Here is a 217,030-nt window from a genome sequence, read left to right as displayed (position 1 = left end):
TAAATATCAGTTTCCCTTTAAATCCGTTGTTTGGTTAACAATGCATTGAAGTATTTCAGCCCTAACACACTTGAAAATTTGTGCTTTTTTTTTTTTTTTTTTTTTTTTAGAGAGGAAGGAGTCTGTTCTAAAGTTACATGTTTTTCAACTTCTGTGTGCCTTTTCATATTACATATTTTTCTCAAGTGGAGCACTGATAAGTTCTTAATTATCAAGATCGGTTTTGTGACAAGTAATCGGGTGTTATACTCACTTTCTTACAAACGTCCAATTCTACTTATCTTTTCTGATGACTGTGGCACATATAACGAACAATAGCTAGAGAGGTACAGTTGCATAGCCTTAAGATACACAAAGAACTGAGTTTAAAAAAATTAAAGGCCAATGATGAAACACATCATTAATCTTTAAAGGGCAAATTAAGTCAGGCTGTTGTATTTTCCACTCACGGCTACGTATGTGTAGAGCGAGGCAGTTTGGCTCTAATCCTAAAATATCACAAGAGGTCTAGAATTTAGGGAGTAACTTATAGATCAAAATAGCCGAGACACTGATTTAGTTGGTTGTGTTCACCTAGGAATAAATTTCAAACGTTAATGTGACCTTAAAACTGGAACAGGAACCTGCAACAAGGGAACCTTTGAACAAAAAACATAATCCAATGGATGAGAATGATGGGTGCTGGAAGCCCACAGCAACTGGAAGACAGCAAGTTGCCATTCTGTGCTGCTAGACTTGGTTGGCCACCGGTTTCGCAGAAAGGGTTACTCTGTCGTATACAGGTGGTGGCAGTCACGTTTTCCATAATTAGTCCTATGTCAACCATCTTTCCAGGAGCATGGGTTCTTGCAAGAGAGCTGATAAGTTTTTTGTTTAGGTCATATAAAAGTAATTAAAAAATAACTCTGCTTCTGAATCTGACACACATCATCTGATACAAAACTCTGTTGTAATGTTTGGTTTTGCTAAAACCTTATACACTGTGTTTTAGTAAGAAACACACTAGATGGATTCTTAAAGCCTTCCCAGGGGGACATCTTGTGGTGAACTAGAAAATTAGCACCAAATCCACAAAGCAGACAAAGCAAGTTAGTATTTATACCTTTATTATATGATACCCAATAGCTCCACATAGATGTGTCATGGGATCCCTGGTATCCACATAACTATAACACCAATAGATCTTACTTTAAGCTTAGTATAGTTAAAATGATACCATTTATTGGCTAACTGAGAGTTTAATTGCGAGCTTTCGAGAGCAAGTTGTTAGGTCCCTTCCTCAGGCATTAATGAAGCTAACACAGACTTTTCTAAATACACAAGCACAATTCACACATAAACAAAGACTTTAGATAAACACAGAGGTATTGGGGAATTTGTTCAGCAGTAAATCAACTGGACTAGCAGAGATCCAATGGACATATATCGTTCAATCAAAGCATCCTTGGTCAGTTCACTCCCTGGTTAGAGGGGCCATAAAACCATTTGACATATGACTTTAAGCTTAGTAACACAGAACTAGTAAACTCTGACCTCATCATGTCTGTGTTTGTGTTCATATTCAATTTTCAGTGATGGCAGTTCTTTTTCAAAGCGCTTGTGTACCTTATTTTGCTTAAAATAACACCCCTTTCGATTCCATGTTAAGTATATATCTGATCTGACAAAACATTAGGAGCACCTTCCTACTGAGTTGCCCCTAATCTGCCACCAAAACAGCCTTAGTTCTTTGCGGTATGGACTCTAGGAGGTTGAAAGATGCACCTAAACAAAATATTCTACATTGAAGTTTGGATATCGAAAAGGACTGTAAACTGCAACCCCCAGCCAAGTGCAGTTTTCTGTATACTCTGGATAAGCCTATAGCTGATTCTGCAGCTTGAACCCTGAGTTTTTGCACAACACCAGTCGACGTTGGCTTTTTAGTTCTTCTTCCACTCATCCCGTCTGAGATTGTGCCTATTGATGTGCATCCCTATTGCTTCATGCATTGTGGCTCATAAAGTTATATTGTATTTTATATATTGAGAGGGTAAGGTAGGTTTACATACGTATGTACTTTTGTACACTACGTCAAGCAAATCTGTGAGTATATTTAACAGTAAACTAGACATTGTATAAGGTATCAGTCATTACAACTGCTTCATACCGTGTCTATGTTCTTCTGCAGGTACTTGGCAGGAGGTTTGCTACTATAGCACAGGATCCTTTGGTACTTCCAGATAAAGCAATGTTTTCAATAATTTGTCACTTAAGGCTTTGTTTTATATGCACAACTAGCAATTAGGAGGTAGAAAAGAAAAGGAAAAAATGAGCTAGTGAAAGACAGAAAAAAATGAAGGCTGTGTTGGTGAAATTAAGAATAAATGCAAAGGGGTGGAGGATGAGGATGGCGACAACTTACATAATAGAGGATTACAAAGCAATGAGAAACTGCTATGAATACTGAAGGTAAAACTACAACTGATTTTTAGTTCCCCACCTCTCTTACTTATACAGGTGGCAGCATATTAACTGTATATAATTACCAATGCAAAGTAAGACTCTCTCTTACAGCAATGTGGATACTGTTTTCATTTAAACAGAAAAATATAAATCAATAAAATAGTTACACACAATGATTTACATGTAAAATTATAAGATTTAATTTTTTGGAAATATAAACAATTTGATGCCACTTAAATGTACACAAACCATTGTCTTGAATCAGTACTTATTTCCTTGGCAGGGAAGGGCATTCCAATTGCTGGCAAAAGTACTAAATATTTAAAACAGGAGTTCCCAGATACTACATGAAGAAAGTTCTGGCTTAAATTTAAATTAGCTGAAAGCATATCTTAAGTACAGTATCAGATGTCAGGTTAATGATGTCAAAGATAACATTTAAAACCAATGCTTCTCTTGAGCTAATAATATTCTCTCTATATTTATATAAATGGCACTTTGGTGTTAGATGCTAAAATACGTCAGTGAAGACGCTCCATGAATTTCATCAATTTATATTGAATTAATCATAATTTCATCATATTATTTCAATATTCAAAAACAATGGGTTTGGGAATGTTATTATTGTGTATCTAATTTTTTTTTTCTTTTGTAGTGCTTTATAATTTACTTCCTCTTCTTCCTTCGCCTCCACTGAACCTTTGTGCACCAGAAACCATTTCTTGGTTAAGAGCTTGCATCCCTTTGTTGATTTCATATTGCATAGCATCTGCAAAGCTGGAAGCATCAAAAGCGCTGTAGTAGGCTGAGGCCCTGTCCCCAAGCATGCATGTCTGAGGAAAGGCTGATATCTCCTGTGCCAACGCAATCGCACACTTCAGGCCTGAAACAAATAGTCAAGAAGTGAGTATATTTCAGCCAACGGTATTCATCCACTCTGGTAAAATACATGAACTCTTAATACAACTTTGGCATTTTTGACAAGATGAGCCTAAGACGTCTTAGTGAGTGCTATAGAGTGCCCTGATATCATGGTTTTTCATGCAATTCACAAACCGTTGCACACTGCCAACGAATGGCCAATCCGTACACCAGGGGAATATGAGAGCAATCTATGGGATCAATTGTCTGGGATTGTGGAATTCACCCTGTATTTCACAATCCCAACAAATAAGAAGCTAAAGGAATGATGGGCATACATGGCAATTGGACTGATGCGATCTATGGACAGAAACCACAAGGGGCTTTCATTATCAGATGATGGCACTGATGTAACTCAGGAAACAATTGAAGATTACACTTAAAATATTGACAAGAACAAATATCTACTAAACTGTCAGACCACATGCCCTACTTTTTATTACATGATTATAATCATGATCATAATTTCATGCTAAAGTACATTTTTATAATAAACACTTTTCATTAACTTCACATTTTGGATGTGTGTGGCTTAAAGGATATGTAGTCCATCACTATCTGAAAATATGTATGTATGTCTACTCAGGCAAACAACTGTCAAACATTTGGCTGTTTACTAATTAGTTAGTTATTCTGAAAATAATTTAGCCTTGATATCATATCAAACGATCAAACGGGTCCCGTGGGGTCAAGGTGCCACTTTGACAAGGACAGCAATTTGCCACACCAAGACATGTTCTTTCCAGGTAGATTCATTGAGAAAGAGAAGTGTTTCTACAACACTATTTCTCCAAGAATCTATCTGCATTGTTCTGTCCTCTCCTGCATTTGCGGCAAAAAGGTGAAGCCACAAGAACAGCCTCTCCACTGTTCCACCAATTGGAGAAGTGGGTGTGCCAAGAAGCCCCGCCTTCTTATGGAAGTGCACCAGTAGCACAAGTAAACTGCGGGGGAACTAAGGATACAGGAACCTAGCAGGGTCCATGGTTAAACATGAGGCCGCTTACAGCTGGAGGGAAAGGAGGTGCGTGAGGGAGTTTGCATGCATGTATGGATGTGTGTGTGAGCATGGATGTTTAAGTATGTGTGAGAATGAAAGTTTCAGCATGGATGTGTATGTGTAAGTCTTTGTGTGTGAGAATGGGAGTGTGTATAAGCATTTATTTGTAAATGTTGGTGAGTGAGCATGGATGTTCATTTGTGAGCATCAAAGAGTATCTTATCATGGATGTTTATGTGTGTGTATGAGCCTGTATATGTGTGAGCATGAATGTGTATGTGTGAGCATGAATGTGTATGTGTAAGCGTGAGAGGGAGAATGTGTGTGAACGTGTAAGTCTGTGCAAATCTGAGAGTGTGTATATGAATTACTAATAGGGGGTGCCAAATATAGGATCCAGGAGGCTATGTTCACAGAGAAATAGACAAAGAAAGACGACATGGGGTGAAGTTTTGTCCTCCTTGCAAATGCATAGATTCTGTATAACTGTCAAATCTAAACAAAAAATATACCAGATCCACCGACTAGCTTAAAAAATATTGTTTATGAAATCAAAGTCACCCTCATTCTATCCTTCTTAGTGCCGGCCTCTGCCCAACCATCTTTTAGTTAATCTGACAAGCCAGGAAAAACAAGCCAACGTAATTTTCCCTTGCTTACCGTATATTTGGTAAACAACATTTGATTTAATTAACATTCGTTTTAAAGATAGACAATTACAAGCCAACCAAAACATATTTTAAAACGAATGAAGGCAACAAAATACCCAGGGTGCAGAGCAGCTACAGCGTGTCTGCAGAGACATTAGTCACTTCTTGGATATGAAGTGGTGGTAACTTCGGGAGGTCTGAATAACTTTCAGTGTTATGATATACTTCCTACGTGATCAGCCTTCCCTAGGTACTCCCCCTAACCTCATTTACTAATGACACATAAACAGTAAAAAAAAAATATTTTGACACTGTTCTTAGAAACATTTATCATTCCTCTTAAGCACATGTAATACGTGAGGCAAAATTTTTTTCCTCATCTTGCCCAGCCTGTCTATTTATTAAATTATACAATTATGACACTATGGTCCTGGTGAAGATAAATGGTATCTAAACAAGGACACTCAACTACAGCTATTAAGTACAACTTAAAGGCCAGGTTTACAACGCAAAGGTTGGCAAATATTAGTCACTAGGTAAGACTTTAAATTTAAAAAGAGCACACACTTATCATGGCATGATTAAACAAGTTGTGTATCAAGTAAAAAAAAATATTTATATATAAATAAAGGAAAAAGAAGATTCAGATTACCGTAGATTGGTCGATCAGGCCTCTATCCAACATCCATCAAAGAAAGGATTATTATTTAGTAACCTAAGTTTCCTAGATCACCACTTTGTATATGCTGGCTTGTATCCTCTCCTCATCCATGTATGCTCACTTCCCAGGTATATAACTTGTGAAGACACACATGCAATCAGGGTCACTGGATTAGAGTACACACACATGCAGTGATGTATTTAGTCTGGGTGCTGCCCTGTGTCAATGCTGGGCACCCCCTCATGGCCTACCTCTCTGATGAGCATTGGGATATGATGTCATACCATGACACTCTGCCCCAAGTAAAGATACTATCGAGGCTGTGCGGGTGATCTAGACCTTATTGAACCGTGCCCCACCAGGCATTCTGATTGCCCAACATCTTCTCACAGTTTTGCATTACCTGCTGCCCTAGGCTTATCTGGCCTAAGGCTAGTATAGTCCTCTGCACACAGGCAGAGGCACTGGGACCATGCTAATACAGATCTAGCAGTTTACCTCCATCCATGTGTGTCATCACTGCAGCAGCTATTCATACAGGAGAAGAAAAAGCAGAGCTTTAACAGCTTTGTCTTGGAGAGCTCTAAGAGCTTTGTCTTAAGGGTTTCTTTTGAAAACCATTTGCAGATACATAGGAAAAAGTAGGAGACTCCAATGCCATGCTAAATTTTCTTTAAAACACCAAATACCACTGTTTAAGTATCATTATACACCAATATTTCTTCCATAAATGATCCCTAACATGTTCATAGAGGCAATGCCGAGACTCGGTTTGGGACAACACCTTTAACCGTCACCCTGTTATATACTGCCAAATTAGTGTCAACATCAGAAGGGAGTAGGGGTTTGACCTCCACGTATGGTATTTTTAAAGGTTTAATTAAGGGTAAGGGTTGCATTGCCAAAATGCTGCCATCAGTAAGACATAATGCATTACGTGTGACATAAGGAGAGGACATTTGGCAGGTGTAATGCACTAGCACTGGGAGAATGACTGCAAGACCCACAATAGGCGATTGGATTGGGGGGGCTGAGGAGTGTGTGCATGTTATCAATTATTCTTTAGTTTCATATCAGGGTGGGGAACAAACAACATTCCTGTATCTGATTTCCCTATTCCAGCTGCAAAATACTCAAGTAACAGAAATGCTACAAAACCCCTGTAAAACCGTATCACTGCACAACGTATGACATTGGTGATGGCAGCTATATCTGTAATTCCATACACTGCTACTGCGGGGGTAGAGGTCAAAAACATGCACATGGTAATTTAGCTTTCATTACCATTCTATGTGTAAAAAAGCAAATGTTCATTCAGCTCATGAAATTCTATTATTCAGCATTTATTACTCCGTATAAGAAATACGACCAGGGACCCCGTGCTGCCAAAGCAAATGCTGGATTTAGTCTTTTCTGACAAGCGAAAACAAACTTGACACACCAGTTGCACATCTCATGTTGCACTGGAAACAGCACAAATATTAACTCAGCATTCATACCCATATAAAAAAGATCAAATCTGCGCTTAACTATAGAATAACAGAACACAGAGTGAAAATCAACCAACAATTCGTGCTGAACAAGTACACCGTCTGACTGATGAACCTTTTTATGGTTTTGCTATAATTAACTCCATTTTACTACCGTAATCCACACACCTTTGATCAATAATTTGAAGTAGTCTGGATATTAGCCGAGATGTGGGAGTCTAGGAACCTTCCAAGAACCACAGAAGTTACCATCAACTCTTACATCAGACTCTCACAGCAGGAAAGAACAGAGTCATTGATTTACTGCAGATAAATGGTCCTCAGTGGCACTTAAACACCGAAACAAACATTTTTCCAGCCCTTCACTTCTCTGCATCGCACTTTTTTAAAATAACTACAGACAGGTGAACAACCCTGCAGTCATACACATGAGCAATGAATACTGGGACACTTTTTTTTTTTTTGGATAACTGTGTTCCGCTGCCTCCCTCTACACATCTAATAGAAAAATGAAGATTAGCCATATTAACCCAAGAGAAAAAAGCCTATTCAATTTTTTGGGGGGACTAACACAGAAAAGCATGTCAAGTTTGAGGTTTGAGGTCTCTTCTTCTGAGGCAAACAGTTGGATTTATTCACTAAAGGAAAGTTTGCAGGAGAGTCGTGGTTTAAACTCTTCACATCAATACTAATTATGAAAGGCCATCATTAGCACGTTTCTCCCACATAAAAAGCTGAGCTGACCCTGTATAATGCATGTTTCATTTGGGTAAGGAGACTGAAGAAATATTATATATATTATACAGGATCAGCCAAGCTCTACCTGCAGCAGAAGTTCACTTGGGTTGGCTCTGAAGTCTCTTTCCACTACTACTCTTGATGTTGTCACTAAAAACTTAAAAAAAATCTGTTAGATATATCCAGACACCAGGATCAAAACATAACTGCAGACAGCAATAGAGTATAGGGCTGTCTTTACTATGGGACAAAAGTGGCAGGTGCTCCAAAACATCCTCAGGGGCCCATACAGCTACCCCTTTCTCCACCGAGGAACTGCTGGCAAAGTTGATGGAGTCTTCTACCTTTACAGGGCAAATGCATCTCTTATTTGTGATAATATATATCCTATTTGGAATGGTCAGAACAAATTCTTTGTTGAATTTACAAAAAGCCAAAATATACCTAAAGACAATTAAAGCTGGCTCATCTAGGCCCTCATGAAGATAGCCTTATTTTTGTCATCTGATGGCGAGTTCACTTATACTTTAATTTGATAGTATTGAAGAATCCTCTCACAAAATGCCATATACTTATAAAGCAGGAATCACTCAAACTTTGTGCTTGGAGGAGTCATAAATTCCAATAACGCTTCAATTAATAGCAGCGTTTATGAATATGTTTTGACTGTGGGTACATGGTGTGATGCATTCTGCAAATATAATTTTCTCTAACACCACCATCTATGACTAATACTACAGGCTTTAGGGTTGCCACAAGTGGCTCCCGTGGCAGTAAGCCACAAAAGGTGTTGACTCACATCCGACTGTTCACCTTCTGACCACTGACTTCCTGCAGGTGACTGTGTAACTCCAATTATATACATACAAGACAGTGGGTGCTAGAAAATGTAAACTGTGTTGGCGTTGGGGTAAAGATTTTCACATGCGCCATTACGTTAATAATATGGAAACACATACATGCTACTTTTAGTATGAAAATAAAAATGGCATTTTGGAAAATATTGCAGTTCTGTACAAGAGGAAAAAGAAATCCTCCAAAATGAGTATGAAAATCTCCAGATTCTTGAGTGGCTGTGATGAGTCAGAGAACTGATCCAGCTTGGCTCGTAACCCAAATGACAAAATATTAATGAGAGGCTTAGCAAGACTTAGGCCAGCTGTTTACAGGAACAAAGTCACTCTCATTTTTCAAATCCAAACACTTGGGAGAACCAGCTTGTGATCCAGACCTCCCTGGATACATTATAATACAAGTGTATCCAGCTATAAAGACTAAAAGATTTTTACACTGTAGAATTACAAACTTTTGACATCATTCTTGATCTATGGTTTACTATATAACCCCACCCTGTATCACCATCATCACACAGCATTCTGTGAAGGGGCCTCTTGCTTCTTAACTTGATAGATGCTGCAAAATGATGTTGGCACAGATGTTAACTACAGATATAATTTCACTTGACTTGGCTATGCCTCATGACATGAGATTTAATAAATAAACAGACATATTTGTTATTCTCCATCTAAAGTCCTTTATTTTTCAAAGAGATTAGTGTCGCTTGGAACACTGCTCCTTTTTATTTGGGATCTGAGGGATTTCTGTGGGGGGAAAATGTATCCCTTTGACCTCAGTTTTTATGGATGGGAGACAATGGGCATGATTCAATGAGCTGATTTAAATTCAGATTATATATATATATATATATATATATATATATATATATATCAGGAGCCTAGTTTTTTTTTCTTAATGCAGAATCTGATTAGGATATCAGGTCATGTATTCAAAAGAGTGATTTTTCTCAGAACTAGGGACTTTAGGCAGGAGATCTACGTGAGAATGTTATTGCAAGTGATGAACGGAACACTGACCTTCGCCATCAGGGACCACGCGATTTGCTAATCCAAATTCATAAGCTTCCTGCGAATTGACAGGCCGTCCTGTGAGAATAAGATCCAGTGCTCTGGAAAGTCCAATTAGCTTTGGTAGCCTTACTGTGCCTCCATCAATTAGAGGAACCCCTTCAAAAGAAATAACAATCCTAAACAAACATGAATTTACACTTTTTTCAATCCTTCTTTTTATACATCTTACTTTTTTCAAGACCAGCTTTTTAGGCATGTGGTACCCAGGTAGATTCTAGCTTTTTATTTGCATACATAGAGGGATCGAGGATACTTGTTAAACACACTTGTGCTCTTTCCTGTCCCAGCTCCTTGGCTTACAGCATTGTAAAAATGATCTAACAGGGATATTAAGCAACAAACCATGGCTGCCAGTGAAGTTATGTGCAGAATAGATCAGGTATAGATGTCCAGCTCCCCTGATGGGTCCCTCAAAATATTTTTGTCTGCTTAGAAATCCATTAATGTAACCATGTCCATTTTGCTAGTCTAAAGTCCCCAATAATAACCCAGAAACTGACAACACAGTGTAAAGGACTTAATGCTGCAAGTCAGATTTCCTTCCTAAAATCAAAATGAAGTATTTTTTCGCAATGAAATTCTTCCTCTCCATCCACCATCCCACCATGGTATATAAAGAACTGTGAATACAACCCATAAACACATACAAAGTTGTTTACCAAATGATTAACACCCCTAAACACATGTTGCGGGAGGGGGCGGCATTTGGACACATATGTTGCGGGACCGGAAGGGATTGGGCACACATGTTGCAGGTGGGATTGGACACACATGTTGCAGGAACGGGAGGGATTGGGCACACATGTTGCGGGAACAGGAGGGATTGGGCACACATGTTGCGGGAGCGGCGGGATTGGGCACACATGTTGCGGGAGCGGATGAGATTGGGCACACATGTTGCGGGAGCGGGTGGGATGGGGCACACATGTTGTGGGAGCGGCAGGATTGGGCACACATGTTGTGGGAGCGGGTGGGATTGGTCACACATGTTGCGAGAGCGGCGAGATTGGGCACACATGTTGCAGGAACAGCGGGATTGGGCAAACATGTTGCGGGGCGGGCAGGATTCGGCACACGTGTTGTGGGAACGGGAGGGATTGGGCACACATGTTGCTGGAGTGGGAGGGATTGGGCACACATGTTGCGGGAGCTGGAAGGATTGGGCACACATGTTGTGGGAGCGGGAGGGATTGGGCACACATGTTGTGGGAGCGGGAGGGATTGGGCACACATGTTGCGGGAAGTCTCGATCTGTTACTGGGTTTATAATGCAGTTAGGTCGATGAGGTGACATGTATTGACTCAATGGCAAAGCTATGGTTTAGTTAACAGACCCCAGGGGGTGGTTTGTTCTGGGGAAGTGTGGGTCATTGCCTGGACAATATGAAGTTAAGCTAGTTACATTCTTTATTCTGTTTTTTCTTTTGTACATTTTTCTGTAAATCAAATGCAGCTTGCATAAGACAAGAGTTTGGATTTGCCCCATTTTACCCACAAGTTTCTCCCAGGAGGGCAATTAAAAACATATTGTGCTAGTAGGTCTGAAAAAAGTTGAAGACAGATGTGTCTACTACAGTTGTCAAAATAGGCAGTATATTTTTTTAAATGGCATTTTCCTTGTGTGGCTTGAAACCAGGCCACGTGATTGTAACCACACAGCAGCACAACTCATAAAAGCAGCTTCTTCCTGTTTACATGTGGTGATGTTTGTGATCTTTTTTTAGCTTCATGGAGCTGTCAACAAATTGTGTCAACCATGCAATAAATCACCCATGATGCATGATGACCACATAAATCATGGTCTCCAGACCAGCAATACGTGACTTTCTTGTATTTCATCTTAACGTACATAGGACAGCACTTAAAGAGTTAAACATGGATAAGTTTACTTTAACCCTGTGTCTGCTAAGTAGGTAAAGTGACACAACTCCTTATGCCCTCACGTAGCTCAACATAGGAGGTAGGGGATCTTTGTCAATAAACTAGTATCAACATTTTTCAAACGTTACAATACAGGGCTATCCTCAGAATACAGGTAATTTCCAATAATGGTTGGAGATGATATTTACAAATTTAGAAATATGTAGTTTATATGATTTCTTTCATCATAGACAGTCTATTGAAGTAATATAAATCTCTTTATTGCATATCAAATTTTAAAACACAAGAGCCAGACAAGCTTGAGATCTGTTTTGCTGAACTGAACTCAGTGCAACATATAAGCATGTTTTCATAGATTACCACTTATTGGCCGAAAAGAATAAAACACAAACAAAACTACACCAGATGCAAAACATCATAGAGAAGCATAGAGTAGACACAAAACAGACATGCAACTTGTAAAGACAAACTCCATCTGAGAGAGTGTTAAAACATGATATGGATCATTAAGTTCATTAATTGAGGACTCATCAATGTGCAAAAGTCTACAAGAAAGTCAAACATGAAAGACCCAGTAAGTAGGGAGATAGAATGACAATAAATTGATGCCAACTATTTTTTTTTTTAAAAGAACAAATGCACACGCATTATACACATACATAAATAGTAACGACATTTTCCCTGTACTTCCCTGAACAGATATATAGAAAAAAACCAACACTTTCTGAAAAAGCTGCAACTCCAGTGCTGCAGCGCACTGCCTTGCCTCGCGCCATGATTTGTTCCACTTTCAGCTAGAAGCAGCCAATCACTAGCAGAAAAGTACTTCTAATGATTTCTATGGGAGCATTTTCTACACATATGTGTGCATGTCTGTGTAGGGGGCGTTTGTTAGACCCCTGGAAATCTGACTTAAGCCAGCACCGCAATAGGCAAGCAGTGAGTTCAGTGCATAGGCATTGTTGAGTAAGAGATCCATTCAATGCATTTCCTGCATGGCAAGTAGCTTGGGGTGGAGAAACAGGGCAAATGTATAAGTGAGATTTAGTTGAATTACTCTATGCATTTGCATGAATAAAGATAAGACATAGAGTGCCACTCAGCTATCATATGTATTAAAGTGCATATGATCGCTGGTGTGAATCTTTCTTTAGGATAACATTATACACATCCTTAGCTTTTTAGAATTCCTTTACTGTGCTTGCTTCCAATCTTAAATTAGACCCCCTCTTTTTATTACAAAATGCCTCACCCCCCCTTTGCTATGTATTTCTCCCTTTACCACTTCTCTTATTTACAGATCTTATCCTTTTCCATTTGCCTTAATCTTTGCATGGTGCTGCCTTCCAAGTGTGGAGACATTTCACATAAGCATTATATTCACTTCCCATCAAAATCCTTTTGCTAAATGCATAGCCAACTGTCAAACCCTGGCTAATGTTCAGAATGACACAATATTAAGTGAAATCTTTGTCTTCGGCTTAATGGACTATTGAACACTACCCACGAGATTGAGTTCACTGTATTGGTCTCTGTCTTGCTATTCTTGCATGGTAACTGTACGCGAACTCACCAAAACGCCTGCAGAACACCCCGAGTATGGCACTCTTTTCCACTACACGAAGATCTGCAAGAAGAGCCAGCTCAAGACCTCCAGCTACTGCGTAGCCACTGACAGAGGCTATTACTGGTTTGGAAAATTGCATTCTTGAAGGGCCCTATCAAGACACAAAAATAAACATTTATGCACACATGAAATAACATTGTAATAAAAAATGCTTAAATAACAGGTATTACAAAAAAGCATTCAAAAGCCGGTTAATAAATGAAGACACTTCAAAAATCTGCATTACAATAAAATTAATTTATAATAAATTTAATCCAGGCTACTCAGTTTACCTATATGAAAATGCCATTAAGCATAACATGGCTTAACAGGGTGAGATTCCAGTGTTCTTGCCCTTCCATGGTTATATTAATCTTACCATTGGACCCGGCCCTTTGGTGACATCTGGTTCTATTCTGAGAGACTCTGAGCCGCTAGCTACCACCTTCAAATCAAAGCCAGCACAGAAATTTCCTCCTACAAAAAAAAAATCAGAAACAATATTATAAGTGTTAAGCTATTAATTTATAGTAACATCCAAACAGATCTGTGACATTGACTTAATTCCACAAAACTTCTATCATATACACCGATAAACCATAACATTTTGACCACTTGCTTAATATTGTGTAAGTCAAACCTTTGCTGCCAAAACAGCCCTGACACATAGAGGCACGGACTCCACAAGACCTCTGAAGGTGTGCTGTGGTATCTAGTACCAAGATGTTAGCAGCAGATCCTTCAAGTCCTGTAAGTTGCGCGGTGGGGCCTCCATGGATGCATCCTGGTGCCATGTGTTCTCCAGGTAAGCGAAACACATGCACCTAGCCATCCACCTGATGTTAAAGGAAATGTGATTCATCAGACCAGACCTCCTTCTTCCACTGCTCCATGGTCCAGTTCATATGCTTACATGCTCATTGTAGGCGCTTTCCGGAGTGGACAGTTGTCAGCATTGGCACTTTGACAGGTCTGCTGTTACACAGCTCCATACACAACAAACTGGGATGTACTGTGTGTTTTGACACCTTTGTATCAGAACCAGCATTAACTTTTTCAGCAATTTGAGCAACAGTAGCCCATTTTTTGGATTCGCCCCCCACATGCATCAGTGAACCTTAGATGCCCATGACCCTGTTGAAGTTCCTCGCTTTTCCTTCCTTGGACCACTAAAGATAGGTACTGACCACTGCAGACCAGGAACACCACACAAGAGCTGCAGTTTTGGAGATGCTCTGACCCAGTCGTCTAGCCATTACAATTTAGCCCTTGTCAAAATCGCAAAGATCCTTACGCTTTTTTCCTGTTTCTAACACATCAACTTTGAGGATAAAATGTTCACTTGTTGCCTAATATATCTCACCCACTGTGTTATGGCTGATTGTTGTCTGTCTACCATTACTCAACTTTGATATAAAAAACATTCATATTGAATGCCGCTACCTTTCTTGTAAAATTTAATCATGTGAACTTTGCCTTATTCATAATTTTCGCTAGGAACAATTGTCACCTGACTAAAATGATATGCCCCTTTTTATTTGCTGATCATTCTAGACAGTGAAATTTATGTTGGATTTGGATGCAAGGTATGTTAACATTTTATAAATGTAACAATGAACCAGGTCTGCAGAATCCCCCCATATATGAATTCTCCCCTTTGCTTCCCACATATTGTGTATAAGCGGGAAGACAGGTTAAGAGTCGGCTTTGCTTCATTATGAAACTGTCCCTGTTCAGTATTTCATGTCCCACGATGACAAGCAATTTCAAGTGCTAGCCCTTCCAGCCTCCATAGGTACTGGTAGGACGGCAGATTATTAGTCAGTTAAGGGAGAGGTGGGCATGGGGCAAAGCAGACATTGGGAGGTTAAAGGAGAGGCGGCATCGGGCACGTCAAAGGTGAGGATAATGGAAAGGGGAGATTACACAGGGAGGACATTTTGACATTTAGGGAGAGGTAGAGATGGAAGGGAAGGATATGGTAAGGAGGCAGAGAGAAGTGGGGAGAGAACAGGAGAGAAACAATGCAGGAAAAGAGAAAGAGAAATCAGGGAGAGAGAAGGGAAGAGAGAAAGCATGGGAAACCAGTACAGTAAACATGTCAAATAATTGGAAAACATATCAAACTATTCTAATCAGTATCAACCCTACTGAACAAAACAGACACACTAAAGCCTTGTTGAGACTTAATATGGGAATCCTTAAGAAACAAATATGGTATCATAAGGAAGATAACATTTATCGCATGGCCTAATACCAGAACCCTTTGTGCAGCTGCAATGTGTTTTGTTTTTTTATAGAAGCATATTCAGTTCTTGGCATCTCTGCAAAACAGGTTGAATTGGAGAAGGGTGTCAACCAAGGAGGGGTCTCTAAATATTGAGTCACTGCTTTACAACCGGTCTAATCCAACAACAAGGTAAATCACTTCCAAGTCTTGTATTGCCTCTGTGAGAAAAAATGGGAATAACACAATCTGAGTGTCTGCAATATTGGTGGTGCCAGAGGGCTCACATCTGCAAGCTGGGGGGCAGTCACTCCCTGGCCTGATGTGACCTGAAACATTATATATATATATATATATATATATATATATATATATATATATATATATATATATATATATATATATATATCCTAAACAAGAGGACATTTAAATATAATAGTGCTCTTGCCTTTCTTAAAATGATTCAAATGCTTCAGAGGATGTTCAGACAGTCTAATAGGGCAATTATATTGTGAAATTTGTATGAATATGGTTTAAAAAAAAACTGTGAAAATACCAACTGAACAAAAAAAACATGTCAAGTGTTAAAATGCTTGTGTCCCCCAAAAAATTACAATGGATGAAAGCCTTTGTCTTTAACTCTCTTAATGCCACCCACATTTGGGATACCTAGTTGGCCTGACTCGGGAATCCAATGATATATTCCATTAACAGGGTAGCACTCCCCCACGTCCCTTACTTCTGTCTTGTGTGTTTAAAAATGTGGGACTTCCATTACATTATTTGCCTTGGGGACAGGGAATGCTTCTGATCAGCCAGTAACCAATTAGTATTTCACTTAAAAAAAGCATCCTCACTCTGATCCATTCTTTCATGTTGGGTGCCCATGAGCGATATGGGAATTAAGAGGAAAGCAGTACTTAAGGTAAAAGGAAGAGTTTATTAGTGTCTGTATCGGTCATTTAGGTCCAAATCTGGCACCAAGTTACAAAGAATTAAACATGTAAATAACAAACGCTGTGGGCCGCGTCCAGCCTTAAAACCCTTAATACACATGCACTCAGGTAAGCTCTGCATGTAGATCAATTAAAAGTGTCCTCCACACAACTTAGTTACAGTATGCAGTAGCCCTTTTGATTTAGTCACCATACCTAAGGACTTTTCTTTTTGATTACTTAATCACGGCAGAATATAAAGGAGAAAGCTCCTCAGTATTCATCTGTAGTGATCAGTTTGCAAGATCATAAAGTAAACATTAGTGTCCTTGAGATGCCAGTTTTTGTGAGATAATGTACTTTTTGAGGTGCAATCTGCATTCTGTTAATAAAGAGTATATTACAGCTCCTGTTTACACAATATGCTTACAATGTTTTAGGTAATTTACATATGCGTGGAATACTCCTAATTATTTTGGTATAATCCAAATCCTTTACTTTGTGGGATTTTGAGGTCCTACGTGGTTAAGGTGCCCTGATCTTGTGGCTATAAATTTCCAGCCTGTTTCTGTACAAAAGTACAGCTTCCAGATGTATAACTGCGTGCTAAAGGCAAATTACGCTATAGGAAAACACCTTCAGGGCACATTAAATCGATTGTAAAGGATCCTGTGGAATTCTCAAGCACTTCTTAATAAATGTAACCCACAATATTTTCCTTTCCTCTCTGGTTATTTGTGACACTTCCAGCTCTATGTAGATCAATTGTAATTTCATGTCAAGACCCAATCTTTTCTGTTTTTAATGCCAAACCAGTACCCCAAAATTCCCTGATTTTTTCCATGGCTTTGCAGATGTTTTTCGACCTCAAAGAGAATATTTTAGAAACATAAATCTTATCTCTTGTAGAAAGTCCAGTCTACAAAACGTAAAGGGGTGAGGCCTCATAAACAATATAGGGATTAGGGAAAGGGTATAAAATAATAACACAGCGATGAGATATCCCGGTGAGCAGAGTTGGATCAACAATCAGGAAGTGGAAGCACCACATTACTGAGACAATGCCAAGAAAAGGCCTGTTCTGCACACCATGATGGAGCTACACATCTTAACTAATCACTGATATCTCTCAGGATCCCAGAAAGCAGAACTATGTCTCAGTGATGATATGGACAAGGGTTTTGTGGCCAGAAGAAACTAAGATGTAACTTTCTCCACAAAACCTAAAACACTATGTGTGGTAAAAACACTGCCTCAAACCACACCTTCAGTGAAAGATGGTAGGGGCAGCATCCTGTGGTGGGGTCGCTTCTCAGCAGCATGGCAAGCGCATTCTATTGTAATGTTTTATTATAATGAAACCGTCCAATCACTGATTCGCCGTTTCAGTAAAATACACACAATTAATTACCGTATTAATGTACCATCTGTAATTCGGTTATAGATGAGAACTGGTAAGAGGTTAGACTACCTTTGCAATATATAGTTTGTTTATGTTATATCTTGTAGCTTTAAATTATTCCATAACTTGATGCAGAACAAATACTTTGAAAATTATAAAACTGAAGATAAATAATAGAAGAAAGAAACAAACTAGGGCAAGGAAGATTATAGGGAAGATGGGATAAAGTCAACCTATCTTTATTAGAATAATTAGAGAATAGTCCTAGACATGAACGGGAGTTATCTGTATCTTATTGTTGTTTAGCTGTTATTTTTTTATTTTACATATCAATCCTCATCAAGATGTTACAGATATTGGGCATTGTATCTTTTCACCAGCCTTTGAAGGATTTGTTTTCAGGGTGCAAAGCCTTATACAAAAATATTCTTTTAGCCATGGAAATGAAAGCCTTAGGTCACATGAAAGAGTCTTGGGTTAATTTAACCAATGATATGACAGTACAATCAAGAAATTGGTTAATTGCCCTTGATGGAAATTGGCCTTAGTATGAATAGCTAGAATGCTTGGGCTCAAGCTGGGAAATGTGCTTTGGAAGGACAAGATGAGATGTGGTTGACTGGTTGGTGGAATTCAGCCACAATGATCATACTATATAGATGTTTCACAGTCATGACTTGAGAAAGTGTCATGGGTGGTATAAAAGTCACTGAGCACATCTACAGCTGCCAAGTGTGCTGGGGTTATTGTGTGTTCTTGGTTGGTAAGACCCCACACACATTACTAACAATGGAATGTCCTACGTGAGGATTAGGAGTGGTTGTTATTAGTTTTACAGCTGAAGAACACTAAACAGAACAAAATGCATATGAAATGGTAACAATTTGCAAACTTTCTACAGAAATGTGAAACTGTAATAACATCTTTAGGGGAACAAACCCACCTCTATTAGGTACTCCTATTAGTTTTTCTTTTTTAGCTGGATGTCAAAAATGAGAATGTTGACTGTGGTTTACATATGATCTCATCTATGATGTAACTACATCTGAACTTAAAATAAGTGAGTCTTTCACACAGTTAGAGCTCAATTATCACAGATTTCTTTCCACAGATACAACATGTAGGATGTGAAAGAAAAAAAAACCCAAGATACTTAGAAAAGCTTAAAGTTAATAGCTTCCTAACCCGCAGTTCTAACATCCTGATCATGTAACAAAAGGTGCAAGTCATGGTTTCTGTGTAAATACTTAAAAAAGAGCCAGTATATGTGTGGGGAATGAAGAAACAGGGAACATGGAAACTTACACCTGGCCCCTCTGCCTAAATGTCAAAAGTACCATTGGGATTAGTGTATTTTGGATAGAATTACGATGTCTGACGGCAAATCCACATTAAAATAACTTTAGATTTTTTAAAGAACGTTTAGAAAGTTAAGCTCACCCCTGTCCTCCAAACAAGCTTTCTGATTAATGAGAACCCAAAATGAGCCTAGTTGAAGTAAAATGCATTTACGCAATTATCACAGTGAGCAAATTTAAGTTCGCTCGTTTACAATATCTCAATTAATCAGACTTTAAGCTCCACAAGGCAGGGACCTCCTTTCCTATTGTACTCATACTTATCGTACCCTGATGTCAGTAGATAACTGTACTTAGCATAGGTCTTTATTTATTATACCACCCCTTCTTACACTGTAAAGCAGTAAGTATATTACTAGCGCTAAATTGGTAATAATATACACACGCAAAGCAAGACAATTAATACCATATTGTTTTACGCCCGATGTTTATTTTATGCCAGAGGTGCAAGTGTGAAAACTCCAGAGGAGCCACAGTGGACACCCTTCAAATCTTCTTCTGGGGCCGTAATTCCTGAAGGGATATGTCACCCCTCCTTTTATTTTCAAGAGGAAAAAGGAGCCAAAGGCTAGCTCACCACCCATGGGCGTAGGAACCCCTAAAAATCTGGGGGGGCAGCATTTTCCCCCATCAGATCCCCACATGCATGTATGGATTAACTGACATACAAACCCTATATTTGCAGGTATATTTAAATAATGTATGGAAACATAGCACAGCACATATGGATCTACAGAATAAAACACAAAGCCAGCTTTGCAGGTATAAATCAACTGGAATTCACATAAAAAGTCAGCATTAAAGATAGAAACCCCCTAAATTACACGCATAGATCACAGGTTGCACACCCCAAAGGCCAGCCCTGGCGTCCACATTGCCCACATATAACCTGACCAGCACTCAGATTACACAAACAAATTACAGTCCAGTGTGAGTCAACTTTGTCCCCAAACAGCCCAGCGTGAGCCAACATTGTCCCCAAACAGCCCAGCGTGAGCCAACTTTGTTCCTAAACAGCCCAGCTCACAAATAATTAAAGCAATTCACCCACACATGAATTCATTATTTCAATCATTCACACAATTCATCCACACGTGGATTCATTCTCTTACTCATTCACACAATTCATCCACATATTAATTAATTCATTATCACTCTTTATTTCAATATGCTTACTACCCCCCTTTATTACTTTTATCCCCACTCCCTTCTCACACTATCTACCCCCTCCCTACCACCCTTCTCACACTATCTACCCCCTCCCTACCCCCTTCTCACACTAGCTACCCTCTCCCTACCCCCCTTCTCACTAGCTACCCTCTCCCTGCCCCTCTTTTCGCTAGCTACCCTCTCCCTACCCCCCTTCTCGCTAGCTACCCTCTCCCTACCCCCCTTCTCGCTAGCTACCCTCTCCCTACCCCCCTTTCTCGCTAGCTACCCTCTCCCTACCACCCTTCTTGCTAGCTACCCTCTCCCTACCCCCTTTGTAGGTCACTTACCGTGCAGTCCTGTGGTGGGAGCGCGACCCACGCGGCTTCACTGCTGAGCGCCGGCACCACAGACGCCTCACGCTACCACCACTGCAGTCGGGGCAGCGTTGAGGCGGGTGGCGGCAGGGAGGAGAGGAGAGAGAAGGACGCCGAGCGGTTGCTGAAAACGACCGCTCAGCACCCCTCTCCTCCTGCGGTGTTTCTATCCCTGGGGGGGATTTCTTCATTAACATCCCCCCCGCATGAGTTACTGGCAGGGATCTACGCCCATGTCACCACCCCACCACCAAAAACCCATACAATTATTTCAAGTCCATGTTTAGTTTGTTATATTTGAAAATTAACTTATTTACAAATAAAGCAATGGACTCCCACCTTCTGGGTTGGGATGCCTGTATTAAGGTGACTGCATTGGCCATTTTTCCAGGACATCACATATTAATAAACAGCACTAGTAAAGAGTAGCCCTGCAGTTTGTTTGATATATAAACTCAAAAGAGGGAATCAGTTGCTCATCTATACATCTCACACACTGCAGGGCAGCAATTTATCTGTGCTGGTTAGCGATTTGTGAAAAATTATACATGTCCTGGAAAACATGGCCAACGTGGACAACCTTGCCCGCAACTTTGTTTTTCATGTGAATCTTAAATAAAGTCTCACTAGTATACCTCCCAACATTTCAATTCCTCTGAGGGAAACGTTTCTTTGAGGTGTGGTTAAGATTTTTTTATGTGACTTGTTGATATATGCTGTTTACATAACAGAGTACGGCATTTAGAAGACAATTAAATTTCATGTATATAGTATAAATCGTACGCCCATTTTCTGCTTTGTATAAACATATCACATTCTCTTCTTTGTACAAATATATTGTGACTACAGGGTTGCAGAACACCCTTATACCCAGCAAGCATTCTCAGATCCTAGAAAAAGGGGACACTGTGTGGGGAAGGGACATTTTTATACATATAGATTACATAGTTACATAGGTGTCCCTCAAGTTCAGCCTTTCCTATATCTGTTAATTTGTTGGCTCTTTCCAATTTTGCACTAACCCGGGAAAAAATTCCTTCTTGACCCCAAAATGGCAGTCAGATTTCTCAATGGATCAAGAAGCTGTTTCCTCATAATTAAAGATTATTTCCCTGAATATTTTTTTCCAAGTATTCATCCAGTTGCTGTTTAAACGTCTGTACAGACTCTGATAAAACTACCTCTGCAGGCAGAGAATTCCACATCCTTATTGTCCTTACTGTAAAAAAACCTTTTCCTCTGCCTTAGACTAAATCTCCTTTCTTCCAATCTAAACGCATGACCACGTGTATATATATATATATATATATATATATCTATATATATATATATATATATATATATATATATATCTATATCTATATCTATATATATCTATATCTATATATATATATATATATATATATCACTTTGCAAAAGTTTAGGCAGTTATGAAACAATGTTGTAAAGTAAGAATGTTTTCAAAAATACAAAAAACATAGAAATATCATAATCAAATAAAAATTTTATGTTACCATCTATGCCTTCAAAACAGCATCAATTCTTCTAGGTACACTTATACTCAGTTGTTTTTTTTTTGGGGGGGGGGACTTGACAGGTCGGTTGCTCCAAACATCTTGGAGAACAAATCACAGTTGATTATGTTGATATCAGGGCACTGTAGGGGCCATACTATCAATTCAGGACTCCTTGTTCTTCTCAATGGCTTTGGCTGTATGTTTGGATTGTTGTCATCCTGCAGCATAACTTTGGAGCCAACCAGATGTCTCCCTGATAGTGTTGCATGATCAAAAGAAAGGCTGTACTTTTCAACATTGAGGAAAACATTAATTCTGAAATGCAGCCCCGAATTTGCAAGGAACCCCTTCTCTTCCTCCAGGCTGTGACTATAATTACCAAGTTGCCGGTTGCCCTTTTGTGGTTCCAGAGAATCCAGACCTGTGAGTCCGTTCCTGCTCCTATATTTTGAACCCTGTGTATAACCTGGCCTGCCTGGTTCTAACTTCTGTCTGATTTTGGACTACACGGATTTCTGGACTCCTGACCTAGGCTAGTGTGACTACCCGTTCCAGCTCATAGCGTTGGCTTTATCCACGACCAACCGCTTTTCTTACGCCTTGGGTTCTTGTTATTTTTTATTTATTTTTCAAAAAATATTTTGACCAGTACTCTTTGCCTCTGTGTAGGTTCAGTGGTACTCTGACAGTACAGAACTCCCTGTCTACCTTGAAATTTCTGCCTGGGAGAGACTTTGCTGATGCAATATAGCATCCTTGTTGTCAGGCGCGTACCTCGCGGCCGCAGTCTGTCCTCACACCGCTCCCATGAAGGGAAAGGCGTGGGTGCGCGATGGGATGTCTTTCCTCAGTGCTTTGAAGTCTCTCGACTCTTGGGGAGCTGGAGACAGTGGCAGTTGCAAGGATGTCCACAGAAGGGGCGCCACCTCCCTTGATGTACCCAGTTACGGGAAGGCACGGAGGGCGAGGCTATCTTTAAAGTCCCTGAGTTTCTTAATGCCAGTGCTGAGATATTCTTAGACATTCTGTGCATTACAGTGTGTCCCCTGCTCTGTGCTCCTTTCCCTTTGGTGATTCTACCTATGCCTGACCAGGATTTCCTAACCTGCCCTGTTTACCTGGATTGTCTTTGGATTGCCTTTGACCTTTGTTAGTGAGTTTAGCTGTTGCTCACCTAGTTTTATTCCCCCTACACAGCCTTTTCTGGCTAAAACAAGTATAGTTTGTTTGGAACCTTGCAGCACTGCTTAGGTTTGAACAAACCACAAGACTTCAGGAAGAATGTCCTTTGAACCGATAGGACCAAAGTGGAGATGTTTGGCCATAATGCACAGTGCCACATTTAGTGAAAACCAAACACACCTCATATCAACTGTCAAGCTGATGATTTGGACTTGCTTTGCAGCCACCAGACCTGGGAACCTTGCAGTCATTGAGTCGACCATGAACTCCTCTGTAAAAGTATTACAGAGTCAAATGTGAGGCAATTTGTCTAACAGCTAAAGCTTGGTTGAAACTGGATCATTCTACAGGACAATGATCCCAAGCACACCAGCAAATCTACAACAGAATGGCTGAAGAAGAAAAGAATCACGATGTTGCAATGGGCCAGTCAAAGTCCAGACCTCAACCCGGTTGAAATGCTGTGGTTGGACTTGGAGAGCTGTGCATAAACAAATGCTTGCAAATCTCAATGAACTGAAGCAATGCTGTAAAGAAGAGTGGGCCAAAATTCCTCCACAACGATGTGAGAGACTGATAAAGTCATACAGAAAACAATTACTTCAAGTTATTGCTGCTGAAGTTGGTTCTACAAGCTATTGAATCATAAGGTGTTTTTGGTTTTTCCCACATGGCTTCTCAATTTGGCTTTATTTTTGTTGAATAAATCATTACACAGTGTAGTGTTTTCAGCAACCGCTCGGCACCCCTTGGGCCCCACTGACTGGCAGAACTCCAGGGCCCGGTCGCAGTCGTGACCCCGGTAGTTCCGCCACTGCCTACAATTTCTTCATCAGATGCCCTTGTGGCTGTGTGTGCCGGCGCAGGGAGAAGGAAAGCCCAAATCTAGCGACGTCCGAGATCGCAAGATTTGGGCTTTCCTTCTCCCTGCGCCGGCACACACAGCCACAAGGGCATCTGATGAAGAAATTGTGTAGGGGAGGGTAGGGGCGTACCTAGAGTATTTGGCACCCGGGGCGGATCCTGTATGTGGCACCCCCCCACACACACACTTTAAAACTACCTGGCCGAAACTGAATATGACCCCCCACACACCATAAAAAAATCTAACACTTTTATTTAAAGTAAGTAACACACCAAAATAGGACAAAACAATTAAATAACAATATATATATATAATTGTTAACAGCAATCACATTCCTATCATGCCCAGGCATACCCAGATTCCAGGAGGCACTCGCAGACTTGGCATGATAGGAGTATGATTGCCTTATCTACCCCTTCTCGCTCCCTTCTGCCCTATCTACCCCTTCTCACTCCCTTCTCCCTATCTACCCCTCCTAACTATCTACCCTCTCCCTATTTGAAGTTCACTTACCTTTCAGGAGTCCTGCGGTGGGGGTGCAAGGCCTCGGTCTCACAGCTCTGCCACTGTATGGAACAGTATAGAGTGATGGGAGTTATGATGTACTTTAGAGCATAATTATATAATGAAAAATACATTGGAAATGGTACAGCATAACACCCATCACTCTCACACATTTACCAATCCACACGCATACCAATCCACACGCGCATACCAATCCACACGCGCATACCAATCCACACGCGCATACCAATCCACACGCGCATACCAATCCACACGCACATACCAATCCACACGCACATACCAATCCACACACACATACCAATCCACACACATACACCAATCCACACACACATACACCAATCCACACACACATACACCAATCCACACACATACCAATCCACACACATACACCAATCCACACACATACACCAATCCACACACATACACCAATCCACACACATACACCAATCCACTCTCACTGTATGCTTTCCTACCTTTCCTCTTTTCTCCTTACAGCTCCTTTTCCTGCTCTTCGCTCCTCTTCTTCTTCAGTTCTTCCTTCTTCTTCCGAGGGCACGGGGTTCAGAGGGCACGGACAGCGGTGGGCGCGGCTTCAGTGTTGTGCGCCGGGATCTGACAACAAACCCCGGTGCACAACAGCTGTTGCCGCGCGGATCGCAAGGGAGTGGTATCGGAGGTCTTTAACAGACCTCCGGCTCCCTTGAGTGATTTTAAGCCAGGTTCAAGGGAAATCCTTGAACCGGCTTAAAATCACTCAAGGGAGCCGGTGGTCTGTTAAAGACCTCCGATACCGCTCCCTTGCGAGCCTGCTCCTCCAGCGGCGGACATTACTGTCCGTCTCTGGAGGGGAGCCGGGTGCCGGCAAGTTGGCACCCCTCTGATGAGCGGCACCCGGTGCGGACCGCCCCCCGCTAGGTACGCTACTGGGGGAGGGTTAGATTTCCACCCTGTTTAAAGTTACTGTAGACGAGGGTTGAAATCTAACCCTCCCCTACACAATTTCTTCATCCGATGCCCCTGTGGCTGTGTGTGCCGGCGCAGGGAGAAGGAAAGCCCAAATCTCGCGCTTTCCTTCTCCCTGCGCCGGCTGATGACGCCAAGTCCCGTGGCTCACCTGGGGGCCGTATCAGTCCGGAACGCGGGCCGCAATTGGCCCGCGGGCCGGACTTTGGACATGCCTGATCTACACACTATTAGATAGTATTATTTAATGTACAGAAACACCATATGCAATATTTCAGGGAATTTACATGTGGACATTATGTTACAGATAACAAAAAAGGATCTTTACCTATTCCATGTAAAACAGCTGCAGTCAGTGATTTATCCTTCTCAAATTCATCAAATGCGTGGACAAGCTCAGCAGCTGTCTGAGGGTTAACAGCATTCCTGGCTTCAGGCCTGTTAATGCCTATTGTCAGAATAGTCCCGTGTCTTTCAGTTACCACATTCATCTTTCCTGTGAACGAAACCAATGAAGATACTGACAAAAATAGAGCATAAAAGGATGATACAAAATGTGTCATATACTGTAAAGTTTTCACTCCCTTAAGGAGATTGGTTCTTCTGCTATTTTAATATTTAAAAATAAAAAATAAATGATATCCCATTGTCAATTATAACAATAACATATTTGGAATATTGACTACCGGATAACTAAACATTGCTTTATGAATGATGCTACTAAAAGCTGTAATTTATTTTAATCTTTTTTTTGTACTTTTCTTAAGGTTACACAACTCACAGAGCATACACCCATAATCGTTGAATACATTTATGCAATAAAACTTAACTTTTATTGGTATATGTGCTAGGACTATATAGAGTTATGGTCAAAAGTTTGCATACCATGGCAGAAATTGTGAAATGTTGGCACTGACTTGATCAATGATTGATCATGCAACTGATGACTGGTCTTTTATTGAAGGCTAGTGATCATATGGAGCCATTTAGTAGTTGTTTCGTTCCTTTTTAAATCATGATAACTCATATCACCCAAAAGGTCCTGATCAAAAGTTCACATGTTTAAGGACACACAAGGTGACACACACACGTTGAAATTGCAATTAATGGTTAATTTCGCACACCTGTGGCTTTTTAAATTGCAATTAGAGTCTGTGTATAAATAGTCAATGTGTTTGTTAGATCTCATATGGATGCACTGAGCAGGCTTGCTACTGAGCCATGAGGAGCAGAAAATACCTGCGTAACAAGGTAATGGAACTTTATAAAGATAGAAAAGGATATAAAATGTTGTCCAAAGCCTTGAAAATGCCAGTCAGTACTGGTCAATCACTTATTAAGAAGTGGAAAATTCATGGATCTCTTGATACCAAGCCAAGGCTCAGATAAACCAAGAAAGAACGCAACTACAACTGCCAGAAGAATTGTTTGGCATGCAGAGAAAAACCCACAGGTAACCTCAGGAGGAATACAGGCTACTCTGGAACAAAATGGTTGTTTCAATGAGCACAATACGGAGATACTTGAACAAAAATGAGCTACATGGTGGAGTTGCTAAAAAGAAGATTTTACTGCGTCAATGCCACAAAAAGCCCAGTTACAATATGCCCGACAACACCTTGACACGCCTCACAGCTTCTGGCACACTGTGTCCAGCCTAAAATAGAGCTTTATGGTCTCAACCATAAGAGGGGTCATCAACAAGGCTTATAGCGAAAATAATACTATCCCTACTCTGAAACATGGTGGTGGCTCACTGATGTTTCAGGGGTGTGAGCTCTCAAGTCACAGGGAATCTTGTGAAAATTGATGGCAAGATGAATGAAGCATGTTATCAGAAGATACTGCATTCCTCCGCATGAAAGCTGCGCATGGAACACTCTCTGAGTTTCTAGCACAACAATGGCCCTAAGAACAAGGCCAAGTTGACCCTCCAGTCAGAGCAGTAGCTAGCTCCTTTTGTGCCCGAGGCAAGATTATTTTATTTACACTGCCTTTACACATACCTGCCCATAAACACACATATACACATATACTGCCCTTACACACAACTACCCATACATGCTGCCTTTATACACACCTGCCCATAAACACACATATACACATACATTGTCCTTACACACTGCTACATTTACACACACATATGCACATACAGATACACACACCAGCTTACAAACACACATATACCTACACTGTGCTTAAACACACCTGACCACACACACCTACCCATACATGCTGCCTTTAAACACACGCATATACACATACACATACATTACACACCAATATGCACATCCATAAACACACCAGCTTACAAATACACTTATTGTAAAGAAGGTCTGAGATGTGGAATTGAACTATATGGAGTCTGGCTACATATGTATCATTGTCCTGAAAGCAGAAAGAAAATTACACGGGAAACCATGCTGCAGCTCTGACTTGTTATCATAATAGAAATGTGCTCAAAGTTCTGCTCTCACACACCTGCCCATATACACACAAGCTCACAAACACACATATACTGTATATATACACATACGCTCCCTTTACACCCCTTTCTCCCCATCTCTTATCTTTCTCATCCTCCAACCTATATCCTTTCATGGGAGTGTGAGGCCTGTCATTTCAGACCTCTGCTTTAGTGCTCCCTCATCGCTATGCACCGGCTATAGATGCAGAACGCGGAGATGATGTCATATCCCGGCTCTCTGCATCATTTGCCGGCACGTAGTGATTAGGGAGCAGAGAAACCGAGGTCTGAAGTGACAGACCTTGCGGTCCTTAATGCTGGGAAGGTTAGAGGGGTATTGTGGTCTCCCCAACCAGCTCTGCAGGCTGCTAAACGGGCGGCTCTGCGCCCCCTCGCAGCTGCACCTGAGGCGAGTGCCTCTCTCGCCTCACCCTTCCTACGGCCCTGCCTCCAGTGGTTACAGCAGAAAAAGCAAAAGGTTCTCGAGTGACCATCACAGTCTCCTGACCTTAATATCATGGAGCAGCTCTGGGGAGATCTCAAACGTGCGGTTCATGCGAGACGACCAAAGACTTTGCATGACCTGGAGGCATTTTGCCATGAAGAATGGGCAGCTATACCACCTACTTACCATGTTTTGTTTTATGATTGTGCCATTATGTTATAACCTACAGTTGAATATGAATCCCATCAGAAATAAAAGAAATGTGTTTTGCCTGCTCACACATTTTCTTTAAAATGGTACATATATTACAAATTCTCCAAGGGTATGCAAACTTGATCACAACTGTAGATACAATATGAAAGGCATAAACTGAAGTCAAAGTAGTTAAAACTAACAGAGGGGATTCCCATAAATAATTTGTTCCTCTGATAAGCAATACATTTTTTTATTAACTTTAAGCTAAAACAGTGCACTACGGTCTTCCTTTTTATTGTCTAATACTCCCCAAATTAACAAAGCTACATCTATAGAATGTAAAACATATATTTCACCCCACAAGAGGCTTCTTCAGGATTTTGCACACAAATGCTTATTTTGTGTATATAATGCATTGAAGAATTAAACTGTCTCTGCCTTGGGTATATGAGAGTACATTTTCTGTATATGTGAAATTGTGTTATTATTCATGTCACACAGAACTGCACATGGGTTTAATGAGATATACTAGTTGGCTACAAAGATATTGGGACTACCTAATACTGCATTGATATCAGTCTCAGCTAATGCCTTTCTTGCTAAAGCACCCTTAGAAACATCTAACATCTAGAGTCTAACCATCTAAAAAGTCCATATCTATATTGTGGGACCCTTTTATATAGTCTTACCTAAAGTTGCAGTGATGTTTTTTTATTCCGAGGTGCCAGTACTTTTGCTCTACAAGGGTACTGGTTACCTACTGGTTATTTACTGCCCAGCTGCATTCTAATGATCTCTCTTACACATATGCACATGCACTGAGAACATCCTCATGCAATTGCAGGAAAATTCCCCCTTGTGGCTAAAATACAGCCTTGCATCGTTACAGTGAAATAATGTTTGTCGAAATAAATTCAAATAACATTTGCATGTATTTTATATTTACTAATATGGACCAATGTGTTATAGCCTTGTTTTCTCTTCCAAATAGAACTAATTTGTTCATGTTTCAAAGAAGCCTTTGTTGTGAAATATAATACTTGATGACTTTTCCGTATTATTTTATATAATACGGAAGGCAGCTCTGATTGGGTTTTCCATTAAACTATTGGTCATCCCATTAAGGAACACATTAAACATTTATATAGACTGAATACAAATCTGGTGCACAGTCAGAAATTTCTCATGCAAGCATTGTATCTCCTATAATAAAAAACAGATTAATATTTAGTCATGAAGGACGATTCCCTGGGAGCTTCTCCTGCGAGAGACAAGTTGGCTCTGCGTCATGCAGTTAAAATAGTGAGATGGTATTCAAGAAATGGTCTTTGTTGAAGAGAACGGGCCTCATAATGCATAATTACATAATTAATGCACTTTAATCCATATAATAGCGGAGAAGTCACTTAAACATTTTTGTTGTCCCTTTTGCAAATGCAAATATTCATCATATGCATTTACCTCTTTGTCTGCCCCCAGCTACTTTTTACCTGGACACATCTCCTTGTATGTTATATACTTACTGCCAGTCGGCTCTGGCTCTGCTGTACATTCAAGCCCCCATGCACCTGCATGAGAAGCGTTATCATTGATATCAATGGGAGAACTTTCCTGCCACCGATTGGCTGCTTTGAGAGTATAGAAAAGTAGGGCAGCTGCAGAGCTGCAGCTTCTACCTCATGTGAGTGCTTGTTTGTGAAAAAGTTACAGAGTACTTTAATATGCATTCTTCTTTAGTGGGGATGTCAGAGCCAGAGCTTAAGTCACTAAGCTGAAATATTTCAACTCAATTCACAGTGTATAGAACATACCTCCTTGTTTTCATAATAAACAATACTTGTAATATATATATATATATATATATATACACACTATATATATGCAGACCAGTAATGCTCAGTTGTATATGACATGTTCTTCCATACAAAGATTCTCTCAACAAAAACACAAGAAATAAATCGAACACATCCCCTTAGAATAATAATTATTATACTAATAATAAACATATACCCAGGAGCTACTGTCTGTCATTTAGTGGGGACGTTGCCTCGTTTAGGATATTTACTAGGAGCAAAATGTTCCACCTGACGTTTTACTAGGTGGTTCAGACAGTAATAAAGTGATTATTGTCAGCAACACACGAACCACAGCCACTTCTAACGGCAAAAGGGTGAATGTGTATTCACTCTCCCCTGTCTTAAGGCGATTTATTAAAAAGAGACAGGAAGGAAATGTGGCCTAACGTAAGGTGTGAGATGATCTGGGGCAGATAGCAGTGGTTCTGGAGCTCAGCCAGGGTGGTGGGCTGCACGTCCTTAGTTTATCCCACAGTTGGACTTAACAAACTGCCATTGTTTTAAGGTTGGGTTAGGAGACCTAATAGAAAATACACAATTTATTTTGGATGTACACTAGGTAACCAGGAACTTAAAATAGAATGATGTGTGTCCTCTACTTGAAGCCCTGGTGTTTTCTGAAGTCAACATGTGTATTTACACAAACAAAACTTGTCATTTTTGGTCTACTAACAAAAACATTACTTTTAGAGTGCCGGATCCTATTTGACTCAGAAGCAAATACATTCAGTTGAATCCTCCTTGAGAAACCGAATAAACCATAATCTATTTTTAAGGTGTAAAAATGTTATCTTCCTGTAATTTTCACTAAAGTTCTAGTTAATGACCACCATTTGTCAACAAGACATCACACTGCAATCTTCCCATCTTCAGACACTCCGGAAACCATGTCTGTCATGTTAATGCACATCAACGCAAATAATGTGGTGAGACATGAGGGCATTGGAGAACCCCCATTCTTCTACTTTTGAGCTCCTGTTCCCTACTGTACAGCCAAAATAAAATGTCTTCTAGCCCAACTATAGAACAATAAGAGTTTAAGTCCTAAGGTGTGATAGGTTATTGACGTATAGCCCACCATCATGGCTGAGCTCCAGAACCACTGCCATTTGCACCAGATCATCTCACACCTCGTGTACTAGGCCATATTTACTTCCTGTCCCTGTTTTATAAATTGCTCGAGAACAGAAGTAAGTGAATATATCTTCACCTTTTTGCTGTGACTGTGATTTGTGTTTCTCAAATTACTTTATGATCTGGATCACTTAGTAAAATTCTTCATTAAGACCACAAAAAAGGTTTATTCAGTAACTCATGAGTTGCAGGTGAAGTGAAACATTTCAGCACAGTGATATAATTAACGACCAGTGTGCATAATACAGAAACACAGGACTAACATAGTCCATGTTGGAACACAATCTTCTATATTTGTTTACTGTGCTTATAAAAGGAGTGAAACAAATAGTAGATGTGGCCTAGACAATGGTTTTGGACTACAATGTTCATCTCCCTCCACCAATATTTGACTGGCTGAAGGTGATATCAATTGTTGTTGGCCAGCTAGAGTTTAACACTACAAAATAAAACTACACAAAACAACTGCCAGCTCATTACCTTCAGTTTGTCCCCAACGCTTCCACTACCTTTGGTCCTTAACTTAGCACTTGTCACTATTGGACACAATTAATACAACGTTCATTGTCCATGGTAACTAACTGATGTCTATTAACAAAACCCATAGCTTAGACTGCTTAAAGTCAAGGTTAATGTGTTAGTGGGGGAGTTCTTTACTAAAGCAATGTTGCAGAGCAACAGGCTACAAAAGGACTACGGTGTTTGTCTTTGGAGCGCACCCCAACACCAAAAAGCACTTTAATGCATATGATGGGATCCATATGCATGTGCAGGAAACACACTGATTTAAATGGAATCCATTTCCTGCCTCTAATTGGCTATAATAAAAAGTCAAAAGTGATGTGAATCCATGTTCAAATATTTTGAAAATACTTTTAATGGTATTAAAACAGTAACTTGTCCCCTTAAATTGACTGTTGCTATAAGTTGGGTTTCTAGTACATGTATTTTTTTTCATCGATTAATCTGTAAACACCATTATATTAATTATGAGTACTGGACAATAAAATGTAAACTTTGGTAGAGTGAAAAATCTACTTTGATACACATGCCGGGTGACATTTGTTTTTAGTATGGACACACATGCACACCTGTCTTCGGTGCCTTCTCACAAATCAGCCTTCTCCCACATCCAAGAGCAAAATAAGGTAGCGCTCCTAAATACTGGGTCCTGGGGGTATTGCAATTCCTGACTTTTATCCTGAATGCGTTCTTTATTACCAATGCCATTCTGGAATGCAGAAAAAAAGAGGGACTCAGTTCCAGACTGCCCTGCCATATATATATATATATATATATATATATATATGACACCATACATAGATTTTTTTGGGTGAGAAAGTTTATGGTTAATTCCTAATTTATGTTAAACTTACACTTACACTTTTTTTTATTTTAAATGTTTACACTGTTCCCAGTGCAGTGCGGATCAAGATCCCTTCGGGTGCCACTAATGTCACGGGTAAAATCAGTAAACTCACAATAATTTTTTTATATATTTTATTTCCCTTATTTTTTTATTTTCCATTTTTTGAAAGAGAAACTTTGTTTCTCCCTCGAATCTGCACTGCTGATCGCAACACTTGCGATCAGCCAGCAGGGGAAGCAATTGGGGAACCCTGCAGGATCTAGAAAGCACCTGATTGGTCTCTCCTGTCCTCCAGTGACCTTCAGGTAAGAGTCAGCATTGACACCTACAGGGAGGGAATGCCGGACTGCGTAATCGTGTATTTATTATATAGCGGTCTTCAGGCACTTGTTTTATTTGTGAGTTTATTTAGTGTATACAACTGTAAAATGTAGTATTTAGGATTTTAGTCATATACCTTTAGGGGACAAAACTGATCTTTATAAGAAACAAAGATGTGCACCTAATTTAGAGGGTGTTATATTTAGGTTTTGTAATCTGTTGTACTAGCTACTACTAGTACTATTATACTGATGACTTTCAGAATGCATTACCCCACACACTTCCCTGAGGTAACCGCTTTACCCCATTGTTTACATCAATAAATCAAATTATTGCATAGCTTAATTTCAGAAAATCCTCTGCTATGGTTGTCGTCCCCCCCCCCCCCAATCACTTCTTTATCGTGTAGTTGTGTCATGTATAAACTATATAACCACGCTTAACCCTATAGGCCGACAAATTCCTACCTGCCGTGTCTGCGGCAACTGTGCTATAAATAGACGCGAGCCGTCAAAAAGTTCACTCACTCTGAACGGTGATTGGCTGCCACGTGTCTCGTGATACCGCTTGCTTTCCTTGCATTCTGGGAATTGCAGTTCTATGTAGTTCTTGTCACTCACTACCGTTCGAGGAGGTAGGATGTGGATTTGAATGTTGTTACTGTATGTCCATGCTATTGCGGATTGATACGTAATCTCGCCCTCAAAAATGGCGCAATAACTAAACTCAAACGTGCGACGACAATATATTATATTTAACAGTTGGTGCCAACCTGGTTTTTAAAGGTTTAATCATGCAGAAAATAGTCTAATAGTTGCCATGGATTTCATGGTGGTGTTTTTCAATATGTGCCATAGAAGGTGACTCATTTTATTACCAAGTGTCCCATGAAATTGTATTAAGAAAAAAATACCGGTATATAAATATCTTATTTATAAATCATTTTCTGCTGTTTCTGAGAACATTAGTGTGACCGTTAGAACACAGTGATACACACGTACACCACGCACATTTTGAGGTTCTAAACAATGGGTTACTTGCGAGGTATGGCTGTCATATTCTAGGGCTGCACCAAGAAGGCTTATGGTTAAAATTCCCGTGTTGGGTTTGTAACATCTTATAAACATTCATAGGGTTTTGGAGTTTGCATTCACGTGCCCGCAGTTACTGTGCATTCTTCCGGGCCTACAATGCCATAGCCCATCTGTGCCTTTGTCACATTAGTCGTGAATTTAATTGGTTTCTATGACAGTTCTTTTGCATATTGTTATAAAAGTAATCAGAGCCACCATCAGAAATCTTGGTACCCAGTACAGGCTTTGAAGCCTGTGTCCCTATGCCCCTCCCATCAACCCGCCCATGTCTATCCCATTGTCCCATCTATTGCTCCTCCCATGTTCTACCTATCACCGCACCTTATCATCCTCTTATAAGCACACCTTATGAGAGCAAGGGCAAACCTGGGGTTAGTGCCGCCTGGGTGCTACCCTCCCCCATAACTAAAACATATACATACTAACACACTAACTCTAACACACACTTGCACACTGTACACATACTAAATATGTACATAATATATAAATATACATATATACCATATACATAAATGAAAAATACACTCTAGAACTACAGTAGACACATACATACACACATATATACACACACACACACTACTTCCTCTTCACTTGTGGAGTCCTGTCTCTCCTGAGTGGGAGCAGCCATACCACTTCTTCTACTACTACAGCGTGGTTATGCAATGCCTCTCAAACCCTACCCCTAAAACAAAAGCGTCCATCTGAAATTTTGAGCCGTATGGACTCTAGTTGTAAATGTCATATAATGTTGCCTCTTAAACATGAAGCAAAAAACACATTTTATTAGCCAAATGCCATTATAATACAGTTTAACATACAGAATTATGTTTTGTTATTTAAATATTGTTTATTCTCAGCAGCAACAAAGGCTCAGAAAAGTTATATAAGTTATATATCATAAACATTGACCAACTCATCCTTATATGGATCAGCAAATCCCTAGAATTACCCTTTTTCAATATAACATACAGTATGTCCGGGAATACTTAATTTATACAAAAGCTGAACATTCACATACTGCATTTATCCGATTTAACAAATCTGTTAACACGGCTATGTTAACGTGGATAGACGTGGATGTTGAAAATACCTAGGTACTTGCTAGGCCTCTTCAATCTCCTGGCAGGGATTTGGTCACAACCACTCCCCACCAAGGGATTTCCCTGCCTGCTTCCTAGGATTTCCCTGCCTTCTTCCTGGGATTTCCCTGCCTTCTTCCTGGGATTTCCCTGCCTACTTTCTGGGATTTCCCTGCCTACTTCCTGTCCACTAAACATTGTTAGGCCCCGCCCCTTGAATGAAGCCACACACCCCAAAAAGGGACAGATCCAGGTAAACAACCATGAGAGGTTCCCAGGTATGGATATTGTTTGTTTGAAATGAGTTGTCCATAGGGTGTTTCTAGATTTTGTCTGTGATGTCTGCTGCATGTTTATACATACGGTATGTCTTATCAGGCACCTGACCCGCTGACTGTATAGCTCTGTATAAATAATTAAGAGGCGGAATGACATCCATGCACAGTTAGAAGTTCCAAGTAGTGCACACATAAAAAATACAAAGTTGCAGGAGTCCTTCCAAACTAATTGGCAGTATAACGTCAGCTCCTTGAGTTGGCGAAAGTAATGCATAATAAATTACTTTTGGTGCAAAGTACATAATTTGATAACCGCTGCTATAAATCAGAAGCTCCTCCAGTTTGTTTCCTGAAATAGTCAGGAGGATCAGTTCTTCGATATGAGGATCAGGTCATAGAAATCAGCATTGATCACACGTTTTCTTCCTTTAGAAGTTTGGTCCTTTCCTAAAAGGATCATCCCTTACACCGTATGCAGAGAAACAGGATGAAAGATCACAGACTCCAGGCGGTCCAGGTTGCCCACGTTTCCCAGGAGTGCCAGATACTCCATTTTTACCAGGAATACCTGGTGGACCAGGCAGGCCTTCTCCACTGCTCCCATTTAATCCTGGTAATCCTGTGATAAAAACAGATGATTATTACAATTTATGTGGGGATCAAGGACAAATGCTCATTGGGGTTTATTTACTATTTACTTATTTAACATTATGAAGAGCCAACACCAATGAAAGTCTGCTCCAATAATAGTTTGGATGGCCCTGTATAAAGCATATTTAAATCGAGAAGATACATCCGGTCTGCTTCCCCACCCACCAGCTATTTGCCTGGCAGAAGATTAATGGCATATGCTCTGGTTCCCACAAGAGTCCCAGGCAGCCTGATGAGATCATCCTTGTACTTGCACATTTTGTGCTCCTATTGAGTTCTTTAGAAGCACATTCCTGATAATGAATGGCTGATTTAAGCAGGCATAAACTGACACAAATTGCGGAGGAGGCAACATTTGCAGCAAGTGGATTTTTTTTTACAAAGTCAAAAATGCATATTAAAGTAGCTTACATAGTGGTAGGACTGTTTGGTAAATACGACTGCCCCTTTAATATCCTCTGATGATGGGATATTGGTATTATTTGTTCCCGTGATATAAATTTGTTCCTGTCAAAGGTTTAAGGACTTTTTCTTATTCTTAAGTATGTTCTGTCACACAGGACTACTTTATTAGCTTTTTGTTTTTGTACACGTATTCCATGTCATCTTTCTAATAAATGTTGGCAGAGCTGTACTATTTGGTAGTTATAAGGTAGAACCAAGCATGATTATATATTACTATTGAAGTTACCTGGTGGTCCAGGTGGGCCCGGCTGTCCTATGCCATGTTCTCCTCTGAAACCCTTCTCTCCTTTTTGTCCATTATCGCCTAAATCGTATAGTTTCAATTTGAAAATGTTACTTACAAACTCCCAAACACAAAAGCAATATAAAAAGCATAAATATCTCCCAGCTTGCCTCAGGTGAAATTCACCAATAGCAATTTACACGTTTAGGCAAAGTCGTGTCTCATGGCTCACCGACAATGTTTGTGAGCTGAACACTGTATTTTCCTGCAACATGTCCTTAGTTAGACCTTCATTGCACATGGTTACAGTAACAAAATGTAAATTTTATATACCGTATTTGCTCGATTATAAGACGACCCCGATTTTAAGACGACCCCCCCAAATCTGAATATTAATTTAGGAAACAAAGAAAAAGCCTGAATATAAGAAGACCCTATAGGAAAAAAGTTTTACCAGTAAATGTTAAAACTGCACACTGGGCACTCAGAAGCACCGGTAAGTGGGGCGGGGGGGGGCAGGAGGATCCAGGTAGTGACAATCAACAGAGAGTTGTAGTCAATGGCATATTCTGAGCAAGGTCTTGTGACCAGTTGGGTATCTCAGGGATCTGTACTTGGACCCATTCTTTTTAATATTTTCATTAGTGATATTGAAGAATGTCTTGATGGTAAATTATGTCTTTTTGTTGATGACACAAAGATTTGCAACAGGATTGGTGTTCCTGTGTAGGGATAAGAGAAATGGCAGATGATTTAGGTAAGCTAGAAAAATGGTGAAAGCTGTGGCAACAGACATTTAATGTAGGTAAGTGCAAGGTAATACACCTGGGGAATAATAACCCAGGGGTGGAGTATAGAATCTGAGGAACGGGGTTTAGGAGTAATAATTTCATAGGACTCAAGGTAGACTATGTAATAGAGCAGCAAAAGGTGCTAGCAGAATGCTTGGTTGAGTAGGTAGAATATAGATGCATTGGAGAGAGTTCTGGGAAGGGATACTAAACTAATTTGTGGTTTCCGGGATACAGTTTACCAGGAAAGGTTAAAAGATTTTATCATAAATAGCCTGGAAGAAAGGCATTACAGGGGGATATGATAGAAATATATAAATACATAAAGGGAATTAACGCAATAGAGGAAGAGAGTATATTTAAAAGAAGAAAACCCACCACAACAAGAGGACACAGTTTTAAATTAGAGAGGCAAAGATATGTATGTATGTGTGTAAGCCTGTATGTGTGAGCATGGATGTGTGAGCATGAATGTGTAAGTGTTTGTGTGAGAGCATGAATGTGTACGTGTTTGTGTGTGAGCATGAATGTGTAAGTGCTTGTGTGTTAGCATGAATGTATATATGTTTTTGTGTGAGCATGAATGTCTAAGTGTTTGTGAGCATGAATCTGCATGTGTGAGCATGAATGTGTATGTGTGTGTGAGAGGGAGTTTCAGGGTGAATATGAGCGCGTGATTGAGAGTGTAAGAGCATGAGGGAGTGACATTATTAATCAGGATATAACAATGGATGTGGGTGTGGTTTTGGGGTGTGTGGTGGTGGCAGGGGTCACCATTTTTTCATCAGTCCTAGACTGTAGAATGTCATGGGCTGGCCCTACATACACTTCTATGATGACAGGTCTGGCATATATACTTTACAAGTACCGTCTCTTCCACTCCACCAGTTATAATGAACTTGTCACTTGTCAGTAACACACAATAGTGAAAGATCCACCCAAGCCTATCACAATGCACGTGTGCCACCAAAGATCTCAGTACAGAGTCCTTTATCTAACAAAAAACTCTAATCCCTGCATCCACAGGCTATGCAGGCGACCGGCATCAAAGTGCCCAGTGTATGTGTTTCCTCAGCTCTTGAGAATGGAAATCCTGAGCAGGACAACTCCCAGTTGCAATGACATGGGTTCAGTATGATTGGACCTTGGCTTTAAGCCCTGACCAGCATGACAGACACTTCCCAGGGTGACATGGCTTTTATATTACTAGAGATATTCTTTAGTCAAAAATGTTGTGTTAACTTTCACAAAGTATATTTTGTACTTACTTTAACTAAGCATATACAATGTGTAATTAGTATGTAAAGTATGTATGCAATCGTTGCACATAAGTTAATAGGTAATATGTTGCATTATTCAGATGTGTTAAATGTGCTATTTTACATTTGCCCTATGTTACTGATATCTCCTCTTAAAGTTAAACATATAATATATTAAATAACATATACAGGTGGCTTAAACGTTTACCTTTTATGCCTTTTGGACCTGGTATGCCCTGGAGACCTGGGTAACCAGACCTGCCTCCTCTCCCTGGATAACCTGGTGGTCCTTTTTCTCCAGGACGACCTTGAATGCCTGGTAACCCTGGCAACCCAGGTTTCCCTTCACAAGGAGGGCAGCTCGGAGTCATGCTCTGGAGTAATGATGGTAACTGTGCTATAGAAAACATAGTAACAGGAATTTAGGTTAAAAAAAGGCAAAGGTCCATCAAGCTGAGCCTTGCTGTTGATCCAGTAGATGGCAAATACCCACACTGAAGCAGTTTCCAATTGTGCATCAAAAATAGGGAAAATTAATTTTTGACCAGTCAATTAAACAGGGCACTCAACTAAGCGAAGTGTTTTCTGATTGCTTTATTCTAACTATAATCTTTATCTGAATACAGTTAGTTCAGTTAGGAATATCCCAAATTACTGTTATGTTTCATTTTCTATATGGGCTCGTATTAATACTACTTAATTTATCTGGATGGTGAGTTACCACACAGAATTGACAGGACACATTATCAAAACTGCTGTTTGGAAGAGTTCTAAGGAAACTATTACTATTTACTTTTAAGAAATATATTCCATGAAATGGTACATGCTTCCTCATCCAATAATTTGGGTGCACAACTGCACAATAATAATTTGATATCAGACAAAAATTCACAACTTACCACGCAGGACATTGCTACATAGCTTCATGATATGGTCATCTGTCATAGATTTTCCCTGAGGAAAAGGATAGCTTTGTATTATTATTCATGGTAGTTAGAAGTGTTTAACATGAAGGAGAAAAAAATGTGAAAACCTTATTTTTTTCCTTATGGAAAAAACTAAGCAGGGCTTCTATTTATGCAATAGAATCACAGCATAACTCTACAAAATTTCCCTGATCACAGGCTTATGGAGGAAACGACCCCAGCCCAAATTTAAACGAAATAAAGTGCCAGTGCTCTGGGAATCAAGGTAAGCAGAAACCTCCAATAGTTTTAATGTGATCCACTTGTGGTACGTTTTGTATTATCAAAATACTACATAGTATCTAATGTTTTTATTTCCCATACTCTACCAAATAGCAGACAATGTAAACGACATACAGGTTTTCCAGGAATGCCAGGGATTCCCGCTCTTCCTTGTGGTCCTCCTTCACCTGGAAAGCCACGTGGTCCAGGAAGGCCTGGTATCCCTAAGTCTCCTTTTTTGCCTTCTACTCCTTTGTCTCCAGCATCACCAATTTCACCTTTCTGAAAAACACCAATAATTGTTGTACATCTCTACATTTAAGCACGACATGTAGACAAATGCTTCATCTATTTAGTAACCATCAAACACAATATCTCAACCTGTGAACAAGCTGTACAGATTTCTGATGTTATATTTGTGAAGAAAGCAGCTACGCAATTTTTGATGGTTTGAGTGGTTTTGAAACAGGCATGACTAATAATTGTTCTTTTCTGGAATAATGCGCAAAAGCACAAAAATATCACTCGTTCTTGTATTTCAGTCAAGCGGGTTAGTGTTTCTCAACTTTTTTTCTGAAAAAAGTACTCAGTATTTTTTTTAATAAATATCTTTTTTTAATAGTACCTGTTTTCTAACAAATATGACTAAGGATTGAAAGACTTAAGTTCTTAATAAGGTGTAGACGTGTAAGTCTCTGAACTAGACCACAAGAGATAATACTTAAATGTTAAATTATAACAACTGTGCATCTGTGCATTAACTGTGCAATCTCTGTTTATATGTAGGGGCAGATTCTTTCCTTTGGGTAGACCACAGCCAATGTTTTTCCGTAGTGTGACGGTATAATATGCCGTATTATGTTAACCCACCCAGTGCTTTAAAGTTAATGCAGATACTGTCCACAGTTTACACTATTGTGCTTCAATAAACCAATTCAAACTGAAGCTGAGGCATTGCTTTCTGGCAGTTCGATAGTTTCACCTGTTTAGTATTTAGCAGATACCCAGAAATATGACCGCAGCAAAGGTGAGTCTAATGAATGTGGGAAAAAATCTAGCAATGACCAAGGCAATAGCATTGGTTCTATAATATGTTGAGATATAATATGTTGAGGTTCTTCAGTACTTACCTCTCCTTTTGCCCCTTTGCTGCCTTCTTCTCCCTATAGGGTGTTCCAGGTTAGAAAAGAAACAATTATTGTGTGCTTTGTGATATATCATTAATTTTTTAAGTGTTGTATTTACCCGTATGCCAGTAATTCCTGGTTGTCCTGCTTCACCCTTTTCTCCCTGAAAGAAGAACATTAAACTGCAAATGGAGGTGTTTGGTGTGATATATTTTATAAGAGTTTTCCATCTAGATAATTGTTCTGTATCCCTACCCTCTTTTAGGTATTAATGACTGTTTACATTTTTCAATTTTACAATTTTCTGTGTGTTGAAGGCAAGATCGCTGGAGAAAGGGTGCTTTAATATAATCAATTGAGGATTTCAAGACAAATTTTTAACCACAGAAGTAACCAAAAAAAAAAAACAACTATAAATGAAGCCATGTAGTATAATTAGGGTCTGTGAAGAACCATGACCTCTGCTAAGCCTTAAGGAGGTAACTGTAGTAGCCCAAAGGTAAAGGATGTAAGTAGGCTTAGGAAATCCAGGAGATGGCCCTGGATAAACATTACAAACCATTAGAAACCATTTTACAATTTCACTACTTTTCAACCATCAAAGTATCTTACCTGTTCTCCCTTTTCCCCATCTTCGCCAGTGTCCCCCTGGAAGAAAACATTTGAACAGCCAACAGTAAATAAGCACACCCTGTGTGATAAATGCTATGTAGTTTTTATTTTTCATTTATTCCTAAGCATTGAATATTGTGGGCTTCACAAAAGAGGGCTATACAAAGTGTGAGGGGTATGGTAATTTTAACGATTTCACTTCCAATCATTAAAGATGAGGTGACATAACAAATATTGTTGAAAATGTTTTTGCCAGTTGAACTCTTCCTGTATTACATGTGTGTATGTTGATGAGGTCACACTTCCAGTGATCTCACAAGGAATACAATATGCCGGTTGAATACAAAATCTTAATTCAGTCTCCCTCTGCCCATCATCCTGCATGGATGGGGCAATCTGGGTTGTGCTGGGTTGGGCCTTTTGGTTGCATTGTTTGTTGAGTTGTCACTTATTTATTTTATGTTACTGTCTTATTATATATCTGTTAAAGTAGACAAACCTTTCTGATATATTTTTTATATATGGTTTTATACCACAAAAGGTCGTGTGTAAACTATACACTTACCCAGTGGCGTATCTAGGGTATGGCACCTATGGCTCCTGCGCCATCTTTTTTTGTTTTGATGCCGAGGAGAGAGAGGGGCGCCTAGCAACCGCTCGTTGCCCCTCATTCTCCTCTACGAGGCCTCTACCTCTGTCGCGGTGCCGGCATTTCATGCTGAGCGCCGTATTATGACGTCATATTTCGGCGCTCAGCAGTGAAGCAACGGGCACCAGCGAGTGGCTTTTAAATGCTGTCTTTTTTTTTTGATGCAGAGGAGAGAGAGGGGCGCCTAGCAAGACAGCGTTTAAAAGCCGCTCGCTGGTGCCCGCTGCTTCACTGCTGAGCGCCGAAATACAACGTCATATTACGGCGCTCAGCAGCAGTGAAGCAGCGGGCCGTGCAGGAAGACAGAAGCCTCGTGCTCCTGTCGCTGGACCTCAAGGTGAGAGAACTACAAAGGGGGAGAGGGGTTAGACAGTGAAAAGGGAGGGAGAGGGGTTAGACAGTGATAAGGGAGGGAGAGGGGTTAGACAGTGATAAGGGAGGGAGAGGGGTTAGAAAGGTATAAGGGAGGGAGAGGGGTTAGAAAGGGATAAGGGAGGGAGAGGGGTTAGAAAGGGATAAGGGAGGGAGAGGGGTTAGAAAGTGATAAGAGAAGGAGAGGGGGTAGATATAAGTAAAGAGTGTGAAATAATGTGTGGATGCATTGAGTAAATGAGGGAAAGCATGAGTTAATATGTGAATGTATTGTCTGAATGAGGGAGAGCATGAGTTAATATGTGGATGAGTTGTCTGAATGAGGGAGAGCATGAGTTAATATGTGGATGAATTGTCTTAATGAGGGAGAGCATGAGTTAATGTGTGGATGAGTTGTCTGAATGAGGGAGAGCATGAGTTAATGTGCGGATAAGTTGTCTGAATGAGGGAGAGCATGAGTTAATGTGTGGATGAGTTGCCTGAATGAGGGAGAGAATGAGTTAATGTGTGGATGAGTTGTGTGAATTAGTGAGTGACTGTAAAAGTGTTTGTGTATCATAGATGTATAATTGCGGAAGGGCAATGATGGCACTAGCAGGAGGTTTGAGCCTTGGGGACCAAGATGGCACAGGCAGGGTGTATATGGGACAAAGATAGCACAGGCCGAACTGTTTGGGGACAAAGTTGACTTGTGCTGGGCTATTTGGGGACAAAGATTGCAAATCTTATGTGTGTTATCTGGGTGCTGGTCAGGTTCTATGTGGGCAGTGTGGACGCCAGGGCTGGCTTTGGGGTGTGCAACCTGTGATCTACGCTTGTAATTTAGGGGGCTTTTATGCCGTGTTTTTATGTGAATTCCAATTGATCTTTACCTGCAAAGCTGGGTTTTTGTGTTACTCTGTAGATCCATATGTGCTATGCTATGTTTCCATACATTATTTATGTGTACCTGCAAATACAGGGTTAATATGTCTTATTCAGTTGATTAATACCTGCAATGCTGTTTCCATGTATTTATTTGATCTATACCTGCGATGCTACGTTTCATATATTATTATTGTATACCTGCAAATACAGGATTTGTATGTCTGATTCTGTTTATTTGATATATACCTTCAGTGCTGAGATCACAAGTGAATTTCAATTGATCTGGGTTTGTGTGTTGATCTATACCTGCTATCGGCACCAGGGACTAATATTTATATATATATATATGGGCAGCAGGGGGCTAGTAAATGGGTTTTAGATATTTGGACAGGGGCGCAATTTCAGTGCTTACCATAGGCGCTATTTTCAGTAGATACGCCTCTGCACTTACCTTATGACCCTTAGGCCCGTGTGCTCCCATGGGACCCTCTAAACCAGGTAATCCTTGATCTCCTCTTTGACCCTGTCACGTCAAAACTATTATTACAAAATTGATAGCAATAACCCCCATACTAGATCCTCTAAAATTCCATCACAAATAACACATATCAGCTGCAATACCTCCCCATAGAATAATTTAGTATAATCAGTATAAACTTCCATTGACCCACTCCCTACAAAATAGCAAATCATGTGATTATAAAAAAAATAGCATTTATATTTGTCTAGCACTTTTTTTTATAATCACACTACAAAAAAACATAACACCGGGGCTTGATTAATATTTTAATTAAAGGAATTCAGTTATTAAAGGGATAGTTTTATTTACTTATATTGCACAAGATTGATTACACACCAGTTATGAAAAAGGTAGGTAAGAACATCTGATACGCAGAACCCCTAACGCAGTCAAAATGGTTTGAGGAAATGTAATCTACCTTTATTCCTGGAGGGCCAGAAGGTCCTGGTAAGCCATGGTCACCTTGAACCCCCTAGGTTTAAGAATACAGTGTGCATTAGGTTAGACCAAAACTTGAGGCTGCTGTATAATAACATAATATGAGATAGACGTAGCTATACCTTCTGTCCTTGAATCCCCTCTGCTCCTGGGAGCCCAATAGGGCCAAGGTCTCCCTGTTACCAGTAGATAAACCGATGCAAGTTATTACAGATACAATGGATTCATTTATTTGGTATTTCTGACAAATGACCTATTAATGATTATGTGATCCAAAAACCCACCCCTCGTGGTAATAGTGCTACAGAATCTGCTGGAGCTCTTTAAACAAAATGTGAAAAATAAAAAATATATATGTCCAATAAAATATGTTTTGTTATAGTCTCCAGCGACACAGGAATTGCACCATAAATCATTTCCGTAGTTTACTCTACCTGTGTGACTTCTTTGAGAAAGTAAGTTTTTCATACAGGCAGTAAAACCTATTAATAATATTAATTGGGCAATAGCAATTGATATGCAATACTCAACTGCATTATAACGGTTATAGGCTTTATTTTCCCTATATAATCTAGACAGGGCCAGCACCATCTATAGGTAAAGTAGGCGCCCGCGCTCACTATGGGGAGGAGTGGGCAAAATCCTTGCACCAGCCCTGAATCTAGACTGCAGCTTTTCACTTGTATGGGGATAGTAAATTGTAAAGCAGTCTGGCTGCCAGGAAAACCCTTATTTTCTGTTATATTTTTTGCTTTTAGGTTATTGTAAGCTTGGGAGCAGAGCTCTCTCCATCTAATGTATCGGTTTGTCTTAGTCTGTCAATTCTAGTCTTTTCCTACCCTTTGGATATATGTATTATAAGAAGCGCTGTGTAAATTGGCACTATACAACTAAAAGATAATAATAGTAATAAATGGTAAGAAGGCACTTCTAAGCCATATTATATTCATTCCACCAAATTTATTGTCAGTATTTAATGTTTGCCACATGGTGGCGCCACAGCACAAGTTTAGATCATATGTCTTAACATCAAGGGCAATAAAAAGCAGAGCAGAGCTGATAGAATCACAAAGCTCTTTAGATCCATCTGGGGATATGTACTCAAACTGCCATTGTCACTGCTTTTAGTTACTCAGTTATTTATTAGGTGTTGCCACTGTATAGTCTGTTGTTTACAGAGCAGTTTACAATAATACCTTATTATTTAAATTGTTAAGTAACACTATATATACAGAAGTACATGAATCCACATTTGATAGAAGAACAATCTCTCTTATTGTAATTTCTTCCTGTTCTGTGACCAGTTAGGAAAAGTAATGTTTCCTAAGCAATCTGAATATACCGTAATAGAAAATAAATATTTGTCACAACACCTAGCATTTGTTCTAATAACTATAATGTTGGTACATGCTGAATCACATACACACAATTTATAATTTACAGAGCTGGATACAAGTTTAACCTATGTGTGACCAAGAGCATATATATTAGAGCAGATATATTATATGTTATAACAGGGCTCGACAAATCCCATGCACCATGGCGACTCAGAATTTTGTCCAGGCGCCTAGGTGTTTGTCAGCCTGTGATCGCGGGGGGCGCTGCTGCTGTCTGCCCAGGAGTCTGGGCAGACAGCACAGCCACTCAGAGCCCGCCCCGAGCCTGGGATCACTCCCACGGAGTGATTCTGTAGGCTGAAACCGTGATTGCATGAAAACCTGCAATCGCGTTTTCAGCTGCCACAGGCAGCTTCAGGAAAGGTGGTTGAGTGTTGATTGGGTCCCCACACAAGTGTGGGGACCTGACACAACACCCCCCTGCTGCCTGATCACTCCATGAGAGCGAAAGTGCAGTGTTAACCCCATTAAATGCCGCAATTGCGGCATTTAGGGGTTAATTCCCGTTTTGTACGTGGCTCTGCTGCTGGTGGTCTGCCAGGCAGGCCAGCAACAGCAAAAACGAGCCCCCACAAGCCCTGTGATGACTCCTGTAGGCATGGAAGCCTACAGCAGTCATCAGAGACTCCCCCCTGCAATGGCTGGTCTATAGACCAGCAATTGCGTCCCAGCTGCCAGAGGCAGCTTCAGGGACAGGGGGAGAGGGTTCTTTGGTCTCCACATGAGTGTGGAGACCAGCCCCAACACCCCCCCTGCTGCCTGATCGCTCCATGAGGGCGACAGTGCAGCGTTAACCCCTTCAATTCCACAATTGTGTATAACACATTCGTGGCATTGCAGGGGTTAACTAAATATCAGTCAATGCTGTGCTCCAATGGAACATCAGCATTGAAAGTGTTAAAAAAAACAAACAAAAAAACAACAAACAACAAAAACCAGCACTGACCTGAAAGACCAGGGTGCTTCCAGGTCAAATGCTGTGAGTTTAGTAAGTGGGCTGATGATGATCAGATCACTCCTAACCAACTGTTAGTTTAAAAAAAAAATCCTGGCTCCTAACTTTTTTAGCTGGCGCCTACATTCACAACAAATTTGTCAAGCCCTGTGTTATAATAACATTCTGAAGTATAATATAAAATGCAGGGTAGTGATGAAACCGCTTAAACTACACAACCATGTAGTACATACAGTTAAAGGGCTGGGAAGATCCAATGATAATGGCTTAAGGAACTGATAATTTGCATATCATAAAAACCGGTACGCTGAATAAATGCATTTCATGTACTTTTAATAATATATTGAAAACTACAAGATAAGTACGAATGTGCCTACCTTTAGGCCAGGTGATCCACTGATCCCTTTAGGCCCTGGTAAACCTCTTTCTCCCTGTAAAAATGAAACCATACTCATGCAATAATTTATTACCACCATGTTTTGTACAATCCCAAATTTACCGCTATTCAAACAAGCATTAAAAAAAAATAATACTTGCAGTCTAAGCACCCTCAGGACTTATTTTATTAAACAGATATTACAGCCCTCATATGCCCTCACAATACACATTGTTTGCCACTAGCAAAGATCTGGCTGTCATATAAATGGGATTCCCAGGTTTTCAGCTGGAGTTATTGCTGGCACATATCTAATACTGTTTCCTGTCTCATTCAGAATTGCTCCCGATGGCAGCCTTATATTCAAAACAAATATATGTCAAATGTGTGTTCTTGAGTTTAAATAAATAAGTTGGACTTTTTTAAATGAACAAAATGAGGCTTTCTCGCATTTAAAAACGTCCTAAAATGTACCTTTAGGCCAGCTGTACCAGGTAGACCAGGAGAACCACGAAAGCCCTAAATAAAATATAGATGCATGGCAATATCCATCATACAGAAATCATTACTTAACAAATTGACATGCACTAATTTGTCCTTCTTATAAAAGATGTAGGTTCTGTTTAGTTACGAATATTCTAAGGAGGCATATCCTACCATACTTCTAAGTGACCTAGAAATACGTTTAAACTCTCTTATTATATTCGATAGGGATATAAAACACACATCATACCACCAAGATTGCCATAATGGACATTTGGTCAGAGGGAGACATCACTAGCTCCTGTAAATTGTTACCCTGCAGTATGTGCGAGGTGAAGGACTTTTTACAGAAGGATCTCTGATCTGAACTTAGTTGGCTTGACCTTCACTTACATCATATTTGTCTCTCCCCCTTTGTAGGTAGTTTCATTCCTGATTTATTTTGCTCCCTGCCCTGGCCTTTGGATTTTTCATCATCAACTTTCCATATTACTGTTTCTTTATCCTACACCAAATCTTACAATATATTCCTTATGTAAATATAGTTGATTATGGATTTCGGGGAACAAGTGCAGGTCTATGATGTATAGGTTCCATTAAATTTATATATATAAATAGCACTTAACATACAGCTGGGGCAGCTCATACACTGGAGATTGTTTTGAAACTGGGCCTCAGGTTAGTATTCTATTTTTAATTTTATTTATTAGGAATAGCTGCATTAGTAGAGACACAGATGACTATGCTCAGACCTAGCTAAAACAGCCTATAAGAAAACTTACATGGCAACTATATGAAATACTGAGGGCCACCAGGGAAGGACTATCCAACTGTTTATATTAAGTTAATGTTCTCACCGGTGCCCCGCGAGATCCATCTGCTCCAGGTCTACCCGGTTGACCTTGTCCTCCCTGCAAAAAGCAACAAATGGCATTAAAGAAAGCCCTGCAGCAAAAAGCAGGTAGAGTCAATAATCCAAAGAAATGGTAGAGGCACAGGATCATAAAATGATGAATTATGTCAAGGGAAATTAAACCAGTTCAAAGTTTTTGTAACATTTTTATTAGCAGTGGACTCTTTTGGTAGATAGTGTTTAATAGGGAGCATTTTATAGAATTCAGGTATTCACTTTTAATTAGATTAATTAGACTAATGGGGATTTATCCAGGGTTTAATGAGGCTACCTTTGGAAACTTCAAGTAATTCACTACCCTTACCCTTCTAGGCATTATTAGGTATAGCTGGAAAAGGTGTGTACGGCGAGTCACCTTCATCTGGGATGATCTGGACTGGTTAAACGTCACTGATCTGTATGCTGTTTTTAAACCAGAATACGTAAATACGTAAATTGTGGATGTTTGACAGTAGCATTTAGTTAATAGATACTGTGGCCATCTGTATCTGACTCTTTAGTTTAATTTACTTCATGTTGAATTTTTATTTGAATGGATATTTATGCATTTTGCAAGCGGATGCATGGAGGCAGGCTAAAGAGTTTTATTCATTTTTTTTTCCAGGCAGTAAGCACCAACAATGCTCATGGTGGACATTTACTGGGGTCTGTGGTGGACAATAAATGATGTGCTGTGGACCTGCACAAACCATGCCATGGATACTGGTGTCCTCGTATGGACATTTTGCCTATCCTAGATCCCCCCCCATCCCACATATTTACCTTGCACCTACAGCTGTAGATTGAATGTGACAAGTCAAACATTGGCACTTTTTAAACAGGGCTGTTACATTACATTACATTTTACTTATCCAGTGTCAACCCCTTTGAATGTGTTATTACAATAGGGGAGAAGGCAACTTAACAATAACTTGTCTCATAATCTGTCATCTGTTAATTATTTCAGCTCTGTATGTATGTAAGTTTCACAAAAAAATCTATATAGTTGAAACATGTGAAACAGAATAACCATAGATAATTTCACCTTTGGTCCTTCAGGCCCTGGAGATCCTGGTCTTCCTGGTGGTCCTGGATCTCCCTAGAAGAGCAAGTAGAGTGACATGCCAGTGAGTATTTATTATAAGGATTTCTTCTGTGAAATTAATGAGGGCATTTTTCCACGTATGTTGGCAGCTCATTAGACCCTTCACTGAATGCTTGGCAGGCCTTTGCTGGAGTAGTAGTTATACCACTTGTCAGGTGATGTGTTCGGCTCAATGCATCTCCTGCACAACAAATACCAGGGGTGGGGGGAAAAATGTATATAGGAGGATTCTGTATTTGCAATGAGGGGGGGCATAAACTTAAAGGGCCAATTCAGCTACCATACACACTGCATATGCATCATAAGTGCTTATAATTGTTGGCGTGTCCCTTTAGTAGTAGCAATATAGCCTCTCTCCTCTTGCCTAAGAAGCCAAAAAACATATATATATATTACTATGCTCTGGGCCCCATCTGCAAGTCTTAGGCTTTAAACTATGACCTCTCTGAAGACTAAATTGTGTGAATAAATTACAGAAGAATCCCTATCTATATTTTTTAAATATTTTTAGATTGTCTCCACTGAATTATTTACAAACCTATAGTTAGTCTTTTTTAATATATTTGTATACTTCCAACTATGGGTAAAAGGGGCCCACCATCACAACGGAGACCCTCAGAGGAGCTGTGAGCCAAACTCCCTAAAACCAGATTTGTAATCCCTATGGACAAATTCATAGCCTAAATACATTAATTAAAATAACACAGCTACAAAACCTGTTTTGAAAGAAAAAAAGTCACTTACTGCTTGTCCCTGAAGCCCTGGAAGACCAAACAATCCCTTTTCACCTTTACTACCCTATAATGCGAAAATTGATAAAAGTTATTAAAATATGTTTGTATATTATTTTATATATGTGGATATAAACAGCATTATTTTACAGAAATATGAAGATTAGTAGATGTACAATAAGTTAGTAAAGAAGACATGGTGACAAATCACATACATGTATTAGTGTTTGTGCCACTCAAATGTCATCTTAACATTATTACCTTTTTTCCTACAATCCCAGGTTGTCCTACTTTTCCCGGTGAGCCAGGCGATCCCTAATACAACACAAAATGGGTTTAAAAATATCACTGAATGCATGTATATCATTCAGGGCCAAAGATACAATTCAAGGGCTATTCTATTCACTAGACACAAATGACCCTGAGGGGTTCCCAAAACTAAAGCAATCTGCTCCCCATTTTATTCTAGTGCACATATAATACATCAACTAAAGTGAAACCAACAGCAGTAAGGCAGTAAGGCAGTTTTGCAAAAAACACAGTACATGTATAAGAAAATAGCACATCAAGCTAGCACTACTACCTTCTGCCCCACGGGACCTGGGGTTCCATGCATCCCTGGTGGTCCCTAAAAAAGTAAAGTATTGATATTGATTATTCATGTCATCAATTCCGGTATCTCTCTCATACATATAGGCATTGCATCTGCATTATATTAGCTTAGCTGTATCTTATGAAAGGGGAGTTTAATTAACCTCAGTGAACCGGTATCTGCTAATATCTCATCTAGTTTTTGGTTTATGACATAATTTGATTGTAAATTTTAAGTGCTGATTTTTTGTAATAGTACAGGCTGCTGTTATCACCTATAATTCATACATAGTTTGTACAAAAAAATAATGGTTTCAGGGTATTGTAATGGCTGAAACAATCATCTTACTTGAACCCCAGGAAATCCAGGATCGCCTTTAAGCCCTTGTGGTCCCTGTTGACCCTTAACCGAAAAAGCAAACACAATAATAAACACAACACATTTTAAATGACAGTGTGTGTTACAATCAGAGATGGCCCAGTGCATCTGCAGAACTAATAGCAAATGCTGGTTTTCAAAACATTTGAACATCCAAGACCAAGGGGTATATTCACTATACTGTACCCAAGAGACAAAGGTGTGTGTGTCAGGGCAGTGGCCCCAAAAGCCACGTATATAAGAAACCCTGAGGGTTTTAATCTGGCAGAGAACTCCTAGATACCTATAATTTGACAGCAGATAAGAACCATTTGACTCTTCTGGTCTGTCCCTTTTTTTCTGATTTAAAGACTCAGATCATAATCAGACATTTGGCCATGTCTTTTATTCAGATAGATTTATGCCCATGCAGATTTTCATTCCCTCATTCTTTAGCCTTTCCTGCTCCTGGGAAGCTCTTCTGCTTTTCTACCACCCTCTCAGTAAAGTAAAACTTTGCCCTCTCATGTTTCGTCTCATGGAGAGGAGGGGGAGAGTTCCCAATTAATATCATGTAGCAGATTTGTGAATGGTGCAGGAAGGATGTAGCTGCTTTTGAGATGTGTCCCTTAAAGCATTATATAATGGTCAGTGTTGGATCTAGCATTGTAATTTGGTTTTAGAAGTATTATATGGTTGCCCCTAAATAACCCTTTTATGTAAGTAGATCTTCCTATTTATGACTGTGCTGATCAACTTCAAATACCATACCAACAGAGCTAAACACATTTCCATTAAAAAAATCAACCTTCTCTCCTGGAGGTCCAGATGTTCCAGGTGGTCCCTGGGGCCCTTGTAAGCCCTGCAAATCAATATCCAACAAATATTATTAGATACACTAAAAACACCATACAAGCCCAATATCCTCGAAGTCATATTTAGAAACCAGGGCAAAGTGATTTCTGATAAATATGCCCACAATTCTGTAAACTGCTCTAGTATTAATAATTTATTAATTATTAATACTAATAGCACATGCAGCCACAAGGGGAAGATATGTCCTTCTTATGAACTTTTAATGAGCCCACAAACAAGTGACCATTATAGATAAGGATAAGTTTAACAATGTGAAAATCCAATGCTTTACAACACATTTACAAATCAGTTCTTGTAAATTGGGAACATTGTACAACACAATGGCAAAGAAAGGGTTTATGAAAAATATCCAATATGGACATCTACTCACAGGCTTCCCATCAATTCCTGGGGGGCCACGCTCTCCTACATGCCCTTTGTGCCCCTGTTAGAACATGAAAACATGAAAATGACTAAGTTTGTAGACCACAAGATCAGAAACAGAATCTTGACAGATACAACAACTTAGGTACTTCATTAGTCTGCAGTATGACATCTTATTCATTTTTAATAAATAATAATGATACCATGCAATCAGGTACTGTATGGTAGAACAAAGACATTAATCATGTATCTGCTAAAATTTAAATTCCCTTTTGCTTAAGGTGGTGATTAGCAGTCTTTATCTAGCCCCAGTTTTGGGAATCGCTCAAATGGCTTATTTTGTAGATTATGTGCTTTGCAACTGCAATATTATCTGATAATATTTGATTGATCATAAATTAAAAAACAAATATATATATGTTTGCCGGGGCACAATTCTATACCATTCTGGATCATAATTTTGCATTGAATCAAGCATTTTATTACTGGGTATTGTGATGCTGTAAACCCCAGGGAGATGATTAGTTTGGCATTTGGGTGCTATGCAGATCATACATATGGGTCCCTGGGGTGGAGCAGTTGGAGAGCAGGGTGGGCCAATGCTCCGTTCCCCCGTTCAGTGTAAAACTCACGTCTAACCAATGTTACGTCGGGACCTGGATAACTTATAACCCCGTGAGTACTGCTGACACTCTGCGGCAGCTCGGCGAGGGACGTTGGTATGTTGTGTGCGGCTCACGCCATGCCAAGTCTCTCCGTGTACGGCCGATGAGAGACCGCTTTGGAGATGGTAGGTACGACAACCAAGAGGTTAGAGGTCTGCGGGATGCGGTCCAGGATTACTATGGGTACTGCATCAGGCACAGGTGCTAGGCATTAAAACCCTCTGGAGTTTGATGAGCAGAGAGACTGTTGGGGGAAGAGGCTGTTTCCTGTGCTCTCGGGTCAAGGAGAGGCCCTGAAAAAGACCATCCCTGAGCCAAGTGAGTGTTTAGGCTGGTCAGTCTGGGCCAGGATCTTGCTTTGTGCACATTCAATACAGGAAAGGGCTTTCTCCAAACTGGTGCCACAAAGTTGGAAGACACTGGAACTAAGGGGCTTAGCCCAAACACTGAAAAAACAGACCCAGACCATTATCTGTCCTTCACACTTCACAGTATGCACTATGCATTATGGTAGGTAGTGTTTTCCTGGCATCCACCCAACACAGGTTCATCCATCAGACATCCAGTTAGTAAAGCATGATTAATAACTTCAGAGAACATGTTTCTACTGCTCCAAAGTTCAGCAGTGATGTGCTTTACACTGCAGCAAACCTGGGAACTTCTTCACTCCGGCTACCCGGAGACTTCCAGGACTGCCCGGTGATGTCAGTGGCCATTCCGCCCCCATGTCAGCGGGAAACACCCCCATTTAAAGGGCAAATGGGTGGGGAGCGGGGCATGTCAAGACTCCACTCCTGCGACCCAGAGAATTTGGGTGTTGACCCGGAGATCTCAGGGTCAAACCCGGAGAGTTCCCAGGTATGCACCACAGACACTTGGAATTGTCCATAGTGATCTTTAGCTTATGTGCAGATGCTCGGCCTTAAAAACTAATTTCATGAAGCTCCTGACACCCAGTGCTTCTGCCGATCTTTACATACTATTTGTTTCAGCACCCAGCAGCCCTGCTCTGTGAGTGTGCCAATTAGTGGCTGAGCTGTTGTTACTCCTAGATGCTTCCACTTCACAATAAGAGCGCTTACAAGTAACTTGTGGCAAACGTGGCATCATATGACAATGGCACCTGTAAAGTGACTGAGCTCTTCAGTAAGACCCATTCTACTGCCGATCTTTATCTATAGTAACGGCATGGCTGTGTGCTTGATTTTCTACACATTAGCAACAGATGTGGATTAAACACTTAAACTTAATAATTGGGATGGGTGTCCCCATACATTTGGTCATACAGTATACTACTGAAGAATTTATTAAGAACCCAAAAACATTATTATCATATTGCTTCTTACTAAAAGAGTGTAACTAAATCTGAGAGTGTTTAATAGAGGATTTAACAGCTCGATTCTAAGAGTTGTCAGGACAGCGACACTTTGTCAACCTGCTTACTGTCCTTACTGTTTTTTATACAAAAATTGCCACGTCTCACTCATACTATAATGCAATTGATGAAAAAGGTTCTTTGAAAATAATATATTGCCTACTTCAGGTCCTGGAGCCCCTGGTGACCCTGTTTGACCATCCGGACATTCACATGAAGATACGGGCTGCACCCTCTCAAGTGGACACTATGAATAAAAAAAGGTATTAATAACAATATGAAGTTGTTTAAATAAAAATGTAAATTAAAACAAAAGGATATGTACGTACCCTTGGATCCTCCTGTCAGTAAGACAAAATGAAAGAAAATTAAGACTTTGCCTTTATTTTGATGCTTATTGATGACAATATAACAACGTTTGTTTTCATAAAAGCTATTAGATCAATTTAAATGAACTAAAGTTAGCCACAATTAGTGAAATACTAAAAAAGACTTACAAAACATGCACACACACTTTCTCCTTATTAGTAGTCTTGAGACATCTGATTAATGTATTACAAGGCTGAACACTAATTGTATGATATATATCTGTAATATAACACCATGTATTTCTTTTTATAACTCCCAATAAATACATCAAATATGTCAAAGCTCTTAAAATATGCATAGTACGAAATCAAAGGAAGCATTTGACTTTTCCAGTGGTAGACTTAGGAAAGTGGTAAGTTTAATTAGGAAGGAAGTAGTGTACACCCAAAATGTTTTTGATTTGACAAAAAAAAGTTTATTTTAGTCATGAGCACTGGGCTAAAAAATAAAATACAATGAAAGCCTACAAATAGTGGCCTTATAGGTATGTTTCAGATGTTATTTATTGGAACAACTAAAGAAATTAATTTACTAATCACATACAAATTATAATGACAAAAGCCTAGACTATTGAATCTGATGTTAGTATGAATGATAATGTAATGCATTACTTCTGTCATCCAAACTCATTAGTTTATGCTGTCGCCAAAGCAATTATTCCCATTCAAAGTAAGCAAACTGAGCTTTTTAGCTATTGTATTTTCTATGTTGTGTACATTTTCATTCTCTGTGAAGAATACATAGTCCTATTTTATTCTTCCCAAAATATATTATGATAAAGCTCACCACAGAGTAGATTTCACAGGCCGTTTCTCGCTCACTTTGCTCTGGATCACAGTATAATCTGAGCTTTTGTATTTCCATCTAAAGAAGCGAGAAAACAGGTAGATTGGTATCTTTTGATTGGAAACTTTTTGATTGGAAATTGGAAACTTTTTCAAGTTTAATGAAGGTTGTTACAGTCTAGAATTTTGTAAGGCTTTTCTGAAGAAACTGTTATCATGAAAATAAATATTTATACATTTAAATGTCTTAATTGCTTGTTAAGTTATCTTAATAAATATATTGACAGCTTTTGTAGAAATACATTTCTCACTAAACAGATGTGCAGATTTTTTCTTCATACATTATGTATCTTTAGGACTAGAATCAACTGAGATTTACAAATAATAATCAGGTAGCTCCTTCACTACCTCTATAGTCCTGAAATCCATTATGTGTTTGTTGCATTCTTAAGGTGCAATACAGCATTTTCTATTGCATTATACAGTATTTGTTTGTACAATAAATAACATATTGGGGATGTTTAAAGGGGAAGTTTAACAAAATGTTTGACTTCTAAATACACTAAACTCTGTTTATCTGTAGAGCCGAGGGTTGTCTTTGCAAGCAGCCATGTAATATTATGGCTACATTCCAAACCTAGACATTAAAAACATTATATTTTTATAAAAATATTGCTAAAACAGAAATTACTACAGTATATTTAAGTGATAATAGAATTAAAGGTATCGACAGCATTTTCTTTCTAAACCTGATCGAGTATTAAAGTTTATTTTAGAAGGAAATCAGCCTATGTAGTGTTCTGTCCATTAATACCTGTTCCAAAAGGATCTTCCGATTGTCTTTTGGGATGCTAGACTGTGTAGAGTGACCTGCCTTTTTTTTAGCAGGAAAATCTTATATCGTGTTACTGGGTGATTTTAAAAAAGTAGTTCAAATATGAGAGCCTATGTTCACCTGGACATGATTGATGCTATTCATAGTTTGTTTTATCATAATCAATGAACTGCCGATATTTATCTAAATGCAACTTTCAGCACACCTATAATTCTAAATATTTCAGAATCACTAAGGTGCCGTTCTCACAAAGAATATACACTGCTTATCCCCAAAAGTTTGTTTCGTTTGTTGTTCTCATCAGTGTTTGCACAAAGACTATGGTTACCAGGAACAGTTTTAAAAAGCCAAAGGTTACTTACAGTAACTGTGTTGTCTGTTTTTTCTTGCTTCACCACTTGTGTTCTGCCATTGATAAATATTGGCCCCATTTCTTGCATGAATTGATTTTGTATCAACACATCGTCCAGAAATAAGTCAGCACTTCTACTCCTTACTAGGATCTTTAGCTGATGCCAATCCTCATCAAAGAGTGCCTAATGGAAACAACTAATACTGTTAAGCCACAGACATTTCACTGCCAGCCTTCGCTTACTTACACGGTCATTTGTTTTGTTGGTTTGTATGTTCCACATAAATATACTTAGAGAAATACTAATTGTTACTTGTGACTTGTCTTACTATCTTAGCTATAGTTTCACAAAGCTAAAACTTGGAGGAGAATAATTTTGTCATTTGCTTGTCATCTGTACAAAATGTGTCACTAATTACCCATATTTTAGAACTTATTCTAATACAAGCGACTTGGCCTTGAGGTTAAAATACATCTTGGACATGCACTGGGCCCTACCCCTACTGAAAAATATAGTTTCTATGTAGGATATGTGTCTAATGACCCCCTCCTATACTGTCCAGTCCACCCTTCTAAAAGGTTGAATGTTTCTCTTACCTCTAATCTCTTGTCTTTAAATGTAATGACTTGAGCATCTGCATTGATCTGTGCAACAGTAAGGATGACTGATTTGTCAATTTCATTTAATGTCACCGCTGCCTGGACCTCTCCAGATTTCGATAGAATTCTCCAAAGGTCAATCATTTTATTGGCTACAGGAGACTTTAAACGCAATGTTGCCACAAAGACATAAGAGGGTGGAAGACCTTCTGGAAAGATGTCTCTGCATTGACATAAAAATGTATAGGAATGCATATAGATATATATAGATATAGGTGCGTGTTTGTACATAGCGCAAGCAGCAGGTACACGGTGGTGGTGTAGATCTTTAATTCTAAATGGTCAAAGTTCGGACACTATTCGACTTATTGAGATTAATACTATTGGGTTGTATGGATAAAACCAACATAACATAACATATGTCGAAGATTATTATTATTATCTTTTATTTATATAGCGCCAACAATTTACGCAGCGGTTCATACAATACATATATTCAAGGGTTATGACAAGACTAGAACTGACAGACTGAGACAAACCGATACATTTGGTGGAGAGAGCCCTGCTCCCAAGTTTACAATCTTGAGGGAATGGGGTGACAAACATAAGGCAAAGAGAAAGGGTGAGAGGTAGTGTGGTGGTTGTATCCGTGACAAGTAAGTTCTAGCAGCTATGATAAAAGTTACCCTAAAAGGGAGTTGAAGACCAAATAAGTGTATTAATAAAAAAGGAGAAAAATGCTGGATGGACAACGAAGATTGATTATTTATTCCTATTTCTTACATTCTGTCACATGTTCTAGTTTTACATTTGGGTATGGTTGCAACATTGATAGACAGAGAACAATTGAAAATAAACGTGAAGATAATACCTTGTATTTTCTGTTATATCCACATCGGGGGTAAGTAGATACGCCTTTTCTGATTCTAGGGAACCTGTTATTCTTTGACCTTTCTTATTAATTTTCATGCCCACGAGCAACTCAAAACCTTTCTCATCACGTGAAGCTACAGGTATTCGAGTAGGACACACAGACTCTGCAGAAATCAATATTGATTTATACCATTTGTACACTCAAAAGAATGAAATACTATAGGACAAGGATACCCAAAGACCAAAGAATAATGTAGACAATACCTTAGCAAACTATATGCATTATAGGACATGCTAGAGGTCGAAAACTCTACTTATACAATGCAATACAATGCAAAGCGCCTCTACATGACCCATTGATAGAGGTGCAGTAAGTTAAACTGAATCCAGATCATAATCATACCCCTTTTAGGCTTGCGCAGACATGTTGCTTGGGGTTCTGCAGGGTCTATATACTATAGGGCACATTAGGCTGTTTTTTATTCTTCTCTATCCATCCCAAACAGGGAGGGCTTCTTACAACTAACAAAAATTATTCAAGTCTAACAACTCCTATAAATCAATTTGAATTCCTACCTCCAGTGAACAGGCCTAAAAACCTCTTAGTATGTAAGAACATCAGAATTTGCTCCACAGACTAAAGATATCATGGCAGATCATTGGGTTCCAAAGCTTAAAATATGAAATGTCCAAAAAAGCTTTGATTGGCAATTTACTGAGATATTTTCTGTATTATCAACTTGTATAGAAACAAAGCAAATCACATCCCGATTTGTAAATTACTATTAATTTCTAAAGCACAAATATATAAATGGTGCAGATTTCACTAAATAACTACTGATAGTTCTGAAAAGCTGGACCTCAATCAAAACAAAGTGATGATGTTATTCTTATTTCAAAAGTAGAAGTGCAATAAGGTGATGTGATCCAGCCTCACTGGATACATAACTTAACATAACCATACAGTTATATGTTCATTCAGAGTGAAACACCCTTGTTTAGGAAACTTTTTTAATTTTAATGAATTGGCATATGTGTTCCTTTAAAATTAAAATTCAGGAACACTAACTTGTGGATCAACTTGCTAAAAGTTTGCAAGTTTAAAAAAAAAACTGTTAGAAACTCTTTGAAGTTTGAGTTCAGGACAAAGCAGTAAAACTAAGGTATTCAGTAACTTGTTAATTTAAATCTATGAGTTGAAAGAAGAAATGGTTGGAAGCATACTCTAGTGTCCTAGTTAGCTATTTAAGCAAATAATGCATATTAGAGACATGTTAAAAAATGTTTTTAGTAGAAGCTGCAGCTCTAGGGCAGCAGTTCCCCACCTTCTCTGTGGTCCAGTGCTTCACACAACTGCAATACTCGCCAAGCCAGTGCTGGCATCATATCATATACCACGTCAGTAGATGTGTTCTGCCGAATACATCTTCTGCACAGCAACTAGCTGGGATGAGATGGAAAGAGGCAAATGCATATGGAGGAATTCTACAGAATCCCCCCATGCATTTGAAAGCAGGACACCATCAACTGGACCTCTCAGCTATCATATGTATTAAAGTGCATGTGATGGCTGAAGTGTCCCTTTAAACTTACATAAATGATGTGTTCCTTAGAATTGTAGGGAGAAGGTCCCTGAAATAAATAGTATAGTTACCCTAAGTCACTCCTAGATTGTGTAGGATCATTCACCCAACCTTTATCTATGTTCATCTTCAGATGTTTTCTAAAAAGGGCCTCGGGAGGCTGCTACCAATATTTTATACATAAATTAACTAAACCTACCTAAAAATATAGTAAACCTTTACTACATTTGAATGCGTAAAATAAAGAATGTCGCTTGTTTTTACCATAACAGGGTGCTTGCCAAAAAAAAAGTTGAGATATTGAAAGGAAAAAATAGAGAAAGTCAAATAGTGCCAACAAGATCAGTTGAGTACATTGATGATTCTCTGTATCGTGTAACATGTTCAAAAATAAACATTAAAAAATGTACTTTAATTGAAAGGGGGGGCAATCATGTTTTTTTTTTTAATTTTTCCTTTCTTTTGGAAAAGAATTGATGGAAAATTAATCAAAATCATTGTCCAATTAAAGAAAGCTATTTTAGGGTAATTTTTCCTCTAAAGCAAATTATAAATTAAGAAACATATGTCTACTTTACCTTGAATGGCCATGAACCTTAGTGTCGAATGTACCATGTTTATATCATATAATAGTGCCTTTATTTAGTATGTATAGTAAGTTGACAGTAATTTTGACTAACTTTCTGACATGTCTGGTTTGTACATATGCACACGCCACTGTATAGTCTTGCGAACATAAAATAAACATATGATGTTATTAAATGTGACTGCTCCTATGTATTGCAGGCACTACCTCAGTCCCTTGACCTGTACCTTGGTTATTTCAGTGTGAAGTTTTCTGTCACAACTCAGTAATGCCTTACTAAATGTGGTGCTGCGGTAAAGTATGTAAAATTATAGAGCGAACACCCAAAAGTAGGCTACATAACAAAACATGAAGCAATTATGTCTACGTTCACTGCCATAGCTAATGGTAGACATTAAAAAAATGCCACCATATTTAAGAAACAAAGCAGAAAAAATACCAGTGTTTAAACAAATTCCATTTTGTACTTTGTCATATTTACGTAGGAGTCACTAAACAAGTCTGAGATTAGTATTGTTAAGGCATTTTATGACATCATTTTTCTACTACCGGAGTTATTGAACTAAAACTCAGTGAAGACTGCGGTGCATCTTCAGTACAACTTACGCACCGACCTCTTAGAACTTGTACTTGTGGGACGTTTTAATTGATCCCTCTAATTTATCAAATGTTTTTATAAGCCCCACATAATTATCACATCATGGGTCTGTGCCAAAAAGAATATAGCTGTAAAAGATAGAGGAGGATAAATCCAGCCTCTCTGAGCTTGAGGTCCAACCTTGAGGGTTCTCAGCTAAAGCCACCTTCCCACCTGTGTGATGCCAGACACAAATATACCAGTAGGGGTAAAAAAGGAATGAAATAATAATAATGAAAGTTGGGAGAAATAAAATAATATGTAGCTGTAAAAGGTATAAGACCTTACCTTCACATATCTTCCGTTGCATGGTCTCTTTAATCCTGTCTATGGTTGTGTAGTCCTCTGCATAAAGAACATAATCAGTAGATGGAGAATTGGCAATTGCCACCAGTTCAGATTTAGTGATTTCAGAACCTACACCAACCGCAAACATGATGATATTCTGTGCCCTGGCATCTGCAGCGGGCTCAACTACATCATCCTGGGATTTGCCATCTGTGACCACAATAGCAATTCTGTTCTTGGCAAGAGTGGTCCTTTGTGAAGAGGGAAACACATTTTCTGTAGCAAACTTAATTGCACGACCAGTCTGAGTATTCCCACCCAAGTATTTCATGCTCTTCAAGGCCGTGATGAGTTGCTGGTTTGTACTGTGCTGTCCAAGAGGAAATTCCAGCCGAGGTGAATCACTGTATTGTACTACAGCTGCTTGAGTATATGCAGGTCCAATGTCAAAGCTACTTGTTATATTTATAAGCCAGTTTTTAGCAGTATCAAAGTCAGTGTATCCAACACTCCAGGATCCATCAACAATGAAAACTAAATCGTTTAAAGCGGTCCTGCAACCTGCCATAAAAAATAAAAATGCTGCTTTACTTACATTACCTGGAATAATTGTTTTATTGTAAATTTGCAGTTTTACAATAGTTACATTGACAAGTGCAAACACATATTATTTACAAACGTCTATATGTTTATTTTGTAAAAATACAGCCATCATTCTTAACTGTGTATCCTATCCTCTGTTTCTTGAACCACCCCATTGTATCAAGCCAAACCATGTCTACCTTAAGGCCATTCCATGCATCAATAAACCTTACAGAATATGAACCATGAATACATTATTGTTTTATCCTTTAATGTTAGGACATGTTTCTTCTAAACACTCCATCCTGTAGATTTTGCACCTTTTCTGTAAACTATTTTTAACATAACTTCCAGGTGTATTATTGGTAAATTTATCTTACTGTAGTTAATATCTATGCAATATTATGTTCCCTGCATATTAAAGAGGCTTACATTTTTTTTATGAAACTATAACCCTTACAATGTAATTTTAGAAGAAAAAGTGAAATTTATTAAATGTATCTGTTCCTTGTGACAAGTCCCATCTTGCTATTAGAATAGTATGACAAATGATATTGCCCACCAGCCTGCTAGCAAAAGATAATATATATCAGTAATTGTCTAATTTATAGGCTTTTTGAGCCTAAAGGCTTTTCTTTATGCTGACACTTCAAAATTATCAGTAGAGTCTAATTTTTAACATAAGTAGAAACTATTTTATATGAAATATTTTTTCATTATTATAGATAAAATATAGTACATTTATAATGTGAATCTGATCACCATAGCCTTATAGCCGTCATCATTTACCAACACATTTGTAAACCTCAATTACACAAAGTGAAAAATCATGAAGAAATTTCACTGTGCCTATGATTTGGCCCCTAGTTTAACACCTATAAATCCTGCTTGGATTTCCGGAATCACACAGTTACTTCCAGTAAAAGGTGAAAATTTGAACTACTTTTTCCGGTATTATACTTTTATTTTTTATTTATTTTATTATACTTAGCTCTTTTGGTGGGGTTTGAATCCAAAAAACTAAGAGATGTTTAACAAAAATGATGCCAAAGTAACACCCCTTGGCATTAAGGTTTTAATGTCAGTATATAAATCTCAGAAACTGCATTGCAAATAGAAATGTATTTCAAAACACCATGTTCTGAATACTAGACTAGTTTTAATTTGGTTGCAAGCTGTTATTATTGCACAGTATGTATGTGTATATACAGTATAAATAGAACGATAAGCCATAACATTATGACCACCTGCCTAATATTGCATAGGTCCCTTTTGCCACCAAAACTGCCCTAGCCCATCAAGGCATGGACTTCACTAGACCTCTGAAAGTGCAATGTGGTATCTGGCACCAAGACGTTAGCTGCAGATCCTTTAAATCCTGTAGATTGCGAGGTGGGGCCTCCAGGGCCCTCTTGTTGGACATCAATCACACTCATATCATGCCCAGGCAGCCATTTCCATATGTTTATGTAATATATTTCTTTTCACATTTCGGGCCCCAAAATTAAGATGCGTCTTATACATGGGAGCAGGGCCGGCCTTAGGGGTGTGCGACCTGTGCGACCGCACAGGGCGCCATGGTTGCAGGGGCGCCTGACCGGGACTTAGATTAAAGCATCGTTTTTTTTGTTTGTTTTTTTTTTAAACTTTATTTAACATCATTGATGTTAAATAAAGTTTAAAAAAAAAACCCGATGCTTTAATCTAAGTCCCGGTCAGGGGCGCCGAGCGGTTGCTCGTGAAGTTCTCGGCAACCGCTCGGCGCCCCTTACTCTCCGTGACTCCGTCGCGGTGCCAGCATCTCATGTTGAGCGCCGGACTATACCGGCGCTCAACATGAAATGCCGGCAGAGCGAGAAGACGGACGCCTCCCGCTCTTACCGCAGGACTCCGGCAACAAGGTAAGTGGGGGGGGGGTAGTTTGAAGGGGCAGAGGGGGGGGGTAGTTTGAAGGGGCAGAGGGGGGGGGGTAGTTTGAAGGGGCAGAGGGGGGGTAGTTTGAAGGGGCAGGGGGGGGTAGTTTGAAGGGGCAGAGGGGAGGGGTAGTTTGAAGGGGTAGAGGGGAGGGGTAGTTTGAAGGGGCAGAGGGGAGGGGTAGTTTGAAGGGGCAGAGGGGAGGGGTAGTTTGAGGGGGGGTAGTTTAAAGCGGCAGAGAGGGCGGGTAGTTTGAAGGGGCAGAGAGGGGGGGTAGTGAGGGGGGGCGCCAGAGGAGTAGTCCGCACAGGGCGCCACAACGCCTAAGGCCGGCTCTGCATGGGAGTTTCTTATACTTGGAGAAATACGATACATTGTCAGAGTGTTAAATACACTGTGGGCTTCATTGCCATGCCATTGTGTCTGTTTCTTTATCCTAATATAATTTAATAATTGGCCAGGACACCTTGCTCGCTCAGACCCTGTTAAGTCCCACTAAAATTCAAGACGCATATCTACAAACATACAAAATACTCAATCGCTGCAGGAGAATGAATAAGGAAAAAAGATTACCTGCTAGAGATTCTTCATCATCATCATCTTCACTTAGTTCTTGTCCAGACAATGTCTGTGTTAACATTGTTATTGTAAGTATTCGCAATGCCCATGAAGATTTCATTTTGATCTGACACATTGTTATGTGATCTAAGAATATAATATGAAAGTGAAAGTAAATTATCAACCTTCCATTATATCATATAGATCTGTAACACTACTGGGTGGTGAATTTAGGCCCTGGTGCTATGATGCCTTAATAACCCACATTTAGCATGCAGACTTTGCAAAAATGTTCAGTTACCAACGGTGAAATTCAGCATCATATTATCCATTAGGCACACTTTTCTAGAGCCCCATAAAGCTTTGAGGGACCACTGAGATCTAATGGGTAATCTGTCTGAGATCACTGTCCAAAGAGCAGTAGGTGCACAGTGCAGGCCGTTGAAGCAGAAAGGCAGATGCTCAGCAGGGTCAGATAATGTTTATTCCATGGAACAGGGTAGGTCTTATTTTGAAGAGCAACGCACTTCATTTATCTAAGAGGAGTTAGCTTTAAATAAAAGTGTTAGTAAGTAAAAATTGTATGTTAAGTGACCTTGTCACCACACTGCATGAAGGAGAGATCACTGCAGGTTGGGGTGTAGGTCAGAGCAGTCTGGTGGCAAAAGGTACAACTCGGCTTGGGGGGCAGCTAGAGGGTGTTTGCCCAGTGCCTAATTATAATGAAATATTGCCCTGTCTGCAACTCAGCCTATTCATAAGCAAACTTCAACCCAATAATACGTGAAAGATTTCTCTGGTACAATGATTCATGATTTTTTATGTGAATGTCTATGTGCCTAAAGGGATGCATTTGATTAAAGTGAAACAAAACCATGAATTAAGGTTTCTTTCCCTGTAGGCTTATAATCAATCTAATATCTTGGACTCATTCTATAGACTTGATTTTCAGGCAGAGAAAAATCAAAATAGGAAATAGCAAGTGACATCTCTATACGGGATTGATTTGTGTTGTAGGGTGAAAATGTTGTCTAGGTTTAGGCTAGGTCAATGTTCCAAAGGGGGAGCCGAACATTTATCAGTTCTACCCATCGTGTAATTCTTTAACCTTCTAGTTAATGGTCAGAGAGAACCTGAAGTTTTTTTTTTTGTGTCATACTGAGTCTTATTGTATATTCTTCTCTATAACGTAATGTAGCATAAAAAGAGCCAAGTACATATTTGGGCACCAATTTAATTAAATATATATTCTAACATATAATAAAAACAAATTAGTACCTCAACATAATCTGTTATTATTGTTTTATTATTATTATTATTATCTTTTATTTATATAGCGCCAACAGTTTACGCAGCGCTTAATACAATACATATATTCAAAGGGTACGACAAGACGAGAATTGACCGACTAAGACAAACCGATACATTAGGTGGAGAGAGCCCTGCTCGCAAGCTTACAATCTTATAGTCTCCTTTCATTTTCAAGAAATTTCTAAAACTTCTTATAAGAGAAGGAAGACAGAGGTCAGGTATTCTAAAAAGAAAGGCCCTTTAATTTAAAGGTGCTGTTCCACTTAGAGAAAGCATGTTAAGGATGTGCCATTAAATTCTTTCCCCTGTAGGTTTAAACCCAATAAACAACACAGAAAATTCTAAGAAGTTTTTTCAGCATCTAAGGCAACAACCTATCAGTGCTTGTGTTTGTATCGCAAGGCAAATATGCATTCCTGGCAAAACATAACAAACAAACTAAGCAACAATTTACACAAATAAATATTTCTGGGAAGGTTTAGGTGTTCAGGAATACTAGGAACAGTGTTTTAGTGCCGCATTATCTTACAAAAGTTTTTACTTTTAAATGAAAAGAGAAATATTTCTGTGAAGGTTCGGGCATTCGGCAATACTAGGCAATACTAGGAATGGTGTTTCCAGTGCAACTTTTAATTCTGCAGTCAGAGGAGCAACACCAATATGGTGTGTTCTACATCATTTTATAATTGAAACTTTTAAGAAAGGTGGGGACAAAACATCACACCACAAGACAGCCTGGTAATGTTCAGGGATAGATTGTCATATTTCTGCCCAAAAATGCATGTGCATAAATAGCACAGCTATGGTTATATCCCAAATGTATCACTTCTCACCTAAATTGCTCTGTGTGATGGAAGGCACAGAGACTTCTGTGACACTCTGCATTCATAGGCCTTATTAAAAAGACATATACTATACTATACAACACTTACCAAAAGGAATTACATAGAAGACCCATAGAGGAAACATATAAAGGACCTAGTATTAGTTGAATTGTTGCCTAGGTTATATCTTATGTGCCTCCAGTGGCCATTTGTGGTATTGACGGAAAAGCAGAAAATACCCATACTTATATCCTCAACAGTTGACCCCTAATGTATATGGGAGGCTTTGCATCCTTTGCAGGGTGTCCAATGCTCTCTATACAATTCTGACTGAAGCATCAATATGGACTAGGGTAACATACAATCTATAAATCCAACTATAAATGCAATTTAGCTAATACAGAAGTGAAAGAAAAACTATATATAGGGGAAATGTCTAAATATGGCTTTTACCTCAAATATACAATTACAAGTAACAAATAAAAACTACACAGTAAAAAAATCACCACAGTGGCTTAGGATTTATTAATTACATTGTATCTATAATTGTCTGCCTTGCTGAGGTTGTTCTGTCTTCATTACTAAGTTAACCTGCTCTGTCCTTGCTTCTTCACCTGCACAGTAACATTAAATTTGCCACGCTCTGCAATATTCCTAGTAGTAAAGTATATTATAACAATTTATACAACTGTATGTAGCGATGGCTTATGTGCATTTCAATGTTAATTAAATATTGTATATATATATATGTATATATATATATATATATATATATAAATAATGTATGTTAATATGTTAATGTCCGTTACAAACTCCAAACCTTGATGTAGCTTAAAATTTTCTTTTTTCTGGTTCTTCTGATAACTACAAGCTTGCATTAAAACATTTTATGAGTGCCAAGCTTAACTTTAACATTGATTATTCTGTAGGGATACCTGTAGGGATGACCAATATCCTTCGTGATTTTCAAAAATTATATTTTATCGTTATGATTATAATAATTATTATTTTATTCGTAACACCAACACATGAAAGTGCAATGTATTATAATCAAACAAATATTATCTGAAAATAATGGTACTTGCAGATTTGTGTTGACTGGAGAAAGGGTTATATGAGGAGAGTACTAAACTAATAGAATATTTTTAAAACACGAAAGTAAATGTAAATAGTTCCACTTACCGTGTCTAGTAGCTGTGTGGCATGGAGTATACCGACATCCAGTGAGTAGAATGATTAATTATTCTCTGGTCAGGTAGTGGTGGACAGGTGCTGCTGGCTAGTTGAAGAGGGGTCCTACAGCTTCACAAAACTAAAATCAGTCCATGCCAGAACTTATTCCTGTAATATGTACACAGACTGCCTAAGTCTGATGTCACCACCTTGAGTTGTAGTGAAACCCTGCCCACTGAAAACTTAATTATAGGGGTAGCTAAAACAATAAAGCAAGAGTGTGGAATAAGGATGGATGTTTTAGAATGATCAGCAAAAGTCGAGACAATTCAAAATATAGAATTCTACATATTATAACTAGACAATGCGGTTTGTACGAAAGCAACATTGAAAATCGATGTTTCATGTAAAGTTTGTCTATACAGATAATGTAACCACGGTAGTTTTACAGCGATATGGCCATCTAAATTTCATCTTCAACTTTTCTTAGAAAATCATACAAAATACAGAGATACCGTTTCTAAAGATTTAAATGCCTGCAGGCATTGTATGTCATCACTGTGTTTTCTTTTGAAATACTTGATCTAGGTAATGCAATGCAAGAACCTGCTTAGTTAGCAAGGCTGGAGATTGATTTAATTTGTCAGCTAGGGAGTGTGTCCTTTGGTATTAATATATTCGAGTTATTATATTCTGTTATATATAACTATTCATTTTATCCATCGTATGCTTAAACCATCAAGTTTGACTTTCACTTGTAGGTGGTAGAGGAGAGATACAAGTGGGCATATTTGCCAAAAAATAGAGAACCAGTATGAGGAGCTAGAATGTTAATTATGAGGACTTGAACTAGGGGAGAGTCAATGGTAAACTCAACCTCCTCATCTAGCCAGTTGTATCTGTGAAGTTGGACTTTACAAACTGGTTCCATTCTGGAGCTCTGGCATGGCCTGTTCCTTGTTTTCTCAGTAAGGAAAGTAAGTATGTACAAATGACTATTCTATGTACAAATTTCTTATACAAATTCATATAAACATAGGTATTATATGGATCGAGGAAGAAAATTGTTTCCAGTCTTAGAAGGAACTCTTCATTTTTATCAAGTGCTTTTTTCTGTTGGAGGATGTCATACGTTACTAAACTACTAGGATGCTACAAGGAAATTGTCATGCAGTGGGTAGTATACTTTGAATCTAAAATCAAATTATTGCATGGTCCTGACTTTCTCTGGGTTCTACGGGTTTATAAAAGCATTATTGCTCAATAATATAGTACAGAATGAAATAATGTGTCATTTCCTTATGAAAGTCAACACTGAAATAGTGAGTAAATAAATGGGGTGTGTATTCAATGTCATAGGGAGCGGTTACCTCCATAAAGATGGACTGTTTCTATTTTTCAACTCACAGAAAACAAATATACCATTCCACGTTGATTTACATTTTCCTTATATTTACTAAAGGAATTGGCAGGATCCATTTGAAGACAGGGAATAGTACCTCAGGAAATAATAATAATAATATTTTATTATTGGTATTACAAAAGCTCGTAATTGTAAGGTTTGTATTTTTGTAGATGATACAAAGATCCGCCACAGGGTAGACATCTAAAGTGGAATAAGCCAAATAGTAAAAATCCCAAGGCCGAACATAATATTGGCAGCATTGTTCTGGAAATTAATTTTAGAGTAATGAGTTACTTTAAAGGTAAGCAATGCAATAAAGCATTAGAAAAAGGGAGAGGTGGTTGTCCACTTTACAGATTTCATCTCAAGAAGGATATTGACATAATTTAGAGAGTGCAGAGGCATGCTACTAAAATGATAAATTGTTAGAAAAATGCTTATGTTATCGTAAATATTATTGCTGACAAAGACATAAGAAAGCAGGGAATGTCTAGTCTATGATATATGCACGAGTTCATGCCAACACATCTACTCTATGTTGTTCTATATATACCGTATATTCCGGCGTATAAGACGACTTTTTAACCCCAAAAAATCTTCTTAAAAGTGGGGGGTCGTCTTATACGCCGGGTACTTACCAAGCCGGAGGTTCCCACGAAGCCACCAATCTCTCTAATCACTACGCGCCGGCTATTGATGCCGAGCGCAGGGATGCCGTCATGTCCCGGCGCCCGGCATCAATTGCCGGCGTGTAGTGATGAGGGAGCAGGGAAGCCCGAGGTCTGGCACTTGAGACCTCGGCTTCCCTGCTCTCTAATCACTAGGCGCCGGCTATTGATGCCGAGCGCAGGGATGATGTCATGTCCCGGCGCCCGGCATCAATAGCCGGCGCGTAGTGATTAGAGAGCAGGGAAGCCGAGGTCTGAAGTGTCAGACCTCGGGCTCCCACAACTGGATGGAAGAAAGAAGACAGAAGATAAGGTAAGAGATGGGGAGAAAGGGAGAAAGGGGGGAGAAATATATATATATATATATATATATATATATATATACATACACACACACACTGGTGTGTATATATATATATATATATACTGGTGTGTGTATATATATATATACATATATATATATATATATATACACTGGTGTGTGTATATATATATAAATATATATATATATATATATATATATATATACACACACACGTGTGTGTGTGTGTATATATATATACATACGTGTGTGTGTATATATATATATATATATATATATATATATATATATATATACATATACATATACATGTGTGTGTAAAGGCAGGGGTGTGTGGTGAGGGCAGTGTATAAATGTGTATGTATGGACAGGCATATGTGTAGATATATATATAGATATATATATATTATATATGTGTGTGTGTGTGTGTGTGTGTGTAAGGGCAGTGCATGTATGTGTATATGTCAGCAAATCAACCAGCAAATCACCGATAAGGTACATCGCTTGCCGTGATTGTCTGGTTGTTGTACGCTGGGTAGAGGGGTAGTCTTATACGGCGAGTATAGTCCAAACTCTATATTTGGACTGTAAAAGTTGGGGGTCGTCTTATACACCGGAATATACGGTATGTGCAAAGGGTCAAGTCTAGGCCATTCTTAATTATGCATCTTAAAGAGGTGTAACTTGCCTGAAAGGTAACCAATCATAATGTGCATGCTATTAGAAGTAGATAAGAGGTTACATAAACCATGTAATTCTAAATAAAGGAAAACTCTTTCTGAGGAGAATTCGACCATTATTTCAACCAACAGTAGTTAGTCATTAATTTTGTGATAACGAATTGTTGTTTGTGATTGTGACAATACTGTTGATGTTGGTTGCGGCTTGTATTATTGTGAAAGAGTATCACAAGACCTTAAAGAGAAGAGCTCTTATGGTCCAGGGACAGCTATACCAACCCATGTCCCAAATCTTGTCTGAATGACTCTGTCTGTGTGAATGACTGTTCAGGAGTCCTTTACGGCGAACGAACAGTTAATAAGGTTGTTGTTAATACGCCCAATCAGTGGAAGTCTGTGGGAGATATGGTGTTGCAATGTGAGATTAGTCACTCGTGGAAAAGGGATAAAGGAGACATTGAATACAATGCTGAAGTAATCAAGGCAGGTAAATTATCTAATCATTTGTCAGCCCAGGCGGCTGAGTTAACGGCTCTCATAGAAGCCTGCAAATGGGCAGTAGACAAACGGGTAAATATCTATACCGACAGTCAATATGTGTTTTCTACTGTACATGTGTTTGCACAACAATGGAAAAATAGAGGTGTGATTACCTCCACAGGAAAACCAATAAATCATAAAGCCCTGATTGAAGAACTATTAACGGTTATAAATCTACCAAAAGAAGTAGCTGTAATAAAGTGTGCAGCCCATACCAACAGCAAAGATCCTGTAGCATTAGGCGATAAGCGTGCAGATATTGAAGCAAAAAGAATTGCTCTAGAGATCTTTGCCATAATCACTAACAAGCGACTCTATGTAACAAAATTTTTCACGTTAACAACAAACCAATATTGCCGAAATCATTGTTTCGCTATGCAGCCTTATTGAGTCATGGGCTGAGCCATGTCTCAACAGGAGGGATGGTAGCCATTATAGATGAGGTGTTTACAACATTCGGATTCCAAAATTACTCTAAAAAAATGTTGTGCTAACTGTCTTATCTGTGCTCGATATAATCCACAGGGAAATCTAAAACCTGCTATTGGGAAGTTCCCCAACCCAGAGTATCCGTTTCAACATATTTGCATGGATTATATTGAACTAAACAAATGTCAAAATATGAGATATTGCCTAGTTATTGTTGATGCATTAACTAAATGGGTAGAAATATTCCCAACAGCCCATGCAGATGCAGATACAGTAGCTAAGGTCATGATAAAAGAAATCCTTCCTAGATTTGGAATACCAGAAAGAATATATAGTGACAATGGGCCTCATTTTGTCAATCAACTAATCTCCAGATTTGCACAAGTATTTGGTATACAATTAAAGAATCATTACGCCTATCATCCTCAGTCAGCAGGGTTGGTAGAAAGAAACAATGGAACAATAAAGAATAAATGAAAAAAGACCATGGCAGAAACCGGGAAGAATTGGGTTTCTTGCCTACCTATGGTAAAATTGAGTATGCGTATTACACCCAACAAGCAAGGTCTCACCCCATTTGAAGTAATGTATGGGAGACCCTATAGTTTGCCACAGATAAAGAAGCACAAGAGCCAATTCCTGAGAAATTGAGCGTTGGAGATTGGGTACTAATAAGGATAATCAAACGAAAGAATTGGTCATCACCGAGGTGGGAGGGACCGTACCAAGTACTACTAACCACCCCCACTGCATTTAAGATAGCTGAGAGGAGTTGTTGGATACATCAGTCGCCCTGTAAGAAGGTAACACCACTTGCTGGTAGTCAGTCATTAAGTCAGGGTATAAAGGGGGGGGGGGTCCAGACGATAGGTTGGACTCGTCTCAAGCCAGTGAAGAAATCCATTCCCCAAACCCTGAGTTGACGGCCAGGTAGGATGAAGGGGTGGTGCCTGCTTATAGTTTATTGGGTAGTGACTGATGCTTTTATAGAAATTCCTTTTTTTAATTAAAAACGCTAAGTGGAATGAGAACAAGAAGGTGACCAAATGGGAAGATACCAAAGCATAAAATCTGACTTTTTCAGTAACAGGAGATAGTTCCATTGTCATTGATCTGTGTAAATTGATTAATTGTAAAAATATTGGGCAAGCAAGAAACTACGCTAAGGCCGATGTATATGTATGCTGGATGCCCGAAAAGCCCCCTGGAAAACGAAGTATAACATCATGCCTTGGTTGAGATTATGCTATGTGGACAACAGCTAGTCGAGATTGGGGATATGATATACCAGGGGCAAGAGCGAGCAAGATCAAAACAAGATTTTCTGTGAAAAGATTACGATCCGAATGTACAACCTTTGATAACTGTAATAAATTGCTATTTACTTTAAAGGAACCTATGAAGACTGATGAGAGACTATATACCATAGGTGCGTGAGTTTCCGATAGAGACCCGCAGGGAACATTCTTTTTATCTTTTCCAGAAAATAAGGTCCAAGCAGAAAAAGAGTTACAGATCCAGGAAGGAAAACTCTTTCTGAGGAGAATTCAACCATTATTTCAACCAACATAAATCATTTGCATGATAAAAATGATTAGGAAATACTATGGATCCTACTATGTATCAATTAGGAGAAAAGAAGTGAAAGGCAAGATGTGATAGAAACATTCAAATATTTAAAAGGGTTTATATATACATATTCTAAACTAGAGGGAGGGGCAGATGCTTAGATACAACGTAATCGAGTTTTACTTTACCTAGAGGGTGGTAAATAAGTAGAAACAGCTTCTCAGCAGAAGTGGTAAAGGCTAAACCAGTGAGGGAATTTAAACATGCATGGCATAAGCGTTTGGCTATCCTGAAGACCAAAACTAGACTAGAAGAGCTGAATGGTTTATGTTTCCATGAATGCTTTCAAGTGCAAGGTTACGCTTAAGTGATTGGCATTCTTCTAACACCTTTGCCACTGTTTATTCTGTTTCTTTGTGCCATTTCTCTGTTTTGTTTTCCATGACATACTTTACATACCTCAACGTATTCAACATATGTATAAATGACCTGGCAGTAGGCATTGAAAGTCATGTTTCTGTGTTTGCAGATGACACTAAACTAGGTAAAGTAATACAGGGCGAGCAGGATATTACTGTGCTGCAGAGGGATCTAGATAGACTGGGGGACTGGGCACTCAAATGGCAGATTAAATTCAATGTAGATAAATGTAAAGTTATGCACTTCGGGGTAGCGAATGCACAAGCAACCTACACCCTAAACGGTAGTGAATTAGGGGTAACGACAAATGAGAAGGATTTGGGAATTGTTATAGACAACAAACTAGGCAACAATGTGCAATGTCAGTCTGCAGTTGCTAAGGCCAGTAAGGTATTGTCGTGTATAAAAAGGGGCATCAACTCGCGGGATAAAGATATAATGTTGCCTCTGTATAAATCAATGGTAAGGCCGCACCTTGAGTATGCTGTGCAATTTTGGGCACCTTTTCTAAAGAAGGATATCATAGCACTAGAAAGGGTGCAGAGGCGGGCTACAAAATTAATAAAAGGAATGGAGCACTTTAGTTATGAAGAAAGGTTAACTAATTTAAATCTGTTTAGTTTAGAAAAACGTCGCCTCAGAGGGGATATGATAACTTTATATAAATATATTTGGGGCCAATACAAACCATTGTGTGGAAATCTGTTCATAAACAGGACTATGCATAGGACACGTGGTCATGCATTTAGACTGGAAGAAAGGAGATTTAGACTAAAGCAGAGGAAAGGGTTTTTTACAGTAAGGACAATAAGGATGTGGAATTCTCTGCCTGCAGAGGTAGTTTTATCAGAGTCTGTACAGATGTTTAAACTGCAACTGGATGGATACCTGGAAAAACATAATATTCGGGGATATAATCTTTAATTATGGGGAAACAGCTTATTGATCCAAGGAGAAATCTGACTGCCATTTTGGGGTCAAAAAGGAATTTTTTTCCCTGGTTAGTGCAAAATTGGAAAGAGCGAAGCCGGGGTTTTTTTGCCTTCTTTTGGATCAAACAGCATTAAATTAACAGATATAGGAAAGGCTGAACTTGATGGACGCATGTCTTTTTTCAGCCTATGTAACTATGTAACTATGTAATGATGTTGGTTTTGTAAATGTTATGTTGATACCTCTTGTTGCATGTGATGCCTGAAGCCTAGAGGTAAGCAAACTGGTATAGGCTTGTGCGATAATTGCTTCCAACACATAAAGTTCTTCCTGGAAGTGGAACACATCTTCCTTCCTCCAGAGGGTGAGTTGGTGTACATACTTGGCTGTGGACCATCTTGTTTCATGCTCTTCCATGGCCAGGTCGCCCACCTCTACTGAAGCCCCATTTCTAAATGTCATTTGTTGTCAATTCCACTAAGAATTTTTCTTTGTAAGTATGCTCAATTATTAATTACCAGCCTTCTGAGGACAAGCCCAGCTTATTGACCAAGTAACACAATAGACTACAGCGTATTTAGCAGACAGCATGCTAGTGCACAATATCCTGTCTGATAATCCTGTGCAACATACTGGAAATAATGGCAATTCATAAAACCCACAACATGAGCTCAGAAATGTATAGTATAAACACTGTTTAAGTCCATATTACTCAAAACATCCTAGTGAAAAAATGAGGAATTAAAAAGAAACCACAGGTCCACAATCAACAGGAATTTCTATGGTGGTCATTAGGATAATAGAGGGGATGACCAAGTATTTTCTGAACAGCAAAACCAGAACCATTGACCAAACAATCGATTACATAAATTAATTTCCACTCAATATATTTTGGATTAATGAAGATGACATATCTCTAAGTAAAAGGGGAAGCACACAAAGAAAATATGGTTTATCGCCTTTACATCAAACCAGTTAACCAGACATACTGTATACATGGGGACCTTTATAACATTATATTAATAGGTATTCCATTTGACACAAGCATGTCATAAGGAAAGGGGAATAATATGGATAGATCTCATCTGATGTATACACTTTTACCCACAAAACATTGTGTGGGTGGTTTGAAAATACTTACCGTATTTGCTCGATTATAAGACGACCCTGATTATAAGACGACCCAAATCTTAATATTAATTTAGGAAAAAAAGAAAAAGCCTGAATATAAGACGACCCTATAGGAAAAAAGTTTTACCAGTAAATGTTAATTCATTTAAACACTTTTTTAATAAAAGGTATGCTTGAGAAAAATATTTTGGTTTTATTTCCTTCTATTTTCCAACCTGCCCCCCAGTTATGCACATCTGCCCCAGAAGTGCCTTATACCCCCTATATGCCACTGTGCCCCATTATATGCCTTTTAACCCTTTAAATGCCACAGTGCCCCATGATACATGAACACTCCCCCTCCCTCCTCCAAACTTACCGGTGCTTCTGAGTTGGGGGGGGGGCGCATAACACAGGAGGGTCCAGGTCCCCTGCATCTGAGCCCCAGGTGCTTAGTCCGGGCAGCATGTAGAGCTCTACACGCTGCCCGGACTAAGCACCGAGGACTCAGAAGCACCGGTAAGTTGGAGGGGGCATAACACAGGAGGATGCAGGTCCCCTGCATCCTCCTGTGTTATGCCCCCCCCTCCAGCTTACCGGTGCTTCTGAGTCCCCAGTGCTTAGTCCGGGCAGCGTGTAGAGCTCTACGCGATTGTATCGTGTAGACCTCTACACGGAGCCCGGACTAAGCACCGGGTACTCAGATGCACCGGTAAGTTGGGTCGGGGGTTAACACAGGAGGATCCAGGTCCCCTGCATCTGGGTCCCCAGTGCTTAGTCCGGGAAGCGTGTAGAGCTCTACACGCAGCCCGGACTAAGCACCGGGGACTCAGAAGCACCGGTAAGTGGGGGGGAGGGGTTAACACAGGAGGATCCAGGTCCTCTGCATCGCTGCGGGGGATCTGGATCTTAGTCTCATAATCAGACCTATTTGAGGTCTGATTATAAGACGACCCTGATTATAAGACGAGGGGTATTTTTCAGAGCATTTGCTCTGGAAAAAACCTCGTCTTATAATCGAGCAAATACGGTACTATGCTGGGATTATTCTTTATACACATTCCATTGTATCCAAACAATTAATGGAAAATTAATTCACAGCAGTATTTCTATCATGAGCCATTTGTGAAACACAAATCAACGTTTGTTCATCAGCCAATGCTTATTGCTAAATGATGTAAAAGTCTACACCTTCTTCATAAAGTAAAAGCCCTTTTCTTAGAAAGCAGAAAAAATAAACAACTCCCATGAAGTACTATATTCTGGAACATTTGCAGATGAATATCATTCAGAGCCAAGAAATGTTAACTTAACCTAAACTCTTTTCCAGGCGTTGCAAGGTTTTCCACAAGCCGTGGATACTGAAGTACTTTAGCCAAGTGGGAAGTAGAACAACAGAGACTTACTTAGAAACTACAGTTTTTGTTGCCTTTAAAGCAACAGGGAAGGTTACACTATGTCAAACCTGCTATATACTAGCTGAGGTGCAATGTAAAGTTCTGCAGACCCTGTAGTACATAGAGTTCTCTGGTTCTTAGCGAGACAATTGGGCCTTTAGAAGCTGACAGTAATGTGTTCTGCTTTTAAAGGTGCATTGCTATTACATCAGTAGTTTATCCTGTGTGCAATTGGCACCTGGTCTTTATTTGTCTCATGATATCACCCAACGTACATCAGTACTTGTTTCATCCATGATACAAACATGGAGAGAGGCCCATGCCATAGCTTGCAGGGGAAACCCAACAGGTAGTGTACACCATCTGTATTACATAATTATCACATACCCCAAGTGTCCCCGTTTAGAAGGACAATCCCTTGAGAACCAATTCCTTCTACTCCTGATTAAAATAAGCTAAGTGTAATACTCTTTTCTAGGTCCTCAGAATAAATGCTGATTATTATGCACTGAACAGAAATGGGTAAGCCTAAGTGAGAGCCCCGAATTCTGTGACCAGGTAACTTTGTCATCGGAGTGAAGGAGAAATAGGGCTGGCAAAAAGACCTAGTAGCAGATGAAGAATGAGTGCAAGAAGGAATAGTCCGTAATAAAAAATAGGGGTTTTTTTAACTTTAAAATAATAATATATACATGTATATATATATATATATATATATATATATATATTTTTTTTTATATATATATATATATATATATATATATATATATATATATATATATATAAATATATATATACACACACACACACCTACGGTCATATTTATTTGCTAGTCTATTCACACTACTTGCACTGTATAAATAGTTTTGGAAAGATTTTTCTTTCAAAACATGTAGTGGAAACTTAGGGGTTGCTGTTTGGCACTTGTCACTCAGCATATAATGTATACCTATAATGCACTACTAAACAAATAAACACATGTTTAATTATATACTGTTATCCTAAAATTATAGCATTTTAAAGCAATCCAAATTTCCTATCTTCATTGCTTTTTACCAGAGAATTCCATTACATTACTAGCTAGTGCTGCAGTAGGTAAAATGAATAAATATGTTTTTATAACTGGCTTTGACATAAAGCAAATATCTATACCATAAAACTTGCAGATGCTCTTCTTATCCATGGTCACCTCTATACCCTTGTGTTGTTCACCCAGTATTTAATTTAAACTTGATCGAACACTTTATATTATAAATTGCTGATTTTTTTTTCCATGTAGAGGCTCTGATATGAAGAACTATCGCCCACCTCCCATGGCCCTATCTTCCTTAAAATAAAAAAATCTCCTTTACTGTAATGTATTTCTGCATGGCTTCTGGTGAATTGTTCTCAGGAGCTTTTACTCCCAGATACATTCCATCATGCCTGTTCTTATGGCTACCAGAGAGCCTTGTTATCATTCTAGGTCTCTCATAATGCGTTCCGTGTCAGGAAGTGTTCATTCCTGCGTTGGGGTTCCTCCTTGTAAAACGTGAATAGATTCTTACACTAATATTTATTGAACAAACACTTAAATATCTGTAATTTTGTTAGTAAGGGATTGTAAAAGGGGCATCAATTCGTGGGATAAAAATATAATTTTGCCTCTGTATAAATCAATGGTAAGGCCGCACCTTGAATATGCTGTGCAATTTTGGGCACCTATTCTAAAGAAGGATATCATAGCACTAGAAAGGGTCTTGACACACCCTGCTCCCCACCCCTTTTTCCTTTAAATGGGAAAGCGGGAACATCAGCGGGAATTCTTATGATGAGATAACTTGTCATGTAGTTGGGCTGTCTCTGTGTTTCTTGGGTCTAGCCTTGCAATCGGTAATTGTAGTGTCAGGTGATCGCTGCCTTTAACCAATCACCATGGTAAGTAACACTCACATGTAACATTGGCTTTGTCTCTGTACTTCTCTGTCTCATTTACTTTGAGGTGCTCATTCTTAAAAAAAATATATATTTCCCCTGTTTTCTTTTACATTTGAAAGCTTCTTTAAAGAATAATTTAGTTTAATTTAATCCTTGCTGCCCCATATTATGTTATTGCTCAGGTTGCATTGATCGGTTCTTCTTATTTGTTTAATTATTAGTTACTTAGGTGGGCAATTGGGATATGTGGTTTAGTATTAGGTTGGGAATTATAAAAATAATAATAATAATAGTCATAAAAAAATATTATAAAAAATACGATGCTGCATATCCATAGTGCTGTGGAGGATAATGATATTCTGGCATCCATTTGAAATACACTGGGGTGTTTTCAAAAATAGATGGTCTGATAGGGTAAATTGAATTAGTCAGCTTCAAAGATGTCCCAAATAAGATCCAGCAGGCTGGCATGATGATTCGCCCCAACAAATGCCAGATAGGGATGGCCGAGGTACAATTCCTGGTCAATAGTGATTTTTACCCTTTGTACAAGAATGCTTCTACTAGAACCTCTTCTGTCCTGTCTTTACCTTCCACTCTGGTAACCCTCATAGGGTTAAGGGTTTCCTTGGTTCATACACAAGATCATTACTGGAAGGGCCCTGAACAGGTACCGTATATGTGTGTGTAAATATAGATATATTCTATATTATATATATATATATAATGTTTCCTAATTGCTTCCCTACTTTTATCCCTGTCTTTCCATGTGCCCCCTAAATACAATTGCTGTTTTCAGCAGGAACTACTTGGGGCAATACACACCAGGCTCTAAATAGGTAAGGTACCATAAATACCATGAATTTGGGCAGAGGTGTAAAAGATTTCAGTTTAAAATTGATTTTTGCAATTTGTAGGTAACTCATGTACACATTCGAAACATAGAAAGTGACTGCAGATATGAACAATTCAGCCCAACCTCTGAATACTTTCCTAAGTCCCTGGTTTTATCTGATATCTAGCTTAGCCCTATGCCTTGCTTGCTTAAATGTCTTTACTGTATTAACATCTACCACATCTGCTGGAAGACTATTCCATGCATCCCCTACCCTTTCAGTGAAGTAATATGTCTTGATGTTACTTTTAAACCTTTGCCCCTCTATCTTAAGACTATGTCCTCTTGTTGTGGTAGTATTTCTCCTTTAAAATGTTGACTCCCTTCAAGTATTTAAATGTTTCTATCATATACCCTCTGTCACGTCTTTCTTCCAGGCTATGTATGTTAAGATCCTTTAACCTTTCCTGGTAGGTTTTATCCTGTAGTCCATGAACCATTTTAGTAGCCCTTTTCTGAACATTCTCCAACATATTTATATCCTTCTGGAGATACGGTCTACAGTACTGTACACAATACTTCAAATGAGGTCTCACCAGTGATCTATACAACGGCATGAGCACTTCCCTCTTTCTACTGCTAATACCTTAGTTGATGGTAACTAATGAATTACATTGTATGATAGTTTGAATGACAGAGAAAAGAAGCAAACAACAAGATTCCATGTTTTTCAGAGGCCCTTTTTATTAAGTTGAAACATTAACACAATCTCAAAAGTAAAACATGTGTTGGGTTTGGCTCAGGGTTCCAGTTCTCTCTCAGGTGTCCTTCAGATTAGAGGACTGCATTGGGAGGCGGGTCCCGCGAGTCCCGCGGGACCCGCCAAAGAACTTGCGGGCGCGGGCGGTTTTTCAGCTATTGCGGGCGGGAGCGGGCGGTCAGCCAGCGTACCTGCGGGTCCCGGTAATCCCGCGCAGTCCCGCAAGGCTGCCTTCTCGCTGCTCCCTCACAGCGGCACTTCTCTTGTTCTGCCCAGGAACACAGCGGAGTCATCAAATGACTCTGCTCCGTTCCTGCGGGAAAAGAAAAGAGACCTTCTGTGAGAGTAACCTGAAGGCAGCCTTGAGTGCGCGGGAAATCTGCAATTCTGATAAGGCAGTGAAAGAGTTTGTATTAACCAGTATGTATGATTTAGGGAATAGATCAATGGATGTTTGTGAATGACTTCTGCTGGGGCTTCTATGATGGGGGAGAGTGGCACACCAGGGGGCATAGTGGCATATTGGGGGGCACAGTGGGTTATCTGGAGATATATGCATAACTGGGGGCACAGTGTCATATCAATGGTTGGAGTGGCATATCATGGGCACAGTGGCATATAAGTGTCTATAAGGCATAACTGGGGGCACAGTGGCATATCAGGGGTTGGAGTGGCATATCAGGGGGTATGTGGCATATCATGGGCACAGTGGCATATAAGAGTCTATAAGGTGCACCAGGGGGCTATAGGGCACTCCAGGGGGGACAGCACAGTGGCATATGTGGAGATATAAGGCATAACTGGGGGCACAGTGGCATATTAGGGGTTGGAGTGGCATATCATGGGCACAGTGGCATATAAGTGTCTATAAGGCATAACTGGGGGCACAGTGGCGTATCAGGTGTTGGAGTGGCATATCAGGGGGTACATGGCATATCATGGGCACAGTGGCATATCTGGGGGGTATAAGGCAAATCTAGGGGGCAGAGTGGCATATAGGGGGATATAAGGCATATCTGGTGTAGAAAGTGGCATATAGGGAAATATAAGGCATATCTGGGGGGCAGAGTGGCAAGCCTGGGGTCAGATATGCATAACTGGGGGGCAGGTTGGCAAATAAGAAAAATAAAAACAAGAAATACGTTTTTCTCAATTATACTTTTTATTAAATATGAAAACATAGTTTCCTTATCAATTAATATTTACTAGTAAAACTTTTTTTAGGTATTAAAACCTAGTTTGAGTGGGCAGGATAGGAAACATATGTTGCGGGAGCGGGCGGGAGTGGACAAACAATCAGCGGGAGCGGGCGGGATTGGACAAAAAATCAGCGGGAGCGGGCGGGATTGGACAAAAAATCAACGGGAGCGGGCGGGATTGGGCAAAAAATCAGCGGGAGCGGGCGGGAGCGGGATTAAAAAAGCAGTCCCGCGCAGGGCTCTACTTCAGATCATATCCATACAAGAGCCAAAAGAAGTGACATCACCAACAAAAAAGTGAACAGTATAACAATGTTCTTTAAGGACATGCAATGTCCACAGTCTGGCTACATCCATCTGAAAATGGGCTGTACACATCCTTCTCAGTTTCCACTGATGCCAACTTCACAGACCTAAAAGAGATCATTTATATTTTAATAAGGTCTTCAGTAAAGGAACAATCATTTACAAGACAAAATGCATTAACGTACATTTTACATTTGCAGCATGATTCTGAGCTTTTATGATGTCACATTCCTGTTCTCTGGTCATGAATGACAGATACTTTTTATTATTGATAATTTAAGAACTTACTTTTGTTTCTTGTGAAAAAATGTGTACATGACGATGGAAATCCAAATAATGTTCAGAACCGCTGCCAGTCCAATCAATAGAAAGATGAAAAATAGACGGATGTTTGCAGCCAGCTCATTGAAGAATTTATGTTTTATTTCCTCTGCCTCTCCTAAAGAAAGATTTCAAATTATGAAACTGCTTTTGGATTTTTATCATTCACCTAGGTTGACTGAATGTTAAAGCACAAGAGACAGTTTTTATAAACATACATTTATAAAGCACAATATAGTGAGTAGAGACATAGTATCATAAAAATGAATTTCGGAAAAAAGTTGTGTAAAATGTACTTATAATAGAAGTTAAATGCCTATCCTGGCTAGTTTCTAAAAAACTTAAAGAATTTGGGTAAGGCCTTTAATGCATTATTTTGTTATAAAGGGATTCTTTTCATGAAGGATAGAATAGCTATGAATATTAACAAAAAAAGTATATTTAAAAAAAAAACTGCAATGTGTGTATTCTTATAATATCTTACCTTCAATATCTTTGGCACTGGAGCCAGTCTCACCTAATACTTGCTCTTTTGCTGAAGAGCAGACACCATAAAGGAGAAGAAAAACCAGGAATAACGGTAAACGCGCAGACATTGTGCTTTGCAAGCAGCTTCGCACCAGGGTCTGTACTGAATGACCTACTCACTGTCTCTGCTATGCTGTGATGCTAGTATGACATCACAATCTCCACAAGGAATGCTCCTCTTTGGTAAAGTCATTTATGTCAAAATTTACCACGCTTGTAGTTTGCAATGTCATGCAGTTGCATGAAGTTAATAAATAATTTCAGGAGTAATAGCTCTGATATGGTCACTGTTAATGGATGTATTACTTGCAGTTATATAATGGATTGTTTACCATGACGTTGCATTTCCACAATCATTATAACAGCTCTCAGTTTCTTGCCTGCTGGTCACTGGGCAGAGTGCTGAGTGACAACGTGATTTAATAAGACGTTATCACACGCTAGCTGTTATCCACCTGCTGGATCTCCAGTTGTATTATTTGGACAGAGTAGGAGCCACTGCTGATCAATAACCTAATTAATATATAGCGACATTCCCTAATTTCAGTAATACCCCACATACATTGACACATTCCATAGCTAATAACAGTGCCTGTGATCAACAGGAAGGGGAGAAACCAGAGGCCCCAGCAGAATGTGCAAAGACCCTCCTTCCTCTCTACTCTGGCATGATCAGACTGTCTCTACAACATGAAAGATTACTCCTCAATGATAGGAATTATTTGACCATTTGACAGATCCACTGGATGACACCTATTCTTCCCATCACTGACAGCTGTCAGAGAGAGGGGGGGCATCCTGCTCCAGTGTTGTTACAGACACCCTGGCACCCACGGCAGGCCGCCCCCGCCAAGCCAGGCACTGTTCGGTTCTAGTATGATCCTCATCATGTGATAATCATTAGTGTATTGCAGAGATCAACGGGCATCAATATTTGGTAGCATGAGAAGCGTGACCATGCTGCAAGACTTTTGATTGGTGGAAAAGAGGGGCAGATATGCTGTACACTTATTGAATGGGAAAGATCAGGGGATGGTGACTTAGATACAGAAGGGAATGGCTCACCCTGAAGATGTTCCTCAGTTGTGTAGTGCCCCTGCTCCAGTATTCTTGCACTCTATAGCTAAAAGTTTCCTGACTCCTTGATTGTTATATGGTTTTGCTATCTGTCTCCTGCCTGATTTTTTACCTTTTCACATTTCTTGCACATATCAGGATGAATGCTACAGCTTGGAGTCTTTCCTCTCCTCTTGCACACATGCCATGTTTTCGCTTGCGTTTTCTGTCCTAGGGTTTAGGGGCGATTTATGTTTACATTTTTTTAGTTAGGTGAAACATTGAAAACTTGTCATGTAATGGAGTTGTCTCTGTTTTTCGGTCCAGCCTTGCAATCGATGGTTGTGAGGTACGCTGATCTCTGTGATAAACCAATTACCATGATCACTGACGCTCACATGTAAAATTGACTTTTTCTCTGTGTCACTCTCTGTACATCTCACACTGATGATCAGGTATAGAGAGGTACCGAGATACAGAGGTGAAAGATACAATTAATTAAAAATGTGATTAATACAATTTATTAAAATTAACCCTTCCCATCCCTTTTTGATCACATTAATAAACAGTTTTCTTTTACTTTTTAAAAGCTAATTTAATTTAATTTAGCCCTTACAGCCTCATGCTTTTGCAGTTATCAGTACATTGAACTGATCAGATCTTGTTTTTTATTGTTAAAAATATATATATATTAGTTAGGTGGGCGATTGGTTGGGATAAGTGGGTTAGTGTGAGGTTGGCAGTTAGATACAAAAAGAAATAATCATAAAAAAAATGTAAAAAATTATATTTATGCTTTATAGTTCTGTGTTCAAAATGCTGCATAGGTAAAGTGAGCAAGCTGAGGTCAAGGAGCCAGAAATCAGAATCATCAACAAGGACTAGCTAAGGTCAGGAATCTGAATGTCAGAATGAACGAGAACAAGCCAGTTGAAGAGGCCTCCCCTCAAGGGCGTTTTACCGACAAAGGAACTGCTTTAGGGAGGATGAGTAGAACCTGATTGTTGCAGAAAAAAAGATCCAATAAAGTTACCTACAGCTTCAGAGTCTAGAAAGGCCTCAGCAGTAGTGGAACCATTAGACCAAATCAAAAAACAGGAACAGTCATGTGGGTAGAGAGAAGGTCAGGGAGAAAATTGAAACTGTAGCTGTTCTTCATCTAATAAGCCCACTGAAAGCATAAGTTGTGATATTTGTGAGAAATTCAGGGGGCAATCCAATATACCTATAGCAGGTCCCCCAAGCCTGCTTAGGTGCGAGAATTTCCTGGCTTCTTGAGATATGTTCTCATGAGGTGTCCTGCAGGAACATTATCGCAGTACATACATAATACTTCCTGTCTCCTTCTGTTTATTTCTTGCTTTTTGAGTCAAGCTGCTCCCAATTGCATAGGCTCCTCGGGGCTAGCCAGTGTGATACCTGGAGGGATGAACTGAGGAGCCAGGCATATATTGGGCCTCATTCCCTATACCTGGGAAATCTCCAGGTTTGACCCGGAAATTGTCGGGTGAGCGCTGCTCCTCCAGTTCTCCGGGTCAAGACCCGAATGCTCCAAGTTGCCGGATTGGGGTCTTGACATGTCCAGCTCCCCACCCATATTTCCTTTAAATAGGGGTGTTTCCCACTGCCGTCAGCAGGAACTCCCCTGACATCAGTGGGAACACCGCCAACATCAGTGGGAACGCCGCCGACATCAGCAGGAACTCCCATTAACATCAGCGGGGGTCAGTGTGCAGTCCTGCAAGGGAAGGCTCCGGGTAGCCGGAGTCCAGAAGTTCCCAGGTATACTCATCCCTCTACCTCTGGATCTTTGTAGGTCAATCTGGGATACATAAGTGATAACCCCCTTCAAATCCCTGGATGTGATTTAATCTTTTAGACTGATTGGCCCAGGTTTTGGTGGTTTTCAATTTATAAAAAAACAAAAAAAAATGGAAACATGAAATAAAAAACAAAAAAACAAAAAAAAAGGAAAATATATGCTTCATTATTGTGACGGAAGCCTCCATCACTGGGACCACTGGAGAAGCCTGACTGCCAGCCTCCTCCCTGTTGACTATGGGCCCTGGGTTTATAAAGACTTCTGTGGCTACCCCCAGCAGTATCATCTCATCACTGGTTGAGGGGATTATCTCCAGCAGACAGCCAGGATCTGCCACCAGGGAGTGACCACCATTCTTTCAGTTTAATGTTGTATAAATCAGTCTCCATCCCTATTGTATCGTTAATCTCGTTCCCGGTTTGTAGTTTTTAATGGGGAAATTGTTGCTCACCACACGGATCTCAATGGTGCCGAGGCCTCATTATTTCGGGAATATGGGGTGCACCTAACACACATCGGTCTGGATCTTTGGAATTTGGCTATCCAGTCCGGGATTGAGAAAGCGGTAGCTGTGTGGAGGAGTCTATAGCGCAAGGGATCACGTGCATAGTCCATGGCAGGGGTACCCGAGGTCTGACGCTAGAGCTGGGGGTTGGTCAGCTTGGGTATGGCCAACCCAGGTAGCAGTAGCTTTGGTAGCTAGCTGCACGGGCTCCCCATGGCTCATCCCTGGGAGAGTGAAGTCGGGCTACTGTGCATTTCATAGACGCCAGTAGCTTTCAGTATGGTTTATGCCTGCGCCAGAGCCTCGGGGCCCTCGATCCTAGATGGACTAGGATCTGGTTATGGTCACGCTACCACTTTATGTTCTATGTAATGTTTACATAGTCGTTAGTTTATTTTATGTTATTTATCCTTAGGTATGCTCAATAAGATTGAGTGTCATGTTAACCTGTCATTGGTTGCAGCATATCTAGCTGCTATGGTTATGTTGCAGTAATTTTCAAATAAAACCTGCGACCTTTTACAGCCAATCGTTGGTGTGTGTATTTTATTGGGATATATGGGGGAGGTATTATTTGTTATACCATTGTCATGCTTTTTATTTTATTTTATGGCGTCTGCTCTTCAACAAATGAGCAAGAATCAGGGGAAGATGGCTCCAACAACATAGGTATTGTAAAACATTCTAAGAATATATACATATTATATATATTTCTTGATATGAATAGCTATTCTTTTCTTATTAAAAACCACCATTTTATGACAAAAGTATGCATCAAAGCCTTACCCAAATTCTTTCAGATTCTTAGGCATTTAACTTCCATTATAATTGCATTTTATACAACTCTTTAAGAAATTCAGGGATGTCTATGCCTGTTGTCAGAGGTGTATCTATTCAATATATTGTACTTTATAAATATTTTGTTTTTAGTGATGACTGTTAGACATGCTTAAACCATTGTATGAATGATCTGTTTTTATGATTCAGTCAATTTGGGGTAATAAAAAACAAAAGGCAGTCTCATAACTTTGGATTTTTTTTAGGAGAGATTAACAAAATTGTGGAGAAATTCTTCAACACGCTGGTTGGATACATCATTCTGTTCGTCATCTTTATAAAGACTGCACTGAGCTTTTTCTTCATTTGGTACATCTTCGTGTGCAAAAAGATTCACAGAATTGAAGCGTAAGTTCTTAAATTATCAGTAACTGTGTTTATAGTGATTCTTGACCGGAGAACAGGGCTGTGAGGTTATCTTCAGAGCTCAGAATCATGCAGTCGGTGAAGCTGCATCACACAAGTATGCATAAAAGAAAGAAATGAAATTTATGTAGCACCTGGCCTATTGAACCTAAGATCTGGTCCTAGAAACCTGATATATAAATCTGACTCCGCTTATGGTAACACTTTACTTTTTGCTTAGTACCCTCTCTGCCCAGAGAGACATCCATAGGTCCTGCTCATCTAATGATGAAAATGTATGTGATAATATTCTGCCCCATAGGCCTTTACATGTGATCAGTAAAGCACTCTTATGCCTTTTCTCTTTTAGCATTGTGGAGCTAACATAAGTGGAGATTGAAAAAGACGAATCCCCGATATTTTTTTTTAGCCTAATTTGTTTTTATCACTCGTTTCACATTCGTCTGTGGATATGATCCAATGGACAACCAAGGGAACTCAAACCCCGAGACACACATGTTTTACTTGGGGCCTCTCTAGATTTTTCTAGATCAATAAAAAGGATCTAAAAAAGATGGATTGTTGGAAAAGCCAAAATATTCCGCTGTGGGAAGAAATTCTTAATCAAATTAAAACTCAGGCAGTATCAGAGAGATACTTTTTCCGAAGTAATTTAGATTTTTATAATAAAATTTGGTCCAGTTGGAATCTATTCTCGATAGGGATTCCTTAAGAAATTCTTAAGAGTTCAACCCTTGCTCACTCCACCAGAGACACAAATCCCCTCTTTAAGACCCAAAGTTTCATCAGGATCATCTACCTTAGAGCATTGTCCTATCCACTTTATGTAATTTAGATGAATATTGTACGTTGTTTATAGTAAGTCTGTTTTACTTACCGATTTGTAACTTATTGATATTTGTTTGTCGTATTAATTTTAAAATACTTAATAAAGAATAATGTAAGAAAAATAAATACTCAGCACATGTTCAGATGGACACAGCCGGACTGAGGATTTTGCAAGTTCCCCGAAAATTTTTTTTGGCCTAATTTGTTTTTATCACTCGTTTGACATTCGTCCGTTATACTGCTTGAATATATTTCTTTTGTCTAGACCTGTGGGTGCCACCCCCCTTTTGGTTCATGGCAATAATTCAGCATTGTCCCGTTATCAATTTCTCTCTGTTTTTCGAAAATGCTTGTCAGCCTTGGGTTTGGCTCCCACATTATTTGGAACGCATTCTTTCAGAATAGGGGCTGCCACGGAGGCATCCAGATGGGGTATCTCCGATGACATTATCTAGCGAATTGGGAGCTGGGAGTCAGCCAGGTTTTGTAATTACTTCAGAAAAACTGCAGTAGATTTTTCGTAAGGGCTAGTTTACAATGTAATTAGTTATTTCATTAATTAGTAATCACCTGATGTCACAGAAATGATCATGAATCCTAGAGTATAAGGTTTGGGGAATGAGCTCAATTGAAACACTAAAAACCCATAAATCAGTCCAGCAATGATCGAATGTGTTGGAAGTTATCTCTGGAACTTTTAATTTTAGAGAAGGTGGTGGATACATGGAACAGCCTCCCATCAGAATACAGTAGGGAATGTAAAGATGCATGGCATATTGAATCTAAGACAAGGCCAGGAACTGACATTAGCCTTATATTTTTATTTTATTTTTTGCATTATTTTGATGCATTTTGAATAAAATGGAAGACTATTCACTAAGCTGAGAGTGCATGTGGAGTTCACTCAAATGTGAGTTGGCTAAAAATGCGACCCTGCAGCAGCAAAATTATATTCTAATAATAGAATATAATATATTCTAGTGAGAATAACTCTTGACCCCTGTCCAACATCATTGCACTCAAATTGTTGGAAAAATTATTTTGTCTAACCTAATCTTCAGCCAAACGAAAGAACTAATGCAAAAAATAAAATAAAGACAAGAAGCCTGAGGCACAAAAAATTGAAACTTCACATAAAAGAAAAAAAAATTAACTAGATTGACGTGAGTGTTAAAAAGGCCACTAATGCTTATATATTACACTATACCAGCAGCCTAAGCAGTTGAAGAATGCATTTCTTCCTCCAAATATTTGAAAGAAGCCTTTAGATTTGAATGCATTGACATGCGAGGACATGCAACCTCAGCCAAGTATAGTCAGGAGCTTACATTTAGTCATAAATATTGAAAAATGTACACGCTTCCAGTGATTAACAGATACCGTTACACAGAAAATTATAAATTTTCATTAATTTCCTTTAATTGTCACACACTAACTGTGCTATTATTATTTGGATTTATGAACCTCTTCTCCTTGTGGACTACCAGACAGATTAAATGTTGGACTATCGGTCTTTTCACTCCCGGGTGTCTTGCGGGGCAATACGCGTATACAACTCCCGGTGCCGGCACTCAGGATCATGAAAAAATTATCTCTAGAATAATGGTATCAAATATCCCAGATGGAAGTCATGGTTGGTACCGGGTTTTGTAAATGAGCAAGACACACGGCAGATAACGCATAATACAGGGAGACTAATATATCAGAAGACTGTTCTATAGCTTTTTTTTATGGGATGAAGGAATGAGTCTCAAATATTGTGAAAACAATAAACCCAATGAAATTATCACCATTGATTTTCCTTGCCAGCCACAAATATTTACTTGAAAAGTGAAACATGGAATGCAGAATGGATGTTGTGTATTATGGGTACAAAAATTACTTGTTTAACAGAGAAAATATTACTTGACAGCCAAAACAGTAAATGATGTGCCGTCTGCTGAGAACACGGATGGGAAAGCCGATGCAGACAGGATCTGGACATAAAATTAGGCTTTTTGTGGAATTGATGTGAGCAAGCAGAGGCTCAGTAATGTGACCGATGCACCATCATTTTCTATCCATCAGGGATTACTGTATGTATAAGTATATGTGCATTCTGTGCAACACTATATATAATGCAATATTGTGCAAACTATTACATTTTTTTTGTTTGTATGTCTTGTATATGTCAAGTATTTCTACAGCTTAGTGTATGCTAGAATACAAATGTAATGCCAAGGTTTAAACTGAAGGGTATTGGGCAATCTGGACCTATTATGACCAGCATGTCAAAAATGCCTAATAAACAACTAATTTAGCCCCTTAAGGACAGAGGGTTTTTCCTAACCTTCCCTTACATTTGTTGCTAATGTATCGGTTTGTCTTGGTCTGTCAATTCTTTTTTTTTTTCATACCCCTTGAATATATGTTTTGTATTAAGCGCTGCGTAAACTGTTGGGACTATATAAATAAAATATAATAATAATAAACCATAATTTCGTGGTTTTCCATGTCACATCGATCTCTTCCATATTACCATATAGTGTGTATATTAAGGTTAGCAAAATATTTTTACTTCTAGATGTGGGGTTGAAGAGTATTTGGTTACATTTATAATTTTGAATGTTTCATGAATAAATTCTTTAACCTTAAAACACAAACAGATCACATTTTCTTACCTATTGCAGTAAATTACACTTTTTTTTTTGAAAATGTTTGAATGTTGTGAAAAGATGCAAAATGCACACAATTCCAGCTAGGAAATCTATCAAAAATGAGAAACCACTAAGCAAGTTTAAACAAAATGAAATTCGTGCCTTACGTTGATGCAATTTTTCTATGTCTATGCAAACAAAACTAATTCTGTTTATTCAAACTGTCTGCTTTCTTTATGATAAAGTCCTTATTTTCACTGCGGAATTCAGCATAATGCTCTATATTTCCGCATATTATAACATTAGGCCTTAGCAAAGACAGACATCTGTGTTTCATGGAAATATGTTTTCTTTCAAACCTACAGATTGTAAAGTAACATTTTGTTGATAATTTTGCCTACATGAGGCTTATTACCTACATGAGGCTTATTACCTTACTCTGTGTAACCATCTGCCATGTACACTGCAAGATCAACATAGTTTTCCATATAGCCCTTATATTACATTACATTTATTTATAAAGCGCTGTTACAGTCGGGTTCAGGGAAAGGCAGCAAACAAAATTGACACAGGTAGAAGCCAGCAAAGAAAGAAGAACAAAAAGAGACAAGATAAGAACCGGCACAGTGGGAAAGGAGGCAAGGACAAGGAAGATGGTAGGAAGACATTGAGACAGAGCGTGAGAGAGTGTGAATGTGAGAGGGCGTGAGAGAAAGCGAGTGAGAGTAAGTGACATAATGGGATTTTGGTAATGGGGGCAGCATTTTGTATTAGGACCCAGGCAGCACAATGTCTTCGGCTGGCCCTGGTAATGAGGCAGAAAAGTTTCACTGATCCATAATATAGACCTTACTAAGTTACCAAGTTGAAAATTAGAGGGTTTAACGCAATTTTAACTACATGACTTTATAGAAAATGACATGCAAAGTTGGACTCCTATGTCCATTATTTAGGCAAAATAAAGGGTTTATAAATGTAGGAGAGCAGTTCAAAAATTCAGACTCATAGACGGCTGTAAAAGCAAACTCAGTTTCTGACAGTTTCCTCTTAGAACACGCTCATTTAAGAATGCTTCACAGATCATAGGACTAATCGGATGAATTTACCCTGTCTCTAGCAGGCTGTTTAAACATTACTTCAAAGTTTGTTTGGTGTTTAAGAGGTATACGCAAGTGACGGATGAAATAAGATAAGAGCTTTTCAATCCATGTGATAAATGAATTATACTTCTTTCACCAGGGTTAATGCATTGTCATTAAATTATATCAAATTGTCTGGACAGATTATGTCACGCACATCTTTGAATAGGTGCATAAATGCATAGTTTCCAAACTGTTATGTGTGTTATAATTTACATTCACGGTAGACTTCCAGTACTTCTAAAAGATAAACACGCTAAAGGTTATCAGTGCTGAATCCCCTATCCCAGTTATTATCAAACTGAGTTACACTCAGGGCTGGCCTTAGGGGTGTGCGACCTGTGCGACCGCACAGGCCGCCATGGTAGCAGGGGCGCCTGCCCGGGACTTAACTTAAAACATCATTTTTTTTTTTTGTTTTTAAACTTTATTTAGCATCATTCATGTTAAATAAAGTTTTTAAAAAAAACCCGATGCTTTAATCTAAGTCCCGGGCAGGGGCGCTGAGCGGTTGCTCGTGAAGTTCTCAGCAACTGCTCGGCGCCCCTTACTCTCCGTGACTCCGTCGCGGTGCCGGCATCTCATGTTGAGTGCCGGCATCTTATGTTGAGTGCCGGCATCTCATGTTGAGTGCCGGACTATTCCGGCGCTCAACATGAAATGCCGGCACCGCGGCAGAGCGAGAAGATGGATGCCTCCCGCTCTCACCGCAGGACTCCGGCAACAAGGTAAGTGGGAGGGGTGTAGTTTGAAGGGGCAGAGGGGGGGGGTGTAGTTTGAAGGGGCAGAGGGGGGGTGTAGTTTGAAGGGGCAGAGGGGGGGTATAGTTTGAAGGGGCAGAGGGGGGGTGTAGTTTGAAGGGGCAGAGGGGGGGTGTAGTTTGAAGGGGCATAGGGGGGTGTAGTTTGAAGGGGCAGAGGGGGGTTAGTTTGAAGGGGCAGAGGGGGGTTAGTTTGAAGGGGCAGAGGGGGGGTAGTTTAAAGGGGCAGAGAGGGGGGGTAGTGGGGGGGCGCCAGAGAAGTAGTCCGCACAGGGCGCCACAACGCCTAAGGCCGGCTCTGGTTACACTGACCATTAGCGATTCCAAGGACCAATTACTAAGATTGCGAAAGACATCATATGTGCCTTTGTTTACAAGATATAAAAAATATAAAAATGGAGGACATCCAATCCACTGTTGTCTTAATACAAAAAAAACACAAAATATTTCGTTTAATAATTACCACTAATTACAATAATCATCAGCCATGAGAAACAGAGCTTTAAGTCATTCTTTTTATTTTAAAATTAAATAGAATTTTTTGGGCATTGAAGCATTTTTATTCACTATGAAATTACATACGTATGATTGTTTTACATTGCATTGATCTGGTCCAATGTTTTTTTTAGAGACTGAGGGGTCTACTCATTCATTTTGATCATTGTTGTCATATGTTAATGTTGATAAAAGTTATAGGGACAGCATGTAACAAGCTGCAAACTTGTCTTGTGAATTAAGAGTTACAGTCACATGAAACTTATGTAGACACACCGATGACTTACAATTGCATTAGACTAGGTGGGGAATACCACGCTATTACGGTATTTCTGTGTGAAGGGTATTTTCCTGGTGAAGGGTATTTTTACTTATGCGCATACATATGAAGCGGCACTACACTATGGGAAGATGTGGGAGGTAGTTGACTTGTTCTGAGTATGTATTTAACATGTTTTTACCATCCATAACAGTCCTTGATGAGTTTTCCTGGTGTTTTTTTTATGGTGAATTATCCACTCATTTCTCTCCATGAAGAAGTGTTGATCACACCTGAATATCGTGTAAATTTCATCCGAGTACTGTCTGTGTTCTATAGTCCATTATCTTTTTCAGTTCCATGTTTTATCCTGATGTTGCTTAGAACTACTTCTTAATTAAAAGACCTTGTTCATTCAACATTGATGGGGCATTGATGCCACAGTCCCTAGCTTCGCAGAATCCTGGGACACCAGCCGGTCCTGTTAACCCTTGTTGACCGGTAGGACCACTGTAACCAGGAGGCCCCTGTGGTCCGACAGCTCCGTCTTTAGCAACTCCTGGGTATCCTGGATATCCTATAGCAGGATAAAGCACATGGTTTAAAATGCATGAACATTGAAGTAAAGGAGAAATTCAATTCAATGAGGGAAAAATCCAATTTGAGAGTGACTGTTTTTTAAAGTGTGTGCTGTATAACAGGATATGTCAGAATGACAGAAATCGGTGCTGAGGTATATATAGTGATGAAATTTCCATGGTCACATTTTCCACTTCATGTCTTGCCTAACCTAGAAGTCCTTCATAAATAACAGTTCTCACAGAGCCCAATTCAGCCAAACACCACCCCGTCATATATAAAGCACATGTTGCCGCAAGGAAATTAACTATTTGGATACAGGTAGGGTAGAGATGCACTTCAATTCAATGGACTGTACATTAAGGGATTGATTTCACGTGTGAAGACAAAGGCAGATGTGCAGTAGGGAAAGTACACTCATGACACATTTTCTAGTCCTCTCCAACACATGTTCACATATGTATAACATAGATAAATGGACCTATGGTCCTTGACAATCTAGACATCTCGGTGGCTGTAGGTGGACGTGTAGGTAAAAAATAATAAAAGGAAAGAAAAAGGCTTCTGGTAGTGGTCTAAATATTTAAATCAAAGCTACCAGTTATAGCGGAGCCTCAGACTCAATGAGCAACTTCTTTTAGTGTTTAGTTACACAATAGCATAGTGTAATGTAATACCCTTACGAAAAAATTACTGCAGTTTTTCTGAAGTAATACTGCAGTTTTTTGGACATGAAAAAACTGCAATACTGCACTTTTACTGCAGTATTACTGCACATTTACTGCAGTTTTACTGCATTTGTACTTCACTGTACTGCAGTTTTACTGCAGTTATTTTTGTACGGAAGTACAAATGCAATAAAGCTGCAGTACATTGAAGTACAACTGTAGGTTTGCAATATAAAAAAAAGTACAGTAAATGTGCAGTAATACTGCAGTAAAAGTGCAGTACAGTGAAATACAAATGCAGTAAAACTGAGATAAATGTGCAGTAATACTGCAGTAAAAGTGCAGTATTGCAGTTTTTTCATGTCCAAAAAACTGCAATACTGCACTTTTACTGCAGTATTACTGCACATTTACCGCAGTTTTACTGCATTTGTATTTCACTGTACTGCACTTTTCGTAAGGGACTGTTCCATATATATATATATATATATATTTATATATATATGTATATATATATAGTTTAAAAAAAACATATTCAGTGTAAGCCAAATGTTCTGGAGAATTACAGATCAAAATCTCACTTTCTTGCTAGTTTATATGTTGGCACAGAATAGTATGAGCAATTCACAACACACTAGGCTACAGATACATGTTTTCTGCAAAAACAGCCCTAGACCCAGTGGCCAAATTGGAATTCTCATAAGCAAGCCAGAGCTTTCTTATGTTCAGAATCTTGATTGAATGGAACTAAGCATTTAGCATCTGTTGATATTTCTTCTCAGTGATTATATATATATATATATATATATATATATATATATATATATATATATACATGTAAAAATGAAGCAAAATGTTACATCATTAAATAATTATCGGAAGAGCGTCAGCATTCAGCAATACAAGTAGCGATGCTGCATTCAGCTATAAAAGTGTTTAGTTCAGCAACACAGGTGGAACAGTACATTTCTAACGTAGTTTGCCAAATCATTATGATGAGATGAGAATGTATCCTTTTTTTGCTTCACCTTTCTGGGCCACTGCCTATAATGATGATAATAATAATGATGATAATTATTATTGCTATCTTTTTCTTGATACAGCATAAATGCAATACAGTTACACAAAGAAAATATTTAAACAGAGTGAAGAAGTAGGCAGAATGGAGATTTTTGCCTATGCTACTCACTTGTAAGTTAAGAAAAAATGAAAATAACGATATTATATTTTTAAATGTCAGAACTTGCCATAAATCATGATTAATGGCATTATACCTCCTTCATCCGACAGTAAAGTTAGTTAAGATTTGAGTAAATATTTTGAAAGAAATTAAGTACAATTCTGCTGTGTTTTTTTTATCCCATTTTGTGTAACTTTAGCAGTAATATTTTCAGACAGACAGGAAAGCAGCAGTCAAAGAACAAGCTGTCCATGCCCTACATTTGCTATTCTTTTCCATAATAGAAACACACAAAAGATGATAAAAAAAATATTAAAGAAATAAAATAGTTTTACTGTACCTAGAAAGGCATCTGGGTAATGCCATGGTTAGAATTTAGGAACTGGTCAAAGTATATGAAAAAGGAGCCCAATACCTGTTATCTCAAAACTCTATGAGTACATTGTTAGTCATCATAATGCCAAATTAGGGTCTCCAGACCAGGTGACAATACGTGCTACAAGCTGTAAGAACGAAGTTAATAACTGCCAGTTTTCCCATTAATCAAAAAGCTTTCTGGGCTCCCAATACTGTGCCCCAGGAACATAACACAAAGTATGCCACAAATAATTATATAATGCCTTGTTAATGATATTATTTGAAAACTGAAGACTTGGTGTAATCAGTGACTACTTGTGGGTTGACCAGGCATTTATTATTTGTATTTATATTTCAGCTATTAGTTTAAATACCAAAAGAAAACAATATGCTGCTGTTGTGCTAACCTGTAGGTCCCTGAACACCATCTGGCCCTGGAAGTCCAGTACCTGGGTTACCTCTGTCTCCTTTCTTCCCTCTTTCACCTAAAGACACGTAATAAATCGGCACATGTTAATTTGAAGGTTTACAGAAGGCCCTTGTCAGTAAGATATATTGATGATGTTGCCTTACCTTGTTGTCCATCAGCTCCTTTGGCTCCAGGAACCCCAACTGGTCCTCTAGGACCACGACTTCCATTAGATCCAGCAGCACCAGGTTTTCCCTGTTAAAAATGAAGACAATTCATCATAACATCCAGGGTAGAATTAGAAGCTAGAAATGGAAGTTATTTGTTGCGAAATATACACTATGAATTATGTATTGTCAGGCTTTTCACACTTTTAGTCCTAAATATATATATACAGACATAGTGTTCACATTTTACCAAGCCCAATAAAACCTTTTAAATATCTCTTGGCAATAATTTTCCCAAGCATTAACCCATAAACTCTGAGGTAGCAATCTTCCATAAAAAAATTAGATTTTTGTTTTTTAAAATGTACATTTTTTTTTTTGTACATTTTATTTAACATGTTCAATATCTATGAATACATTGAAATATGTATATATTTTCCAACTTCCCACCTGTTTTCCATTTTTTCCTGGTGCTCCAGGTGGTCCTGGTGGTCCTATCAATGATACGTTGGCTGTTGGGCAGGCACTGGCACACTTCCCTCTAATGCTGGCGGCATACCGTGACATTTGCTCTATCACCACTTTCCGGCACAGTTCGTACACTATATTATCAGGCATATCTGGGCCCTGTGAGAAGAAATCAGAGAAATTAGACACTGATAACATGTTATAATTAGCCGGTTGATGGAAAACCTTAAGTAGTTAATGCAAATGACAATTATAACGAATAAACATATACATGGTTATATTGACGAGTAATTGGGAATCATCAACTCTAGATTTCTTTCACATGAATGCAAGACTGGTAACAGCTTCAGAAGAAATTATTACATTCTTGTAGCTCAAAAGTGGCAGCAAGAATTGATGAACTAGTGGCTGTTTCACACTTATGTGGAAAGTTAACACTCTCATGAACATTTTCATAGGTTTTCTATAAGCAATGTAAGCGGGAGATGTTGCTATATAGGTATAGGAGGAAAACATATATTTTGTTCAGTTACTGGACCCAACATTTTTGTTGTTCTTTATGAAAATATTTGCTTGGTAACTGGCAAGAAAGGTATATTAATGATGTCCAGTACGGATATCTAGTTGACCCAAAAGTGTGACCTTATGTTTCATATTTAAATTATATCATCACATCTACAATTTATATTTCATCTTGTCTATCATACATTTAGATTTAATTTAGCATTTGTTTCAATACTTCTGGTAACCCTAAGACGTAGACATTAATTTAACCAATGTATACTGTGCTACATTGCTACTCCTTGCCATTAGTCCCCTTTCATTGATGTGTAACATCATGTAGCCCCCTTTGTTGCAATACCCATAACACACAAATACACATTTAAGATGTCTATGTGGATTCATTGTTTATTTCCATGTGTTTTATTTTATGATAAAAAAATTAGTGACAAGCATTACTGTAACAGGGGGTTTAGTTCCTATGAAAAGGTAAAACGGGGACAGGGTATTGGCTTAACAATGTCATCAAGGAAGAGATAGTATGCATCTGCAATCATGAAATGTACATCAAAGGTAGAAAGGATTGAATATGATAATAGTGTTACCTAAATGTACTTGAGCTGTTAAGTGACAAACAGTACATCAAAGTATCGTGTGTGTGCCTTTCAGAAATATAACTTCCAGCCAAAAGTTTTAGAGTTTTCTCACCAGAGGCCCGGGAAGTCCAGGTGGCCCGGGAGGACCTCTTTCTCCGATGTCTCCGCTTAGACCGGCATAACCCCTTGGACCTGGTAATCCAGGGACACCTGTTCTACCTAGTGGACCAGATAGACCTGGAGGTCCACGCTTACCTTGCTGCAGGTAAAAGGATAATTTAATTAATACAGATAGAATAAAAAGATATAGTTTAACATATCTGCCGGATTTTCTTAAACTTGCTTTACTAAGACCTACATACGAGCTAAACTAAATAACATAATACAACGAGGTCTTATAAAGTTACTCTGTGTAAAAGAACAGCATTGTACTTAGGGGACATTGAAAGCTGGAGATGAACATCTACAATTAGTCAATAAAATGAAACTAAGCAAGCTTTAGGGTGCTATTCTGAATGGCATTTATGAAAAAATGCTCTTTTCCACAATCATTTTACAATGTCTATATTTTAGTAGACAGGAGATGTAGTTACCTGCCATGCTGATCACCTGATCTTTCCTGAATCAATACTTCATGTAGTGTTCATAAAAAAAAACAACTTACATTTGTTTTAACTTTAAGCCATTTAAACAATATGTACTGTAAATAATACTAAATGGAAGAAATCACTCACTGTTCCATGGTCTCCAGTATCACCAATATCACCCTGTTTGTAATCAGAGAAAGACGCAATAAGCATCACATTTGTCACTAAAACATGTCAAATCACGTAAGTGGTTTCATTTTGTGACCACCCTAATGATTATAAGCGGTAACCAGGGAGACAGATGAGTAAAATATTTTGGCGGCAGCACAGACAAACAAGGACTTTGGCTGATTAAGTCAGAAACATACAGTATTTGGTTCATTTACAGATTCTGTCACTTGTTAATTAGGGTGTATGAAAACAAATAATAGAAAACTCTAGAATTGCAAATATTATAGGACGATTTGCTTTTGTGGGCCACCCAACTGGCAACACTATTATGTAACCACTTTTTTTTCTGCAATACCTATCATTTTATATATGCATTAAAAAGCACATATTATTTCTTAAATATGGTTTTAATAGTTTGCCCTCTATACCTTAAACCAGCTGCTTCTCAACTTACTTGTGTGCTTACGGCTTCCCTCCTACAAATCAGAGCCATTTGTATCATAGGCAGCATCCAGGAGTACTCAGGTGTCCGTATATCCACAGTGCCCTGTACAGCTGCTCTAACAATCACTCACTCCACACTCTATACCCATAGCCTATCAACCACATGAACGCGCCATCACTGACTCTAACACCATAAACGTACACTTATAAACAGACTCTCTTGTTCTCTCCCAGGCTCTCCCAGGCTCCGCTGCCACCTGACCCTGTAATACCATACGCTGACACACATACACTCATGCCAACAACATACACACACTCTAACATGATATGCTGACACACATGCATGCCACACAGTAACATGCACACACATGCTAACAGCATATAGTAACAAAGTACAAAGATTGTGACACACACTCACACCACACACTAAGACACATTCTCTGGTATAGTTGCCAAAGCACCTGGGAGCAGGACAAGCGGGGACATGGGGCTCAGTTTTCCCTATGTTAAGGATGGCCCAAAAGTATTTAATTTTCAGTCATTTGGTGACTTCACCTTGTGCTCCCCGTGCATAGATTGCACACAAAGCTACATATTTACGTAACAACAGTGGAGGGCTTTGGGTTTTTTTATTTTCACATAAATTTGAAATTATTGTAGCAAAATTAAAAGTGAAATGTATGTGTTAAACACCTGCCACAATACTAAAATGGAATTTGAGAGTACAATCCCATTTGAGTTGTACTTTAAATCATGAATACCTTGGCTCCTTTTTCCCCTTTTAATCCCTGTCTTCCCTTGTCTCCCTGTAAAAAGAGATGTTTTGCAGTGGTTAAAAAGCACTTAAAAATTGCATTTTAGTTTACTTATACAATATGTTCATTGAATTGATTATATGTATTTTATTCATTAGCTTCTGATAGCCCCACATCCTTCAAAAAATGAAACTTAAGGTAGTTTTCCATGTAGGAGAAACTATTGATCATATTACCTTCCTAGGTAAACTCCTAGACACCTGCTTGGTAACAATTCAAATTTCACATCAACTAAAATGGCATGTTGAATATCAGCTCTATGGTCTTTTGTATGCCTATTGTAATGGTCTCCTACTATGCTCCTGAGCCATCTTAATGCCACCCTTGTTCCAAGTTTATATAATTCTCAATTGGATATGAGGTTAATTTCTAAAACATTTTGCATCTTTTTTTATTTGCGGCAGGTCTACCACTTCAGATCTTTTTAGTGCAGCAATTCTGAGCCAATGCTGTAAGAGCTGGATACCGAAGACCATAATGGCAACATATAAGGCATGGGCACTGTAGATAGAAGATTAGGCGGCCATTCTAAATTGATAGATTTCAAAAAGATTTTAACAGTTGAAATTTTGCTTTTACGCTATTACTGGCTGTATGAAGCCTATTGCATCGATATTACCTTTAAGCCGTCGTCTCCCGTGTCACCTTGTGAGCCCTGCGAATATAAAAATGAACAGGTTGTCATTCAGAAATCATATAACATTAAAGAATTTAGAAAAGGAGGCTTTTGTTTTCAAATTGCATAATAACTCAAAAAACATGATTCCATCTACAATGCTTTCTTAGAGGCAGTTACCTTTGGTCCTTTAACTCCCTGAGGTCCTGCTTCTCCTGGTATTCCAGAATCACCCCTTTCACCCTTTGCCCCCTGTCAAAAGAAAAGAAGGCAGTAAAAGTTTGGTTCTGACACCAATACTCACTGACAGGTATTTTCAGTAAGATGGTCAGTCTTGCCCATTTGCCCCAACTTCCACATTGCCCACAAATAGCGGGGGTCATGCTGTATAATATTAAAACCACTCAGCAGTTGCCAGTGTCCCACCCAAACTTTGTGGTCACACAGGATCAGATACTTATTTAAGCTACTGTATTCGCAAGTATGCTCTGTAGTTCCCTGTAGCCCAAGAGCTTATCCTTTGAGGTATCAGTTGTAAACAATAATCATCGGTACCAAAGGTCCACAGATCTGCCAGAGTTCATCTGGGGAGATCCTGAAACTTTTTCCATTGCAGGAATCTCATCTTCCTTCAGTCTATATACACTGTATGCCTCTATCTATAGAGATTTCTAGTGTGTCCTCTTTCTTCTACTATTTGTCTTACTTTGCAGGAGGAAGCACCAAAGTCATTTACTCTTGCGTTCAGTGCACAGTCTGTTATTAAATATATTATATATATATATATATATATATATATATATATATATATATATATATATACCGTATATATATTCAGTATATCAGAATGTATTTGGTAATTAATTACAATAGACTCTAAGTACCTTCAGACATATACTGCATAGACATGAATAATACAAGTAGACGAAGTAAAACACAAAATTAGAAATATACCATCATGCCTTCTATCCCTGGTGGACCCTGTGGGCCTGGGTCTCCTTTGTCTCCCTGTTAAAAAAAAGACAATTTATCAGGAATCCATATTTTAAATAAAGCTGTCAAACTTTTATATAGTTAAAATTAGTGTGGTAAGGATAACTTTCCATGTACATGTATATGTAAACATTGTGCACATCTTATATGGCATTACATTCATGAGATGAGTATATAGGATCAGCGGCTTGGCTGTAATGTAACAAAAGTATTTCTTCATTCAAAGGGTGGTAGATCAGTGGATCACTCTTCCAGCAGAAGTGATAGAGGCTAATGCAGTGAGAGGATTTCAACATACATGGGAAAGAATATAAGACAAGACCAAGGAGCAGATATGGTGTGAGTTCTTACAGCAGGTTGAAAACCCAACTAAATAAGTCGAACAGCAATTATCTGCAGAAAATAATCATACCTTCGGTCCCATTATTCCAACATTTCCTCCTCTTCCAGGAACACCAATAGGACCCTGAAGATTCACAAAGTAATATCAATGACATCTTTGTCCACACATAGCTAAGGGAGGTATTCAATTGGTTCTTAATTTTGCAACATAATTCAGAATAGACACTCACATCTTTTCCAGGGGTACCTCTTACTCCAGGAACTCCTGAAATCCCTTGTATACCCTGTAATGAACGTGAACATGAATATGATAACAATGGTTGAGGCAAAATGTGAAAGAAGAATGTCTGTCTTCTCTTCAGTGGTGGAATCATGCGATGTGCTTCCCTAGGGCTGGTCCTGCCCAACGATCTACCTGCGGCAGGTGCTTTGTGTTCTCTGTATGGAGCACTGGCTTTTGGCATCATATCCCAGATACTACAGAAGCAGTGCTGGCTTGGCACAGACCTAGTGTAACTGCGCCACTTACAATAGAGATCAGAGATCCAAACCAGCATTAAGCAGCACCAGAGAGCATAATGACCCAAACCAGGGTTATTGAAAGGGTTATGTTATTACTGGTTTATTTTGTTTTAACCTGTGTGTGCATGTGTCTGATGTCTGTTTCAGTTTTGTACAGTAGGTTAAATAAATTTGGATGTTTAGAAACTCATAGAAATTGAGGTCTATTCACTAAATACTGAATAACTGGAGGAGCAAATGTCCAACTCACAAATTCACTAAAGTCAACGTCCATAAACACTCCCAAAATATAACTCACAACAATCTGGGGGTCTGCCTACTTACTTTTTTCCTTAAGGATTAAAATGAATATTACTTATGGAAAAGATAGTCTTACCAGAATTTGTGTAATTCTCACCTTTATTCCCTTTTCTCCTTGATCCCCTGTAATACCCGGGTAACCCTAAAGATATAGTGACATAAATCTTAGGTTAGACATTACAGACCATAGCAATATAATAAGGTGTTTATCTATGTAGGATGAAAAAAGCCTATTTTATATACAAACTTTCATCAATCAACCAAAATTGTACCTCCCCTTTGATGGAAATTATATTACAGCATTAAATATGATAGATGAAAGCCATTTATGTTATCATTCACCACTGAAAACAAACGCCTATATCATTTTTTTTGTATCCACTCAATGTTCACTACAGTCCTATTTAATTGTTAAATCCTGTGCATTTTCCTGCACACAAATAATGCATGTATTCTTTAGTTATTGGTGTCTGCTGAAAACACCTGTATGCACACTTCTTGCAAATGCTTGCTAGCTCTCCCATTCTAGTCAATGTGATCCAAGCTTCTTTTGATAGGAACAGAAGGAGCCAATAAGATGTCTAAACACTGATGTTCTGCTACCATACATGCTCTCTGCAGCTATTTCCACTGATTTCAAAGGGAGTTCATGGTGTTCAGTGGGTCATGGTGTTCAGTGGGTCATGGTGTTCAGTGGGTCATGGTGTTCAGTGGGTCATGGTGTTCAGTCTCCAGGTTGTAGGAGCTGTGTTTAAGCATACCCATTCCCCACCCTATTCCCCTCCAACCATCATACAGAATTTAGGTCTAGCCCTACCCTTGAGTGGATAGCCTCACTCAAAAATGTGGCTAGCCCTCCCTCTTGCAAAGCCACTCTCTCCAAAGAGGAAGAGCTCCTGGAGCCGTGAAGATCCCGTGAAGGTATTGGTACAATGCATTGGAGTCAATGGGGGGAAAAAACAATTTTAGGGACTAGAGTTTTCTTTAGTTATATTGTGGCTACTTGTGAGTGAATTGATGTTGTGAAAAGTTAAGTTACCGGGTATCCAATCTCTCCTCGACTGCCGACATATCCTGGAGTTCCAGCATCACCCTGTCATTAGAATGAATACAAATAAATAAATGGTTATTATTCTGTACAATCATACGATTATTTGATATTTATATTTGTGTTAGGTACGCTAGGCAAGGTCATTTCTTAAATACAACCTTAGCTAGAGTTGAAGACCTACATCCTGGCTGTTCCTTATCAAAGGCAGCCGATGAAGGACAAGTCAAGTTCCCCTAATGCTTTGCAGTATAATTTCTGCATTGCAATTTCCAAATTTGTGATTTTAAGGCCCTCTTTACTAAGAGTATTTTGCATCCAAAAAACAAAAGTTTTCACTTTTTGTGAACGTAGAGGGCTTCCTCTTGATACCACTTTTATATATAATATAATTTAAAATGTAATATGAATATTTTATTAAAATGTCACCACTTAAGTTGACCAAAATAAATTGTGTTGTCTGTTTTCTAAATGTATATGTTTACTATCTGATATTTTTACTGGGGGGTTTAAAGCCCACTACTTCATGATGCCATAGAATGCCATAAAGGTGGGGAAGGGCTTTTAACCAAACTGCCACTTTGTATGCATGTGTTTCTCTATAAATTCATCATGGTAGGCATATTAAAGACTCACAACACAATGTATAAGAGACCATAACAATCTGAGCAATCCATACTCCCTTCCTCAGTGGGTTAACGTCTGATGAGGCGTACTATTAAAAACATTCAATAAATTATATGATGATTGGACACATCACAGATGCAGAAACTCTTTTCAAGCCTAAATACAGGGTTATATGATTATTGGCCGACACTAGCATATTTGCTTTTTTCTGTTTTCTTCTTCTTGTAGGCCTAAAGAAAGAGCTTTACTGTTCCCAAAACGGCTGCATTTGGAAATTTCAGTCAAAGTTATCGTATTTAAAAACCATCTCTATTTTCTCTTGGAAAATTGGATATTAAGTTGGCTAGTAGATTACTCCCAAAGACTTGCCAAAACTCTCCAAAAGGGAACATGCTAAACTTTGTACATTACCCAAGACTAACTATTTACAACTTCTATATCTGCATTTCATTATACTCATTAATGTTGCCATCTTTCTTCAGATTTCTCCAGAAATGCCCATAAAATAAAATACTCATGTACCTTATGTCCCTTAGGTCCCTCTGGTCCTTGTGTTCCTGGCGACCCTCGGGATCCCTGTATAAGGAAAACAGGAGGTATATTTGATCTATACATATACTGTATATCATATAATGAACTACTTCTGCTCCTTGTAGCAAATATATAGTTATATACAATTAAACATTAATTTCTCTACAGCTTCTATCATCGTTATAAAATTGCTTACCCTACGCCGGGTATAATAATAGCATAGCACTCAACACTACAGGTAACAAAAGGCGGCATTGGCTAATCGGTAGCTCTTCAAAGACTTTTCATGTGACTTTGTGACATGTAAATAATTTGTGTAATTCAATAAGTTATTTAGAAGAAAAAATCTGAATTTGATTTATAAATCCAAATCCTGCTGTTTACATTCACATTGTAGAACCAAGGATGGTAGGAGGAATGAAGAACCTGGTTAGCTGGAGATATATAATAGAGGCAAGAGCCTACATTTCCCTATACATCCGTAACCATAAATAATTTATTATGTCTGTTAGACAACACATGGTATAGTAATAATAATGTATAGTAATAATAGCCATAGGTTTATTATAGTCTCCTACACATTGATCCACAGAAATATTAATAGTCCATACCTTCTCACCCGGTTGGCCATCAATGCCATCAATGCCTACTTTACCAGCATTACCCTGAAATATAAGGATAGTCCTCACTGTTGACATCAAGCAAATAGTAAAATGATATATAAACATTGAATAATTTAGATACAGATCAATGCTATTATCATTTCATTAGAATAGTGTTTGGAGTAAAACTGTAGATAGATACCTAAATAACTGCTGGGGTTAAATACCAAGGCATATCTGAAACGCTGACCATGTGTAAAAGGTCAGTCTGGTCATAATACTTGGCAATACTGCAGATATGCCCCTGAGACACTGGGCCAATGGGTATGACAGATGATTGCCATGTCCGGAAGACTGGAAGGGAAGACCAGGACAGTGTATACACAATAATTTCTCAGTTATGCGAATAATTATGCTTTAATAGGAAGAAATTAATATACCCCGTAGAATTGACCTTGTGTTTTATATAGAAAGTATAATATTGAAAATATATATTATAAATACAATTATCATGAACTACTTACAGGATCTCCTTTAGGTCCTGGCTCTCCTTGTGGCCCTGTCAGTCCAGGATCTCCCTGTTTGATAATAATAGAAGGCCAGTTGGGTACATTCTACATCATATCAATATGGAAGCCTTGAATGTGCACCATAAAGCTTTCTATGCATTGTCAGTTAAAAGGGCAGAAATCCACCATGAACGCAAGTTAAGGTTACTTTTTGTCCTTAAATGTATTACTAAAAAGTATTATATTTTCTATTTTGCATTGAGCTATGTGGATTATTGTGTCAAACCAACCACATTGATCTGTTACACAGAACTGGGTTCTCAATTTATAAAAGCAGGGACTGAATATCACATCGCTGTAAAATATTATATTATATATTACTGTTATATTATTGCATAGGCATGCATCTTAGTGGATGAGAAGTAAAGCAGGTTTAGGTGGGATAGATAACTGACGAGCCTCATGATTGGAGAGCAGGGCTCTCTCCACCTAATGTATCGGTTTGTCTTAGCCTGTCAATTCTCGTCTTGTCATACCCCTTGAATATATGTATTGTATTAAGCGCTGCGTAAATTGTTGGCACTATATAAATAAAGGATAATAATAATAATGCATAGAAGAACGCGACATGTAAATCTAGTGTTGTGTGGCTATACAAGCAGCCAGGAAGGCCAGTGGATGCCATATTTCTAGAAGGTGGCCCCATGCTGATTCATTACAAGAATTCATTTGATGTCATTATTTGTAGCTTTTCAATTGATTAACATAAGTTTAATAAAACATCTATGGTTTTCACATTATGTACTCTACATGTTATTTATCACGTTAAACTTTAAATCCTGTTAACCTTACCAGTTTGCATTGCATTCAATTCTTACTGCTGCATATTTGGAATTACTCCTCCAAATCCTGATCTGCCCACATTGGTTATTGTCATTTAGGAATATAAAACCCATGTGGCTTTATAGTGACAAAACATGGCAAAGCCTTTCAATACAAGCATAACCATATAAGTCTAATGAGAAATGCTTTAAAAAGTGTTGCTCTTAACCAACATCTAATGTTGATTACATGCAAAACAACATCCGGAAAAAATAATCATTAAAAATTACTGTTTTTTTTCTCAATTCAAAATGTAAGTTTATTAATGAATTATTATCACTTAGCCTTTGTTTTGAATGCATGTTGGAATCACTGTGCAATAAGCAAATGTTTTCAAAAGGAGAAAATCTTTAAAATACTGCAATAAAGCATTATATTTTTACCTGTCTTCCTGGAATACCTTGTTCCCCCTTCTGTCCAGGTAGTCCAAACAAACCCTTTAAAAAGCAAACCAAAACACCTTGTGTTAAGGCCATGTTAATGACTTTAGGGTCTTACTTTCTTAGCTGACTGACATCCCTTGCGGTTTTCAAGTGCCAAGGAAGCACTTGAAGTGGGATTGTGCAGAATCCATCCAAAAAGGACATTTGCCCTTTCCCCACTCCCCCCAATTAAATGCCCTGCAGGAGAATGGGCCGAGCGCATCTCTCCGAATGCACATGATCTACTCACAACCAGCTCCAGCGCCTTTGCTGAATGCTGATTGCAGGGTGCTGTTTAGAACCCAGTGAGCATGTGTAAAGTCTTCCTATTAATTTCAATGGGAGTACTTTCCTACTACTGACTGCTTGTGTAAGCCGTCAACCATTGACAGGACATATTCCCATTGATTTCATTGAAAGTATGCCTCTAAATGGCAGCTTTGAACTTTCAGATCATATCTGAGAATTCTTTGTTAGGTGTTTCATTTTTTGGCACACCTTACCGCACAGACATCAGTACTATTGGATTACTATAAAAACATTCCACCGCTGAAGGCAAAGAGAATAGCAGGGCTGAGACCCCCATGAGACACCTTTAATCTAGGCTTGCCGTCAGGCCTATGTTCTCCTGGTTGAATAATAAGCCAATGAAAACAATAACATGGCTAGCATTTTTGGCCTTGTTATATCACCTCTACAGCACATTTGCCTAATGGATAAATAATAATAATACATGTTTACTTACAATATCTCCTGGGAACCCAGAGGGGCCCTCATCGCCATCTAGACCTGGATCTCCCTGTTATGATATGTAATAATATAATATATTTTAAACCGTTATACATACTTTATATCATGATACATACAACAAACTGTATATTTTCCCTTAAGCAATTTAGATTTGTGCTGACCGATGAAAAAAACATAGATAACGAATTAAACACATGTGTCTGTAGCACCTTAAATAACATTTCTTTAAAGAACACTAAATTAGTATTTATTAAGCAGCCTTTCATGCAGTACTTAAATTCAAAAGGGGTCTGATAAAACTAGAATTGACAGACTAAGACAAACCAATACATTAGATAAAAAGGGCCCCCTGTTTGCGTTCTTAAAACCTAGATGATATAACCACATTACTGATTTGTTTTGGGTTTTTTTATAAAAAAAAATATGGATCATATTAAGGATTTGCTAAATTACTAAAGGCCAGCTAATATGATGTACCAAACGCCACAGGTTATTCGGTTGCCAAATTATAGGCACTGGTCCTTAAGGGTCAATGTCCACCCTAAAGTGACTTCCAAACTTAGTATTATATCCAACATAGATATGGATTCAATAAACACAACTATACATACCCTGGGACCTATATCACCTCTTCTACCTTGTGCTCCTTTTGCTCCTCTGTAGCCCTAGGAATGAGTTGAATAGCCACATTGCATCACCACATTTATTAATATTTAATATGACAAAAATAGATAATACTAGAATCCACAATTCTAAAACATTGTATTCGTTGCAAAAAAATCAATCAATACTATGATACGTGATAATGCTTTAAAAAAAAAAATTCCAACTCACGCTATTAGACAATAGTTACATGAAATCACTTAAAGAAATGGCCTGCTTGTCCCATTTAATTTGCTAATTATATCCAATTATAGAAGCAGGGTGCCTATTTTTAGGTGTAATGGAATTACCTTCCATTTATAAAGCAGCATTTTTTTGCCTAGGTGCTATCTATCCAGTGCACCACCGCTCAATGGGCTGCCTACATCTCAGATCACTCATCTCTCTCTAATCAGCCCATTAACACTATGAAGAACTATGTCTAGACCATCATATTTATACCTGGGAACTCTTGGGGTTTCACCTGGAGACTCTGGGTGAAGCACCACTTCTCTGGGTCTCGGGTCACGGGAGCAGCATTGAGGCACTCCTCACTCCTCGCCCAGTTCCCCAACTACCACTTTCAATATTCATGTTTTTAGGGCTAGCTCCACATGCAACGTCAGTGGACCACTCATGTATTTCAGCGGGATCCCCATTGGCATTAGCAGACCACTACTGACATCAGTAGACCAGTCCAATGACATCCCAAAGAGGGGAGGCTCTGAGTAACGGGAGCCTGGATGTCCCCAGCTATGTTCATATCCCATAGCTCAGCTGTGTGGACGATAGTCACAGAGGTGAGTCCAGGGAACATACAGCCTGAAATTATGCAATTATAATAATGAATACAAGAATGTTTTGTTGACATACCTGTCTACCCTGGATTCCTGTGTGACCTGGCAATCCCTGGCTACCCTTTTCACCCTGTGAAAATAAAATGATATAATGAAATGCTCTCCTTTGTCATATGATGAGTTATGGAATCCTGCTATACAGTAGACGTAAGGGCTTTACCTTGGATCCAGGAAATCCTTGAAACCCAGGGTCTCCTGGCATACAGTTGCAACTAGTTGAGGTAACTAACTCACCAGCACACTTTAGAAAAGGAAGAAAACAAACAATGATAGCATTGTCAAAAATAAAATAAAAGCATAATCTTGGGATCAGTATAAACTCTATAGTGCCATTTGATGTTTAGTACTATGAACATAAAAGGGCACTATAGAGTTTATACTGATCCCTAGATGTTCTCCAATAATACAAAAACATTATTACCAGTTACCACCACTATATAGATCATGGGATTCTGGATACATACCGCTCCAGGCAGCTCACAACAGGTTGCTTCACGTGCTCTTTCTGGATCTGCTGAGATCTCAAGGTGTTGAATTTCAACCTACAAAAATATTTTAATAATTTAAAATAATAGACAGTTATTAATATTATAGAAAGTGGCTAAACATTATTTTTACTTACATTTGCAGTGGCTGTGTTCTTTACTCTCCGAGCCAGAGTACTGAAGCCATCTAACTTGATGGTTCCATAGAAACTTACAGGAGAGGAACCAACTTGCTGGCAGTCCACATAGAGCGTTAGCTGATTTCTCCTGACACTCAGTGAAAGCTTGTGCCACCTGTTATCAAACAGCCTTCCCACATTCTCAAAAGTTATGACACTTTGCCTTCCTATGGCGGCTGAACTGTATACATCGACTGCATTGGTTTCTCCATACAGACGCAGCCTAAATTGCTCCACTCCATTTTGAGCTTCCATTTCCCACAAATTCCAAACCTCTTCTGGTGTCTTGTCCATCATACGGAATGTGGAAACTATTGAGAACTCCCTTGGGAAACCATTCGGGAAAATCAACCTGCATATATACAACAAATCCGGTTAAAGAATCGATCCAATTAAAAATTCTGTCCCACATAATATATATTTAAATCTGTGAGGTGACTTTTAATAAACTGAACATTGCATTATGTAGGGCCAGCTCACTCTGTCTTAGAGGAGAAGTTAGCCATTTTTTTCCCCTTTAATGCATAGTGCTCCAAATCATCTCAAAACTCATCCTCAACCTATCCATTTAAGAAGGGTTATGAGTAGGGTAACCAAAGAACATCCCTTCAATATTACAGTTAATGGGATCTTGGCACTCAGCTAGAGAAATGGCTTTAAAAGAAAATAAAAATAATTATTTATGTATGGACGTCAGTCCACGTGGTATAATTGCATTTACTTCCATAGATAACATTTCTATTCACCTTGATTGTTTTCTTAGTTGCACTCTTTCTCCGAGTTCATATGCCTTCAAGCTTGCTTGTGATCCTGTAATGATCTTTACTCCAGAAGTACTTGCAAGTCTAAATTCTTCGATCAGATCTGTTACTGTAAGAGTTATAACATAACTACGTAAATTGCTGGGGCTACCTAGGGCACATATTTTCAATTAATTGTAGTTTGGATGATAAGGGAAGTTTGAAAATTAAAGTCGACAAATAATTACAATTGTTCACAGTATAGATACACTGTAAAGTTAAAAAAAAAAAGATTTTTAAAAAAATTGTGGTTCTCTAACGTATCTAAATAAAATAATGCTACTTATTACTTCCATGGCAGTTCTCTACCTATTTTTTGGTGGACAAGAGTGCCATTTTTCTTGTGCAGGCAATGAGGGCAGACCTGGACAAGACATTGGGCAAACAACACCCGATGGCACCTTGCATGCACTTCCACGCCCAATGTGAATATAGACACGCGCACAGACACATTCTGCAAAACTAAGGAGTTTGGGTGGAATTCAGAATTTGTGTTTAAGTAAGAGTAATGTTACAAGTTGTCTCTGCTACAAAGTAGAGAACCTCATGATGGTACCCACTATAGGCTTAGCACATTAAGTTGTCCAAAAGGTAGGGCCAGTCCATATGGTATAGCGTGAGCAAGCAGAAGGTGGTGACACAGACCTGTTACCTGCATCTTCAAAATGACAGACTTTATAACTATTAGCAAACGGATGATTGATGATAGCGATGATTGATGACAAAGCAAATATTACGACATACCTTCATGATATGGGGAAAGCTCCGGGGCCGGTAGGATATCCTCATTCTCTCTTGGAGTAGTTTGGTGATAATATGGAAATGTTGTGGTCACTGTGGTCACATCTCGTGCAGCAAAAAATGGTTCAGTAGGAGATTGATAAGGCCCCCCTTCTTCTGTTACAATCTGAGTGTCAGGTGAATACCCAGAAAATGTAACCTCCTCCGTATATATCCCATCTGGAACATTTGTGCTTGAAGGTATGTCAGTTGCTGTAACCAAATAGTCATCTCCTGACCCATAGCTATTGTACGGAGAGCTTCCATATTCATGTAGGTCTGAATATATCTCTTCTTCGTATTCATTATAACCTAAATACATTTTCAATAAAAATTTTCAGTGACATTCAAAAAAAATTTGTGGCGTTCAACCTAAGACAATCAGAGTATGAAATGTCATGCATGACCTCCCAAATGTATAATATTTGTGTGCCTATATGCTATATATCCTTTGTTGTTATTTGTTGTATTCTTACTCACTAATGCCAATAGAAACTCATATAGCTCATTCTAGAACACTGTTTATAGAAATGGAGGGATGTTTTTTTTTATAACCACTGAAATATGTTTGTGTCGGTTCACTTCCAAAAACAATTCATATATTCACAGACTTACAAGGTTTTGGGTTTTTTAAGTACATCCAAGTGTGTGCAAACTTTAATCACAACTTGTGTGCCTCACCTGAAATCCACAACATTTTGTGAAACATTACGTTAAAAAAGAGGTCCAGAGTAACCCCTATTAACTGATGTGTAGTGGAGAAGGGGTATTGGGAGTAACTAAACCGCTTATCCCCGGCATGAATATACATATGGGGTTAATAGGCAGAGGAATTTTGCCTTTTGCATCTAGACTGTGCAGGTGGGTCCAGTCTGATATAATGATGGAGATTTTCCACTGTAATGGTATTAATGAGCATAAAGCTATAGCCCGTGAGCGGTGACATGCTATAGGTCAACCTATACATTTCAATTGAACAAGAGGAGGTTTTATATAGGTGGGTCACACCAGCATTTACGTGTCATTTGGAAACTGATGTATGTTGAAATGTCATGTCAAACGAATCTCCTCCAATTTGAAGTGTCCATTGCATCATAATTCTATGTTTACCAACAGCATTTAATTGCAGCAATTACTTTAAATGACGTTTAGTTGTGTGATTACTTCCCCTTACGTCACACGGTGGATTTTATATGTGAAAGAACATACAGAAGGGTTATAGACAATGTCGTAGAATCTTCCATTTGTCAGTATGACATGTGGACATTTAATGCACATCACTAAAGTCTCCTTGTATTTGAAGCAGACAGAATGACAAGCAGAATTCATCTTACATTTTAGCCATATGACCTTAAAAATGAAGCTTAAATCTATTTTGATTAATATAAAGACATTATGGACATTGGCATCCTCAGGATTTTTTTTCCAGAGGGGGCAAATTGACCCCACTTTCCCCTTTTCCACCCCAATACCTCCTCCCCATTACCTACCTTTGTTGGCTCAGGGGAGAGGTTTCCTGGCTAGGAGGCAAATGTTAGTGACCCAATAAAAATGCTATTACTATGCCCAGTAGTAGTAGCTAACAGACCAGCGTGTACCAGAAAAATACAATAGCTGGGGCGGTAAAGATTATCCACAACTACCCCAGCCTACATTTCCTATGGTGTTCGGCCAGTAATGGCTGACTGGATATCATGGAAGCTGCGGTTAGTGTGTAGTGTCGGCCACCACAACCCCAGTCTATAACTACAATTCCCATGAAGTTCAGGCAGCTTAATATTCTTGTAGATGCAGTTAACAAAGGTTAGTGTTTGTGCTGTAGACTTAGTATGTATTGAAATGTGTTAATCTTATTGTATTTTGCCGAACCGACTAAATGCCCATTCAGTAAGCAATAAAACAAATATCAGACCAGTCTATTAATACCGTTCCTGAGAAGGACTTTTTATTTACCTGAATGTTCTCCAGAATTCTCCTGTCCAGAGATATGATCCGTCTGCACAGCAAGCAGTAAACAAACAGACAGCCATGTTATTACGGACTTTCTCTGCCCGTGAGATCCCTGAAACAGATATTAAACTGTCATTTTTTTATAATAAACATCAGATTGAACATGTTGCAGTTTATGCTCCTAGATTCTAATGCACACTTTCAAAAGTTGCCTTATTACCATGACAACCAATGGAATACTCAACACAAATGCTGAGGTTTTCTGCAAATAGCCTCATAATGACCATATTTGTTATCTGGGTTTGATCTGGACTCATCATGTCGGCTTTTGTAACTGGATTTCAGATACTAAGGGGCACGTAGTCACATGAGCTGATGTCAGACACACTGCACGTGCACCATTATTAGATGCACCAAAGCACGCATGGAGTAAAAAATTGCCGGGTTAACAAAAAATGGTGATAAAACATTTTTTAGAAATATAAGTGAAAGGAGAACATTTAAACAAGGAATATTAAGATTATTAGTAAGATGAAGACAAATAAAAAGAGTTATATGAATGACACTAAAGATCTAGCCACCTGCCTAAATACTGTAGGTAACTCTGTTCAGTTTTTACAGAGGAAGATTAAAGAGGGGGACCTCAGTTAGAAAAGAAAAATAGAGAGACTTGTAAAATGTGCATTCACAGAGGAAGAAGTTCTACTTGGGCTCTGCAAAGTAAAAACAGACAGGTCCATGGGACCTGATAGGCTACACCCAACATTATTAAAAGAGCTTCGACGTGTCCTGGCAAAACTGTTGGCAGACTATTGACAGCCAGGGCTGGTGCAAGGATGCCTGCCTCCCAGCAAGTGACCGCGAGCCGCGGCCGCACTTCTAATGAATGGCCGCGGTTCGCGGCTGCCAGCGCCCCCTCCAAGTGTGCCCTAGGCGGGCGCCTACTTTGCCTGTAGGTGGCGCAGGCCCTGTTGACAGCAGTAGCTCTAAAAGATTGGAAGTTGGTGACTGTAGTACTGCTTTACGTGAAGAGGTAGCAGCAAAGACTCAGCCAGCTACACACCTTTAAGTCTTACGTCAGGAGTTGGGAAATGAATGGAAACCATGCTAAAGGATAGGATTGTTAAATATCTGGTAAGTGGTTTGCAAGATACATAATGGGTTGTCATTGTAACTGAATTGATCTTTTGACAGGATAGCTAAAATAGTAGACTAGGGTAGTAGTAGACATAGCCTATCTAGGTTTCAGTAAGACATTTGACACTGTCCCCCATAGACATTCAAACAATGTGGATAAGGCAATGGTTGACAGGAGACAGAAGGTCTTGTTACTAGTGGGATACCTAGGCAATTAGTATTGGGACTTATCTTTATTATTTTATGAATGATATATCAAAGGTTCTTTATGGTAAAGTATGTACTTGTGCACATGATACAGAGGTCTGCAATGGGGTAGACGTTCCTGAGGACACACACAAGCGCCACAAGGATTCAAAGGTACATAAGCAAGGGATCTCATTATGTATCACTTGGAGGAAAGAAGAGAGAGGGGAAATGAGACAGAAATAGACGCTTAGCTGTAATGTAAGGACGTTTTACTTTACTGAGAGGGTGGCTGGACTGAAACAGGATAAATCAGTGAGGGAATGTAAGCATACAAGGGCTAGGCATAGAGCTCCTTACATCTATGAAAAGACCAAGGTCTCAATACTTACATCAGGAAAAATATGTACACTAGATGAGCCTGATAGTTCTTATCTGCCTTCAAATTACATTTTTTTTAATTTAAAACCCACTTTACTCCAGTATTAAACTACTACCATATAAAACACTGTGTTTAATGCTGTCTAGAATGCCATGAAATCTCCAAAATTATTTTTCAGTGTGAAGGATTCCAGCTTTTTGCCCCGAAAACATTTAAAATATTATCATTTGAAATTGTCCTACATTAAATTTCCATTGTAATTCTATATTTTGATTTTTTATAGATTTTCCTGTTTTGTACAATGCATCATTTTACATATATCTTTATATATATTTACATATATCTTTATTAGAAGATGCACCCTTTTGTGCATGTTTAATCTTGAGTTTACATATGGATCCCCCATGCTGGGAATTATTACCCATGAATAATGAAAACAGAGAATGACTCTCAGAATAAACTCAGTCAAGCAAATCAACCAAGTGGGTGTCACTAGTCATTTTTTTTTGTTTTTGTTACATTTCAGAAATGTTAAATATTTATTTGGCTTTAGGAAATCCTTATCGTTAACATTCTCAGCTCTCAAAACAAGTGAAACATGCATGAGGGTCAATCGTAATAGTAATCAATCAAGAGGCCAGGAAATATATTAAGAAGGTACATATTCAATATTAAATTTATTTGCTTTCCAGGAATGTTTATACCTGGGTAGGCTAACCAGAGCTGACCGTCTTGTGGCATATTGAAGAGTCAGGGCTAGCTGTTGACAAGGGTACTTTGACGTAGTGGCTGGCACTATATAGCCGTAAAGCGTGACGGAATCTCCAATTTTTATCCCTAGGTACTTGCTGGCTTTGCGGTGAATTCTTTATTTTTTTAATACCTTTATGTGCCTAGTAGAAATAGTGTGTCAATGGTTTGGGGCACTATTAATGGTCTCCTAGCTTGTACTTGGCCCCTGGCTAAATTGTGCCAGCACTCCCTTCCACTGATGCGAGCGAGAAGAGCTGTATTTCTGGTGGGGGAAAGTGAGAGTGTATGTATTAAGGAGAGGGGATCTGAACTGTAGCCGTTGGCACAGAAAGGGGAGAATTACAGGTGGGGTGCAGAAAGAGTTCTGCCCGGGATGTGACAATTAAGCAGTCTATACATTGCATATAGCACCATATCATTAACACTGTATGAAGACATGAAACTTCTGTTGATATCCGTCTCATTCTGATGATATTTCACCGGATCTTGCAGCAATTAAAAAAATTTGAAGTTGGTGTATATGGGGCTTTAAAGCTTTTTAATCCAGCTCAGCAGGACATTGCCATAGATTAAAAAGGATAAACATAGTGTGCTGTTTATTACAGTGGTGCATCCAACAACAATATGTCTCATGAACTAGTGGCCAGTCTAGTAGCAGACTAAGCATCCCATACTGGCTTCTGAAATAACTACAATAAAATGTTGAGAAGTCTCATTTTATGACTTCTTTTAGAATTAATGATTAATTTAAATACAATATAACTCACACTACAGGTACTTACACAGATGGATTACATCCACTGAAATCAAATGTTCCAGGAGCCTGACCTAGTAGAAGAACCACTAGAACAAACCAGTGACGCAATAGTCAGATATTGTAATCCATCTTCATATAATAAATGTTTGATACAACTAAATATACGCATAAAGCATATTCTGCTTGTATACACCAAAGATCCATGAAGGCCTGCTCCAAAATGTAAGCTTCTTCAGTGAAAAATGAAGAAATTGCATTTTTAGCACCAGAGAAGAGGTGGAGGCTGGTACAATGTGTTACATTTCCAAAATCCCAACCAAAAACACCTATTATATTGCTTAGTAATATAAAACGTAAGAATTTTATGTTAAGAACAAAAATTCTGCGAGTATGATCATTTTAACTAGTGCTAGATAATAGTGCTAGATAATTGCCAAGATGATAAACTGGAAAACATATTTGATGTATATACAGATAGAAATAGTAAGAGGGATTATGTTGGCTAACTAGCCTCTAAAGACCCACATCAACCCATATTCTTAGCACTAGTTTAGGACCTGGAATGTCCTGTGAGCCCTGCAGCCCACAGAACAATGTAATGTTTGACAAGCAAAGGTGCCAGGGCCTTTGGCAAGTTAGAGACCTTTGTCTGGGAAACCAAACATCCCATTCTATAGGCTGGTATGTCTGCTATGGATAAGTGCAAACAGAAGCAAAACAAATGTGTCCTTCAGAAACTTGAGGTCTCTGTTTGTTCTCGCTAACTTGTGAAACACACAGAGAGGTTGGAGTCAACCAAAATATCGTCGGTAGCTTAAATTGGTATTTTGTTGTTCTAATCTGCTACATTTAAACATGAAATGAGAAAGTCAGTACATTTATGGAAAAAAATAAGATTCCGAATTTCAACATCAAGGGTTACAAAGATAACTTTGGGAACACAATGACACAAGCAAATCCTTATGAATGGATACTGCACAGCATGGGACATGGCATTAGAACTGGAAGTTCAGTAGCTGGAAAATAATTAATTGGTTACCGAGAAATCAGACTGGATCTTTCATTGCGTGTGCTAAAATATATAATATACAAATAAGAAGGATAAGTGAATATTTTGTTATGCATGTTGAAATTAAGAGTTCAAGGACATAGATTGAATAATTTAGAGTATGACTACTAGATGGCTATCAAATAACAGTCCTCATGTGCCTCAAGTTAGTAGGCACCTAACACAAAGGAACTTGAGCTGAAGTCGAGATAAAACCCACGTTACTCAACACTGTGGCAAAAAACACAGAAATGGGGTAATTTGCTTAAAGAACTCAGCACCAAATGTGGCTTATTTAGGTCACATTTTGTGTTATGGGTGGTGAGTATTTAATCTAAAACACAGATTAAATGCCTATTGATTGATTTAAGTAATTAACCAGCATTTTAATTGACAATGCAAGATTTCTTGTTTTGTATCACGACAATTCCCCTTTATCTTTTTTTTTTTCAAATAAAACAAAAATAAATAAAAAGTGTAGACCTGTGCGATAGTAAAATTGAGATGTCATTAAAATGATCAGGAATGAATAAAATTGCTTCAAAACGCATAGACTAGATGAGATGAGAGAGGGGATATAACTGCAACATAGAAATACTGACTGAAATGATATTTATTTCAGTTTAAAAAGTATACAGTTAAAAATGGGATTTTTTAATGTACAAACCTTTTTTTTTTAAAATGCATATTCTATATTGCAACCGATTAGTGGAGCAAACCCACAATTTTGCCTAAAATATGTTCAAGAAAAAAGATTTAAACAGCCTCTTACCTTTGCATGTGATGGAATCATCATCATCTTCAAATGAAGATAGCTATTTCTGATTTTATTTTCTTAAAATTAGGTTTTTTTTGTATTATTACAAGCCTTCTAGCAGCTTCACCATTATTGTGCTATTGTTGCGTTATGAATTACCCAAGCTCAGGGAGAGACGTCTTTACAGCAGCATTTTAAGCACCCTCAGAACTTGGTCTGATCGTCTCAGAGCTTCAGAAGCAACATCTCAACGGGTGAGAAATACCTAACCTAAGAAGTGCAAATATCTCCAAATAAGTCAAGTTTTCAACGTCAGTGTCTTACTGCATATCACATGACATAGGATTTATGAGATGGCTTGGTCATGACACATAACATGCATGTTCAAAAATGGCACCTCGCTGTCAAATATCTCTCTGTTACACGTCTTATACAAAATGCTTGTTCTCCTAGCCTTTGGCCAAGAATTGCATTAAACTTGCACAATGCATTTAGCGAATAAAGCACTGTTCACCCATGCATCATGTTCTGTTATTCGTCTAGTTTCATTTAAGTGCAATTCTAGTACAAGCCACACTCATTCAATAAACATACAAATGACAGCGAGTGTGATGAAGCCATAAGCATTTTAAGCACACATCACTAGTTATTAAAGATGAAGAGCCCGTGTCAGTTATACATGACACATTAAACAATTCACTATGGAAATGCTAAATGCTACATTACTAAAAATATGTGGACATTTGGTCGATCATCTCATTCCAAAATCATGTGCATTGATATGGAGTTTTGAGTGTCCCTTAACTGGTGTTTTAGTTCATTATAAAAGGGCCCAAACTGCCTTTTTTCCCAGCAAAAGGCTAAGCTGGCCCTGTATAATTCATAATTCAACTATACATTATACAGGGCCCGCGCCAGCAAAAGCTTACTGGTGTTTCAAACCTCATAATGAATAGCATAAAGTCGAGTAGCTGAAACACAACCCTGACTACTCTCCTTTTAGTGAATAGACCAAGGTGTTTGTTAGCATATCATTGTCTCAAATTAAGAGCACAGTCGGGTTCATTTGCTCTGTAACTCATATTTAATATGTTTCAAGAAATATTACATTTACAAAATGAATCAAACACGGCTTAGTCTTCTTTGTGTCGTCTTCTTTTATGACTGTGGTGGCGTTCTTTCTCCCTGAAATAAAACAAAACATAGCATACGTTTAGAGAGACCACACGATACCTGGGTGGGATCTTTAAATACATGCAATTGCATGGATTCTACATCTCTGAACACATCTTCTGTAATGTGTACATTCAAGGCCATTGTTGGGGGGGCCTGCTTCTAATGAAACCCCACCTTGCACATTTTTGGCAAGCACACCCATTGACTTGTATTCAAAGGGCTGTCTAGGATACCATAGTGTCTGTTTAAACACTCTGAAGATTTCCATATGCATTTGTAAGCTCATTCTTTATGTCTGTGATGGTTCAGGTCACTGTAATTTTAATTAACGTAAATCTTGCCTGTCTCTCTTCTGTTTAGAGTCCTCTTTATCCCGACTGCGGTGTCTGCGTGGGCTCCTGCTGCGTTCTCGGTGGCGTCCAGAATGCCGGCTGTCCCTATGACTATCTGTGGAATGCCTGGAATCTAGGGAGGGTGACCTTGGCACCTCTTTCCTAGAGGAAACAAACAATTCATCAAATTACTTACATATAGAGATTATATATATATATATATATATATATATATATATATATATATATATATATATATATATATATATATAGATATATATAGATATATATATAAATAATGGGTCTGCCTGTTTTTTGTTCTCCTGCATGCCCATTGAGTTCTTTAGTACCGTATGGTAGCCCGGTATTTCACGAGTCAGTTACTTGTGGTAAACACATTTGGAGTTAATGCAGTCTTGTGGCTTTTTCGGGTCCCTGGATGCCTGACAACCAGACATGATTAAAATATCTGGTTTTATGTAATCCAGGAAACTAGAATTCGATCGCTGTTGCGTTGAAGCCGGAGGAATTTTGTTGTGGTGGAACTGCGCAAAGTGCGATGATGCAACACATTCATGACATAATTTCCCGAAACAAACGTTTTAAATCATGGGTGAGAGTTACGTAGGAGATAAGTAGCAGGCGAAGCGTACATGTCTCCCACACAGCAGCACTATGCTCCCTCTAGTAAGAAGTTTTACATATTACACTATTTGTTCAATCTTGAAGGTATATTCCGCCCCCTGTTGGTCTTTTGCTTTAGTAAGGGAACATTATTAAAAGGAACATAACCTACACCAAGGCTCAGAAGCAACCACAGACAGGAGCAAAAGCGACACATGCCCCATGGCTCCTTCTGCAATTCGGCCAAGGCAGCGATTTTGATTAAAGAAAATAAAAAAAATAAAAAAGGGAGATGCGATAAACATTTGCTCAAGAAAAGCATCACTTGCCGTCTAACAGAGGATGAAGAAATGGTAGAGCTTGCTTCATCATGTGCTTCATCCTTCCAGTGGCTGGTCAGCTCTTCCATGTGCACATCTATGACATCTCGTATTATCTGTAAAGAAAAATCAGTGACTTCTTGTTGGAAACAAAAAAAACGGAAGCAAAAAATGATAATGCCCTTATGCTAAATAGAACGGTCACTTTTCCTAGGTAGGAATCTGGAGACATCAGAAGCAAAAGATCTATCATGCAGTCCATAATTACCATCACCATAAAAAAAGACTACAGGATTTTAACTCAAAAGATATTTTAGTCTGTATTTTGAGGAAGCCATACTCCCGGTAACTCTGTTTCTGAAGCGCCTTACCTCTGTGTACGACTTCTTAGTTATGTGAACGTTTTTTGCTCTGTAAGATTGTCTTCGTCTCTTATAATCTCTCATTTCTGCCATGATTTCAAGGTGCGATTTAGGACCTTTCTGGCCATCATCTAACAAACAAACAGGGAAAATAATCAGGACATTGTTCTTTCACTGTGTTAATTGCTGTGCTTGTGTATAATTACAAAAAGAAGGGGATTCTAGTCTACAGAAAGTGCAGTACTTGTTTTAATGGCTGTACTTCCTACAGAGATAAGGAAGAAGTACCAGCGCAAAATCTTACAAAGACTATACGCTAACTTATAAAATAGCCACATCCATGGACCAGTGTGGCTTGATTTGTAAAGAGGCGTTTATGGTCACATAAATCAAATATTACTTCTAATAGTTTGTCTAAAAATATTATAAAGAAAGCATTTTGACTTCATAGTCTATGTTGTCCCTTTACTCAGCCGAATCAATACCTACAGACTATTAAGAATTATAAAATCCAGCCCCTCTTAGTGCTACAACTCTTTACAGTGCTAATAAAAACATTAGAAACAAACTACACAGAACCTTTACCTTGGTTGATCTTGGCAGCCAAATCCTCAAAAAGATCAGAATTATTCTGATCCAGAAGCGTTATAGCTCTCTGCTTCTTACTTTCACAAAGAACATAGTCATAGATGGCCAGTCGGTCCGCCGGTGTCAGGTCACAGATAGCATGCTTGTGATTCTGAGGAACCTCAACAGGAGAAGAGGAGTATGCACCTGCAGTTCATGAAAAGATTGGCATTGGTGGGACATTTTTTACCAACAAAGCTATTGACATAATCCTTCACATATTCACATACACAGAAAACATACCCACAAATTAACACAGAAGGGTGTGAAAGACCTGAATCCATTTATTAAATTTATTGAACAAAAATTCTCAGCTTAAGCGCAAGTCTGAGCACACTGCCGATAGTAACCAGGTTGCACAGAATAATGGATAAAACCATACATACGCCGCAGATATAGAATCGACCCTTCATAAGAGGATGCAGGCAACTGAATCACATCCATTACATTTTGATAAACAAGTACACATCTTTTCTTATTTGGAAGGATTCAAAGTCAAGGTTATACGCTAAAATGTTTTTCTTAATAGGGAAGGTTCAAAGGAAAATGTGTTTCTTTTTTTTTTGCGACCGCTTTTAGCAGAAGCTATTTTTCACTATTGCCCACCCTCCAAATGGACTGAATTAGACCATAATCATACGATGAGGCACTGGCAAAGTCACATGTATTGGACCAGGCTAAAGAGGTAACTCTTTAAGACATCTGAAACCAAGCAGAGAAGTTACGTAACCTAAAAACACCCCAGAAAGCCTACAAAAGCAAACTGGATCGCTCTTGATACAAAACAATGGATGCCCAGAATCGACTCTGTTACTAAGACGGCGGGGATATAAATCAGGTCTTTCGAAAAGGATATCACTTGGAAAAAGGATACCGTACATACATATGGGATTGTATCGGAAAATGGCAAGATATCCATTTTATACTCACCCCTGTTATAAAAAGAGAAAGAACCAAAGACAACCATTGTTGTGCTTAAAGTAATAAAACAGTGCAATGTGTATCAATTTCAAGACATCCCAACCTCCAAATGTACAGCATGTAGTTAAGGAGGCTATTTACTGCCTGCCCAAACTGACCATTTGCTAGATTTTTGTGTGTTTGTGTTAGCAGGTGGCGCGTCATGATTTCTCATGAACCACTGATGTCGAGATTGTCACCATCTGTATTTCACTTTTAAATACACTTGTTGTATTGCCACACTTACTTTTGTCGTACGCTCCATCATCTCTGCCACTTGTCGCATTATCCCTATTTTCTTTAATTATCTGAAACTGCTTATCTTTGTCTGTTGGAGAAAAGAAACCGTACGAACAATTTTTCTTTTAAGTAAAAAAACATATGTTTTCCTGTCTATGTTGAAAATACATAAAATAGAGAAACATATTTTAGATTCATAAATGCCAGTTGAAATTAACATTAGCCATGAATCAAGAAAGAAATAGTTAGGGAAGGAAAGATTACTAACAATTGAGTTAATGTCACACAGAAAAACCAATGGACTGTGATAAGCTCACTTGGGATAAAGTAGTTTCTTCTAAATAAACTGATGGGTTTGTGGCAATAATGGTATCATGATCAAAGTACTCCTTTAAACAAGGATATCTAAGGAAATACATTCTATAATGTAGTATCAAAACTGCAATTAGCACACACTTAGAGGGACACTCCAGCCATCATATGCAACTTAAAGTATATGATAGCTGCATCGTCTGTTTAAAGTTTTGGCAAACGCATGAGTGGAAAGTGTTACAATTTATTTGAATGAGGAGCACTTTCCTGCCTCTGATTGGCTGCTTGAACCAGCTAATCAGTGGCAAGAATAGCCTGACCATGGAGGTGGAGTGTAGCTGCTGCAGCAGGGCTGCATCTTCCTGTTCAAGCAGTTGGAAGAATGCAAATTAAAGTACTCTGTGGGGCTGTCAGGGGCATCAAACCGTTCCTTTAAGTATCAATTGGAGAAGGGAAATTTGCATAAATTAATATTAGGCCCCATTTTTACAAGAATAAACCGATATCAGATAAGGAGATAACTCAGATAACAGAGACTGGGATGAACATGCAACCACTTGAACGTTTAGTAGCAAAGTTCCCCTTCTTTTTTTCCCCTCATAATTTTGTCAAGAGAATCAGAGTCGCATATTGCCTAGAATTAGAATAATAATATATGTTTACGTAAAAAAAAAAAATGGAGGATATTATTGTTTCCATGTGAAAGCTGATTTTCTAGCGGATAATTAGCATCCATAAACGCCCGTTAACATCTACATTAGAGTGAATGAAAAGTTAGTCTTGCTGCAGTTTTGTTATTGGCTAGAATGGAAACAGACATACCTATGACAACTGAAGGTACATTTGCTTTTTCATAGAAATAGCGAGGATCGTATATTGCTTCCTGTATAGAAGAGAGAAAAAAAAGAAAACTTAACTAGTGAAAAGCGGCCATTCAGACAGAACCCATAAGCCATCGCAAGGCACTTTCATAACCTACCTCCTCCTCCTTGCTATAACCCAGTTTCCGGAGCCTACATTTAGCTACATGCTTCTCGAGAGAGGATTTAGGCATTCGATGATTACTGTCGTACGGGCATTGCGCGGTATCCTATAAAGAAAAAAATACAACTTATTGAACCAAGCGACACGGCTGATCGCAGAGCGACTCATCTCATTCCATTCATTCTTTAATTACTATATTCTGATCTACCAACACCAGACAAATTCTGTAAGTTGCATTGAACACAGTAAATTAGTGCACGATCCACGCCCGTGGTAGCAAATTGCACTTGATGCCCTAGATTACAGTATAGGGGAATCTTGCTGAATGTATAGAACGCTGATGGCAAGTTACTACCAAGTATGCCTCTTTAGGATAGAAAGGGACTGCCATCCCCTGCCCTCAACGTGTATAATTGAATTATACATGCCTAAAGACTATTTACCCAAGTAGCAGAGCATGTATATAAAAGCTGAAAACATCTATAAATGCAATTGTGTAAATAAAATGCACAATTTTCTGTAAAATTCTGTACTGCTAAATAAATGCCTATTAAGACCTAAATAGTTGCTCCCAGAATCATAGGACTGAATGGGGGTTCACCCCTCCCTTTAGCTACGTATTACATTAATAGTAACAAGCAAAGGTCAGGGATGGATTATGGGTCCCACCTGCTCTCCCGGTGCGAAGTCATCTTCCCACCCCAGCTCCTCCAGCAGCCTAGACAAACGGCCCTGACATTGCTCGGTAAACTCTTGTAACTCCCGGAGCAGATGTTTACGACTTCCAGGCTCCGCTTCCTCCATTATGTCGCCGCAACCGGAATTCGCTGCGAGAAGGGGGCGGAGCCGGAGCGTTTCAAGCCTCGCTCTGGAGTGGAAGACAAATAAGGAAGTAGATCTACGTTAGAAGTAGTGGACGTGTGGTATTGATGCTTCAGTGGGGTTCCCCGTTCTGGAGGTTGACCCCCGGTCAGTCTTTTGTAAGACATCAGGTTTGGTTAGGCTGAAGGAAATGTTTCAGTATTCTACAGCCATAAAAGTGGCAAGAATAGGAATAAATGCGTTTATGGGAATAAAATACATTATTTTTCTAAATGCCTTCCTGCTGCTGACCTACAATATACCCCAATCAAACTAAAATATGGCTTTTTGGTCATTGAAAGTATCGGGAGGTATGAGGCAGTCCTGTATTTATGGCACTGGTCAGCAAAAATGCTATATACATTGCTTTTTTATTGTTATTAATTTCTAGATGCAGTGCTTATTACAGTAAGTATATTCAAAGGGTATGACAAAACTAAAACAGACAACATAAAGTGGGCTATGCTCGCAAGCTTGAAATCTTTTAATGAATTGTCACATATCAGTACTACTGACATCTACCGTATATTTCGGCGTATAAGACGACTGGGCGTATAAGACGACCCCCAACTTTTCCACTTAAAATATAGAGTTTGGGCTATACTCGCCATATAAGACTACCCCTCTCCCCAGCATACAACAACCAGCCAATCACGGCAAGCGATGTACCTTACCGGTGATTGGCTGGTTGTTATACAGACATATACATACATACACTGCCCTTACACACACACACATATATATCTACACATACTCACACACGCCTGCCCATACATACACATTTATACACTGCCCTCACCACACACCCCTGCCTTTACACACACACATATATATATACCGTATTTGCTCGATTATAAGACGAGGTTTTTTTCAGAGCAAATGCTCTGAAAAATACCCCTCGTCTTATAATCGGGGTCGTCTTCTAATCAGACCTCAAATAGAGGTCTGATTAGGAGACTAAGATCCAGATCCCCCGCACCGCTGCAGGGGACCTGGATCCTCCTATCGTCGCCCCCCCCGCACGCACGCACGCACTTACCGGTGCTTCCGGAGGTGAAGTTGGCAGCGGGGGTTTGTATGCGTCCGTCGCAAATACCTTCCCCGACTGTCAGAGATCAGAGTTCCAGAGTTCCTGATCGCTGACAGCCGGGGAAGGTATTTGCGACGGACGCATACAAACCCCCGCTGCCAACTCCACCTCCTCCCGGCTGCCGCGGAATGAGACGTCAACCCGCTGCCCCGGCAATACAGCAGGAAATTGGAAGCACCGGTAAGTAAGTGTGTGTGTGTGTGTGTGTGTGTGTGTGTGTGTGTGTGTGTGTGTAGGGCATTTCTGGAATGCCTTACACCCCTATATGCCACTCTGGCACTTAGGGGGTTAAAAGGCATATTATGGGGCAGAGTGGCATATAGGGAGGTATAAGGCATTTCAGGAGGCAGAGTGGCGTTAAGGGGGCATTTAATAGAGCACTCTGCCTCCTGAAATGCCTTATACCTCCCTATATGCCACTCTGCCCCATAATATGCCTTTTAACCCCCTAAATGCCAGAGTGGCATATAGGGGTATAAGGCATTTCTGGAGGCAGAGTGCTCTATATAATGCCTTTTAACTCCCTTAATGCCACTCTGCCTCCTGGAATGCCTTATACCTCCCTATATGCCACTCTGCCCCATAATATGCATTTTAACCCCCTAAATGCCAGAATGGGATATAGGGGTATAAGGCATTTCTGGAGGCAGAGTGGCACATAGGGGGTCAAAAGGCATACCATGGGGCACAGTGGCATATAGAGGGTTAAAAGGCATATCATGGGCCACAGTGCCATATTGGTGTGGCAAGCCTGGGGGCAGATGTGCGTAACTGGGGGCAGGTTGGAAAATACAAGGAAATAAAAACAAAAAAAATATTTTTCTCAATCATAGCTTTTATTAAAAAAAATAGTTTACATGAATTAACATTTACTGGTAAAACTTTTTTCCTTTAGGGTCGTCTTATATTCAGGCTTTTTCTTTTTTTCCTAAGTTAATATTCAGATTTTGGGGGGTCGTCTTATAATCAGGGTCGTCTTATAATCGAGCAAATACGGTATATATATGTGTATATACATATATATATATATATACATACATACATGTGTGTATATATATACATATATACATGTATGTATGTATGTATGTATATCTATATATATATATATATATATACACACACGTGTGTATATATATATATATATGTATATATATATAGACACATACACATGTATTTATATATATATATATATATATATATTTATATACACATGCCAGCTTACAAACACACAAATACCTACACTGCTCTTACACACACCTGACCATACACATACACTGACCATCTCAAACCAACATATATACACATACACTGCACTTACACCTCTTTCTCCCCATCTCTTACCTTTCTCATCATCTATCTTCTTTCTTCCACCCAGTTGTGGGAGCGTGAGGTCTGTCATTTCAGACCTCTGCTTTACTGCTCCCTCATCACTACGCGCCGGCAATTGATGCCGAGCGCCGGGACATGATGTCATCCCCGCGCTCGGCATCAATAGTCGTCGCGTAGTGATTAGGGAGCACGGAAGCCGAGGTCTGAAGTGCCAGACCTCGAGCTCCGTAATGTTGGGCTAGTTAAAGGGAGGTCGTGATCTCCCCAACCAGCCCTGCTGATCAGGGCTAGTTGGGGAGATCACGATCTTGCACCTACCTCGGCGCGGCCCTGAAGACCGGCCCAGGGGAGGCGGCTTCTCCACTCGCCCCTCCCCTAGAGATTCGTGGCTTCGTGGGACTCTCCGGCTCGGTAAGTACCCGGTACTCGGTTAGTACCCGGCGTATAAGACAACCCCCGACTTTTGGGAAGATTTTGTGGGGTTAAAAAGTCGTCTTATACGCCGGAATATACGGTAGTTTAAGGTGAAACCCATCTGTAACAGTGTCATACATGGTCATAGATCTATTCCAACATATTATGGAGGGAGAACGCTGAAATATATCCTAAATGTTAAGGTAGACACACGTCAGATTCTTATACCTTGAGACACTCCAGATTTCACCAATACGTCCAGAGCTCCTTACCAGGCATCTAGGTCAGTGTGATGAATGTCTGGGGTGCCAGGTTATCTCCACTCCATTGCAATCCTTGCTTCCTATAAGGAGCAGGATAGGGAGAGATTGCCCCCTCGGTGCATGTCCTGGGGACAAAGCATTCAGACATCAGTTTGATCCCAGGTCCCTTATAGCCATGAGTGGAATTCAGACATCAGGGGATCTTACTTCTCTCATTGCTTCCCCGGGCTTCTAAATACCTGGGAACCCTCTGCCTCTGGATATACAGGGTCCCGCTTATGCAGGTTGTCGATCCCATCGACGTTGTGGGCATTTCCCCGCTGTTGCATAGCTGGCATTGTCCCTGGCATGGCTCTGCACATGCAGTGAGGTTTGCAGCAGTATGTGGAATCTATATACTCACAGAAGGGTTTGTATACTCATTGATGCTTTTATGAGATATCTGCTACGGTTAGTTAATTTATATCTTTATATGTTTTTGTTGTTGTTTTTTTTCCCACTCAGCAGGTGAACTTACAGGAGAGTGTGGTCTCAGTGTACCAGCTTTTCTATATTTTATGAAATGTCATCCCCATGCATTGGAACTTTCTCAACAAGCTGCCCCTTAGGCTCTTGAAATACTAACCCTTCGATAGGGGGGGGTGAAGATTTTATGTATCGACTCAACAAATGGCTCTCATACATGTCCGTATGGAAAACTTGACTTCTCATTAATTAAAAATAGACCTGCATTCAAACAAGGATATCCACCTTAAGTACGGTAAGTAGTATCAAATATATTTATTAAATAAAGTGTCGAAGAATCCAGACACATTTCGCACTAAAATAAGTGCTTACTCATAAGCTCTAAGGGTTAAGCAATTAGTTCTTCAGGTTTCTTTGGCACTTTATTTGATAAAGATTTGTGATACTTCTTACATTTGGAGTGTGAGACCTGTGTTTTTTTTGTGCTGTTCCTGTGAGCTTTGGATAGGTATCATGGGTCCAAAGGCCCACAGCCCTGAGGCTGTGTTCATGCTGACGCTCATAGCCGAGGGACTGCGGGAGGGGGGAGTGTGGCGGTCAGCATACCTGGAAGATTTTTTTTTCCATATCCACCTTAAGATACTGATAGCAAACACACATTTTGGGAATCGTATATAGAATCACAGCAGTGTAGAATAAAAAGGAGTCGGTTTCAGACTGGCCCAGATAATCTGCACCTGCACCTTGAGAAGCCGAGATTGGGGAAAAAACCCTGAGACTCCAACAAACCTTGAGATGGTCATGCCCAGTGAGCTTCTGCTGTGAGAAAAACTTTGATGGCCCCGTGTAATCATAGCCAGGAACTCTCAGGGTTTCTGCCCCAATCAAAGTGTGAAGGGCCAAAATCTCAGGGTCACACAGTCTGGAACTGACTCCTTCCTACTCTACACTGCTGGGATCATATTTAAGACTCCCAATTGGCTCTTTTGTTTCCAGTCAACATTTCCATGAGAATCGTATTAGAGTCATTTTGATAACATATTTGGCAAGCCCATATACATCATGAATTCCCATTAAAGGGTTAATATTTCCAAAATTTCAGGGTCAGCTCATTTAGAAAGTTCCCAGGTAAAATCCTTGAAAGTCCACGTGGCTATCCCACTGTCCCACTTTTGTGAGCAATGAGGATCATAGGAGAGTTTGGGACATCCTCTGATCTCATCTAACCAGCCCAGGCCATTGTTAAATGAGAGCAGTACAGGCCTGCATTGCAGCTCTTATGTGGCCACTTTGCAATGCTTTTAGAAGCAGAGTTCCAGCAAAATGTTGGGAGTTGGCCAGTTTAGCTCAACAGTCAGTGATCTAAAATAGTCACTTTAAAACAGATAGTAATGACGTTTTTATTATTATAATTTTACAGTATGTTATTTCATTTTTGTTGCACTGGCCAGAAACTGGTAGACCACAAGGGAGAAAAGTAGTATCACGGCCTCTGAGTAAAGGGAACACTTAAACAACACAATGTAACACGAAGTCAATCACACATCTGTGAAATCACACTGTCCACTCAGGAAGCAACACTGATGGACAATCAATTTCACATGCTGTTGTGCAAATGGAACAGACAACAGGTGGAAATTATAGGCAATTAGCAAGACACCCCCAATAAAGGAGTGGTTCTGCAGGTGGTGACCACAGACCACTTCTCAGTTCCTATGCTTCCTGGCTGATGTTTTGGTCACTTTTGAATGCTGGCGGTGCTTTCACTCTAGTGGTAGCATGAGACGGAGTCTACAACCCACACAAGTGGCTCAGGTAATGCAGCTCATCCAGGATGGCACATCAATGCAAGCTGTGGCAAGAAGGCGTAGTGTCCAGAGCATGGAGGCGCTACCAGGAGACAGTTTTGCATTTGCCAGAGAACACCAGGATTGGCATATTCGCCACTGGCGCCCTGTGCTCTTCACAGATGAAAGCAGGTTCACGGTGAGCACATGTGACAGATGTGACAGAGTCTGGAGACGCTGTGGAGAACGTTCTGCTGCCTGCAACATCCTCCAGCATGACCGGTTTGGCGGTGGGTCAGTACTGGTGTGGGGTGGCATTTCTTTGGGAGGGGGGCCCTCCATGTGCTTGCCAGAGGTAGCCTGACTGCCATTAGGTACCGAGATGAGATCCTCAGACCCCTTGTGAGACCATATGCTGGTGCGGTTGGCCCTGGGTTCCTCCTAATGCAAGACAATGCTAGACCTCGTGTGGCTAGACCTCATGTGGCTGGGGTGTGTCAGCAGTTCCTGCAAGAGGAAGGCATTGATGCTATGGACTGGCCCGCCCGTTCCCCAGACCTGAATCCGATTGAGCACATCTGGGACATCATGTTTCGCTCCATCCACCAACGCCACGTTGCACCACAGACCGTCCAGGAGTTGGCGGAAGCTTTAGTCCAGGTCTGGGAGGACATCCCTCAGGAGACCATCCGCAACCTAATTATGAGCATGCCCAGGCGTTGTAGGGAGGTCATACGGGCACGTGGAGACCACACACTACTGAGCCTCATTGTGACTTGTTTTAAGGACATAACATCAAGGTTGGAGCTGCCTGTAGTGTGGTTTTCCATTTTGATTTTGAGTGTGACTCCATATCCAGACCTCCATGGGTTGATAAATTTGATTTCCATTGAGAATTTTTGTGTGATTTTGTTGTCAGCACGTTCAACTATGTAAAGACGGAAGTATGTCTTACGATTAATTAATTCATTCAGATTTAGGATGTGTAATCTAAGTGTTCCCTTTATTATTTTGAGCAGTGTATATATATATATATAAACGAAAATCAAAACCATGATTCAGAGCAAGAGAAATTTGATTTGAAGTCACTAATACAAACTGAGTCAAGAATCAAACGGCAAGGTAAATTACACCCTCCAGCAGAAGATCTGACTCATTGAGCAGGGGCTGAAGAATATAAGTAGGGTGGCTGGCGTGTATATAGTGGCACAGGGTTGTGACGAGGCAGGGGCCGTTGGTGAATGAATTATGTGACGCTGCAGTAGTACAAACAATGGTGTAAAGGAGGCCTCCATGGGCCCCCAAGACAAGCTCTACCCCCTCCATACCTACTGCTAGGCTGGTGCTTTGGGCCTTGAGGGCACTGGCCAACCATTACTGTGCCAACAAAGATAGGTTGTATGTGTGTAAGCGTCAATAAGTATGTTAGTCTGTGTAGCTATGTTACTGTATGCATGTTATTACATGTGTGTAAGAATGTTAGTCTGTGTAAATATGTTACTGTGCGTGTGTAGGTAACTGGAACAGAGATTGAGAACTAAGCCTTCTCGTCCAAAGATGAATGGGGAAAATTCACAAAGAAACACTCCAAAATCTTGTGTAAAGACTTTCCAGGAGAGTGAAAGATGTTATAGCTGCAAAGGGGAACAACTACATATTAATGTCGCTGGATTAAGAATGCAATGTCATCAAAGTCCCTACTGGTGTAAAGGTCAGGTGTCCTGATACTTTTGGCCATACTATTTGGCCCATGCTTTTGCAAGAGTTGTGGGTAAGATAATAATGCTATGGTCACATGGTCACATATCTCCATGAGTCTTTCTTATCTCTTGTTTTTGTAGTGGAAAAAAAGAACTATATTATTATTTTAAAAAGCTTGTCAAGACCATTTGTGCTGGATGCAAGTCTGCTGTACACCTTTGCACATTTTGCAGGATGCATGCTATGTGGATATGCAGTGCCAAAGTAATTTTATTAATATTTTAAGGTGAACGTGTATTTGGTTTTTCATCAGTAGATGCCTTGCCTCCAGAATCTGGATATTGTTTTGTTAGTGTTTGTGTTCTCAGTCCCATCAGCCAACTTTTCTGAAAGGTTGGAATTTTACTGATTGTATTACTACTCTAAGCAAAAAAAAAAAATCATGAAAACTAAGTACCATAGCGTTGAGGCAGTATATCTTTTTCAATTGAATTCATAATTTCTTTATGCCATTACAATCAAACCTGACATTCAAGAATACCCCTATACACCCGTACTTCATGTGTGTATTAGTGTGCAGAGAACCGATTAAATCTACCACCATTTTATTTGTCATTGGATTCCCTTTTGTGTTTTGCATTTGTATTGAACTTTAATATGTATATCATATACCTCATAACGTTACGTGTCCTTGTCTACACCCTACCTCTAGAGTGAGCAGATCCAATATGTATGCATAACCTTCGGATCTTAAATTTTCTGTTGCTTTAAAAATTCTGACTGAAACCTTTGCAAGTCCATAATGTCTTAATATATGAATCACCAAAATTGTTTATTTTAAACATTGTTAGAACACGTAGGACCAGTGGTGTATTTAACTTTGGGGCCACCCTAGACCTGACCTAGGGTCTCCATACAAAAAGAAAAAGAGTGCTAGGATATGAAGGATAATAAAGTCAATGAAGGTTGTGCTGAGCCGGCACACCCTCCATAGCATAAATAGACCAGTTGAATCCATCCCATTAGGTGTCTAGTTTTGTACAAGGGGCTTCCGCACCCCTGGGCCTAGTGTGTAAGAGATTTGCCTGGTATGTGTAAGTTCTATGTTTACCTTAAAAAAAGCACATAAAAACAAGTGAAATGTTTTCAATTTTATTGCCACCATAACAAATTACAAATAAGCAAAAGATGAATACAAAAGATGTATCTCCCCAAGGCACCATAACATATGGAGAGTATTGCATAAAAAGATATAGCTCCACCAGGCTCCATAAAATGTGCAGAATATTACATAAAATGAATTGCAAATACACCTGTATTAGTAGGCTACTTTCTAAAATATTTTCTGTCAAAATATTGCAAGAAAAGTTTGGATTGTTATATAGGGCTGCATTTATAGAAAAAGACACAGAAAAATGTTAACTACACTAGCTACTAAAACACGGCAGAATACATGAATTCATGTCTAATAGTTTCATATCAGAAAAACCCAGTAGAAAATTATTCAGTGTCAAAACACCACAATATCAGTGCACCTATAATACGTTTTCTATATGAGGAAAATATGGGGGGTGGGCTTTTCTCTCTTTCCCTACAATGTGCTCTACGTAAGATAACCAGTAGCATTTATTGCAAAAGTTTAAAAAAAACAAAACACAAATATGAAAAGGCTTCTAGTTATTAGTTACCAATAGAAGAACTGCTAAAAGATTGGTAGGAATAATTGTAAGAGGATGAAGCATCGAAGCTTCCTCTTCTGGATCCACTACGCGACCCAGATCTGGATCCTGAGCGTGATCCAGGTGCAGAAGAAACATTGTATGGGCTACTTATGCCTTTGGACGAAACTGAAGCAGCTTCCAGCATCCTCAAGCTTGTAATATCTTCGACCATAGAGCGGTCAAGTGCATCTTTGTAGGATATTTTCAGTTTAGTTTTAGGACAGGTCAGAATTTTGGGATAGTTACTTATGTCACGTAGTTTCTGCGCGGTCCGACCATCAATCATGCCTTTTCTAATTGCTTCTTCTGAAGTTACTCTCAACTGTGTTTCTGGATCAATAAAACCCCCTGTTATGTACTGAAACTCAAGAAAACGTTGCCCCGCTTCATAAGGTAGCCAATTTACTTTCATTGCTTCTGCAGCAGATAATTTCTTTGAGCCTCTTACTCCGTCAAAACCAGTATAGGCCTTATGGGCTTGCTTAAGTCTAGCTGACATATCATGATCTATTATGCCCTGGCTAACGGCATCTTGGAGTGAGAGTCTTTGCCCTGTAGTAGGATTGATGATGCCTCCAGTACAAGCTTGTGCTTCCAGTAAACGCTGCCCAGTTATGGTGTCAACAATTCCACGCCGAATTCCCTCTGAAATGGAGATCTTCTCTAAGTTCTCGTTATCAAATATTGCTGCAATAGGAGTTGACTCTTCTAATGGTTCTGAAAAAGAGCCGCTTTTGGTGTAAGAGCCACTTCGCAACCTGGGTGAGGAAGATAATGAGTCATGCTTTGATGAAATTAACACATCATCACTAAGATTTTTGCTGGCGATTATATCTGCAAATTGAGTGAGGCTTAAAGAGCCTGAACGATACTGGTCAAATTGGGCTTGGTTTACTAAACCTAATTCGATTGATTCTTGCACATCATACTGGATTCCTGTTTTTCGGTCAACAAGAACAACTCTTGTTGAACCATCAGATCCTGAAATAGTAATTTCCTCCCATTCACACTCTTGCTCTGAAAGATCAACATATGTAGCATAATCTATTAGGCCTTTACTATAGGCTTCTTGCACAGTCATTTCTCTGTTTGTGTCTGGATCAACGATTACCACCCTACGCTTTCGAAGGGTATTTTTTTGTGTTGTTTGAACTGACTTTTTCTTCTCTCTAAGGGGCAGTAGACATAGATTTGTTTTCTCATCCACTATGCACCTTTCCTTTAGCTGCAAGTAAGTCAGATTTTCTTCTGTGTTGGGATCAAAAAAGCCCTTGGTGTCATCATTTGGGTCAGAAAGAATATCATTCAATTCTTTGTTGAAATATCCACGTTTATAGGCCGCATCAACAGGCAAACGATGGCTTGCTTTGGGATCAATGATTCCACCAGTGGCAATCTGAGCTTCCAACAAGCGGATTCCATGACCTTTCTCAATCAGTTCTTTGTTCATTGCCTGGAACAATGATATAATATTTCCATTTTCTGGGTCTTTATATCCAGTAACTGCTCTTTCTGCAGATATTAATTTTTCCTTGAATTCAATTCCAACAAGACCTCTTCTGTAGCCTTCTTCCACTGTAAGTCTTAGATTATTAACAGGATCAACTATGAATCCTGTGGCAGCTTGAGCTTCCAGAAGCTCAAGTGTAGTTCCAGGTCTCAACAAGCCTTTCTTCATTGCATCATAAATCCCTAGTTTTTCTTTTGTTGCCTCATTGTAAATACCAGCAATGCAACTAGATCCCTGCAAAAAATCTTTGATTCTCTCACTGACTTCTTCCACTGATATCTGCCCAGCTTCCAGCTGATCAGCTGTGGAAGACCTTATAATTCCAGATTCCACCAGTTCAGGCAGTGTGACTGCCTGTCGAATTCCCTTGAATGAGAGGCTTCTCTTCATTACAGGTAACAGAAGAAATCCTGTGTGAGGCTCAACTCTGCATTTCTGCCTAAGCTGTGCATAACTGACATAATTCTTGGTGACAGGGTCAATAAATTTTTTGGCATCATCATTGGGGTCATTTAATGTTCGGTGCATGTCCCTATCAATCACACCTCGTGATAGCGCAACTTCTATTGGTAAGAAAATACTATTAACTGGGTCAACTATTCCACCTGCTGCCAACTGAGCCTCTAGAAGACGCAGGCCAACTTCTCGACTGATTAGATTTTTCTTGATAGCCTCTGCAACAGCTACTATTTTTCCAGAGAAAGGGTCTTTAAAGCCAGTTATTGCTTTCTCTGCTGTATAAATGGCTTCTCTGTCCTGGAAGTCTATGAGATCTCGAGCTATGGCATTGTCAACCGTGAGCTTTTCATTCCTCTGAAGGTCAATTATTCCTCCTGTAGCAGCTTGTGCCTCTAGTAGCATCACTGTGCTTTCAGGTGAAACGAGCTTCTTTCGTTTGGCATCTACAAAGGAATATTTTTCCTTAGGTGTAACGGAGACTCCAGCTATTGCACCAGCACCTTTTAGAAATGGTTCAATTTCAGCGGCAACTTCTTCTACTGATTTTTGCCCCTTTATAAGCTTATCAAATGTTGCCTTTGTTATGATTTGACATTCAAGAAGCTGGTGTGCTGTAATTTTCTTCCGAAGCCCTTCAAATATAAATTTGGACGCATCAACACACATGTCCTCATCAGTTTGGGTCTGACGGTTTGTGCCAAGAGGGCGCTTCTTAAGTTTTTCTAGCTCCCTTTCCAGCGCCAATCGTTGGGCATCCATTTCGGATTGGCTTGTTCGGTGTAGTTCCTCCATTTTCCGTCTGTACCGTTCTTCAATTGACCTGATCTCTGCTTGCAGTCTTTCAATTTCACTCTTCAATGTGGTTTTCTCTCTCTCACTCCTTTCCAAACCAATTTCAATTCTCTGCACTTCATCTTCCCTGCGTGTATACTGACTCTTCCACTGATTAAATTCATTTCTGATTTGCTGTTTCTCTTCTTCTAGGCGCTGCTTAACACGGTTCTCAGAATCTAGTGCTGCCTTTGCACGGTTTAACTCCTCTTCCAGTCTTTGCAGTCTTGCCTTATCTTGTTCAAGAAGTTTTATTTTCTTTAGGAGGTTCTCTCTTTCTTGTATAACTTCAGAATACTTGCTACTGCTTTCATGTATCTTATTAGAGGCCTATATTAAAGAAAAGGATGAAGAATATTGTTTATTGTGACACAATTATCAATTACCCAACAAAAGCCATTTCACTGGTACACTACTGGATACTATTTAGCCATTTAATATTACTATTAAACCATTTAATGATTGTGAATTTAAGTTAGACATGTTTATTTTGGTAATGGTGAACTGCTTCTTTATTTAAACCAATACATGTGTTATTGTGGGACATATAATGGACAACAGACATTACACACAATAAGAGATTACACAAAATCAGGCAAAAAAGATTTTACAAAAACAGTAATAGACAATTAGATTTTGATAGAAAACTGGATCCATACAAATAGCATATGATTAAACACACTTCCCAAGCACGAATTAATGGAAGACATATTACCGTAATTAAATTAAGATAAAGAAAAGAAAAATTGGGTTATTTGGAAGATGAGTATGTGTTAAACAGTAAAGTGTTATTTCAAGACATTTATTGTGATTACAGAACATCTTTAATTTGTTTATTATATTATGTATGCATTTAATAAGTGCTCTATTCTGTATACTGATAGCATAACTTTCTAAACTACATAAATACTATTATTACTGCCATGTTATAGAATAGCTCTATGCCTTGGTGGTCCAGCTGAATCAAAACAGGAGCTAGCCTTGCAACATAGCTTTGGGAATAGATACATTTTACAGACATCCGCCCTTTGACTATTAATGTATACATAAATAAAAAATAGATTTTAAGTAGAAATCACCTAAAAAGATACCACTTGATTTTATTATTAAAATGAACTACTATTAATTGACTACATATGTTTTTGATCTATACCTTGTGCATATCACATGGCTATCTATGACTAGCTTCTAAGTCTACCTACAAAGCAAGTTTAATATAACACACATTTTTATTTCTTTCATATAACTGCATAATACACTATACCACACAGTATACTATGTGGAAATAAAAATAATTTTCTTTGGTAATGCCCCTTTTAATAAGGTTAAACTGTTGATCCGTGCACATGTCGCATGACTACAGGCTTAGAAATATTCCCTCAAAAAATGTGGATAGGAAAATGCTTCACATCAATTTTTTTCCCTGGCATGATTAAATTATATTCTATTCATTAGTTTGAGTAATACTGAAAATAAAAATCAACAATTAGTTAGTGGACCTCTGCAGAAAAGACACAGATTATGAGGAAGTGTGTTTGAGTACCTCTAATGCTTGCTTTTGGAATTTTTCAATTTCCTGTCTCAAATTTTGTCTCTCTTTCTGTAACTCATTAATCAGGCCCTGCAGCTCCAAGGATCGCTTGTTGCTTGTTTGAAGCTGGTTCTTTAATTCAGTAATTGTTGCATTTTTTTCACCATCTACTTCATCTTTACTTTTCTTTACTTCCTCGTACTCCAGTCGCACGTATCGCAACTCTTCTTCTAACCTCAGGTGCTCTTTAGTAAGGTTTTCCGTGATGGACTGCAACCTTTCTATCTCTATTTTACACTCATTTAGGCTCCTATTTCTCTCTTCAATCGTTTTTTGTAAATGCTCATTGCGCCCATGAGCCAGCCGTAAGTTTTCTTGCTCAACATGCAGCTGTCGTCGTAGATTTTCCGCCTCAGCTACAATTTTACTCAACTCATCGACGTTTCTTTGCTTCTCCCTCAGTTGACTGTCTAAGGACTCCCTTTGCTGCCTCAAATCTTCTTCAGTTTGTCTTTTAACAATGGTTAGTTGTTCTACTTGCTGTGTAAGAGTGGTTATTTTTTTCAGTTGCTCGCTGTTGGTCCTCTTCAGGCTGTCCAACTCATCTTTCAGCTTTTTATTATTGGCATGCTCATCTGTGGCAATTCGCTTTTGTCGGTTAATCTCCTCCTCTAATTTTTGTTTTTGTGTCTGCGCTTCTTTCAAACTGGTCTGAAGTCTGTTAATCTCATTTTCTTTAACTTGTTTATCTAGAGATATTTTTTCATAGTCTGCTTTAAGACGGAATAATTCTTGCTCCTGGATCTTTAACTTATTGATAGTCTCTGTAGCACTGCTGTTTGCCTTCTGCAGATCAAATTGTGTTCTCTGTAATTTCACGTGATCATCCTCAAGTTTCTTTCTTTGTTCTGTTTCAAGATCATTGACTTTTTTCAGACGTTCAATTTCCTTATTTCTCTCCTGAATTGTTTTAGCAGCATCATCAAGTGATTTTTTGTAACGCTGCTCTTCTTCATGACGAAGGCTATGGATTTGTTTTAGCTCAAGTTCCAGCTGCTGTTTTCTCTGAGATATCTCAGAAGAGAAGGATTTCTGCTGGTGAGCATCTTCCTCTGTTTTCTTGAGGTTGTGAGTCATTTGTGTAAGGGAGGTTTTCAGTCTGTTGACTTCGGCCAGCAAGTCCCTCTTTTCTCTTGTTAAACTGTCAACCTGTGTACTCAAATTACTGATGTTATCTTCCTTCTGAACTGTTATCTCATGGATGGTGGTTTTTGTGATATTTATTTCTGTCTCATACTTGTTTCTTAATGTTATAAGCTGTTCATCAAAACTGTTTCTTACCTTAACCAACTCGTTTTCGTATTCTCTCAGACGTGCAGCCTCCTCTTGAAGTTGGTACTTTAATTTTTCAATGTCACTGTTTCGCTCTTTAATTGTTCTGGCAGCATCATCTAGTGAAATCTTGTATCTTGCGGTCTCTTCTGAATGGGTATGAATCAATTTCTGCAGTTCCATCTCAACTTGTTGCTTCCTCTGAGATAGTTCAGAACCTGAGGCCTTTTGCTGAAGGCAATCCTCCTCTGCCCTCCTTCGCAAATCATTTGTTTGAACTATGGTATCATTTAATCTGGTAATTTCTTGGGTCAAGTCTCGGTTTTCCCTTGCAAGCTTTTCCAGTTGTGCTCTGAGTTCATGTGTGTCTTCTTCCTTTTGCATGCTTATCTGCTGAATGGTGGTCTTCGTAATGTTTATTTCTGACTCATACTTGTTCCTCAAACTACCGACCTCCTCATTAAACTGCTTCCTTACCTTTAACAGCTCATTCTCATACTCCCGCTTCCGTTGGGCCTCGTCCTGAAGAAGAATCCTCAGTTTTTCAATCTCATATTCTTTCTCCTTGACTATCTTTTCAATCTCTATTTTTTGACGGTTAACACCTTCAAGGTCATTCTGCCTCTGTTTCTGAAATTGATCAAACTCATTCTTCTGTAGCTCACATCTGTCCTCCATTGCCTTTCTCTTCCTTTTCTCATCATCAATCTCATAGGTGAGCCTTGTTATTTTATCATTGAGCTCGATTATCTGGCTATAGCTTTTCTCTAAGTTCTGCTTAGCAGCGTTACCATCCATTTCAAATTTCCTTCTCATATCCTCCAGCAAAAGGAGCTTTGATTTATACTCAGAGCATTCTATCTGGTACTTTTGCAGGTTTTGATCAAGGAATTTATTTTTCTGGGAATTATCTGAATGTGCATCTCTGGCAAGTCGTAACTCTTCTTCCAGCAATTCAATCCGTGTGTTTTTCATCTGCAAACAAGTAAAATAGTCAGCAAGGGTGCCCCAATGCCAATGTGATACACTGGTTAACTGCATACATTACAAGGACATTCCTAAGTATCTCCGACATTTAAAATATTCAGACTTGAAAAGCAATGGGGTCTGTTCACTTACCCTTAGGCTACCTTATGTTAAAACTGGGCTTAAATGGTAACAAACACATGGAAAGACATGAGCGTACAGAGTTGAGCATCAGTTGTATTTGGAACTGAGCTTAACACAGGCAGATTTGCATCAAATTTCCCAACTTGTGAAAAAATAGGTAAAGGTAGGGAGGTTTGTGATTAACCCCAATATTGTGCCTCAATAAACTTGTATGAATAAAAGTATCTATAGGGGTGGTTTGTGAATAATACCAGTGCAGGATTTAGGGGAACATGCTAACAATTCTGTGTTCCGTAGTTCAAAAGATGCAGGTAATTCATTTTGAAATTGATGGAACTCTGCATGCTTCTTGACTAATAGTGAATTTGGCATCTGTTCAAAGTTGTGCACACCAAGGTTGCTGTTAATTTGGCCATAACTTGCAATACACTGCATTTCAAATCACAATTTTTAGTCCATCCCCCTCTCCCAAAAGTAGCTGACCTGGCCTACATTTGGTTCTCAGCTCCTGCACTGCTATTGACAAATACTCTTAAATCACTTTGAAGGCAACATGAAATGAAAAGACTGTCTAGTGTTAACACAGCTGTAAATCTGGCCCTAGACACACTATAAACAGGATTCTGCAACTTTCCATTTAATGAGATCTAGTTGTAATTAACAATTCTGAGAACTAACACGGAACTGTTTTAAAAAGGGGCATTTCAAGTTTTAAACAATGTATTTTATATGCTTTGACATTTTTGTTTTGCCTGCATTAATACATACACCATCCCTATCCTTCAGACACGGTGTGTGCCATTTGCTCAAGAGCTTCTCATCATTATCCAAAGGACAACCATTACTTTACAAGCTAATTGTTACATATTCCTTTTATAAATTAGAGTACATTATAATGGTAGGATACCCTCTGTTTTCACATGATAATGCAGATTTTATTATTAGAAATTATTTTTTACCTTCAAGTCTTCCATGTTCTTTGACATTTCATGCAGAAATCTATAATAATCATTTCCTCTGGTAAGTAGTTCAATGTATCGGGCTTGTATTTCTGCAGACTACATTTGAAAAAAAAATACATAACGTTAATATGTTTTTGAAGATCCATTTTAGTCCTTAATATGATACATATTATGATAAACATTAGTAAATTATACATCAAATAGCAAATTATTATTATTATGGAGGCTGGATATTTTCCCTTGCCTACGAGCTGAAAAAAATATCTATAACACAGTGACATATCCTAAGCCTAGACCATATTCCAATGCGCTGTTTCTTAAAACGGGAGGCCGAACCATGGATGGTGAGTCTGCCAGGGGTGCTGCCTAAGGTTTGGCCTATGGAAGCCCCAAAGGTTGATAGATCACTGTTATAACATATATCTGCACATTATTTATTAAATTATGATCTTCCCTTAAAATTTTAATACAATTAATTTACTAATGACATATATACCTCTTGCATTATGATTCCAGATGGAGATTGCACCATGGTCCTTTTAATCGGAATGTTGAGTAGAGTTTCCAACCCTGAGCTATAGGATGCCAATTGTAGCTCGTAATCCTGGAACGTAATATGGGTTTGTTAGAGAAGTCAAACACATCCCACGTTTCAAAAGCATGGAATACTCCAGCCACAAGCAAAGCATACAAGATAATAGCCTGTCTTTAATAAAGATGTACTAGGCAAGCATAATCTATATAATCTAGTGAAGGGCATTTACGTGGAGTCTTAAAGGGCCTTACTGTATCCACCTCTGCAGATGTGATTCAGAAATATTAAATGGATTTAGTTAAAGGAAAAAAATACAGGGGCATAAAAGATAAGCCTTTAATGCTAGACAGTGGAAAAATCAGATATATTGGTTGATGGTTGGTAATGGATCATAAAAGCTGTAGATACAGTAATTCTACAAGATCTCCCATGGCTGAACAGTGTTTCAATGGAGGAGAAATCTACATACACAGACTTTGAAAACTACACCTCACAGCTAATTCATTGACTAGATTCTATTCAATATACATTCTAAACATTCAACATTGCATTTTCACATTCATACCTTAATGGATGAAGCACATTGGTCCGCAGTCTTCATGACCTCTTCCACTTTGTCTCTTTTACCCTGGATTTCTGAATTTAAACTCTGTAAAAAAAAAGTATATTTTCACACTTAACACAGATCTGGTATTTTACAGCAAAAATCTCTTCACGACACAGACTCTGCTGGATGATATCGTATTTTTCAACATTTCTCTGCTGCAAATCAGCTTCTATGATTTTCTGTTACTGAAACAGATACATTGCCCATCAGAGCCTTTGTCTCTGTGAACATTAACACGTCATAGTAAGTACAAAGTAATTAGAATTTTTTTGGTATATAACAGATAGAAATGCACATGCTTACCTTTTGCTCATTTAGGTATCTGGCAATGATAGCTGAATCTGCAAGTTTGACTGATTCTATGGAGTCCTGTTTGTGCTTGGTGTCAGTGATCCACTTGCTCAGTGACTGGTACATGTCTCTGTAATTTCTCAGCTGCTTTCCTTGTTTCTCCAATTCCCATGACCTGAAGAGAATGAGTAATCAAAGTCATTCAATATGCTCACAAAATCACAGGTACAATGCATTTTTGAAGACCCTCAAGTTGTCCATTCACTGTCTCGCTTTGGACCTCAATATTATTACTCTAGACCAATATCTTTAGGAATGTGTTCCTAACATTACGCGTGCGACTAAACACGGGCCACTTTAATGCATACGATAGCTGCGTGGATCCTTTGCATTTTTTTGGTGTCCCTCTTGGAAATGTGGGGGAGATTCTGCAGAACCATATGCATCCCCACCCCACACGTATCTTTCCATGAAGGAGATGTGTTTGCCCATGATATACTTCCCCCCAGTCAGTTCAGGCTGGGTCATTCAGACATTGATTTAAAGTGATTGATCTCCTGCTTTAAGCAACCAATGAGGAGGAGGGCAGCTGCAGGGCTGCAGCTTCTACCTCAAGTGCTTTATTTATTTGTTTTTTTATTGTTTCTGAATAATGCATGATACAGGTACTCACAAAGTACATTAATATGCACTCTTATTTAGTGAGGCTGTCAATGACAGGAAACTGTCCCTTTTTTCATGTGTTTGTATGTTCAAGCAACAAGCGCAATGGATGTTAAGTAATAATTTCAGTTCTACTACACGAGTAAAGGTTTGCTTATAAGCCTCTCCTGTGTCATCCAACTGACACCAAAAATACTGTTTTTTGTTTTTATGGTATTTCAAGTTATAAATTATTCTAGCATTCATAAAGCTACAGTTGGCTACCTGTCATCAATTTCCTTTTCTATTCTTTGCCAGCGGTCTGTGAGTTGGTTGGCCTTGTCAGTGAATTTCGAGATGTCTACATCACAGTAGGGATAGGCTTTAGTCACACGGTCATTGATCTGCAATGCATTCTTCATCTCTGTGTCCATGTTTTTCAGGAGGGATTTCTTTTGGTCTAACTCCATTCTCATTTTCTGCATGGGAACAAATACATGTTTATGTGAGATACAGCTAAACATTGAGTTTAAAAAAAACGATGGCGATTGGAGCTTATAGTTGCAGTTTGCCCCCTGAAATTTGCCCACAACATCAAGTATATCGAAGCGATTATTAACTTTTTTTTATTCTTACTTTCAGTGTACTTCTGTATGCTTCAACTTTTGCAGGGTCAAGCGAAATGGTTTCTTCCTCGGTCAACCTAGCTTCATAAACCTTGATCAGATCTTCAGTCTGAAGGATACTTTGAAGAAGGAGCCTCAACGCCTGAAGTCTTAAATTTAAGAAAAAATAAAACAGTTACAAATAAAAGACTTGCTCCTCACCATTCACTAAGAGAAACAGAACAAATCTGAGGCCTACAGGGACAGCTCTATGTTTAATGAGCCATAACTGGTGTTGAATTCAATTTTAAACAAAATAGGACAATAAAAAACTCTATGTTCACATGTTGCTTTATTAAACTTATAATAGAAGTGTAGCAAACTATCTAATAAAAAGACTTGACAGTACCATGCCAGACAAAAACCTGTCCTGATTTTCTTATTATTACGCAGCTACTCTCATTGGCACAGAAGGAAGAGATGTAATATATATTGATTTAGAATGCAAGTGCTATTGTTGGCATATGATAATGGAAGACTTATGCTGTGAAACAGTTAATAATGTGTAAAATATTTATGCATAAAACAAACATTTACTTAAATTGCAGGATGCTTGGATGTTCTACATAACTGCTATGTTTTCTTAAACCAGATATGGCATTTTATTAGCTCTTTTACAATTATTTTTTCATGATAAATACTGTTTATACCTAGGCTGATTTAAAATCATTTGACATGATACACCCCTTCATCGTACAGCATTTATCACCGTACAGGTATTTTACAATACCTCTCCAAGTGATCCACGGAAAAGCCATTAATGTTCTCCATTTTCTTCAACAGCAAATTGAGCTCGGACTGCAGATACGCAGACTTGTCTGAGCCCTTAAGGTTCATCATTGTCTCCTTAATGATGCTGAATTGTGACGACAGTCCTTGGCCCTCTCCTCTCAAGCTCTATTTGAAGAAAACATAATACACTTTAACAATGGCGCTCAAATGTGCATCACTCATTATTGACATAATCAAGTGTCTTAGTTTCAGTGCACATGTCTTGTACTTAAAACAGGAAACAAAACAGAATATACTTTGGTGAAGTAAAATTTAAACAAGAAGACATAAATGCAAAATAAACAATTAAGGGTTCTTCACAGAAAATAATATTAGTCACACAAAACACCTCGACTCCTTAATAGAGGAAGTAATAGAAGAAGTGGTTATATAGTGGTTGCATAAATTAATAAGCTGCATCTACCAACAAATCTGGTCCGTATTTGACTTAATTTTTTTTACACCAACCTCAGAATGAGCGTGCATTTTGTCAGGGCCACATAGCCAGGACCGCAAACCTTTATATTTTATTCTGATTTTATATCTGAGCATCCCAAGTGCTACTTTCCTCACTGCTATATCACACTTAAATAGATATGATCTCATTGTGATCGCTTCATAAAGCAATAGTTTCATTTAAAAATGAATACCTCAGCCTCTAGGAAAGACTTTAAAAAATGACAGGTTTAATCAATTATTTTTTAACATACCTCTATGTCATTTATTCTGTAGGTAAAATCTCTAAAAGTTTCTTGATCACAATTGTAGATGTTTCTTTGCATCAGTCTGGTTTCATGGCTTTCAAGCTGTCTCCGGATCTTCTGCAGCTCAAGTAGCAGCCAGTTCTCCTGTTTTTCTCTGCCACGATCAATCTCCTTACTGCTATCCACAGTGACAGTCGAGACATTGCTGCTTACTTCTACTCGCTCACCTTAAAGCAAATGAAGAATATCACATACACATTAAGAATAAAGCATTCATCCATATCAGCGTTGCATGAGAATATCTATGATGTGTGCCTAACTTTGAAGATCAAACCATTGAAACCAAAGTAACAATCAGTAACTGCACTATGATATGCACCAATCTGGATTCCATTCCAGTGTCATTTTAAATAGGTTTTTAACAGTTTTACTGAGCTCAACATGTGCCTACAAAGCCTGCCTTACGTGCAACCTGGACAGCAGCAGCAACAATGGAGGAAGATCAAAAGCATACATAAGCATGCAAACATAATTTTAGCTCAAATGGAGAAATGTTCAGAGGGGAAATGTTAAAACACAAGGCTGTAGTCAAAAACTGGAGAGGAAATTTTACTTGCTGCCAGCCAATGAGGCCAGCCATTGCTCTCTCTAGCAACAATGTGGAAAAGAAATAGTTGCATGCGAGAGAGAGAGACAATAGAGAGTGGTGTCCATCTTGACCATTTGTATTTAACTGGTATTAGCACATGGAAACAATAAGATTTTCATTAGAGAGAATATGAAATAGCCATTTTGAAATTAAACAAGGTATGCAGACCTTTGGTTTTTTGTGGAGGTCTCTGTTGCACAAGAGTTGTTTCAGTAACCGTAGTCTGGCGAGGGAGCTGCACCACCAAGGTTTGGTAGTGTTTCTGTGCTTCAGAGAACTGCGACTGCATCTTCTTTTTATCTTCATCCCCAAACATGTTTGAGCCTTGGCTGTTCCTCAAGAACTCCTGATAATGCACTTCAAGATCCGTAACAACCTTCTGGTAGTCTTCCTGACGCATAGTCTTCAACTAAAAGAATAAATAAAAAAAAAATGAGACACAAATATTCATCCCAAAGCATCCAATTAGAATCAAAAAAATGCAAACACGGCAACATTGTGTAATTTCTTAATTCCAACACATCTTTCAATACCTTAGCAAGAGTCATAGCTCTGATTTTCTCGATGTCAATCATACAGTAGTGCCAGGACACCAAGCTTTTCATGTTAATGTAAAGCTGATTCCATAGAGTTAGAATGGCCTCATAGAACTGCTCAATCCTGAAAAGAAATGTAAAAAAAAATGTGATATATTTTGGAGGGATACTTTAATCTCACACAAGAAAGCCAAATGATGCAGTAGATAACAGTTTAGTTCATATGTATTGTAATTACAGAACAATTATTCCACTTGGAAGCAGACAAGTGAAACAAGTATATAGGTAAAGAGTCACATAATTGCATATAAGCCCCAAAATGAAAGAAGTGTGGCCAGCAAAAGTCATCTGTGTCAAGCTCTAAGAAGAAGAAACACCTTAAGGTGGGCCTATCGATTTGCTGAAGTTCCAACTTCACCATCTTCATTGTTTTTATTTGCTATTAGTTTTCCATGTTTCTGATGCCCAAAAGTAAGGAAAGGTGTATGCCTAGCAAGCGTTTTGGAATCTTGTGATTTCAGCATGGCACATTACCTTTAAGATAATAATGATGGCATCTAACATGGTGCAAAGTGTTATTTATTTACTTTGTGTACACCATAACTCCCTCTAGATTGTAAGCCTGTCTGAGCAGGACACTCCATACCTCGGCAAGTCAAATTGTTATGTTATATACTACTTGTTACGTCCTGTTTACCCATTGTACAGTGTAGTGGAATGTGATGGCATCACTTAAAACAAGAAATAATAATGTTGGACATGTCTATGGTATTCATAGTGATTGTTGTACACTCTTAGCATTTCCCCAGAAATGTTCTTTATAATTAGGATCCATATAGCTGCAAAGAGATATAGGTAACATACTTGGAGGACAGATCCACAGCACCAGGATTTGGAGGTGGAATAATCAAGCTGACAGATGGTACCACCATGTCTAGGCCTCCAGGTCCAGTCACATTCCATTTGCTGCGCTGAGAGTTGTTCTTGAGAATGCATTCATCTCCCTTGTGTATTACTTTCTATAGAGAACAATGCACCAGATACAGATCACATTTAGAGATGGAAGCGATTTCCAATTACATTGACTTTAATATATTTACATGTTAAAAATAATTCCATGGAACTAGTGTCTTCTTAACCCCTGTGGCACACACACTCAACATCAATCAAATCCACTACCCGATAATACACAGTTAATTCACATACAACTATTAGGAATAAAAGGGTAATGCTTTCAAATACACGTTCTATGGACTGATCAGTTGTCATTGGGCTTAACCGGATGTTCCAATGACCACATTTCTGCTTTAACTAGCAACATTCATACTATGTGGCTGCATTTAAAACGCCGTGATTAGTTTCTTTTTAAATATCCTCATTTACTGGTTCCATCTGGACAACTTTTAACAGTCAGTTCTGTGTATTTATAGTCCAATTGTTTTTTTGGACATTAGGACACACGCGTCACACAAATCAATGTTCCAATGAATCAGATTGATGACTTGTACACCACAACTAAAGCTTAGCACATACCTGATCCTGCTTGTAATCGCAAAGAGCTTTCAGCACAATGGGCTTGTCCCTCCTGAAGTCTGGGTTGCGTGGTTTTAGCTGTACAATTTTCTTGGACTTATTTACCAGATTTTGTACCTGCCTTTTATATTCATTAATTTTCTCTCGTTCTTTCTAGAAAAAAAAATAGAACATTGCTAAAACATTTATTTTTTGACACATTACCAAAAACCAACCAAATGTGAAGTGTGTCTTTATGGGAGGCCACCACTATAAGCAGGTATCAAGGAACTATGAGCTATCATTTTTTACATCTTTACAGATTTTTGTTAAATAATTCAGATTTTAAGAGTAACATTCTCAAATCACTTTTAGACCTCTAGATCATTTAAAATTCTCACCTATCTATACTTCGGTAAGATACGGCATGGCTGGTGCTAATGAGTAATAATCTGGAATGCTTTACAAGTTTAAAGTATATATGATGGCCATAAACATTACTGGTCTCTATGTAAAATATATGCAGTTGTAAAACCAAGTGAGACTAGGTTAAAATATCTATAGTTAGGATGACCTAAACTACACCTAACCCCTGTAAAGTATCACCCGGAGGGTGAAAGTAAGTAATATATATAGTACCTCCAGATCTTTGATCATGTCCAGGACACGTTGCAACGACATACTTTTATCACAAGGATACTTCTTTCTAATGGTGTCTTGGAGGTTCATCAGATAGTTTTCAGTGCTTTGTGCTTCTTCAAAAAACTGTAAATATAAATAAAGCATATAAATTAGCAAATCATACAATCATAACTTTTAAAATCTGATAACAATGCTTGTATAAATGTGTTGTATAATGTATAAGCTGCAACAGAAACTCTGAAGGAAGGAAATTAGTGTTCTAAGAAAATAAGAGCAATGGGTGAGAGCCCATCATCCCTTCAAGCCTTTTTTTTACTAAACTCATTGATGGATATAGTAATTGGAATGGGTGTAACATCAGAGTCTGGTGGGATAAAGCAGATAAACCAGTCAACAATTAAGAATTACTAATAATAGCAATATATAACTTTTATTAAGAATGATAAAACAATAAGTAACTAAAGTTTAGAGATGTCCATCCACTCTTGAATTTACAGAAGGGCAGATATTAAAGCAGCCTACCAGCTACTGTAAAAACAGTAGGTTTCTCATTATGCTTAGCAAGCTCAAAGGTTACCGGATGATCATGAGATATGTTGTTTAGCAGCAGCTTGAAAGCCAAATGGTTTTAATGGGGTTTATATCTTGATGTTGGTTTTTAATTTTGTTTCAAGTATGATACATACAGCAACAGTTACAAAAATCCACATCACAGATCTCTTACTTGAAAATATGCCGAATTTTCCTTCAGGTGAACATCAATGCATTTGGTAATCTGGAGGATCCAACTCCACTGAGTTTGTAGAGTATCCATGTATGCCTAGAACAGAGGGACATTTTTTAAACGTCTGCTTGTAAATCATTAACAATTAGATGATTCCCCTTTACCAAAAATAAAACCTTGTTAATATAAAATGCTTAAATAACGTTATTTATATATATATATATATATATATACACCATATCCGCCAAATGCATGTCTCCCAGCATTCACCTCTAATTTAGAAATAAGATTGTAAGAGTTAGCCAATATAACAATGTCTAAAATGACTGAATATCTTTTCCCTATGGCTAGACATTTATTATTAGTTTGTCCCTAACTGGGTGAATCTGGTGTGAGGGAAGATCTAGCATCTAAGTCCTTCTCTGATGTGACATTTGTAAAGAAGCAAGTCCTAACCTCGTGTGGCTCTGGTAACGAACTAGATTCTACAGTGAGAAGAACTAGGATCTACAGTGATGTAACTTTGGAGAAGAAATAGACCATTGTAAAGGGGGGCAGCAGTCTTTTCCTGTGACTACAAATGTACACTCCACTTCAAGCGGTACGGGCAGCCGGTAAGGTCAGTTATTCTAGTAACATGGCTGGGATGGCCCTTCAACTGGACCAGTAGTTCACTAGAGGCCAAACCAAATCACACAACGCACAATATGCAGGGGACTGTATGAAGTGGCCTCCCCCTTCCACGTGATCCCTTCACAGTGAGGTCTCATTTAATGTCTTGCAGCAGGTACTCACTCTGCATTGTATTCATTCTCCTTTTACTTCTGTTGAGAATATCTATTTGCTGTTGCAACCACTTTACTAATGGTCTTGGTAGATAAATAACACGGGCAATATATTTCTATACCTTTCTGTACAATGGTATCTTTGTAGGTTTCATTAAAAGGTTGTTTAAAATAATTCCCCACATCGCACTGACTATTCTACATGGCACCTTGTGCTATACCTGCGATCATGTCACAATAACAGAAACCCGGCATAGTCTGAAGAGAGAGCTATGCATTGGAAACATGTAATGTATGGCTATGTCATCCTGATTTGTCTAATGCTAAATCCCTGTATATAGGTTTCTTTTTTCCTTAAAAAATACCAGCATGAACACATACCCACAGAATTCCCAAGGAACTTGGTACAGTGTTATGCTGCCGACTAATACCTACACAACTGTTCACAGTGACAACCACAGTATCTTACATAATACTTTTCTACTGTGAATGCTTGGCTAAGCAACCCTGTTCAGGTCTACTAGGCTGTGTTTCATCATTAACGAGCCATCATTACTATCAAAACTCAAAAGAGAGGCAGAGTGGATGAGAAGGTGGTGTTTAATCTTTGGACTAATACATTTCTTCTGCCCTCTACTGCTACATTCTAATTTAACTTATTTTTGTAAGATTCTTACTGTTCTTACAAAGTAAAATTCCCTATAGAGTCATTATTTTCCAGCCATTTGTGCTTATTTAAAATGATGATTAACTACTTATTGACATAGCCTTACCTCAATCTTGTCAGACGCAGGATGCTGGTTCATAATCAATTGGTCACTTTCTTGCTTGATTTTGTTGAGGTCCTTCTCCTTAACTTCCAACTGACTCATTAGTTTCTAGAAAAAAATAACAAGGAGACATCTCTGTAGCAGAATATTGTATGCTTTAAGCACCTACATATTCCAACTTAGCCCACAAAAGGCCATTGTGTAAAAAAACAAACTTAAACCAGACAAGACTATGAAACATTACTTCAGTTCCAAATCCCAAACTTTTTGTTTGTTCAGTATAGGTGAGGACTATGACAAAAATAGGTGAGATATGTAAAAGTCCATGGTAATTAACTCACAGAGAAGGCCTCCTGCTTCTTTGGAATATCAGTGTTTCTGTCGCTCCAATCATACACCAGCTCTTCTTCCTCCCGATCATTGATCCACATGATTTCTCTAGAGGTTGCCTGGATGATGCCCTGCAGCTGTCGCAACTGATCCATTCTTTCAAATGATGCTTTCTGCAATTAAAAGGGATCACTATGATTTATCACATCAACATTACAAGTACCAAAGGCATGTTTTTACCAGAATCTTATTGGTCATCAGGCAAATGTTGGCTCCCATGGATCTCAAGCTCTGCCTGAGCTGAAGGCTTCACCGGGTGGATACACGAGGCGGCACACTGCAAAACTGTAAGAGCGTAGCATGTGGGCGCATATATCTAGCAGTGCCAGGGCTGATTTTTACCATCATACCCATTTTACAACTACTGGAAGAGGGAAACCTAAAATAAATCCCCCAAGGCAACTCCTTTGATTCTCAACCAGGGAATTATTCATTGTTAAAATGATTAAATGTTCATATTATTTATGTTATAGGTAGTTAGTTGCTTATAACAGTTAGTTTGAACAGCTCTATTTTATGTGTATTTGGTCCTTAAACAGACACTCCAGCCACAGTAGGTATCTTAATGCATATGATAGCTGTGTCCCCTTTAAATAAACATTTTCCCCAATGCAAATGCATGGTGGCTCTCAGCAGAAGCTCCATATATATATTTGCAGACGTTCTCCACTCCCTCAGCTCCTTGGCTTTACAGGGGATGTGATCAGCTAAGTGCACAGATGCTGTAGACTCGCCACCAGCCAGCTCCAGCACCAGATTGCGCAAGAGTTCCAGAGGGTTCAATAGCACCCCTTGGCTGCTTCAAGATGAAGAACCCGGCACAAGACTCGGGCAATGGAAGGGCGCGTGCTTGGTGATTTTTTTGAAAAGTGCTTCATTTATTTATTTTACTATTGCAAGTATAAAATGCTAAAGTAATTACTAGTTACTTTAATATGCATTCTTTACTAGTGGGGCAGTATGGGGCATTTTATTGTTCCTTTAATGAGTAGCACATCATAATACATGTAAAATAACAAAATGTGTGTTTGGATATGATGCAGTTCCAAAACAACAGGGTAAGAGTAAAAAGGTAAATGCAAAAAAAACAACTTTATATGCATACTTTTATATGCAATTACATATTATAATCACCTAGGATACTTACCAATAAAGCATCATATTCTTCCTCTAATTGGTAAATTGCTGCCTTTTCTCTCTATAAACAAATAACACTGTGATTACCACTACATGCTCATTTCCTATATGGACAGGTATTTACAAGCGAATAAAAATGTCAATTGTCATATTCTGAAAGTAATCTATGTTTATCTAGAAGCAATCTATAAAAGAGTAAGAGTGCCATTTAACTAGAACATACCATTTGATGGCAGATAAGAACCATTCGGCCCATCTAACATTGTGGAATATGATGGTGCTACATAAACTAATAAACAACAATGTTCTAGTCAGCCCGTTTCTCCCGATGTAAGGACTCAGATAAGTGCTCTGATATGCATTCGTCATTAGTGGGGCTGCATGGGGCACTGGAGCGTCCCTTTCAGTTGTCTTAATAAACCAAGATTGCAACACTTGTTGCTATTTAATGAATAAAAGTAAATATAGCTTACCAGATCTACTTTGATTTTATCAAGTTCCCACCGATACTCTGCAATAGCATTATGGAATGTCCTGTGATTTGTAATTTGTTGCTCTACAGAAGTGGCATCAAATCCCCAGTCCACAATTTCCATCTGACGCTGCAGAACCAGTATAACATGTAAGTAACAATGACATGCAAAATCATATTATTTGTTAACATTTACACTAGCCTATGCAGAACATTTACCAACAGCACCCTATGCCCCAGTGCTTATCTGTGTACTGTATGGCTTCACGAAAAAACACCCAGAACCTAGTCAAGCCACTTAGTGTGCGACAGCGGCAGCCGCATAATTTAGATGAACTAAGCAACTGCATAGAGCACTGGGTTACTGGCGGATGCTGCCACCAGGCTCTTGCAGGGACTCATGAGACATATTACAAACCGGCTGGCATAGACCCTAGACCCTATGACTTCTACCATATCTATATATCCCCCTCTGTTCTACAGAATGGGCTAGGTTTATGTTGCTCCCGTAACAAAATTAACAGGTTCATCACACAAAAACACTGCTTTAATTCTTGCTGAATAACATTGTTTTGCACACAGAAGATTACAGTGAATGCTACTGGAGTGAATTAGGTGTGGAAGTAAGGTGGAGTTCTGTTATCAACAATCACAATGGTAAGACTCATGGGTGGAGGCCTATTCAGGAATGTATAATTTAGTATGAACTGTTTCAGACATGAAACGCATGCTGTACTGGGATACACCTACCCCTGGGGCTTAATGGGAGCATTTCAATAAGCTGAACCATTTTACAATCACACAGCCTCTGAGAACGTTGAGCCTTCACATCTCACAAGAGCCAGACCAGACAGGTTTGTGTGAGTCATGTCTTCTGGCCAGGATCCCAGTCCCGCTCAGCCTTAGCATTATCTAGCTCAGATCAGCCAAGCAAAACCTTACTCGCTTCATGGGTCTACATTTAAATAGTCAAACAAATTGGAAGTTAATGGGATATTATTTGTAAGGGGATCCAACCTTAAGCCAAAAGAGGGACTGTCCAAAGCAGGTGTACAATATGACAAGAAAGGAATGCAAACAAGTACTAATCAAGAATACTTTGCTGTAGTTTCAATGTACTTTACCCTTTGTTGCCGAATCTGATTTAATGTTTCTGTGGTGATGCGTCGCGTATAGTCATCCCACCCTGACCCACTCTGAGAGGAAAATCCACCTCCACCACCACCACTACCACCACCTCCTTTGGATCCTTTGCGTAGGCGTGGCGCGTACATTGCTTTGTGAAGGGCACGCATTTGATCTTGAAGTTGCTGCAACCTACAATTAAAACAAGACATTAGTGACTTCTGCACATTTAGAATTGATTCAGAAGTCTCTTGATGCATACCCCCATTCAACCTACAAAGGCTTCAGTGCAGGTGCCTTGTCATTTAAAGCACTGTTACCTTGGGATCGGTTGTATGCATGAAAGAGTAACAAAAATATGTATTCTCTTATATCATGAATTTCATGGTATCTGCTCTTCAATGTTTGCCTTTTAGTGGTATTTGGCTTTCCACAATATAACATCATACATAAATAATCTGATTTAATGATAAGCAACATAACAGCACAAGGTGTAATTTCTCTGCAGTGGGTGACAAGTAGCATGTCTGTCCTGGTTTATAAATGGAGCCCCCTTAACAGATACCAGTTCTCGTGAATTGGAATGCTGATTGCGAGGCAGGCCTTCTCATCCAACATCAGTGCCTGACCTCACAAGTGCTCTTTTGGCTGAACGGGCACAAATTCCCGCAGACACACTTCAACATCTTGTGGAAAGCTTTCCCAGAAAAGCGGAGGCTGTTATAGGGGCAAAGGGGGGAGTAAACTCCATATCGATTCCCATGGTTTTAGAATGGGATGTCCAACAAGCTCATATACAGTAGGTGTGATCGTAAGGTGTCCACGTACTTATGGTCATATTTTGTACTTCTAAGGTGTAATACCTTTTGTAATAGGAATCAGAAGGCTGGCCCATATTCCGCATTTCCCGGATCATGCCATCAACAATTTCCATCTGATCATTGGCATACGCAAGACAGTCATCCACTTCCTTGCTACGAAACTGGCCATCACCCGCTTTCATCTCCTAAAACGATGGTGGAAAACAAGAAAAACCTTTCAGTGCTAATGTAATATTTTATTTCTTAATGTGTAGAGTATTGGTTTACCTGAATGACAAATCCCTGGTCATTTTGGGAGTACAACAAAATGAAAACATATTACCATTATATTTCTGCCAGTATCTTTCCCAATTTATGTGGAACTGGGTCCCAGAATTACATTGTTTTCGTTTGCCACTTGCACACTATGGTGCTGCTTTACATTAAAGGAAATGGTATATTATTGAAAAATGCGTTAAATTAATTTTATTTTGAAATAACTAACATATTGTGCTAAAATAATATATATTATTATATTTAAATTTGATTTGTCAAAGATGGTAGAAAATCCGGCAATATTAAGAGGAATGTTGCACATCACTAACAAAAGTACTAACTCATCTTACTAAAACATTTTCATGAAGATGCGTGATGAAGCTCTAAAATAATTTGATCCTTCTTAGATGGCATTTAAAACACCATAGCTGGGTCCCCCGAGAGCAATACATGTGTCCAGGGCTTAATGGGGGCACCATTTTCTCACGTAATTGTGGATTATATTACCTAATAACTAGACAACAAAACTTTGTGATATCTTTAGAGCATGCATTTTGTTACTCACATATAGTGCTATTGCTTCAGCTTGTGCCAGCTGCTCATAGATGTTCTGCAGCATGTCCTGGATGGTGTTCGTGCGGCGAGACATGGTGCCAGTTTGACTGTAAAATATAAAACCGAATTCTTATAAGTCAAAATAGTACCCTTGATTTGCTTTTTATAGTCAAGTCCAAGAAAATTAATTTAAAAAAGTTATGAATATAGATTGACAGACTACAATATTTAGGAAGGTATGATTTATAGGTCTTTCTGTTATTAATTGACTGGAACCAAAAAAAGTTACAATATTTCTTGGTAGTGGAGGCTTCAATTTAATCGACGGCAAGCCCATCAAAGATTAGGAACACAAAGTCAGCACTGGAATTCAGTCAAGCGTTTTAAATTATCTGGATAAAGAGTGTCAACACTTTTGTACTTCCAAAAGAGAACAAATCATTGACCAGTGTCAAGACCAGGCTGTGTGTTTAGCCATACTATACCCTGGACTCCTCCTGCCTTACAAAAATAATAAAGACAATAAAGACATACAATGTTCTCCAATTCAACTTTTCTGAGAGTATTGTTACTGAAGTGGGTGTAATGGTTACTTTATTCATCTTTCTGGTTAAAGGTCAGTGATTTTTGGGGCATTAACATTAAAAAACCTTCTACATTTATTGTCCACTATACTCTTCTCTAGATTTCTCATTCTTATGTAATGGAGAACTAAAGATCTAGTTTATTAGAGGGGTTCACAACATCTTATGGAGGGTGGCAGTACCTTTTTGATACCTTCTGTCACTAAGACAATGTAGCACAAACAAGGTTTTATCTGCCAGCTGCAAGTATGAGTGCATTTACACTGAATGTTTCTAAAACACTTCTCACTTTACTTATGAGCACTAAGAAGCAACATTTCCTTCCTCTTTCCTCTCTCAAAGGAGGCCAACAGCACAGAGCTTCTGATTTACAGCCGATATACACTTCTAAGTAGATTAATAATTACCATAATCATAATGGTTATGCATGGGGGAATAACATGCCTTACAACCGTCCTTGGTTGGTAAAGTTACTACTTATCCCTGGGGCACAATGATGGGCATTTGGAGGGTAGCATCTTGTGTCACTCCAGAAAATGTCAAATATATGTGGAAGTAGGTCTAACTCCTGCCATCTGTACTATGGAAATCTCTGCAATCTGTGCTAACAAATACATGAGGTATATAACTGCACTGGACTTCTAAATGTCAAAAGGCATGACATGTGTAACTTTGGGGTGACATAGAAGCTTCTTGCCTGGGTGCATTTTGATCAAGGACTGGTCCTATGCCTGTATCCCAGAATATTCTCCAACATGGCAGATTGGCAGACACCATGCTTATTGGCCCAGATTGATCGTTTCTGTCCCCTAAATGGTACAGGTTAGGCATCTAGTATTCATTTAGCAAAATCACACTCATCAGGACAGTCGCCTTATCCATAATTTCATGCAAGACCTTCACAGGGGATCTCCAGCAGATTCTTCCACCTAGACACTTAAAAATGGCAATGATAATAGGCAGGAGGTTCTTTAGTTCCAAAAGAATTTCTTTGCCAGCCCAACCCTAACTATATTCAACAGGGACTATAAAACATGCTTGTAAGCCGAAGGCACTGCAATCTTCAGACAAAAGATCATTCACCTAGCAACGAGGAAGTAAATTATTTTTTTATTAGCTTCATAAGACAATTTTGATACTCTCTTATACTGGGAATATTATTAAAAATGCTTACATAATGTTAAGCATGTTTTGTCAACTACAAAGCAGCCATAAGTCATCTATTGAAGTATATTAATTTTGGGCCTCGTTTCAACCTTTTCCATACATCTCTTCTTCTACTTAAATCCTTAGATTGTAAGCTCGCAAGAGCATGGCCCTCTTCTCTTTCTGTACCACTATGTCTTAACGTGTATTACCAGTAATCATTACCAGTAAGGTTTTGAGTAAAAGCACAGATGTAATTGTATACACTATTACATAATCAAATGGGGTGGGGAAGTGGCACCAGAAGCTTTGTATCACCCAGCTTCCCCAAAGCAATGGCATAGCTGTAACAGCCCTGGAATCTCAAGGGTCGAGCTTGGGCAACCCAGGACATGTTTTTATAAACAGTAATGCTGGTCTGGGGAGGTTTAATGGGCTATATATTACAATGTGTAATAAAATTAGCTGAAAAATGCAAATAATGCTCTTTTGCTGATTCACTCAAAAACGTAAAAATATTATGAATCTTGAAGAAAAACGCTTTAGCTTTGTTTATTGTTGTTTTCGTTTTTCTACGCAATAAGTAGATTTGTATATTGGCACACAATACAAGCTTCCTTTCAAACTACGTAGCACTGTAAATTGATAACCACATATTAACTCAACCTTAACCTGTATATTACATCCACAAACGTGCCGTGTCAAAAGAAGGGGGTTTTACACTAAATCAATAAAACCCAATGTTTCTCTTGGTGGGCTTACTCATGCAGAGTATATATAAATTACTAATGTATTATCATAACCAATAATGTGAAACACTACACAACAGTATTCAGCACCGAAAGGTGGAATCTTTGTACGTAAATATTAGGTATCAACTTTAGTTACGCGGCTAGCTCTTATGAGGCCTGGTGATATATGAGGCAAGATGGCGGCTTTCTTTTTGCCACTGTATATGTGCCAGAGAGCTATAAGTACAATGCCACTTAACATAAACAATTACACAGTGATTACCTTGACAGTGCAAGTTGTTGGACCCAAACACATTTATTGTGATTAATACTTTCTAACAGACAACCTTGAAAGCAGGAGGAGATATAAAACTCCACAACCAAAGCAATCATAAAATCTAAATAAACCGGGAAACAAGGCATTTAGTAATTCTAAAAAATAAATGACGCACTCAGCTTCAACATTTCATAGTTTTGTGTATGGTTATTGTCCCATGGGTAGTATTGACCAATGGTCCATGGGAGCTTTTTTCCTCAACAGTCTACATATTTTATGAGGTAAAAAGTTGGAAGTCTTATTTTGTAAAGGGGCAAACTATGCTTTGTAGTGGGTTAACTGGGTGTAAAATATAATGCACATAGACACACACATCACACACCATTGTTGCCTTTCAAACATTTTCCCAGACTGTTTTATACTAATAAATGCAAGGAACAATGCAGTAGGGCCAGCTTCTGGATCCGTGAAAAACACTTCATGCTTACGCTGATTTTTTACTCTTTTTGTGCATTTTTTCTTTCAGATGAATGATATATTTAAAAAAAAAATTGCTTATTTTTTGTGATGCTTTCCAAACCTATAAATAGTGACTAACGTCTTATGAGTGTTACAGCATTTACATTATGTTAAATAAAAGATGGAAAATTTGTATGTAACATCGAAACCCATTGGCTAACAGACGGGGGGACTTTCAGGGTTTAACCTTGAGTCTTCGGGTAAACGGGCATATTCTCAGCCTCACAGGAGAGGACACCTTCCTAATCTGCACTCCTGCAATTGTATATAAGACTTCCAATTGATGCTTTTGCTCCTAGTACATTATTAATTGTTATTGTTGTTATGTTTTATTAATATAGTGCCAACAATGTATGCAGTGCTTCTTACAATACATATATTCAAGGGGTATGACAAGACTAGAATTGACAGACTAAGACATTAGGTGGGTTATGGGTGATATCCCTGTCTTGAATGCAAGTGACTCAATTAAATGTATCTTCTAATAACGACATGTCAAGGTCTCCATGCAGGCTGGTATTAGAGCCATTTGGGTAAGTCACAGAATCTTCTCAATGGGCTCTCAAAGGCTTAATATTTCAAAAGTCTAAGGGTCCACTCGTTTAGAAATTCCCCCAGAATATGGATTAAGTAATTGAGTAATTGAGCATTTTCATAATGTCATCGTTGTGACTATACATCGAGTATACATGTCATCGAGTGGATACAATCATATCCAACATAGATTCTGAGGAGATAAGAGGGACTGTGGGACTTGGATGCCAAAGAGAGCTGTTCTTCATAGTAAGGACACTGACAGCGTGCAGGGAATCATAGCAGCCCTACATTATACATTTTATATAAGTGTCACTGGTTAAAAGAGCCAGACGGTCACTGGGTGGGGTGGAATAAAACATGGAGTTATGCTACCGACCAATAAAATAACATTACTTAACAATGACTAATTACTAAAGCCAAGTTGTCCCAATGTGTCACAGCAGAGATCTTACAAAATAGTAATTTTTATGGGCTTCACATCTTACTCAGGGTGTGGCAAAAATGAAAGGCACGGCACGGTAAGGGAGGGCGGACAAGAATTACTAGGCTCTGTACATAGGTCCACAATATTTTACACCTACAGGGTACAATGTACATGTAAATACCGATTGTGACAGCCACGTATATCAGCCACTATCTCATATTACACTTTGACATTCCAGGCACTGCAGTTGAATTGCAAACATTTACTTAAAGTACTTATTGTGGCTCAAAAAAAAAACTTGGAACCCTTTATCTGCAAATACATTAAAATACCCAGGCCAAATTGTATACATGTATATATCAACTGTACCTGATATCTTCTTAGATGTTCAACTAACTTTGAAGCATTTCTTTAAATAATATAGCTGCTCTGCTTGGTATTATTATGTTACTCATCTCAACATTACTATAAGACTCCTCTTTTAAAGCTAATTTTACTTTAAGGTACTATTGCTATTTGGGGTTGTTTATATAAGAGTTAAATGAATTATTCATAATAAAAAAAGGTCTGTCCTGAGCATTAGAAGAACTTCAACTTTTCTGACATATTGGTTTGACTTTTATTATTCCATATACTTTTCCCGGTCCTATGGTTGATTCAAGTTTCAGGGGTCCAACATATTGCCCCACTATATCAATCAAACACGTGCTTTTATTGTTGCTGGATTAGCATCAAGGCTCCCCTTTGTCTGTAAATACCAATTATTACAACATATAGCCGTGTTGTATTGAGCTTTGCTAAGGTTAATGGCCTAGCGATAAACTTATGAACAGCATGTGGTCCACAGACACATCCAACAACAGTATGACCTTCTACTTATCAGATAATAGGAGAATGTCCAGACCCAGCAAATTTGCTTTTCTTGGCACCTAAATTAAAGTTGCAACTAAGAACAATCATTTGGCAGGGCTTCATATTAGCACCGTATATACCTTTATTCTTGAATGTAACCTTCTGTATTCCTAATTATAATGGCACCTTGACACCAAAGTATCAATAAGACATTCCAAAATTGTCTTTTGCACACAATTATCTTTTTGACTCCCTAAAACAGTCTATTCCCTGTGGTTATAACGCCAATTTATATAACATAGACAGACTTTTAAAATAAGTCTTGTTTCATTTCCATGGAGGTCTTCTAGGAGGATACACCTCTTCTTCTGAAGCTCCTTCACTGACAGCTGATGAACAGTTTCCAACTCAGTGATCAATATGTTTGACTTCTAAGGGCAAAGGGCATCTAGTAAAGATCAACTTCCTATAGAAACATAGAACCTGTATGTGAGAGCCATTGACACATCTAGTCTGGCCATTTTTCCTGAGGTAGAGACTCTGACCTTAAATCAGTCCTTGGTCTTGTCTTCTTCAGGGTAGCTTTATCCTTATCTCATCTATATTTAACTTCATTCACTCTATTAGCCTCTACGACTTGTGATAAGAGACTGTTCCAATTACCTACCACTCTCTCTGTAGGGTAAATTATCTGTCCTGCCAAAAATCTCATCTATTGTAGAAGTGACCAGGAGGAACATTATAAAATTATCTTCTTTGAAGTTATTGTTAAAAACGACTTTTTCTTTAAAATGTGTTTGTTGATTACATTTTAACAGTGTGAGTGATCTCTACAACGCTTTCCATAGAAAAGGACGTGGTAAAATGAATAATTTCTGTTATTGTATGCAGTGTGGGGAGACACAAACATTTCAACAGCTAAGATATCTGCCTGTTTATGGGTCATTGTGTGGTCAGCGTTTGTAATCCCTTATCTTCTCTTACCCTCCCAATTAAATACTTGCCCAGTGTCACGTTACAAAAGCCCAGTGGCCTGGTGATTTTGAATGACTTGTTTTCACTATTGATTATTTATTGTATGCAAATATATCTTCACGCATAATATCAACGTATATAAAATGTGCACAAGAACAGTGGGACATGGATGGTCCTTTAGTGGAAGCGAGTGAGTGGTTTCAGACTGGGAGACTTGTTTTATGTTGGGAGAGAATCTTTTGTTAAGGGCCGTCTTGGAATGCGAGGTCACAGAAAGCAGCAGCAGTTAATTCCTCCACAAAGAAAGATCGCCCTGTGCTTTGGCAGGATCTGAAAGTTTGTTCACATTGCCAATTGAATGTAAATACAAATAGTTGCCGCGGCATTTGCCATATTCACAGCAAGTACATGCTTACCAACAGTAAGTGGATTACTTTCCCGCAAACAATTGAAAGATAAGTTAAATGAAACTACTACCATTAAAGAATCCAGAGGGCTCGCGGCCCCACCCTACCCCCTAGCACTCTTTCTTCAAATTCCAAGAAGTTTTGCTTTGTTATTTTTCTTCTTTTCAAATACCTCTATAAAGACATGGGCTGTTTTAACCTTTTCATCCCTTTTTTGCATTCATTGTGTTGTTACTTCCAGGTCCTGGCAGTAGGGAAAAGGCGTGAAGGGCATGTTTGAGGACACACAGGGACACTATATACTTATAATTAACAATAATAACAATAATACATGGGATAGTACTTGGGGATAGATAATGGGAAACAATATGTTACACGTTTGAGAAATCCTAGAACTTGGCAACATTATAGCCCCCCAGAGACGCATTCTTGTTTCTTTCATCTGCATTTAATGTTTATTTGCATCCATAGCAACCAGTGCCTATCCCCCTACCATACACACACACAAACACATACACACTGCAGCTGTAGTTACAAGCAGAAAAACTATCACAAACCACTTTATACCACCAGCAGGACTGTAACAAGTCAACCATGTGGCACGTTTATTATAGGTTGGATTTCGCTTATTTTTAATGCATCTTTCTGAAGGCCAGTATCAGAAACTGTGTTACAGATTGTATCCCTCCTAATGTGCGTCAATTTAACCCAACACCAAATCCCAGGGGGGGTGTAATGATAAAAAGCAAAGCTGTTTCAGTTTACAGAGAGGGTGATAGATAAATGAAACAACCTTCCATCAGAAGTGGTAGAGGCTAATACAGTAAGGGAATGTAAACATGCATGGTATAGGGATAAAGCAATTCTGACTCTAAGGACTGATTAAAGAGTCTTGCATCATGTTTATAGGTTTCAAGTTCTATAACAAGTATTCATTTAACTTTTCTTTTATGTATGGCAGAATGCTTTTGTTTTTCTAAGATCACTTAAAGGTGCTATTTCCCCCTATTCGCTGAATGTAAAACTTATTGTGAGAATGCACTATTCGGCGTATCAATCCTAGTACGGTCTGATGCCCAGATCTTTCATTTAAATCATTTATTTTAATCATGTCAAATATTGCCTTATTCCCAGCAACACTCAAAATATCACGTGACACAGAATGAGGCGCTGATAGGTTGCAGCCATGTAAACCGGAAAAATAGCTTCTTAAAAGTTTCTGTTTTGTAAGAGTAAAAAGTAACCGGAAAGAAAAATAGATCTGTTAAGGTTTATTTGGTTAACACACTTGACTTGCAACTAAAGTGTTATCTATTCGAAAGAGCACTGCACTTGAAAGTAAAATCTTAAAAGCGTATTTGTAACCATTCATATCATAAGATTATCTAATAAATTCACCGATATAAGTCATATCTAGCATCACTAGAATGACACCATTGTATAAACACTTATTGCATAGCAATTATTTAACAGTATAATAAATAGAGATGTGTGTGTCCAGCTGATTTACACTCAATGTCTACTCAGACAGGGAGTGTTTCATATCTTGTGGGAAAGAGCAGATAGAAGAAGTTCTGCCAGACCTCCTCCACACTGTGCTTTCTTCCCGCAGAGACACAGGAGAGGCAAGAAACACACAAAAGCTTGCCTGCTCAGCAACTTCTGTAGTGTGAAATGACCTCATGCTTTGGAGCTTCAGCTTCTGCCTAGATATGGGGGAGGGAAGCCCTCACCTGGAATGCTTAACAAACACGGTATTTCCAGATTCCTGCAATACAATAATCCTACCTATCCCTCCTATACCGTTCCCTCTCTACAAACCCAGTTCACTATCCAGACAACAGGATATCTTTTCTCGCTAGGAATTATGCAATGTTAGTCCAAGACAGACGTACAAATGTCCAGAAAAGCCAACAATAGGAGTCGTATGGTTTACACACCAGGCCTGCTGTCTTCTCCTTTGCAAATAACTAGAGATTTCTGTGCTCCTGATTCAAAGGTTAAATAAGAGGATATGCTACAATAAACATGTATTGCTATGTAGTGATCAACCCACGAGAAAGTATAATATGCATGTTTTCCTTTATACCATACATAAAATACAAACTGCAGCTTAATTTAAAAAAAAATAACTAAAATTGTATCATAAAATATTTGATCTTGTTCACTGCATGGTGAAACATTATTCTTAAGGTGCAAACATGACCTATAGAGATTATAATGATGAGAAAGAACCTAAAAACCAATAGCGCCAACACCTATAGAACACATATAATGAACCGGATATTTTTTAACACATATATAACCTGAAACCTGGGCATCTAAAGTGCAAAAAGTGCTAAAGTAGAGTACTCTTAAACTTTCCACCCAACCAATAACCATAGTTAATTCATACACTTCCGTACAACCTCTTCCCCCTATCTTATAGGCGTATTCGTTAAACTGGAGGTTTGCTAGAGAATTGAACATTTCAGTTCCTTGCCTTCGTAAACCCCAATAACAATGCCTCATACAGGGCGATCTCATCCCTTCTCACGGGTAAAGGGTTTGGCTTTTCGTTACGCATAGCAAAGCCAGGGGGTGGAAAGGTTCAATACACCTGCAAACTCCAGGTTTATAGAATATAGTCCTTAAAGGCGCTTGTTGCTCACCCGTAGCCGTCCCCGGTGTTTTCGCTGCTGTAGTTCTGCTGCGTATAGTACATCTTCTGCTGGATCCCTGACCCTCCCATCATCTTGTGGTGATTGTTCATGTCGAACTTGCCAGTAAGATCCGGGCCGGATTCGGCTCTCGTTAGCCTTCCTAAAGTGTTGATCCGAGTGTGGGATCCCCCGTTCATACTCATTTTGTTTTCAGCTCAAAAACCGCACAAGCATTCAACTCAAGGATGGAAAAAAAGGAAGCTTTAAAAAAAAAAGAAAAAAAACCTGCAGTGTACGATCGCAGGTGAGGAAAGGGAGGGGGGAACGGGGTGTTTACAGGTAAGCAGGTGAGGCAAGCCCAACCTGGGCCACTGCTCCCAAAGTCTGGCAAAAAGATCAGCCAAGGAAAACAAACAGCAAAGCCAAAATCAATGTAGGGTAGGAGTGCGTGAATGAATATTGTAAAGTAAGCAGACCGGGCACAGAGCTCCCTCCTGTTCGTCTCTCGGCAGCTCTGTGTGCTGTGTGCTGGGTGAGTCTGGAGTCAGACTCAGGGGAGGAGCAGGAGGTGGCAGGTCTTATCCAGCCTTCATGTTAAAGGCCAGAGGCACACCTTTGTTTCTCTCGCTGTGTTTTTTCCAAAGTATTAGGATTGCTGGCAACTCCCTGAACTATCCTGTCTGTCTCCCAGCCCTACCCTCCACCTCTGAAAGATGACACATCCATACACCTGAACATAGCACGATTTCTGCGCGTTACACTTAAAATGTGTTCATTTTAAAATTAAAAAACATGACTAAGATCATTTAGCAATTCTTTTGTTGTTACAGTCTAGTCTTTCTAATAATAAAAAGCACCTTATAAGAGAACACCCGTTAAAAGAAATATAATGATAAAAAAAAAATACCATGATCAAAAATAAATACTACTACTACACTGCTCTGGAACTTAAGAGTCCATGATATCTTCATTAATGCATATTAATGCATTAATGCATACTCCGTCAATGGCGGCTACAACTGCAAAATATCGACAATATGACGTTTTAGTATTTAACTTGTTAATAAGGTTTCAAAGAACTATATACATTTCAAGCGGAACATGCTTTCAAAGCAGAGGTGGGGGAGCAGGCTGAACAGGCTGCCGAGCCACTAATGCAGGGTCACATTTTCTTTCCTTTCACCAAGTCACATGCTCCAACATCCATATAATTTCTCTTTCTACCATAGATTCAAGTTCAACACCAGCCTCCATATTATCTCTCTTCCAGTAAATTCTGTATTGTCCCCACCAGCTCCTATAATCCTGCCCGCTCAACTTGCCTACCTTTTTTCATGAAAGGGGCACCGTTCCCTTGTGGTCTGGTGTAGAAGCCGTGGCTGTATTAGAAGCGGTGGATGTGACATCACATTGAACACTTCTGATATAGCCGCACAGGACCAGCCAAGCCTCAGACATGCACTACTGAATTAAAGTGTGTTGGTGAAGGGAGATATTATGATCTCCTTCACTTGGCCCTTTGGGGGGGTGCGGGGTCTGGAGGGCGCTCTTGCCAAGTGAGCGCCTGGATGCAGTGCACCTGCTCCACCCACCTTAGCACAACCCTGAATGACACCAGCCGTAAAGGTCACCTCTGTAGACCCTGTCCATGTTCAGTAAGAGGCCATAGTTAGTTACCCACTGCCTTAGGGACAACAAGTTATTTGCTGGTTTCCTACCCTAATTAATTGTGGCAAAATAAACAAAGCCACCAGATACATGCCCATACTGGCCAGTTGAGTCTAACAGGAAAGTAGCTTGTCTGTTGGAAAAAGTTCTTGTAAAAGGATTGCATACAGTATCACTATATATTCTGCAATTTACTGTATATTCTGCAAAAAAACTTCTACAACTTTTTTTTTTCCTTGAAAGAAAAAAAAAATTCCAACCTATCACCTACAAACTCTCCAGGGCTTACACAAAAGACCCAAACATGTACATTGTGAGATGTTTTTGATGACATATTTGCAGTCTAAAACGTAATACTTCCCATCATGCACTGGAGGCCCACTCTCTGATTGGCTACTCAGTCTTTTGTGTCTTTTTAAATCTTTGGAACATTTTCATACAACCACAGGGTTAGGTATGTGCCAAAATCATACAGCAGATTACAAATATATTCAAGGCTACTGAAAACATTTTTGCTGAAAATTTTGACACAACATATACATACTTTCTATATATATATGATGTTCTACTGAATACTGAAATGTTTTTGTAGCTATCCACCCACATCAAGTTCTATGTCATTACATTTATGTATTTTTAAATACCTAAACTATATTTATTGGAAGTAGTTTTCCTGTAAGTCAGTAATGCCAGAGGCATTGTTAGCCTTATACTAGATCAGGGGACTGTGGGCAAAGAAGCATAGACCCATACCCACATATTAACTATATGAGCCCAAAAGGAAAGAAGAGAGAGAGAGGAGATGTGATGGAAACATAATAACAATACCGCATTCCTATAGTTTTTGACACTGTTACTTATTAGATTAAAATAGAGCATTTACAAATATTTACACAGTGAAACATCCAGATAAAATGTATAAAAAATACGATAAAAAATATAAAAATATGTGCACAAATATATTAGTGTGCCGATAGCTATTGTCTAGGAATTAAGCAGTTACTAACACAAATAATTTTGATTAATTTGCAATTCGCATTTTTTTCTTTGTGCTTTTTGTGTTTTCCCAGAGAAAACAATCAATTTCCAGTGATGACAATGAAACCATCATATTTTAATTTTTAAATCTTTTAAAAATGTTCTTGTCATAGCTTAATTCATTCCTCTGCAGCCTTTATTTGCAGCAACAGATGTATCCAATTAACCAAAGCAAAATAAAACAACAACAATAATAATAATAATACGTAACCACGACAAATTAACATTTGTTTGAAAGCTGAAGGATTGATCCATCCCTACACCTTTGCCACTCCCTGGGCTGAGGCCAAAGTCTATATTTTTTGAGGGCACACAATTAGCTGTACGTTAATGACTATCTTGTATTAACAAACCAAGATCAAATTAACCAACATACATCCAAAGGTACGTTACCAGGTACCAGCTGTGATTGTTCACAGGTGCATTCTGTAATATGTCAGAGTCTTACCTCTTAAGCATGGTCAACGTACGGTAGAGAGGACCTTGTCCCCAAATCTGTGTCTTTCTCCCACTGTCACACAGCTAATGTCACATTACTTCCGCATTACAAGCCACAAAGTACCTGTCTACTCATCTTACCGCATTTGTTCATTCTAACAAGTATTTTAACCATTTTATTGGAGGCACGACTGAGTGAGTTAAGTAGTAGGTGACAGGTATGTGCGACACGACAAGATTACTCAACCATCTCACGTACTTCGGAACTCAAGTGTCGGAGCAGTCCTCAGAGGATTGTATAACACCTTTGTCTGCCATACAAAGGGTTATACCGAGCACAAGTTGACATTGTCCAACAACTTTCCATATCAGTCTGATTATACGCAGCCTGTACTAGAGGCAGGGCTTGTTAGGCTGTGTGCTAGGGTTTAGAGTTAACTGGTGCCCCTCCTTCCCAGTCCATTTGACTTCCACTTACAACATGAAAGCACCGATACTGTAGCATGCAGCACACGCTAACAGGAACAAATATTGTTCATTGAAGATTAACAGCCCCGCCTGATCAGGGAACAATCATCCCGTAATCAAGCCCTGCGTTTCTGCTACACGCTGTTTTCACATTGGTAATGACCATTGCAAAGTTACTTCTACTGAATTCATACTCTAGCTCTGCAAATATTGCTTTATATAATTTACTACTAAAACTAGGAGCTGAGTCCTATGCAACTGCAGGCACTGCAAACCACCTCCTATACTCTGTAGCGCTTAACCGCTTGTCCGTAATGGCCGCATTTTATGTGTGCCAACCGGGGGCATCACATCACAGGCAGGAATGGGCTAAAAGACCAATGCCAAGCAGCTTGGTGAGAAGGTGACAAGAGTTGGTGCAAGTCACCAGCAGGAAGCTCCGGTACTGGCTTGCTCAATGAGACCCCTGACACAAATGCTTCAGAAAGCACTCAAATTTATTTAAATGACAACACTTTCCCTCACAAAAAACGCACAATAGAGGGAGCGGTGTACTGCAGCTTCTCCTAAACATGAGCATTATTTCTTTCAGCTAAAGAAAGAATATTAAAGTGCTCACAAAGTACTTTAACCTGTATTCATCTTTAGTTGGGCTGCATGGGGCATTGCAGTGTCCTTTTAACAGGTGGCACTTATTGTGAATGGGTTTTATAGGACACCAAATATTTGATATAAGCATCTTTGGTTAAAGCGTCCAGTCATCCTAATGGCTGTTCCTCGGCTATAAAAATGTGAAAGGCTCTGCAGAGCACCTAAATTCCAGAACCAAATATTCCACCCTACAGTGGGAATGGCACGTCTGTCTAGCCGGCTAATATGCCAGTGGCATGGATAAGGGTGTGCCTGTCTTCACTGCGGAGCTCAGCTGCTAGAAATTAATTAATTTCAGAAGTGTGCTCCCAGTGGCTGCGCAGAAGGTCTGGCATAGATATTAGCTGGTGTGTCTGTGTGATTATGTAACACTAGCTGAGCCAGGACAGAAGTAGACCAAGGCTTACCAACCCCAAATGCCATAGTAATCCCGGCAGAACTCCTAGTTTTATGGGTGCACCAGAGGAGCAATAAATTAAGGCATATGTGTGGACTTACATATATATATATATATATATATATATACATATATATATATATATATATATATATATATATATATATATATATATATATTGTTCTAACTATTCTTTCCTTAAATTATGACCAAACTGTGTTATATTGTGTACTGTCACCTGCATAGGCTGTATGTGCAATCTACATGTATGTACAATCACATATATTGGATGAATTTACCAAAGGGGAGTGGGGAGCTTTTTCTTAATGATTTTGGATTTGTTTGGTGTTGTTACCACTACATTGTGTGATCAGATGCACGGTTTGCCCTAAACTTGGAATCTGTGAATAGCTTAACCTGTCCTGAGTAAGAAGATATTATATATTTGTCACCTAAATCTACCTGCTGCCAGGATGAAAATGTTCCCTCCAGCCAAATAAAATAATTTGATTTGATGAGTTGAATTTAATGAGAAGAATTTGATTAATATAAATAAATGAATTGCACTAGCCAACATTTTGATAGATAGATAGGTGGTTAGATGAATATTTTACTAGAAATACTGTTGGCTACACTTCATCCAATTTTTATTTTCATATACATTGAAACCTAAGGGTGCAGAAAATAATCTGGCAGATTTTTACAAACAAATGAAGACCTAGAGTTACACAGTGTGTATCTGTCATGAAACGTTGGAAAGATCAGATCATCGCTTTGTGTGTTTGGGAATCCAGAGGGTACATTCTAAATATCACACGTTGAAGCAGTTATTTATGTGGAATATTTCACAGCCTCGTCTGTGGTATATTTATGAATGTTATGTTTTATTTTGTTAATTGAACAATTGTCAGGAAAATTCAGATGCATGCATGAGAACTGTTCAGGTTTGACTCAGAGTCTCCATGTTCGCCACTGCTTTCTCTGGGTAGGGCAGTGGGGTTTATGCACTGCTACTTCCCACCTACTCTCCACCGGCTAAAGACAGTTTGGAGGCAGCACTGCCCCCCATATGTGACCAGCTCCACGCTTTCATGAAGCCACGCATCCTCAGATGAGGGAGATCTCCAGGTTCCCAGGTGTGATCATAAGTTAGCCAGTAGAGCTTTTGCTGTTGCTAAACCTTTCTAGCCAAAAAAGCTGATAACGGTCATCGGAAGTATAGTTTAGAATCATCTGAGGGACTACCTATTTACTGAAAGTGAATTTAGTATTTTAGCTTCCTCTCAAATAACCTCTGGTCAAGATGAACACCCTCAATTAGAGAAACATTTGGAGATGTTAACAAAGTACATGAAGATCAGCAGCAGCAATCTTATTCTGGTTGAATGGTAACCCTTTTTATTTTTTTAATTTCCTGTTTTGTGGCTATTTGGGATTTGGATATTTTATTGTTGCGACGCCCCTAATAATCCAAAATTTGCTGTTGCTTCTGTCTCCGAATGACATGTCTGAATGTCTGTACTGAACGTTGGAAAAAGGCTTTTTGCCTTTCGCTATTCCTCAGATCTACTTATTTCTTGCCTACACTACAATACATATTTGCTAACTGCCCTGACTTTTGCAGAAAGACCCTGTGTTGCAAACAACCGCCCATGTTATCTGGAGCTTAAACACCATAGTTTGCAAACAGGCAAAAGTTAATTCCTTTGTGACCCAAAGACATGCCTGAAATTCCTAGTGTAGATCAGCTCTTCCTCTGCTTTAGAGTTCTCTTGATATTTCTGTTGTTCATGTTCCAGTAGCCAGTAAATTTGGGCTAGATAGTCAAAAACTATCCATAATTCATAAAGTTAGCCAAAAAAGGTATCATCAATTTACTTTCTTTCTATGACTAACATGGTACAACTCTGTTCCAGTAGCTAATGGTAGTTTAACCAAAATAGTAGTTTAACCAGTCTCCCTCTTTTTCCATGTTTGGTTATATACTGGGCGATGCGGTTTTGTTTTACATGGTCGGGAGAAGCGTTAATAACATGGGGTGTGAATACCAGTAGAAAGCATTATAGTAGCTGTGAGTAATATGTAATAAGAAGACTCCAAAACCACTCCTTTGAATCATAATTACAAACCAAGCTTTTAGCCCCCATGAATTTCCATGACACAAAGAACGCCATAGCTTAACTCCTGTCAATGACTTCATCTATGATTAGGAGATGACTGTATGGGTTATTCCAGCATCATTAACAAACATTGAGATATTATGTAAGTGTTGGGACAGATGTTAAAGCACATTGCCCGAGAAATTATCCACAATTATCCACTAAAATTGATGGCATTTTAATGTTTACAGAATGAATATAAAAGAAAATCATTTACAAATCATTTAGCAGACCTTCTTGCACATGCAAATTCATAGATACTTGCTGTTGCTAAAATATTTTTCTTCAGAGATATTTATAGGGAAAGCAGACAAAACAGTATGCAAATCAAAGGCAGTTGTTCAGCTTCATTCAGATGACATTGAAAATTTAAAGGGGAATTACAACCATAGATTTATTTTTAATCGTTTTCTAAAACAGCATTACTTTAAATCAGTTTATTGAAAGATATAGTGTTATCTTCCACTTCACAACAATTCTTCACGAAAGTAAATGTAACTGCTGAATGGTGGCTAGTTTGAATGTATTAAGATTTGTTTTCTTCAGTGGCGTGTTTCACCTGGGGGCTGCCCTAAACATAAGGTTGCAAAATTTAGCTCTCATCCACTCATCTTCTTAGCAAATTTTTACATTATATGTTCATATTCACAAGTTTGCATTTTAGTATTGGAGAGGTTAAATACAGACACTTATGTGTTTCACTCCAGTACTGAAAAGTGGTTAACTACACACACTCAGACAGAAGTTTTGCACTCCAGCATTGATACACAAATTGCTTTGCATACCAGCACTGACTTGGTTAACCGGTTCAGGTCAAACTGACCCTTTGTAAACACAGCGGGGTCATCTAACACAAGGTTACGTGATCCTGGAGTAAAAGAAAACTGTGACTTGGGTAAAGGATGATGGTGAGAAGGAGCCTTTATGAATGAATGTATGCATGTTAGAATGAGAGTGGATGTATGTGTGTGTGTGAGCATGTATGTGTAAGGGTTTGTGTGTGAGCGTGAATGTGTTAGCATGAGTATGTAAGTGCGTGTAAAGGAGTACATGTAAGTTTGTGTTAAGGTGAGTGTGTGTGTGTATATATATATACATATATATGTGCAAGTGCTTATGTGGGGGGGGGCTGATGGGCTCTATTTGCCCCCTGGGCCAGAAGGTGCCAGCACTCCCCTATCTATAGCTCTGCCAGAAGTGCTGGCTGGGGAGATCAAAGATTCTGTGTAAATCCCATGGATGCAATCTAGGCAAGTCTGGTGTCTGTGTAACATGGGTGCTTGGGTAAATCCTGTGGGTTGCATCTGGGTGCTAGGGCAATTCCATGTGTGTGCAATCTAGGTGCTCTGTACCTTCAATGCTTTGCTTCCATGTCTTATTCAGTTGATCTATACCTGCAATGTTGTTTTTGTATGTGTTGTTCAGTCCATCTATATCTGAACTACATGGGAAGGAAAAAAAGGGGTGTCTCATAGTGAAAGACAAATGGACTCTGGGGATGATTATGAGGGGGCACGAGGATGTCTCACCAGGTTCCAATAAATATTAAAAAGGGCCCTGTTTGTGATGGGTCGCACTGATATATGGTAGGTTGCATTTATACAGGGTGCAGTAATCAAGGCTCTGCGTTTTGTAATCTGTTTATAATAATTATTTTATATACTTTTATAAAAATGTTGGGCTGCATGTTGAAAGACGCTAAGGATTTTTATAATGTTTGTGTCAAAGGAAAATTATGCAATACACTAATTAAGCTAGCAATTGCAAATATGTTATTTTGCATCACCACAAACCAGCAATTTACCAAGAAGCTGAGCATTCCTTACCACATAGACCTACGATAGAAGTATTCAGATGTTCAATCTTTTCATTGGCATATTTTAGAGGACTAGCCTTCTTTGGAATGCCATTCATTGGGTGAGGTTATCTTGTGTTTGATAATACATTGCTTTAGGGAGTTGTAGTTATTATTATTATTCTTTATTAAGAGCTAACACATTTCACAGCACTGTACAATTTAAATATGGGGCTGTTAACATATACATAACAAAGACCCACTTTTACATACATGCAACAGACATAGAGGACCCTGACTGTGATTTTCCAGTCTAACCGTTTCTGGCAAGAGTGGTGGGTTTATCAGGGCATACCGCTTGTGAGCTTACAATCTAAAAGGAATACCATTGGTAATTGAGACAAAAAGAGGGGTAAAACATGGCAGCAGTAGCAATCTGAAGCAAAATAGTGTTTATAAATTATAGTGCATGGCAGAGAATATAAAGTATGTTAAACCATTGAAGACTGAGGGTATATATCTATGAGATCAAAGTAGCATTAGTCCATTAAAAAAATATATATATTTCAGACTGTATTCAGCAGTATCCCATTACCCTCTGTGTTTTAAAAGAAGATAACCACAAAGCCATAATCTTATACATATACAGGTGCAGAAAATAGGTGAAACGATGATAGCAGAGCATCAGACCAACACAATTAGAAACTGTTATAAAACACATACTGGGTATAATCACATAATATACCGTATTGGCTTGAATTTAGGCTGCACCCGATTATAGGCCGCACCCTTAAAGTTTGGTCCTATTTTAAAGAAAAAACAGTATTTTATCTAATGAACATGAATACATGTAGTTTAACATTTTTGGTATCTATTATGCAGTTAGTCAGCATATGTTATATATAAACAGAAAACCAATAGCCATTTTAAGGTTCCCCCTTATAATGCACCTTACTTATTGATATGCCCCTCTGCCCCCCAGATATGCTTTATAACCTCTGATATGCCACTCTGCCCCTAATATGCTTTATCACCCCAGATATGCCACTCTGACCCCCCAGATATGCAACTCTGCCTCCATGATATGCCACTCTGCTTCCTAGAAGGGCCACCCCCCTCCCCGACCTACCAATGCACCCCCAGACTCCCTGGTGTCTAGCGGGGCCGGCCAGTGGACGTCTTTGCGATGCGCTTAGACAACCTCCGCTGCTGGCACTTCCGCCGGGGCTTCTATGATGGAGAAGCCCCCGCGGAAGTGCCAGCAGCGGAGGTTGTCTAAGCGCATCGCAAAGACGTCCACCAGCTGCTGGAGAGGAGAATCCAGTTGAAAAAGGAAAAAAAACTGCATGTCCCGGGCATCGGGTGATATAAACTGCACATCCCTGCGGAAAAATACCGAATATTGAGAAACAGTATCTCTTCCTATTACTGCACATTGTTGGCTGGGGATCCTGACACAGTAACGTTATCTCACAAGCAGTCATGCAGCTTCCACTCTCACTGACTGCAACATCTGACCAATGAAGCAGATTCTTACTGGCTTATCCTGTCACATGACAGGAAATTGGAAGCTGACTTTCCCATTCCTGATCATACACCCATAATGGAGTCTGTCTAAAGAAATGCCCTTCTGCACTCCCACAAGTACTATATTCTGTATTGGGCCAGTGTACCGTTTGCCCTCTCACTAGTTTCCATAGTCCTGTGGAGGTCTATGCTCCTAATGCTTTCTCCCTCACACTTTGTGCACCTCTGAAGTGCTCCTAGTTATGATATGAAGAGGATGTGTTAGGTCTGTGCTGATAGTTGCATGACCTCCACTCTGTAAGGTTGGGCTGGAATGGAAGGCACCTAAAGATGGCCATGGGAAACTTAGTTGGAGAAATCTTCATCCCATAAAACCCCAAAAACTGGTGCTACCTGTATTCGGATTTGCTTCAGTTTGCCTCCTGATATAAAGTCTCACATAGTTTTATCTTTTCATTTTATGCTGCTCAACAAAACCATATAACATCTTATGGCAGGTGTTGCTAAATGGACCCATAAGCGGCTTTCACAAATTTACATTTGCCGTGGGTTGCACACACTCTAGAAACAGCTCTAATTACATGTACTCACAGATGATTTTAAAAAATATTTATCTTAATAAACCAGAAATTCTAAAAATGTTTTTTACGCATTTGGCGTTTATTAAGGAATTAATAAAAAGTGTTTAATGGATTATTACGTTTTGTACTGCCAATGTAATAATAGCATCTCTTATAGCAATAGCAACATGTGGAGCCGGACTGGTAAGGGTGGCTATGTGAGCGTATGTGAATTTCAGTTTTGGCTTGTGAAGGCGTGAAAACTGTACCTAGAGGCCCCAGAGGGTCTTAATCCGGCCCTGGTTTGAAAGTGTTAATCGGGGTAATGTTGAAAGTGACCCTAGAGGCTTCATACAAAATAAACACATACTCTAACAAACAAAAATATGCAAGCCATTTCATTGTAGTTACCAAAACATGTCAACGAACAAAGTGAGCTTGTGCTTATCGGAAACAGCTGGAGGGTGACATGTAGGGTGTGGGGATGACAGAGTGTACACCATTGCTATCATGGATGCACCACTGAGCTCTTCACAGCAGGAGAAGAAAAGGTGAAAATAACCTATAGCAATGTAATGCCCTTTGGTAAAAAACACACAAAAGTTACGTGTTTTCATGTCTTTTATCATGAACGGTAACAATGCTCACTGATTAAAATTTGATTTTTAAATGTAATATTTTGCACATAACAAAATTGTAGACCAATGATGAACGGTCCCTACAAACAGCTGTTCTTCCAAGCTATGCCCTCAGAGGAAAAGCCTCACTTTTATGTGCGTATTGTATTTTATTTATAAGTATTAACATATTGTAGAGAGTGGTTTACCATACAGTTATAAAGCTGACAAATATATATATATATACCATATAGGCCGCACCCGATTATAGGCCGCACCCTAAAAGTTTGGTGCTATTTTAAAGAAAAAAATATTTTTAAAGAAGAAATACACATGAGTGGAATACATGTATTTTATCTTTTTGGAATCTATTATGCAGTTAGTCAGCATATGTTATATACAAACAGAAATGTGGAAAACCAATAGCCATTTTAAGGCCCCTCCCTTAATTCATAATGCACCTTACTTATAGATATGCCAATCTGCTCCCCCCCACCGGCTGCCAGAGAGTCCCCCGCAGCTATGGGGGGGGGTCTGGAATGAACATCTTACACGCTGATCATATCACATGACAGTAGGTAGGAAGCTGGCTCGTCCACCCCTGATATATAATGGAGTTTGTTGGTGTCTCTGCAAATACACCTGCAACAAGAGAGTGTCCCATATATCAAGTGAGTCCCCATCTGAGCTCCAACATCACCCAGCACAAGAAGTACTGTATGCATGCTGTGCAGTGCAGACACATACATAAATCACACTGCAGCAAGCAGGGCCCCTTTGCCACAATCTTCCCGTACCATCAGGGTCCAAAACCAGGTTCTGTGCCACATGAAATGTGTCAGTAGCAGTGATAGTAGCTGGAAACGTGTCATCTACAGTCATCTTCATCCAGTTATGAGATGCACAGGTAGACAGATGTTGTAGTTAAACAATTGCTGGATAGCTACCAGTTGGCTTATGCTTTTATTTGTGTACTATGTATCAGAGGCAGCTTGAGTTCACTCACATCACTCTACTGATAACCTCTTACAGCATACTCACTAAAGCATAGTTGACTTTGACCCACGGCTGTTTCATAGTAACATCCGGTGGGAGCATGAGGAAGTTGTAAGCCATTTCAAGTGATTGAGAAAAACATTACAATACAGTTGTAAATGCTCGTTAATTTGCAATAATTCTCCTTTGGGGCTTTTACGTTGTGTATGTATATATATATATATATATATATATATATATATACAAAGGAGTGGGCTTAAATCGACTCACTAGCAACCTTATGATATGTTCTGGATAGGAAAGAAGCCACCAGATGCTATGCAGAACTCACATACTCACAGACTGGAGATCAGTCATATAATGGCAATGCACCACACTGGAATTTTAAGAGGCATCTTAGAACATAAGATTTTTTTCATGACTAGTCATAAATCTGATGAAGCAGCTGCATAGGAAAAATTCCGCGGAGACACAGACCTCCATAGTGTTACTTGGCCAGAGAGAAAAGAAGTCTCAAAGCAGTCGGCCAAACACAATGGGGCGATTTGCCCCATGTTATGTGGCTGCCTCTCTGGACCTGCTGCCAAAGGCCAACTATTTACATCAATGCAAAGCAAGATTTTGTTCCCTCGAAGCCGCGTTGATTTTACAACACCCATGTGAGAGCCATGTCTGTATGTAATGGGAAGTTCCAAAGAGACAGTTAAGCCTTAAAATAAATACAAATACATTAAATGAAGTAGCAAAGACAGGTACATTTTGGTTTTCTTAGAAAATATTTTGATAACCATGCCCTGAATATGTCATTGTTGTTTTTTTTAAATGTTAATTAAAATATATTTAAAAACATATTTTGCATATTGATAAAATGACTTTCCTTATTCAACCCAGAAATGCATATGTTAATAAAGTACAAAGTAATATTTTCTTTAATTTTATATTAGAACCTTTTCTTCTTTCTTTTAAATGTATCCCACATAAAACTGCACCATTCCGAAGACATGAATATGAACTTGTTTTCATGGGAACTTAGGAAAAACATGTCATAACAGGACAAAAATGAAACTGTGAGCAATTTTTCATCTATAGCTGGCGTATATACAAGAGGTGTGGTTTTCAGGTTAAAGTCTGTAAACGATTCAAACATCATTCTTGTTTTATCTAAATAATGCTGCAACACACCCCTAGGTGTGCACACCACACCAAACATTCAAAAGCACGTCTACCTCAATGGGAAAAAGATCCTCTGTTTCGGAAAGTTATTTGCTCCACATCAGCCTTGGTGTCAGACACAGAGGTTCGTAGTCATTTCTGGAAGTGCTGAATGAAAAGCAGTCTCATAATCCTTTCCCATAGAGGGAACTGATTCTCAATACTGTCACTCCTGGTTGATAGATCGGTTGTTTCATGGTATAGCCTTGCGTAGACTACAGTTAAAGGACTTGAGTGCCTTCCCCAGAAACCCAAACATAAGGTCACACGTACTCCTTTGTCTACATTGGACCTTACTGATCTGTAAACTATCAAGGAGTCTAACCATATGTGACTGTGAGTGACCAAGTACCTGGTGGTTTAGAAAACTACTGTGGCCATAGAACAGTCAAAACATTGCTAATATCAGATGTAGCCTCATCTTCAGAATTACATTTCCAACAACAATAGTTCCTTCTCTAAGCTGTGTAGGCTGCCATGAATTCTGATCGCTTTTGGACAGTACCTGCATCCATCCTTTGAGAAGTACTACCTTTGGCCCACAGTAATATCAAGTATTTTCCTGGGGTTCCCACCAGACAGAAGGCCGCCAGGTGTGCCTAAAGCTACCTATGCTAAGCAAGATATGTTAAAGGTAACAATAAAACTTTATCTGCAGCTAGGAAAAGGGAGTTAGTCAAAAAACTTGGACTCCATCCAGCTGTGATCATGATGCCAATGAAGCTCCTGCATTAGTTTGGGATTTAATGAAGGCATGGGTGTGCCTGTTTGTCCAGATGCAGGGACTCCTCTTGTAGGCTGAGAGTTAATAGTTATATGTTATACTGAGGGTGGATCTTTGGGAGAAGACTATACTCCATTTTACATTTCCCAGAGTTGCTTTCTGTTTGGGTGTATTTGTTTTCACATGTCTGTAAAGAGATATTTCACACCAGTTATTGCTTTTTAACAGATTAAAATGCATTGCACTGTCTGTCACATCTGGTTTTATAACTTTTTTTACATGCTGACAAATTCCGTTTTATTACACATTTAGTGACGTTTAGGTTGTAGACAGACAGCAAATCAATATTTTTTCTGTAGTAATAAGTACTGGTTGGTAACATGCTGAATGATGTGTTTATTGGGCAAGAAACATGTATGCATGTCCTAACACATTATATAGATAATAGGACTTTCGGTTGAAGATGCAACAGTCTTGGTCAAGGTGTGATAAATGGTGGCTATAGATCTGTTGAGTATGGTGTCCAACAGTGTTGGAACTACAGCTCCAATGATGCTACATAAGGTTTGTTGTAATTGGTGAACCAATAGGTGCATGGCCAACAGACTATCACATTCATTTCTACAACAGCTGGAGGATTATCATTTCGCTAAGACTGGGTTTATTAAACCAAACAAATGTTGTATAATGAAGCCTATTTAACATTTTTAATGCAAGGCATTAAGTTGCAGTGATCTGGAGGAGGTGGCTTTATGAGCTTGCCAGATTTAAATGGTGACATGCTTATCTCGTTCTATAGGTAGGTGTAAAATGTGCATAGTATGCATGGTTTCCAAGTGCAGTTATTGTTAGTACCAGAGGCACATGGCAAAGGCCCTTATGATGCAATAAGTATATTGAGAAATTATTATTATTACTAGATAATAAACCCCTGGTGCCATGGACACAGTGGATGGGATAATACTTCTTACATCTATTTGTAACCAACATTTTGGGTCTATAGTCTTACTTGAGGGTACCAAGCAACTCTGAGTGAGAGTATGAAGAATTTTCACCTTGACTGCATTTTCAGCTGTAGCTCTAGAAAACTGAGATACAATTGTCCTGGACTAAGTACGGGTTGGGACAAATATATTCCAACCTTAATTAAAGTGTGACTTTGACTTTTGTTTATGCTCATTGCAAAATGTAAACGCACGCAAATTGTTTTAAAATGAAAGGAAAATCTGAGGGTGCCAAATCAACATGGTATACATGCTACTGTAAAGCAACAGGTTCTGTATTACCTGACGTTTGCAACAATGCACGGTATATACTTCCAACCAAATGTTTTTCAGCCTTAAGAGCTAACTGCGGTATAATGCAAAATTAAATTGACTTAAATTTACTCCAAAATGCCAGTAAAATGGCCTCTAGGATGTAACAATGGTTATCAATCAATTACATATAATAGTGAAGGTAAGTGAGCGTTTTGCAGTTAATTTAGCTTTAAAAAGCCGTTACTGGCTTGAAAATAGTGCTATCAAATACTGCGTTACTCATTTAGTTACCCAAGTCTGTCTTATTACAGATATACAGTATACACACATATACATACACACGTGTGTATAAGGGCTCATATGTGTAGCATTTCCCTGTGTAAGGGCTCATGTACCTGCATATAGGATTATTAGGAACAAGCAAGACTTCTGTCAAGGGGCGCTTGAAATTCACGATCTCGTGTAGCTCGATAGAAACAGATAAAAAATAAAATATAGTGTAGTACAGTAACGCTATTATGGAAGCCCAGGGCTATACTTCAATGGTTACACTCACAATGTGTATGACCTTTAAAGCCTCCAGAGTCAACTCCTTGGTGTGTGTGTCAATCCATCCATATCATGAAACATATAAAACAGAAATCTACCATAGGGTGATATCTTTCTATATAGATGTACACGCAATGGTGGGATGCACTCACATTTAAGCAGATGTCTCGGGCTTATCTGTTGTATATCCTGGAGTTGTGCTGATGTTGGCTGCAGCTCTGGATCTGGATCCTGATGAACTTCAAGGTCTTTGGATCTTAGTGAGATGAATCCTCTGGGTTCCAATGGCAGTGTTGAAAAAACTTTTTAAAGTGCAGGTGCAAATAATAATTCAAATCTGGTAGTGCTCGATGGATAATAGGTATTCAGTGTGTGTTATGTGCAATTCATGATTACTGGAAAGATAATGTATAAAGCATGATTGAAAAGGATATATAAGTAAGTAAATAATTTATTTTGGGACTATTCCCTTAGATGCTAAAAGTATGATTACAACTCCTCAGTACAAAAAATAAATAAATGTGCTAAAAAAGTGAATCTTTAAAAAGTCGAGTAAAAATCAATAAAAACGATTAAAAATAGATATGAAGTCAAATGTCCTGTAAGTATAAAGGTCCTCTACGCGTTTCGCCAATATCTCGTGGCTTCCTCAGGAGGTATGTGCGTCTGTCCGTGAAGTCCTTCTTTATATGCTCCCCCGGATAGCACGTTCGTAGAATTTTAGTTCCGTGCGTCTACTCGGAACCCGGAGATCGAGGATGTCGCGTCATCATGCGTCTCATCGTGTCTCCTATGTCTGGTGCAGTTCGAATTCACATCTTTCTCCTCTATGCTCCAAGGGATCGGATCGTCCTCCCAGGTCTCTTCTAGCCTACCCCGGAGGATTATGTGTTCGGGGGGGGGGGGATAAGGGTGAACAATAAACAAAACAAAATAAATATGCAACAAATGTATGGTGTGTTTAATGGGAATTGGTCAAGAATCGGGCTCATCATTACTATGGCAGAGAGAAGGGGGGGGGAAATCGGGCATAAACGCAAATGATATACGCTAGTGTAGCTGGGTCCACAATAGAATGAATGGGGAGGAAAAACAGATATATATATACACAGGGGACGGGGGGTGGGAAAATACATAAAGAGGGGAAGGGGGGAAATACATGAAAATAGGGGGGGAAAATAGATGAATGGGGAGGAAAAACAGATATATATATACATAGGGGACGGGGGGTGAGAAAAAACATAAAGAGGGGAAGGGGGGAAATACATGAAGAGGGGAGGGGGGAGATAATGGATAACAAAAAAAAAAAAAATAAATAAAAAAAAAAAAAAAAACAAAAAAAAAAAAACCACGTGAGTGTGAAGTGTAGTATGGAGTTAAATAAAAGATAATATATCGATTTCTAAATTTAAACCCCCCTTTTTAAAAGTTTTTAGTTTAAAAATCCACTCTGTCTCTCTTTTAGACAGGTATTCCACGTGATTTCCCCCTCTCCAGTATGGAGAAACCCAATCAATACCAATAATTTTAAACGTATCTAAAGAAAATTTAGAACATGAGTTACAATGTTTCGGCACACTATGTTTCATGTTTTTGTTCCTTATATTCCCTAGATGTTCTAAAATACGTTCTTTAAGAGGTCTAATGGTTCTTCCAACATATTGCAGACCACAGGTGCATTCTAGAAGATATACAACGTTTTTAGAGTTACAATTAATGAAGTGTTTGATGTCATATTTAATACCCGTATTATTGCCTATGAAACTGTTAGTCTTTTTAGGTAGATGTATACACATTTTACAGTGTCCACAGGGAAAAAAAACAGTGGGTCTAGACCCTAAAAAGTTATCCGTGTTATGTGGTTTGTTGATTTTAGGTAGTACACTCGGGGCTAGAATAGTCTTTAAGGTATCCGCTTTTTTGTAGATGACCTGTGGTTTGTCTGGTATTAATTGTCCTAGAACACTGTCACTTTTCAAAATGTGCCAATGATTTTCTATTATTCTTTTTATTTGATGTGCCTGTGAATTATACCTCGTAAAGAAGGAGAAACTAAAATCTTTCTTTTCTATGGTATCTTTATTCTTTTTCCCTTCTAATAGCTCATTTCTGTCCATCTGCTTAACCTGCTGAAGGCTGCTCTGTAACCTCTCAGTAGGGTAATTTTTTTCCCGAAATCTCTGTGTAATATCGTTAGCTTTTTGAAAGAAATCTTCCTGTTTAGAACAATTTCGCTTGATCCTCATGAATTGGCCCTTGGGTATGTTGTTTAGCCATAGCGGGTGATGGCAACTGGTGTATTCTATATAGCCGTTTCTATCGGTGGGTTTCATGAAATTTCTTGAACAGATGACATTGTTCTCAGTGAATAATTCTACGTCAAGAAATTCTATATGTGTATGTTGTATATTAGAAGTGAATTGAAGGTTGTAATTGTTATTATTGATATATGTTATAAATGTATTTAGCTGTTCTAGAGTCCCTCCCCATATAATAAGAATGTCGTCTATGAACCTTTTCCACAGCACCAGGTTTGCACCGTGGGGGTTGTTATTCCAGATAAACTGGTTCTCCCACTCAGCTACAAACAAGTTAGCGTAGCTGGGTGCAAACCTGGTGCCCATTGCTGTGCCACATAGTTGGAGATAAAAGTCATTTTCAAACCAAAAATAATTGAATTTTAATATAAAATCTATACATTCTAAAATAAAATCTTTTTGAGTCGGGTGCATTTCTTTGTCACGTGATAAGACATTATTGATCGCTTGTATGCCCTGTTGATGTTCTATTACTGTATATAGAGAAGATACATCCAGTGTTGCCCATATCCAACCTTGGGACCACTGGATGTCTTTAAGTATATTCAGTAGATGTGGGGTGTCTTTCAGGAAAGCAGGAGTTTGGGCTACATATTTTTGTAAAAAGTAATCAACATATTCCGAGGTGTTGCAGGTGAGGGAGTCAAGTCCACTAATGATTGGTCTCCCTGGGGGTTCTTTTAAATTTTTATGTACTTTGGGGAGAAAGTAAAAGACTGCTATTTTAGGGTGTTCCTTTTTTAGATACTCAAACTCTTGTTTCGAAAGGACCCCTTCCATTAAGCCCTTATTGAGTATTTTATACAATTGTGTACTAAACTCTTTAGTCGGGTCTCCTTTTAGCTTTTTATAAGTGTTCTTATCTCCCAAAATTCTATTAGCCTCTTTAATGTAATATGTGCGATTCATGATGACCGTTGCTCCCCCTTTATCTGCTTGTTTTACTACTAACTCATGTTTATTTTTCAATGCTTTTAGTGCTAGTCTCTCTCTCTGGTTTAAATTTGAGGATTTTTTATTTCCTTTTAGGTTCTCCAGATCCCTTAGGACCAAGTCTGTAAATACCTCTAGGTGCTCGCTCTTCTCGCTCTGTGGGTAAAATTTTGATTTGGGTTTAAGTGATGTGTGTGAAAAGGATTCAAGGGGGGTGTGGTCTTTCCTCTGCATGTCTCCTTGTTTAGAGTTATCGTTTTTGTTGAAGAATCTTTTTATCATTAATTTTCTAAGGTATCTTTGGGCATCCATGAAGAGATCAAAATGGTTGGGGCCTTTTGTAGGTGCAAATTTGAGTCCTTTTCTTAATAGTCTGATTTCGTCTTGTGTGAGTTCTGCAGTAGAGATGTTAATAATCCCTCCCTCTTCTGGTGTTAGATCTTTTGTGAGGTTTATCTTCTTTCTTCCTCCTCTTTGTCCCCTAGTTGTTTTTGGAATCTTCCCCTTTTCCACGGGTTCTGTTCTATGGGGATGAGTCGATTTCTTAGTTCCCGTGTTTCCCGTGTTTCCTTCCTGGGTGGTGAATCCTTCCTTTTTGTACCCCCTTTTCGGGATGGCTCCCTGTCTAAAAAATCTTCCTTATTTAAGTCCGTATTTACCGGTTTAGGTCTGGGTGGTTCTCTTGTTTCATCCCTATATGTGGAAAAGTTCCGTTGCCAAGAGGGAGAGCGTGTTCTATAATCTCCATTGTGTGGTCTTATGTGATAAGAAGAGCTATGTGAATTAGGTCTGTGGGGTGTTTCGTGATCTTCATTATGTGATCTTGTGAAATAGGAGGAGCTTTGTGAGTTGAAACTCACTTCTCTATTGTGTAAGTGTCTTCTAGTGTGGGATCTTGATCTAAAGCCCATGTGTCCTTGTCTAGATGAATTAGGATGATTTCTATAGCTATAAATATTCTGGGTCTGTGGTACTTTGTGTATTCCCTTTTCCATCTCCAATTTGTCTCTAAAGAATTTTCTCTTTTTGTTCTCAATGATTTCTCCCTCTAATCTATTAATTTTAGTTTCAATAGTTTTATGTTTAGAGTTAATTGTTGATGGATCTGTTTGAACACTAATTTCTTCCTCTATGGTCTGTATGTCTTCTTCAATTTTACCCAAATGCTCTTTCTGTTGAGCTACTATGAGTTTCATCAGATTGAATGAACACTCATCCAAAATATTGTCCCATTCCCGCATAAAGTCTTGATTGTCAAGACCAAAAGCTGGGGTCTTATTAATCCGTAATCCCCTAGGTATGGTTTTGGTTTTTATATATTGATCTAAGAAAGTAATTTCCCACCACCTTTTAATTTCCTTTTCCATTAATCTTTCTAATTTGATAAACAGAAAACTATTGGATTCTTGATACACTGGTGTTTGTGAAAAAATAGTATCCAGTTTTTTTGTTCTTTCCTCTCTCCATGTGGAGAAGGAGTGAGATGAATATGCCATTTAAATCGTGTATATAGTGTGTTTCTGTGACTGTGGTTCCGTGTGGAGTAAATCAAAATATGTGAACAAAAAGAAGTTTGGAAACCACGTGTCAACCCGTATGAAGTGAATAAAAAATCAATACTTCCCTTAAATATGATCGGACTTTACAGCAGCAACCCTATAAACATCCTCCACGGAATGTTTGAAATATGGAACAAGCAAGACTTCTGTCAAGGGGCGCTTGAAATTCACGATCTCGTGTAGCTCGATAGAAACAGATAAAAAATAAAATATAGTGTAGTACAGTAACGCTATTATGGAAGCCCAGGGCTATACTTCAATGGTTACACTCACAATGTGTATGACCTTTAAAGCCTCCAGAGTCAACTCCTTGGTGTGTGTGTCAATCCATCCATATCATGAAACATATAAAACAGAAATCTACCATAGGGTGATATCTTTCTATATAGATGTACACGCAATGGTGGGATGCACTCACATTTAAGCAGATGTCTCGGGCTTATCTGTTGTATATCCTGGAGTTGTGCTGATGTTGGCTGCAGCTCTGGATCTGGATCCTGATGAACTTCAAGGTCTTTGGATCTTAGTGAGATGAATCCTCTGGGTTCCAATGGCAGTGTTGAAAAAACTTTTTAAAGTGCAGGTGCAAATAATAATTCAAATCTGGTAGTGCTCGATGGATAATAGGTATTCAGTGTGTGTTATGTGCAATTCATGATTACTGGAAAGATAATGTATAAAGCATGATTGAAAAGGATATATAAGTAAGTAAATAATTTATTTTGGGACTATTCCCTTAGATGCTAAAAGTATGATTACAACTCCTCAGTACAAAAAATAAATAAATGTGCTAAAAAAGTGAATCTTTAAAAAGTCGAGTAAAAATCAATAAAAACGATTGAAAATAGATATGAAGTCAAATGTCCTGTAAGTATAAAGGTCCTCTACGCGTTTCGCCAATATCTCGTGGCTTCCTCAGGAGGTATGTGCGTCTGTCCGTGAAGTCCTTCTTTATATGCTCCCCCGGATAGCACGTTCGTAGAATTTTAGTTCCGTGCGTCTACTCGGAACCCGGAGATCGAGGATGTCGCGTCATCATGCGTCTCATCGTGTCTCCTATGTCTGGTGCAGTTCGAATTCACATCTTTCTCCTCTATGCTCCAAGGGATCGGATCGTCCTCCCAGGTCTCTTCTAGCCTACCCCGGAGGATTATGTGTTCGGGGGGGGGGATAAGGGCGAGAAGAGCGAGCACCTAGAGGTATTTACAGACTTGGTCCTAAGGGATCTGGAGAACCTAAAAGGAAATAAAAAATCCTCAAATTTAAACCAGAGAGAGAGACTAGCACTAAAAGCATTGAAAAATAAACATGAGTTAGTAGTAAAACAAGCAGATAAAGGGGGAGCAACGGTCATCATGAATCGCACATATTACATTAAAGAGGCTAATAGAATTTTGGGAGATAAGAACACTTATAAAAAGCTAAAAGGAGACCCGACTAAAGAGTTTAGTACACAATTGTATAAAATACTCAATAAGGGCTTAATGGAAGGGGTCCTTTCGAAACAAGAGTTTGAGTATCTAAAAAAGGAACACCCTAAAATAGCAGTCTTTTACTTTCTCCCCAAAGTACATAAAAATTTAAAAGAACCCCCAGGGAGACCAATCATTAGTGGACTTGACTCCCTCACCTGCAACACCTCGGAATATGTTGATTACTTTTTACAAAAATATGTAGCCCAAACTCCTGCTTTCCTGAAAGACACCCCACATCTACTGAATATACTTAAAGACATCCAGTGGTCCCAAGGTTGGATATGGGCAACACTGGATGTATCTTCTCTATATACAGTAATAGAACATCAACAGGGCATACAAGCGATCAATAATGTCTTATCACGTGACAAAGAAATGCACCCGACTCAAAAAGATTTTATTTTAGAATGTATAGATTTTATATTAAAATTCAATTATTTTTGGTTTGAAAATGACTTTTATCTCCAACTATGTGGCACAGCAATGGGCACCAGGTTTGCACCCAGCTACGCTAACTTGTTTGTAGCTGAGTGGGAGAACCAGTTTATCTGGAATAACAACCCCCACGGTGCAAACCTGGTGCTGTGGAAAAGGTTCATAGACGACATTCTTATTATATGGGGAGGGACTCTAGAACAGCTAAATACATTTATAACATATATCAATAATAACAATTACAACCTTCAATTCACTTCTAATATACAACATACACATATAGAATTTCTTGACGTAGAATTATTCACTGAGAACAATGTCATCTGTTCAAGAAATTTCATGAAACCCACCGATAGAAACGGCTATATAGAATACACCAGTTGCCATCACCCGCTATGGCTAAACAACATACCCAAGGGCTAATTCATGAGGATCAAGCGAAATTGTTCTAAACAGGAAGATTTCCTTCAAAAAGCTAACGATATTACACAGAGATTTCGGGAAAAAAATTACCCTACTGAGAGGTTACAGAGCAGCCTTCAGCAGGTTAAGCAGATGGACAGAAATGAGCTATTAGAAGGGAAAAAGAATAAAGATACCATAGAAAAGAAAGATTTTAGTTTCTCCTTCTTTACGAGGTATAATTCACAGGCACATCAAATAAAAAGAATAATAGAAAATCATTGGCACATTTTGAAAAGTGACAGTGTTCTAGGACAATTAATACCAGACAAACCACAGGTCATCTACAAAAAAGCGGATACCTTAAAGACTATTCTAGCCCCGAGTGTACTACCTAAAATCAACAAACCACATAACACGGATAACTTTTTAGGGTCTAGACCCACTGGTTTTTTTCCCTGTGGACACTGTAAAATGTGTATACATCTACCTAAAAAGACTAACAGTTTCATAGGCAATAATACGGGTATTAAATATGACATCAAACACTTCATTAATTGTAACTCTAAAAACGTTGTATATCTTCTAGAATGCACCTGTGGTCTGCAATATGTTGGAAGAACCATTAGACCTCTTAAAGAACGTATTTTAGAACATCTAGGGAATATAAGGAACAAAAACATGAAACATAGTGTGCCGAAACATTGTAACTCATGTTCTAAATTGATTGGGTTTCTCCATACTGGAGAGGGGGAGATCACGTGGAATACCTGTCTAAAAGAGAGACAGAGTGGATTTTTAAACTAAAAACTTTTAAAAAGGGGGGTTTAAATTTAGAAATCGATATATTATCTTTTATTTAACTCCATACTACACTTCACACTCACGTGTTTTTTTTTTTTTTTTTTTTTTTTGTTATCCATTATCTCCCCCCTCCCCTCTTCATGTATTTCCCCCCTTCCCCTCTTTATGTTTTTTCTCACCCCCCGTCCCCTATGTATATATATATCTGTTTTTCCTCCCCATTCATCTATTTTCCCCCACTATTTTCATGTATTTCCCCCCTTCCCCTCTTTATGTATTTTCCCACCCCCCGTCCCCTGTGTATATATATATCTGTTTTTCCTCCCCATTCATTCTATTGTGGACCCAGCTACACTAGCGTATATCATTTGCGTTTATGCCCGATTTCCCCCCCCCTTCTCTCTGCCATAGTAATGATGAGCCCGATTCTTGACCAATTCCCATTAAACACACCATACATTTGTTGCATATTTATTTTGTTTTGTTTATTGTTCACCCTTATCCCCCCCCCCCCCGAACACATAATCCTCCGGGGTAGGCTAGAAGAGACCTGGGAGGACGATCCGATCCCTTGGAGCATAGAGGAGAAAGATGTGAATTCGAACTGCACCAGACATAGGAGACACGATGAGACGCATGATGACGCGACATCCTCGATCTCCGGGTTCCGAGTAGACGCACGGAACTAAAATTCTACGAACGTGCTATCCGGGGGAGCATATAAAGAAGGACTTCACGGACAGACGCACATACCTCCTGAGGAAGCCACGAGATATTGGCGAAACGCGTAGAGGACCTTTATACTTACAGGACATTTGACTTCATATCTATTTTTAATCGTTTTTATTGATTTTTACTCGACTTTTTAAAGATTCACTTTTTTAGCACATTTATTTATTTTTTGTACTGAGGAGTTGTCATCATACTTTTAGCATCTAAGGGAATAGTCCCAAAATAAATTATTTACTTACTTATATATCCTTTTCAATCATGCTTTATACATTATCTTTCCAGTAATCATGAATTGCACATAACACACACTGAATACCTATTATCCATCGAACACTACCAGATTTGAATTATTATTTGCACCTGCACTTTAAAAAGTTTTTTCAACACTGCCATTGGAACCCAGAGGATTCATCTCACTAAGATCCAAAGACCTTGAAGTTCATCAGGATCCAGATCCAGAGCTGCAGCCAACATCAGCACAACTCCAGGATATACAACAGATAAGCCCGAGACATCTGCTTAAATGTGAGTGCATCCCACCATTGCGTGTACATCTATATAGAAAGATATCACCCTATGGTAGATTTCTGTTTTATATGTTTCATGATATGGATGGATTGACACACACACCAAGGAGTTGACTCTGGAGGCTTTAAAGGTCATACACATTGTGAGTGTAACCATTGAAGTATAGCCCTGGGCTTCCATAATAGCGTTACTGTACTACACTATATTTTATTTTTTATCTGTTTCTATCGAGCTACACGAGATCGTGAATTTCAAGCGCCCCTTGACAGAAGTCTTGCTTGTTCCATATTTCAAACATTCCGTGGAGGATGTTTATAGGGTTGCTGCTGTAAAGTCCGATCATATTTAAGGGAAGTATTGATTTTTTATTCACTTCATACGGGTTGACACGTGGTTTCCAAACTTCTTTTTGTTCACATATAGGATTATTAGAGCAGATGTGTTTATGAAGCAGGGGGTGAGGTATAGAGTGGATGTAACAATCCAGTAGCGCTGTTTTTATGTAGGAGAGATTGACATCATTCAGCTATAGAGCCGGATGTGAGTGTGTTTGTGTAAGGAGGGGGGCAACATGACTCAGGTACAGGGCAGAAGAAGGAGTAGAAGGCACCAATACAGGGCAGGGGATGGTAAGGCTCAAGTACAGGGCAGGGGAAGTCCGGTGTAGGGCAGCACAGTTATTCTGTAGGCTGAGGTATACCGCAGCTTGCCTCCTGGCTATAGCGCCCTCTGTACAATGCCCACACAATAGCTGGACTCAGGTCGCTTCCCACTCTCTGTAATGCATGACCCCCAAGGGTCTCATCTCTGTCCCCGCCTGTCCCATTACCACAGGCCAGTCTCTCTCAGTAGGAGAGAAGTCGCTTTTGTCGTTAATCTCTTCTCTATGGGACACCGACAGTGATGGTGGAGTCCCTGCTCCTTCCTTGGCCCCACCTTGTGTTATCCCTGCCCTTCCTTGTCTCTGCCTGGCGTTAGTTACCCAAGTCTGTCTTATTATAGAGATTATTATTTATTTATATACTTATTTATATTTAAAGGATATGATAAAATGACACATGAGACAAACGGATACATTAGGTAAAGAGGGCTCTGCTTTCAAGCTTACAATTTAGAGGGAATGTGGAGAAATATAAGGATGGAGAGAAAGAGGTAGTGCCATAGATGAATGTGGGAGTTCTATTAAGAGCAGATAAGATAGTTAAAGCTGACTCTAGCATTTGAACTAGAACTTTATTTTAAGATAGACTGACCAATAACTAAATCATCTCTACTGATGTGGAGTAAAATGTAACAATTAATCGCTCATTTTACAGCTGATGCAAGCTGTGAAAAGAACAAACACAAAATACATTTTAGAACATATTAATAATAATAAAATTATATATTTAAACCTAAATAACTCTTTAAGTTTCTGGCACTCTATGTGATGAAGAACCCTAGCTGGACCCTCTTGGAATTGGAGGAAGGATCAGGCCAAGGTCTCCAACCCCTGTAAATATATTGCTGCACTTACTGTTTATGAACCTGCAACCAACCTAAATTCAGAAAACAGTAATAAATAATTGGTTTTACAAATTTCCCCACTTCTTTAGTGGGCTATATTTATCAGGCTTCCCCTTGCCACATTTTTATTATTTTATTTTTTTTATAGAGCACCTTATTACAATAAGGGAGAGTGAAAAACACACTCCAACCATCATATGCACATTAACCCCTTTGCAACCATATAGACACACTGGTATGTCCTAAATAAACTGCGCTTAAAAGCCTAGTAGGACGTACCGGTACGTCGTGACTTTCATGCTGACAGCATGGACTCCCCCTGTCAGTAGAAGCCAGCAGCGCTAACCGATCGCTTGTAATGCCGCCCGGCACGAGCATCGGTATCCCGTTCCATAAGGAATTCCCGATCCTGCATTCCCTTCTGGTAGACGTCACTGCTGACAGGATATCTCCAGTAAGGTCTGTCTAGAATAACGTTTCTCCCTTTTCCCACAAAGGTAAAAAGTAAAAAGAAAAAGTATTTTTTTATGAAATAAATAAAAATAAATTAAAAAGTGCAAAAAAAATAAAAAAAAACCCCTTGCATCTGATTGCCTTAGCACTACATGTAAAAAGTATAACTCCACCACCGCCCCCTTCACTACCCCAATTTTGTTCCATGTTTCTGAAACCTTATTAGCTTGTTCATCAGAATAAACATTGCCAGCTCTCCCCTGTATCTGTTTGTATAGATACAGTATACTGTAATAAATAGATGTGGTCATGTATGTTGCTTTCATTATGTTAATAAACGGAGGAGATGGATTAAGCTATGAATCATTCATGGCTGAATCCTTGGGCGTCAGGGTGTATTTGAATATATACAGGATCTAACTCGGTGGACAGCCTCTCCTGTGTGAAAGGACACACCTTCACCTGAAGGGAGGGAGAAAGCTACACAGCCACCAAAACAGCTAGATTTTTTCTATCTCCATTCTGTAACATAAGCATTTTACCTCTGGGCATGGAGGGGAACACCCTCTTTCATTCTCTAAACACGCATGCACACACACATTACTGAGTTTAGATGATGAGCGCTGCAATATAAATACTCATGCAAGTAACAGCTTGTGTACTGCTATTCCCACCCTGAAAAATATACCCGAATCTCAAGGAACACTGCATCAAGTGTATATGTTGCTGTTCTTTGAATTTGCAGAGCCAAGTGTTAAAATGTATGGGGCTGTTTTTGTAAACATTTTAATGGTATTTGTCATTTCACTTACTACTCTTGCTTACTAAATATTTTTTAACTCCCTCTTGCAGATCTCCCAAGTGAACGACGAGAACCCTGGGTGTGCCACTGCTCTATGGCCAAGTTGGGGAGATCAGAGATCTCTCTTTTTACTGTCCCAGTTACACTGTGGACACTGTGCCTCCATTGTATATATTTATCCTAGCACAAACATGGGGTGGCCTTGGAGGTAAGTTACAGGGGCCACTGGGACACTGCCCTAGGCCAGCCAATGTGCCCCACCGGTACAGGTGCCCCAAGCAGTCTTGGCACTAAAGCCAGCCTTGCACATACAATCATTTAATTATTCCATATTCCCAATATTCGATTAATGTAATGCCCATTCCACCCTACTGATCCTCAGCATTTCAAAAAGCCCTTCAAAAGCAAAAATCAAGGGAATGCTTGTGTCCTCCCTTGTCGAGCCTCATGGTACCAAATGCAGTAGCATATTTAGGGAAGCAGATCCAGGGGCAACATTTCCCTCGCCACAATAAAGGGGGGACAGATTACCCTGTTAGGCATTTAAGCGCTCAGGTTCGTGCCTCCTCAATAGGTTAAAAGGGAGATCTCTGATCTCCCCAAGCAACCCATAGACTGCTGTAAATGGTGCTGTGCCTTTAAGTCACAGAGCACCGGGGTTTGGCGAGATATTGAGGGAGCAGCTAGGGGCACATGGGCAATGCTCAAGGTAAATTCATCATTGACCAAATGAGCTGCTACCTTTTCTTTTGTCTAACTGATATCCAGGTATATTGATTTTAAAAAAATCAAATCTCTCCTTTCTGAGGCTTTAACACAACCCTACTGATGTCTGACAGGTACATTATATTCTGTGTAAATTCAAAAGTGCTGACATATTGAAGGATTCTCAGAGTACAAAAGTGGCTTGTCTGCAGCTTGGCTACACCTACAGCCCGAAGCAAAGGTTTAGACCTTGAGAAAATCTTACTGAGTTTCATCAGAACACACAGAAGGAAGCTGGCATCTCTAAGCACAAAAGGCAAGCCCAGCTAAATGACCCAGAAATACAGTGAACCAATACTATTAATTCAAACTAACCACCAGCCCAACACTCATTTACCAAGACGGACTGCATGGAGAGCCCTTGTTACACTACGTGCCTTGGCACTTTGGAAATAAAATAAAGTAAAAGAAAATAAAGTACTTCTGTTAACAGCATTTGCCTCCTAGTTCCAATCTCCAAACTCCAATGAAGAACTGCCTCATCAAACCATAATAAGGTGTTAATAATGCAGTGGAGGCAAGTAAATGTAGACACCCTAGGATGGTCCACAACAAAAAAAAAAGGCCACCTGCCATGTTTTTGGCGCTTATCCCGAGCTTTAGAAATATGTTGTAAAGTGTGTCTATGCATTTTCATGTGTTAAAGATATTAAATATAATTAGAATGGTCACTATTCATTTAATAAATGAACAACATGAAGGCATTCTGCATTATTAAGTTAATTTCAAAAGCTCTACTTGCCCATACTTGTAAAACCGAAAACATAATTAATGGCATTCTACAGGGCGGACAACACGCATAAAAGCAGATGTTACCCTATGCCGCACTATGCTCACGGCTTGTATTGTATTCACCTCTGCCAAGCCTATTATTATTTTTTCACATTTTGTGAACTTTATGTTTATTAAAACCAAAAATACTACTGAAAGAATTTACAAAAATAATATTGGTAAAACAGATATCCATGGGTTGTTAGATCAGAATGATTTCTCACAACTCATACACTTACTAGGCTACAATTAGAAATGAATCAATAAAGACTGGCTTTTATGCATAGCTTGGGGGCTAAGGATTGGTGGGCCGTAGGCAGTTACCCCATTTGTAATGTTGAACTGACATCTGTGACTACCGTGTGAAAGCTGTCTAGGTCCCTGTCTAGAAGGCTGAATCTAGCGTGCCTCACAATATTTGAAACAGTGAAAGAGGAGAAGAGGTGTGGTTAGAGGTGTGGTTAGAGGTGTGGAAGGGGCGGGGCCTCTGTAAAATGGTTGTGATCTATTTAGAGTTACTGAAGCATACCTCCCAATATTTTAAATGACCATTATTTCATTATTATTGAAGGACCATTTTTGTTTTAAGAGGTGTGGCAAGGGGCACAGTTGAGTCTAAAAATGTGCAACTTATTTAGAGTTAGAGGAAAAAACATATTTTATTTACATAGTTAACATGTGTCTTCTGTTTGTAGATATAATATATTGGCTTTTAGAGCTATAGAACACTGTGATGCACTGGTATCCACCAAACGTTCTGGGCTAACAGAATAGAGGGACATCATTCATAGGAAAGATGGTAGGTATGCTGTAGTAGCAGGAAATATTTTTATAAAATATATATATATTTTTTTAGAAATACCAGATTTCCCAGTTAGGGTAGATAGACATGTATGGTTTTAGTGTCAATATATGTTAAAGAACAACTGCCACTTCTCAAATAAAACCTTAACCGAATCCAACACTGAAAACTGTCCAACCTTTGTGTTTTAAGTATTGTTATTTCATATTTTATGCTATTTGGATTCAGATTTTCCAGCGTTACCATCTGCCAAAAGTATAGCCAGGGTATTTTCATTTATTTACCAATATGAGTAGTTCCTCAATGAAGCTATCATGGCGTTTGTGATGACACATACAACAAATACATGTCATTTTCACATCAATCCTTGAAAGAAATGGAAGTGAAACTATGACTATATAGTCATACAAATTAGACATGACCACCATCTGGAATGTGACAGATCCACCATCCTTAAATATCCTTTGTGACCAGCCAGGGTCCTCACAAATAGCCCGTATCTATGTCTCCATCAACTAATCAGCTAGTTAATTTACAAATGTGACATTTGCTTTGATATTCTTTTGGTCATGTTTTAAATTCAGTGGCAAAAGGCCAGGTTACCACCTTGGCATGTGCCTACTTGCCTGCTGGGAACAACCTCCAAGATTATCAACCAACACGAGGTACAGAAATATCTCGATCTGTGCAGCTTCACAGATCTGCTGTTGTGTTTGGGGATAAAGACATTTAAACTGTGACAAGGACAGAATTGTATTACTGGTGGCTAATGGCATCAGCTTAGCGTTGTGTGGTGGCTCTCTTTTAGGGTTCAGCCACCTGCAGCATTCCAGTTCTCGTCGTCCATAATAGGAATGGTTTCAGCAGGAGGCAGTCAGATCAAAGCGTGAGGGTCAATGGCTGCCCAAATCTTTCTTTCTTCAATTCTATGTTTTGATTACCTTCTCCTTCCGCAATGTTCTAACCAACGTATCTTATTCAACGAGAGCCAGCAGAATTTAATCCTGAACGTTCCTACAATGAAAAAAGCATGGGGATTGTGCAAACCCAATGAAAAAAGCATGGGGATTGTGCAAACCCAATGAAAAAAGCATGGGGATTGTGCAAACCCAATGAAAAAAGCATGGGGATTGTGCAAACCCAATGAAAAAAGCATGGGGATTGTGCAAACCCAATGAAAAAAGCATGGGGATTGTACAAACCCAATGAAAAAAGCATGGGGATTGTACAAACCCAATGGAAAAAGCATGGGGATTGTACAAACCCAATGGAAAAAGCATGGGGATTGTGCAAACCCAATGCCTGGGCACTTGTACGCGGTTTCACATGTACATGAGCAGTACACCCAGCACTACTGTCTGTTTCAAGTGAAAACATTTACTTTCTGCATGTCTCATAGGTAATAAAAACACATTTGTCAACAATACTGCATTTGACATCAATATGGGGCTTTAGTCGCAGTGTAAGCATTGCAGCCACTTAAAATTTAAGACATTTGTGTCTGCAGCACCCAAACCTTCATGAACTCGAAGCTTGTTATTCTGGTTTTGTGTTTTAATGCAGTCTTCTTTTTGCATTGTTCAGCACATAGCTTGTTAGCGGTCCCTGAATTTTGATGGCCTTCTGCATTTATTCATAGAACAGGACAGCGAGTTTTTTATTGTGACACACAAGGGAGCCAAAGAATTAAAATATGCTCATGTAGTGCACTAGTGAATAGTACAAAGCATTTTATGCATATCTGAAGACTTAACGTTTTAGATATAAATGAATAGCTGTATACCTGAATATCAATGCGACATGCTTACTCTATGCCTACAGCACCAAGAACAAAGAGTTAATTTTTTTTATTAGGCATACACTAAATAGTAATTAAATCAAGTCAAAATCGTTGTGCGTGTCCTCCACCTCGTTTTCCAGGACAGAGGGGTGGAGGCATCTTTATGCCTGATGCGTACCAAGGTGTGTCGGCTCATAAGACTGTACTGAGCAAACCGAAGCATCATTTGGATCCTGCGCAAGAGTCAGTGTCTGCTCATTAGGTATGTTATCACTTTAGGTCTATAAAAACTATCCTCTTCACACACCCAGATTTTATGAAAAGCTGGTTTGACTCGCTTTATTGACATGTGCAATGGCCACACCTGTAATACTATAAATTCAATATTATGTAAGTGTCCATCAACGAGAAGGCAAGCAGTATCCAGCAAGCAGTATCCAGCAAGCAGGCAAGCAGTATCCTGACTAAAGTCAGGATTCTGTGTTCAGTTACTTAAAGGGGCAGCCTCACCAAAGAAGAATGCATGTTAAGATACTTTATGAGTACTTTAATATGCATTCTTTAAAATGGAAGAAAACCACTTACCTTTGGAGAGAAGCTGCAGCTCCCCACTTCCTTCAATGGCATGGAGGTGCATGTGGAAGACCATTAAACAATATATAAAGACATGAGTGTCCCTTTAACCGTACCCCTCGGGATTAAAATTGTCTTATTTATGTCTATGTGGACAAATCTTTTAGTGTTAAGAAATATAAAGGCAGGATCTTGTAAGGGTGGAGTAAGGTGAAAATACATAACTTCAGAAGAAGAAATTGATTAGATGTGCAACGTTTCTCATATATCTCGGCTGCCCTAAGGTAAAATAAATCTCTAAAACAATTATACTGGGAAAAAAGCCAAAGGCATAGGTAATTAATTGAATGATTAATTGCGACAGCTATAGTCCACTTACATCTCTGTTCATTTTCAAGTGCACCAAACAAATTTTACCTTTTGTACTGACCGGTGTGAAAGGAAGACTATGTGTTTTTTCAAGGAAGAACACAAAAAAATAAGACAAATAATACAGCAAAAAAACACAAAAATTGAACATTTAAAGATTATAAATTTAACGTTTGGTAGGCTAAGTAAAATGGAAATGATACAGCCTAGTGGAAGAAATTAGTACAACAGCTATTTATTGCTACAATGTATGATTATAATCACATTTCAAAGTTGAATGATTGCAACTTTAAGCTTTCATTTGCTTCTTACCTACTCTCAAGGTGCCTATGGTTTCAAGTTCAAGGTCAGTGCAGGAAGCAGAGGCGAGAAAGTGGTTGGGACACGGAAAATAACAGAAACACAGGTCAGTCTTGCCCAGGGACTGTACATAAACATAACCAGAGACATGCCAATGGCCAGTATACATAATCCTAAAATAAGTAATAGAGGCTCTAAATTAGCAGGTAAACTGACTTCATGGATACTTCTCAAGCTCACAAGCAGGGCGTTCAAAAGCCCATCATTCCTGCCAGGAACTTTGTGTAAGAACCATAAGGCTAGATGACAGCTCACGGGCAGGGCTCTCAACCCCTGATGTGTCGGTTTGTATTAATGTATATTTGTTATGTTAACTGCCCCTTTGAATTGTATAGCGCTGCATAATTTGTTCGCGCTTAATAAATAAAAGATAATCCTAATAAAAATGGATGGATGCAGATGGTCTGGAACATTTGCTTCTTCTAACCTGGCTGACCCTGCCATGAAGCTCCTCATTATATAAGCCTTTGCCAGAAGACTAAACCCCCCCCCCAAGCAAAGGCTATGTCAGGCTTGTGTTATTCCGCCTATTTCCTCCCAGGTACTTTGTATCATATCCATACACACATGTGGAAACAGCAAACACATAAAAATAAATTAGGGCACAAACATGTCCCAGATCATGCTTTGGTCAGAGTATAGTGTTAATCAATGGATTTGCATGGTACATCTTGGGAAGGAGACCATGTTACTTGGGAAGCGGTTAGTTAAAAAACAAATCTTATTTCCTTCTTTTTTTGGGACAGATATCTTGCACAGGGAAAAAGAACATTCCTATTTTATTGAAATCATCACTAAGATACGATTGATCACACATAAAAAACTATCAGGCAGGAGAACATGCTTATATTTAGTGCCAACAAATTGCACCACTGACTACACGGGTAACACGTATGATAGCAATATTATCCCTTTAATTTTTTCTGCACATGTGAAGGCTCTCCCGTTGATTAAAATGGGATCGCTTTACTGTCATTGTTACTGTCACTGTTATTGGCTTCTATGGCGGCACAGCAGCAGCTTCTAGTGTTCTTCCTTAGTGAGGGGTGTCAGGGACACTAAACTGTCCCTTTAATAACACTCCTCAGGGAACTGAGTTTGAATACATTAGGAAGGGAGGTTCCTTCACCACAGCTTGCTTTGAGAAAAGCTTTATTTTTGAATGATCTTCTATTATGTCTACTTTCCAAGACTTCAGATGCTGGTATTTTCAAATATACCTTGTTAGTCAGTGGGAGATTTATACCATTTATCATGGCACCTGGACCCTTTTTTTTTTTTTTTTTTTTTTTTTTTTAAAACAAAACAAACGTGGCTCCTTTCACGCACACAGCATGGTGTTGAGTGCAGAAATTTAACACGTCACATCCCTGTGCTTGGCATCTACATGGGTACACAGAAGATAAAGCTGCTGTTAGACAGCCTGGGTTCTCCTCATTAAGCATAAGCTAACATAGCTGGCTCTCCTCTGGCTGATCCAATGTAACAGTGCTTGCCGTAAGCGATTACACCTAAAAAGCAGAAGTACAGGCATTCTCTGCTGGTGGTGTCAGTGCGGAGGGGGTGATTCCTGCTTGAAAAAAATATAAATATTTTGAAAAACTCAAAAAGATAAAAGTAAAACGTAAAAAATTATTACGTGCACCATTACATCATAACAGGTAGCACCAGTTTAAGAGAGACACAAGTAGTAGTAGTAGTAGATCTATCCTTGAAAAAACAATAATAACATTGTACGGGTACATTAAACATAAAAACAGCCATGAATAACCATATACTGTATTTGCTTCATTATAAGGCAATGTTTTTTTCCCAGAACCATCTGAAATAAAAAACAACCTTGCCTTATAATATAACTAGGTTGTCTTTTTTTCAAACCTCACTCATGCCCTCTAACACTCTCCACGCTCTCATTCACGCTGTCATGGTCTCTCTTAATGTCTCCCCACTTTCTCCGCTAGCCACGTCGTGCCTGTTTCCTTTCCCGCAGCTCCGCTTCTTCTCTTGCCTCGTCTTGTTCGGCTCCTCCCCATGTCTTCTTTCTTCAACCGCTTCTCTGTGGACCAGGACTCAGGGCATACTCTCTTTCTCTGGAGGAACAAGGGAGAGACTGTCCCCGTGGTAGCGCCCTTTTCTGGAAGTACTTTTCTGAAGGTCATAATGCAAATTTGCAGCGGAAGAGAGGTACAGAAACAATTCTTCAATATATTCTGGCCTCTTGGAGTACTTTCCCAAAAAAGAACGGAGGCACGGTGAGCACCCGATGCCCTGTTCTTCCAATCGTGGGAGAGGGTATTTGGGGAGCCTCTGACCTTTTGTGGAAGTACCTGGATAATGGATAATTTAATTACACGCTACCCTTTCGTATGTGCACTGTGTATTGTATTGTATTGTATTGTAGAGGAGGCACATGCTCAGCTGAGTCATATTCTGTAACAACACGGTACAAGTGCAGCAGAAACTGGTGTAGGGTTATTTTTTTGTCTAATGTGGCCGACTATCCATATTGTCTCATCTCCAAAAAAAACGAATTGATTTTTGTGATGATGTGGGAAAGTAGGTTTTTCTTTTGAAAGCAATCATCTAATAAATCAAACCCAACAAGTATAGTTCTTAAAGAGTGCAAACCCAAAACACAATTGGGAGAGGACTGGGGCCAAGGGAGGTAGATATGGAGGTAACCCCTTTCCCTGAGCAAAGCTTGTTTTGGAGAGGAAAAAAAATACTGTAATTCAGAGTCTTCATATAGGGTATGCATTTTACTTTGGTCAGTAGCTATGATACCATGGTCATATACCTCCGAGACAAAAAAAACAACTATACATACATTTTTCAGGATTGAAATGCATAATACAGCTATCATGTATCTTGTATTTGTACAACATGATTTACACTTGCTTTATTGCAAAACGCATCATGACAATGCAGAGTGGTAAAAAGCCAGAGCATTTTTGAGGTCATGCAGTGATGTCGGACGAGAAGGCCTGGCTCGCAGTCTGCACTCCAGTTCATCCCAAAAGGTGCTTGATGGGGTTGAGGTCAGGGCTTTGTCCAAAATATCTTGGTATTTCCTCTTCAACATACCAAGACATTTTGAACAATGCTACACTTCCAACTTTGTGGGAACAGCTTGAGGAAGGCCCTTTTCTATTCCGATAGCTATGAGTGTGCCCCAGTGTACAAATCAAGATCCATAAAGACATGGTAGGATGAGTTTGGTGTAGAAGAACTTAACTGACCAGCACAGACCCCTGACTTCAAATCGAACATCTTTGGGATGAACTGAAACGTAGGATTGCGAGCCAGGCCTTCTTTTCCAACATCAGTGTCTGACCTCACTAATGCTCTACTGGAGGATTCCCAAAAGAACACTCCATAATCTTGTGGAAAGCCTTTCTAGAAGAATGGAAGCTGTTACAACTGTAAAAAGGGTGACCAACTACATATTAATGTCTGTGTACAGTATTTGATGTCATCAAAGTCCGTTAGTGTAATGGTCAGGTGTCCTAGTACTCATCCCATATAATGTAGCTCATTCTTAGTGTCCAAACATAAATCTATCACGTACAGCTAGTACAGATGCATGGAGCAGAGATGCATAGTGCCCCATAGACTCACTCACATACCTACTGTGAATATTGAATATACCACGGATGGGATTGAGGCCTCAGCCCAAAAAATTTTGGTGGTGGCCCTGCTACAGTAACAGTAATGTTTCCAGCTGTGCCAACATTAAGGAGGCTATGCACCAACCATGCTTAAGGTTTTCTCAATTTATTACATGTCACAATTCCAACTGTTAAAAAACGTTTTTTTCTTAATATATGATGCAAACACGTGACTAGTTGTTTTTACATTTAGCAATCATTTAATTGCTGGAACAGTTTTTAAAGGGTTAATTAAATAGCATTAATTCCCAGCTCTCTCTCACACATGGAAAAGCCCAATATTTATGGCAATCGAAAAGATGCACTGTAGCACCTTTCTGTTGCATGTATTCAATGTGGCCCCTGGGAGTCTACACACAGTGTAAAAGTTATCTATTCATCTGTAAGATGAACGGACAGGCATCTCACTTCTTCTGCAAGGCAGTGCTTAGAAAATAATCTATTTGCCTTTCTTCATCTTTGCGGTCTTCTCTTTTCTTTTCTTCACGTGCTTTGGAATCTTGTTTTTCCTCTTCTCCCTCTGTGATTCTTTAACCATCTTCTTCCGCTCCTGTTGGAAAGTAGGGAAAGGCATGGATTAAAAAGCTGGTCATTTGATATTTAAGACTGAAAGAAAGTAAGGCATTACTTATCTTTTATACAATTTTATTTCCAAAAGGGAGCAAAACAGAAAGCTTGAATAAATAAATCACATGAATTCTTGAAAATCGGACAAAAAGAAAAAGCAATGTTTTTTTTCGACATTGGATGGAAAGCGACTGATTGTGGATAAACCACAAACGTGTCGTAATATCTGTGAATGGCACCCTGAGTTTGCACTTTTCTTGCAGGTGATATTGGTTTGGCTTCATTTGGTATGCAACTTACGGACCTCTCATACTACATATAAGGGACGCTGAGAAAGGTAGTCCTATGAGCTAGGTACAGGATATATATATATATATACATATATATATATATATATTTCTTTGTGCCTTCCTAGACATATTGATAATGCACAGGCACCAAATGTCAAAAGAGCTGTATTGATTATTTTTTAAGCCTTTTAGATCTGGGTTGTTTTCAATGTAGGTGTTCTAAATGCCAAGGAGTTTCAATAATTCTATTCTACAATAAAGCAGAAGATATATGGATAACAGAGTAACGCAAAGTATTGGGAAGTGACAATGTCCAACGCAGGTTAAAAAATTAATTGGCCCCCATGAGCCAGATGTTCGATAATACTCCTTTGAAAGAGAAACCAGGAGACACTTCTGGAAGGTTTATCTTTGTAAAAGAGGAATTTCCCTCAGTTATTAAGATGATGATGCATTAAAAGGAGGTGACTCCACTAACCTTTTTATCAATGTCAGGTTGAGAGCTCCTGTCCTTGGGATGAACGTCCTCTTCAGAGTCCGATGTAGACCCCTCAGCACTGTCCGCCGCACTGTCAGAGTCTAATTCCCCCTCCTCAGCATCACTGCTGTTTTGGAGCAAAGATGGAACCTGAATGGAAACGAAGGATTAAATAAATTATCTGGAACAATGAAAAAGAAGGTCGCCTATAAACTGAACACAGATCTGCTGTGCAGAAGCACATGTTTTTTCTGAATAGCAAAGTATAGTAATGAATTAATGTTTGTATAAACTAATGTATCTTTTAACAGAATGACTGCACTTGGTTTGGTCCAGAAATAATTGTGATAACTGCAAACTCATTAATATACAGATTCGTCTTATTATTACACATTTGCTTTGGCGTCTAGAAATAACCACGGAAGCAATTCCAGATGGTCTCAATTAAATTCCTTTTTTAAATTTGTTTACATATTAATCCCCCACCCCATCTTCCTTGCCACCAGTCTCAAGAACTTTCTTAAGACGTTATCATTTAGACAGTGTTCCCTCAATAAGTAGCGATATAGCAGGAAATGGTTACAAGTCATGGCCACATTATCTACACCATCTCTACTAGCAGATGCACAAGGACAATGAATAATTCCATTTTCAACGTAATGATTTGTGTTTGATGGTAAGTCCGCCAAGTGCAAGATTGTGGTTTAAGAATCCCTTAGAACAAATAAATGAAAATTCTATTATCTTACCAGCTCCACGCCAGACAAGTCTTTCTTTAACCCAGTCACAGTCTGATAGAGAATCTACAAATGAATGGAAACAGATTGCTAGTATCATCCATAATAGTTGAAGTCACAGATAAGCTTGTTTTTTTTTTTTTTTTTTTTTTTAGAAAACCTGTGCAGAAACAGTAAGAACTTGCAGATATAACAAAGGGTTGTAAATCTGAAGGCTTCAGGGTGGAAGTGGGTAACAAGAAGCTAGGTCAGGGCCAGACTTGCAACTAGGCATTTGCATAGTGAACCTACATATATATATACATATATATATATATATATACATATATATATATATATATACATATATATATATATATACATATATATATATATATATATATATATATATATGCAAATGCCTAGTTGGAAGTCTGGCCCTGACCTAGCTTCTTGTTACCCACTTCCACACATACACATACACACACACACACTCTAGATTGTTTGAGCAGGGCCCTTCTTACCTGTGGTTCTGTAAGTCAAATTGCTATGTTATATACTACTTGTTTTGTCTTGTCTACCCAATGTACAGCTCTACAGGATATGATGGCGCTATATAAAACAATGTCACCAGCGGACATAGAATTGCCCATCTGACAGTTAATGGCAGGTGTTAAAAGTGCTGGCTACACTGTGCAGTTTGTGGGGAAAATCTGGGTAAAAGCTGCTTCTCATACACAAGTTTGGTTTTTTTGTCATTCTATCTACTTTCAAACTTATGAAAGTGCAAATTATTCTCTAATAGAAAAATGTTCTACACATAAACATACTAAACTACAAATGTACATAATTCTTTGACACGCACAGACACTCTTAGCATCGAAGCATGCTATAGATTGAAGGCTAGAAACTCACATTATCTTGTTGGATGTTTAGAGCCATGTCCTCCTCTTTCATATTCTGCATCAAGTGTACATCTCTCTCGAAGTTCTTCACCTCATTTAGCGTTCTGGGAATATATGCCTTCTTAAAAACCTAAAAATACAATAAAAAAAGCAGCTGATATTTACTTAATAGAAGCACACCAGTAAGCAAGATAAGCAAATACCCAACAAAGAGGATAAAATAAACAACATACTTACAACATACGTTTACAACTGAAGTGGACAATTGCGCCAAACATTGATTTCTATTTTAGCACACAGTTCATGCAGCCACCAAATTGTCCGTCCACATGGAGCGTGTTTAAAAACTCTCATTTCATAATATGTTATTTATGAAAACATAGCTTACTACCCTTTAGTCCTTTCCACCATTACTTTGAAGATGTGCTTGATACCAACCTCTTCATCAACTTTATCTTGACTTGATCGTTCTTCCTCTGTTCTTTGTGCTGCCCTTTCAATTGCCTGTAAAAATAAACAATTTTTTTTAAAAAGTATTTTTTTTACATTAGTACAAGTAGCCAGCCGTATAAACATAATGTCTGTCAGGTCCTTCTCCATAAAAAGGGTGGAATGGACAGAATTATATTATAGTCTCATCATTATAGTGAACTTGTGAGCTGTAGGTGTGCGGCGACCTCTAGCGGTTAAAAAGAATATAACATTTAAACACCCTAATAGAATTTTAAAACAAAAAGTATGTACTAATCATATTAAAATATATTATAAGCATAAACATTACACACAAAGCATATTGAACTGTTAAATGTACTAAATATCAGGAACTGCCACATCTATTATCATTTATTATTGAGATGGGGAATGAGAATTGGTTGGAATTAAATGGACAAGTCTACAGTAGAATGGATAGAAGGATATTCTGCCTGCCCACAACTATTTTAATACATACAGTATTATTTTTTCAATGCACCATCCCAATACAAAAATCTGGCAAACTACTCCACCCAGTCTACAGTTTCCATGAACATAGTTAAGACAAATCAGAATAAGATTACCTTATCCAAATAGGCATCCATGTTGTCTGCAGTTATGGAAGGGTCAGTGACGAACTCAAAGAGCTCACGCACAGTCATCACTGCAACACCGTGCTTTACGAAGAAATCTGTTCCCAACAAAGGGTTGTGATTAGATATTTTTGGTATTACAAGCATGCAAGAGAGAAGCAAGCACTAAGGCGCAGGTAAGCATTTTTAAAAAGTTACGCCACATAACCAATAGGAGTGAGAAGTTATTTCAGTGTTTTATATCACATAAATTATAGCAAATAACATGTCTGTATTTTTCAGATTTTTTTTTTATTTTTAACCTAAAATTATTTTTTAATAATATTTCATATATTTTTACAATTACCATCTGTCCTAAAAGTATTGTGATGCAGTCTAACTTTTACCAAAAGTATGTGAATTTGTAGGGAACAAAATTGTGCAGAATAGTAATTTTGTCTGTTTTTTTTTTGACATAGAACCCTTCTCTCCTCTAAGCCAAATCTTGCGGTAAGGATTGCGCCAGAAGACGGGATGGCATATGTCACAGGCGTTCTACACTCACCATTTACATTGGCACAGTCTTTCCGCAGGAATTCCAAAGCATGCGGGTGATCGTGCTCCACGGACTGAGACACATCAATTATATACACCTTTCCGTTGTTCAGCCTAAAATAAGGAAAACATTAAAGATCACTGGAAAATAAAAATTCTTCCTTGCAGTCTGTTACGTAAGTTCAGTATATCTAGTGGTCTAAAAGGCCTCAAGGTTCTTAAATTTTTTTTTATTTTTTTTTTATTAATACCACAAAAAAGCATTTTTTCATCAATAAAGATGCCTCTATTGCTATATATATATATATATATATATATATATATATATATATATATATATAAATAAAAGCCATTCTAATACATATTGAAGGCTTATTTTGAAAGCAGTATTGTTATTAGTGAAAAAGTAACAAAATAAATGTCTTTTCACAATACAACGCAAAGCAATGCAATATTGAGTCACTTACAGCATATTGAATTCACTCAGGTCCGCGTGTACAAGTCTGGCATCCTGGTACATTCTCCTCATGTAGTGGATAACATCTAGGTAGAGCTCTCGGGCTTTGGATTCTGATAAAGGAGCGTTCTTCAGAAGAGGAGCAGGACTTTGGAAAGAAACAGAAACACATTTCAGGACAGACTTAGAAAAATGTGTATTCTGCTCGGTAAAGGTGGATATCTACTGGTGAGGGCACTTTTTGTCATGGGATGAGAAAATGGAATCATGATTAAGGCACAAGCACAAAAAAAAACCCCATATCTACAAAATGAGCATTCCTTGAAACACACAAATTAAGGTTACTCACGTTTCGTTTTTACCGATGAACTGCATGAGCAGCACGTGGCTTCTTAGCATGATAGGCTCTGGACAGGGAATTCCAGCGGTGTTCAACCTGTAATGATTCAGGAAAAAAAGCAGAAAAATGAACATCAATCAGACAACCAAATTTCAATCCTGGAAGTATGTTCTAGCTGGATTCATTGAAGGCAAGTTTTCAGTCAAAATACCCCAACCAAAAGCTAAATGAGAGTATAGAATGAGTTACAAGTAAGAAGATGAATAATATAAAAGTAGAGGGTCGGATCTAGGTACATAAATATAAGATCCTGCTTTGGCTGCTAGATGGGCCATACTAATTTTCAGTATCCTTGAGAGGGTGTTCTTATCTACATTTAAGGAAAGGAAAAAAAAAAAAAAAAAAAAAAAAAAGCACTTGAGGAAAACTCATTTCAGCAGGGACCTCGCCGTGTGTTTCTGAAAGTCTAATTGTTTTGCTATATGCTGCTTGTCATGTGCCGTTTACCCATTGTAATGCACGTGGAATACGACAGCGTTATATTAAACAGTAACAATTTCAAATAATAAAAAAGATGTGTTTATTTTTTGGGGGGAAACTATGAAAAGGTATATAACTTAGCTTTTTTAGGCATTATGAAAGGAAAATGTACATTTTATTGGAGACTGTATCCACAGACTAGTGAACTAAAGAGGCTATTAATACAAGCTTCAACCAGCCTTGAAAATTTAAGCTATGACAAAAGAAACATTTCTTACATATGAATAATTATTTTAAAAGGGTGATTGTAGCACTCGTCCTTACTTACCTTATTAAGTTCCTCATTTCTTTTTCCGCCCAAGTTTTCACCATTTTCCTGGGGTTCCCTTTGCAGTAACCGTGCCGGAACCTTGAATGTAAAATTAAAATAAAAAGACATTACTTAAAAAAAAAGACAATAAAAAAAAATTCACGGAGCAGCTTAGATCCCCCCAAAGCACAACAAACTGGGTTAAGAGGTGCGGGGACTTTTAACAAAACCGGTCAGCAGCCGTGATAAAAGTTTGTTTGTGACTCCTAACAAAATGTTTTTTTTCCCCAGAAATTCTTGACTCACCTGAATTCTCCACTGACATATTTATCACGATCTTTAAACATCAAAATTGAAGTCTTGTAAATCTTGATTGCTCTGCTCTCTCCGCAGGAAGTGCTGGCGTGGTACACGTTGGCCTAAAAATCAATACAACGAGGAAAAGACATACTGAATAACCTCCACGAGTGATTAACCCCTTCGTGACAATGGCCGTTTTAACATTTCTGCGCTGCTCGTGTTTAGCTGTAATTTTCTTCTTTCCCATTTACTGAACCCACACACATTATATATTGTTTTTTTCAGGACAAGAAGGGCTTTCTTTAGATGACATGGTTTTGATTGTATCGTATTATTTACTATTAAAAAAAGTATAAAATATGGTGAAACATTTAGAAAAAAATGACTGTTTAGTTGAAAAATCTTTTACTCATCTATAAAAGGTAATAAAAAAACCTGCTAAATAGATTCTACTATTTGTCCTGAGTTTAGAAATACCCAATGTTTTTATGTTTTTTTGCTTTTTTCTACACATTATGGGGCAATAAGTACAGGTAGCGTTTTGCTATTTCAAAGCCATTTTTTCCAAATCTGGTAATTCTTCCCCCCATGTGCCATTTCGGGTATCTTTGAAGCCGGCCAATGCAATTTACCCCATCAAGTCATATATTTTTGAAAACTAGACAGCCCAGGGTATTCCAATTGCTAGTATTTTAACCCTTTCCAAGCACTTATTCTACCATCAGCCTTTGTCAAACTTTATGGTAGTAATTTTTTTGCATTTGTTTTTCCACACACATTTTACTTCAGGTATGAATAAACAGGTTCTGGTATATGTCACTATCACAAAACACCCCAATATGTGTTCAGCAACATCTCCTGAGCGCAGTGATACCCCACATGAATGATTTTGCCTGGCTGTTTGGGGGCAAAAGGGCCACATTTGGGGCATGCACATTTTTCAATGTTGAACTTTGGCATTTGGGGATCCACTGCCCATGCCTTATTTGGTACATCTTTGAGCCGGGCCATTTCAGTGTGCCCAACAAAACCGTATATATATTTGAAAACTAGACACCCCAGGGTATTTTAAATGCTGGTATTTTAACTCTTTGCATGCACACATTTTACCACCAGCATTGTTTCAAAGTTTGCAGTAGTATTTTTGTGTGCGTATTTTTCCCACACACACCTACTTTATGTATGAAATTACAGCTCCTGGTATATGCCACTGTCACACGACACCCCAATATGTGTTCAGCAACATCTCCTGAGTATAGTGATACCCCACATGCATGGGTTTGTCATTTTTTGGGGGAACTAAAAGGCCACATTTGGTACGTGTGCATTTTTCTAATTGGAAATTAGATGTGTGGCCATCCTTCCCCCCCGTGTTATTTGGGACATTGTTGAATCCGGCCAATTCAATTTACCCCATCAAATCATACATTTTTTTAAAAGTAGACACCCCATGGGCATTTAATATGCCAGTATTTTAACTCTTTCCGAGAATTGTTTTAAGCTAATATGCTAATTTTAGGACTTGCTCACAAAAATATATTTTTGATATATATATATATTTTTTTGCCTTTTTTTTTACATTTTTTTTCAACTTGAAGGTTCCCCTGATAGTGACATCAGTGGGAAATTATTTTTACATTTTACTGGTTTTTTACTATTTTTTTCTAATTATTATTAATTTTATTTTATTTTTAATTTATTTTTACTAATCACACTGTGATTAGAAAGCTGAGCTCCATTGACTTGCATGGTTGAATGCAGTACCTGTATTCAACCTGCAAGTGGAGCCAGAGTTCTCTAGAGGGTCTGGAGACCGTCTAGCGAACTTTTTAGTCTTTATTGCTTTTTTTACAGGGCGGCCGCCATCTTGCTTGATGGCGAAGATCACCGGCAGCTGCGGCTGTGACTGCTCTCCGGAGCGGTCGCAGTCCATCCTAAGGTAAGTGTTTGGTGTCGCTGGATGCCTCCTGATCGAGGCATTCCAGCGACACCATTTAAGTTTAGGAGGCGATCGTTGATCGCCTCCTAAACGCTTTTAAAACGGGCGTCCGCCGCCATACAAAGTATGGCGGATGTTGACGCCCCGGGGAGGGGCCAGACATGGCCCCTGGTGCCGATCGTGGCGTTGCTGAATGCCTCGAGGTCGAGGCATTACAGCAACGCCGTTTCGGTGCAGAAAGCGAAAATAGTTCGCTTTCTGCACCCGTTTAAAGACGTGCCGGTCCTGGCACGTCAATTGTCATCAAGGGGTTAAATATTGTAGTTTTAACCAACATCAACAGCTCAGTATGGTGCACAATTATAAAAATTCATTATGGTTACAGTATAATGAAACCTGCGGCTTCTGACCACGGTGTAGAGTCACAGCGTGAATGAAGAACGTACCTCTTTGCCTGTGCTGATACAGCCATTGATTTCCGATATGACCCCTCTCGTAAGCATCTTAAACAGAATCATTCTGGTCCTTGGATCCAGCACCTAGCAAACATCCAGAAACAGGGTTATGGTCAAAGCAATGTGGTGGGAATTCATGAATCCTTCACAAGCCCCTTTGAGCAGAGCCCTCCTTAGGGCATCTTCTTATGCTATATACTAATTATGTTCTGTCTATTCTTTGTAGGGCGCGCGGAATCTGATGGCGCCATATAAAATAAATAATATTCTTGTGTTTTCAGGAGTGATTGCTAATTTTTACGACGGGAACTCTGCAAGGGCGGCTACGGACGGTAACTTCACAAGCAACAAAATATAGCTTATAGTAAAGGATTAAGATGAATTAAGAATACCTGTTCCACGGTCGCTCGGTCAGACTTATCTTTAACTCGATATCTGAAAATAAGACATAATGCGATGAATCATACTCTGCAATAATGCTAAACATTTTTCGTAACGTAGGGTAACGCAGACGTAACGGATTCGATTACTAGCCATGCAATGCTGTTAATACCAAAAGATTAACCTTTTCAGTTCTTTCATTTAATGTGGTCTGTTCATTGTTGTGGGGGGGTTTAAAGTACCATATTTGCTCAATTATAAGATGACCCCCCCAAAATTTTAATATTGAGAAAAAGGTATTTCTTGTTTTATTTCCTTTTATTTGCCAACCTGCCTCCCTAGTTATGCACATCTGACCCCGGGCTTGCCACTCTGCCCCCAGATATGCCTTATACCCCCATATACCACTCTGCCCCCCCGATTTACCTATGCATCCCCAAACTTGCCCCTGTGCTTCAGACTCCCTGGTGTCTAGAGGGGGCAGCCGGTAAACATCTGTACAATGCGTGCAGACAACCTCTGCTGCTGCCCGGCACTTCCACCGGGGCTTCTATGAATGAGCGCCGGAAGATCACGTCACGCCGGCACTCTGTCATAGAAGGCCAGGCAGAAGCGTCAGCAGCAGCGGAGGCTGTCTGCACGCATTGTGCAGATGTTCATCGGCTGACAGACAGGAGGATTCAGGTCCCCTGCAGCGCTGCGGGAGATCAGGATCTTAGTCTAAAACAACCTTGAATACTCTGAAAAAACCTTGTCTTACAAATACAGTACAATCCCAAACTTTAATACAGAACAATAGCAAACAGAGTAATTTATGTTGGCCTCATCGCTTTTACCGTTAAGAGAAAAAGGTTTATATATTGTCAAGGTAATATTTACATACGTGTCTGCCTCCTTTTGCCGGGATTTTTCAGTGACTTTATTCATTACGCAGTCAGAAAGGTTCAGTCGACCTGATGAAGAAAAAAAACGGTTCTTTCAACCTAAAACCTGCATTGCGTAGGTTCTGATTATATATAATCACATAAAATAAAAAGCAGAACAGAACGTAAAACGCTTGACACACAGACGCGTGAGATGGTGTCATACATGCGCATCGCGATCTCATAAGCCTTAGCCCGGCTACCGATAAACTCACCTAAATTAATCTTATTTTCGTATTTCTGCAACACTTTGTCTGTGGCAACATAGGCTTTAGCTGAAGACTTGTGTGTTTCCTGCTTGTTGGCCTGTGGATTACACCCTCTAGTACCAGAATAGAGTTTGGTAAGATTTGCACCGGTTCCTTCCCAGTATATATAGCCGTCATCATCGTCATCATCATCATCATCTTCTTCTTCTTCTCCATCATCTTCTTCGTGCTCGCCAGACTCGTGGATAGACAGCTGCTCTTTCTTCATAATGAAGGCATCGTAACTCTCCATTTCATCACTATACACGAAACATTTATAAGGGTAACCGGGAAAGTTTCCAGAAACAAACATCGTACATTATATGAACATGGGGGGGCTCTTATAACCGAAGCGCAACCATTGCCTGCAACTACGTATACTGCCATCTAGATTGTAAGCTCACGCGGGCAGGGCCCTCCTTACCGCTTATCTCTATAAGTCATGTTACTTACGCTCTAATTGTTTAGCCATTGTACAGTACTGCAGAATATGCAGGCGCCATATAAAACAATAAATTATAATATATATCGATTAACTTCTTTTAAATAACTTAAAACTTTGAAACAAAAATCCCAATGTGCCATTTAGAGCATTTCCTAACTTAAAAAAGCTTAACTCTACTGACTCTGTTGTAACAGCTCTACTGACTCTGTTGTAACAGCGCTACGGAATCTGCTGGCGATATATATATATATATATATATATATATATAATGTCTACCGTCATGAAATGTGATCTCAAGGGTATGGGTAGGCTGGCTATACGTGCGGACTGGGCTTCTATATTTACATCCAGAGAAGCTATTTACTAATGCTCGATGCGTGCAGCTAGCGAAGTGAATGTATAGCGATCAGTTGGGTTTATTTGCAGTATAGAACTTCAATGCAGACCATGTCAGTGCGAAACAAATACATTTAACATACATGTTTCTATAGGTAACAACGATCGCCAAGCATGTGACTATATACTTTTTCCATGTAATGGTGACACATGGCAGCCGCTCGCTAACACATCGAGCCATAAGCATTAATACAGAGCGCGGCAGCGGCCCTACATACTAACGCCCAGGGGCTACAGACCCCGAGTGTCCATCCGTCCCCGTACTCAACACCAGCAGCCTGCCCATTATCACGGAAATATAGCAGGGCTCACCTGTCCAACTCAGCCGGCTCGGTAGCCATCTTGGAATACTACAGTACAGGCTCTAGTACAGATATGGCCCTCAGAGCCTGCTCCAGTTGTTTGGACTACGGTTCCCATCATGCATTAGAAGCGCGGAGCATGATGGTAGTTGTAGTTCGAAAAAGGCTCGCCTGTTTAACTGTGAACCAGTAGGTGTGTGAAAGCAGGGCGAATTTACTAACTAGCTGTTAACTTCAAAATGATCTCAATATTACAGCCCCTCCAGATTTATACTGATATTGTTAAAGGGGGAGCCCCATGAAAAGGAAATATGTGTCATCTCATTTTGTTCAAATAAATGTGGCTTTCAAAAATGTTTGAGGTCATATTTTAGGTTAGTGTTTTAAACCTCACCCTGAGATGATTCTTTATGGCAATGCTAATGAAGTCATTTTCTCCATAGATGTTCATTAGTCACAGGGTCTGGCTGGGTGGTTGAGACTGAGGCATTCTATTTTTTTTTTTTTTACTACAAAGCAATATGATAAGGAGTCAGGGAAATTCTATATACTTCTAACATATATACCTGGGAACTCTCTGGGTTTGGCCTGGAGAAGCGCCATCTGAATCCTCCAGGTTGCGGGAGCTTTAAATGGGGAACGCCCACTGACATTGGTGAGAATGCCCATTGACATCAGCGGGAATGCCCCCGACGTCAGAGGGACAGTAATTAAGGTGGCTACAATAGATGAGAAGACTGGGTTTCACCCCGTGACTCCAGAAGCACTGCTTCTCTGCGTGGACACCTGAATCCACTGAGTTGTGAGGTCTTGACACACCCCGCTCCCTGCAGTTTCCCCTTTAAATGGGGGTGTTTCTCGCAAAGCCAGCGGTAAACACCCATTGGCGTCGGAGAGGATGCCCCCAACATCAGCAGGACCGCCC

General features: G+C 38.9%; 6 protein-coding genes and 1 long non-coding RNA gene across 11 annotated transcripts; 1 reads left to right on the top strand and 6 right to left on the bottom strand.

The window, feature by feature from the left end:
• Positions 1-2,983: 2,983 nt before the first annotated feature.
• LOC128496774 (enoyl-CoA hydratase EchA19-like) lies at positions 2,984-34,117 on the bottom strand. Of its 2 annotated transcripts, XM_053466564.1 has the most exons (7): positions 34,075-34,113; positions 33,009-33,148; positions 26,149-26,316; positions 13,700-13,797; positions 13,288-13,432; positions 9,780-9,929; positions 2,984-3,328 (listed from the first exon to the last, which is right to left on the bottom strand). In XM_053466564.1, the coding sequence occupies exons 2-7, from the start codon at positions 33,145-33,147 to the stop codon at positions 3,105-3,107; spliced, it is 924 nt and encodes a 307-aa protein (XP_053322539.1). In that variant the 5' UTR covers position 33,148; positions 34,075-34,113; the 3' UTR covers positions 2,984-3,104. The 2 variants fall into 2 exon arrangements, with proteins under 2 accessions (XP_053322539.1, XP_053322540.1); XM_053466565.1 differs by lacking the exon at positions 33,009-33,148 and having other exon boundaries at positions 34,075-34,117.
• Positions 34,118-35,476: 1,359 nt separating this feature from the next.
• LOC128497823 (collagen alpha-1(XXI) chain-like) lies at positions 35,477-68,790 on the bottom strand. The gene is made up of 30 exons (XM_053468002.1): positions 68,666-68,790; positions 65,364-65,495; positions 62,295-62,855; positions 59,199-59,364; positions 58,325-58,550; positions 57,738-57,911; positions 56,542-56,619; positions 55,716-55,727; positions 55,550-55,633; positions 53,354-53,407; positions 52,916-52,969; positions 52,099-52,152; positions 51,742-51,786; positions 51,420-51,473; positions 51,172-51,225; positions 50,368-50,421; positions 49,288-49,341; positions 48,422-48,466; positions 47,949-48,002; positions 45,342-45,395; positions 45,200-45,253; positions 44,713-44,784; positions 42,374-42,409; positions 41,880-41,924; positions 41,765-41,797; positions 40,770-40,916; positions 40,347-40,401; positions 39,656-39,844; positions 37,401-37,478; positions 35,477-36,677 (listed from the first exon to the last, which is right to left on the bottom strand). The coding sequence occupies exons 2-30, from the start codon at positions 65,482-65,484 to the stop codon at positions 36,487-36,489; spliced, it is 2,898 nt and encodes a 965-aa protein (XP_053323977.1). The 5' UTR covers positions 65,485-65,495; positions 68,666-68,790; the 3' UTR covers positions 35,477-36,486.
• LOC128497824 (uncharacterized) lies at positions 49,723-55,593 on the top strand. The gene is made up of 3 exons (XR_008354338.1): positions 49,723-49,765; positions 50,382-50,449; positions 55,555-55,593. It is a non-coding gene; the product is annotated as an uncharacterized LOC128497824 (long non-coding RNA).
• A 25,654-nt stretch (positions 68,791-94,444) lies between the features above and the next one.
• LOC128497301 (collagen alpha-1(IX) chain-like) lies at positions 94,445-120,833 on the bottom strand. Its single transcript, XM_053467286.1, has 28 exons — positions 120,513-120,833; positions 115,481-115,589; positions 113,492-113,839; positions 112,694-112,817; positions 111,906-112,299; positions 111,748-111,825; positions 111,444-111,524; positions 111,300-111,353; positions 110,396-110,449; positions 109,780-109,833; positions 108,996-109,049; positions 107,746-107,799; positions 107,231-107,284; positions 106,611-106,664; positions 105,453-105,506; positions 104,511-104,555; positions 103,822-103,875; positions 103,662-103,715; positions 103,211-103,264; positions 102,437-102,508; positions 102,260-102,295; positions 101,587-101,631; positions 100,358-100,390; positions 99,736-99,882; positions 98,509-98,685; positions 98,056-98,146; positions 97,890-97,967; positions 94,445-95,275 (listed from the first exon to the last, which is right to left on the bottom strand). Exons 1-28 carry the CDS (start codon positions 120,537-120,539, stop codon positions 95,085-95,087), a joined length of 2,670 nt encoding a protein of 889 aa, XP_053323261.1. The 5' UTR covers positions 120,540-120,833; the 3' UTR covers positions 94,445-95,084.
• Positions 120,834-121,562: 729 nt separating this feature from the next.
• SNRNP48 (small nuclear ribonucleoprotein U11/U12 subunit 48) lies at positions 121,563-127,256 on the bottom strand. The gene is made up of 9 exons (XM_053466638.1): positions 127,104-127,256; positions 126,430-126,540; positions 126,273-126,333; positions 125,146-125,226; positions 123,897-124,085; positions 123,321-123,442; positions 122,959-123,065; positions 122,015-122,167; positions 121,563-121,682 (listed from the first exon to the last, which is right to left on the bottom strand). Exons 1-9 carry the CDS (start codon positions 127,236-127,238, stop codon positions 121,631-121,633), a joined length of 1,011 nt encoding a protein of 336 aa, XP_053322613.1. The 5' UTR covers positions 127,239-127,256; the 3' UTR covers positions 121,563-121,630.
• An 8,223-nt stretch (positions 127,257-135,479) lies between these two features.
• DSP (desmoplakin) lies at positions 135,480-170,662 on the bottom strand. Of its 4 annotated transcripts, none has more exons than XM_053468178.1 (24): positions 170,637-170,662; positions 158,399-158,495; positions 157,621-157,763; positions 156,757-156,949; positions 155,634-155,762; positions 155,171-155,221; positions 153,975-154,136; positions 153,637-153,741; positions 152,079-152,174; positions 151,352-151,477; positions 150,734-150,886; positions 150,065-150,219; positions 149,198-149,324; positions 148,833-149,073; positions 148,022-148,242; positions 147,271-147,437; positions 146,512-146,650; positions 146,161-146,354; positions 145,246-145,408; positions 144,901-144,984; positions 144,297-144,404; positions 143,798-143,896; positions 140,409-142,703; positions 135,480-139,195 (listed from the first exon to the last, which is right to left on the bottom strand). In XM_053468178.1, the coding sequence occupies exons 1-24, from the start codon at positions 170,645-170,647 to the stop codon at positions 136,025-136,027; spliced, it is 8,430 nt and encodes a 2,809-aa protein (XP_053324153.1). In that variant the 5' UTR covers positions 170,648-170,662; the 3' UTR covers positions 135,480-136,024. The 4 variants fall into 4 exon arrangements, with proteins under 4 accessions (XP_053324153.1, XP_053324155.1, XP_053324154.1 ...); XM_053468180.1 differs by lacking the exon at positions 170,637-170,662 and adding an exon at positions 167,492-167,755 and having other exon boundaries at positions 142,206-142,703; XM_053468179.1 differs by lacking the exon at positions 170,637-170,662 and adding an exon at positions 167,492-167,753 and having other exon boundaries at positions 141,738-142,703.
• A 33,998-nt stretch (positions 170,663-204,660) lies between these two features.
• Positions 204,661-216,189, bottom strand: RIOK1 (RIO kinase 1). Its single transcript, XM_053467294.1, has 16 exons — positions 216,116-216,189; positions 214,930-215,222; positions 214,675-214,744; positions 213,803-213,845; positions 213,402-213,494; positions 211,023-211,135; positions 210,735-210,815; positions 209,936-210,022; positions 209,597-209,734; positions 209,140-209,243; positions 208,587-208,693; positions 207,970-208,035; positions 207,542-207,661; positions 206,660-206,713; positions 205,911-206,060; positions 204,661-205,125 (listed from the first exon to the last, which is right to left on the bottom strand). The coding sequence occupies exons 1-16, from the start codon at positions 216,142-216,144 to the stop codon at positions 205,015-205,017; spliced, it is 1,659 nt and encodes a 552-aa protein (XP_053323269.1). The 5' UTR covers positions 216,145-216,189; the 3' UTR covers positions 204,661-205,014.
• Between the last annotated feature and the right edge of the window lie 841 nt (positions 216,190-217,030).

This window comes from Spea bombifrons, chromosome 5, assembly GCF_027358695.1.
Source record: "Spea bombifrons isolate aSpeBom1 chromosome 5, aSpeBom1.2.pri, whole genome shotgun sequence".
NCBI classification, from domain to species: Eukaryota; Metazoa; Chordata; class Amphibia; order Anura; family Pelobatidae; genus Spea; species Spea bombifrons.
The sequence above is the reverse complement of the archived record's forward strand: the minus strand, read 5'-3'. Positions and strand labels throughout refer to the sequence as shown.

What these genes read in the sequence shown, in the direction of transcription:
- LOC128496774 (XM_053466564.1), bottom strand. Translation starts at nt 33,147, where the DNA reads ATGGCATTGGTAATAAAGAACGCATTCAGGATAAAAGTCAGGAATTGC. An exon ending in AGCTGTTTTACATGGAATAG is followed by an intron (nt 13,798 to 26,148) that starts GTAAAGATCCTT and finishes TTTTTTTTGTAG; the next exon opens with GAGGAAATTTCTGTGCTGGC. An exon ending in GGTGTTCTGCAGGCGTTTTG is followed by an intron (nt 9,930 to 13,287) that starts GTGAGTTCGCGT and finishes TTTCTTTTGAAG; the next exon opens with GGGTTCCTCTAATTGATGGA.
- LOC128497823 (XM_053468002.1), bottom strand. Translation starts at nt 65,484, where the DNA reads ATGTGTCAGATCAAAATGAAATCTTCATGGGCATTGCGAATACTTACA. An exon ending in CTGGACCTCCAGGAGAGAAG is followed by an intron (nt 52,153 to 52,915) that starts GTTGATTTTTTT and finishes TTTTCGGTTAAG; the next exon opens with GGTCAACAGGGACCACAAGG. An exon ending in CTGGGATTGTAGGAAAAAAG is followed by an intron (nt 51,226 to 51,419) that starts GTAATAATGTTA and finishes TTCGCATTATAG; the next exon opens with GGTAGTAAAGGTGAAAAGGG.
- LOC128497301 (XM_053467286.1), bottom strand. Translation starts at nt 120,539, where the DNA reads ATGATGATGATTCCATCACATGCAAAG. An exon ending in ATGGCCAACCGGGTGAGAAG is followed by an intron (nt 106,665 to 107,230) that starts GTATGGACTATT and finishes TTCCTTATACAG; the next exon opens with GGATCCCGAGGGTCGCCAGG. An exon ending in GAGGTACCCCTGGAAAAGAT is followed by an intron (nt 103,716 to 103,821) that starts GTGAGTGTCTAT and finishes GTGAATCTTCAG; the next exon opens with GGTCCTATTGGTGTTCCTGG.
- SNRNP48 (XM_053466638.1), bottom strand. Translation starts at nt 127,238, where the DNA reads ATGGAGGAAGCGGAGCCTGGAAGTCGTAAACATCTGCTCCGGGAGTTA. An exon ending in CTAAGAAGTCGTACACAGAG is followed by an intron (nt 123,066 to 123,320) that starts GTAAGGCGCTTC and finishes TTTTCTTTACAG; the next exon opens with ATAATACGAGATGTCATAGA. An exon ending in TCTTCATCCTCTGTTAGACG is followed by an intron (nt 122,168 to 122,958) that starts GCAAGTGATGCT and finishes TGTTTCCTCTAG; the next exon opens with GAAAGAGGTGCCAAGGTCAC.
- DSP (XM_053468177.1), bottom strand. Translation starts at nt 167,685, where the DNA reads ATGAGTATGAACGGGGGATCCCACACTCGGATCAACACTTTAGGAAGG. An exon ending in AACACCGGGGACGGCTACGG is followed by an intron (nt 158,496 to 167,491) that starts GTGAGCAACAAG and finishes TATATTTTACAG; the next exon opens with TCAAACTGGCACCATGTCTC. An exon ending in GCTGTGGATCTGTCCTCCAA is followed by an intron (nt 149,325 to 150,064) that starts GTATGTTACCTA and finishes ATTTCTTTTCAG; the next exon opens with GATTGAGCAGTTCTATGAGG.
- RIOK1 (XM_053467294.1), bottom strand. Translation starts at nt 216,144, where the DNA reads ATGGCTACCGAGCCGGCTGAGTTGGACAG. An exon ending in CGAAAATAAGATTAATTTAG is followed by an intron (nt 214,745 to 214,929) that starts GTGAGTTTATCG and finishes TTTCTTCATCAG; the next exon opens with GTCGACTGAACCTTTCTGAC. An exon ending in GTATCAGCACAGGCAAAGAG is followed by an intron (nt 211,136 to 213,401) that starts GTACGTTCTTCA and finishes ATTGATTTTTAG; the next exon opens with GCCAACGTGTACCACGCCAG.